This window comes from Prunus dulcis, chromosome 3, assembly GCF_902201215.1.
Source record: "Prunus dulcis chromosome 3, ALMONDv2, whole genome shotgun sequence".
NCBI lineage: Eukaryota > Viridiplantae > Streptophyta > Magnoliopsida > Rosales > Rosaceae > Prunus > Prunus dulcis.
Window position 1 is genome coordinate 232,458 of NC_047652.1, and position 264,888 is coordinate 497,345.

Genomic DNA, 264,888 nt, shown 5'->3' on the forward strand with positions numbered 1-264,888 from the left:
AGAAAAAATTAAGAATGGAGCTTACATGGATCCAGTCAAAACAGCAATAATCACATTCAACACATCACCCCCGGAATATCCTTTGTCCCTTATCATTCTTGAACCAAACCATACAGCCAAGGCATAAGAACTGAACACAACTAGCATAACCATGCCAAGACCTACTCCAGCAGCTATACCTTCATGAACACCTGATTTGTAAGCATCTCCAAGATATTTGTTGTAACTTGTTATAGCTTGCTTCTCGCCGGTAAAGGATGCAACCTGTATAGGAAGAAAAAGGGTAAACATCATACTCTTGGTCAAATAAACAGCAATTGTTCCAATAGTTCTAAGGAAAATGTGACATACAGTTCTAATGGAGCCTATCGTCTGTTCAACTACATTTGATGCTTTTGCATAAGCACTTTGCCCACGGCTTGCCATCTTGGTTATAATGATGGACATAGCTGCACCCGATGCCACAAGCAGAGGAATAGAGGACAACATGACAAGGGTAAGAAGCCACCCTTTGATGAATGCTATTATAAACCCTCCGACGAATGTTGAAAGCAGCTGTACAAATTTTCCAACCTGCACAAACAAGCACACGTATATAACCCCATGGTTGCATTATAAGAACAAATTTCAAGGTTTCTATTCTTCCTGGTGTGATTTTTTTTTGTTTTGTTTTGGTAATTGTGTGGCCAGCATAGTACCTTCTCACCCATGGCATCTTGTATGAGAACAGTGTCGCCAGACATTCTCCCAACGACCTCTCCAGTGTTTGTTTCCATATCAAAGAAACCAACATCTTGTCTCAATATTGTTTTCAAATACAAACCCCTTATCCTTGCAGCTTGCCTTTCCCCTGTTACCATCCAGCAAGCGACCTCTGATGAACAACAAATACAAGGTTTATCAGTTCACATACCTGATATATAGAAGAATTTCTCTATGCATTAAAAAATTATGTGATTATGATATACTTACGAAGAGTTGCTGCCACAGCTGCCCCGATGGCCAAATAGACAAATTTTAGAGAGACCTAAAATTTCCCAAGATAAGTAAGTGATTATCAACATGTTCATTAACAACTTAGAAAATCAATAGAGGAAGGGAGTATGTTATAATTATGAAATGAATACCCTGAAAAAAATTGAATACAAAAAATATAAGGAAAAAAAAAAAAACACACACACATGAGCTCCAGAAATCAATGGGATTTTCTGGAACTTACATATTTCACCTCATAAAAGGAGTTCATAGTGTAACTGAAAAAGTTAAACTAAAAGTTTTTCTGGTGATGAAGATTAAATCTAAGCTTGTGCAGCATGACTTTACCTTGGAAACAACACTAACTATATCTGTATTGTTTTGATTATTTCCAAAAGAATTAATCATCTCCCCAAACAATATCGTCATGAGGGGCATACATGAACCATTCCCAATGGCACCAATTGTGCCGAAGAGCATCAAGATATAATCAGTCTTATCTGCAAATGAGAATAGCTTGAAAAATGGAATTTTTTCATTTTTCTCATCTCCATTGCTCTTGTCTGAGCCTTGATGGTCCCCGTTCGTGCCTTCTACTTGGTTTTTTAATGTGGTCTCCTCATGCTCTTGAGGTGTACCACCATGGACACCATTTTCCCCGGCCATATTACAAACCACAAGAATTTGTCCCAGTATTCAGATGCTCTATGCTTGAGTACTTATACCTCAATCTGCACCTGCATAAGAACAAGTCTGTTAGTGGAAAAAATCAGAAGCTTAAAAGCCAAGCCGGCAAAGTTGAGCTGGCGGTGTTAAAGAACCAGCTAAGGATCTGAGACCAACAAAATGATAATTTAAAAGGGAGTTCATTCAGGACATGACTAATTCCACATCTACAAGCAGGCCTGAAATTAAAAAAATACAGCAGAGGATTGACACGGCATCTCCTTCCTGAAATGGATTGCTTGAACTATTCACTAGACAACAGAAGACACAAAAACTAATCTTCCAAAGATTCAACATTACACATGTGTCTTTTCTCCAAAGCACTCAACAACAGAGAGTGCGCAGAATTAAGAAGTTACAAATCTATGTTAGTTTGGTTGAAAGTCGGACAAAAGCAGACTGTAACAGTAGATCACCGGAGGCCAGAATGTTTAGATCCCACAAAGTGAATTGGTGAAGGTCCTCAATTAAGAATCAGAGAATCTAGCAGCTATTTAATTCCACAAAGTATAAAATCCATTACTTTAACAAGGAAAAATCCGCTTCCGACAGCAAATTTCGTTAGGAAAAAAAAAGAAAAAACAAAACTTCAACCACAAACAAACAAGCAAACAAAACGATCCCAGAAGACTAGAAAAAAGGGTATTTTCTTGTTTTCCCTCAAGAGGCAAAACCAAAACTAAAACGTTGGTAGAAGATGTTTATGTACTATGATGGGTCCAAAAAGAACAAAAAAGGCTGAAACTTTGTTCCGTTACTGACAGAATCAAATCTCTGCAACTCCGTGCATCCATAAAATCAGAGACTCTCTGCCAATCCAAACCATCGAGGCCATCATTAACAACACAGTGGCAAAGTACCATCGCGAAACCCAATAGAACCAATACATTTATAGCAGTAATAGAAAGTACCATTACAACCCATATGCCAAAAACAGAAAACAGAGCAAGAAAAATGAGATATTTTAGACAGTTAATTTACCAAAAGCCAAAACCCCAAAAGGGGTATCTTAAAGTTGAAGGCTTAAAGTCAGGGAACCAGCTTCTGGGATTTTCGAGGTGCTTTTGACAAATTGCACCGTGAGTTTGAGCTGTTTCAAGCACATTTATGCGCTCTGTTATTGCTTACAGCGCAAGCTTTTTTATAATTATTCATATGGTGGACATCAAGTGAAGCCAAAAGCTGTGCATTTGGTCAAAGCGCCCAACTATAACTTTGTCAACCAAAATCATACTCGTTGTTTGCTAGTAGTGTTACACATCGAAACTTCGCTTTGCACGAAACTCTTTTGTTTATTTTTTATTTTTTATTTTTATTTACACCTATCTCCTAAAGAAGAAGCATTCATCATTTATTTTTTGAGGTTTTTTTTCCCTCTCACCCTCTTTGTTGTTGGGGTCCAGTCTGAGGTATAAAATGTTTATTTTTTGTTGTTTCTTTTGATAAATGAAGTAACTTACTAACTTGTATGGAATAAAATATCGACACTCTTAAGAATCCAACCACCACCACTTACCAAACACCAATAAAAATGTAATCTTTTCTAGTCTAGTAGAAGGGGATATGAGGGGCGACTTAATCCACAGGGGAGAGACCTTAAAAGGGCAAATTTTTCTTTAGCAAAATAAATGATAATAATAAAAAGCTAACAACAATTAGTTTTTGTTTCTTAAATTTCTGAATAAGTAAAACTAAGGTGATGTATTCATTTGAGATTTTAAAAGATTTTTTAAAATGTTTAAAAATTCTGAGTGTATTTAATTTCGATTTTTTAAAATCTATTCAAATTTAGATATATTCAATCATGACTTTAAAAGACTCCATAATTTAAAAAATCATTTATTTTAAAGAAAAGGGAAAAAATGGTGGATTTTGATTATCATGGGTATCACCACCATGTCATCACCACCTTGACATAGTCATTCTCATCACCACCATCCCCACTACCACCACCCTCGCCGCTGTCATTAGAAAATTTAATATTTTGATTTTAAATTTAAATTGAATGGAAATCAAATAAATGGGTCTAGCTTTTTGTAGAATTGTAATTGATTATAACTTTTCAATGGAAAATATCTTTTCCAAGTTTGGGAGAGCATGCGGTATTAGAATTGGACTTTCAATGCTCCGGCTTTTTTTTAAAATTTATTTTTTTATATAAGTGATAGTTTGGGAGATTGAAAAAAAGTGAGGGCCACATCAGCTAACGGAACTTTTCTTAAATTTGACGGAATCGCTGACGTGAGACATTTAATGAAAGTATAAGTGGTATATTAAGACATTTCAAAGAACAGATCCATAAATACAAGGTGGAGTCTGTTGGGAAAAGTTTCCCTACATGCGTGATTTATTTGCGATAATCAAATTGACAAGATGCAATGGTTTTTCAATTTGAGTCATGTCGATGTCGTTTTAAGTAAGGCTCTTCAACATAAATGTGTGTAGGATGACAAAATTTCAACATAAAATATATATATTTCATGATTAATTATTTAAGGCGTATAATGGTCTTCTAGAGCCTCAAATTTAGTTGAAGAAATTTGAATGAAATTGAGGGTTTTTAATGCGTCATCTCTTCAAGGAAGTTAGGACGTCTTGTACAGTAAAAACTTCAATTGAGATGCATTATATTTCATTAATTCGAATTCTCTATTGGTAAAGTTTTGATTCATTGATCATCCATAAAATACCCAAATCTTGTTTAAATGGGGTAATCATATTAGTGATTCTTAGAAAGCACCATGTTCGTCAATTTTTTTTTATCACAATTAGATGTCTTAATAATTTACGGTTTATTTAATTTTTTTCAATATTGATCCAAGAATGAAGACTTAAAAATGTTGAATGAGCCCTATGCATTCCTGAATAAAAAGGTCCTCGGATATATGCTACTGGCTGTGCATGGATTTTGCATATATAATATATATAAAATTATAAAAAAGGGTAAGACGCAAGTGTGAATATAATAAGAAAACTACACTTTCACACTTGTATATATAAATTAGAATATTTGATAACCAAGTAACAGCCAACTTTGACTTTGCATAATATTTTGTTGGTAGGAGTCTAGTCGGACTTGGCCCCAATACCCAATAGGTTAGGTGATTTTCTCTTTTGCTTACAATCTTGGAGAAACTAAAAATTTAGGATAAATATATGCACACCATACACACAATTATTAGCTTCTAGAGTTACAAGGGAATCTGATTTGGGATTTATTCTCTCGTTTTCAGCTGTATATTTTAATGTTCTTCTCCCTCAGCATTATTTGTACGTATAATTGGTGGTGTCTCATGATTTTTTGTATTTTCATTTTACTATAAGAAAAACAAAAAATAAAAGTCAGATCATAAGGAGTACGTACAAATGGACCGTTTCCAACTTCCACTTCATGAATATTCTGATTATAATAAAAAAAGAAAAGGAAAAATAGCTCCAATCCATAGAATTAAGATAACACATGCTTTTCAATCAGACAGATGGATCGACCAATTCAGTTTAGTCCTTGCTTAATTAATTAGCACTCAAGAAATATGTGTTTAGTCAAGTTGATTAGAGCAGATGTACTTCTCATACTGCACTCGAGTTCAAATCCCCATAAATATAGTCTATATTAGATTAAAATATAATATCGTTTTTATCCCAAAAAAATTAGTTAGTACTCAATCAAGGCTTAGTACTAATACTTTGCTTTCTTCTGGATTTTTGTCTTTTAGTTTGTTGCTTGTATCGAATTGGATCATTCTTTATTTTGTGTTGACTTTGCCTCTTTCTTGACTGTTTAACATGAGTGCTTTGCTCTCAGTTTCAGACACAAAAAAAAATAAAATAAAAATAAAAAATTGGTGTCTTAGCATTTTCCAACCAAATAAATGGCTACAACTACAAGTAGAGGAGGTGGAGGTAAACTCCAATCATGTCAGTTTTCTTTTTTCTTTTTCTCTTTGTTTGGTAAACTCCAACTATTGCTAATCATCGTTGGTTTGGTTATCAACAAGAATCAAGATCAACTCCATCCATGTGTATTTTAAGCTGCCAATGCCATATTCAAAATAAAAAAAATAAAAATAGAAATCATTGCATAATTAGAGGAAATTTGCTACAATATTAAGTTGGCAATATTTAATAAGCTCATTTATTCATGGAGGTTGGTTGATCATAAATGCCTTCATGAATAAGTCAATACTGGGTCCAAAAACAGTTTTAACACTTCTTAGGCCGTCTTTAGGAGACTAGGAAGGGTCCAATAAGCAATTGCCAATTGCAAATTTGCCAACACAATACAAGGCTTTTGGCAATGGAGGGTCCAATAAATGACACACAAGGCTTGTGGCATTAGAGGCTCTTGTCTATGCCAAACTTTGATGTTCAATACGAATCCACTGCATCTCAAATTGAGTCTTGTGGAGAAAAACAATCAATTTGCTGATAGGTGTCACGTGGGTTTAACGATAAAATGATACCTACCCTACATTTTCTCTTGCACAGTGATTATCTGGTACTCGATATTAATCTATAATACTTGGTGCATTATTGATATCAATCTACAATATTTGATACATTGTTGATATTAATTTACAGTATTTGATACATTATCAATTTACGATATCTGATACATTGTCGATACCAAATTACTCTACCTAATACGTTGTCAAATATTTAATCGATATTACTAAAGGTCGACCATACACGTAAAACACCAACAAAATATTAGCTATATATTAAGACACTTCCCTTTTAATTTGTCATGAAGTGTTGTTGAGCTCTATACTATGCTCAACTTTGAAAGGGGATTATAGGGAACCAAAGGTTTGGACTGATAGAGCCTTACTGCAAAGTTACGTCGAGAAATAGAAAAGCATCAATAAAATCGAAATTTATACGATAAATTAATGGTTTAGTGCCAAAATATTCACAGATTAAAAAAACAAAATTATCAACAATATTTCGGCGATGATTTATTTCAAGACATTGCTCTTAAGGTGAGTTGCTCAAGTTTTCAAGATTATAATCTGTCCGACTAATCATGTGAATCCAATAATTGTAGCAAGCAATCATGTTCATAGCGTGATCTCAGCAGCCTCCATTGCCACCACCTTTTTACTCTCTCTTTTCGTTTTCAAGTTTTTTTTGCACTTTTGGGCCATAGAAGTATATTCTCCTTTATTTTTCAATCTTGGAAGTTGGGTGCACGGTGCACCAATACCATTTTTGCTCACCACTCTAATTAAGGTGTACTTTCATTATTTTTCTCAACACTTGATATGTTTACATTGACATAACCATAATTACATAAATACAAAGTAAAGAATTAATTATAATTATACCAATGAACACATGTCTAGTATTAAGAATGATAATGAAAGTACACCTTGGTAAAAGTCGTGAGCATCTTTAACAGAGTTGCTATACTATGATCCTTAGTCATTTTGGCTAAAATGAGGGCAAAATATAGCTCTATCAGACTTGCAATTTGACTCTCTATTTAAGAGAACTCCCTATTTAAGTTTGATGGCTCTCTACATTTAGAGAGAAGGAGAGAGAAGTTGAGGGTTCTCTATTTCTTCCTCTCCTCTCTCCCTAGGCACACAAGCCTCCCTCACCTCTTACTTTTAAAATTTTTAATGAACTTTCAGGTAGTTTGCTATAATTACTTTTTAACTATTTTAGCTAAAATTACTCTCCAGTAGATGTTCTCAGTCGTATTACCGCGCAATAAATAAATAAATTTTCTCCATATATCTCGCTCTCGTTGAATAATTGGCGCGGGCCCCTTTGCCTAGTCTCAAACCTTTTTCTCTTTTTTTTTTTTTTCGGAGTGAACAAAGTCTCAAACTTTAAGCAAACTTAAACCAACACCTTATCTACACAGTACACTACCTCCAACGAGAATCTATTCCTTTTTTTCTCTGATGGAAAATGAACCTTTTCTCGGCGCCCAAACAGGGCCCCGACACCAACTCCAATCCATAATTGAAGACCATGATTTCTCATTCAAAATCGCTCCGTCTCTCAGCGACCCAACTCTGCTCATCTTTCAAGAGCCCCAGCAGCATCATGTACAGCAAGACCCACAGTCCTCCTCCTCCACCTCAACAACCCAATTCGGAGCCCCGAGTGCCCGCACCAAGAAACCGGGTACTCTCCACCGTTGCAAGACAGCCCCGGCCATGGCCGTCATGCGAGACCTCAAGCCAAAGACGACCCAAATCCCCAAACCACAGTCCGAGTCCAGCTCCATCATCAGGCAAGCCGTCTTCTTGCTCCTCATATATCTTTCTCTCGGTGTTGTAATTTACTCTTTCAACAGGGACAAATTTTCCGGCATAGAAACCCACCCGGTTGTCGACGCCCTCTACTTCTGTATAGTCACCATGTGCACCATTGGGTACGGTGACATTGCACCCACAACACCATTCACGAAAATTTTTGCTTGTGTGTTTGTGCTTTTTGGGTTTGGTTTTATTGACATCTTGCTAAGTGGGGTTGTCAATTTTGTGCTGGACTTGCAAGAAAATATAATCTTGACCGGAATTCAAATGGGCCAGGCTCAGGCTCAGGCTCAGGCTCACTCTCATCGCTTTTCCGCTAGGGACTATATTGTTGATGTGGCAAAGGGCAGGATGAGAATCAGGCTCAAGGTTGGTCTGGCGCTTGGAGTGGTGGTGTTGTCCATTGGCATGGGAGCTTTGGTTCTCTGTTTTGTGGAGAATTTGAATTGGATTGATTCTATTTACTTGTCAGTTATGTCGGTTACGACGGTTGGGTACGGGGACAGGGCCTTCAAGACTGTTCAAGGGAGGCTCTTCGCTGCGGTGTGGCTTCTGTTTTCGACACTGGCGGTGGCTCGGGCGTTCATGTATTTGGCAGAGGCCAGAGTGGACAAAAGACATAGGAGCATTATCAAGTGGGTTTTGGATCGGGATATCACTGTCCAGGATCTGCTTGCTGCCAACATCAATAACCATGGTTTCATCAGGTGGCTTTCCATAATCCCCTCGTATCTGTCATTTACATTTTCCAATTTTTAACTGTTAGCATCTTCAAAAAAATTTTAGAAGTAACCAATGATTTAGTATAACATCCCGACATTGTTTTGCTCCAATGCGTATTTCAGTAAATCAGAGTATGTTATTCACAAGCTTAAAGAGATGGGAAAGATAGGGGAGAAAGATATATTGCAAATCTGCAATCAGTTCAGTAAGCTTGATCAGAACCACTCCGGGAAGATAACACTGCCTGATCTCTTGGAGAATCGCTTGTAAACTGCACAAACTTAAAACTGGTTTCTGCTCTTTTAAGAGGGGAAGAAACAGCACTAATTTTCTCATTCTGGTGAAAGCATGGGGTGGAAGTAGTGAAGAGGAAGCTGGGCCTGCGTCTTGCATATTCCTGGCAGAATATTCATTGAAGATTAATGCATTGCATGTAAATTGTAATCATGCCTTGTAAAAGATGAATTGTATAGACAATTTGACCATAGTAAGAAGTTCATCTTCTTCTTTTTCGCCCTTTCCTTGCTGATACTGTAATTAAAACTTAAAACAAAAAGGACTCAAGAAACAAAGAAGGCCAGGGGTTCCCCTTATTTGCATCTTCAATATTTAGCAACAATACAACAAGAGCAACTTCAACTTATCGACCAAAAACAAAACAAGAAAAACCATCTTGTTTTTTTTTTCTTTTGGTCTGAAAGTGTTACGACTTTATTGACGCTTTTTCATTTCTCGAGGAAACTTGGCAGTAAGGCTCTCTCCATCCAAACCTTTGGTTACCTATAATCCCCCTTCAAAGATGAGCATGGTATAGCTCAACACTTCATGACAAATTAAAAGGGAAGTGTCTTAATATATAGCTAATATTTTGTTGATCACTGTCTTCAATAAAAGGGGACCTCTATCAAAGATGAGATAGTATAGCTCAACACTTCATGACAAAGATAATATTAAAGGGGAACCTCTATCCGAGAGCAGAAAGACATCGATTTCATCACTGTCTTCCATGATGCTGCACAAAGTCATGAAGTAACAAGGAGTTGATCATGAGAAACAGAAATATATAAGTTTAGGGGCATCATCTATAATAGGGTAACAAATCAGTTAAGCAACAACAAAATTATTTTTGTAAGTAACATTATATACAGTGGTTTTGATGAAGTCTTACCTCCTCAGCACAGCAGTCTTGTGCTTGTGAATGTGGTCGTTCTCAAACAAAATTATTAATGATTCAGGATCCAGGGAACGGTGGTACACAAAGCATCAACCAGTTTCTGTAGCTTTGTACTTATTTTGATCCTGAAGAAAACTTCACTTTCATCCTACAAGTGCTTAAAAACCGAACCTTGTTATTGGGAAGACCACAGAAACTCCATGATAGGACAACTTCATCATTTCCTTCCACTGAGGACAGACACCAAGTCAGCAAATTTTGTATTTGGGATTCCCATTCTCCATGATCTGTTCTTCTATGGACTTGACTTGTGCTTCACTGCTTCGGCTTCTCAATCTCAAGCTCAAATTTGCAGCAAATTTTTTTCAATTTCAGGTTTCAGACCTTCAGTCAATCGCAGTGTTTGAAAAATCGGCCTAGGCGGTCGCTAGGCGGGCGCCTAGGCTGGTTGGGTCTTTTTCGTTGCCGAACCCGGAGGACGAAGCAACCGAAACCAAAGAAAACAAATCGAAGCTTGAGTTGATAGAGAAGCGAAATGTCTTGACTGCGAGTGCACGCATTGTGTTCATCCTGTCTTGAATATATTGGGGTTTAGGATAGAGGTTCTCTTTTGTTGATCACTGCTCTCGGATAGAGGTTCCCTTTTAAAATATCAGGGAAGTGTCTATATTGGTAAAATATTCTATTTTTAGATATAGCCGCTCGGCTTTACATTTAAGATTTTGTATTTCGGCGTATAGCCGTGGGGCGATACTCTTCAGTTATTTTTTTTTAGTATAGCCATGCGGCTATACGGTTAAGATATTCTATTTTGGATTATAGCCACGCGGCTATACTGTTTGGCGCAAATATCTTAAAAGTATAGCTGAGCCAAACTAGAATCTACTAATTAAAAAAATTATGGGAGACTTTGGAAAAAACCAAAGGAGAGAGAATTTTTAAAAGAAGCCAAAATGGACAAAATTACCCTTATTTATTTTTTGATTTCCTAAAGAATCCTTTACATTTGCATGTCTTTGGTTTGAAAGTTGAGAGGTTTTTTTGTCTTTTTTGAAAAAGCTTTGGCTTTTTTCAAAAGTGAAAATTTTTTTATGGGCAAAACCTAAATTTACTAAAAAGTGTTAACCTAAATATACTCTATATATATATATATATTTTAAAACCTCTCCCAACACAATTTCGTCGGCACATGTCTATCCCGACGTATATTTGTCAGATTAGACCTCCCCTGAAGATATTTCGTTGGCACAGATAGATTTCATTGGGAGAAGTCTAATCCGGCAAATATTTGTCGGCATAGACCTATGCCGACGCAATTTCAACGGAAGAGGTTTTTATTTTTTATTTTAAATTTTAAAATATAAAATTAGTTTCTTTAGTTTTACTTTTTGGTCAACTTCTTTAATTTAATATATGTAATTAAGTAGTATCTTAGCCTTTATAAATTACTTTAATTAGTAATTATATTTTAATTATTATTTTTTTAATGAATATTTAAATATGTTATTGATTTCATAAATTACTTAATAAATTTTCAGACTAGGCAGGAAGGTTGTACTTCAATCTAGACTGACTTCAGCTAACTGGGGGAGCTTTTATAATGAACCCCTCAAATAAATTTCTCACTCTAAACTCCTAATTATAGTCTTTTCGCATCTAAATGAGCATGAGAGAGTTTTGGATTTTGATTCCCTTGTGCTCCAATTTTATATGGCCCGGTCTTTTGGGCTGAACTTTATATATGTTTTTCAACTTTGAAATTGAAATATATGGTCCTTAATTATCACAAGAGCCACTATGACTATGAATGGCATTGGATGGGTGAAAGTCGTTTGGAGGATGAAATGAAGTGAGAGTGAGAGCAGATTATGGATAATGGAATGGATCCTCAACTAGACAACTACCATCCACTATAATAATAATTAAATCCATGTGTATCCGCCTGGCCCATGGTTTCAAGTAATATGAAAGTTCAATGTTTATATATATATATATATATATATATATGGATCACCTGGATCATGCCAAGAAGAGAAAAATGGACAACTTTTAAACTGTAGTTTCAGAGAGAGAGAGAGAGAGAGAGAGAGAGAGAAACATGTAATCATGATGTACATGATTGGTTGACTCATTTTAAGACAGCTTAAAACTTTTGAGGTTAGTGTAATCTGATCTAACATGGTCCTGATGAGTTGAGTTTGATTCTTATTCTCCAGATGCTAGAGTCAGCGGAAAACAAAATGGGTGACATTATTGTGGAATAGCAGCCTGCTCTAGCTAGATACTGCTGAAAGAAGCTTCTGAATCACTGTGAGAATGTGATGCGCTCATAGTACGATATGAGTAAAGTGGGAAATGACTTTATGGTAGCAAGCAAGCAATTGCAAGGTAGGCATTATAATATCAGTCAGGCTTATCTACTATTCAATACTATGTCTATGTGTATACATATATATATATATATATATATATATATATAAATGATTTGAAGAAATGCCTTCTGGAGAGTGGTACCACTGGTGCCTACCCTACCTTGTGTGGGTTGGGTCTTGGCTTGGGTGTTTGCATTGCATTGCAGGCATCTTCTCAGCTGAGCACAAGTACTGTACTAGTATAGCAGTGCATGTGTAATCTAGAAATAAGATTATAAAAATTCGCTATATACTTATCCAGACAGATGGACATAAATTAATCATTAGCAATATTGCATTAGGCTTGTGGGATACGGTAGAACTAGATAGAGAGGGAGACTAAAGGAGCAGGCAAACAAACAAACAAACTCATGTCGGCGTCCACGTTGAATTTTGCAAAGTTAGTTTCCATATAATATCTATCTATCATCACCATGTGGACTACTTTTACATTTTTTCTGCCGTAGTTAGAAAGGATGAGGAAAGTTTTCTCATACACGCTAACTGTCAAGGAGTTTCAAACTTAACACTAATAATTTACAAATCAACGGACTATTTTTACATTATACATGCATAAATAATGTTAATGTTAGTACTCTCCATGGACACCTAACTGTTTTCTCAACTTATTTATTTATTAATTATTATTGTTATTTTTACATTATGCACAGATCACATCGCAGTTGTGTATTGGTTATAAATAAATGAGATTTAAAATGTGTCAACAAAATGAAATATTGAAGTATTGCCACATGTGATATGCGATTATAGCATTCACAATTATGCTCCTTATTTTGTAGTTAAAATTTAGCTAAAAACACTAGAAAGCCATTTTAGGAGCTTCTTATAAAATTTCAACTCCAACCATGCTCCCTAGTTTAGAGATATATAATTTGCATGAAATAAATACTAAAAATAGCATTAAAATAAAGCATCATTTAATTATAGGGAGCCATTATGAGTCATTTCTCTCTTCTCAAATTTAGGAGCTCCTAGAGGTCTCCTTATTTTAGGAGTTATATAGAGAGCATGGTTGGAGATGGGTTTTCTTACTTTCTCTCTATATTTTATCTAAAGAGATGGTGAGCAGTCAACACATTGCTAACAAACCCCCGACTTTTCCCTCCATTTTTTCTTTCTCTACATTTTTTTTTACTTCAAACTATATGTTTAACTTAATATTTAACCCAAAAAAAAAAAAAAAACATTGACATAAGAAGACATTCTTTTATCCTATAACGAATTTTAATCGAAATTGGACAAGGATGATACATTTGATTTGACCTTGGTTTGATTTTAATGATTATAAGTTGTGGAACATATACTCCATCCTCCCAACCTTCCTTCATTAAAAAAGTTATAAAAAAAAGGACAATTACTGTTCATGAATTAAAAATTGTTACCATTTTACCAGAAAATATGAAAAAGGGGACTGAAAATATATAAAGGACTGTTTTACTTTACCACTCATTATTTTCAAAATACAATACAAATAACTTTTTTTAAAAATCACAGCAAATCCGCATAAAAAGAAACAAGTGCTTCCCTGATTTTATTTGTGTAAACCTTATTTACGAGAAAGCAATGACATATTGTTCCAATTTTGCTTCTTTCCAGACCAAATCCAGTTTGGCTCTTGTGTTTCTTTTTGACTACAAGACCCCACATGTAACCAACTAGAGAAAAAGTGGGCAGAGAGAAGAGAATCCATCAAATCGATAGTTGCTTCTAGTTGGAGTCACACAATCAAACAAAACTAATACTTTCGAATATAAAGAAAAAAAGGAAACCACAGAAAGGACTTTTTGCTCTTGAAAAAGTTGAGAGGAGATGAGATTTTCAAATTTTCAAGCGCTAGCAAGCAAGGGGAGCTGTGATTAGTAATTAATAATACGAGAAAAAACTCGGTTTCCATGAGAAAAAAAAAAAACAGGGGCCACAGAGACCGACAATCGATACATAGCTTTGGGTGAAGGAAAGCAAGGACACGGCACGGTCTTACTATTGTTTCATGTTTCAACAGAACAGACTAATTATAATATAATTTATTTATCCACATAGCATTGATTTTTCATCAATTAAAATAAAATATTACAGAAAAGTAGAGGAGCTGGCTAACATCCCCACTTCACCAGCAAGCTGCCTCTGAGAGAGAGAGAGAGAGAGAGAGACCCCTCTCCAAACTCTGTATTTGTTGCATATAAATAAGGCCCACTCGCATGCTCTGTCTGTCTCTGAAAGCAGAGAAGAGATAGAGAGAGAAGCATGAAGAAGAATCAGATGGTGCACGTGTCATTGTTCTTAGCACATGTGCTTCTTCTGATCAGTCTTCATGGTGCCTCTGGGAAAGATTATATCTCTGCTGTGGGAGACCCAGGAATGAGAAGAGATGAACTGAGAGTGGCCTTGGAAGCTTGGAACTTCTGCAATGAAGTTGGAGCAGAAGCACCTGGCATGGGCAGCCCAAGAGCTGCTGATTGCTTTAATCTCACAAGTAAGCCCCACCATCGAACAACTCGGGGATTGAGGAGGAAGAGTGGTTTTTTTTCTTTTCTTTTTAGTTCTCATATCAAATGATTTTATTATCATTAATTTGTTTTTGGGTGGAAGAATCTTTATTTTTTTCTTCCCTTTAATTTTTTAATTTGAAAAAAAAAATCATGTACATGGTCATTCAGTTTGATAGCATACAATGTATTTGATAGATGTTCCAAATTCATCTCAATGCACTTCATAGTTGTGTTTGTCATTGGATTGAAGTAGTTGTGTGCTGATTTGATTCTTAATTTGTTTTGAATTTGATGGGGCAGGTTCTTCTCTAAGACATGGAGTGAGCGAAGATGATAACAAACTTGGGGTGGGCACACCATTCCCAGGGATTAGCCAGGGGGCTTTGAACAATGTAGACCTTTATGCAGCAGAGAAGGAGCTGTATCTGGGTTCTTTATGTCAAGTTTCAGACTCTCCAAAACCATGGCAATTTTGGATGGTTATGCTGAAAAATGGTAACTTTGACACAAAGTCTGGTTTGTGCCCTGCCAATGGGAAAAAGGCAGCTCCTTTCAGTCCGGGTAAGTTTCCTTGCTTTGGGAGTGGGTGTATGAATCAACCCATTGTGAATCACCAAGAGACAGAGTTGTTGGATGGTGATACAATGAGAGGAAGTTTCAGTGGGTCCTATGATCTGGGATCTGATCTCAGTAATGGAAATGGTGGAGCTGATGGGATATCTTTCTATGAGGTGGTTTGGCAGAAGAAACTTGGTGTTGGAAGTTGGGTTTTCCGTCACAAGCTCAAGACTTCAAAGAAATATCCATGGCTGATGCTGTACCTCAGAGCTGATGCAACCCAAGGATATTCTGGAGGCTATCACTATGATACAAGAGGAATGCTCAAAACAGTAAGTAGAAACCATTCATTTGAATTTAATTTCTAAGTAGAAACGTTTCATTTGAACTGGAATCTAATTTCCTTCCTTTTGTCGAGTAACAAGCAGTCATTATTATATTGAGAAGCTGAAGCTAGAATGATGCAATTTTTCTCTTGTTTTAGTTGCTGCTGTATGGTGTATGCCAACATATGTAACTTCTAAGAAGAATACAGGAAAATTTGTCTTATTGTTTGTCTTCATGACAAAATTTAAATGTAAGATGGTGTATGCTTTCCATCTTTCATGTGATTAATACGTTAACAAAGTAACAAAAGAAGGCCATAACTGGACAGCTGATTTGCTTAATTTGTTTAAATAACTGCATTTCCAGAGGTATTAATTTATTCAGGAGGGGATTTCATGAATAATTAATCTGTTAATCTGTCACTGTCCTTTTTTGTATGAATACATTTATTATTCAATATTGTTAGATAACATTCATACCAAACCCTCCCCTGTCAAAGGTGTTAGAAAACTTTTCATTCTAAGACCTTATTTAATTGGTACTGGGACTATTAGACCGACCCTGGAAGATGATCATCTAGTGAAGGCCACAAGGCCACCGAATCAACAGAATCGATTGTGTCATATTATAATCATCTGTTTTTGAAGTTGGGCCTCAGAATACCAGAGTTGACATCTGCCAGTTTGTTGCTTTTGTTTTCTAATATATTTGCTTCTAAATTGTTTGAGTATAGAAGGATGATATAGTCATTTATCACATAACTTACAATTTAAGTTAAATTTCAGCTTCCAGAGTCACCAAATTTTAAGGTGAGGTTGACTTTGGACATCAAACAAGGGGGAGGACCCAAGAGCCAGTTTTACCTTATTGATATTGGTAGCTGTTGGAAGAACAATGGCCAACCCTGTAACGGGGACGTGCTGACTGACGTAACCAGATACACGGAGATGATCATAAACCCGGAAACTCCAGCTTGGTGCAGCCCCACAGGTTTGGGGAATTGCCCACCATACCATATTACACCAGATGACAGAAAGATTTATAGAAATGACACAGCCAACTTCCCATACTCAGCTTATCACTACTACTGTGCTCCAGGGAATGCCAAACATTTAGAGCAACCTGTAAGCACATGTGACCCTTACAGCAATCCTCAGGCACAAGAGATAATGCAATTGCTGCCTCACCCCATATGGGCTGAGTATGGCTATCCAACCAAACAAGGGCAGGGTTGGGTTGGAGATGCAAGAACTTGGGAGCTTGATGTTGGTGCCCTATCTAGTAGACTCTACTTCTATCAGGTAACTAATTAGTTACAGAACAACTGCAAATTAAACTGCTTATGCAATGCAACCAATAACTTTATGTGATTGATTTTCATTTTCTGTTTGTTGTTGTTGTAGGATCCAGGCACCACTCCTGCAAGAAGGATATGGGGATCAGTGGATGTGGGTACAGAAATTTTTGTTAGTGACAAAGATGAAGTGGCAGAGTGGACTCTCAGTGACTTCGACGTGATTTTTACACCCAAAAAGGAGTAATTCATAATTCCACATCGATAGCAGCATTTTTTTCTCAAACCTTTTCATCTTTTTAATTGTTTTTTTTTTCCAAATATATAGATCTAGTCTTCTAGAGTTTTAGACCAAATAGAAAGAAATGTGTTAGTTTCATAAGGGTGACGAGACTAGGAAGAAACCGGAGCAAGCAAATCCCGTAAGGGTAGCTTTAAAGCTTCAACTTCTGTTTTTTTTTGGGTCAAGAAAGCTTCAACTTCAAGTCATTGTGAAAAGCCAATTCGCAATGTCATAAGGAGATCACTTCAAACCTGTCTCCAAATACGAGTGTTATTTTCTTAGTGTTAAACCCAATAAACTAGTGAAATTGCCTTCTTTGATTGTATCTGATAAGAAATGAATTCTTGTGTTCTCAATATTTCTATGTTATTGGAATGGAGGATGTTCTAAGTTCGTATCATTAATAATTTTTATAAAAAAATAAATAAATAAAAATTGTCTGATAAGATTTGATAAGCAAAATGTGATCCGAATTACTGCAACACGTGACATAGCCATATATAAGTTGGTTTAAGTGGGCACCAGTGGTAAAAGCAAATTGCATAGGGCTCATCTCTGAGGCTGTCTTCTCCATTTGGAGCAAGAATGAGAATCACCCACCAAACTGCTTTCCAACAAACCAACCAATACAATACCATCCACCCGTTGACAAAAGTGTTCCAATTGTTTCTTTGGTACCAATCCAATCACAATGGTTTGGTACTAACGATACCTACGTCGCAGTGGGTACTTGTCTGAGTTGGAGTTCTCTCGCTATTTTTATTTTTCAAAGTAGAATAGAATGGGCACACTACTACTACCCATGTGATGTGGCGTGGTGTGGGCAAACCTAACTTAATTTTCATGTCAAAACAAGACTTTTGAGTCACTCACGGGCTCTGACAGCATCTCTTCTTGCATCATCACCATTCACGAGAGACACAAAACTTGAAGTATGTGTTTTCCTAAACTCACTTTCACACACGCGCTCTACACGTTGTTTTTTTGTTTTTTTCACACAAACTATACTTCAAATCTAATCTACGGAGGAGAGGAAGATTTAATTTAAGGTTTGTTTATGAGTGATTCTAAATGAGTCATAATTACTTATGAGGAGAAGCGTATTTCTCTATATAATCATTTTTATTGATTTTAAGTGATTATGAGGAGAAGCTCCTGTTTGCTTCTCCATAAGCATTGGTGGATCCATGATTTTTTTAAAGAGAGGGGCACTTTTAAAAGGTTACCCGGATTATTTGAAAGAGGATTATAACTACCATAATTATTCAAATAAAGATTTAGATACTTTTTCTTAAAGTACTGTTCCATAATTGTATAATTAAAACAAATAAGGATCTTAGCTCTATTACTAATTGACTATAGTCTATATAGTATATCAATTACATAATGAGTCTATTAAAATTCATATTGAATCATAAATTAATTTTATGAAAATCAATATCACTTAATCTAATCGAAATGCATATCAAAGTATCAATTCAATAAACAAATCAAAATGCATATCAGCCTCTTTGAGTTTGCTACTGATTAAACTAATATATAGAGAGCCAAACCAGCAAATAAAAAAATTATAAAAAAAGAAAAGAATAGAAAAACTGAATATTAAAAAAAAAATAGAAGAAAACAAAACTATAAGAAAATAAATTTAATTTATTTAAAAGAATAAATTTAATTTTTTTCTTGAAATCTTCCAGTTTCAAGAACAGCAATTCAACTAAAGGATTAAGGCCCCGTTTGGGATTGCTTTTTTTTTTTTTCGTCAAAAATTTTCTTCACTTTAAAATTAAGCATTTTAAGGTGTTTGGTAAAAATAAAATATTCCAATTATTTTAAAAGTAGTGACCTTTTGACAGCAGCTTTTAAAAGCAGACTCTGGGTTGCTTTTCAAAGCTGCTTTCAAAAAAAGCAGAGATGAACCTTTAATGAATTTTTTTAATTCCCAAAATACCATCATTCATTTTTAAAAATGACACCACCTCCACTCCACATCCAACTCCACCACTTGCACCACCACATTCACTACCTCCACAACCACCGCCACCGCTACCACCACCACCACCACCTCCTCCTCCAAAACCTCCACATCCACCACCACCTCCAAAACCAACACCACCACCACTACCACCTCCACTCCATCACTACCACAACCACCAACTCCACCTTCATCACCACCACCACCTCCACTCCATCACTACCACTACTACCACATGATTAGTACATAACACTTTTAACATCATGTCTATTTGAGTCATTATTCACAGTTACAACAATTTTATATTAAAATTTACCAAACGGTTTTGACATTGCTTTTTGTACTAACAGCAATTTAAAAATATTGTTTACCAAACATGAAACTGCTTTATTTTACAGCTAATTATTTTCAAAGCACAGCATAAGCAACTTTTTTTTTAAAAGTGACAGCAATCCCAAACTGGGCCTAAATCCTCTCCTCCGCTAAACTTTGAATGCTAGGCTTCTTATTATTTTATTATTTTATTTAAGACCTGGTCCAAATGACGTTGCTTTGGCTTTTTTTTTTAATTATAAAAAAATAAAATAAACTCTTCCACCACCAAGGTTTTTTCGGGCAAAAGGAGATGCAACTGTACATTCTTGCGCCTCTGTAGATCCGTCACCATCCATAAGTATAAGCGGGTGGCCTTTGTTCTGGCGGAGGGTAATCTTGAGGACAATTGGTCACAAAAAACCCTTAAGGACGAAAGACGATAATTTCCCAAACCTCAGGACTATTTGTGATGAAAAGCCTAAAATTAATGAACATTCTAATTGATTAAAAAAGGCTCCATCCCGGTTGCCATATCACCACCCCCAATCTCTCCCTTAGCCAAAACAATAGCCCCCATACCCTCCCTACCGAAATCCAAATCATCATCATCCCTGTCCAATCTTTCCTCACCAAAAACTCACCGCCCTCCTCAACGCACCCACATCCTCACGGTGTCTTGTGTCACTCACTATCCAACCCTCCAATATTGATTTGTATGTTTTTATTTAGTCTATTTTTCTAGATTTCTTTTCTCATTAATTTTTGCCTAACCCTTTTTATCTTGGTTGATTTTTGGTGCATTTCAGGTTAGTTTACCCTTAACTATTAAAATTTATAAGCTAAACCCTAAACCCTTTTGATAAAATAAAAATCCTAAACCCTCATAATTCAGCGAACCAAAAAAGGTAATATCTAGCCCAACAAAAAAAAGCCCACCCGAGCAGAAATTTAGCCCATCACGCCTAATAGTAAAACGAAGCTCTCCTCCGCTCCACCTTTCTCCCAAACATTCTCAACCTTCACTCGCTTCTCAAACGTTTTCAGTCATTCTTTTTCTATAGTTCCAAACTTCTGTTCATTCATCCATACATAAACGCCAAACCTAGTCGGCTATTTGGTAAGTTTCTTGATGGAATGTTTCTTTTTTCTGCAAACTATAAATTTGGGTATTTAGTTGAGAGTTAAATCATTCATGTCAGTCTGTGGAGGTGGAAGAGTTGCAGAGAACTCTCTACATGCCTGCCTATTTGGCTTTTCGTTTCCATTAGGGTTTAACAACCAATCCATAAACCCTGACTGACTACCTCTGTTTTTCTCTGTATGTTCAACTTTAGAGCTTAAGCTTGGACTCCAATGGCAGCTTTCGACCATATCAAGGACTTGTACGATGTTGCTCTAAAGCCTCGTCTGTTGCACACGCTCATTAGAGACCATGTCCCCGACACTAAGCACCCTTTTGGGAGCCCATTCGAGCTGTCCAAGGTAGTGTACATGATCAATACTCACAACCTCCTTCGCGAGTCTGTACAAGATTTGACTGATCAAAAGCTAATCAATAATTGGAGGTCCGCCATTGATTCCTGGGTCAACCACTTGATGGAGCTCATCGCCAGTGACATTGTATGTACCAATTAATTTTTGACAAATTCCAATTATTTAACGTTACTTGTTTTACTCTTTTTTGTTGATAAATTTGATTTTCTTGAGTTTATTGAAACATGCGTTTAGTACTTTAGGAAAGTCCATGTATTCAGTTTGAATGGTAAATTTGCAGTTTTAGCTGTCAATGGTAGGGTTGCCAAGTCTTTCCTCTCTCTAATATTCAAGTGACCGGCATGAAGTTAAGAGTTGGGTCTTTTGAAACTAGGGGGTCTCTTTGAGGAGGTTATATGAAAAGAAAAAGGTTTGACTTGATGAATAAGTATATGATGTTGATAAATTATTTGAGGTGTGAGAGAACCTACAGGACCTTCTTGAGAAAGAAAAGCCAAAATTGGAACCACAGAATTGCATAGCTTTCTTAAAAAAATTGTTTGGTGAACTTGATTGCAGAGGCAAGATGGAAGTAGTAAAATTTTTAGTGTTCACATGTAAGATTTCAAGATTTAGTCTCACTTGAGGAAGTCAACAGTAAAATTGTTCTAGGATGAGTCATCTTTTATAATTGACAGTCATAACCTGAGGTGTAATTAATAGTTTTACTTTTACACCATGTTAGGGTGAGGGAAAATAAGACACTTTCTATTTGATTTCTACTAAGAGTTTGCTTTGTCTTCCTTGTGAATTCATTTGATCATATACTTCTGTTCTAGCCAGATAAATGTTGGGCGGGAATTTGTTTGCTGGGGGTGACTTGTCAGGAATGCAGCTACGAGCGTTTCTTGGAATCATACTCTGGTTGGTTCCAGAAGCTTCTATCACATATTCAGGTATCCAAATGACTGTTTGTTCAAATAATAATCATTAGGTTATGGTTAAACTATTGCTTCTTAAAATAATAATAAAAGTATAAGATACAACTCTAAAATCACTGCCCTTGCCAATTGTGGTTTTGATTTGCAAGCAAATACGATATCCAATATTTTAGATCTATTAGCCTTGCTATATATGTTATTGATCCTCACATGATGCTTTCAGCAACTGTAAGATATTACAAAGATTACTTATCAAAATCAGATGTAACCTTTGTTTTTAGCTCCTACTATCAGTTACTGTGATATCTCCTTTGACCTGAATCTGTATATATCAGGTTACAAGGAAAATTGTGCTGCATTTGTATTAATGGTATGGTTTTGTTGATCAATATGGCCCTAGTGCCGCATATGCACACCTCTTGGCAGCCATGCCTGATAAACAAATTACTCTCATGTTCATCAATCAATATCTAAGAATTCACAGTACTACTTATGTAGTAAGACCCATGGCCTACAATTTTGGCTCATCTCCAACAATCTTAGAAACTACAGATATTCCTTTTACTTAATAAATGATAAAGATAAAGAGAAGCCAGATATAAATGAAATAAACCGCAATATCCTAATGATCTTAGGTGAACCCTTATGATTGAGCTCTAGAATTGAATGTCATTATATTTAGTTGTGATAATACCATATGTTGTATTAGATGTTTTGAGAATTCTCCCTAAGCACTTCATTTTGTGCACCCTGTTTGGATCACATGGATTCTCTGTTGTGTTTCATTTGGAGTACCTCAGACTGCATTTGTGTAGGTTTTGATGATGTTTTCTGGATTTTGTCCTCTTTTGAACTTCTGGTTTTGTTGTGAATGAAATTGACTTATATATAAACTCTTTGCACCATCCTTTTTTTATTTTAAATAATCTTTCAAATTAACTTTAATGATGTGTTTTGTTTTCCAAACAGTCTGCCGAAACTTATCAATTTGTGAAGGTGGCCTCTTGCTCCTCAATGGCAGATCTCATCACAAGGTTGTATATCCTACAGTGTTAGCCATGTAAATGTTCGCCTCACACAAAGACACAAAGGGCACACTACAAGTACATGAAATTGTTTTATTATACATTATAGTTAGATCCCTTGGTCTGAATCAAGTATCTTCTTTCTCCCTCTCTCTCATGCCTAAATTTTCATTCGGAGTCGCATCTGTCATCTTGCTCTTTAATACCAAGCTAATATTTTAAAATGATAATTGACTAACAATTTTGTACTGGAATTTGTAATCCTCATTGTTTAGCTATAGTATTTGAAGGCTATATAGGTTAGTAGCTCAAAATTTTCATTCAGAGTCGTATACATCATCTTGCTCTATGAAACCAAGATAATATAACAGTTGTAATTGACATTAATAATTTTGTACCGGAATTTGTAATCCTCATTGTTTATCAATAGTAGTTGAAGGCTACATAGTTTAGTAATGGTGCTAGGTCCTCAACTATGAGGCTATTTCCTTTTGTTTTTTAGGTTGGGTGGATCTCCAAATGCAAAAAGGGATGGAACTACCCATGCTGGGAAGCTTGTTCAACAAGTCATTCAACCAGTTTTGAAATTATTAGATGATGATCATTCAGAGGTTGTTTGGGTAAGTTGCTTAACTCTGTTTAGCCGCAAAAGAATTGCTTTTTTTTTTTCTTTCTCTGGTCTAATTTTCTAATGAATTTTGCATTTGATTATAAAATGGAGTCCATCAGTTGAGGTTGTTGTAAGGAAACCTCTTTATTCGTCTTTTGCAAATTCGCCTGTTTTTAGTTGTTATCCAGAAGTGGAGGCCAAGCTGTCAAAGCTATAGTCATGCAATAACTTGCTATATAGGCTATTGCCGTTGTTGCATCTTAGTTTTATTGTGTATAGTTAGTGTTAGCTTGATGAATCCAGGAAGGGTCATCACAGGTGTTAAGTTTGATTACGGCAAATTACCTTCATAATAAATTTATCATAATTCATATAGACTTATATTTCTTGAATGTGGCCCATGGTATGGTGGTCTACCATACTGCCTCGTGAATATATTATATTTTGCTTTGGTAGGATATATAGTTGAGTGAAGTGCAGGCAATATTTTTGTTATCTTTTATTTATTGATGTTAGTTATTCACGTATCATGTGGATTTCATGTTACATGCAGGAAGGAGCAGCTCAATTGTTGTGCACAATTATGTCTTTGTTTCCATTTAGCATCAATCGCCATTATGACACTGTAAGTTCCTTGTCCTTCCTTTTCAGAATTACATTTACTACATAGTGAAGTACAATATATATTATCAAATACGTTTTATGTGGATTGACCGTAAATGTGTACTTAATGTAACAAATTGTGTACGTTATCAAAACACTCCTTGTACTTATGTTCATAACTTTGTTATTCCATTTATTGAGATTTACATGCCCTTTCTTAAAACAATCAAATACCAATTGTGCCCAATTGGATCAGACAAGCTCTCTAATTCCTGCTTCTGGATAAGTTGCCATCCATTGTATTCCCATCTTTCTATGCTTAACATATATTATTTAGTCACACAATATTTATATACAGTATTTTCAACTTTATGATAAAGAAAACTTCTGTGTAAGATTTTGGTCTGGTAGAAGCTGGAAATAATTTATGCTGCTTTAGTGCCTCATTGTAGGGTCATACTATCTCATTATAGGTAATGCATGGAAACCTAATAATGGTTGGCTTGACATATGTCCTCTTGAATTGTTCTGAAGGAATATATAATCCCATACCATAGATATGTTAAGCCTAATTAATGATATCAAGGAGGTAAACCTCATTTGATACCCTTTACATGAAAACCTAGAAAATTTTCTTTTTACTGGAGCTAATGCTCATAACAAGAACATTAAATCACGCCTCTCAGGACCCCATGGTCAAACAAACACTAAGGATGATTTTCTCACAAAAATTAATCATGGCTTGGTATGGATTCTAATTGTATGTTTTATGCAGGCTGAAGATGTTCTTGCTTCAAAAATTTTGTCAGGAAAATGCAGTGTTAATATACTGAAGGTAAAGTCCTGTTTGCTTGAACCAAATTATGTTACGAAATGCAGCATTAATATGCTGGAATAGTAGTAAGTAGTAATCAACCAAATTATTACATCCACAATAACTTTTGTCTGGTTTTCAACATTCAGAAACTTGCTCGTTGTCTGGCATTACTAGCAAAGTCAAGAGGAGATGAGGATAGCTGGTCCTTAATGATTCAGAAGATCTTATTCTTGATTAATGGTCACCTGAATGATGTTTTTCAGGGTTTTGAGGAAGGTACAAGGAGCTTTAGTTGAGGGATCCCTCAAATACTTATTTGAGGGACACCCTTGTAGGACCCACTCTGTATTGTATTTCACTAATCCAAACCGTCTATTTTGTAGATATTCATTCAAAGATCATCTCTACAAAAAATCACTGGAATCCGATATCATTTGACCACTCAATTGAAATATTGAAATTTTAGTACTTTCTTGAAGCACTGTGTTAATTGATTTTGTAGGACACAATTGGATATCGACGGTTTCCGATTTGTCTAATTTTTTTGCAAGGATGATCTATGAATGTAGACTTAAAAAATAGATGGTTTGGATTGTTGAATTTTTTTTTGTAGGGGACCCTAAATGGTGTCCCTCAAATAAATATTGTGGTGGTGCTGGTCTTAAGGTAAAAAACTGATGCACTTCTTTACTTGTACTGCAGAAACCAAACGCCATGAAATTATTAGATTTTTGGTTCCCCCAGGAAAAGATACACCTCCTCCCTTAGGAGGGAATAAAATGTCAGGAGAAGCCTCAACGAAGGCAAGAAAGCGTTCTGAGCGTTTGCCAATGCCCAGTGTCTCTGCATTGATGGTTTGCTGCTCTACAATGCTAACAACTTCATACCCTGTTCAGGTGGTTTATATAACTTTTGCAGCTATCTTCTGATGCTTTCTATGAAAAAGTGAGAAAAAGAAGACGATATACTGAATGTAATTTTAATAGCTTTTTTAGTTTCCACTTCTCTTTTCTTTGTTTTATAATCAATGCAAATCAAATTGATTGTCCACAAGGATCTAACATATATTTACTTATAGGTGACTGTTCCCATTCGGTCCTTTTTAGCCCTTATTGAGAGAGTGCTGATAGTGGATGGCTCCTTGCCACACTCCTTGCTGGCCTTTATGACTGCCATGCAGCAAGAATTCATTTGTTCAGAACTTCCACTTTTGCATTCGTATAGTTTGGAACTCCTCGCTGCGATCATAGAGGGTGTGCGCAGGTAATCTAGAGTATTGTTCTCTATTATTTACCCGATGTGTCTTACTGATAAAATTTTGGAAGGCTGTCCTTACCTTCGATGTGTGTGCTCTCTTTCTTTCATTTAGAGCTGTTTCTGGTGTGGGCATTCAACAACTCTTTACACCTTATACCTTTTCAACACAAATCTTCTCTTTCTTCTAAACCTTTTCTTTTGGTAATTGTTTTACTGTTTTTCTTACTTGTTATTTTTCTGTATGGGTTTTTACTTCTACAGAGTTGAATGTTTACCTGGAAATTTTATTAACAGGGACCTGCGACTTTTGGCTTTAGCCAGATATTGTGCAAGTGTAGTGAATCTTAACTCTCGTTTTTTAAATATAAAATAACAAACTGTTTTTGCTTTGAGCTGCACATTGAATTGGATAGTTCATTTAACCAAAAGCTTCAGATGGTCTTGCTCGTGCTCCATAATGTATTTCAAGCTTACGTGCTTTAAGCTGTAATTAACCCCCCTCAAGGCCATGAATTCCCCAGAACTTCCAGACAATGCGATCATTGCTTTTTCAGAAGGCAAGATTAAAATGGGGAATCCCAGAAGTGTGAATGAAGGCCTAATAAGAAACTAAGGCTAAGGCTAAGGCTAAGGCAAGGCAAGGGCTGCTACTATTCACGTGAATAGTGGCAGCCTTGCCTTTTTTGGTTCCACCCCAAAGGGCAAGGGCAAAGGCAATTACTATTCACATGAGATATGAGGAGATGAATTTGTATAGAGTTTTTGGTGTGGGAAGTAAAGAATATGGTTAGGTATTTATATAAAAAAAAAAAAAAAATTCTGGAATTTTGTGTATTTTTTTCAATTTTTTTCCCAATGTTTTTTTTGTTGCTGACGTCATTATGACGTCAGCATTACATCATTCTGCCCAGGCAGCAGCTTGGGCTGAATTTGCCCGTGGGCTTGCCTGGGCTCGTGGGACCTAGCTCTTGCCAGGGCTGAACCTTGTGCGCTGGAGGGGGTTTTGGAGCCTGGGGCTGCCTTTTTCCCGGGCTGGGCCCATGCGCTGGACATGTCTAAGTGATAGAAAATGGGCCAAATAGTGTAGATCAATCCTCACTAATGCCATTATTTTCTTTTCCATTTGTCAAGGTTTGTCCTAGAACAAAATGATATCATTGTTTAGTAGAGCATTTGGTCAATAGGTGATGCTTAATTCTTGAACTTGTGATATTTGGGGATGCTTACTTGATATGAGTCTCCACTGGAATATGAGTTTAAGATGCCTAGTTCTTTTGAACTTAGGAGTGCTAGAGATGTTCTTTTTAGGCTCAAATTTTCTCATCTAGTATATGTTTTGGAGATATTTTCTTCTCTATTTCGTTTTCCGGCTCTTGACTTCCTAGAATGTTAGCTTTCTGACTATCTTATTATCTTCCTTGCAGTCAAATTTTACCACATGCTACATATTTAGTGCGTCTGCTTTCAGTGTATTTAAAGAGATGTGCATTGCCAGAATTGAGAATAAAGGTCTACTCAATCACAAGGATTTTGCTGATATCCATGGGCGTTGGTATGCAGTAATTTCAGAAAATATATTTTAATCTAATTTTGGTCCTGCTGAAAAGAAACCTTCCTGTTAGATACTAGCATCACATTGCAAAGACAGGGAGGGCATGTGTTGACCAGACCAGAAAGCCTAATCCCTTTAGAAAAGAACTAATGTGCACAGCCTTATTACAAAACAAAGTGATTCCTTAGAGAAAAAAAACTAGAAACAAAGCAGATGCATTGCCTCTTCATATAAATCTTAGCTACTTCATGTGGTGATGTATGTGTCCGCACATATAGTTCTATATGTAGTAGCGTTCTGATAATTTGTATCTGAACCACCCTTCAACTGTGTTCTATACTCCCCTTCTGATGCTCCAGTGCGTGCTCCCCATGTAATTAAGATAACAATTGTTTATGGTCGCATAAAGTTTTCTCATGTTACCCTTTATTTCCTTTATCAGGTATGGCAGTATGCCTTGCTCAAGAAGTTGTTAACAGCGCATTTATTGATCTAAATCCCATTGCCAATGAGAGTGGTGGTGCATCTTCTAGTGGAAACTCAAAGCCTTCTACTGAAGCATTGGTTCAAACACCACAACATAGCCATAGAAAGAGGAAGCATGGAGCTTCGAGCGGATCTCTTGAGTGGCATAACACTAGTAGATTGGAAGGGGGAACCCCCAAGAACCATACAACATCTCCAATTGCTGTTAAAATCGCTGCACTCAAGGCGTTAGAAGCTCTTCTCACTGTGGTATGTGCACTCCTTGCTCTGTACAGTGTTGGTTCAGTGCATTTTTCTGCATTGTAGAATGTTTATCCTCATAGTCTTCCATCAGGTTGCTGTAAGTAATGAATGTAAATATAGAACAGTAGAGTCCGTTTTACACAGTAAGTAGAAGACTAACTGTAGGATCCTAGATTTCTAAAGGAAACTCTAAAGCCTTTTATCCTATGAACAACCAATACTTTGATTAAAGACGATATTTTATTTGCGAACTGTATAGGCTATAGGTTCTGCCCTTCATATAGTTTACCTACCAATAACTTTTCCTCTTTCCTAAACAAATCATTCTCAGAAGGTCACTTCTTAGTATTCACACATCCAAATTATTGTTCTACAAGAAATCAGACTCTTGACTTTATATGCCATAAATGTTTGGCAGGGATCCCTCAAGAAAAACTCTCCCTCAAGTTGATCTTTAGATGTTGGATTCTTTTGTTCCATAGAATCATATGTTTTGAAAATTCTTTTGTTCCATAATATTAAATGTCGCACCTGAATATCATTCCCAATAGTTTTTTTAGAAACTTTAACAGCATCCTCATTTCTTCATGAATTTCTCGACAAACCTGAAGTAATTTAGAGTGGTATCAGGTTGGCAATAAAGTGGTGGATGAACATGTCCAATAACCATATTAGTTTATAGCTTGTAAGTTATTATCAATTTCTGAAGCTAAATCTGTTAGAGAACAGACCCAAAAATGTTATATAAATCTGTATTCATCGCACTAACAAATAGTATATGCATCAATCATGGCAACTCCAATAGTTAAATACACCCCTGAAATTATCTATTCACGATGGTTCGAGTAATCTATTGGTGCTTGCTTATATTTTGTTAAATCAAGGTCAGAAGTTCCACATTAACCAGAACATGAATTCAAAAAGCTTACCATCAAGAGAATCATAAGATAACAATTTGGTTACACTGTTGGTATTTTTTTTTAAATTATGAGTGTTATTGTGATTAATTTGATCAAGGTTAAAACAAAGTCAAAGAGATTATGTGAAAAGTTACACAGTTCTCTCTCTCTCTCTCTCTCTCTCTCTCTCTCTCTCTCTCTCCACACCCACCCCACCCCCTCCTCTCGCTGTTTCATATGTTGTGCTCCCTGATATAATTCCAATATAGGACTCAAGAATTTCCATAAATGCCTTTAGTCGAAAAAGTGCCATTGAGGATGTAGGGAATTGTAGGTCTATACTGTAATCATTGTGGCCTTGGTTCATAAACAAAGTTAAAAATAAAAATAAATAAAAAAGGTGAAAATGTACCTGAAACTTTGCAACTTTTTAATCAATCACCATGCATATTTTTCTGGGTCCATTTTTAAATTCTTTGTCCATAAAATATATTGTAAGTGGTCAAGTTTTGTCTTTTCTGTGTCCTAATAGAACAAGAGTGTGGTCTTTCAAAGTTCACGTGTTCCCAATCTACTTATGTAGGTAGAATTATCATCTTTGTGGATAACTTTTTCTGACATCAAAGCATTACTAATGAATGACAGGGATGTTTTATTTCTTTTCACAGGGTGGTGCATTGAAATCTGAAGGATGGCGATCAGATGTTGATCTTCTTCTGATAAACATAGCTACTAATTCTCTGAAAGGGGCATGGGGTGGTGAGAACGGAAACATTTACCAACTCAATGAACCTGGTGATATTGGGGGTGGTATGCAGCTTGCAGCACTACGTGCACTTTTGGCATCTTTCCTTTCTTCATCTTGTGTCCGCCCCACTTATTTAGCTGAGGGTCTTGATCTTTTCCGTAGAGGTAATTCCTTCTGGAATATGTGGAATCTCTCTCTTTTCATTTGATTATCTTGTCAAAGTATCAACAGCAAGAAATAAGCATGTATGGAAAGATCACGAGTATGCCCTGAACTGAACTTATGGTGGACTCTTCACCTTTATTACAACCTAATTACTGATGTGCAGGAAGGAATTACGCCTCTTTAATAATACTTAACCACTCCTAAGGGAAAACTACCAAGGAGTAAGAGACTGACTTTGGTTTGAATCTACAAATTAAAATTCAAAGACAAGCACAGGGCATCATTTCGAAAAACAATAGACACAATCTGAAATAAAACTAACTGTGTAAAATAGGTTTTTCTTCAATTAGAATTGTCTTTTTTCTTGCACTCGTATTCCTCAATTATTTTAACCACGTGAAAGTGGTTTCTGCAGGCAAACAAGAAACTGGAACCAAACTTGCTGAATTTTGTGCTCATGCTCTTTTGGCCTTAGAAGTGCTTATACATCCCAGGGCCCTCCCGCTGGCAGATTTCACCGACGCAACTCTCCTGTCTGATAAAGTTCACTACAAACTCCCAGAAAATATGTACTCTGGTAGTCTAAGACCCCGAACCCCATTTTCAGGTGACATACAGGGAATGATGCATGATGCTGCTGACTCTGATCAGGATGACCTATTTGATAGCTGGCTTGCAAGGAGTAAAGAAATGGAAGCACCAGTGAGTGACCTAGAAAAGACTATGCAGGCGGGAGAGCCATCAAAAACTGTAACAGTTAATCAGGATAAAACGCTTTCTGTAGATGGGTCATTTAGTAAAGAGACTCTAGCAGGAAGCGTACAGGAGCTCGCAGCAACCATGGAGGATGTGGAGATGAGAGGCAATAGGGATGAAAGTATGGTTGAATCCCACAAATTGAAAGAATCCATAGTGCAATTTCAGGATATAGTGTCTCCAAAGGTTGTCTCAGTTGTTGGAACTACTACTGTTACTGAAGAAGTGTTTGGGAGGGTTGATATGGAAAGTGGTCCATCAGATCAAAGAGGTAGCAATACGGTCGATGTTCTGGTGGCTAAGGGTGATGAGTCTCTTGGCGGAGGCAATTTCGCTACCACTCCAAAGCCTGAGAAGAGCAAGGGAGTTGCATTTGAAACGGGTAATGATTCAGATGAGGATTCATTTCCCGATATTGTGGATCCAGAATCTGAATGATGTAAGAATTTTGGTTAAGTTTGTTCTGTAGAGATACTATGCGTCTGTCATCATAGGGTCTTTTATCCCTTGTGTTTGGAGGAATTAGGGAGTTGATTTACATTGCTGTTGGTGCCATTAGTCTTTAGTCAAGAGGAGCCTCACATTAAATTAGTTTAATAGGCGCTTGTCAACTTTCTTGCCACAGTTTTACGGACCCTGATGTTTTGTGAGATTTTCAAAGAAACTATTCCTAGCCTTGTGGGATTTTTGCATAAATTAGCCTCTTAGGAAAGGATTGGGGTCCATAATGTTCTTAATCGGCTATGTAATGTTTCTGTATGCAACAACTTGCTGCTGGTCGAATTATCATTTGCCCTGTTGTTCTGTGCACTATCTAAGCTACTTAACCAAAGACTCAAATTGTCACTCTTCGTCAATTTGTCCATGTCGTATGCGCAAGTGAAATAGGTAACAAGCACTGCAAGTCATTTATAGTCAAACAAGTTGAAATAGAAGTAGGAAACAAAGTAAATCTTGTGTAGGACCGTGTAGCGTGTAATTGGTGGTGTTGGAGTTTAGTCATGCTTGTTTGGTGATCAAGGTAGTCTGATCGTCGCATGTTGCTGGCTGCCTGCCAGCATAATCTCTTTTTCCTTTTCACAGATTTCATAATTCGAATAGGTACCTACTGTTGTCTGTTGTGTGTGAGAAGAGAATCATTATTGAAAAATAAACATTAACCAACTTTTCATTTCTAATTTAATTTAATTTAATTTGTAAATGAGTTAGTTCCCATAACAAGAAGAAAAAAAAAAAAAAAAAGCCCCAAGAGAACTCGAAGAAATTAATTTGTTCCAATGAATATTTTTTTTTATAATAATAATTGTTTTCCTTTCTGGTAATAATAATCAACACAATCCATTATTGATGAGGAGGTTGTGGGTAAGTACTACAGCAACAAGAAGAGTGTAGTACATCTTCTCATCTGTATCTTGTACATTCTTCTTCATCCTTTTTAAAGCTCTCTCTCTCTCTCTCTCTCTCTCTCTCTCTCTCTCCAGTTATTTAGTACACAGAAGAAGAGGTAGTACATGCATTGTCATCTTGGTCAATGGAATATCAGATTTGGGTAGTACATGTGTGTACGATTTAAAATGGCCTTTGTTGTAGAAATAAATACACAGCAAGGGTTAGGGAAGGGACAAATTAATGTATCTACAAGTTGCAGACTGGTGGGTGGCTGGTGACAATTGAAATTAGAGGAGCTGATGGATGAGGTGTGTGCAAAAGCCAACAAGAGGTAAATCATCCTATTAATTACATATAAATAATAATATAGGGGGTGGAGAAAATGGGAAAGAGACTGATTAGACAGGGAACAGGTAGAGCATGGATGGAGTTCCCAACAGAAAAATAGAGCTGTTGTGGCTCCACTCATGCACTGCCTCTTCCCTGGCTTCCGTCCACAATCTTCCTTTTCTCCTACTCTTAATTTACTCATCCCACACCCTTAATTTCTTTATTCTTTCATTTCTACCTCATGTTAAGGTTATATGGAGGTTAAATATGGGCTTTGCAGTGTAACAATGCCAAAAGACAAAGCACAACTGTGGTTTTTGAATAAAATAAGTTCCTCTGTTTCCTGTCTCAATCAAATCAATATGGTTTCTTCTACTCATGTTCCAGTGCATACAACCCATCTGGATCTGGATCTGGCTGTGTTCTTCTTTTCATTGATTGATTGTACAATGTTGTCTCTGAAAGGAAGTCTATGTATGTGAACAAGAGCAGATTGTAAGTAAGAATTGTCATGTAATGTTCCTTAAATCTTTGTTTTGTGTGTTAAATCTCATTAAAGGCGAAGGAGGTCTCCGGTATAAAATTCTAAAAAAATTCTGAAGATGCAAATTAGAAACTGAGTGAGGGCTTATACATTATATGACATGAGTCAGAAAGAGTGCAGTATTTAGAGTTTGGGAGGGTCAATCCATCTGGCTTGAATTTCACTAACTTCTGAATTACAAGAAGAGAAATGTGGTATTTACAAGCAGCCGACAGATCTTTGAAACTGCGGTAATTACACTTGCAATGACCAGCAACTTTAATTTAAGCCCAACCGAACCAGCAAACTGTCACAAAACATTTTTCCAAAAGTCAGAAAAACTCAAATATCCCATGGAACTGGATAAACAAGGTATCTGATTAAGACTTATAAAGCCACAAGATTTCAAGAAACAAATTGAGCTCAAGGTATCTAAATACATAATCATTAATCAGGAGGTCAATATGAACAATAAACGAAGAAAAGAATGCAACAAAGGCAAAAGGTAAAGGCAAAGCAATCAATGACTTTCAAAAGCTGTTGAATTTCATTCACATACTTGTTATTTTCGTCAGTCCAGCAAACGGATTGAGTGCAATGATCCACCACTTGAACATAATTCTGCGGCTGTCCCAGTTTGTGATCCAATTTGCCAGATTCTATAACCTGCAAATCCTCCAAAAGGATCACATAATGTTTCTGTACATCCTCTGCGCTTTTTTTGCCTCCAAGCAGGGCTGCAACTACTTCCCAGCGCTGTGGGTCTTCCTCATCAACCGCAGCCAAAGCCAGCTCAAACAACTTGTTCTCCTCCCAACTCCATCCACACAACAACTTAGGAAAAACATTCATGTCCACGATGTCCATGTCAGCAGAGCAGCAGAACAGAGAAGAGAAGAAAGAACCAGATCACACTCTTTTGATCAATTTGCGGAAAACAAGGATCACCAAACCCAACAAATGGGGTAAGATTCTTTTCTGATACCTTGTTTGTCTCACTTTCTCTTGACCACCTGTTCTTGTGGTTGTGTCAGTTATGTGGTGTGGGCAACAAACCTTTGTAAAATTCCAAGTCTGTTTTATAGGAGGGGCTTTGTGTCAGGGAATATTGTCCCTCCTTAACTCAGATCTAAACCATGATCCAATGAAATATAAAAAAATAGGTATTATATTCTATTATATATATATATACATGAACTCTTGACACATAATAACAACACAAGTTTTTAATCTGTTTGGACCAAAACTGGAAAACCAATGATCAAAAACTGACAAAAAGTAATACTTCACTGACCATATCTTGCAAGACCAAGAATCTCAATATATTTTTTTTCTTTGTTTTGGGTTCCCAGTTCTAGCATTGGATTCCAATTAGTGTTAGACCCTGCAGTCATTACATATAATTTTATTACTCAGTCTTAGATTTTTTATGAACCAATAATGAAAAAAACTTTGATCCATCTCCTGAACAGCCAATTGAAATATTATTTCAATTGCCTACGTTTCTTTCTACCTTGCAATAAAAGATAGAGACTTGTGTGGTTGGGATGAAGGAAGGCCTCATCTTTCCACATGTCCATGCATTCACAATCCAGAAATGGGTCACTTTCAATGACTTTTTAGTGGGTGAAAATACCCAAAAACTAAGCAGGTAAAGAGAGATTAATCAAAAACTCTAATGAAATGTGGTGGGAGGGAGGAAGGTTTCTTTATTTATCAATCAAATTTCCTGATTGAATATGTTAACCCGTCCCTTTCAGTCCAGACAATTCTGGACCCAGATGATTTGCATTTGCACCATATCTTTTGAGTTTGCTCATGGCCTTGTATATTATATAAACTTACATAATTCAATTGGGGGAAGAAAAGAAAAAACTAGATTGTAGAGATTGGAGAAATATAGAAATGATGTGGAAGGAAGTCCACATTTCAACTCAAAAGGCTCTTAGAGTTGATCTGTTTAGAAAAATAGACAACTAATGATGAGATTATTATCTTTATGTTTGTTTAGGTTAAGAGATAACATAGTAAGGAAAAGCACTTGTTTGTGTGGGGCAAGCCCTGTCTTGGATGAGGGAGAGAAGATAATGAATGACAAGGGGGTGACTTATCATACCAAGTTGTGAAAGCTCAGTTTGCAATCTTTATTTCTTTCAACTTAAATTGCCAGGAATCAAGGATTAACAAAAACTAAACCCCACTCTAATTGGATATCCTTGTCCCCAGAACAATCCAGAGTGAGCATTAACAAGTTCTCTTTGTCCCTGACTTTGACTATTCCTTGCAAAAACTTATGTAATTGTACACTATTAATCTTCTCCCCAACAAGTCCCACGCAAATCACACAAATCACTTATCGAATTCTTTAACCAATAAGCATAATATGTACATCTATATCAAGACAAAACGAGAAAACACAAAGTTTTGTCTTAATAAACCAACAACCAACAACTATATTATAAGGTGTTCCAGGAACCGGGGGTCAGTGTGCTTTGTCCAAACAAACCATTGACTCTAATAACACTCCACATAAACTTGCTGAGGAGGTTTTGTTAGCCTATTTACAACTACATAGAGTGATTCGCAACGTTCGTGTGTTTTTTTTAAGCATGTTGTTGTGATGTCATATCATTTGAAACTGATATACAAAACTCAAACACGACCTGAAACTTATAAACTCAAACTTGAGTTTGCAATCTAATGGTATGAAGAATGAAGATTGGGTTGAACTCGATGAGATGGCATGCTCTACCATCCGGTTGTGTGCCACGAGAGAATTTAGGCATACTGTTCAAGATGCGAGACTACCACGAAGGGTATAACGGCGAAGAAGCTTTACCAACAGAAATCTCTCACTAATCGTTTAAGTCTCGAGAAGAGATTTTGGAAGTTCATGATGGAAAGAGGGTCACATCAATGAGTTCAACAAGATACTTACTGAGTTGAAGTACATGGAAGTCCAATTAAATGATGAAGACATGGCTTCGGCTCTTATTAATACTAACTATGCATGAGCACTTTGACAAACTAGTGCAAACCATGCTTGGATGCAAAAGATGGTTTTGGATGATGTGACATGTATGAGAGTGACTGCCAGCCTTCCAAGCTTCCACCTTGCTCTGAGACTTCTGGAATGCACCAAGGGAACACCGAGGTTTCTTCCCAAATTATGAGTTAAAGAACTTCATCTCCGAAGCAAGGCTTGAATTAGTACTGAGGGAGCAACAGATGCAAGATTTTTCAAAGCTAATCATCTTACCCAGAAACATCACAGAATTTATCTAAGGCTTGCTTCAAACTAGCTTCACCAAATAGAATAATGTCATCAGCAGCAAAAAAAAAAAAAAAAAAAGGTAAAGGGAAAATGCCAAGTCCCCTCTTGCCACTTTGACAGGTTTCCACTTCCCTCACTCACAGCCTCAGAAATAATGTGAGAAATTTTTTCGATACATATTTAACAAATAAGGAGAGAATAATTTTCTTGTCTCACCCTCTCTCTTAGATTTGGCAGTGAGTTCACTGTTCAACACAATTTGGTGATAATAACTTTATCGAGATATACAACACAATGCTGATGCGCCTAAACTGAGAACTTAATGGAGGATCATCAACTTTAGGAACTAAGTGTCTTCTTAGTAGTTGGGCTATGTTTTCATAGAGTTAGCTGTATTTTTTGTCGCTGCTCTGTTTCTGTTCTGTTTTATGTCTCCTTTTATGTTTTCATATAGAGATAATTGCTTGAGAATAATCTGCGGGGGGGGTTGATTCAATTAATGAAAATGGTGCTGCTGGGAACATATACATAGCCAAAAGCCTTGCTGCTCTTGATCAATTCCATTGAACATGTTGTTCAAGCTTTCACCTTGAATCATTTGATGAATTTCGAGGCAGTGATGATATGACGTTGATGATGAGCCTTGGAGGAGTTGGATTATGCTTGTTTGTTGGCCTGATGAAGGATGGGAAGAGAGTTTTTTAATTTATCTGGGAATTAGATCTCAATGGTGGCCATGGAGGAAGACATAAGCAATGCAAGATGTACGTCAATAAATTAATTTAATTAAGATCGATATATACATACATACACATACACATACACATACACATACACGTACACATACACATATATGAAGAGAGCTAGCGCTACATAGATATATGCCTATGTATATGTATATGCGCGTACTCGATCTCTTCTTCTCTCTCTAGACTCAATTAGCCCATCCCATTAATTAATTAGCTAATTAATAAAAGACCCTTTTTTTGATTAGGAGTCAGCATGGATGAAGCTTGGGATGTAAGGAATGTTAGCCAACTTCAACCAGCGATCAGCCAACAGCGCTGGCCCAGCTGTGAACTTCTCCGCGGTAGCCCTGTCCATTTCACCGTAGAAGCCACCGCTCCACTTGGCTCTCTTGGCAAGATTGGCGCCTGGCCCGCGGTTCTTGTACTCTCCGAAGAAGGCGTGCTCCGTGTTCCCGGCCTTCCCGTCCCAAGCGCTGTAACCTTCGGGCCTGATGAAGTCTGCCAAAGTACTCTCCATGAACACAACCCTGGCGTACGGCTTCCACGGCCTCCCCAAGTATGTCCTCACTTGGAACCTCGTCGGCAGCAGCTTCTGCTCCGGCACGATCCTCGAGTTATGGATGATGATCGCACCGATTTCGTGAGAGTACTGCCTGCCGGGAGCTGTGATGAACACTTGGTTCTGCTCCGGGATCGACGACTTCCTCACAATGATCAACGAGTTCTGAATGAATGCCCGAGCGTCCCCGAAGATGTAGTCCACGTGTCCTGAGATGACGCAGTTGCGGAAGAACTGCCGTCCCGCCTGCATGTACAGGGTGTCTTGGTACCCGCTGATCCTGCAGTTGAAGAAGGCGATTTGGTCACCAACTGTACGCAGAGCAACGGCGGGTCTTCCCTCGGGACCCGCCGTGTTGCTGAACCCCATGGACCTCCCAATGAAGCCGGCCCCAAACACTTGGAATGTACCGCTGGTGGAGATTTTGTCTCCTGTTCCTGCTTCGCTCTTTTGTCCGGTGACCAGGGTGGCCCTGGGCCCATCGCCGTACATGTATACGTTGGTCATTTTCTTGTCCACCGTAACATACTCCCGGTACACTCCCGCCTTCACGTAGATAATGTACCGACCTTGTTGTCCGTACGGGTACGCTTTAAGCGCCGCGTTAATGCTGCTGTACTTCCCGCTTCCGTCCTTGGCCACGACTGCGTGAGGCCTCAGTTTTCCGTTGTCTTGCAACGCCATCAGCTTGCGGTCGGAGGCTGAGAACCAGCTCGGGGACCTCCCGTCGCTGCTAAGCTCGTCTTCCAAAAGTCGGCGTTGAGTGCCGAGATTTCTCAAGGCCTTGTCGTTTATCTTCATTCCGAACAGTCCGAGGATGCTGCCGATCTCACCCACGATAGCCAGAGCGTTGTCGGTGATGGCGGAGGCGTTGCCTATGGGATCTTTCAACGCCTCAAAAATCTTGTTGTCGTCGTCTCCAATGATGTCAAGGCACGTGGTGGAGTAACTGATGACGCTTCCAATCCAAACCTTGAGCTCCATTACGCGGTCCTCCATGGTGTGCAAGTCTGCATCGCCCACATACGAGAACACGGCCTGCAGCTCCGCCACGGCTTCCTTCAACATCTCCTTGCACTCCTCGAGCGACTTCTTGGAGCTGGTGCCGTTTCGGGCCTCCACCAAGAGCGACTCGGACATGTTCAAGGCCTTCTTGGCCTCCTCGGAGATGGACAGCAGCGCGGCCTTGACGTAGTCCTTGTAGTCGGCACTGTTGTTTTGTGCGACGGGGCCGAGGCTCCTCTGGCATTCCGGTTGAAAGTCGGTGTAGTTACAGATTTGGGTCACCATCTTCTGCTGCGCTGTTAGGGACTCGCCTTTAGGTTTCTTATTGTAGTGGACGATCGCCACCACGGCTCCGATGACCGCGCCCACTACAAGTATCAGAGAAATCCCTGATACAACTACTTTCTTATTAAGAGCCATGCTCTACCTCTTTTTTTGTTTCCTTTTTCTTTACCTTTCGATGTCCCTCCGAACCGCTTATTCCCTACAGCGATAGCTCGGGAACTAAAACATGATGCGGCGGATCGGAGAGAAAACTATGGAGAGAGGAGATGAGAGGAGGGAATAATCCTAATTAAAAAAAATTTCTTTCTTTTTCTGTCTACGGAGAAACGAGGTAGGGTGTGCATGGGTAATATAGTGCAACGATTTACCCAAATTAGGTGTGCATGCAACTGAATGGAGGTTAAGTTTGCACGGTTGACCGGCTTTTGGGTGGCAGTCGCGGGGATAGATATGCTGGCTTAGGGCAATTCCAATTTCCAACACAACACAAGGCAATTAATGTACTAGGACTAATGCTATTCCTATTGTTTGGCATGTCTTCTCTCTAAACTATCACCAATCACCAATGCATTGCACCAGTTTGTTTGTTGTGTTTGTTGTGTGTCAAACATAGTAGTTGTCATTTCTGGTGCCAAATGCGTGCCGTAAGAAATGATATTGACAATGTGGCCGGTGGCATAAGAAATGACATTCACATTAATTTAGGGGGGTCAAAACCTATTTTGCTTTGGAAAAAGAATTTTTATTATTATTTAACGACGAAAAGATGAAAAAATAACTGAGAGAGTAAAAATGAATAATCAGTTGGTCAATATTGTTTTCAAGTATGATCCAGTTACTAGTATGTAAAACCAAGTTAAGGAATCGGAGGGGCCCGCCAGATAGCTTGCCCGAATGAATGGTCACAGAAAGTCCGTGACACGACGCGAGGTTGGTTGACCAAATATGCCAACATTACGACCTCCTTAATTTGATAGATACGTAAATAAATAGTGAAAAGGAAAGGAATATATTCGGTCCATAACTTTGGAAGCAACCCCATTTCTACTTTCATTTTGATGAGTTAGTTATTATGTGTGAAATTATAATTTGCAAGAGAACTGGACTGGTCAATCCACCGCATACCCACGCTGCAGGGGTCGAACCCGTTCTTCCCCACCTTGAACAGACCAAAAAACATCGCTACCACAAATCTGCAAGTAACCTGAATTGGCGGAAATCAGGAAAACCAAGGAGCTTTGGAATTCAAAAAACTACATAGAATTTTGCAAATTACATAGTTGAGAATAGAATACATAAGTTTATTCAGCACGCTTCCTAGTTGAGTTCCAGGACCAAGCCAGGAATCCACTAACGAAGCTTGAGTTGCAGACAACAAATATAAAAGGATGAATAAAACGAAGGCAAGCAATTACACATCTTTCTTCTCCAAGAATATTTAAAAAACAAACAGTGTCAAATACGATACATAAAACTCAACCTAAATTTACTTGCAACATCCAAGCATGTATATAGCCACACCAGGTTCCAGAAATCGCATGCATGCTTAAAGGCTTCTAGGATAGCTTTACCTTGGCAGCCTCCTGAACCACAAATGCAGTCCCATCAGGATACCTTCTTAAATGGATATACGTCAAAATGCGGCTTCAATGTCTATGAAGTTGCTTCAAGCTTTTTCGTCTGCAAACTTTCTCATCAATTAACCAACATAGAACTCGAACAACTATATCTCAGATACCTGATTATGTACTAGTCATCAATAGAGCTCATCTGCATGGCAGTTGAATAATAGTCTGCAAGATATAATCAAGTAAGCCCTGATCCAGGTAGAACATGCTGAAACTTGTCCAGAACCTACGTAATCTTGCCCACACATTCATATGATAAAACATGATACTACCACTTCCTGATTCCATTCCTGACATTCTTCCTTACTTAGAAGCATGGCTTTGGGCAGAACGATCCATTGATTTTGTAACGGACAAAAAGCCTCACAATAATGCAGGTACAATCAACTTCGTAAATTAGGTAGCTTCTAATTGTTTAATACGCATCTTCCATTAGCAGCATTTTTACCCAATCTTTGGAAGTTCATTGAGTACCCCATAGAGTATGAAAGAAAAAGGGGGAAAAAAAGAATAAAAAAAAGACGAGGAAAAGACACCTAGTCCTACTTACTTGGTTCAAAATGTAAAGGTTTCCACCCCCCTTAGTTCTTCAGATACTCTAATAACTGTATTTTGTTTCAGAAGTAAACACAGTTGATCAAGGTCTCAATAAACTGATAATATTATTTAAACCCTTATTTTACCGTCTTAGAGCCACTTTATCTCTATTTAGGGAGTTGTTGACTAAATCAAGTACCAGGTTCGGCACCCATTTCCGCTTTAGTCTCTTCGAGGGTAATAGAAATCGGTTGCCATCCTGACGGATGATGAGTGATCCATTTCTTCATGCTGACTATCATATTCAAGATCTGAAGTACATTGCCCAAAGCAAGCCCTTCTGAGCACGCTTTTCTCAAAATCATAGCTGCTTCATATCTGCAGAGAAGAAAACCATGGTCAAAACTCGGCATTCCAGGAACCATAAGCATCTGACTAAGAATCTATCATTAACACTTACCTGCATTGAGAAGCCATTATTGCTGATCGTCCATCTGAGGAACTCAAAAAGTTCTGTATCTGATCCCATGTGGCTTTAGGGTAATGATTAAGATTACCACCTATAGGGTTCACACACTTCCATAATTGCTCATTTTTACCAACATACAACTGAAGTGCACCAAGGCTCTGCTTCACTACCATATGTTGCTCTATTGCGTAATCCAAGGCCTTCCTTACATCGGTATTGCGGTGTTTCAGATCACCATAACGAATGCACTCGGTAATGTTTGCTTCAGTAGGCATAATTTTTTCAACTTTCAAGGTGTTTAGGGCTAGTAAAATAACGCCAATAAGGCCTTGAACGTATTCAGATGGTGTGCAGCCTTGAGTTCCCCAAATGCCATTACTAGGAATGTTGTTTGCAACTGCAGGGGAGGATTGAGAGGACAGATAATCAGAACCCCAAGGATACCTGTTGTTCATAGAATCATGATGAAACCCCTGGCCACTCTGCGAATTATGGACCTTATGAGATGCATATGGGCTAGCTGAATTTAGTGACTCGCTAGACCTGGGTCTACTAAACTCGTCTCCATTTCGATGAGGGAACCTTTGCGAATTTTGAGCATAATTGCTGTACTCGGAGACATTTAGCTTACTCATATCGGGCATATTCGTAGGTGGGGCTGAAGAAAATCTGAGGCCATCAGGTCTGGGAGGAATAGGTCGAAAACCATGACTTTGAGAATTAGGAGGGAACATATTATCCAGTCCAACATTAGGTTGCACGTGGAAGTTGTTGAGCCTCGGAGGAGGATATTGGTTTTGCTGACCTAGAAAATTATTGCCATTACCGCCTGAAGGATCAGAATTTCCAGGGAAGAAATTGGGAGTAGACCTATTAGTGGAGACTAGATTCTCACTAACACCAAAGAATTCGTGCGGAGCTTTCTTAAACTGCTTTGCATGTGTATGTTCTGATTGGTAAGGGTAATCATTATTCTTGTCATCTTGGTTCCCAACTGGCACACTCGAGGCTCTTGATATGTTGGGTTGATTTGGGTTTTTCCGATTTGATTTCCCTTTATTTTTACTATCACCAACCCTTCCATTTGTAGAAGGCTTTTGATTTCCCATAGGAGGCTGTTCATAATAAACTGGAGGCGGGTTTATCTGGAACGCTTCAGGCAAAGGGTACTGTGGCATTTCAGGGTTATAAGAATGGTTACCATTCGCAAGCTGAGATGACTCCCCACTTGAAAGTGGGGGCCCTCCAGCTGAGAGGCTCGTCCAAAGCCACACACTCTTTGCTGCAGCTATGAGGGGTGCGGAAGCTTTTTGTGGTTGTGCCAGAAGGATATTATATCTTCTCATGCGCAACTGGTGTAGAGCATTGGAGAAATCCCTGTCTCCAGAAATAAGCAGGTAGTTGGCTGGAGCAGGGTTATCTACTGCCCAGAACAGCATATCAACTAGAATCTTCTTGTCACTTGCATCTTTCACACCTGTTTCAGACCATGAGCTGTCAGTGAAGATCATAATGATAGGGAAAGAAAAGAATATAGAGAGTTTGAGGGGACAAAGAAAACAGAGAATGAATTACAAGCATCAATTATCACAACAGAAGAAAAAGAAAAAGAAGAATGAAAATAAGGCGATATATCATCAATCTAGGATGGAAAACATGTTGAACAAAACAAGAAGTTGCTGAATCAATTTATGAATTACCCAAAAATAGCATCATATTGATTCACTTGCTACTTTTAAGTAACAGTTGTCAAGATTAACTAAAATCAATATCAAAGTAACCTTTTAAAAAAAAAAAAAAAAATCATACCATCAAATTAGAGTTCAATAGACTCAACTTGACTCATCATATAATTATTTGAATTAAAAAATTAAAGACAAGAAAATCAACCCTTGATATTAACTAATCGCAAAATTAAAAAACATACGCAGGCCAAGCAAAAGAAAAACAAAAAACAGTAGGGGAATCTGTTTACTAGGGTTCCAATTTAGGGCCCGGTGAAGATCAAACACAAAAATACAAAGAATAATAAAAATAAACAAAAAACAATAAAATTAATTATTTTTACCAGCGGGGACGTGGTTGAGGGCGATGCCGGTGCTGGAGAGCGCGTGCTGAACAGAAGCAGGGATGCGATTGGTGTCGCCGTAGGCGGAGATGGAGACGGGCCCACAGTAATTCATCTTGACGAGAGCAGAACTAATGTTCTGGGCGATGGCGTGGGTGTCGCAGACCTTGGGGACCTGGCAGTTCTCTATGTCCCACCACACTGACGTCTTCGCCTTCTCGTACTGCGTCTCCGCCTTACCCATCGACGTCGACGCCGCCATGCTGCTTCCGCTCACATCCCCACGCATTGGCGCTCTCCAAATACTAGAGATCTGACTGGTCACTGCTCAGTTATGAACGACGACGAAGATGATCGATTCTTGAAAACACTTCAAAACACCAAAATTCAAAATTCAAAATCAAAATCAAAATCAAAATCAAAATCCCCTGGTTTTGATTGATGGATTGGATTGGGTTCCTCTCTTCTTGAGATTGATCTCTTCTTCTCAAGTAGTATCTCCCTATACCTATAGAGATTTTTGGGTTGGAGTGTTTGGACTGCAGCCGTTGCTCCGTCTTTCTTTATTCCTTTCTTTTTACTTGTTTCTTACTTACCTACTTGCCTAATTAATAGGTTCCATGTTTTTACTAACACCGCCACTCATGGGACGGGCATAATCCGTGTTCCTATTTTACCCCTCTCTTGTGTTTCGGGGTAATATTTTTGTCTTTTCAGTATTGTTTTTGAAGTCATGAAGGGGAGGTTTTTTTCCAGCAAGGACAGCCTCAATATTGAGAGTGGTTGGGGGGTGGCAGCTTGACCCAAATTCTAACGTGGATTTTGTGTTTGGATCAAGACTATACTTTTTCTTCTTTTTCGGGTCAATGACTGTCGTCTCGTCAAGCCCAAACCCTATTTGCCCAATTGCCAACCTTTTATTACCATTTATATAAATAAATAAATAATTAACACCAATAATTGAGCTTTAAATATGGGGTTAGAGATTGCTTAACCACTAGGCAAGTCAGTAGGGCACTAGCAATAAATAAGAGAATAATACTCTCTTTCTTTTCTAAAACTAAATTAGGATTAAAGGAATAAAACTATTTACTTGTGTCGTTGACTCAAAGTCCGATGTTCTTTTTTCCATATCAATTGTTGATTTATTCAACTTCTAAATAATAAGTTCAAACGTATTTTAGCAACCCACATAAAAGGAAAATACTTCCTTTATTACCATGTAAGTAAGAATTTATATATTCTTGTTAACAACAATGTAATATGTGTACAGAAATTTTTCTTTTTCATAAATTAAGAGTATCTCTTTACCTTCACCGAAAAAGAAGCAAATAGTATCCACAAAAGATAAAAGCATTTTGTTTCAATTCAATCCGCGGAATGTCTATACCGACTGATGCGCCCACATCACGGAGAAATATCAATTATTAAAGTGTAGATAGATAGCATTACAAAGAAAACGAAAAAGAAAAAACAGCGTTACTGATAAGTGAATGGGTTTTGAGGTGCACCGAACCACCAACTGCAAGCCCATTGGAGTGGTACACATCGTCAAACGTATGTCTCATCTAATCAGCTAATAAGCGGAGAAACAAATAGAATGGCAGCTAGGAAAAACGAGTATGCTCCACCACGCAACTTTGTATTCCTTGAACACTAAGATAAAGACATCTTTATAGAATGACTGTTATTAGAAAAAGGTTCTTTTTTACTATGAAAGTAAGAGTTTCTATATTCCTCTCAGTAGCAATGTGATATGTATATTTCTTTTTGTGTTTTTAATAAATTTTTTTTTTCTTTCATAGCCGTAACAACCAAAAAACTAACAGCCACCACCATAGCCGCAGCAACCAAAGTCCCATACACCCAACCCAACCTACTCCTCATCATCGGCCAAGGATCGATTGCCTCATTTCTCTCTCTGAGTCTCGCCCTCTCTCCCTCACCAAAGAAGTAAGAATCCAACTTAAACTCAAGTTTTACAACGCTGAAGAATAAATTATTGACATATTAAAAAATCCATTATTGTAAGGACAAGTATTAATTACCGTGTTGTATTCAAGAACAAACCATCTTTCACGTTCTGCTAGAAAACTAATGACAAAAACCCATATCCAAACTAGCTACAGGCATCAAATTGAATGGTGATGCAATCAAAATTAGTAAGTAACGGAGCATATCCAACGTTGTTGGGTGGTTATACCGTTATCGGGGGAGTTTGGGAGGCTGTTGGATTTTTGGTTCTTGGTTAATTTTTTTATTCATTTTCAAACAACAATATGTTTATTTAAGTTAACAGTGTTAGATAGGGAGTTAAGTAAGTAAATGTACAGATGTCAACCAAGTAGAGAAGGAACTTGTTTACTCGTTATCATTTGCAAACTCCCCGACTGCACCTCACAACAAACTCGACGAGTTTTGCAGCAACCCATCGAATCACTCTGTTACCAATTTTTGTTCATTTTATTTTGTGTTTACTTGGTTGTTGTAGCACGTCATAACATGTTGAGTTTCTGGCCACGTGTATTCTAATTCTTGCACAGGACCCATGAATTGTATCTAGTCAAAGTATCAAGCTTTGAATTATTGACCAAACACTAATTTGTCAATAATTTTTATGTAACCGAAATAATTGAATTCTCAATAATATTAGACCCTGATTAAGCAAAAGCATCCAAAGAATAACAGTCCAGTCACTAGGAGAAAATGCCCCTTGCATTATGAACAAACCAAATACACCGCAAATAATGAAGCAATATAGTACATTCCTATTCGAAAATGAAAATGAAGCATTTAGAACACGATGCAAACAATATACCACCACCCTCAAAACAATCCCCTTGTTACAATTTGCATGCTGAATTACTCATACATGCACACATGACACATCTTCAGAGAGAGAGGGAGAGAGAGAGAGAGAGAGAGAGAGAGAGAGATTTTCACAAGTTTGGTACTTCCCCTGTGGGTCCATGCTGCCGAGCGTTTAACAGGGGTTGGAGAGCTTTCACAACAATGCTCATGTTTGGGCGGAAATCAGCTTCATATTGCACACACAAGGCAGCAACTGCAGCCATCTATAATCAAGACACAAAAGCATTTCAGTTTTAGATGTTTGATCGCACCATCAGTCTTCAATTGTAGGTATAATGAGGTATGCTGTCTATATACAAATGCATGGGAAAAAAATAACAGAGATGCCAGTTTAGCACCTCACACTTGTTCAAATAGAAAAAGAAATTACCATTAATTACATGTTTGTGTGTGTATGCATGTAGGTAGATATGCGTACATACAACATATATGAATGTATTATGATCCAGTGAATACCTTTGCAACCGCCTTTGGTGGGTATTCTCCTCCTAGTCTTGAATCAATGCACTGCCTAACTTTGTCTTCACTGAGTTTTGGTGTAGCCTAGCACATCCCAAAACTTTAAAAATCAGCTTGATTAACAAGAAACATATTCTCATGTCTACAAATCGAAAAACAGATAGCAGGTGCTATGAATATACAATAAAGAGCACAGATATAGTACCCATGTTACTAGACTCTGCTGTCCCCTTGGTAATGTATGATCAACGGGTTTTCTTCCAGTCAAAAGTTCAAGCAGAACAACACCAAAACTATAAACATCACTCTTGGCATTCAACTGTCCAGTCATTGCATATCTACAGCCACAAACAAAATTACTGAATATATTAGTGCTGAAGACATGCACTCTGGTAAAAACTTTTTTAAGTAGGAATAAAAAACTGATGCTCGGGTTGATTATTGGGAAACAAAGAAACGAAGAAAAATCTAAATCTTCCCAAAGAAATATGAAACACTGATTACACCGCCTTTAGAATTGGGGTAGGTCATTGTAAAATTACAAGTTTTAATTTCTTCACCAAAGGATTCTCAACAATCAAAAAACAGCATTGTTTCATTTCAGGTTTATAATAGAGCAAATGCACAACATAGTTGCTAAATGCAATCGTTGAAGAACCAATTAAAAGCTTACTCAGGGGCATGATAACCAAAAGTTCCTAGCACACGAGTGGAGTGAAGACGTGCTGCATTATCAGGAGCTTGATTGGACAAATCAAAGTCTGCAATCTTAGCAACATCGTCATCAAATATTAGCACATTGCTAGACTTGATGTCGCGATGAATGATGTGGGGATCAGCCTTTTCGTGCAGATACTCGAGCCCTTTTGCAGCACCCACGGCAATTTTAACACGCTGTGCCCATGACAAAACTGGACCAGGTTGTGCTCCTTTAACACCTTTCCTTCCTGCATTAGAAAAATAATCAGGTTGAACACTATATTTTCCAGAAACAGCAAAGACAACAGCTCTCATCTCAATTAGTACAGTCTAACTGCAAGAAACAGTTTTAACGAGAATGAAGTTTAGACAATGCAAAACAACATAGTTAATTTCCACACATAAACAATGCATCAAACAAGATTGTGCAGCAAGAAACATCAATCTCAATCCTATCATTAAGCTTTCACCTTGATCTTACTCTCACATACCATGTAGAATATCATGAAGAGATCCATTAGATGCAAACTCATAGGCAAGAACACGGGAACTCCCATCAACACAATAACCAAGCAATTGAACAAAATTGTCATGTTTCAGCCTTGATACCATAGAAACCTGGATCAGTTATTCATCAAGTTAGGAATGAATTTTAATATATTCGTTTGAATATGGCAATAACAATAACAATGAACAGATTCTCGTCTAAACCTGCGCCAGAAATTCGTCATCAGGTTGTTTGCTGGCATCTAACTTCTTGATTGCTGCATGCTGCCCACTTTTGAGTACGCCATAGTATACTCTTCCATATGAACCCTCTCCAATCAAAGCACTTGTCCCAAAGCCATCGGTAATTTCCTTTAGTTCATCTATTGGTATAGTAGGAACTTCAATAGGCTGGACCTTTACAGCTTGAGCACCCCTAGGTGCAGTTCCTGAGGCGTGATGGCTTCCCTCACTTCCTGTGTGATGAAATTCGACTCAGTTAAATTGATGAAATCGGTGACAAAAACAAACAGACACAAGAAGAAATGAAGAAATGAAGCAAAAGAAACAAAATTTGAAGGAAAAAAGAAACTATCAAATAATAGTTAGTTGAAATATATCAACCTAGATGCAATCATGCAACACAACAACAGGTCGACTCGACTATAGCATAGCACAGTAGATTACCTGCTGGGTTTTTGACCATGTATGGACCTCCATGGTCGGTCGCTTTATGCATATCATCATCTTCACAACAGCCGAAGCAGCTCATGATTCTTTACACACACACACACACACAACCACAAAAAGAAAAAGATCCTTTTGAGTGAATTAAATAAAAACTGCTACTATGATTGATATGAAGAGATTGAAAATTAAAACCAGCAAAGCATAAAATGCAAACGAAACGAGGAGAGCAAATGGCAAGGTGGATTGTAGAAATGCAAAATCGAGGAATTAACAATCCAGTTACTAAAAAGTAATACCAAGGACTGAACAATTCATAGTCGCTGACCTTGAGAACCCATTTCCATTATTTTATTTAAAACCCTATCTATCTATCTATCTAGTATGTGATCAAACATGGAGATCAACCAAAACAAAAATAAAAAAGTGGAATCAAGAAAGACACAGATCGGCAGAGATAGAGAGAGAGAGAGAGAGAGAGAGAGAGAGCGTACCTGAAAGAGAGGGAAAAGCTAAGTGGATGCTTGTAAAGTAATTACAAGAGTATTGGGTGGGTGTGTCAGTCAGTGGGTGTCTGAGGGAGGGAGAGATCTGAGCTCCAAATCCGGCGAGGGAAGCGCAGCGCAGGATAGGCGGGGAAGGAAGGGGAGTGCGCAGGATAAGGATACCGAAAAAGCGATTGTAAATTGTATTACAAATTTCACAATTATGTATGTATTTAGGGAAGGTGACATTTTGATCGCGTTTTAATATTTTGGGATTTTTCTTTTTTTAAATATTTTTTTTTGGGTGTTGGCCAGACTTGACTCAGCTACAGAAGAAGACAGACTGAGAATGTGACCCTTTGACTACTTCGCTCCGCTTCCCCATGGAAGAGTGGCGCGTTCGAGCGCAACCCATACTGACGTGGTCGATGTTGATTCGTTCAAGATCTTTGGGGCGCACAGCTAGGCTGCATCGCATCACGTGATAGAATTTGTCTCCCCGTAAATGGTTAATTCTCATAAGGGGATGTCAATTCGTCACAACTTTCGCTCTTTTTCTCTTCGTGGATTTGATTTATTGTGGAAACGCCGATATATTTGATATTCCTCCGTGGCGTGGGAACGGGTTTAAGTGTAAATTATACTAGTTTTTTGGATTATGGAAGCGCTTTCTGCACACATGGCTTGATGACTCTTATTTTCCTTTCGAAGCTTTGGTACATGTTGTTACTGGTTATTATTCCTTGCTGGTCATTGTATATACTTAATTGAAATCACTTGAATTACGAGTCTTTTAAAATTTTAATATATTCGTACAAAAAGAATGCTATGTATTCATTGTAAATCAATGTAATTTTCAGTTGTATACAAATTTTGGTACCATACATGATTTTAAGGTTGTTGAACCTTCGTTCTCTTGTATTGTTCTTTGGGTTGTAAATTGTAATGTGGAGTAACCTTTTGCCTTTCCTACACATTGGGCTGTGCATTGTATCTTTGGTTGTTCTTTGGGCTTCACCCTTCTTGTTGTTCGTTGATCTTTAAGATGCTACTTAACTGTCATAAAATAAAATACATGTAACAGAAGAAGTGAATTGTTTCAACATTGGCAAGGCTTATTGCGATAAAACTTCATACTTACTAAGTTGTGCAGTCATAGTAGACGACTAATTTGAAGGACAGTGTCCGTGATCACTTAATTGTGAGCCATAGATTCATCGATATACAATCTTAACATGCCATACCATATGGTATAATTCTATGTGTTTTTCTGTTCTTCTAGCATAAAAGTTACACACCAGAAATTGAAATTAACCAGATATAATGCTTGTACATTGTGGTATAGAGATGCAAGAAGGGCAGTGCATGAGCATTGGAAATCAGGAAATCAGAAAATGCGCCCATCACGCATGCATGACAAATGGACTGCATGCAACAAAACCAAATTAGCAGGCATTCACATGTCCCTTATTCCTTGACTACTCAAATTTGCCCACTTTTCCACCAGATCCTTGTTTTTCACTATTTCCCTGCACTGCATGCATAATTGTACATATCATTATGACAAATTTGTTGGCCCCCTTCAACCTCATGACAACATAGGCAGCTCCTGAGTCTCCTGACCACCCCTCACATGCTTGCTCATTCATTCATTAAGCTCTCCTCTTCTCATCTCTTCCTTTCTGTATGACTTGATATTTGAGAGTGAAAGACATAAAATAAAATGGAGTCTTTGGCATTGCTCAGAGTCACAATGGGCTTAGCTCTTCTTCTTTGCTTTGCTGCTTGCACAGGTGCACAATTCTAAATTAATTACTACTTTTTATTAGTAATATTATCTGCTCTGCTTTGCTCACTCAATGCATTATGCACGCACTTGCAGGAATTACTTGTACACCTCTAACTCTGGGTTGCCTTTCACCTTGCAGAGTCAAGGAACTTTGCTACTCAAGCTGATCAGGTAATAAAAGGTGTTGGTGCAGTTTAATATTTTTAAAAGAGATTGGATGAGAGGCATGCTTCAGTTGCCACGAACCTCTTTTATAAGGCCACTGGGAAGCACCCTTGGGACTTGGGACTGCCACTTTAATGGCACTGGCTTAGTCGTTTTTCAGAACCCATGTCTGTACGTTTTAATCTTTCATTTTGGCTTCTTCTTCTTCTTTCTCATTCTCCTTAATTATATATAATTAATTGCTTAATGTGATGTATGGCAGCTGTTGGCGGTTGTGAGTATGCAGTGTGAGACGAGAGGATCATCGGTTGCTTTCTTTGTTTGCTGCTGTAAATCTTTTTATAGTTGTTATTTTCACGATTATTGACTCTTGTCTAAACTCTAATTTGCATTTTCAGTAATAATATTAAATTATTAATCTACCAGTCCAAACAGACTCCTCTCCTCCTGGTCAACCTTTTTGTATGTATATGGTGGGTCTGGTCTCCCAACTTGGACTAAATAAAACCCTTCATTTTTACTCAGCTCAGCTTATTAACCACGGCTCAATTTTAATGGCCTAGAATGGTCGGTGCTATAGTAATCGAGTCTTTCGATTTTTATTAGAGATATTTAGTTATATACCCATTTCTAGCACTAATATTATAAATAAATCCTACACAATTGAATTCCTATAAACAAACCCAAAAAAAATCCAAAAAATGATAGCTAGCCTTATTGAATTTAATATTGATTATTAAATTACTTTGATGTCCTATTGAGTGCTTTGGGTATTTTTATGAGATTTTGGGGTTTGGGCTTGTTTTAAGAAATTGATGGCAGTTTTGTAATTTATAAGAAGTTAAAAGCTTTTTTGTTATGTTGTAAATGGGCTTTGGGTGTGTTTCTAAAGTCCATTTTATATAGGGTATTTTTATAATTTGGGCCCCCATATTGGGTATAATAGTGAATCTTCCTTTTTATTAATGATATTTTTATCGATTGACAAAAAAGGAAAAAAGTCAAATAAAAAACAATAAATCTAACCTCGGAAAATAATTATTTGACAAGTAACCCTGATTTTATGTTCAAAGTTGTTAGATAAGATACATTCTGATTCTGTCCTATTTTTTCAGAAATATCCCGACTCCAACATAATTATGAATGTCAAATAGAAGTCCCAACATAATTACCGCGCATTCGAATGATGGTAAAAATAAAATAAAATCTTGTAATGATCTACTTGGATCATTCCCCGTTTTATCCCAACATCCAATTAAATCTCCAGCCAACCCATAAACACGTAAATGTGATGTGGGGGAATCCTAAGTGGGTGTTATGGCCGACAAGTGCAAATTATAAGCTCAAAGAGAAGAAACGAGAGAGAGAGAGAGAGAGAGAGAGAGAGAGAGAGAGAGCAACAACTCGTTTATTTTCTTTCTGTGAACTTCATATTACAAGTCCGCTTCATCCATGTATAATGTATGAGCATGAAATTTAATTTTGAGTTAGTTCGGAATTGGATAGCTAAAATGCCAAAATTTTCCAAACTGCCCTGCTGGTGGATGATATAATAAGAGTGCCATCAATTTGAACAAAATTCTCTTTCATTATAGAGTAGAGACACTGGTGATGAAGACAACATATTACAGAAAAATGAAATAAGATAAACCAAAAACAAATAATAGAAAAAAGGACCTTCAAAAGTATGAAATTAGAACATTAGAAATTTGTTTTAGAGTGTAGAGCTGCAGCAGCAAGTAAACACACGAATTATTCATCCAGTGCCAATTAATGCAAAGCCTTCAACAGCAAAGACTTGACTTGTTCAATCTCAAGCTCAAGACTGAGGCTTCTCCCACTTGAGGGGCTTCACAACCTCCCAGGTGAAGTCGGGGTCATCCCTTCCAAAGTGTCCATAGGCAGCCGTCTTCAAGAACCTTCCACCGCCACCCCTCTTGAGGTCCAGGTTAATGGTGATCATTCCAGGCCTGAAGTCGAAGGTCTCCTTCACGATTTTAAGGATCTCCTTGTCTGGAATCTTTCCAGTTCCGTATGTCTCGACAAAGACCGACAAGGGCTCAGGCACACCAATGGCATAAGAGACCTGCACAAGGGCCCTGCGAGCAAGCCCATTTGCTACAATGCTCTTGGCAGCCTGCCTGACAATGTAAGCACCACTCCTATCCACCTTGGTAGGGTCCTTTCCGGAGAAAGCACCACCACCATGGGCTCCCCAACCGCCATAAGTGTCAATGATGATCTTGCGTCCAGTGAGACCTGCATCACCGTGAGGGCCACCAATCACAAAGCGGCCTGAGGGGTTAAGGTGGAAGATTGTCTTCTCATCAAGGTACTTCTCTGGGACAACAGGCTTAATAACATGCTCCTTGAGGTCAGCAGCAATCTCATCGTTTGTGACAGTCTCATCATGCTGGGTGGAGATGAGGACAGTGTGGACACGCACTGGAACCATAGCTCCATTTTCATTGTAGTACTCAACAGTCACTTGGGTCTTGCCATCAGGTCTCAACCAGGGGCAGGTACCATTCTTCCTAACCTCAGTAAGGCGAGCACCAAGCTTGGTGGCGAGCACATGGCTAAGGGGCATCAATTCAGGGGTTTCATCGGTGGCATAACCAAACATGTGACCCTGGTCACCAGCACCAATCTCCTCAGGTCTCTTGGTGAAGTGACCATGGACACCCTGGGCAATATCCGGGCTCTGCTGCTCAATGTTAACCAGGACCTTGCAGTTATCGGCATCAAGACCTACATCATCAGAAATAAATCCAATGTTGCGGCAAGTTTCACGAACAATCTTCTCATAGTCAACATTGGCCTTGGTGGTGATCTCTCCAAATACCATGACCATGTTGGTTTTGGTGCATGTCTCGCAGGCAACCTTGCTGTCAGCGTCCTGGGCAAGGCAGGCATCGAGCACTGCATCAGAGATCTGGTCGCACAGCTTGTCGGGGTGACCCTCGTTCACGGATTCAGATGTGAATAGGAAAGTCTCCATTCTCTACACATCACAATAGCATAACAAGAAATCTTAATATCAAGATAAGCAGTCTACCCACCATAGTATACTTTATGCAACAAAGAAAAGTCAATAGCTCCAACAAAGTGAAAGAATAAATGTCTAAAAGAGAATGGAACTGGTGGAAAACATATCAATTATACTTTTACAAAAGTATTATTCCCAGAAAAGCAAATACAGAGTGAACAAACAAAGAACAACCACATCCCTAAAGAATAACATCAGATCAGACATAAGACTGAATAGAATCTACATCCCTGAAACAGATTGACATCCTAAAGATGAAGTGAACTAGCACATCGTGGTCATCTTCAAGAAAAAGGGATTTGTTTGGGAAAAATATCAACCATTAAACAGGGTTGTTCTGATAATGACACCAGTCTCGAACAAATCTTCAGAATACATAATAGTACTCATTAAATAAGCAACGCAATGAAAATCAAAAACCCAAAATCTGTAGATTACAGGCAAATGAAATGAAGAGGTCACCAGATCTGCAAAATTTACTACATAAAATTCTACGACTTCAATTTGACTTGTCGGTCACAAGCAACCGAGAGCAAATGATAACAAAAACCACAGCAAGCCTGTAAGATCTTTCATATTTCCAAAACAAAACCATATAAACCACCAGATCTGCATGCATTATGGTGAACCCACAAAACACAAAGACATGAAAAGCAAAAATTCAATAGGAAAGAGCGCGAAAATGGTACCTCTGAAGCGCAGATCTGAAACTCTTAAGAAGTTGGAGGGAAGAAGGAGGCTGTGCTTTTCGAACCAGACCGCTAACGCAGAGAAAACGGAACTTAAACGACTACAAAAGTCTCTTTGCAGCCTCAATGTCCTCTTATCCGCTATATTTATAGATCAATCTCACCAAACCGGTTTACCGGGATCGTCCGTTTCGGATTGTCATCAACCATCTAACGGTTGCGAATGAGGTAGCTTGAAAGCACAAAAAAGTTTCAGCCGTTGGATGTGAGCTAATCCAGGGATGAGATTATTCCGGAGTTTGGTGAGAGAGAATATCTAGTACTTGGGCCGTAGGTATTACCGGCTACAGCTGGTGTTTCACCAACCCTAACCGGTACTCGGCTGACTGGCTTGGCTTAACTAGCTTGGCTACTTTCAAGGATAACGATTTAGGAAGGTTGAACAAGGACAAGATTGGGTGCATAATACATTTCGACTATTCATTATTAATTTATTAGCGCTCATATCAAATCAAAAAAAAAAAATATATATATATATATATATATATATAATTAAGAGGATATGATCATCATAATATTAAAATTAAAATAGCTTCCATTTTCATATGCTTAATTAATTACCGATTTAATTTTTTCCGTTGCAATGGCATTTTGGTCTTCTTAACACGGCCACCGACAACCGACAACACAGTGGAGAAAACTGAGCTGGGAACCTGGCCTTATTAAAGACAGTGAAAGCAAGTGTCCTTGTCAACGACCTCATTTCTTGAAAGGGAAATGCAGAAGCACCTAATGACAGAAATAAAACACAAAGCAAGGGAATGAATGAAATGCAAATTGAGGTAAAAAAATCATCAGTTGAAGTTTGCTTGATAAGGAAATGTTAAGTGAAAAATGACAGAAACCCCACCTCCCTTTTTTTTTCTTCTTCTTTTTGAATTCTATACATGTACAACTATATATACTCCATATATTTATTTATCTACTCGAAATAAATACAAGTTACAACTAGGGGAGTAAACTCACATCCTCGTTTCAAACAGCGTCTTAAAAAAAAATCAGAGATTACCTCAACCTCTAACCAAAACAAAAAGAATCGAATTATTTGTGAGAATCCTTATAAATTAAACAATCCTTGGAGAACAAGTTTTTGTCAAGCTAAAATAAGGGTATTGTTGATCAATCTGATTCCATATCTTGACATAAAATAATTAAAAAAAAGTATTCCATATGCCATTCAGAATTTGCATAAATCCGAATGAACGCTTGTTAATATTAGGGGATATTATATTATAATCATTATTGATGGCGGAATATATTCGAGTCGAGAAGGTCATTGTAGGAGCATATGATATGCATGCTTTTTGAGGTGGGTTTGGTTTATCCTCATTAACAACTGAGTTTGCCAAAAAAGTCTTCGGTCACAAATCAAACTCATTGTTGTGTCAAGTAAGGTAATTAAATTCATCAGGGTGAAGGCTGGTATTTGGTCACCAACCCAATTGAGTCATTGACCAATGCACTACCTCTCTTTTTCTTTTTCTTTTTCTTGGAGGAGGGAGGGCACTATGGGGATTTTAATTTAACCAACCCAACCCATTGAACTTGAGAGTTGATGAAGCCATGGCTGCTGTTGATGATGATGATGATGATGATGATTAGATGACGAGGCAGCAACTAAGCAAAAAGTGAGAAAGGGGCAGTTGGGATTTATTTAGGGCTAAGCTAGGTGCGTTTCATTTAGGGCTAAGCTAGGTGCGTTTCCCACTTCCTCCTTCCTCCTTCCTCCTTCCTCCTTCCTACTTCCCACCCATCAAAAACTAACCAAAAAGTTGAGACGATGGATTCTATCATTTTCTGCTAAATTCCCAAAAGGTTGGGAACTTGGGGTAACCGGCACGTACCCGTTGTCTTGCTTGGTGAGATGGATTTGTCACTTGCCTATTATAATAAAACTACATCCAGATTCCACAACCCTAAAGCCTTTTCCCAACAGCCAAGTTTTTAACTTTTATTTGAGAATAGTCACAAATCGGCTCTACATGATGATGATCCTCGTCGTCATCATTCTTGTTTTCCAAAGAAAAAAGATCGTCAACAACGTTCTTGCATAGAAGCTTCTTCTATATGCACCCAAGTCTTTGATTAGTGTACACAAAAATGATTGAAAAAGGACAATCTTCTTAAACAATACGAGATTTCTTTCAAATTTTCCATTTTATTTTCTTCTCAAAGGGGGTTGGTGAAGTTGTTGTCCGCCTAAGATGATGAGGAGTTCATATCGTCGTTTGTGACTTGACTTGTCCAACCCACCAACAACCACCCAACTCTTATCCATCAAGCAAATAATATAGGACCTTAAACACCTTATTAAACCCTATAAAACACTTACACATCACATGCTTATAAGCTTGGGCTCAGAAGCCATAATCTTAGTTAACAGATTTGCTGCCTAAATACGTTCACGAAAAACAAGACAAAACAAGATTGAAGCAAGATATGATTTGCCACCTACAAAAACCCAAATAGGCTGCCATGACCTTTCGTCGGCTTAGGAGTCAAATTGCCCCGAATACCTCTAAAAAGCTGCCACCATAAAGTTCCCCACTATTATTAACTAAAATTTGCCACTCCTAAACCTCAACAACCCTTTATGTGATTCACTAATTCATCTACGTTTAATTTCACAAAAAGCACAACTACCCGTTTGGGATTGCTTCTATATGAAACAGGGGTTTTTTTTAAAATATAATAATAATTATTTTTTAAGTGCTGCTATTAGAAAAACATCGAACCTACTTGAAAGTGATTTCTACTAGGTGTTTCTCCAAAATACGCTTTTATAAAACAACGTATAAAATAACTAAAAACATTTTATGACAAAGTTTTCCCATGAAGCACTTGAATTATTAACAAAAAATTCGATGGAGTGTTCAAATATTGAAAATTTGGGTATAATAAGTTCTGGATAATTCGGTGCACCGATAAAAATGTATGGGTCTGTATAGAAGGCCGCTTCTTCCATGGGTGTTGTCGTTTTTGTCCATTATTTTTTGTAGTCACCCCCATGCCGTTTGGGATTGCGGGCCTCAATCTTTGTTAATTATTTTGTTTAATTTTTAAATCAGCAGGCCTATAATGTACAATATCTTTGGACACAATTTGTCAACTTCATCGCATTGGGCGACATGGAAAAAAAAAAAACTCTTCTTAGATCCGGCCGGACTAAACATTAATGTGTGAGATGCATTAAGAGCCATGTGTCTGCTCTCATGCATCTTGATGTCATTCTGAACAGAATGTAATTCCATCATTAAAATAAGGCCTCTCTCTCTTTTGATTCCCCAGTTCATCAGCATTTACCTTAAAGCTTAAAACAAATGTTTCGTTGCCTTCGGAATAGTGGGCGAGTGGCGAGTCAGAGTGAAATCGGTAAAATTTAACCTCAGTGTGCACGGTTGTTACGCCTATGACTACGAGGACTTAGGTAAAAGCAAAATGAGGCGAAACCAAAAATTAAAAATGGCTTATAAAGTTTGGTGTAATCGTAATTTACATGAAGGACCAGAGGGTAACGTGATATGTGTTTTGAGTAAACAGTCCAAATAATTTCAATATAATCCATGATATCCTTCATTGATTGGACGGGAAGATGAGCCGGATGCTTTAATCACTTCCATCACCCCAAGAACCAATCAGGAAAAGGGTGAAGATACACATGGATTGTGGATAGGATTGTGGATCTCACTGGATCCCTTATAAAAGAGAACATCATATTCTGCATACTCAATCATCAAACATTTCACTAGCTTCATAAGTATCCACCCTCTCTCTCTCTCCCCGAAGATATAAGACATGGCAACTATGGCTCTCTCATCCCCATTCACCGGGAAGGCCATTCCTTTAAACACACAGACAGAGTTCTCAACTGTCCAAGGCAATGGTAGAGTTTCTATGAGGAGGGCAGCCAGAAAGCCAGCTGTATCATCAGGCAGCCCCTGGTACGGCCCTGATCGTGTCAAATACCTCGGACCATTCTCTGGTGAGGCGCCATCTTACCTAACCGGCGAATTCCCTGGTGACTATGGTTGGGACACCGCTGGGCTCTCAGCTGACCCTGAAACTTTTGCCAAGAACCGTGAACTCGAGGTTATTCACTCAAGATGGGCAATGCTTGGGGCTTTGGGCTGTGTTTTCCCAGAGCTACTCTCCAGAAATGGAGTCAAGTTTGGTGAGGCAGTGTGGTTCAAAGCTGGAGCTCAAATCTTCAGTGAGGGTGGCCTTGACTACCTTGGAAACCCAAGCCTAGTTCATGCACAGAGCATTCTCGCAATATGGGCAACTCAGGTGGTTCTCATGGGTGCTGTTGAGGGTTACCGCATTGCCGGAGGACCACTCGGTGAGGTCACTGACCCACTGTACCCAGGAGGCAGCTTTGACCCTTTGGGGCTTGCAGATGACCCAGAGGCATTTGCAGAGCTTAAGGTGAAAGAACTTAAGAATGGCCGACTTGCCATGTTCTCAATGTTTGGGTTCTTTGTGCAGGCCATTGTTACTGGAAAGGGCCCTATTGAGAACCTTGCTGATCATCTCGCTGATCCTGTTAACAACAATGCCTGGGCTTATGCCACCAACTTCGTGCCCGGCAAGTGAGGACCCCTAGTGTGAACAAGAGATCTTCCAGCTACCTATTTGTGTGTAATTTAAGCTTCAACATATGCATTAATGGCCAATTTAACTGAATCATGAGGTATTTTAAAAATCAATTGAAGCTAATTTACAATTTACTGTTACATATCATTGCTTGTCGAAGTTCACAGCTCAGATTTCTTATGTGAACCCCAAAACTGGTTAAATTGGCTATAATATATATCATGTTGGGCATCAACGGCCCAAAAGAGGAGAAAAGAAAAAACTAAAAGAAAAGACCTCACTCACCATCACAAAATCCCCTGGGAGTTTGAGATTCTTGTTGCAGCCTAGCTGGGCTTTTTGCACACATTGCAATTGTAAAATAAACATATATATTGGGGAGGAACTTCAAGACGGCTCACACATGCTACGCAACCCAGATATCAAAATTTTGCAGATCGAATGCCAGTGTGTATGAGGTGAAGACTTACTCATGCTTGGGTCAGACCTTCAGATCAATATGTAGCCATTACTGGATTATAAGATCACCGAAGAACCAACTTGACTGTCCTGCATCCATCAACTGACGTCTTGAATTTCAGAGAACTCAAGCATTTGCATTCCTCTTCCAGCTACTGCAATCTGATAATGGTTCCTACATAAAACACAAACAATACTTGGTAAGCTGTCGAAGAAAATTGTTATCAGTTCATATCGTACTGAAATGCTAAATCACTGTGAATCTTATGCTTGTATAAGGCGCTTTACTCACCTGCCACACGCTTTAGCATCCAGCGCTTCTGGCTCTGGGACATTGATGATTAAATAAGCATGCTCAATTAGTTTACCTTCCTCCTCAAGACGCCAGCACCTGACACGCTGATCCAGTCCAGTGGAAAAAACCCAAGATCCGTCTGTCCAAACACCTTAAAAAATAAAACACAATTTGAATTCTTAGTAAAAATTATAAATTTAGCAAAGACAGAACACTAAAACTAGTACTTCAAAGGTTCTAGGAAAGGAGACAACAAGAAAACAAGAGGTTAAACACACATGAGACACTTTTATGCTCCATATTATGAAGTACTCTAGAATGGGATTGAACTCAAGTTTGAATAAAATGGCCTACCTTTTACAGCAGAGCTGTGAGCTGAGGGGACTATATCATGATTTAGGAATCTGATCCAATAGTTCTTGTCTTGACTAGAATGAATAAAGTTCTTTGAATTTCCGAGTTGAGTGACTGACTTTCTGACATCCAGTGTCATGTTCTCAAATTCGGAGTCTGATGCTGACACTGACAATTCAAACCTAAGACAGCTAAGGGCTTGATCATCACCCCCACTAATTAAATTGTAAAGAAAACCAATTTCAGGACTTTGACAACCCTCTACATCTGAAACATGGAGAGAATTGACACCAGATTGATGAATGTTCTTGAAAACATATAAAGGAGATATTTCACATATATCAGATGAGGAATCACAAGCATTCACTTCTGAATCTAGGGAAGCAGTATCAGTAGCTTGTGAAGAAGCTGTTCTGCTGCTTTCATAATCATTTAGCAGCTCTGAGGTTCCATCCATAATACGATCAAGCAAATTGTGATCAGTTTCCTCTCCAGATTTTACAGTGGCAGAACCAGCGCCTAGTCTATTCTTTGACATACTACTGCCTAAAGATCTCCACTGTCGTCCACCCTGACTTCCTCTCCCTGTCCGTGGCCGTTTCTGACAATCAATGAACTTTTCTACATCAAGTACTGATACCAGCTGCATGAAAGCCTGAATGCTTCTAGTGAGGTCCCAAAAAGCAATACTTCCATCAGTAGCCCCACTAATGAGAATATACAAACCTCCAATCTGAACATTTTCTGTGAATAGAACTTATAAGAAATGGTACTTTGAAAATATAACTGAAAGAGATCACAATACAAAATTTAGGACAAACATTTTCGAATACTCACAACCCCAGCATGGACATGCTTTGACAGTATAAAAATCATGACAAGGGAAAAAGCTCAGGTCATAGAGAGCAAAGTTATGGCAGTGGCAATTATCTCCTCCACTGATATCAACATGCAGCCAGGAAGAGGCATTTTTATGTTCAATAAATCAACAAGGATTTCTAGTTAAATTTAGATGAGACGAGACAATAGTACTAGAAATCTAAGGGGAAGAAAGAAGAAAAAAAAAAATCAGCCATGTACAGACACAATTTAATCAGTACAAGGTCCATTCAGAAGAGGGATCCAGCAATTTAAATTGGCATCTATTGCTTAGACCAAAACACATGCCATTATCGAACGATATACACTTTCTTTTGAGGTGCACTTGTAATCTATATTCTCCATGGTTAGAGATGGGAACACCACTTAAATTCCAATGGCATAGGCTCAATGGTCAATGCCTTTATAAGTTATAATAAAGGAACTGATGGAAAGAGATGCAGTTGTGATTCGGATCCAATCAAAGGGCAAAGCCGTTGTTATAAACATTCAAATATTTCTATAATAGCCACAAATAACAAAATTGTATCGCATTAAATGATGAGCAAAATTTCAGTCAAGAAAATTGCCTAACTAATGAAGAAGTACTTTGGAGTCAGGAAATGGAGGTTTCAACAATTTCATAAGATACATATGTCTTAAGGTTTGACTGGTTTACAAACTTCTAGACCCTGAAGACTCCAACAATCACTAACCTTCAGAAGGGAGACATGTGGGAAGGATGACATGCTGCAAAGCCAAAACTGGCGATGACAAAGGAAATAATATAGCAACATCAAACCTACAGAGAGATAAAGAAACAAATGTTATATATGAGATGATAAGAGAATCATTAAGAATAGAACAGGTTAGGATCCTTCATAAATACCATAGCCTATATGGTAAAACAAGAGCCCGTAATGCAAGGGTGGCATCTGAACAAGCGATTACAATAAAACAGACGGTAATCCTGAAAAGAAATCCAAAATATGGTATTAAATACAAAAGGGAAATCAGATAAGTAAAAGAAATATTAGTCGTTTTTGCTATTACCTGGAACCGGCACATTTAACTAAAAAAGCAGTGACAGCCAGGTATCTCCAGTCATCTTCATATTTATCCTTAATGCCAGATTTCAACTCCATCTTTCCATTTTCTGAAGACAGTGACATAGATCTTCCATCAGCTTCTGCACTAGAAACATTCGCAGCTAGACCAGCCTTTTTCTCTTTGTTTTCTGGAAACTTATGAGCACTAGAATACTTGGCTGGCATATCTGTGGAAAGCCACTGGAATGACATTGAACATGACTCTTGCAACAAAACTTTATTGCTTTTTCCAGTGATGTTATGCTGTTCTTCCTTCTTGTCTACCTTCCTACTTCTCAGTAGCCAAGAAGTCAACACCCGCTTTGCACCAACAGATATCAACAAAACCGGAGTTTCTATGTTCTCCATTGCTGCATTTTGTCCATTCGTATCGGGTATGTTGGTCACATCTGATGGAACTATGCTTATCTTTGACACAGAGCATATTGATCTCACAGCTGATCCACCAACATGCTCCCCAAGCAATTTTGATGCAGACCAATTCTCAACCCCGGGCATATACCTAAGTGAATCATTAGACAATTAGCTGGTCTTGTATAAACACCTGAAAAATCACTCAGTTTTGACACCCAGGCAGGTTCAGATTTTAAATATCACGCATATATTCATTTTTCTGTAGACTACAGCATGCATGTACACTGTTAGCTCCGTTCTGAAGGTTTACACGAGTGGAAATACATTCAATTATATTATACAATAAATTCAACTATTTGTCCTTTAAAAAAATTAAAGTTATTAAATAGCTAAGAATTATAACCATACCTAGTCAACCTCACAGTTCCATCTTCACACCCAGTTGCGATCCAACTAGATCCAGAGAAGAGGCTGTGCTTCCCAGATACTCCAGGTTGAAATCCTTCTGAGACAAAGCATACGGAATGCATCTCTCTCCCATGGAATTGAATATGCAAATTCCTGGAGAGTATCTTCCTTTCACTATCAAGCACCCACTGCCTATGAATATAAATGATTTCATCCTGATAAATCGAAGAAATATAGTGCAGAGTTTTAAGATAAAATTCAAATGAAACCTTATCTTTTCAAAGTAAACAAATGAAACATACGATAAATTATTAACAAACCTAAAGGAACTCATATCATGCATTATGGATGTGTATTTTAAAATGATAAAAAACACTTTTGACCTGCTCCGTTGATCTACCTTTCCACAATGCTTATTTTATTTGTGGCTCTGAAATTACCAAGTCTAAATAGATTAGCACGAACCTTAACATATGCAAAGCAGTTCTTTATTTCTGGTATATCACCAAGATAATAGGAATGAGGACGACGCCATCCACCGCATGGAATTCGCACAACCTGCAACAAAATATGGGCCCTTAGGCACCAAATAAATAACACAAACAACTTACAAATCATTTCAGTAAGCAGTCTGAGGTACAGGAAAGGACTCTACCTTGGTCTCAGTCATTAAGTTCCAAATAATAAAATCCACTGATGCAAAACCAGCAGCACAATGGCAGCTTGACAACTCACTGACAGAGCTATTATCAGTGGAGACGGATTGAATAAGACTCAACTCCTTCACTTGCTTCATCCCTGTAAAGTCTAATGTCTTCTTATCTGTTTCATATTCCAGATAGCATATACAACCATCTGCTCCTGTCTGGGAAAAATGAGAAATTAAGTACACAGCAGCCTACTTGAATGAAATATTATCTTCCAATATTTTCAGATAATGGCTAGAAAATGTTTATATAAAAAAAGAAGCAAAGTTAAAATGCACTTGTACACACAGACACACTCAGAATTACTAGAAAGCAAATGCTATGATCACTCTTGTAGATCAAAGTTGAAATTTGACATACCGAGCATATTTCAATCTGACTGGAACTTAGTCTACCTACAGAAACACTTGAAACACTTGATATCCCATGAGCTCCTTTGAAATAATTTGACGGAGATATTTTCACATTAGATGCCACCTCTGTGCCCTGCAACACGCCCTTCCGCAAAGGGAACAAAACAAGATTACCACGTATATCTCCACATACCAACACCTGCAAAATTCAACCAGAAGGGGTGTAAAAACAATTATTAGATCAAATTCAAGCATTTGAAAAGTGAATCAATCCAACATCTGATTTTCACATGACCAATGGTTGTTCGTGTTTATTGTGTTATAAATTTAGGCACGTAGTTAATAATTTTCTTAAAGTTGAAGGGAAGGGCTTTCATCTCCCTATGTAGCTCAGCAGTAGTCATTGTTCGCTTTCTTTCATCTCAACTTTCAAAATCATGATTTGAGAGTGAGTGTGCTTGTGTGAGAGGGGAGGTATTGAGCCTACACAACACTGACCCCCTCGTTATTATTATTTTGTCTCAATTTAAGCTGGCTAGGGTCAACTCATGCTCCAAGGGGTTGCCCTGGTGTTTAAGTATTTCATCTTAGTAATTCTGAACACTTATTACCAATCACAGGTTAAAAGAAAATCGAAGAAACAGAAAATGGCACTGAATGTGACAAGACAAATCCCATTCAAATGAAATTAAAAGAAAAAAGAAGCTGATGGTAAAAAATTACCTCTTTGTCCAAAGATGCATCTAAGCACATGATTCGGATTGCAAAACTAGATGTGAATTCTGCTACAAGAGATACATTGCAGCTCATAGAAGAATGGTTAGACAACCTCCAAAGCTTCAATGTTCCTCTAGGGTCAGCTGAGAAGATGTACCTACATGGCAACAACAGCAGAATTGATGGTCTGAATATTTTAAACTTCTGAATCTGAAAGTTATTCCAAGAAGGCCTAGGTGATGTCTGTCATCAAAAATCTAAGTGGCAGGGACATGATCATTCTGACAATGAGGAAGTAGTATGTGTAGCCATCGCAGAATATGGTCCACCTTTGACAATCATGGACAGTACATCTAGAGTAAAGATCTAGATAGCATCAACTCAGCACCCATGAACAACTTAGGTATAGAAGAAATAATTAACAATTATTATTTAAAAATAATAATGGCTGATCCTTACCCATAACCTAGTGACTTGCACCAATGTGTTCCTAGGAGTTGTCTCTCCATTCCAGCAGACCAAGTAAGGGCAAAACCCAATTTTGGGGTACAAGCATCGCGTATAACCCCGATGACTGTCATGTTTCCTTTACCATCTCCAACAGCAACCCAATCCTCAACACTACAGCAAAGTTCAAATGGTTCTAACAATAAACCCATGCAAACAATCGGCACTTCTTCACTGAGGCGGACAAGTAAAGTCCATTCTACTTCTCCATTGTCCAATAATTTAGCATGGTACAGATAACCATGGTTTGTGGAAACGTATAGTGTATCCTCGCGTGCAAAGTGCAAGCAACGTACATATTCGCTTTTGCTGAACCAAGTGAGAAAAAGCCAACAAGTCCTCTTAGTACCAATGTAAAGTAAGATAGAATTGTTGTAATCGCAAAATTTCAGGAAAAGAACAACAGAACCATAGACCAAAGGAAGGAAAGTGTGTGCGTGTGGTGTGTGTATTTATTATAAAGCTTGTTGGGTTCCGACATTCAATTATTTATGTGTTAACTACCTGTCCAGTTGATTGTTCATCATACATTAAGATTGTTATGACACATCTACAATTACGTGACTCCAGGCAGCCAGACTCTTATAGTCATGTCCTTTCTTAGCTATGGTGCCAATGAATCAATACCCTTGCTGAGAATGTGGAGGACCAAATTGTCGCATTTTCAAATTTCCAAGACTACAGACTTATCTTTTCTTTCTCTTTAGAAATATCAAAAGTTTGGAGTTAACAATGTTGAGATGGACCCCAAAGTTTGTTCAATATTCAAAGTACTACCTGTCCATAGGTCCACTATGCTCTGACAAAGTAGGGATATGAGTTGTGTATGCAATTGTTCTATCGATTTCTTTTGTCTCTGCAAGTCCCTCCAGTCCCCAAGAGAGTGAAGCGTGCAGCTGATGCACTTTTATTGCAGAGTCAAAACCAGCAGTAATGAGAAGTGAAGAGTTTGGATCATACAAACATCGCCATATTCCCCTTCCTCTGTACATAACACGACCGAAAAAAGTAAATGGTCAAGGCTATTTTCTTTTCTCCAGAAATTATTTAACTGTTATGTTGAGATTTGGATCGTCAGTGATCAATACAACCACTTCATTTCAAAACAAATAAAAACCAAAGTAATCAACAGAAAGGAACTGCAAGCCATTTACGTGTGCTCCTTGATCATTTGAAGGTGTTTACCATCCAGTCCCCACACACGACATGTACAATCCTCACCAGCAGTGACAATCAACTAAAATAAAAAAGTATGGAAACAAGAACAGATCAGCACTCTACAGATAAGTAAATTATAATCTAGTCTAGATCATCTCGACCATCGCCATCAGGAGAACTCAACCCACATGCTAAAAAAACCAGAATGATTATGAAAACAATTCAAGTTGACTAATTTAACTGATTTTGGAAAGTTAACCCTTATCACCAGACATAATGACAGACAGTGAAATGACATGCTTAGAGATAGACAGGACTGAAAATCCTATCAAATGAAAAGTTTTCCCCAGGGAAAAACTGACATTAGTAATCTGTTCTAATATATGGTGAGTTGACTCTCCAACAATTATTATTAGTATTATTATTTTGGATAGGAGAGAAAAAAATAAACAAGAAATAAGAAGACAACGAGTATTCATAAGATTTTGTAAAACTTACAGAACCAAAAATACAGCAGTCCCAAACTCGGGCATTGTGACCAAACAGCACAAGGCCAATGGGTTCCCCTAGCTTCTCAGAATGTTTCGTCTCAGAGGAAACTTCCCAGACACGAGCACTGTACCAATGAAGAGACCAAATCATTGAGTGGAAGCATCATTAAAGGGGAAAAAAAAAAAAAAAGCACAACTTGCTGGAGATTTTAAAATCATATTCAGTAACTACTTCACCTGCGATCGTCAGAGACGGAAACCAGTTTGGATCCATCAAAGGACCACGCTATGCGGAAAATGGAACCTTCATGTCCAGAAAGTTTGCACATATGACTAGCTTCATACTGGCAACCATGAGGCTGAACACAGTTTGGGAATAAATTACTCTGATCAATGTGGTCTTCTACTTGACTTGCTAAAGATGATGCATCATACTGAGGAACCACTTTCCAAACAATGATCTGTGCAAATCCAATTCTTTAGAGGTTATCTAAACCAGAAACACGCATACACACACGCACACTGAGCAATCATTTGTTTGGATGGGTGGGGAAAATTATGAAAAGAAAAGATTAGCCACCTCGTTATAGATAGTACCAGATGCAACACGGAGAGCTTGAAGATTGTCACCCCATAACCGCATTGAATACAGAAGGGTTTTCTCTACAGTTGAATATAAGAATTCAGTTCTTGAACTTCAAATAAAAGTATTTTTTTTAAAGCTCAAAAAAATGAGTCAATTCAGCTAGAACTAACCAGGATGTTGAACTTCAAGAACCACAGTAGAAGTTGTGACATCCCAAAGCTGGACAGAGTTGTCACTACACCCTATAGCAAGACAATCACCCTCCTCATTCGAACCACTCACAGACCCCTGCTACCAATTCAACAGACAAAAGAAAAAAGAAGAAAAAAACTCACTAATATTCTCAAACTGATAAAAAAAGAAGTTGTTGAACTTGAGGAAGCATTCGTACCTTCAAGAATGAAACATCCAATACCCAATTAGCAAACTTTGGCAAGGACTGTAAGAGCGTCAAACTGACACTCACTAGCTGCCCCATTGCAACCTGCATACTAAACATCTTCACTCTCCTTTCGCCAAATACAACAATGTTGAAAGCAACAACAGAAGGCAATGTTCCCTCTGCGCAATCAGTAGAGCTACAACAAACTATCCCATGCACTCGAATGCCTTGGAACACGTCGAACGACCTTACCATTCTTCCCACTTCCAAATCATACACCATGATTTGAGAACCCGACCCTGTTTTGTTCAATAAAATCCATGTTAAAACGAATTTGAAGCTGAAGATTTTCAGAGAGAGAATGATACTATGAAAGTCGTACCGGCGATGAGATAAGGGAACGAAAAGCTCGAAGGTAGGTGAAGAAAACATAGAGCTGAGATTTCTCCGAGGTATTGACCGCTTTGCAGTTGCCAAGAACCTCTCTTCTTCTCCACTGCCATGGTTTGGCTTTGCTTCGTTGCTTGGAATGGCTGAACTTGAAACCTTTTCTTTGTTGTCTGAGTTACTGACTGAACCGTTTAAAGGGTTTAAGCGTAATGGGCTGGGCTTGGCCCAAACAATTTGTGTAAGTGGGAAAAGATAAACCCAAGAAATAGAAACCTTGTACTTAGCATGTTTCTTTCTTGAAAGGTCGTCATCCGTTCTCCAGTTCCATTGCGTTTGCGGCACCGTTTTCCTCTTCTTCTGCAATCTCTCAGACGCAGACGTAACGGCACAAACCACAGACTCACGGATGGGTAGAACAAAATCATTCAAGGATGAGTTTACATTCGGTTTGTTGTTGTTCCGAACACTTGAAGTCTTCTTGTGCAACAAAATCTTATCTTTTTTTGTTGTTCTTTTTGTTGATAGAATCTGATGTTATAACTTGTATCTCCTTGTTTGAAATTGTTTCAGAACAAAGGGTTGAAGAATCACATGACATCATGGCCAAATACCCTGATCGAATACCCGTAAGACCCACCAACAAGTCTTTTTCTTTTCCTTTTTTTTTTTTCTTTCTCATTTTTGGTTTCAGCTCTGTTTACAGACATACAGGTTACAACTGAAGATTATGTATATTTGAAATTGAAGGGAAAAGAGATGTTATTGGATCATTCATATTCATTATTACTAACTATCAGATTTCTCTGGGTAATGGTATCACAGGTAATTGTGGAAAAGTATTCCAGGACCGACCTTCCTCAGATGGAAAAGAAAAAGTAAGCTGAAGAGACCTCTTTCATATTTCAAAGTTGCCACCTTTATACTTTCTATTAGTTAACACTAGATCATTGTTCATTTCAGTGGTCCTTTGACCAAACCCTGTCTACATTTGTGATTTGTGTCTAAGATTGGAATGGGTGTGGCTGCTGATTTGCTATAACTTATAAATGATTGCCTTGGTATGAGTAATTTATCAAAGGCTGCTGCATTACCTTGTCAAATCTCAAATGCCAACGTTGTCTAACCAAATTTCTAAACTTAGGAGCATTGGGTTCCTCCTGCTATATGCTTGGAGGAGTAGAACGGTTTTTTTGTAATGTGTAGACTAATAGCCATATACACTTTACTTACACTAATAATAATAAGCTTATAAGTTTTAACATCCTTGTGATCATCGCTTTGATGGTAGATACCTTGTCCCCCGAGACATGTCTGTCGGTCAATTCATTTACGTTCTGAGCAGCAGACTTCATCTGGCCCATGGAAAAGCTCTCTTTGTGTTTGTGAAGGATACTTTGCCTCTAACAGGTAAATGGAAAATTGATTCTTTGTTTGTAGCATCAGTCAGCGCATGGCCTGTTTTGATTTTCTTGCCAGAATGATATTGTAACTTACAAGTCCTTTTTCTTATGAATGAATGTCACATTGCAGCCAGTTTGATGGACTCTGTCTATGAATCCTTCAAGGACAAGGATGGATTTCTCTACATGTGTCATAGCACTGAGAAAACCTTTGGGGGCTATGCCAATGTTCAGAGATATGAACAATGATTTCTCTTTCATGGTTGTAAATTCCTGCGAACTGGCTCTACGTTCCCCCCGTGGCCTCACATCTCTGTTTGGAATGGATCATAACTTATTCTTCTCAAATGTTCAAAGTTTAGTTGTTAGTACAAGGAATCGTTGGATCTACCATATGATATGAACCACCTCCACCTTTGGCTACCATTTTTTCTCTTATTGTTCGTTATGTTTAGATATTATAATGATTGTGCACAAATTATAATAATTTCAGCAAATTATGATAAATCACGTCAACATGACATGTCGCATCCATACACACGTAATAAAATAACTTCTCAACATTTTGTGCTCGTTTGATAATTTACGAGAAAATCACTTATTATTAAAAATTATTGTGAGAAAAAACTATAAGATAAGTAGTTAATGAGGTGTTTTCATTTTCTGATTATACATAAATTAGTTTTGAAGATGTGCTGAGTTTAATAATTATACGGGAATCAATACCTATAACATTTTTAACAAAAAATTTATCAAACTACAAACTATAAACGATTTATTCAAAACGATTTATTCAGTTTCGAGAGATAAGATGCCTTACGTTTCTATTTTGACCTCCAACTCCAAACGACAAACTATTTATTCAAAAAAACTAAATTCATTCTAGAAGTCGCAAGAGATCCAAAGAGGTTCTTCAAACCGACCCTTGAGCTTATCTCCTCCAACTTCATTTTCCAAACGCAAACGCCCCATGTCCACCACCTCATCACCCTCAAGCCACGCTGGCGTCCCATTCTCGTATCCATTCCACGTCAGCCTCCTCAGCCCACTCCCGTCCAATCTCACCACGTACAAGTCCCCGTACGGCTGAAACTGATTCGGCAGCGACACCGGCTCGGCCGTCACGCCTCCCAAATTCGCCGTGAACAACAGCCACTCCCCATCCTTACTAAAGCACACGTGGTTGATCCTCTCCCTCTCCACGTCATCTCCGGCCGCGTGGACCCTCCTCAAACCCGAACCGTCCGGTTTGATGACGTAAATGCCGAACACCGAAACATCATCCGGGTTGTGTCTGTTCGATGAGAAAGCAATGAGGTCTCCTTTCGGTGACCAGCTGGGCATTGTATCAATGCACTGGCCCTCCGTTAACCGACGAGCATCACCATTAAACTCGCCGTTAACGGCGTCAATAATGTAGAGGTTCTTGTGGCCGGTCCGACCGGAGCGGAATACCAACGACTTGCCGTCTGGGGAGCACGAAGGGAAGGCGTTGTTCCCTGTGTCCTCTTTAGTCAATATCTTGACATTGCATGGGATCTCCTCTTTATCACCGTCCAGATCAGACGGGTTAAATTCAATTCGTGCAATCTGGACCGTTGTTTTTGCCGACTGGAAGATTGGGCCCAGCGAGGTAAAAATGACGTGTTTCTCTGTGGGGCTCCAGGCGTTGTAGAACGCTGCACGGTCCTTGATCAAATTCCAACGCTTTGAGCCGTCGGATTTGACGATCTTGATGCCGGCGTCGGCATCGAAATCATGATTAAACGCGATGAGATCGCCCTTCGGAGAGAAGGTTGGGAACGAACCGTGAATCCTCAGCATCTGGAGTTGTTTGATCGGAGACGAAACTGGCTCGAGATAAGGAATCGTCGTCTCCCCCCACTGGGTTGACTCACCGCGGAATCGGTGGTACCCGAGAAACTGGGAATTGGTAGAAACAAACGGGTTGTAATGGTGGAAGTTCGGGTTCAGGGTCTCGGTCACCGGACGAAAAGTCTTTGATTCGACGTCGAAGAGCTCAATGTGCCGGAAATTCTTTTCGGTCCGACGAGTGGCGACTGCGATTTGCTTGCCGTCGTGGAGAGCGGCCGGAGTGAAGCAGTGGAGCCCGGAGGGAGTGACCCGAGTGGGAGTGATCGGGTACCGGGAAGAAGACCCGAGATCTTGGGAGAAATCGACCCGGAAAATGCTCCACCAGCCGTCGTCATCTTGGCGGTGAAAATAGATGACGGCATCGCCGGACCAGGTGGGCCAGCCACCTCGCTCACAGACGAGTACACGCTTGCTGGGCTGCAATGCTCGGAAGACGACAATATCGGTATTGAGGTGGTGAAACTCACCGTCCCAAGGACGAGAGCCGTAGGACGCAACGGCGATGAATTGGCCGGATTGAGAAATGGCGGGACTGTAATCGACGGAGTCAGAAGGAGTCAATCGGGTGGTTTTGGGGTTTTGGTTTTGATCTTCATCGAGGAGGAGTGTGGTGGTAGTGGAGTAGAGAGCAGACCAGGACTTGAAGGGTCGATTGGGGTGTTGGTGAGCTGAGATGAAGTAGAGGATGTCGTTTTTGAGGATGGGGCGGTCGTGGAAGAGGCTTCCGGGTTTGGAGTGTAAGAGTTTGGGGGTGGGGAGTCCGGGTCGGGTTAAGTAAATGGCGGGCAACCCGGTTCTCTCGGAGATAAAGACGACGGAGTGGGGATCGTCGTTGGCAAATTGGGCGTTGAAGTTGACGGAAATACCGTCGGAGAGGCGGTGCTCTGGGGCGAGATTATTGGAGGAGAAGTGGAGGGGGAGTGAGAAAAGGTCGAAGCCGTAGTGGGGCCTGCCAACAGTGGAGAAGACGACAGTGCCTTTGGGGTGGTTCATTATGATTGGTGAGAGTTGCGAGAGATGAAGGTGATGGCTTTAAGGTGGATTGATTTCGTGGATAGAAAGACAGTAGTCGGGGTGGCGGTGGTGGAAGTGGATATGTTTGAGATTTTCTGCGTATGAGCTGACGTTTTTTTGACATTACCAGACAAAGAAAACAAACGCAGAAGGACTTCATTATGTCGAGTGGAGGGGTTTGGTTTTTTGCATGCGAGAATTTGTCAAAGGTTAATACTCCTCCAAAAGCAAGAGAAAGAAGAATTTGTCAATGTAATAGTTCAAGAAGACGCTTTCACAAAATTGTACATTACAAACAATCTGAATTAAAGTAAAAACGGAGATGGCATCTCACAAATGATTGGGGCATCTACCAATCAATAAATGGTTTTCAGGAGAAACGCTGGATGGGACGTATTTGACAAACTGTGCGTCTAAGCCATGTTCCTTCATCCACATCAACCTACCCATGTCTATAATCTTCTTGCACATAAACCCTAACACAGCCCTTTCAACTGCCTTCATATTTCTCACAATCTCTTCAACTCCATAATCCTCACCGCATTGCTTCTTTTCACTGTCACAACAACATGGTAAGCAACCATCATCAAAAAGAAAAAGAAAAAAAAAAGAAGAGGGAAAGCCATCTAGTGGTTTGGCTATTAACTGTAGATTGAGAAGATAGAAGGCATTCAGATAAACAAAAGTTCAACATGATTACTTACATAGATTCAAGATGCAATTTGCAATCAGTAACATCTGGGAGATCGGCACCATGATCAGCATCTACAGCCCAACTAGTAAACCAAGTAATTGCATGAAATTCCCCTTTTGTGATTCCCAACTCTAATAGATATTTTTTATCTGCAAGGAAGCCAAATTTTCTTCACCCATTCAACTATGAAAAGATAAATGCACACAACTTAAATGACACATTACTTCAACTACTAATTCATAAACTGTATGGTGAGATAAATTGATTACTTATGTAATGCTTCCACTGGCAGAGATGATGGCAACATGTTGCTATAGCTAGACCTCTCAGGTTTGGGTTAACACTGTTCAATTCAGCATTACTTTGATTACTGTGTTCACCAAGGCAGCATCTCAAAGTCAGATCTGCATAAAGAACAAAATGTATAAAATGTTCGGAATATATAAGTTATAATTAAGTTAGGTGATTCAGTGAAACAGAAATTCTCACAAGCAACAGTTATTTGTTCTCTGTATGTGTAATGATTATTTTAGGGTATGTTTACGAAAACATACGATCACCTGTTGCAGGCCCACAAAGATGTTTACCAATAGCAAGGTAAGGATCTTCCCGCAATGACCCAACAGCATTCAAGTTTAAATCCTCAACTGCAAATCAAACATTGTAATATCACAAGGTATCCGCCATCTTATGTATGATATATTTTTTTCTTTTTATTATATAAAAACATCTATAATTTCTGTCCATGGACACAAATATAGTGTTTGAGACCGACAAACGGTTTTGGCAGCATCTTCCCATATAATTAGCCATAACCATATGTGCATGTAATTTTATGAAATTAAAAGAATAGTGTGCACAACTGATATCTGCCTATTTGCTTGGACGAAGAGACAAAGAGTTGGCTAAAAGTTACAGGAGAAAACTCATGCACTTTCTTTACAAGGTAGTAGAGATAATGAAACTACACAAACTCTTTTCTTACCAGCAAAAATGGAAAAGAAAAAAAAACCTTACTGTCAATTCTCAAACGTTGCAAAATCAAGCTCTCTTTCTGTCGCAAGGATCGATCAGCCTAGAAATAGCATCACATGACATACAGAATGAGTGAACTATTAGCCAATCTAGGTCCAAGGAAACGAACATCTTCAAATTTGATTGTATGAAAGTCAAGCAATCTAGCCTTAGGAAAAGATGCATTGAACCAAACTAACCTTTAACTTGTATGATTTTCTTTCAACCAGAAACACCTTCTTTATCCCATAACAATCTGCCAGCATCTGTGTCAAGTATCCCCTCCCGGCTCCAAACTCAACCACCGCAGGGATACCAGTGCCATCATCATAATCCGCCCTCTCCTTACCTAGAGAACTCTTCAATACACCAAGACCTTCCAAGTTCCCAAGAATGGACACCTGCTGCATAACATGTTTCTCTTGAAATGGCAATTTTCTGCAAACAACGACTTTATCTTACATAATCAAACAACCCCACATCAAGAATGAAATGAACATTCCAGCTAATATGTACCTGTCAACCTCCCGTTTAATCCATATTCCACAAGCTTCCGGTACCTTATATGAGTCCTGAATATCCTTGCATATAGATTCATGAACATGCTCAATTTTCTCAATTAATTTATAAAAATCAAGTACAGTCATACTATAAACAGCATTCCTCTTCATTTCTGAAAGAATGTTATCCAAAGACCCCGACGCGGGATCATTAGAAGATTCCAAATCATCGGCTCCTTTGGGTCTGAATGTTTCTAATTCTTCTTGGTCCTCTTCTTTGCCAGCATTGATACCTTTTTGGTAAAAGGGTTGGAGAGTCAAGAACTGCACTTGTTTGAGTAATGGGCATCTTCTAACATGTCCTTCAAGATTCTCTTTAAGTACAGAGCTATTGAATCACATAAACAATGGAAAGGAGAAAAAAAAAAAGTTTAAACAATTGAATGCAGAGACCATGCTTAGTGAAAGATTCTAACTTCCAATCAGACAGAAAAGAAGAGAAAGAAGGAGCTTACTGAGAAGGGTCTATTGGGCATGGAATCCACTGGCTATCGGACCTAGGTGTGTGGTTGCCACAGAATCTACCATAATTTGATGTTTTTGTTTGAACAAACTTTGAAAAATCAGAAAGCAAACTAAACCAAAAGGAACAGAGTAGAGAGAAAGATGCTGAGCTTACAAAGATTCGTTGAGGGGGATATTTGCACAAAATCTCTTCTTTTTAGGAAGCCAAAATTTGCATCGAGTCTCCATTGTTTGCTCTGTTTTTCACTCCTCTCCGCTTCCAGCCCTGCAGTTTGGGGACACCCTAGTCGAGTGTTTGAAACTGCCTCTTCCACCTAGAGACAGTGTTAGACAGATGCTGGAACGATATAACATCAACGGCACGTCGTTTGATTAGACAGTGATGGGCCAAGCCCATTTTGTGAAGTAGCAGCCCCTGGAAAACACGCCACGTCACTAAAAACCTCCTTCGTCAGGGACATAAAAGTCATTTCCTGTCCAGACCACAGGGTCCTCAAAACCCTAATCCCCTCCCATCTCTTAAGCGCACATTTGAGAGAGAGCTGAGAGTTGAAACCCTAGCCGAATCTCCCTCTCTCTGTCTGCGGAGAAAAGATGCAGATCTTCGTCAAAACCCTAACGGGGAAGACTATAACCCTAGAGGTTGAGTCTTCCGACACCATCGACAATGTGAAAGCCAAGATCCAAGACAAGGAGGGCATCCCCCCAGACCAGCAACGTCTCATCTTCGCAGGGAAGCAGCTCGAGGACGGCCGAACCCTAGCTGACTACAACATCCAGAAGGAATCGACTCTGCACCTGGTGCTTCGTCTCCGTGGTGGAGCCAAGAAGCGTAAGAAGAAGACCTACACCAAGCCCAAGAAGATCAAGCACAAGAAGAAGAAGGTCAAGCTCGCCGTCCTCCAGTTCTATAAGGTCGACGATTCTGGAAAGGTCCAGAGGCTCAGGAAGGAGTGCCCCAATGCTGAGTGCGGCGCCGGGACTTTCATGGCCAACCATTTCGACAGGCACTACTGTGGTAAGTGCGGCCTCACCTATGTCTATCAAAAGGCTGGCGGCGACTGAGTTAAACGCACCGTTTTGGGTTCGTTTTTATTATCACTATGTTAGGGTGCTGAACAGTTGGTTAATTTTAAATAATTCTGCTTTAGGATTTGGAACCGTGTTCTTATGGTTTATGCTTTATGTATTTTGATATGGTACTTAGAATTTTAATTTCAATTTTGGAGTTCAATGGTTAGCTATTATTATTTATAATTTTGTTATATTTATTTTCCTGTGATTTTATATGCTATTTGATGTGTGGATGAACTCGATCGTTCTTATCTAGTTGGTGGAATGGGTTTCTTATTGTTTCTATTGACACAATTTCCGGATGGAATTGTTTGCTTAACAAACTTCACTTGTGTTGATTTCCTTCAACTCTCGAGATTCCCAATTTGATGTGGGTTCTCCATTCCACTGTGCCTTTCGAAGTGGTTCTCCAATTACTGGGTGAAATTTCAGTCTGTTCTCTGGTCATACAGCTTAGAACTTGAACATATTTTATATTAGTTGTACGTCTGTGATTAATTCATTTTGTATTGAAACTTGTTTCCTAGAATATTGTCTTTTGTTCGGTTCAGTTCTATGTTTGTTATATTGACCATCAAATTGAGTTTTTAGTTGCTTCTGCTGGTAAACTTATTTGCTGCTGATGCAGTTGCATTGAAGCACAAGATATATACTGCCATTTCTATGCCCCTTTTTTGGTCACAATTGCAATTAGAAAAGTAATTTCCGTTGGAATTAGTGTTAGCTAATCCTGTGTATCAATAAAATCTGTAATCATTTCCAAATACTATTGTGGGAATGATGCTTGTTTTGCTTAGTCTCATTGCTCATTTAGTGTCTACCCCAACCCTGTTTATCTGAGTCTTCTCTCAACCCTTTTGAACTCCTTATTTCTGTTCTGATGTCTGTAATGTTTCCATGTCGTCCTGCAAAATCACAGTAAATTGTTAAGTATGTTTGGTCAGATTACCTTTTGTCTGCCTACCAATATCTTAAAGGAAGCAGAAGTCATACTTGTTGAAGTAGTTTCTGGTTCTGCATTTTTTATCGGGGTTTTCCTATTTTGCAAGGTAGCATTTGGTTTCTGCATCTTCAAAATAAGTAATGCCCAAGTTCCATTGCCTTTCAAAAGCCAATGTTGATTTTGAAAATCTCTAGGTAAAAAAAGTTATTTGTATCATGATCGTGGTATGCCCCCAAAGACTAAACTTCCCTAGTTATTGTTGCCAAAGTTAATTGAATGAAACTTTAGGGTTCTATTTTACCAGTCTCCTATGTCGCATTCTTTCATAGTACCATGCCACCATGTGTGCATGTCTGCGTCATTGGCCTGAGCTTTTTTTATGTACTCTGTGTTGTATGTGCCTTCTGTGGTTCATTTTCCCTTATTGTCTACGAAACTTCTAAAATTCACACGTTGAATTGGATTTGAGGATGGGGAAGGATTGAGAATATTTTCTGTTAGGCTTAATTGTAAGAATGGTCCTTGAATTATACGCGCAGTTATATTTTGGTCACTCAATTCTTAAAATAGTTGTAGAGGTCTCTCAATTATGTATCGTGTTGCACCATTGGTCCCTTGTGAAGTCTGTAACTTTTTCTGTCACAAAATGAGGGTAAATTCAGCAATTCATTCACAACCCTCCCCTTCTTCCATTTCCGCAACCCACACCATCCTCTCTCTCTCTCTCTCTCTGGGTAATTACTAACTATGATTTTACATTTATGGATCTTTATGGTTGATGGTTTACAGTGCTGGGTAAAGGGGAGGAGAAGCAATTGAGTTGTCTTTTCCTTAATTCCGCTTTCCTTTTTCTTTATTTTATTTTAGTTTAATTTAATTATTTTTTGTTATTTCGTTCTTATAAACATTTGGAATGAATTTCCAAGTTTAACCATGAATTTAACAGAAAAATAAACATACTTAACAGAAGGGACTAGTTGTGCAATATGATACATGATTGGGGGATTTCTGCAATTATTTTTGGAGTTGAGTGACCAAAATGTAAGTACGGGAATAATTAAGGGACCATTGCTACAATTAAGCCCTTCTGTTATTGTGGATGGCCTTTCGACCCGTTTAAATCACCAACTCCATGGCCAATTTTATTCTAACCAGTAACTCGTAATGGTAGATGTCTAGCCCGACTGACAATTACAAAGAAAAAATGGCAAGCTGCTTAACATGTGTAGATATATGTTGGCAGCTCACCCTAGAGTTTGTAATACAATGTGCATAGCTTAGCTTAGCAGTATACAAAATCTGAGCGATTAATCCCCCGAAGATTTAGAACAAGTGTCTGCTTATCATCAAATAATCAAAGGACGATAGGCAAATTATAACCTTACCAATGCACGGGGAAACAAGTTTGGGAGGATTGAAAATTTGGCCTTGACGATTAGGGAGTATATCCAAAAACAGGGAATGTGCCATACTGCCAATCCAAAATACCTGTTGTATAGTAGGAATGCACATAATAATTTGGATAAGATTCTTTTTTTATTTAACAAAGATTAAAATAATTGAAGGATATGGCTTAGGCGACATACCATAAAGGTGCCCAAGGTGTGTTAAGCTCAAGAAAAGGATATGGCCACCTGCAGGAACAGAGGATCTTAACTTAAGCCAAAACAATTTATGTTCATTAAAATAATTTCTTTCTGGAAACAATAAAAAAAAAAGGTTACCATTTAACACCAGAGGCGTGAAGGAGCCATTGGAAAACAATATAGAGGAAGCCAAAGAGCGCAAAATATGCAAAACCCAACTTAGGAAATGGCTGAAAACAACATGCAAAGTAGCATCATTAGTTTTGTGCTGTGAAAAAACAACATCAAAAAAAAAAAGGCAGCTTTTTCAAAGACTTACAAGCCTATTGAGAGCGGTATCCCCTATTAGAAAAACAGCATTCACAGCATGTATGGCACCTATCAACTGCCATTGACATCATGTATCATATTCATATGTCAAGAGGAGTTAATCTTCCTGTGTTAGAAGAGAGGAGAAGACGAGCAACTCACCAGGGTCAGTTCGAATTCTATGCTTGTTAGAAATGGTAGTATGAGACACCAAAATACAATGTCTGTTAGCATCACAGCACCTGCACATATCTGATTTCCCAAACATATCTCACTCATATTAGCTTCAAGCCCTCCAACTAGACAGCCATATATGAAGCTAAAGCAACTAGACAGCCATATATGATTCATGTTGGTTTCAAATGACCTACTAATACAGTAATACTATAGCCCTTGTAAATTATAACAAAGCTACCTTCAAAGATTAAATCTACACTAGAATCAAGGATCAAAGCATTCAGCACTCAGAAAGATGGACAAACCTGATACATAATCTGCATTAGATTTCCAAAGAATCCTGCTCTTTGGCTTATCTCATTTCGAGCTTGGTGGCTTTTCGATTTGACTCTACCCTTCAATTGTTCTTCTCTGTAAGTAGACCTTCCAACCCAACATCCATGTGCAGATATAATTGTTCCCAGCTACACACACAAACAAAAAGCATATGCAAATGTAAAGCAGGAGATGCTTATTTTGATATTTTTGAAATTACCAAACTAGTTTGAGTTGATTAACTCTATGTCATACCGCAAAATACAGCATAACCAACGCAAAAGTCCACCTGCAGCCCAATTTTGCCACAAAGATTACACAGCTCTTGTTGTTGTTAAATAAAAAGTCTAATAATTTCAACAACTGTGTGTAATGTGAATGAATCAAAGCTCTTACTGGGTGTAGAAAACGAGGGTAAAAAGTCCATATTGGGAGACCATGTCATAGAGCATTTTGGCCATACAAAGGAAGACCAAAGCTCTGTAAAAGAGAAGCCAAAGAGGATCGAGGGATCTCCAGCATGTGCTCCACAAGTCCACAGAATTCAAAGGTTGCTGCTTTGCTTTCTTCACAAATTTCAGAGCTATCACTGCTGGAACAGTAACAATCAGAGCACAAACCAGCACTTGCCATTGAAGCCAGTAGCCAGGGCCTTCTCCTTCTTCACTGCTCATTTCTTTCTGAACAAACCCAGAAAAAGCAGAATCTCAACTCTCAACTCTCAAGTGGGATTTCTGCAAAAAAAAAAAAGAGGGAAGATGACTGGATGAAAACCGCTAAGCAATAATTGCCTACCGGGTAGGTTGTTGAAAATGACCGACTATTTAACTATGGAGAGGCCAATGGTAGGTGTCTGGGTGGGAAGGCCCACTAACTTGTTCACGGACCATATGCCTTGAAATTTTGTTCTTAGTTTGTAACTGGCTTCTTGTCGTTTGGGTTTTTTAGGGACAAACTACAAAAGATCCTCCACGTTGTGTGGTCATTTTCAATTACATACTAAAATCCCTGGAAATAATGAGTTAATGTCACACACTGATTTGGAGAAATTTTTTGAGGACGTAGCCAAGCAAATGTTCATTGTTGAATGTCCGGCTGTGATTGTTAAGGAGATATTTTTAACTACATGGGTTTCAGTCGTGTCTTTTTGTTGAAAAAAAACCCATGTAGTTTGTGTGTGTACAGTGTATTTGATATTTGGTCAAATTGGAGCAGCGGTGATCACATTCAAGGGCGGAGAATAAAACATGAATCATATACTAGTCTAATCATTCGTTGAAAACCATGTGAAGATAAAACATGCTTGGTCTACAAACTTTCTTATTGAAAGACCCAACCTATGTATTTGGAATCTCACTGCTGTGGTGAGATTCCAAATTTCTTCTGAGCAGCACAAGAAAACAAAGAAGATCAGAACAAGATTGTTGCAAATTCCAAAAAAGTTCAAATAATTTAAATAAAGAAGTATGGGATCATGTAGCTTCATTGTGACAGGAAAAAAAAAACAAAAGAAGAAGAAGAAGCAATGATTGGTCCAATCCAACTATTTTAATAAGACATTGAAAAATATGTGAATCACAAGTATCCCGAGAGGGACTGAGAAAAGCATTGCCCTCTCTATATACAATCAAAATCAAAACCACTCCCAATTGTATGTAATTCTTGAAATAATCAAGAATAACAAGTGAGCTAGATTGGCCTCACAAAAGCGTTGGGGAACCATTTGGGGAGAAGTGAATACTTTGCTTTTATAATTAGAGCAAAAATCCCATAACAAGGGATGTGAACCACAGCCATACAAAAATACCTGTCAAATCAAAGAAAACATCCATTAGAATTTTATGCTTATAACTTCATCTTGAAGTGAAGTCAAAACAGAGGAGATATATATAACTAGTATACCATAATGGAGCCCATGGTGTATTAAGCTCGAGGAAAGGATACGGCCACCTGAAAATACTCAAGACAATGTTACTAGCTCTTTAATCACAGGTCTATGAGACCCATTGTTTGTTCCACGCCACCTAAAGGTGTGAAAGAGAAAAGATTTTAATTAATTAAGCGTACCATGGGAAACCCAATGCATGAATGACCCATTGGAAGATGACATAGATGCAGCTCCAAAGGACAAAGTACGAAAGCCGGAACCAAGGAAATGGCTGAAAAAAAAAAGAAGATGGAAGGGACATCAGTAAACTGATAATGAGATAGACATGGTAAAACCAGTTGTACGAGAGCATGGCTGACATATTGAAATACTCACAAGGCTGTTAAGAGAGGTATCCAGAAGAAGAAAAGCCGCATTCAAAGTATGCATGCAGCACATCAACTGCCAAGTACATATACAAGTTAGTCATCAATCAATCCATAAGGATAGCAACTTTATATTTCATAGATGGTGAATGAAAACATAATTAAGCAACAACAACATACAATTAGGGGATGTACAAGAATAGGACACATTACAAGAAGTAGCTAGACACGCACCGTATTTAGGCCCAGGTGAGCATTTGATAAAAATGGGAGGATGACACACCAAAAGACAATGTCTGTGAGGACAACAGCTCCTGCACAAGTCTGTTACCAAGAAATATCAGCTTCTCGGCATATTGCATACCTCCAACAAACGGCATTCATGAAAATTTTCAAAAATCAAGCTAATTCCCAACATTAGGCACAATTGTGATTTGAAATCATTCTGAGGCATTGTAAATATCTAGTAACCTCCATTTGACAACAGTTTGTGAATGCGTGTGTATACAACACACACACACACACACACACATATATATATATATACCAATGGGAATAGGCTACAAAGTACAAAATCTGGATCTTGGTTAACTAACCTGGAATGCAATCAGCATAAGATATCCCCAAAATCCTGCTCTATGTTGAATCTCCTCTTGAGCATAGTGGCTTTGCAATTTGATGGTACCGTTAATTCCTTTCTGCCTATAAGTATTAGCGATTCCATTATCCTCTTCCACATCCCTTACCACAGATTCAGCCCTTGTCCCATTTTCAGAGGGGGGTTTGTTTGCGGACAACCACCAACCATACGCAGACACTATAGTTCCCAGCTATACGGAGAAATTAGCAATGTGTAAAGGCAAAGCAGGATCTGATTTGAAACAGATAGTCTTGCTAATGTATTAATTCTACAAACCAAACCCAAATTGACTTTATGCATGGTTCATTTCTGTTTCTCTATGTGAAAGTCTCCACACCAGAGCATGTGGGTATTCATGATACGGACGAACACCAAAATGAGCCAATAAAATGCGTGTTTTGTTACCAAAAGAAAAAGGAAGAAAATGTGATGTTGTATAGACTGACATACCGCAAAATAGACCATAACCAACGTAAAAGTCCACCTGCAGATCAACAACATCAAATAAATAATGAAGGAGATCATTAACAGAACATTAACACATATAAGGTTAAATATCATGTTTGATAAGTGGCATAGATCCAGAGGATTGCAATCTAAGGAGAAGAACTTGTATTGAGAATGGACATGCATGGTTTGAAGGTTTAGGTTGAATCAGAAAACTCAAGCTGAAACAATTGCCAAGGAACTCTGAAAGCGTACTATAAAACCAAATTTTAGGCATGTTTTATTCATCATGTCAGCAATTACTGCCGCTTATCCACATGTTAATCTTTCCAAGGGATGCTTTAGTATCTACGTGGTGCTTCAATCTTGTTTCAATACAGGGTTGCCTTCATGCACATAATGTGCAGAACGTTGGGTGAGCTTGATGTATCATCCTCTCACATACTTTACCAAATTGGTCATTGGTCTCACCCTTTCAGTCAAAACCCTAACCAGTATTACTGTTTTACTTGTAAAATAAAACTGATTGACCATCAATTTAGTTTCCTAACGTGGGCAGGCACAAAGTAATGAAACAAAACCATGATTATGATCAGCAGAATTAGGAACTTATTTACAGGGTATCTTATTGATCACAGACCATGTTGATAAAATGAATTGTTAAGTCAAATTCCCACAGAAGCCAGAGGGTCCAATACTCTATAGTTGTGATGAATTAGACATATACTGAGAGATCAAGCTATCAAATCATACATCAAGCTATAGACTTGAAATTAATGAGCAAGTAAGAAAATCAAATCTTACTCGGTGTAGTAAATAAAAATGGAAGCATCCCATTCGACAATATCCCAAGTCAAGAACCCAGCAAGGGCCAGAAAGGAGAGAAATCGAATGGCCAAGAGCCAACCTGGGTGGAGCCCTTTCCAGCAACTAGTCCATAGCTGAGAAGTGCTAACATGACCCCTCGGCAGTGCACTCACAAACACCTCACTGTCCGGTCTAGTGACCAGAAGGCTCTCATACAAGGTTGTATCTTCGAATCTTGCAGAAGCGCCTTCCCTCCTCCAAATGACCCATAAAGCACCAAACAAGGAAACACCAACAATGCCAAAGCACACGAAGTCATACCAATAAACCTCCAGTGCCATGGCTGTTGTTGAAGTGGAAGAAGTTTATTGAAATCTGAGCCTCCAGAAATGAAAACCCAGAATTTCCAATTTGAGATATGAAAGCCCAATGAGACAGACCACCATTGTGTATCTGGAACTTGTTTCAGTTGATCGTTTGATGGAGACGACTAGTAGTTTTGACTGTCAGGTCTGGAAGTGTTTTCTGAATGGTGATTTTAAATAAGTAGACAGAGATGGTAGAGGTGGACTTTTGGTCACGTTGGAGGCTTTGGGAGATTGGTCGGTGACAAAACTAAGCTAAAGATATAAAATACAAACCATTCAGGTCAAAACTACTTTCTCATCATTTTACTTGGGGGCAAGGCAACAACTGGGTGAATGAATGTACACGTAACACTTTCCATTTTGACAGTGATGTTTGAAAACTAAACCAAGTTTAATTCTTTTGTGCCCATCTTATCCCTTATCAAAATTTTCCTCGATTCATTTAATCCTATTATAACAGTATTAACCCTACAATAGTCTTGTAGCTCAAATGATTAACATCATTTAACATTCTACCCAGTGTGTAATTTAAAACTTGTGCTTGTGTATGCATTTTGTTGTCATGACTCATGACACTTAATAGTAAATCAAATAAAGTTAGAAGAATGCCTAAGAAACTGACAAGGCCTAAGAAATAGCAGAGAAACAGAGGGCATAACCATCGTTTGACAACAGCCAAAAAAGGCCCAAAGAGCCTAACCAGCCACCAAATAAAAAAGTAGAACAAACCAAACCAAAGAGAAGAGGCAAGAAGCCACCGCGAGGCCCAAAGAAGAACCCCCCAAAGAGAAGGGCTTACAGTTACTGCTCAGAGAGATTGCAAGAAATGGGGTTACAGTTACTGCTCAGAGAGCTAAATTTCTCCACTCTTGTTGCCTTTTGCATTGTAGTTTATAGTAGTAGTAGCTACATTTCCTTGGGACCACATGACATGAATGATGAAACATTTGGTCAAAGTGACTCGGATAAGTGTTATATTTTGCTGTATTATGTTATGCATTATATCATATGCCGCATTTAACTTGACCAGACTATACTTGTTTGTTGTGTCTCCTCTCTGGGTGTGTGGATGGATCTGTGCTGCTGCTCTGCGGTTCTGGCAAGGATCACATACTCAAAATCTAGTTTTCCCTAATTTTCTATTACCCTTTTTGGGTGATGAATAAAGCAAACAGCCACCTAATAATTGGTACATTACACAACTTTCCCCTACTCTAAATGCCAAGGTTCGGGTTCTCCCTATACCATCTATATCCAAAATAACAGCCAAATACGAATGGCTAGTTTCACCACTAATTGCCCACATTCAGGAGTATGTATTGATAAATTTAAAGTGCTAAATCTTGTGTACTGTATAGAATAGATAGACCCCTCAAGTCAAATGGGGTTCATAAAATGATGTCCAAATAATTATAATGGTTTTTGTCAGAAATATACAATACAAACATCGGTTTTCAATGGTTCAATGTACCTACTATAACTATAGCTTGATTTCTTTTCAACTGTACTGTTTTCGCTTTCTTTAATTCATTAGAAAAAGAGTGTATAATGGGGGAAGGAGGCTTGAACAAGGGCGAGACAAAAGACATGATCGATGGATTTATGAAGTGGAAGCTACAAAATAGATCACATTGCAGATTACAAGGAAAGCGCACATGGGAATTACTGCTAACAAAGTTTGACTTTAGAACAGAAAACTCTGTTTAACGTAGAAAAGAAGCAACAACAAAAAATAATAATCAAAATGCCAACCATACATTAAAAAAGTTGGCTCCTTGAGCGACAACAAACCACAGTTCTAGTTGGCCGAATAACTATGATCAACCACCGTGAAGCCTCCATCGACAACCAAGTTGTGTCCACTAACATAAACAGATTCATCACTAGCAAGAAACAGAGCAGCCTCCGCCACATGCCTAGCCTTCAACACAATGCCCTTCAAGTTGGCTATGGCAGAGCTATTAGCCTCCACCTCACTTGGCTGCAAATTGTAAGCTTTACATGAAAGAGGGGTTGCAACTCCAAATGGGGAAATGCTATTCACTCTGATCCCATAAGCCCCAAGCTCACTGCAAGCTCCTCTCACCAAACCCAACAGAGCATGTTTTGAAGTTGTGTAAGCATGTGGAGCTGTGCCTCCAAGAGAAGCTGCCACACTTGTTGTGCATATGATTGAACCATGTACCTTTCGAGCCACCATGGCACGCGCCGCGTGCTTGATTGTTGCAGCAACACCGCGAACGTTCGTGGCCATGGTGTTGTCAAAGCCTTGAATGTCAAGGTCTAATATGCCAGTCATTGGACCCATGACACCTGCATTGCTGAACAAAATGTCTAGGCTGCCATATTTGTCCAATGTGTAGTTCACTGTTTTCTCAACTTGGTTTTCATCTCTTACATCACAGTGGCAATAGCTAACTCTTTCGGAGCCTATTGAGGCGACAACGTGAGGACCCAATTCATCTTGAATGTCAGCAGCAACAACAAAGGCTCCATTTTCTGCAAATAGTCTCACTGCCTCCTCACCAATCCCGCCGGCTGCACCTGTGATAAGGGCCACCTTGCCCTCCAACCTATAAAATCATAATTGTATATATTTGTTTACATTAAGAGCACGCATTTTGATTAAGGCATGGAATTTGAAGGTGTTTGTGATTGTGAGATTGAAAAGGAATATGATGTCCAAAATCCAAGTTAACTGATCAAGCACTTGAAATGATGTTACAAGAAAATTAACACTGGAACTCAGCTGGAAGATCCAATAAGGTTGAGATACAAAAAGAAATATTTTGAATTTCTTACCTTGGCTTAGACATGGTGAGGTTTCTTGTCCTCTTTATGGGTCTGCTCAAACTTCCAAATAAGTCTCTTGGATCTGCTGTTTATAGTGCCCCATTGGTCTCATACACTATATATAATAATAATATATTGATAGGCTGCAGAGCTCAAGGCATAATTATATATGCATAATAATATAATCTTCAACCCTCGCCAAACTAACGCCTAATTGTTATAAAATCTTGAAAAACGTCGAGGCTGTTTTTCCCCTTGCCTTTCTTTGAGTGATTGGGGACCATCGCCTTTAGGCCTCATTTAGAAGGTTGGATCACAAAAATTGAACACATACTAGTATTTTCAACAAGATAGGGGAAAAAAGCTTGCCTGCAAGATGAGGGTATACAATACAAGTTTCTCCCCAAGATAGGACACCATATACTATACCGGATTGGACTATGAATACAAATAATCTGTCAGGACTTGCCAATTGTGTCAAAGTAACCTTCTAATACACAATACAGATTTTGAGACTCTAGAGTAATTGGAGCTTTCGAAGGTGTTGCTATGGAAATTCCTGAGACCAAGTCCATCGTTTGAATTGGTTTAATCACAATGAATATTTTGTTTATCTTTGTTGTCGTACTAATTTTCTGTACTAGGGCTAAAGTGTAGTCTAACCATGAATACTTAATTTTTATAGTTTATATTAATTTCTAGTTTCTATTCCATGTTGAGTATTTGTTATTGTTCTTAATGCTTTGAATATTTGGCCAATATTTAATTGATTTGTTGATCCAGACGGAGACTGAGAGGAGATGTTTGGCAGCTGTCTTATAACAAATATCATGTTTTGAATGCATGTCCGAGAGGGACTAAAATAATTCATGCATTTTTCTTGCATGTTTTCATAGAACTTAATGGGTTCTTGATTTTTTAAATTTTTTGTTGCTCAAGAGAGAATGGGTTGTTAATTGAGAATACTTTTGGTTGAGCTCGATTGGGGATATCGAATGAATTAAGGGAAACCAACTGTCAACATGAGTAGTAGTTAGGGTTAATTAGCTATAAAAATATAAGTGGAAATGATTATGGTGAAATCAGATGCTCTAGTGCATCATAAACTTGATTCTTAATCATTACTTAAATTGTTATTTTTAATAATTATTTTAATTTAGTTAATTGATAAAATCTTCTTAATCAATCATTTGAATAAACTCTTCGGTTAATTATATTATAATTGTGCGCTTGCAATCTCTGAAATAATTGCAATTGTGTGAATTGTAAAATAATTGCAAGTACACAATTCGCACAAGAAATATAGAAATAAGTAGAGTACATTCCCACATAGACCATATTGTCCTATTAACTACCAATTATGATTAACTCAAGTGTTTATTCAAACGATTGATTAAGAAGATTTATCAGTTAACTAAATTAAAATAATTATTCAACATAACAATTTAAGTAACGGTTGAGAATCAAGTTTATGAGGCACTAGAGCATCCAATTTCACCATAACCAATTCCACTTAATTCTTATGGCTAACCCTAATTACTATCCATGTTGACAATTGGTTTCCCTTAATTCATTTGATATCCCCTTTCGAGCTCAACCAAAAGTATTTTTAATTAGCAATCCATTCTCTCTCGAGCAACGAATTTAGAAAATCAATAACCCATTAAGTTCTATGAAAACCTGCAAGAAAACTGCATGAATCAGGTTAGTCCCTCTCTGGCACTCATTCAAAATATGGTATTTGTTACAAGACAATCACCAAACATCTCTTCTCAGTCTCCGGATGATCAAATCAATTAAATATTGGCAAGATATTCAAAGCATTAATAACAATAACAAATACTCAACATGAATATAGAAATAAGAAATTAATATAAACTATAAAACTTAAGAGTTCATGGTTAGGCTACATCGTAGCCCTATCAAGGGAAATTAATTCATGAAGACAATAAAGATAAACAAAATATTCATTGTCATTAAACCAATTCGGATGATGGACCTTATCTCAAGAATCTCCACAGCACCACATTTGAAAGCTCCAAGGACACGGCAGCAGTACTCGCGCCTCTCTCTAGTATTTTTGTGGGTGTATGAAAAGGTGGTTTGAAGAGAGATCTTATGTTGGCCTTATATAGTATAAAATAATTAAACCTACTGTAAAAAGGTTTGGAAAAACTCTCCTAAAACAAAACAAAATCCTAAACAATTAAGGAAACAAACTAGGAAAGAATCCTTCTTTGACTCGGAAACACTTCATCCAACTTGGACCCACATTTTGGGGTCGTTCCACTTCTTAAAAAATTCTGGAAAAATATGGAAATTGTAGCTTTATTTCTAAGCTTTCCAAGCATATATCGTATGCCAAGAGGAAAAATCGGGAAAGTCTTCAACTCTTCAATATTCCACAGCAATTTAGTTCTAACAGGATTTCAACTTAGGCTGTCTTGACTTGTGATTCTGGAGCAATTGGTTTGATTGAAAATTATGAAAATTTGACACAATGATCTTCAATGTCTTATCTTTCTTCTCCAATTGGCCTTGCACTAAAATTCATTCGAAAAGTCGATTTTCCATCAAAACCATTCCAAAGGCGCAGAATAGGTGAAAATAAAAAAAATAAAGTAGCAAGACTCTTTTTAATTAATTATCTCTACAAAAGCTAAATATAAAAGGTATAAAAATATAGGAAATAATACACTTATCAAAAATGGTTACAACCAAGAGCTTTTATGTTTTGTTTTGCTCGAGGTGTCTAGTGGCGGAACTAGATCTTAAACTTGGGCCGGGCGGAGATGGCTGGGATTGAGACTGGGGTAGCCTATAGTTGGCCTATGGAAACTGGGGTATTCGAGTCTCCCTCCCAATAGATTAAATTAATGAGATTAAATTAATTTAGACTATTGCTTGTATAAAAATAGAATAAAATCTTTCATCTATCACAATAAAGTAGATGATCGATGAATCATGGATAGCCATCAAAACTTTCATTCATGAATTGATCCTTGTGATTCAAGTTGAGACTACCGTATGAAAAGACAAAGGTGGATCAATATGCAATTGAAGTATAAAGTCGGGATAAAAACTGATGTACAGAATCAAATGACATGAAGATTTATAGTATCCAAAGTCTGGCAGATACACACATGAAAGACTAGATTGTATAAGCATCCTAAGAACATTAGGTTCAAATTTATAAAAATGTAACTCTTGGCATCCTTCATCTCAAATTAAATGGGGGAAAAAACACCAAAAAGTACAAATTGTTGATTTAGAATTTAATCCGTGTCCAAAAATGTAGCAGAAACTGATAATCTAGTTGCAAACTGACAACCCAACAGGTCACACCACTTGGTAATTCTCTGTGATCAACTGCGTTCTTTGAGAGAACTTGGGAGGGTGTCCACCTTGCAGAGGTAAAATGTTCACAACCTGCAAAATAAAGTTGACATTGGCAAATTTTATACAAGTATGAATATGACGCAAATTATGCCAAAACACAAGATGTTCAGGAAAGAATTGAGAAAAAGCTTTGTGGCTAAAAAAACTTCTCAAGTACAATCTAACGTAAATGCTACTAGAAAGAAAAGTCAGATGTAAGTTATGGCATAAGATCAGGTTCCAATTTATAAACCGTCAATACCATTAGAGAATAAGTGGCCTATTCATGATAGTGAAAATAAATTATATGTGGCAGAAGATCTCTAATCAATCTCAGAAGGAAATTATACGGTACACAAGTTTGGAAGTCTTTTCTAACCTCGGTCAAGAATCAGACTGGCCATTACATGCACCGAAAATTAAAACATTTTTGCTTATTCACGTATGCTATGGAGTCCTTGAGTGGACTGACCACACACCCAAAGACTTCCACATGAAGTTTGAGAATTAGCCATGTTTCAAGTGGACTACAGATATGCATAATAAATAGGAAGATAATAATAACTCTGCGGCCCATGCGTGTTAGTGGCGTGTGAAGCAGTGAGTTCTCACCAGTATGATAGAAATTAGAGCAATATAATACTTCCCCAATTCCTGTGGTACCTAATAACATAGTAGGCCAAAAAGCCTAGCGGTATAACATCCGCAATGGAATCAACAAAGTAGTCGCACTTATAGTTATTTAAGTCCATCAAAATGAGTAAAGTACGAGACAATGGACTCAACAGAGTATTTGCGCTTATAGCATGTGTTATTTAAATTCACCAAAATGAGGAAAGTATGATAGCACAAGGATCTTCATCAAGAAATCAAAGTCAAGCAGTTGTACCTTCAGGTCACTGAATGTACTAGTGGCGGAGAAGCGCACAGAAATAGGGAAAAATACAGATGAGTCTGCTGGGGGAACAACAAATTCCATCGATCCACTGCCAAGGATTCCAGAAAGATAACAATCTCATTAATGCTAGTATACAAGGACTATTTAACAACCCAAAAGAATCAGAGCATTTGCAGACCTGCGGTTCGAGTTATCAACAAGAAGTATGGACCACTCCAATGTTGAATTCCTTGAATCATATCTGCAATGCAAATGTTGATATCAAATATAAGAAATATAAATTCCAAAAAAGCAGTGAATGTTTCAATCCTTTTGCTCCAGGAGTAATACCATCACCATCACATGATAGCAGGGACACCAGGCATAGTCCTGGACCTATTTCCCAGCATATTCCCAGGTTTTTTCCATGTTAGTATCCGGTACCAACATCTACACAAAAGGATGACGTATGGGGGTACCTATATCCTACCCTTGTTCATGGGATCACGGGTACTTCCAGCAAGAAATATATAAAAAAGGAAATGAAAAAAGAAAATTTTCCACAAAACTACTTAATGAAAGTAAAGATATCACAAAATTGACAGTATGTGAACCCATGTATACTCAAAATTGCAGCCACCAAAAATTCCTAGTTCCAGGCTTGTTATCAGAAAAGTTAAACCACTATAACTAGTAATGATTGTAAAGTTCTACACACTACAGGACAATGTTGTTAGAGTTATACTAATAGAGCCAGATTTTATTTTCCATTGAACTACAGTTTCAAAGCCACACAGGACAGCATTTACAATTTACAATCAGCAGAAAACTTGACTAGAGATCGATGTGACTAAAAATAATTCTTCAAATGCAGATAGAATACACACACACAAAATGTATATATATTATATGGTTTTATATACTATATACATATATATAAGCACCGAATTCATTCTTCCTCTTCCTTTTTATGTAAAAAAAAATTTGCTTTCCCATAAATAAATTTTTAAATCACAATTTTACCATTCTATTGATGCAACTTAAACTCAAGGAAGCATCAAAGGTAAAAAATCAATTTAAAACATCTTTCACGTAACCACCACTTAGAGAATCATGAATTTAAAATAAAAATAAAAAAGCACTGGAAACAGTATCTCACAAATATCATCTTAAGTCCACCCTGAATCAGGACCCTAGGATTATGAGCATGTCCATAAAATCACAGCCACACAGTTTAATGTAAGGTACCAATCAGAAAAGAATCCCTCTGTATCCACATTCATGTTCACAGTGGAACATTTGGTACCAGTAAAACAACGACCATATTCAGTGAGTATGGCTGCAATCCAAGATGCCAAAAGCTAGAGTAAATAAGAAAAATAAAGTTGACTTTTCTCACCTCCATTCACCATCAACCTGGCTTACTCGTGGAGCCTCTCGAAGAGCTGGCAGAGGTACTGAGATGACAACATTTCGCAGATCAAACATCTGTGAAGCTTCGTATTCAATGTTGACATAAGTTTCATTCCCAGAAACAGAGGGCCAACAGTTGACTGCAACAAAGATAGATTGATATTTAATGATCAGAGCATACAAGATAAATTGTGCATCAAGATGATGAAAATACTTGGAACCCACTTGTCAGGGGCACCATTGACTCGTCTGCAGTCTGCATTCTCCATTTCAAAAGACCAACACCTCCTGCATCACCAGCTTGACCGGTGGGAAAAGGCCTAGAAGGATCCCTTAGGCCTAGAATATTTTCATTGGAGAACAGTTCTTTGTTCATGTTAGGGTGTGTTTTGAAAAGGATGCCAGGATTTGCACCAGTTTCAATCTGAAAATAAGACAAAACACATTGCAATTACACAAAGCATGACCTACTTCAAAAGACAACATTCAAAATACACAGCTCTAGAAGTCTCCCATCCCATGGAAAGGATAATTATGAAGTTTCTATCTGATTTAGAGCAAGCCTAGTAATCAAATAACTCAGTTGTAAGATGTGCTACTTAAACATCATCATGAACACTGAAATGTTAAAACTAAAACTACCACCTCGATTATGCCCATGGTAATATTTCACACAATACCTGGACTTGGATAAGTGCATCTTCTTGGTTAAGAATTTGCAGAGATAATGTCCCCTGAACATCAAAGTTGCTCATTCCACCATCACGTTTAAGTGTAACGTTGAGCTTCTCTTCAACATTCAAAGTGACGGGATCAGTTAGAGGTGGAGCAGCTGATTTAGACTGGCCTGCTTTTGGCTGTACATCTTCAAGAATCACCTCTCCCTCTGCTTTCAGGGACTCTAAAAATTGGTTGGTCCTTTGTGATTTTCCCAGCTGCATACCTAAACCCTTTGGAGGAGCGGTGGCAGATGAAGGTGGACGACCTGACGATAGAAGTGTACATGGTAAAAACAAGTAGACTTAATTATACAATAAAAAATGAATGTGAAAGGCACAAAGGTGGCCGATAGAAATCTTGTATATTATGTGCTTTCAATGTTTTCCTACACATACTATATAAGAACAGCTTAACAAATATAGCATTTTAACTAACATCAGGGAACTACATCATATGGTTTACGCATATCATAATCAAATAAGAATTTTAAATCATGTACCACACACCACCATCACCACAGCTCACTAATATCAGAATGAATCACAGATTCATGCAGACAAATAGAGACACAAACCTTTGGTCTTCGTAGAAAATGAGTCAATATCAGTGCTCAATCCAAAACCAGAACCACCTCCGAAACCACCACTTCCACTACTAGATATGCTCATATCACTAAAGGCACTCTCAATTCTTCCAGATCCCATTGACTGTAAAGACATAAATCCACCCTTTTCAACTCTGCCCCTATCAATCTGCAGAGAAACATGACATAGTATTGTTAAACAGGAGGCTTGCAAAGCAAAGCACAAAGCCACTACAGGAGCCATCACAGGGCCCTAAATAATTACCTTGCTTTTGTCAATCTCACTAGCTTTCCGTTTCATAACATCCTTGGTTTCGTTTATCTTGCTCTGCATTACGAGCTTGTGCAACTTCTCTTCATGACTCTCCATCTCACAGTACTGCTTAACCTGTGCAACAGTCACATTTTCCTTGTGCCCAAGAGAGATGACTTCATCAAAAGCAAAAATCAGCTCGAATGCTGTCCTGCATATACCTTCTTCATCTAGGGACAAAGAATATTCAGGTACCTAAAAACGCTTAAGGAATCAACTCGATGGTTAAAAATCCAGAAAAGAAAAGACATGGCTCAAAAATAACTTATGGCCAAACAGAACCATGGTACGTTATGGCAAGTAAATGGTGCACATTGTTAGACTTGTTACTTCGGTTGCTCGGGCATAACTTGAAGGAACATCCATACATCTACATGCATGCAAAAAAAACACAAACACTTGCGTACATATACATAGGATGAGAAGACCAGAAACTGTATACACAAACTTTGCCCTAACTTCCAGCTTTATTTACTTTTCACATTTAAAATCCTTTTTCTTCACCATTTATCATGGTAAGTTGAGAGTACCCGTTTGGAAGAACAGAATGGCCACAAACCATGAACCAAGATGCGTGATGTGAATCGCAGTTCCCAGTGGAGTGGGGGAATAATAAATGAAGGCATGAGCACATAAATCAAATAAATAAAGAAAGGATCTACATCGATTCTAATATTTTATCACTATCATAGCAACAAGTCAATTGTTCTGCCAAAAAACAGCAATGACTGATGGATCCAAGTAGTCGAGTCATTAAAACAACATGAAAACAATCATAGGCCAGCGTAAGAAGGATACAAGTTTAGAGAGCAGCCGCAAAGTCTCCAAATCTTCCAATATATTGCTCTGCTTGTTTGTAACAAGTAGCAAGTACAAAGATTCTATCGGCTGGTAAACATAGCGCACATTTTCTGTCTCAACATATGTATGTTGTTTGCCGGTGCCTACCAACTTAGGGAAAGCCGCAAGAAGACCCTCAATTCTTATACGAGACATATCCACAAACTGCCTAGAAACAAGCACTGCAAAATAAAAAATAGATAATAAATATAGATAAAATTTTAACAGCTCTAATGATATGCACCGTTGCAACAAATTAGTTACTAGCAAGTCAAATTAAGGCAAAAGAAAGTGATGTTAAAATAGCTCAGCCAAAAGTACAACTATTTCTTTCCTTTTAATAACCCCCAGATACGGCATAACAAAACAGAAAATGAAAACCTGGATTATCTTTAATTCCTGTATCATCCCCAAAGCCATCTCATTTCTCTCTCTCTTATTGCAAGAAACTCCATTGACTAAATTCATCACCAAGATTGTATGCGAGTCTTGTGAATCTCAATGACATAGACAAACCACTGTAATTGTTTGGTTAAACCTTAGTGCACTAGTGCATGAGACACAGCTCAGACTGCCTTCAAGGGTGTATCAATTTCCTAATTCAATCAAGTGTCATTCTTATTTATTTCACCAATCAACAATTCCTACACTTCCTCATGTGTACTTTATGTAGACAAAGGAAAAGGCAAGAATTATTATTATCAACCAACAGAAACCCACAGAAACATAAGAAAAATGCACAGAACTCACCTTTCCCAGACTTGCTTATAATTGAAGAAGCGAGCACAACCTAAATTACAAAAAGAGGGGAAAATGAGAAGAGATATTCCAAGAAAACAAAAAATTATTAGGGACAACATTCTTAAGTTGTTTATACACATTTAAACCACTCAACAAGGAAAACTCTTCGCATTTAACTGAAGAGAAACACAATGAATTACATGATTATAAACTCATACAATTACCATAAACTATTCTGGATCCAAGTTGAACTGACTGAGCCTCAGAAATTTATACTCGTATATTTATTTTTCTGTGGCATCTTCAATCGAACTTGCATACAGTATAGTTTTCCATGTTGAGTGGTTAAAATGTATGAATAATACTAATATCAATCACCAAAACCAGATAATCATTACTCCACTGAGAACATCACTCAAAAATTAAATGGAAAACTAAGAAAGGTCAGATTGTTACCATCTTGATTCACTTGAAGATTATTGACAGCCACCAACTGAAAGGCAGTAAAAACAAATATTAGAGGAGCACCTTCAAAATGAAAGTCTCGTGAAATGTCACAAAACTAAGAATAAAAATCAGACAACCCAAAGTAATCAGAAAGATGGAGAAGGGCATAACGAAGCATCATGATCTTCCATCATTTTTGCATCACTCAAATCACACGTGAGCTTGATTATAAGAAAAAATAAAAATATCAAATTTGAGCATGTGTGCAAACAGAACTCAGCACAAAGTGAGAGACTAAATGTGTGAACATTCGGAATCCGTGGCTCAACTATATGCATCAAAGGCTCAAATCCACATTTGGTTTGCATGGGATCTTGTCACTCCACCATATAATTCTCTATATACAACCTAATTGGGAAGAGAACTTCATTTTACAATCCCAAGTCAGCAACAATTTTCACATAACAAACTAAATTTTCCCCAAATGCAATTAAACTGCAAGCTAAAATCAGATCCAACAAATTAAAACTTCATTTGAAATGTTATGTTCATGAACTCTAACGAATCTAAAGATATTTCAGATGGCCTTACAAAATTGAAGAATTACTGAAATAAAATTCTCACTGAAACTGTATCTCATCAAAACAGGCAACAAGATGAAATCAAACTAAAAGATCTACCTTATAATCACCACAATCTCATGCGACACCGAACAAAGCTTAAATCACCCAAACGATTGCATCCCGATAAAATCCAATAAAATTGAAGAGATCAAAGACATTTTGAAAACCACAGATCTAGAATGCAAAACGATTTTTCTACTCAACCAAAGCCTAAATACACAACATAACTATCAAACAGAATTCAAAGAAAAAAATAGCAATAAAAAGGTCAAGCTGGTAAGATCTAAGCCCTTACCGTTAGAGAAGAAGAAGACGATGAGGTGGAGGAAGAGGAGAAAGCGAAGAAAATAATTTTATTTTATAAAGAGAAGAGGAGTGGGGCGCTTGTAGAGGAGACGAAGCTAATGAAATAGCAGTTTGGATCTGTCTTGCGGATTGATGTAATACGGCTAACCAGAATGAACACCGTGGCAACGAAACGTTTTTTTTGTTTTTTAACATACAAGCTAAATTACGGATAGGGGTATTCAAACTCGGATTCAAAATAAGGAGTACATTCTCTCTAACCAACTTAATTAAGTCTGTATCTGTCAAAATGTTTAAAATACTTCAACAATACATTACACATTTCACGTTCATTTATTTTCTTTTCAATAATTTGGTGTATTGGATTGAATCTCTCATTCTAAAATCAACAATATTAGATTGAACTACAAATTTAGTTATGATATCCAATTGAATCCAATTTAGTTGGATTTTATGAGAATTATTTCATAGTTCAATATTGTTTTTCTCCATTACTAAAACTGGTTGGATCCTAAAGTACAATGGAATCGAATTGAATTGGATGGGTTCGTTTTATTGAAATAGACAATTTGAATTGGTCGATTTCAATTATATGGCAGCACTTTTCTAAAATATTATTATATATTGTTTTCAAGGTAAAAAATAATAATAAACGCCTTTGTTTGGTCATTGAGCTTTAAAATTCCAATGAACAATATAAAACTTATAATAATTAAATTTTAACCCAACCTAAATGAACCCGAGACCAACAATTAATTAGCAGCAGAGTTTTTATGGAAAAATGGGTAGAGAAAGTGAGGCCCAAGAACCCTTCTTTGGGTTGAGAAGCTGGCTGAAGCCCAAACAACAAGAACCCTGACCTGGGCCCTTCCGAGGCTATCATCAACAAGTAAAAAGAAAGCAAAACGTCGTGCCATTTCACATCTGTCGTCAACTCATCATGCCCAACCCCAACACCGCTACTCACGTCACGGGACGGCGAGTTCTCTGTTTTTACATCTCAAGTCATAATTACTAAATGATAGTTGAGTAGTAATTATGAGATTATTTAAGTATGGGTAAATTGTAATTAGCATAAATAGGAGTAAATCAAGGAGGGAAGTGAAGTTGCAAGGGATTGGTAGATTTTGCTAGAATGGATGCTGCTAGTGAACAAAGCATAGGAAAGTTCAAGATGATAGAGGAGGAGAACTCAACATTGGGGCCCATTTTGACAAGTGGCACAGTCTCGGGCCCACGAATTTGATGCATGCAATGGAACCTCTTAGAATGCCCCACATTTCCTTGTCTCTCTTTTTCCACGAACAAATATAATTTGGGGTGTCCTTTCTTTTTCATTTCAGTCTTCGTCTGGTAGTAAGTTGTAGCAAATTACCAGCAACAAATGAAAAGAGAGTCGATGTCTGATTGGTTGTTGACTCCAAGTCAAAATTCATATTCAACCTATTTAGGACAAAGAAAGAATCATGTCGATTTAAACGGTGCTCAAATGTGTTATTCTCTACCATCTTTTCAATTTCATAGTTATGCCTTTCTTTAAACTATAATGGCATGCCACCGACTTATCTAATCTTGACAATTTAGAGGTGTTGGTGTTTAAATCTCGACACTTTTAGAGGGAGCTTGATTATGCAAATTTGTGACCCTTTTTTCATTCCAATTTTGTATTCAGTTGTATTTATTTGTTTTAATAAATACGTAAAAGTAAGTGAGATGAGAATTTTCTTCAAAATTAATTCGAATGTCATGGTTTCAACAGTTGAATAAAAAAGCAGTGTCTGCGATGATTTAGATTATTCTTCATAAAAACCTAATTAACCTTTGTTGCTTGTAAATAAAATACCACCCTACACGTGGCTCTACACCCAACCGCATCGGTTTTCAATTTCCAACTCAAAACGAACTGTAGCAAATATGGAAATAGACCTTCGAGCGTCTTCGATGCCACAGTTTTTTTTTATAAATAAAATTGTCACGATTAAGTTGAGGTCCTTTCCAGAACTTTCCCGGAGCAGCCCCTGACCGTAGGATGAATTCACAGAGACACGTGTATAGAAAACAGCCCAAGGCCATCCCAGAAGATGTACTGCATTAACCTAAAATTTCGGGCAAATTTAATTTCATTCCAATGCTTATATAAACCCCCTCCCACCCCAACAGCATCATCATCCCTCCAGAGCAGTTTAAAAGCCATCGATCTCTGCCTCTTTCTCGCCATCTCCAGCTAGCTCTCTCTCTCTCTCTCTCTCTCTCTCTCTCTCTCTCTTTGCAAGAGTCAAGGCCTTCTTCCTCTATCAACCTCGTTCCCTTCTCCCTTGGACACGTCACTACCACACAATGGCTCCTGAACTCGTCCCCACCGGCGTCGCTAAGTCGGGTTTCACCATACCCGCCACCCTGCCCAGCCGGGCATACGTAACCTTTTTGGCCGGCAACGGCGACTACGTGAAAGGCGTCGTCGGATTGGCCAAGGGATTGAGGAAGGTCAAAACGGCGTATCCATTGGTCGTTGCGGTCTTGCCCGACGTCCCTCAAGAGCACCGTCGTATTCTGGAGTCACAGGGTTGCATAGTCCGAGAGATCGAACCCGTTTGCCCGCCCGAGAACCAGACCCAGTTCGCTATGGCCTATTACGTAATCAACTATTCCAAACTCCGAATTTGGGAGGTACGTTCTTTAGCTTGCTTACGTGGCCATGCCATATAATTATGTGCTCTTTTAGTTACGCGTATAATTTGCGCTGCTCTAGTTCTTACACGTGGCAGGTAGGCGACATAAAAAACTTATTTCTTTAAACATTTGGTTGACTCTTTCATTTCTTTTGTGTGTACATAATATTTGGTTGGTTGATTATATGAAACCCACAATTTGTTAGAGTTTAAATTAGAAATAAAACATATAGCCCATTTTATATTTTAATTGGATTGTTACTTAGATTTGTTACCTAGATCTCTTGATCTTTATTTAAGAATTATTCTAAATTAAGCATGTCATTACATATGCAAGTTATGTTAGTTAGGCATTGAACTGCCGCTTGCACCCAACTTCAAATGCCTAATTTAGACTATTGTATAATAAAACATGTCTTATAATTTGAGTGGATTTGTAAGATGTATATACTAATTTTTTTTTTTTTTTTTTTTTTTTTTTTTTTTTTTTTGGGATGAAATTTGCAGTTTGTGGAGTATAGCAAGATGATATATTTGGACGGGGACATTCAGGTGTACGACAACATAGATCACCTGTTTGATCTGCCAGACGGCCACTTCTACGCAGTGATGGATTGCTTTTGCGAGAAAACATGGAGTCACACGCCGCAGTACAAGATCGGGTACTGCCAGCAGTGCCCGGAGAAGATGCAGTGGCCCACATCGGAGCTGGGCCCACCACCCTCACTTTACTTCAACGCCGGCATGTTTGTGTTCGAGCCCGACCTCGAAACCTACCATGACCTCTTGAACACTCTCAAAGTGACTCCTCCCACCCCATTTGCGGAGCAGGACTATCTGAACATGTTCTTCAGGAAAATCTACAAGCCAATTCCTTTGGCTTACAATTTGGTCCTCGCAATGTTGTGGCGACACCCGGAGAATGTGGAGCTTGACAAAGTGAAAGTGGTGCATTATTGTGCAGCAGTAAGTCTTATAATTCAAATATCAATTAAAGGGTTTGATTAATTTCCGAAAATGATTGAACGATTGATTGAATATTAATTGTTGCACTGCAGGGATCAAAGCCGTGGAGGTACACAGGGAAGGAGGAGAACATGGAGAGGGAGGACATAAAGATGTTGGTGAAGAAATGGTGGGACATATACAACGACACGTCGTTGGATTACAAGAAACCATCGGCACCAGGAGCAAGAGCAGGAACAAGAGCAGCTGTTGTGGGCGGTGCTGAAGGTGAAGGGGTGAACATGCAGCCCTTCATTGAGGCTCTGTCGGAAGCTGGTGTGGTGCAATATGTGACTGCCCCATCAGCCGCTTAAGAAGGGTAGAGGTGGACTGAGAGTGAAAATATTTAGATTCCTTTGTTATGTTTCCTTTTCCATGGCTGTTGATGAACTGGATGGAATCAAATGCTTGGTGTCGGGGAAAAGCAGGTTTTGATGTTTTTGCTTTGTTTCTGGTTGGACCTGCTAGGAGATTCGGGTTGCTGTGTACTGTTGATATATCTTGTACCATATACATAATAATGTAATGTTTATGAAGCGAGTCTGGATTTCTATTTTCAGTTTATCACTTGCCCAGCTATCCCGGCTTCCTTGGCCACTTTCCATATTTTTTTTTCTTTTTGTTCTTTTTTTTTTCAATCGTATTTGGCAGTATCATTTATCGTTTATCTACTTATGGTTCCTCATGAAGAGCATTCTGAGATGAGAGTAAATTGAAAACAATTGAGATTTGAATTTTGAACGAGTGAGAATGAGGGCAGGATCATCTTCCATAATCTCCAGCAAAAATAAACAAAGAAATGGTAGTAAAATAAATGGCAGCTATTTCATTACACAAACAATCGGGGAAACAATGCTATTGAGTTAATACCGTGAGAAAAATTGACAACTTACGAATTATTCTTAAGACTACAGGTAAAAAAAAAAAGGCACTGTTTGCAAAAGAAAACACAAACACGGTAAAATAAGGTACTTAAAACGGTAGCAAATGCAGAGCACCGAGGAGCAGTGTCCAACTTCACCGCACAAAATTCAACACCATCTATGCCTGCAATTCAACACAAGGAACCCAAAGTCAGGGAAAGGAAACCAATGGCAACAATGGAGTTTCTCAAAATGTATGAGTATGTGTCCACCTTGTTTGCAATATTGTTTGAGAGCCAGTCAAGTCCCTCGTACAGTCCTTCACCAGATGTGGCACATGTACTCTGGATATACCTGCAATGGATAATTTACAAGGTTAGTTATCCATAGAGGGAGGTGTAGGGGGGGCCATCTGTTTCAGAAGGTCCGAAGATTCATTTCAAAAAACAGGAATGTCAGAGCAGTTAGTTCGCATGTCCGTAACAGAAAAATAAACATATTTGGGTTTACCAGTGGCGTTGACGGAGGGAGTGAAGGCCAAGCTTATCAGTAATTTCAGCAGCATTCATGGCATTTGGAAGATCTTGCTTATTTGCAAATACAAGGAGGACAGCCTCCCTCAACTCATCCTGCCAAGTTGCCAACACAAGAAAAACTTAGCTATTAAAAAAAGGATCCTATATAGCAACAGATGTGCACAAGATTTCATCCCGCTCTTTAGCATTGAGATAAGAAGTTCGAAAGACTATTAATACCTCATTCAACATCCTGTGCAGCTCATCCCTGGCTTCAACGACACGGTCACGATCATTACTATCAACCACAAAGATAAGTCCTTGTGTGTTTTGGAAGTAATGCCTCCACAAAGGTCGGATCTGAAAAATACATTAAATGCAATCACAAACAAGATAAAACGAAAAGCCAGCAGCTTTATAACATTCAACGGATAATGAAAAAGTAGCAATACAACATGTGACTTGTAAGCCAGATATTGGGCACTGCCTCTATTCAAATCAACACCAAACAATCCACGGGCAAAAGTATTTTACACAGGCATCACCAAGTATATACATTACACATTCAAATACAGCAAACTATGGAGGACCCATGTTTGTCTCAAGGCTACTAGCAAGCGCATCAAACCAAAAGCAATAGACAGTCCACAAACAAAACCTTGCCCAAAAGGAATAAACCATGTCACGTTCAAGGTCTGTCCTTGATTATACAAAATCAACTAAATCAGGTGCAATAATCAAAATTTACAAAAGGAAGGTAAGATTTTTTTAAAAAATTTAAAAAAAAGAGTAAAAAGAAAACAAAGGCCATACCTTGTCCTGACCCCCAACATCCCAGACAGTAAAGCTGATGTTCTTGTATTCCACAGTCTCCACATTGAATCCTAACCAAATAGAATTAACATAATTGAAAGCAAATTAATAACCAGCAAATTAATAACTAATAATTGGTGAAAAAGAAATAGATCAGGAGCGGAATTCAATGGAGTGGATTAAGGTAGAGATGGGTATGTACGTACCAATGGTGGGAATGGTGGTGACGATCTCGCCGAGCTTGAGCTTGTAGAGAATGGTGGTCTTACCAGCCGCATCGAGACCCACCATCAGAATACGCATCTCTTTCTTGGCAAAGAGCCGACTGAAAAGCTTCGTGAAAGACAGCCCCATTTTTCACCTTCAAATTTTCAAAACCAACCCAAATTATCTATCAATCAGCAATCACAGACGATCTGATAACAACAATGACTAAATCTGGTCAATTTCATAATGATTTAGGGAAAACAAAGAGATCGGATGTCAAAAAGTCAGAAAATTCGAGATCGGATATCAAAAGGCAACTCACGATGCAGATCTGAGAAGAGGAAGAAGGAAGGGTAAAGTAGGTTACCTGAGGAAGAGCGCGACCTTGAAGCAACAAATAGATCTACGCTTCTCTTTCTCTTTCTGTCTGTGTATGTGTGTGTCTAAAAAGAAGAAGAAGAGGAAGAGGAGCTGTCCTTCACACCGATACGCTCGCTACGATTCACACTATCTGTATTTATAGATCAGAGAGAGCGATACAAAAAATAAAATGAATAAGAATACACCTCACCGACCGAATCACATTTATACTTTTTTTTTTAAAATAAAAATTTTATTAAGAACAATACAAAATGCTTTTTAACCAGTTGGTTGTTGTCGTTGGTTTGATTCGTTAGCCTCCAAACAAAGCTTAGCTCACAACTTCCATGATATATAAACCGGGAACGAGGATATTAATAATTTTGAAATAGGTTATTAATTTTCTGCCTTGGAATTTCATTGCGGATTGGCCAAAAATTTACCGAGTTTCTACTTTTACCATCTATTCCTATCACTTTTGTATTTCCGTTAGTGTGCTTGTTAAGCCATGACATGGTAGGACTTTGGCTATCATTTTCCAAAAACCTAACCTTAGCAGCATGATTGTTCATCTTGTCATTTCTTCCATTTGAATCTTACTTTGTCTAGTTCTATGTCATTCTCGTCTTGGACATGTCTCTATTTCTAGATTGAACTATTTTAGTTTCTACTATCTTACAAATATTCTTGTTATTGTTAAATTTATCTTATGAAACGTCATTATGAAAGATAAAACGTAGTTATGATTTCTTCGCTATCCTTCTAACATTTTCGTGCACTTGTCCACACACAGCTTTCCGCTAAGATTAAATGTGACTTTCAACCAAAGAGTTATTCAAACATTCTTCCAAGGCTGAGTTTCTTCTGTGCAGAAACGCATTGCATCATTTCGACCAAAAAAGAACAGAAAAAACAGAAACACATTGCATCATCGGTTGGGTGAATAAGTAAAAGAGGCTTCCATAGAGATAGAGCAGTTCAACGCATGCATGTATTCACTAGGAAGTGGTAACTCATATGATCATAACTTTAAAAAGTAAACTCATTAGAAATTAGGATTTAGACCAGCTAGGCACAATTTAAAAGTTCACACGTTAAAAAAGAGCGTTTGAAATTTCCGGGACGCAAATGAGATGCATTGCAAAATTTTGACAAGAATTGATGAAATTTACCCATTTTTGTTTAACATTCTTCTTCATTGCTACATTTGAGTTTCCCCATAAGCTGACTACTTCAATTTCAAAAATAATGGGGGAAATAACTACCAAATTATTTTCTACCTGTTACCTTCTTAAAAGTGAGAAGCTACATGACTAGTATTACACCTTATTTTTGTCTTATATCATCACATAACACTAGCAAAATAAAAGCACTAGACTTTAAGATCTAATGGACATGGGAGATTGGACGGGGGTTGATTAGAGTAGAGCTCATAAAGTGGCGTATCTCACTCAGTTGAACCCAAACGGATAATGCAGCTCAAGCAGCAGCAGATGACTGGTCAGACCACCCACCTGTCATCTTCTCCGCCCTCTCTCCACGCTCCCCTGAAAATTACACACACATGAAACTTTAGGCAAATTCTAAAGAGTAATCATCAATTCCAATGGCCATACAAACATCAGCATAAATCATCTTAAACTTAGATCAGTTTTTTTTTGTTTTTTGCGAAATAAACTTAGATCAGTTGACAAGTAAAATGTTACCGGTGCGAATTCTTATTACATCTGAGACTGGTACCACTGCACAAGATAGGAAATCTCATTAGAAATTTGACAAAAAATTGAATCTGCATAATATTCAATAGAGAGGCCAAAAATGATAATGTCATGTAACTAGCAGAGTGATTGCAGAATACACAGTACAAAGAATTTTGACAGATGATCAGCCTTGTCCAAACTGCTACATTTCCTAACAAACCGCCTTGAAGTACAATTTCACAACCATTGAACTTTTAGATGACTAGTATCTCAAATTACAGACATGGTAAAATGTAATTTATTGAATCTGATTGACCCTAATGCTGGAGGGACATGCATTTTTTGAGACCATCTATTGGTAACAAAATAGAAAGACACAAATCCATTGAAGAAAACTGTATAGTAAAAAAAAAAAAGTGTCTGAAAACAAAGTAATTTATATAGTTCAGATGTACATCATTTTAAAAATAAAATAATTATTATAAATATGATAAACCATGCCCTGATCATGTTAAAGCAACATATCTTAGAATTTTGATATTCCTCTTCAAGGAACAATAGAACAAGGCCTTAACCGAGGGAGAAAATACAAGGCTGCAAGTACACTACATTTTTTAAAATTTTCTTTGACCTGCTTAGCTGCTTACTGTATCTTTGTAGCTTCAAAATGGACGATTCACAACAAATAAAGACGTTTTCAGTCTTACCAAAAATCTTGCCATCACCAATTTCTCCGGTCTTGGCTGCCTCAATGATCTTGTCTACTACTGCTTCAACCTAAGAAGTAATGACATGCAGGATTGTATCAGTGGTTTTTAACAATGAGCATTTATTTTTTCTCCTCTTCCCTGAGATCAAGATGGCAAATTATGTCACATTTTCAAGAAGAATTTGTCGTACAACTAAAATGATCACTCATACTCTTCATACCTGGTCTTTGCTCACTACAATCTCCATTTTAACCTTAGCGACAAAATTGTCTTCAGTAAATTCGGAGCCTTACAAAGCAATGCAAAATAAAAATGAAGACAATTATGAAATGATAATACAAAACAAAAAGTAGGAGGATAAATAAGCAACAGAACGGGTAGGGACAGTTATCAAAACCTCTGGTAGATTTAATTAAAATGAAGGGAAAAAGATCTATGCCAAGGCAAGAACATACCACCATGCCTCTCTGTTGAGCCACCTTGAGCACCAAAGCCTCGAACATCAGATACTGTAACCCCACGAATACCAATTTTCAACAGAGCCTTTGTTTTTCACCGAGGAGATGGCAAAGAAAAAAAAGGTTAGTGCTTACGCTATGTTCTCAAGGAGCTTCAAAAATATTACACATGAAAAGATTGATAACTAGTGAAACACATATATCATACACTTTCTAACGCCATCACTGTGCATTAGTAGAGAATTGAGAACATGCGTCCAAAAAGGATGGGTAAGACGAGAGGGTACCATTCTTATCCTACTATAGACTATAGCCCTACATTCTAACCCCCAAAAAAAAAAAAAAAAAAAAAACATCATCCACAGGAAACATCTTAATTCTGCGATTTCTCTTGATCATCTTGCTTCTACGTTTCTTTTGGTACACCAAATGGCATTACTTACTGCACCACAGACAACCCACTGGCATGGCAGCATCCTAGGGATGCCTCATGGCTGTAATGGATTGAAAGATGAAGCGGCACAGAAATGCTGAGAATAGCATAAGTTTATTAGAAGACCAATGCTATTGTGCCTTCACTATGAACAAGGTAATGTATACAGAAAGGAGTAGAAAACTTGGTCAGCAAGTTCCTGTAAAGAATGAGTGACATTGCCATATTGGGGACGATATTTAAGACTTTATCAGGCACAAAAGAATTTCATCAACACTGCCTACCAATAATCTTCAATTTTAAGACGTTCATCCGGAAATCAATTTGATTGTGTAAAGGATTAAAGCCAATCCTTGAAGGATACGGTGGGTATTGTGCTTGAGATAACTACACAGGGGCAAGCCACAGAGCTATCTAACATCTTGTCAAAAAAAATTTGATACCTAAATTCATATTTTTCCGGATTTCATTATCCTAATGAAAAAAGCAATGCGAACTAAAAATGCAGTAAGCAGTGGTCAATAGTTCTTACCGAAGAAACCTGCGAAACTCGCCATGGCCTATTTCCATAATCAGAACAAAGATTAAGAAATAATTAGAAATAATCGAAACCCATAAGCTGAAACGTTGTATACAATTAGGAAAAAGAAAAAAAGATCACAACAGACATGCAGAGCTATAGATAATCAATACAAACAAAAACATGCATGAATGAGACAAGCTGGACCTAAGAACCAACAATGTATAGAAGGAAAGAAGATTGAGTGGTTTCTGCACCTCAGAATCGCTTCCACTTTGTAAAATTTGGAGTCTGGTACATAATCTACGAGCAACCAACAATAGAGACCATGAAAATTCAAAATCCAAGACACCCAAAACAAAATCTGAATTGACATTCAAACCCCATGAATGATTTTGCCAGAAAATTTAGTAGAAAAACGAACCAGGAGAACTCTGGGCTCTTATCACAGGAAGAACGGACGCATTTCTTGCGTGCTTTAGAGTGACATTGAAGTGAGAGAACCGAAATTCTCTGAGATTAGTGCGGATCGAGGTCGAATCTATAAGAGGAAGCTCATTGAGGTGGGAACGGAGGGGGTTAAGCAGGCTTGGTTTCGCCATTGCAGCCATGTTTACTGACTGCTGAGCCAGTGAGCCTCTCCGTCTCAGTTGTTGTCAGTTGACGTCGTTGTGGTCACTTGGAAAGTTTTAAGCTTTAAAACGACGCGTGGTAGATTCTTCATGCAATTGCTTTCACATGGGCTCTAGCTAAGCCCATATATATAGCTCAACTGGGTCCAAGCTGAAGATGGGCCAAAAGGAAAGCAGGTGGTGATTTGATTTGTTTGTCTGTTGCATCATTTCTTTCCCTTGGACAAGACCGTCATCCGGTCTCCAGTTTAGGAAGAATGGCTGCAGGTGAGGATGAATATGTGTACAGAATCAGCACAGCCAAGGAGTGGGAAGAGTTGCAGAGCTCTGGGTCTAGTTTCTGTGGAGAGCTTGAGAAGACTTCTGGGTTCATTCATCTTAGCAAACTCAATCAGGTTTCTCTTCTCAAATTCTAATCTTTTATATTCCAATTCTTCACTTTCTCAGGTTGAAGTACAGGATTAACGCTATTGGGCTCTTTTTCTTTTCACCCAAAATTCTACCTTGCAAAATTCTCAAGTTATATGCACCCACCCAGTACCCAATCTGATTATGTTTACTCTTTGCATCGCTGAAAGATTGTGTGTATTTTAGTCGTTTTCTTTTTCCTCTGTTTTTCAAAATCTTATGATTAAGCATATTGAATCTTATGAGAGAAATTTTGGGTGCTTGGTTTACATTTCAGGTACAGTTGACATTACAGAATTTTTTCCTGAATACTAAGGTGGATCTTTACTTGCTTCAAGTTGACACTAAAAAGGTACATATGATATGAACATCCATCCATTATGACTTTTAACTTCAAATTCTGTAGTTAGAAATGGGCTATGCCTACAACTAGATATTGTTGTGTAAAAATAATTGTTGGCAAACCACTTAGGAGCTAGGATTTCAAAATTTGACAGATGATGGGAACCAATTAGTCCTATTTGCCTCCAGGTAATTATCACCCTATTATGTTCAAAGCGTAGACAATTACTCAACATTGAGAAGACTTTCATTGAAATAAGTAATTGTTTCAGTGCACAATGAAGTTTATCTCATGTATGCTTTATTTTTATGGAACCTAATCTTGCAACTGTCGGTGGTCTTATGCTTCTTACGTACTTTTGAAATAAGAAGTTATGGAATCTTATACCACTTAGCTGCAGATTAAAAGATAGGAATCTTGTCATATGGCAAACTGTATCTTCTTCAAAATTTGCCTTCATGTATTTAAGGTTTCAAATGATTTCCCAGTCTTGTTTGTGAAAGATTTATCAGGGTGGGGTTCCTGGTGACTTTTGTTAACCAGAGAGATGGCAGTACGTAGTTGAATCCAAATCTACGTCAACAATCCCAAAATCCATTTTATGCTAGCCTCACGGCACAGAATGCTCCCTAAAATTCATCAAAGACTTTTAAGAACAGAAAGTGCGAAACCTAGATTGGTAGAGAACCACATTTTGCTGGCATTGTTTTCCTTTTGTCTTCATACCTAGTAATCTCAGTATCAAGATAAATTTGCTCAAAATTGATATGCATTGACGCAGCTGGGCAAAGGATTAATATATGAAGTTGTTGATGGTTCCAATAGCTTCCCTCATTTCTACGGTCCATCTCGAAGTTTCAGCCCCCTTCCTCTTGATGCTGTTACAAAAGCAGAGAAGCTGTCTCTGTCAGATGGCCGATTCAGTTGTAGTATGCTGGAATCAGCCGCTTAAGCTCTGATTTGGTTTTCTTTCATCCCCGCTTTGTATTGTGGGGGGGATAGGAGACATTAGCAAGTCCCAACTGCTGTATTGTTATGTTATGGAGACATTAAAAAACACTCGCGGATCAAACCGCAAACTTGATAATTATACCACATTCTGTAAAAGGAAAACTTGGAACGTTTAATTTAATTTTGTTTCTTATTAGTAATCGCATACATGATACAAGATTATATATAAGTGGTTTTAGTGAATCTAATTAACGAACTTGAAGGAGAAATGAGTGAAGGGGAAAGAGACTATCTTCTTCTTCCTCTGCCTATTACTCTTGTCATCATCTTATGTTTCTCAGCACTTACCCATGTTGATTGTGAGTGCATAGGCCGGTCATATTTAACTTTGGTGATTCCAATTCTGATACAGGTGGTTTTTTTTATGGACTTGGAATTAATTTTGGACCTCCTAATGGACATATTTTCTACCATCATCATTACCACCACCACCACTACCATGAGCATTGTGAGCTAGCAGGCCAATTATGTGACGGACGATTAATAATTGATTTTCTTTGTAGGTTCACAAAATTTTGGCTTTTATTTTGTTGTAGTTATGACAATGTTTGTCGGAGAGATTTGTTTGCTCATTGATTTGGTTTAATTACTTGATTAACAGGTGCAAGTTTGCAAACCCATTATTTGACCCCATATCTTGAATATTTGGGGCCAAATTTAACAAACGGAGCTAACTTTGCAATCAGTGGTTCATCCACTCTTCCTAGACATCTGCCCTTTTGTTTGGACGTTCAAGTTCTCCAATTCCTGCGTTTTCGAGCTCGATCGCTTCACCTAATATTAAAATGTACATATATATAATTGACTGATTTTCGAACATGCATGTCATTTTTCTTTTCAACTTTATTTGTTTAATTTCTCCTTTCTTAACATTTGATCAATAATATTAGAGTATTTACCAACATGGTGGTATATATTTTTGGGTGCACAATACTGGACCAAACGCCGGAAATGTTGATAACCATGGCTGCCTCAAGTTTCTCAATGACGCTGCAAAAGCATTTAACAAGCAATTGCACACTCTGTGTGAAGAACTCAGATCACAAATGGGGAGGAGGGCTATTATTGTGTACGTGGATATATATGCCATCAAATACGACCTCATAGCCAATTGAGCTAAATATGGTACAAGTACAATTTCAATATTACGTGCGGCCAACCTGGTTCCAACGTTTGCAGCCGAGGATCAAAGTTCATAAGCTGGGATGGAGTTCACTATACAGAAACCGCCAACAAAATTTTTGCCTCGAAAATACTGTCTACTAATTATTCCACTCCTCCAATAAAGTTGGACTATTTCTGTAATGCCTAAACAATATGTGTTTCACAGATGTACCTTTCTCTAGTTTGAACCTATACTTCAAACACTTACCTTGATGGAAACATGTCTAACTGGGAAAGGTTTACTTGTACTCTTGAACCTTATTGTTAGGTTTGTTCTTTTTTTCGGTTGCTACTTGTAGTTAGGTTTTATGCCACTTTAATCTCTCAATAGTTAAATTTCAAAAAAATTACTGTTATAGTTTCCTAATTTTTTTCTACATTATTGTTCAAATTTTCATTTTTGTCACAAGACATAATTGATGTTAGGCATGGGAATGGTATGGTTTTGAGGGTATTTGCTTACGGATTTAAACATGAAGTTCTCATAATTTTTTATTCCTTAAGGATAAATAAACACATGAATTGAAATCAACTGAATTATTATAATACCCACGTGTTAGTAAACACATCAAAAGAAGGAATTTTGAATAATTTAAAAATTCATGATTGATACGTAAACATGATGAGTCTTATGATCTTTGTCTAGTGGCTTTTTTTATTATTAGTTAATCTCTTTAAATTTTGGGGTGGCTAGATTCTGGGGTCGGTTTGAGGCTCATTCATGGCTGGCTATAATACGACGGGTCTCCACAATAATGAGTACATTAAAAGCAAAGTTGCGGCCAGCCTGGTTTTCAATTTGCAAGAGAAACGCATTATCATTGAATTAGCTGCCTACCAGAAACTTGGACAATTTTTGGCAGGCTTCATGCCTGTAACAACAAGGAAGCTTAATTCTAATGTATGACCTATGACTATGGCAACCTAAGCAAAACGTTACTTTGTCTTAATCTTGGGTCACACATGATGTTGTTCCTTTGCATTCCGACAGACTTGCCATCTATAAAGTAATGCCAATACAAAAGTGTGTATATAATTTTACAAAATAATATAGGGCCTAGGCTAGGGTTGATGTGAAATCGTACGCGTCGGTGTGTGTTTGTGTCTCTATAATGATTTTCTGGCAGTGAATGGTGTACATAAGATTGAAAACGATGTAACTGGCTTTATTGACACATGGTTTTGTCTTTGCCTCACAATTCCTCAATGATGAGCAAAACATTGATTGAAGTCTTGTGCTAAGACAAAATCATTTGAATGCAACGCAAGTGCAAAAGTTCGAGTTTCGGTGTGTGCCTCGAACAAATTTGTTCACATCTCTGAGAAATCGTTGGCGCATTATAGTGAGCAAATTGGGTTTGGTTACTTTAATCATGATAATGATCTCCAAGTGTAGAAACCATCCATATAATTTGAAGATTCAAATGAATGGGAAGACCTGGAGAGAAAAAAACAAAGATAGTTTGTGCTAGTCTTTTCATTGTGGAAGAGTCATGAAGATGTGAGAAATTTTTATCAATACCAACTCATTTAAGAGGGGTAGAAAATTGGCATTAATCAATCAATATTTTCTGGTTGTAGAGGTTAAATAAGACCCGAGTTTTAAAAAATAAAAAAAACTAATAGTATATTATTGATGAGCAAACAATAACTAAATTCCCGATTCACAACCAAAAGTACATGTACTTAGACTTACAAATACAAATCTAATGCGCAATGGCAGAAACTACAAATCCGTATCGAAAGCCAAAAACTAAAAAGGAATAAAAATCCTAAATAGAAAACATATAGCAGCAAACTCCTAAAGAGTTTCTGAAAATTATTAGTCTAAAACAAAACTAAGAAACGAAATCACCACTCCACATCTTTGGGGCAACCCAAAGGAAATCATAGTGTCATACCGGCTAAACCCATAGTTCCGCACTGCCTAAACCTGAACCCAATGCAACCAGATATCTTCCCCTTTTTAGAGCTCCAAACTACGTTAAAGGGAGCCAACTCCTTGTGCACGTGGGCCAAAATACAGTTACTATATCATGAAAACGATATCGTTTCGCGATGACTGCTTCCACATCACAAAATAAACTAACAATCTTGAGAGAAAAGGGAGGGAATGAGAAAAGAAGGGATGAAAGGAGAGGGAAGGAGGTAGGAAAGGAGGCCGCCAAACCCCAAAGGGGTCATGCCTAAAACTGTTTTGCTTAGAGACCCAAGTTTTTAAATATGTTTTTTTTAAATATTTTGAATAACATATATAATGAATGGTTCCACTATTAATATCATCATTTAAGGCCTTTTGTGATAAAACTTCACACTTACAGGATTTTATAGGTGGTTAAGTGAGGGACAATATCAATGTTGTTAATAGTGGGCCGATGACTCATATATTTGAAATTTAACATTTAAAACCACTAGTATTATTATGAAACAAAAACATTAATCTAAGGCTCACTCACATAATCAATGACAAAGTCTTTGTCATTTACCTTAAACATGAAACGGACACTGGCAATCTAATATTTAATCGGTGCAATAAGTTGCAACTTGCAAGTTTGTTAAACCACAAAGTAGTTTGACAGAACAAATGGTAACATTACTATGTTAAACCACAAAGAAATATGGAGAAAAATATAAATTAGTTAATGTGCATGCATTTGCATGATGTAACCTGCTCCATATTTTTCCTTTAAAATAGAAAAGTCGTTTTGACTTTTATAGAAAGCAAATAGTAGATAATAGATAGATACCGTCAAAAGTCGACCAATACTGTCATTTCAATTCGTTAAACCGCATACACGCATGTTTTAGACTATTAAAGTTTTAGTGTCGTACGCCGTGATCGTGCCTAAATAAAAGGGAATGGGATGTGGCTCAGAGCTAAAATGAGTTGTTCATAGCACATGCTCTCTCTCTCAATAGTGACACTGACTTACCATACATAGGTTTGGAAACTGGAAAATGGAAAGTCTGCTAAGAAAAGGGTTTTGATTGGCAGCTGAGGTACTCTTTTTATAAGACATAAAAAAAAAAAAAAAAACAAATTGATTGGGTAGTCCACTTCCGATGAACTGTGCAACACCAGCAAGATATTAATTTATATTGGATTTCTTTTGAGATTTCTTTTGAGCGTGGGTTACCAGAAACTCAAGCAAAGTATGTCGTACATGACAAACAAGAAGCTTTAAAATTCAATTTAAATATATATATATATATATATATATATCAAAATCAAGTCTACTCCTCGAATATTATTAAAGTGAATAATGCTTCAACATTAGTTCAAAAGCTCAAGTTAAATTATTGGGCCTTCAATTGTCAATGAATGCACAGCCAATCATAAGATAAAGCCCTAAAGTCGGCAGCAAATGCGTCCACTCTTTTACACCCTTATTAATCTTTATACATGCATATTGCGTCGTAACTCTTGGCTTTATTCCCAGCATGGAAATTACAAGTGCCTACTTGCCCTGCCCCGCCTCAGATGAGTCAGTGGCCTTTTCCAGATTTGCACCTGAGTAAGTTCCACATTGCACCCATAACATAACACTGACGAATGTGGAAATAAAGACAGACCAACGTGGGTTATTAGTTCTCCGAAAAGACCTAAAAACTCAGGTTCAGTCCATCAGTTTGTTTTGATACTATGTTATATTTTAGATAAACGAACCAGAAGTTCACTATTTACAACATTAATATTATCGATAACTTAATCACTTACAAAATTCATTATTAACAACATCAACATTATTATCAATTCATATATTTTTAAAATGATTGAGAATGAGTTGTACAAGGAAGGATAGAACTTTGAGGAATTGAATATGTAATCCGTACGGGCGGTTCTCTCATTTTCTTGCGACTTCTTCATGGTGGTAACTTTATTAATGATATTAGTCACTTCATCGATTGATAAGATGGAGCATGTGGAATTGCGTCATCACTCTTTGACCCTCTAGGAACTATTTAGGGCTCATGGGCGTGCGTTTGTATTAAAAGTATTTTTATTACAAGTACATCAAATAATCTAAAAGCCCTTGTTATCATAAGAAACTTTTGATGTTATACTGAAAGTGATTCGGGACTATTTTAGGCCCCGTGACAAGAAATAAAATTTTCATTAAACATGAAAGAAAGAGTGAAATTACAAAATTAAATGAAGAAAGATATAAAAGGATTTCATTCAATGATCACTTTAGCATAATCTTTTGCGGAAAATGAATTGTTAGAAGAACTCTATTTTTGTATAACTCACTAATATAAGTAGGTTTCATCTTTGTTAAAGAGGCAATATACAATGTGGTGCGATAATGCAATATTTTTCTTGTGTTGAATACGGTCTCCTTTTTTACCCGTTTAGCCATTGTATGCTTTGGTGCTGGCCATTGGCTTTTTTGATTTCCTTCTTTGCATCAACAATCAATAATATATATAGGTTCACAGTCCTGATCTCTTGGACCCCTGTAGTCCAAGAGATTTATGGTCACTCACCGTTGGATGTAAATTCAACGGTTAATTCATTTATGACTTGAATCGGGTAATAATCATTTATGTCATATTGCATTTATATATATCATTTTAAACCATTGGATTAATATCCAACGGTGGGTGACCAAAATCTCTTGGACTCCTGTGGTCCAAGAGATCGGGACCGTATAGGTTCATATATATGAGTAGAAAAAAGCCAATGATATGCGAGGGAGAGTACTAATGAATACATAAAATTTGGTTATTTTTGCTACAATAAAAATCATCATGAACATATTATTTATTTTAGAGACAGGTATTAACATTATTTATTGAAGGAAAACAAGTCAACGAGTACTTGTGGTGTATTCTCTTGGCTGTCATGAGAGCTCGCCTTCTACTAAGGAAGTATATTCATGAACCACCACAGTGTTTAATATAATATAATTGAAGCGCCAGTAGTATCTGTCTTGTATTTTAATCATTGCAATTTTTATAAATCACAACAATCTTTCACAAATGCCCACATTTAAAATAAACATTGCCACCATCGAAATATACTCTTATCTTAAGTTTCTTAAACCCAACAAAAATACACCGCATTGCAATTTTCTATTTATTATTAAAACCGGTGAGTTCATGAGAGAGAGTTGTGTAGTGTTCCATGAAAAATGGGTAAGATATTATTGTTTATAATTGTTTTTGGAACAAAGAACAACATTATTTTAGTGGGTCTAAGTATAGTCTAAAATATAGATGATATTATCGTTTTTTCGAGTCTAAAATATTTTAGAACATATCCATACACATATAGATATCGTAAAATATCGACGTCAATAATTTCTCACATAGTTCAACAATATTTGGCCAAAATAGTGCAATAACTTCAATCAATCTCGAATCCATATGAGTGACATGTTAACAACTACATGGAAAGCTATTTTGGGGATTTATCATTTGATGACTACTCTTCACAATACACTTACTCTACACATAGAGATGATGAAAACAATAAAAAAAAAATTGAACCTCATAGGAGCTCTATATGGTACTAAGTCATTCATGTATCTTACCATGCAATGTATAAAATGTAAAATATTGTAGTAAATTATTATAAATAAATGATTATTGTGTGTTTAATCTTCTTTCATTAATTACTATATATTTTTTATACTTGCTGTGTTTATCAGCTCGCTATATAATGAACTTAAATCAATTAAACATATCATGCAAAACATTTCCTAATAGATTATTTACTAAATAAACATTCTCCAAAGTTTCAATAATTTTTTTCAAGTTTTTTCTTATAATTTCCATTATTTTTATTTAATTTTTACTAATATCAATAGTTTCCTGATAGTTTCCTAATATTAATTTTTTCATATTTTTGGACGAAACCACTGATATTTTAGACTGCAGGTCCAAGATGGTGTTGGGGAGGAGCTGAGGTGTCACATAAGATAAAGAAATAAATAATATAAAAAACATGAAGACCATGGAAGAGCGAGGGACCACAGAAGCGGGAAAAATTAACGAGGGAGATTTACTGTAACACTCTTCTCTCCTCTCCTAGGAAAATGGCAAAGGCAATGACAGTGAGATTCACTCCATTATTCCCTTCTGACCCGCAATGCTGTCTGCATCAAATCTGCCCTTCCCCTTTTATTTTCCAACCCCCTTTTGAATCTCCCTTTATATATTTACAGTACACCTCCCAAACCAAACCACAACCCACTTCAAATTTAAGCTTTCCCTTGGCCTGCGTGCTCTCAATTTCCCTTCCAAATTACCACTGCTGCTGACTTTGTTTTGCTCTGTTCCAAAAAACCCTTCAGTTTGCTCTTTCTTCTGCTGAGTCTCTACATTACATTGTTCCAATTTTGTAGAAATTCCCAGATCATGTAGTTTAGGTGGTTTATTTCTTACTTGGGTTGCCACTTCTTCAAATTATGGCAATCTCTTGCACCCAGCAGCTTACTGCAAACTACTAGCAACACCCATTAGGGCCCGGGCAGGGTACAGCAGAGCAAAGTGTTGTTCTTGAGAGAAGGAACCATGGAAGAGACATTTGTGCCTTTACAGGGAATCAAGAATGATCTCAGAGGAAGGTTAATGTGCTACAAGCAAGATTGGACTGGTGGCTTCAGAGCAGGATTCAGGTATATACTATGTACCCATTTCATCTTCTACCTTTTTTTTATAAAACAATTAGCTCTTGATTCAATATATGTAACCATATATCAAAAAAATAAAAAAGTTCGTTCCCTTTACTTTGATAAATTGCAAACTTGATATTTTGGTGACAAATTGTTGATATTGTTTTTTGCAGGATTTTGGCTCCAACCACTTACATATTTTTTGCTTCAGCAATCCCAGTCATTTCATTTGGCGAGCAGCTGGAGCGAAATACTGGTAATTGCAACTCATGAATTACTCTCATATTAGATCTGCAACCCACACTTCTTTTTAACTTGAAAGGCACAGAAATATAATTTTTATTATATTAAGGATGTAAAGGTCACAGCTTTCTAGCTAGTTTCTTTGGATTTTACCTGAAAGTAGCCTTTCAATCACCCCTATGGATTTTAGCATCTTGTTTTTGGTTATGCAAAGGAAAAGGCAGGAAACTAAGGGATATTCAAAAGAGAAAGAAATACTAAAATAAAATAACCAAGATATACTTTTTTATGAGAGGGATTGGCTGGCATGTGAATTTTCAATTGAATTATTGTATGGCATTCAACTAGTTAGTTAATTAGCAAAACTATTAATTAAATTACTATGCTGCAGATGGAGTTTTGACAGCAGTGCAAACCTTAGTTTCTACGGCAGTTTGTGGGATCATACACTCCATCATAGGAGGTCAACCCTTGCTGATTTTAGGTGTAGCCGAGCCTACTGTAATTATGTACACCTTCATGTTCAATTTTGCCAAAGAACGAGCAGACTTGGGTCCAAAGCTCTTTCTAGCATGGAGTGGATGGTGAGCCAGCCATCATTACTTTTCTATTCTAAGAGAAACTACGTACTCAATTTCGCTTTCGCATCGTCTTTTTCGATAAATTTTCCTTGTGTGTGTATTGTCTTTTGAAATTAATTAATTGTTTGACTCTGAGCCTCATTTTCTGATGAATGTTTAATTTTGTAGGGTATGCGTGTGGACAGCTGCCTTGCTGTTCTTATTGGCTATATTGGGCGCTTGTTCCATAATCAATAGGTTCACCCGAGTAGCCGGAGAGTTGTTTGGTTTACTTATTGCTATGCTCTTCATGCAGCAAGCCATTAAAGTAAGAATTATTTTAAACTAATTATGTCTTCTACCCACTAATTATTTAAAGTTTGGTACATGAACCTTAGAATATTAGGAGTGTCACTCCATTGTTTGGTTGGCAGAGATATAGTAAAGAAATTAGTGGATATCATATTTTTCAGTTCTCCCCACTTTACCCTCTTAACTATTTTCCACCTCAATTCTTATTTTAATTCCAGTTATGAGTGTTAAAGAGTTTAGGCTTAAAAATTAATAATAATATAGAAAAATAAAACTGAGCAATTTGATCATGGCCTCTATTTTTTCTGGTATGATTTTGTAGGGACTTGTGGATGAGTTTCGCTTACCACAAAGAGAAGATACTAGTTTACCACAATTTGTACCTTCATGGAGGTTTGCAAATGGGATGTTTGCTTTGGTCTTGTCATTTGGCCTTCTTCTCACTGCATTGAAAAGTAGGAAAGCAAGGTCATGGCGCTATGGCTCTGGTAATATAAATATAATAAATTAAGTTTGCATCTCCCTTGGTAATTATGGTGACTAATAGAATCTTGTTTCATTTTGTGTATGTAATGTGAACTTCTTTCTGGGGCTGCAGGTTGGCTTAGAGGCTTTGTAGCAGACTATGGTGTGCCACTCATGGTTCTAGTGTGGACTGGTGTATCTTACATACCAACTAGTACTGTTCCACATGGAATCCCAAGGCGCCTTTTTAGCCCAAACCCATGGTCACCTGGTGCATATGATAATTGGACTGTCATTAAGGTATGTCTTCATGATTGAATTCTGTTTTAGTTTTGGTTACTCACTATTAAGTACATTTTGTCTGTAAATTCACAAGTTAAATTAAGCTGATCGTCTTACTGGTTTATACTTGATATTAACTCACAGGACATGCTCAATGTTCCCGTCCTCTATATCATTGGAGCTTTCATTCCAGCAACAATGATCGCGGTGCTTTACTATTTTGATCACAGTGTAGCATCCCAACTATCTCAGCAGAAAGAGTTCAATTTGAGAAAACCATCTTCTTACCATTATGACTTGCTTCTTTTGGGGTTTCTGGTATGCAAAGCCAAATTGCTCTTTCCTTACTTTCTATTTTTCCTTTCAGTAAGCAATTGTGCTTAACTCTCTTGCTTTTTTAATTCTCGCAGACTTTAATGTGTGGTCTGCTCGGAATTCCTCCATCAAATGGAGTCATCCCGCAGTCACCAATGCATACAAAGAGTTTGGCTACTCTCAAACATCAAGTAATCACATAACCTTCCTTTTTTCTTTATTTTTATTTTTATTTTTCCCCTGTAGATCCTTCTTTTTTTTCTCTGATGACTTGTGCTTTTGCTGATAAGAATGAAATTTGGTTGTGCAGTTGCTTCGTAATCGACTTGTAGCAACAGCACGCAAAAGTATGAGAAAGAATGCTAGCTTGGGACAGCTGTATGGAAATATGCAAGAAGCCTATCGACAAATGCAGACGCCTTTGATTTACCAAGAGGCCTCAGCTCGGGTATAACAGCATTATATGTTTGGCCTTTAATTTTGTAGAAGTTTTGAAGACATTAATCCTTGTGATCTAAATCAAACATTTGTGTATAACCACTTGTGCAGGGACTGAATGAATTAAAAGAATCGACCATTCAGGCAGCTTCAAGTATGGGAAATTATATTGATGCGCCAGTTGACGAGACAGTGTTTGATGTCGAGAAAGAGATTGATGATCTATTGCCGGTTGAGGTGAAAGAACAGCGTCTTAGTAACTTGCTTCAAGCTATACTGGTGGGAGGATGTGTTGCAGCTATGCCCATCCTAAAAAAGATCCCAACTTCAGTCCTTTGGGGCTACTTTGCCTTCATGGCCATTGAAAGCTTACCCGGTAACCAATTTTGGGAAAGGATCTTATTGCTGTTTACTGCTCCAAGTAGAAGATACAAGTAAACCCTCAAATCAAATCTTCTTTCACTTGTTTCATACATGTTTAATTTTCCTTCCTGTTCATGCTTAACACAAATTGCTTTTCATCATCCTGCAGAGTCCTCGAGGAGTATCATGCCACTTTTGTAGAAACTGTGCCTTTCAAGTCAATTGTGCTGTTTACAGTTTTCCAAACTCTGTACTTGCTTGTATGTTTTGGGCTTACTTGGGTTCCAATTGCTGGGGTTATGTTTCCATTGATGATCATGCTCTTGGTTCCTGTAAGACAATACGTTCTGCCCAAGTTTTTCAAAGGAGCACATCTTCAAGACTTGGATGCAGCAGAGTATGAAGAGGCTCCTGCTTTACCATTTAACCTTGCAACGGTAAAAGACACTTTCATTCTTTGCATATTCACGTCTGGGCAACATAACATGATAGATTGTCTGACGAGAAAATTTCTTAATCTTAAATATGGATTTTAATGGTTGAAAGTTAACTCATTCATTTTGTGTTTGATGTGCTCCAAAATAACAGGAGGCAGAGCTGGGAGCTGGAGCATCCTATGCAGGGGATGCAGAGATATTAGATGAGGTTATGACCAGAAGCCGAGGTGAGTTTAGACATGTTAGCAGTCCAAGGATCACAAGCTCTACTTCAACACCAGGAAATGCCCCTAAAATCCTCGAGAGCCCACATTCCTCCTTCAGTCCTCGTGTGAATGAGCTAAGAGGAGAGCGAAGTCCTCGTTCCGGTGGAAGAGGGCCAAACAGTCCAAGGACACCCGGATCTTCTTCAATTCTGGGCAAGAGTCCTAGTAACAACACAACATCATGATACCTGTGTATTTTGGCAAACCTTTAATTAAGAAGTTTTGGACGGCTTTGATCACCATTTTCATTCCACCGGTTTGCTTTGTTTTCTTTAGTTTGGCTTCTTTGTAAAAAAAAAGGTTTTCCTTTTGCTTTCCCAGGTGGGAATGGTAATCATAGCACATTAGCATTGTGTTTATTTCTTGTAACATTAATTATACCAGTGAATGTCTTCCATCTTACTCATGTACGTTCATCCCTCATCAATCGAAAATGCCATAATTTATCTGTTTCTTTCACTTGCCTCATACACACGAACAGTGGGTGATGTATGTGTGATCAAACCTCCACTTCCTATACGTATGTATGTGTATTTGAAAATATACAAATCTGCTCTGTTTGAAGTTGAACTACATATGCTACAGGCTACAGCATTCTTCTTGCCTCTAGGGAGTGTTAGGAAGATCACACAATGCTTCTAAATCGCATATTCTCAGCGAATCATCGTCGCCATTTAAATGTTGGGGTTCACGTTGATCTCATTTCGTTTTCTTTTGCTTACTCCTTTTTTGAGTCGTGCAAACGAATTGGACTGAGGACGTATAAGAAAAAGATTGTGCGGTGGCATGGTCTTTGTTTCTTTGGTAGATAGAAACACATGATGTATCTGGAATTTAACGCAAGAGTGGGAGATGGTTTTGGTAGTGAATATAGGCCCAATAATATTCGAATGTTTAAATATTTCAATTTATTATATTTGAAGGGTATAGCCGCGCGGCTATACTATTTAAATATTTGAATTTATTATATTTAACAAGTATAGCCGCCCGGCTATACTATTTAAAATATTAGAATTTATTATATTTAAAGCGTATAGCCACGTACAAATCCTTACATTGCTCACTCACTTGGCAGCCCCTTGACCAAAAATTCCAGTTTCCCACACGCAGTTTCCAATATAAACTTTCTTACGTGTTTTTTTTTTTTTTTGTTTGGCTGAGAAGTCTACCTTCAATTCATTTCACACCACAATTCACCCCTTGATATATCTGTCTCTCTCGCTTTCTCTACCACATAATCTATTCCATGTCCAGTTTGTGATAGGAAGAAAGTTTCATTGATTTGCCTTTGTCTGTCTCATAGTAATGGGAAACCTTCATGAATCGTGACCGACCCTCTCTCATAATTATTATTAGGTATAAGATTTTAAGTTGAATTTCGAATACATGCCATTACTTGCAAAATATTTGATTTTATTATATTTAAAAGGTATAGCTGCGTGGTTATACGCTTTAAATATTTAAATTTATTTAATTTATTTAATAGGTATTATCACCGAGCTAATTTGTTCCTTGAAATAGTTTGGAACTCAACTGTCAACTCAAAGAAAAAGTAGAGGCCAAAAATTGAAAACGAAGGTAAGTTCCATTCAATGGAAAAACTCTGGAGAGACACAAAGCACGATGATGAATTGAAGAACTTTGTAAAAACTCAAGAGTATTACCGGGCGGCTATACTATAGTTTTTATATATAAAAAAAAAAATAGTATAATCACAGGGCTATACTGTTTTTGACACGTGGACGCCTAATTTCTAGGTGGGTCCTCTTTTTTTTTATTTTTATAAATAGTATAGCCTCCTAGCTATACTGGCGCTTTTTTACAAAAAAAATAGCCGAACAACTCTTTATATATATATATTGGGATTCTGTTTTTTTTTTAATTTTTAAATTATGTAATTTTCGTTTATCGATAAGAGTAGTTTAGATAATTATATACTCTTTGTATATATAACAGCCAAGGTCTAAAATATCGGTGATATCAGAAATATCGGTAGTCCAAAAACACGAAAATTTCAATGGAAATATCGGGATATTATCGATATCAATAAAAATTGAATAAAAACCACAAAAATTGTAAGAAAAACTTGGAAATTTTTATTGAAACTTTGGAGGATGCTTATTTAGTCAATTATCTATTAGTTTATCACAAAAAATTGGAAGAAAATGCATTGCATGATGGATTTAACTAATTTAAGTTGATTATATAGCGAGCTGACAAACACCGTGAGTATAGAAAATATGTAGTAATTAATGAAAAAAGATTAAACACACCACAATCATTTATATATAATGATTTACTATAATATTTTACATTTTATACATTGCATGGTAAGATACATAAGTGACTTAGTACCATATAGAGTTCCTATAAAAAGTTGAAACTTGAAAAGCAGCTCGCAAGTATTATATATACTAGATTCCATAGTTTATAATCACAAAGTTATGAGCAACGTGGTGGTGAAGTGGTTGCAAATTCCGGAGTGGAGAGGGGTTCGAACCCCATTGTGTGCGAGAGCGTCAGTGAATTTAAATTGTTTAATTTTTGAAAGTCTCGCAAGTATTATATATACTAGATTCCATAATTTATAATCACAAAGTGTGCGCTGAGTTTAAGTTGTTTAGTTTATAATATGACCATTTAAAGCTGCGAATATCGGCAAAATTATCGAATTTTCGTACTGTGATAAGAGCAACCATATTGGCTTCACTGTCAATATGATGAATAGAAAGTTGATCAAATCAAAGTGCAAGAACAAGTGCTAAATGTGTCAAGTAATACCTAAACCGCTTTTGACCGAAAAAGTAATAGCAATGCTAGACATACTTATTAAAGAGGTGGCATACAATGTGGTGTATAGATGTGGGCATTTTTGTATTCTTATATAGGGCCAACTGGTATGGGTGGGTGGGTTTCAGAAAGTGAAGTAAGAGAATAAAAACAGAACCCAATTCCTCTTGTCATCGTTGATACATAACAGCATCTTATCTTTTGTAACTACATTCATTTACTAGAGCCAATTTAGTTTCTTGTCCTTGGAGTGAGTCAATATTTGGCAACTCAACAATCTTATCTTTTGCATCATAGAGATATTGTGTCAAATTAGAGCAAAGCATATTTGTAATCGTAATCAAACTTATTTTTCTGCATCAACTGCTTCTTCGACAATATATATATATATATATATATATATATATATATATGTTACACCCAATGAACAGTTACAGAGACAGCCTGAGATCTAAATTATTATTACCATGTTTACAAATTTCTGTGTTACAGCAGCCTCTGCTTTGAGCATTATTAGTAGTACTAATCCCAGATATCACGTGTGGGATTTTGAACTCATGATGAGCCTCTTCTTCAATTAAATCTTCAGGTTGAAATGATAGCTTCCAAACCTCAGCTATGACCTTCTCTTCCTCTTCCTCCACTTTTTTCTTCTTCTTCTTGTTTGATCTGTTGTCATTAATTTCTTCCCGTTTCAATATTACATTCGAACCATTCATCAATCGGTGACGAGCTTCCCGGACGTTGTTGATAAGAGCAAAGAACTTCTCAATCTTCTCTTCTTCATCATCAGCTTCAGCAGCAGCAGCATCAACGTCATTGCTAATGATCATCTTCCTCTTCTTGCTCTCATGGGTCTCCATGTGATACTCGTTTGGAGAGGGCCAAACCTTAAAGAAAGGGTAGTTTAAGTCAGAAAGGTACACAGAATTATTAAAATTTGCAGTTAATCAATTTATGGGTTGCTTCCACGCTCCTTCGTGGCTTGGCAGAGACCCCGTGAAGTGATACATAAATATCAAGTCAAGTTGAAGATGTCAAGGTTGTATCATTATTATTCGTTTCTTTCACGGGACCCAAATGCCAACCTTGCCTAGTTCCCTCTCAAAAGAAAATAAAAAATAAAAAAGCGAAGTTAGGTCGGTCACGTGTGAAGTAAGTGTAGATCCTAAATTAAGATCATTTTATAAAGAGTATTGTTATTTTCATCCATTTTTTTTATTTTTTCACTCATTCTATTTTTAAAATTTTAAAGATAAATCTATTTCTTTGTAAAATGACTTACGAGGACAACTTTCTCAATCTCTCCCACACGCACCCACACCCGTATTTTCTTTTTTCTTTTTCTTTTTTGGTTCGAAATCCACACCAATCTTCATACCCAACCCACCAAACAAAACAAAATCAACATCTTTCTCTATCTACGTTCTTCAAAAATTAGGAACCAGAAGAAACCCTAAACTTGCAAACTCATAACCCCAATTTTATTTTTAGTCACACATAATACAATTGTTTTTCTTTCTTCTCTAACTCTAAAGCTCAAGTAGTCCCATAATTACATCGACTTTGAGCTTTTGGAAAACTCTAAAATTGACAGAAACTCATGACCATTTCCTTTTCTTCCTTTGTCTCTGTCTTTCCTTTTAATTTCAAACTCAAATAACACCTCTATTATAGTCTCTGAAATTAAAAATAAAATAAAGCAAATATGTTTTTATTTTTTGGAACAAATAGAGTAATTAGTGCGAATTTTTTTTCTTTTCCGAATGATAAGAAGAGGAGTGTTTTTTTCGTTGGCAGTAGAAGGAGAGTTTTTCTTTGGTTGAAGAAGGAGAGTTAAATGTTTGTAAGGTCATGGTGTTGATTGTTGGGTTTTCGCTAGAGGAGAAAGTTGGGGTGGGAATTGGCTAATTGAAGAATTTTTTATTATTGTTTTTTTACAGAATTTAAAAAAAATTGTAATAGCAAATATGGAAATACAATTAAAGGGTATTTTAAGAATAATGATAGGTAAAAAGATAGATTTGTGTTTATTCAATTTTATGGATGAGAAGATAAAATTAGTGAGAAAATAAGACATCATGGTGGAAATAGAATTACTCTTTCATAAATGTTTACGTTTTGTTAAAGTCAAAGATAGGGTAGGGGGTCCGGATATGGAAAATGGCCAAAAAAAGAATGAGACCAAGGGACGAAAACGAAGCCTCCTATCTTAGCTTTTGTAAATTTCGTGGAAGGACGTGTCGCATCATCACAATTTGCTGTGAAATAATTAATATGCTTAATTGTCACTTTTGTCCTTTTCTTATCCAATCAGATTCTCATGCGCTCCGCGTGTTGCGATGCTTTGCTTCCATAAAAAATATATGATAAAGAAATAAGTGATAATTGAATTTCATTGAATTTGATTAAAAAGCAAAAATCATGAGAACCCAGTTAACCCAAAACCCAGAACACAAGAAAAAATTGTTACTCGACTTGGTAATTTCCGATGTACATGCAATTCGCAAAGCAAGCACACAAAACAACACAAGTAGCTATAAGCTAGAGGGCAAGTTTAAGGTCCAAAGACCCCAAACCATTATCTTGTGTTTCTAAATTACTAGTGTTAGAAGGAGGAGGAGGAGGAGGAGGAGGAGGAGGAGAAGGAAGAGGAGGAGGAAGAGGGAAGAGTAACTTAAACTCTGTGCCAAAATCCTCCAACTCAAAAGATGGCACCCAACCTCCTCCTCCTCCTCCGGCAGCAGATGGCTCTTCCCGATCATCATCACCCATTGTCGCCTTTCTTCTCTTTTTGTCCTTGATGCTGATGTTGTTGTTGTTATCGTCGTCGTCGTCTTCTTCATCCTCATTGCATGCAAATGGCAGCTTTCTTGATCGCAGACGATTACGAGCATCGTGATAGTTTCGAATCAATGAATAAAACTTCTCCATCTTCATCTCCTCGCTCTCTTCTTCTTCTTCTTCTTCTTGATGATCTACCGGATGTTTACAGCTGCTGGTATCCACATGATCATCAATCTTCTCATCTTCCATGCTTAATTATTAATTGGTTTGTTTCAACTTTTGATGACTAGCTAGTCTCTGCCTGCCTGCCTGCCTCTTAGATTTGTTTTTATATATAAATGTAAGTTTCTCAAAAAGTCACAGGTTTTGGTAAGATGACATAATGTTGTTGATGTCACCAAAAATCATCACCACTGATTTCGTGAGGTGTGCACTTTAAAAGTCGAAAGACGAAATTACCCCACCGGCCCAAGCCGACCACCCCTATTTGGAATTTGGATGGAAGCAAGTAATGGATAGAATGGTAAAATATCATTATAGAGAATACATGACGACTGAAGCAATGACGCCATCACCACCGTAGGTATTATATTCTTGTCGCACTGTTTCTTTTCTTTTTTGGGTTGGATGGTTGTTGGGTTGAGTGGACCGTGGTGGATACTGCTGCTGCATGTGACGTAGGTTGGCTGACGTCTGAGGGCGCTGCCTTGCGTTTCATTTTTGACATTTGATTTGAATTTGATAAAAATATGGCCCCCCCCCTCCTCACCTCTCCTCTCCTCTCCTCATTTGTATTTTTCGAACACATTTTTTATTCATTAACATTTCGACTTTTGGTAGCAGGAAGGAACAAACTATGGCAATAGTCAAACATACTCTTTGGTCCAACTCATACTAATACATAGAAAGTGAAACTAAATGTAATTTCGTGCTTCACGAACTAAAAGCAAAACTGAAGTGTCTGTGTGGGGTGACAAGAAATCAATCACTGCACAAACGAAGTTGAGATTGGTAACTAATTCGATTGTTTAATATTAGAATAATACTTCTCTCCTTATTATATGAGCATGAATTTCTATATTCCTGCTAATAATAATATGACATTTGTGTAGAAGTTTTTCTTATCGTGATTCGCACAACCTTATAGGAAAGGAGTTAAAAAGCATCCTTAATATTATATGTTGAATGGATGACGCTTCTAGTGGGCTTTACACATAACACTGCTCAGGTAAGACAACTAACATTACATTCCTCAGTTACACACATAACATAACAATATAACATTTACCCATTCCTTAGAAAACACAAGATAACCTAATAATTCTATCCAGCTCTCACCTAAAATGGTTATAGACTTAGAGACAGTCTTAATAAACTTTTCACATGCATATGCTATGATTATAATAGCGTACCTGAGCATTTTGGCGTCCCGTCCTATTTCCAATGCGAAGAACTATCATATAATATAGTTTTTGTGGAAAATAATGGGGAGAATATATTTTCTCATTATGTGTTGTTTACAAGATTACACAGGTATATATGCATAAGCTGGGGAATGCTAATATCCAGGGGCCAGATTAAGAACCATTGGCCAGTCTAAGAGCTGTTGGCCAACACACCACAACCTTAACTTTAACCCCTAATTATAGGAAAACTCTAGTTACAAGTAACAAGATCAAATCCCCTAAATTAATTATAGGAAAACTCTAGTTACAAGTAACAAGATCAAATCCCCTAAATTAAGGACGTGTAAATCAATCACAGCTAGCAACCACCAAGCTAATCACATCTATCAGCTACCAATACTTCCAATACTCCCCCTCAAGCTGGATCAAGGGGATTAATTGATCCAAGCTTGGAGAGCAAGCGTTGAAATGGAGTGGAAGCAAAAGACTTGGTGAAAACATCAGCAAGTTGATCATGGCTCCGAGTGAATGTGGTTTGAATTACCTTGGACTGAACTTGTTCACGAACATAGTGACAGTCAACTTCAATGTGTTTGGTCCGTTCATGGAACACGGGATTGGAGGCAATATGCATAGCTGCCTGATTGTCACAAAAAAGAGACATAGGTTTGTTGCTCAAAAAACCCAAGTCTGAGATAAGGCTCTTGAGCCAAATGAGTTCACATGCAGTGGAAGCCATGGCTCTATACTCAGCTTCGGCACTTGAGCGAGCAATTACATTTTGCTTTTTGCTCTTCCATGTCACGATGTTTCCTCCAACAAATGTGCAGTAGCCTATAGTGGATTTTCTATCAATAGCATTCCCTGCCCAGTCAGCATCGGTGTATGCCATGATTTGAGTATGACCATTGTTCTTCATGATAATTCCCCGACCAATGGAGCCCTTGAGGTATCTTAGAATCCTTTTAACAACATTTAAATGAGCCTCAGTGGGTGCATGCATGAATTGGCTTACAAGACTGACGGCGTAAGTTATATCCGGTCTAGTAATGGTGAGATATATAAGCTTACCCACCAGTCTTTGATAGTAACTTATATTGCTGAGAGGCTCTCCTTCCAAGTCCAACTTCAATTTGCTATCAAGAGGTGTACGGGCCGGTTTGCAATCTATCATCTTCACTTCTTGAAGCAAGTCAATCACATACTTCCGTTGACTTAAAAACAGTCCCTTGGGAGAAGTAGCCATTTCAATCCCAAGGAAGTATTTTAACACTCCTAAGTCTTTAATGGCAAATTTCTGATGAAGAGAATGCTTAAGAGTGTTAATCTCATCAATATTATCACCTGTGATGATAATATCATCAACATAGATTAGAACAACTAATTTGCCAACTGAACCAGTTCGAACAAACAAGGATGAATCAGCATGACTTCTCTTGAAACCAAACTTTTCAAGTACAGAGCTCAACTTGGCATACCAGGCACGTGGAGATTGTTTCAATCCATAAATGGATTTGTGAAGCTTGCAAACCATACTTGAATTCTGTGCCTGTGGATGACCAGGAGGTAATTGCATGTAAACTTCCTCTTCAAGGTCTCCATGCAAAAAAGCATTTTTTACATCCATTTGGTACAACGGCCACTCATGATTAACTGCAACAGATAACAAAACCCTCACTGTACTCATCTTAGCCACAGGAGCAAATGTCTCCTTATAATCAACTCCAAACGTTTGAGTAAAACCGCGAGCCACCAACCTTGCCTTGTGTCTTTCAATTGAGCCATCAGAATTAAATTTGGTTTTGTAGATCCACCTACTGCCTACCACCTTCTTTCCCTTTGGAAGCTGGACTACACTCCAGGTTTTATTTTCATCCAAAGCCTTGAGTTCTTCTTCCATGGCTAGCCTCCAAACATCTTGAAGATTGGCTTCTTGAAAATTCCTTGGTTCACTTTCATTTGACAATTTACTGAGAAAAGCTGCATGGGAGTGAGAGACTTTGGAGTAATTTACAAACTTGTGAATTGGGTACCTTACATTGAACGTTACATAGTCTTGTAGCCTTGATGGTGGATGTCTATCTCGAGTTGGATTCCTCCGAGGTTGAGATGGGATCATAGTAGGTTCAGCTCCACTCTCTTCTATAGATGATGTGTCATTGTCATGAGGAACAACTTGTGCTTCGGAGGCTTCAGTTTCATCTCCAATAATCACGTTGTCAATATTGGTTGCATGAGAGTCACTGTTGTGAGGTACTGAATGAACACAATCACTTGTTTCGACTGGATTTGGTAATGGAAAGAAATCCAGTAAGTGCTCCCCCTGACGATTTTGATCTGATGGTTTGTTGAAATATGGTTTGATCTCATCAAACCTTACATCTCTTGAGACAAATAGCTTCCTGGAACATGGATTGTAACATTTGTAACCTTTTTGAGTGGAGGAGTAACCCATGAAAACACACTTAATTGCCTTGGGATCAAGCTTGTCTCGGTGATGGGATTGGATATGAGCATAACAAGTACATCCAAAAATTCTCAGATGGGAAAGGTTAATTTTTTTTGTTTTGCATGACCTCATATGGTGATTTTGAATCCAAAACCCGACTAGGCAGTCTGTTGATGAGGTAGGTAGCTGTAAGAACTCCTTGAGACCAAAACCTCTTAGGCACATTCATTTGTAACATTAGAGCTCTGGTTTTCTCAAGTAGATCCCTATTCTTCCTTTCGGCAATTCCATTTTGCTGAGGAGTACCTACACAACTTGTTTGATGTATAATGCCATGTGTGCTCAAATAGTTAGTCATATTTTTGGATGTATATTCAGTGCCATTATCAGACCTTAGTATGTGAATTTGAGACGAAAAATGGTTCATGACAAGATTATGAAAATTCTTGAAAGCATCCATGACTTCACTTTTGAATTTTAGGAGGTACAACCAAGTGACTCTTGAAAAATCATCAACAAAGGTAACGTAGTACCTATAACCATCAAAAGACTCTAGAGGTGCAGGTCCCCAAACATCGGAGTGCACCATCTCAAAAAGCTTGCTAGCTCTAGATATGGAAGAATTAAATGGAAGTCTAGTAAATTTTGACAAATGACAGATTTCACATACAAGTGAGGATTTGCATAAGCTAGGGAACAAAGTAGACAAAACAAATTCTGAGGGATGTGCTAGACGTTGGTGCCACAACTGATGTTCTAGATTTGAACTGACTTGGAACCCTTTTGGAACATTAAGGTTCTTTGAAAAATAGTACAGCCCATTTAGGTAGTGACCTTCACCAATCAGCTTCTTGGTGGCTAGATCCTGAAAAACAACATTGTGAGGGGAGAAAATTGCACGACAGTTGAGAGAATTTGTAATCCTTCCTACGGACAGCAATTGAAAAGGAAAGGATGGAACATATAATGCTGTGGACTCAACACTATCTGAAATCAGTTTAACTTTCCCTCTACCTAGAACGGGTACACCTCTACCATTTGCTATAGAAACTAGTGATGGTGTAGTGTAGCTTTCAAAATTGTATAGCTTTGAATATTGATTTGTCATGTGATCAGTGGCACCTGAGTCTATAATCCAAAAATCATGAGAATGACTAACATTTAGAGCAGTTGAAAGAGCACACATAATACCTGGAACATCTCCTTGAGGTACACGATTAGACTCAGCTAAGAATCCTGCAAACTGCCCAAGGAGAGCAGTTTGATTTCCACCCGTCAATACTTCGCTTGTGCTTCCTTTTTTGGTGTGAAGATAGGCTGAGAATTCATTTATCAAGTCAGCCGGATTGGCTGTGAAGTTCATCAGCCCATCAATTGATGTAGCAGCAGCAGCATGGTTTTTGTTTGTATGTGATCTGGTTTGTGAGCCCTTGTAGTCTCTTGAAGGCTTGTTCTCAAACTTTGGCTTCAACTCAGGGTGTAATATCCAGCATCGATCTATTAGATGTCCAATATTATTGCAGTGTAAACACTTCAGATCTGGCCTTTTTCCCTTGTACACTTTATCTCCAGATGACTTGTGGTTTGTCACAAAAGCTCTAGCCTCAGACACACTAGATTTGATGTCAACATTCATGACTTTCCTACGTACTTCTTCTCGCTGGAGAGTAGTGCAAACACTTGCAAATGATGGAAGTTCGGGGTTCATTAGAATATGGCTTCTAAGATCTTCATATTCATACCCCAAACTTGCAAGCAAATGAAATTTTTTATCTTCCTCAGACCTTTTTAACAGTACGGCAGCATCGATAGTATGTGGTCGATACATATCTAGTTCATTCCACATATTTTTCATGCAACCGAGATGATGAACAAAGGATTTATCACCTTGTTAGAGACTTGCAAGATTCCTTTGAAGTTGGAACACTCGAGCTGCATTGTTTTGATTGCCATACATATCTTTGACTGCCTACCAAAGAGAAAGAGAGGATTATGAAAAACTGAAGATTTCAGACAGCTTAGGATCCATGGAGTTGAGGAGCCACGACATGAGCAGTTGGTCTTTGCACAGCCATGCTTCATACTCCGGAGACAAATCGTCAGGTGCCTCGATGCTTCCATTAACAAATCCGAGTTTGGGTCTTCCTCCAAGGGCAAGAGATACTGCTCTAGACCATGGAAGAAAGTTAAACTCATTTAACAACACAGAGCACAGTCGTGGGTTTGGGTTGACTTCAGCTTTTGAAAAACTAGAATAAGGTGCTGTGAAGCTTTCAGCTTCAGAACCAAGAGGATTATCTTTTGCCATTATTGAAGAGCATGTACAGAAGAAACGAAGGAAAAAAATGGAGACAGGCCGGTTAAGGTTCCTACCCTGATACCACGTGAAAAATAATGGGGAGAATATATTTTTTCATTATGTGTTGTTTACAAGATTACACATGTATATATGTATAAGCTGGGGAAGGCTAATATCCACTGGCCAGGTTAAGAATCATTGGCCAGTCTAAGGCTGTTGGCCAACACACCACAACCTTAACTTTAACCCCTAATTATAGGAAAACTCTAGTTACAAGTAACAAGATCAAATCCCCTAAATTAAGGACGTGTAAATCAATCACAGCTAGCAGCCACCAAGCCAATCATAGCTATCAACTACCAATACTTCCAATAACTTTACATAGCAATTTCGGCATACTCGAGCAATTATATAGCGTATATCATTTCTGGTTGATGGTTACATGATTAATATTTTTGGTCGTGGACTACACGGTTATGTGGGAGTAATAATAGGTAAGAGAATGATCAAAAGACAAAAGGTAATGGAACACTATTTTAGTTTTAGATAGTGATGATGTTCCTGACTTTACACATGAAAAAACACAACTAATACCAAACATAGTCATTCAACTAACTCCTACCACACCATTATTTTAACAAACAACTATTAACAACCAACTATTACTAATTTACCAGTTGATTATTAATGAAGTCTAGATTATTCTTAACATCCCCCTTAAGCTAGACTTCATTCACGCCAATTAATTTCCTCAACTTGATGAGCAGATCCTTCTTCAATGGTTTGGTGAACAAATATGCCAGCTGGTCCTGGGACTTGCAATACAAAACCTCAACTTCTTTGTCTTTGATTAGCGCTATAATAAAATGGAACTTGATCTTTATGTGCTTACTCTTTCTGTGAAACATTGGATTTTTGGAATGATGCAATTTTTTCAATCTAGAGCAATGCGCTATGAACCCCTTACTGCTGTCATTCATTCATTTGTGGAATTAGTATCATGTGACTTCTGTGGGAGCAAATTTCCCCATGAGAATATTCGATTCGAAAGATTCCCCTTTCTTCTTTGCCTTCTCTTTCTCCCTGCAAAATAGAACAAATAAGAGGACCACACCCAGGGGTATTGGCCAAAGGGCCCTCCGATGCTTAAATTAGTTCAATTGAATCATATAGAAAACAATAGCTAATAGGGTACAGAGATGTGTTTAAGGTGTAAACCGAGCGGCCGGAGCCTTATGTAAAAGAATGGGAGAGATGTGGTGGCTAGGTTTGAGAGATTTCTACAGAGTTTCAGTAAGAATTTAGACGTACCTCAACCCTTGTGTGTGGCTATCCTTTTATAGTGGTCTTGGAGGCTAGGGTTTCAGAGGAATAATTCCGTAGATTGAATGAAATTATTCCTCTCCTATTTGGAATTGATTTGATTAATTAGGGATTTGATTTATTAGGGTAAATCAAATCCCTAATTGTGGTAGGCATCAAATCAAATCCTTTTTTAATTCGGTAACTCCTCATTTAATTGGGAATTGTGGTGGGAATCAAATCAATTCTCAACCTAATTAGGTAACGTTCAATTTAATTGGGTAATTCCCAATTAAATTGAGTAACTCCCAATCAGGTTGATTAATTCTCAATTAGGTCAAATAATCCCCAAATTGAAGGAATTATTTGACCTAAGGTTTGATTTAATTCGGTTCCCACAACTTCCTGACGAGGTTTCATTTTTTCCATACTGAGAAATATACGCTATAACTTGCTTTTAAGAATTATGTGTATTGACAATGAGTTTTGATGACTGCATGGCTAGGTTGAGGTTGTTGCTCTTTCAAGTTACGAAGAAGAGGAAGAACAATTTAAAGAGTAGGTATACGTGCTCATGTGTGTTTGTTGACACCATTTAAAATTCATCATCTATAATTTTGGCCTTCTACACCAGATCAAAGGGAAAGCTTGTTGGTTTCTTTGTTCATTGGATACGAAATAAGATATCTTGAAACTTGTCTATTTTTCTATACGGAAGGTTCTCCTTAAAAAAAAGAAGAAGAAAATAACTAGCTAGGAAAGAGTTGTAGAGTTCGTAAATGTTGGTGCATGTTTTCACTAACACTTTAGCTAATACTTTATAACTTGCTTTCATTTCTCATTTCTATTTTTATTTTGAAATGCGCGAGAATTATGTGCAGTATTTTCCTTTTATCTAAATTTCGGTTTTTAGTTTGGAATCGAAGAAACTTTAGCTTTTTAGCTAGAGGAAGCTATCTAAAATCTTTGTTTTCTGTTTTTGGTAATATATGTCTGTAAATTAAGGTTGCTCTTGCTAGCTTGAGGCAGAGATTCTTTCATTCTATTGCACCTGGCGGTCTTGCTGGTGACCGACGGGGAGTAGTTCCTGCTTCAGTGTTTTCTGCAGTGCACAGAACAGAAGATATGGAAAGTCATCAAAGAAAACAAAGATCTTGATCTTCCTGCTCACGAGGTAAAACTGTGAATATATTCACTTACGATATTCATGTATTATATGCATATTGTTTTGAATAAGCTATCTTTTATTCCATCCATTGTAGGTCATGTTGGTTACTGTACGTTGTAAAAAGATTGCCAATGAGAAGTATGCTGATTTTTCAGGAAATGAGGTACCTGTTTTTCATGTAGTGCTATGTTTTCCATCTTAAATGTTTGTTGATGTTGTAACTTCGGTGGCCCTTGAACTCCTAACTTATCACAGGAGCGGAGCCAGTTGGAAGAGGCTGTTCAATTTGGTCCTATCTCTGGCTTCGGGAAGAAGCTCAGTTCAATCTTTGATACTTGTCTATCAGAGTAAGTATCTTCATCTGGTTTGTCAGCCTCAAAGCTGTAGGATATGATTTGATCTAATGAGAGAGAAGTTCTGTAACTGACTTGTGAAGATCGTCTTAATTGAGTGGCATGCACTTTAGGTGAAGACATCTAAAATTCACTATGATGGTGTAAGGGTCTTGTATTTCCAACTTGCCTCTATGTTCTGGATTAGTGTATTTATGATGTGCAAGACTCTTTAAGTCCGCCTAATTTCAAGTCAACTGGAAGATCTAAGTTTACTACTTGCTTTTTGGTATTCACGAATAATTTAGCATTGTTTTCTTTTCAGTAGTGTTTTGGAAATGGTGGCTGATCAAGTGTCGTCCATGTTATTTCCTTAATTTTTTTTTGGGTATCTATCCACATTAAGGCCTTGACAAAGGGAAGAATACACAAATGGTAGTACTAGTAACAGAAAAGAGAAGGAGAGAAAACAGATACAAAGTGGTCACTAGTTTCCTGCTTTGCGTTCTGTAGTCTATACAACACATTCTTTTATGTCAGTTTATGTTTAGAATTTTGGTTACCTTCTTATCTTTTTCCAAATGTGCAAATAATATTGCCATCACTTCAATTATACTGAGCAACTTTAAGGTTTAAGGCGTCTGCTGTCTGTAAGTAGTAAGTACACCTTTTGACTTGTATGGCTGAATAATTCTTTGTATTTAGTTGATTAATTTGCTTATTTTGGTGTTTTAGGTATGATGCACAGGCTACATATTTTGATGAAGGTGTCAGAACTAGGAAGCGCGAGCAGCTTGAAGAAAAATTGCTGCAAGTAAGTAATCTCGATATTATTCCTGTGACAGCTATGTTCCTGCTCCCCTTCTGTCCTTCTGTCCTTGTGCCATAGATGGGTGATAGCAGTTGAACTGAGACTGTGGGTTGCTGCATTTTCAGCATCTTTTTGCCTATAGAGAGTGGAGGTCAAATTTTGTTTCTGGTTCCTCCTTGAATATGCAATGCATGTCAAATTGATTGGGGGACATTCACTGTTTACAGGGAGGCTTTTTGAGGCCTTCCCAATGCGTCAAATATAAACTGATTTTGCGGAAAATTAACCTTTTTATTTATTTAATCAAATGAGTTTCCAATTTCATCAATTTGATTCATATGTTTTTCTTCTGTTATTGATTCTTTTCACTGTATTGTTAGCTTGTCCAACCTGCGTTCCAAGCTTTGCTGGGACATATAAGATCTGGTTCTCTGGATAAGTTCAAGGGAGCATTTGATAAGGCCTTGAACGGTGAGGAGGCATTTTCAGTGGCTGCTCGTAATTGCTCTGAGTCATTTATGGCTCTATTTGATGAAGGATGTGCAGGTATGTTATATCTTTCCTTTAGCCTAAATTGAAAAGTCAAGTATAAAATACAAAAAATGAATTACAGTATAAGAGAATCCTTTAAATATATGAACCAAAGAATACAATATAAGACAAATTACTTTACACTTCTTAAAACAAATCTCAGGGACAAATTGAGTGAAATTTTGATTCCTGCCTGAGTTAATGTGTGGTGAGACATAGAAATAACACAGGTCTTTGAATTGGCTTCACTGATTTCAAGTTTTACTTGCATTTGAAAGTACATTGTAAGATTAACACAATATTTTTGCTGATGCTGTTATCACACAAGCAAACTGGGACACATCTAAAGTAAGGGATCAACTTAAACGCGATATAGAAGCCCATATTGCTTCGGTTTGTGATGCCAAGCTATCTGAACTTACTGCACTTATAAATATACATTTTATTCATTGCCTCTTGTGAGATGATTGGGGTGACTGGTACTTTTGAACTCGAGGAAGAATTTGAGTGGAAGAAGAAACTAAAAGGGAATAAGTGGGTTGAAGTGGAAACTAAACTAGTTTGATATGCTAATTTTTAAGGAGTTCACAGGTTTGTAGTGGTAGATATATTTTGGAGAACTTTTTCTCACTGGTTTTCATTCCCTATATGTTTATTGTTGACTACTTTTGCAGGAAAAATTGGAGGATGCCTTATCAAGACCAGTTGGAAGCCCTTCTAGATGGAGTTAATGGTGAAACCTGGCCTTCAATAAGAAAACTTTTCCGGCGTGAGACAGAATCAGCTGTCTCTGGGATCTCTAGTGCATCTTCGGGTTTTGATATGGATGAACAACCCAAGGGCAAAACACTTTCAAGTCTGGAGGCATATGCAAGAGGTGTAGTGGAAGCTAAAACAAAGGAAGAGGCTGGAAGGGTTTTGACCTGTATGAAGGGCAGGTAGGAAGTAACTGCCCGTTCTGCAATATGGCACGATTTATATTATATCATCTATTAGAACTTGAGTTTGAATTTTCCCTGAAGCTTTGCTAACTATATTGCTATTGCTTTCAGTCCGTTTGGATGACCATGCTGCTGATAATATTGAGAATACTTTATCCCTTGCCTTGATGGCTTCCACAAATGCTGCTGCTGAAGATAGGAGTATCACAACAGCTGACCCACTGGCTTCAAGCACTTGGCAAGAGGTGCCTTTTCTTTTGTTTATTTCTTGCTTGTAAATTTTTAGTTTGCATTTTAGCAAGTATTGTTAGCATAGGTGTTTCAAACCTAGTAGCTTTTGTCATTTTTTTTATATTTATTTTCTTTGCAGGTTTCCTCCTCAAAAACATTGATCAAACCTGTCGAGTGCAAATCCTTGTGGAGGCAATTCAAGCGAAGGACTGAACACAGTGTTTCTATGGCTGTTACTGCACAAGTTGGCATAGATTCAAAATTTTAGTATATCATGGTTGAGATGAATAGATTGTTGTTGCGCATGTATGAATATCCTTATCAATCGCTCTTCAGTGGTTAACTTTTCTCAAAATTTTGATAGTTACATTGAGTCCATTCCACATGCTGTTCTACTTTTCAGGAAGCATAAAAGGGTGGTAACTGTTGTTCACCACTTCATTGGGCTACTGATGCCTTGACTGCAGCCCTGGGATTGAAACTTTTAATGTGCATACTTTCCCCATATTGAGGATAGATAATGATGGTGTTCTACCATTAAATTTTATGCACTACCACTATTCTCACACATTCTTATACCTTCATGGCAGACGTAACCTGTGATATGTGCTCTGCAGCTGCAACCTTCAGGTTTGACAACTTCACAGTTCGCAATGACAAGTGTATTTGGAACACTGCCATCAGTCTGAAAACTAAAAAGGTAAGCAAAGCATTGTACAGAGAGAGAGAACTTCAACATCCATATCCGATTTAGTGTGTCTTTAGTTGGCTCCTATTTCTTTATGCCCTGTGTCTCCGTCTCTAGTGCCTAATATTGATTCGCGAGAACCGTAGTTTGTCACTTGATCTAACGCGCAACGCCCTACCTAAAGGAGAAGCAGTTACTAACTTAGACGAACTAAAAAATTCTAGACCAAGCTTTGGTTCTGGACTGAAGTGAAGAGAGGGGTGACTATCCTTTGCTCTCAACTTAGTTTGTCTGTAAAAACTACAATGTAGTGTGATTTGATTGGTTAAAACGAAGATGAATGTGCAATCTTATCAATGAAAAACCAGCAAAATTTTGTTTAATTGAAAAGACCAATAAGATCAAATAGACTCTTGAAATGCAGCCAACATAATTTTCATGAAAGAAATTGTGTAACACACATGACAAGACACTGACTGACTAATACGCTTTTAATTCAGTAGCTTTTTATCTTTTCACTGTACACTTTTTCCCCAGCATGCTTCGCCAACACCAAGTCCCCACACTCCACACTGTACTAGATTCAATGAAATTCATCGGACAACCCCCCAAAATAAAAGTATTTAGTTGTAGCATGTACCCTTGCAAATTTTATTTAATGGTGAAATTTCTCTAAACCAATCAGGGCTTGACACATCAAAGATTAGGTCTTGTTTCATAATTTGCTAAATTACGTCTGTGTGATTAGTCCATTTATTTTCTTATGCAGCAATAATTTTCACTAACAACTAAGAAAAAAGGACATAAATTATTGATCAAATAAGCTTCTTATTCTCTCTTCCACTAACAGCTAAAGTAGACGTTGCACTTGATTTTATTCCACAAATATGTACCTCTCAAATTACATCTCAATAAGCCCAAGCATGGCAAATGAATTTGTTTCTTTACGTGTACTATTGATATATATATGTATTTATTTATATCTTGGTTTGTGGTGGGTAGATGGGAGATGATCTAAGTGGGCAAGATTCCTTTCTCTTTTTGGGTAAGCTTTAGGCAGCCTGCCATGCCCATATTCATGCGACATTCCAGCATTTCTATGGCAGTATGTATGCGCTTCACATCTCTCTCTCTCTACTTTTGAAGCTGATAGCAGAAGCACTACTTTTTCCCCTGCCATTATGTACCTTCCAAATAAGTTCAATTTTTCAAAACCATTTTAACACTGAGCTTGGAAAATGTTGGTCCAGATGTTATGGTTTTCCTTGTGCACATCATGATTTTGTAACTTCAAACTTTCCAAAAATTCGCATTAAAAAAAGGACATGGAAAACTGAATGGATTTCAGATTAATGTTGTTGGACAATCACTAGATCTCGAAAACTTAAATTTCTAGACAATAATTCTCCCCTCTCTACACCTCACATGAGGCGCACCTTAACAAATAAGTGGATAACAAGAATTTCATAGAGGCTTCAAAACTAAAAATATGATACCATAACTCCAAAAGTTAATATTCTTCGGAATTAAATCAATAAATGTATGACAAGCCAAAGCCATATTCATACTTTGGAATGGAAAAATTGGGTAAACTAGAAACTGAGAGAATGACATGGGCCAAAAGCTGAAAAAGCTTAAGTTGCAATGCAGAAAAAGGTAGGGGACCTAATGGTTATGTTGGAGAAACTTTCTAAGATACATCTCAGTTTCAGAGTTGAGAAACTATTATTTGTACTGAGAATTTTGCACAGAACTACAAGTAAGCCCCATCACTCAATGAAAAAGAATATATATGTACACAACTGGATGTTCGCACGTTATTATTGTGTAAATGCCATTGTAAATAGGAGGAAAGTAGAATGGGATAGTAGAAAAGACATGTCATCAGAAACTAAACTAGATGTAGATATGGATATTGAGGCTCTTGAGGGTTAGCTATAGTATATGTTTGATTAAAAAAGGCAAGTTTGGTGGGTGGCCATTGGACATTAGCCCGTGCACCGACCTACACTTTATCAGAACACACAGAACATAAAGTCTACAAAACACTACACTCAACTGGATCTTCATTCTCATATACTTGAACAGTCTACAATACCATCCATGGTTATGATTATTATTGTAGTCTAGGCAGCTACTGCGCGTGCTGCAAGAAAAGCTAAAGAGAATTGTCCCTCCCTCGCAACCTCCACTTGAGCTCCCAATTCCAATTAAAGTTAGTGCTGTGGGCGACAATCCTCGTAAAATTATTAGCTTGATTTCTCGTCCTGTCACTGCCAGGGATATTTTTTATGCCTGTTTGTACCTCCTTTTTCAGTTTTAACTCTATTGTTTATTTCATTCTTGTCTCATATATCTTCCAAGTTCCACACACAAACAATATTGGCATAGAGAGAAAAAAATTCGAATCTTCTACTTTTTCTTTTAATTAATGGGTGGTATTGTAAATCTGTCATCATTTACCCAAATCCATCAATAATTAATTCTGACTAGCTATGTCACAAAAACTTTACACTTATTTTAGTGCTAAAAACTTTGCAACCACATCTTTTAATACCTTTTAGACTTTTAATACTGTATCTGCAAGAGAGTTCATTGGTTACTTACTTCACTTGTGGGACTTTGTTGTTGCAGATAGGGAAGAACTAAAAAATTCTAGCTTACTATGCATCAACTTGACAAACATGCATCAGAGAATTAAGCTTTTAATTACTATAATCTTTTGAGACTGCATAGAGTTGAAGTTGATGGGTGGCTTTTGCTGGTTTAATGATATATTGATATTGAAATGAAACAGACTGAACTCATGTAAGCATAAATCATGTGACTTGTAGAATGCTTGAGATGAGAGTACATGTATTTTGAAGCTGCAATCCAACTTGTACACTTTCTACACAAGACTTCTAAACTGCCCTGCTGGTCCCAAGTTCAAAATCAACTGCTATGTTGCCTAGATTGTTCAATATCACATGCGCATTTTCACATACTTTTCGGTGCACTGAATGAGAGGAAACAACTGGTCAACTTCGAAAGGCATTCATGGCTGCTCTTTTTTGTTTTTTCTTTGCATCCTTTGCAAGTTTACTTCTAGCAGAAAAGTTTCTTATATCTATTCTCCACAAATGCTCGCTGAGTGTTACTGATATGGATTGTGACGGATCAGAGTTCAATTTGATAATCTCTATTAATTAGAAGCAAAAATCATGTGGGACTTACTGAAGTACATAAAGATGTAGAGAAACATAACTTTATAATTTATAAATATAGGGAGCACACAAAACACCCCTCCTCTATAATGACATCAGTAGATCTACTAGACTGACAGATTCATAATCCGTCTTTTAAATTTGTACGTTACATGGATTGCTTTACAGATGAGCCCACTGAATCAGCAATGCTCAATGTCATTGTCCAGTAGGGATCGAGGAACACCCTCCAACAAGCAAGAGACTGGTGGAATTGTTAGTGTCTGCAGTTCTCCATAAGCATTCCAACAATACGGGTCCAATACTATGTCTCCTACAGCAGGAAGAAGCTCGACTTCTGAGAGTGTCAAGTTAGTGCATGGGAGAGCATCACTGCAAGCAAAATGCATCGGTGAACTCCGAACATCGTAGGTTCCCCTTATGTTTGAATAGAGTATGTCTGATACAAACACTGCTGAAGTTTGGTTGGTGCAACCCTTGTTAAGGCAGTAGAATTGGTTTATCATAATCGGGTTCCTAACATTATCCATGTGAATGTTACTGAATGTTACTCCCGAAACTGATCCGGATCCACCCTGCCATGTCTTGATCCTAACTCCATTATCCGTCTCTTTGATTATTGAGTCGCGAACTGTAATGTTAGAGACGCATGCTCGCGAGTTGTGATTGCCTAGACTCCCAATGCTGAGTGGATGAATAAGGAACACATTGATCAAATTTAATGAAAATTAAGTTTGTAATGAAAAGGAAAAGCTGTAATTTAGTGAAATGTATATTTATGGAAAACAAAAGTGTACCTGATTCCATGACCAGGTCCACAAGTGATGTTCCGTATGTCTACATCATAACAACCTGACCCAATTGATACACAATCGTCACCTACAGAACAGAACAGAGACTATTAACAAATAAACAAACAGGTGGATTAATTATGAACTTTCATGAGTAAATGGAGAAAGGTAGAAGATTTGAAGGTTTTTGGCTAACCATTTGAAATTACTGAGTTATAAATTTGGACATCATTTGTGTTCTCTATGTGAATCCCATCTGTATTCGGACTTCGAGCAGGGGCGGATATAGAAATCGATTCTATATGGACATTCCTGCAGTTATCAAATCTGAAGTGGAATTGGGGGCTATTCTTGATTTTAAGTCCTTGAACTGTCAAGTTGGAGCTCATGAAGAACCTAATGGCCTGCATTAAAATTCATTGTATAGAATTAAACCTCATTACTTAAAGTAGCTGATATACACAACACATAAGCAATGTTTGCAACTTACAACTGGGCTGTCACATGGTCCAGGCAATGTGGTTCCATTGATCCCCTGTGCCATTAGATTTCATATGGGATCAGCAGTTGCTTGAATCAAAGAAAATATGTATTCAGACAGAATGAAAAAATTTTAAATACCCTGTGGGGTTTGCAGGGAAGATTCCACCATTTCTCTCCTCTCCCATCAATTACACCACCCCCTTGCAACGACATCTCGTTGATTCTGTAAAAGACAAGCCATTGATGCCTGCTGGCGTTCTTTGGCCAAGACTCTGGTCCATCAGGTGGCACTAGAGTTCCATCAACCTTCTCAGTACCAAATGTACCCAATATCGAAAAAGGAAAATACATATTTAGTCCCTCATCACCTAAGTGGCCTAAACTAAGAATAATCAAAGAGGCCTATAATTCAAGTACATTACCTGTAACACCAGGCCCCCAAGGCAGGGACCAGTGAATATTGTAGATTGAATCATGAATGAGAAACCTCGGGGAACTAGGATCCTTGCTGCAGATTCACTTTGGCAAGCTGCGTCCCAAGCCATCTTAAATGCCTCAGTGTCATCTGTTTGGCCATCCCCAACAGCACCAAACGACCGCACATCGAAAACACCAGAGAAGCTATTATTAGGATTGGTAGCCTCTTCAGGAGGGCTAGCAGAATCAGGTGGAGGGGAAGGAGGTTGTGAAATGTAGGATGGCTTGTGAGGGTGGGTGTGCTTGTGTTTATGGTTATGCCGTCTGGCTTGGGTGGACAGAAAGAAGCAAAAGAATGAAATGCACAAAACTAGCATTTGTGACAATTTGCAGTTCTTCATTACAAAGTTCCTCACTTCAATTATAATTAATAACTAACAAAGAAAGATTCACTGAAATTCAAGAAATGGTGATCAGACAAATGTGAGAACCCTATGTTTTGGGAAGTAGAAGAAGACACTAGAACCAGTTGCACAAGATGAGGTTGTGTTTGTTTTGTTTGGAGTTCATGCAGAAACAGAATGAGTCTGTATATATAATACTTACTATTGCTAAGTGGTAGTGGAAGGTCAGTCTAACTTTTGTCTTTCTTTTTTTCTCTTCTTTTTAATAGTTCTAGGGGCGGGAAATGGAACCGACCAATAACATTTAGGCATTGGCCACTTTTCCAGTTCTTTTTATTTTGTAAATATTTGTGATGGTTCAGAAAAAAGGTAACGGAATAAGAAGAATTGAAATGGGTGGGCAAATCCATAAGCCCCCCATGTTCTTCCCATAACTGTCACTTTCTTTGGTCCCAAATTCTAGTTATTGCAGAAGTGGCATATATTTTTATAATGGCCACGAACCATAAGCCTCCCTCCCTCTTTCCGTTTTTTGGGTTTGGTTTGGAAGACGAGTCAAAATCCATTTCAAAAGAATTGAATTATATATGCATTGCAGACGGTTGACGCTAAAATGATCATAACTTCCAATAAGATTTGACAAGTATCTGGTCTGCTAAGTAGATAATGCTAGGGAGCCTTGTACATATTGTCTGCAACTCATTTCAAAGAAATGATATTACCACTAGTGAAATTGACATCATTTCTCATTACCGTAGTCCAACTTGGAGTGAATTACGTCAAATTTTTGTCATTTGTGGCCAACCCGAATTAGTGTTTATGCGATTCGCAGTTAAGAATTTGGTCCAAAATTTCTAACAGCAGTTTGATAGCATATGCATTTGAGCATTTAAATATAGGGAGTTATCCTATCCAATCCAATCCTATGAACGAAATCAGGTTTTAAACCAAACGCATGCGGTCCCTTTCGGTTTTCCAATTGGTATTGGAAATGAGTTGGTGTGGCTTGGCGGAAAAGGTTTCCAGTTATCTTTCTGTTAAGTTGGAAGTCCACTATCAGGCCTCTCTCCAATATTAATATATTTCTGTGGTATAGCAACCGCAGCTCTCTGGCCGACCAAAATTGATGTCACTCTATCTATACGCCCAGGGTTTCTCAGTTGATTGCTTGCTTCTTTAATGGTCCACCTTCATCCTCTCTCTGCCTCAAATACTGAAATGATTAGGTTTAGCTAGGTTCAACTCAAACTATAACTGTGTAGCCTAATTTTCAACTGTCTATGGGGCGGTGGATCATGCACAAGGAATTTCACATATGTGCTCAAGAAAAAATAAAATAAAAAATAGTAGTTGTTCACTTCCTCACAGTTTGACATATATACAAAAATAATTTGATAAAAACACTAGAAAAAAAAAAAAGTTCTTTGTACACGTATCAAACTGAACTTTGTCTATAAAAGCAAGAGTCAAATACAATTTCTCAGGCCAAGTCGACCAAGTCCATATCATCCACCATGCACCTCATGTTTTGTGTTCGAATTCTCTCTCTATATTATTTTTGCCAGTAAAAAGATATGTCATCTATTAACAAATCCATGTCCTTCATATATTCAGAGAGGTTTCTTTATTGTTCAAGAAAAATATAAATTTCTTTGCAGGAGATGTGATTAACACTCTGAGAAAAGTCGTCGTACACTTCTCTTTTATAATTCATAAGAGAGAAATGACACTTACAAGGGTGTGAATGACATCTTTCACAAATGCATATTGCGCGCAATGATGGACCCAAAATTATTTTTTCAGGGGATGTACAATATTTAAAAGGTTAAAAATTTTATTTAAAAAAAATAGATAATCAAATATCCTTAGAATTTAAACAATACTAATGGCATTCATAATTCATTAAAAAAATAAAATAATGAAAAAGCAAAGAGCCGAGACGTTTTGGTCCGACAAAGCGAAGCATAAGCATCAAAGCGTTAAAGAGTATGCTTTTTGAGACATAAATTGTTTTGACAAGAAAAATTTATAAATCTACTAATTATTATCAAAGCATAATAATCAGTTTAATATAATTAAATATAAATACTAATTTTCATCTAAGCACAATAATCAATCCCAAAATTTAAAATACTCAATTGGCCATACAAGATCTAAAGAGGAGGGGGGAAATTAAAGTGAGAGAAATAAACTATAAAAGCCCATGAAATATTACCTAATAATTATCTTCAAGACGTTATGAATACTTAAATTTGCACTGGAGAAAGTTTGAGAGAATTGGGAAGTGATTTTGGGGTTGTGGGTTCTCGATCATCACATGCTTAATTGACAATAATAAAAAGGTTTTTTTAGTTGGAGGATAATAAAAAGGTTAAAGTAGTAATTTGACAAAGTCAGAATTGCATCAATACTGCGCGTTTCATTAAAAGGAAACAAAAGCATTGCGAAGACGACGTCGTTTGCACTGCAGAAAAATGAAAACAAAAAGACTTGAGAGTCATCATCCTCGTATGCAGAACCCTAGCACCAGCAAAGGGGCATACTCCGGCCTCTCCACTGGTTGAGCGGCAAAGTGCAGAGCTTCAATAGCCTGATCAACTTTCATAAAATCGTATTTTTCTATTCAACACCCTCTCTCTCCTCACTTGTGGACTGTCCTTCCTCCAACCTTGAGGTCATTGTGACATTACAAGCATGTAAATAAAATCTATTTTTTGCTGTTATTCTGTTAAAACCCACCTCATTTCTAACAGCTAACAGCTAACGGCTAAGGCACAAGTCGCGCTACACTCACCAAAATAAACAATTGCATTGTTGAGCTGGATGTGGTGATCCCTTGTGCCACCTAAAAGATAGCAAACGAGTCATTTAGTACCACTGCATTGTCAAACATATCTAACACAAACCATTGAGGTATATGAGTAACATCTGCTTACACGACAATCTATCAATATAAAAAGAAAAAAAGAATAATAATCATAATAATCAAGGGTGTGCAAACCCATTAAGATCTGAGGACTTAGTAAGCAGAAGAACCTTCTTAATCTTCTTTCTTCTACATACAAATCTAAAGCGGATAAATATAAAAACAAATAAACAAGGGATTTGAAAAGACAAATATTACAGCTTCAATATGACGATCACATTCAAATGGGACACAAGCTACGTTTCTACAGCAGCCCACATTTTCCTGTGCAGAGCAAACATCAACTACTAAGAACAGTTACGACGACCCAAGGAAGGCACACTGTTTTCTTGCATGCTCTGGAATCAGCTTAACCAGCATCTCTGCAGGTACTCCCTTCAGTTCTAATCAATGCCAGGATCATTAAAAAAGAATTACCCGTTAGGATTAGACATCTCAATGAATAAAATCAAAGTGAGAAAGTACAGTACCAAAAACGCTTATTACCATGAGCCTTAAAGTTGAACAATGGGGGGAGGAAACGTCCATTTGGCAAGCGGGTGTTAGGGTCACGCAACTCATCAAAGAATGGATGAGCTAAGGCCTCCAACTGCATTGGAAACATAAACCCTTTACAATAACATCTTGATGGCATAATGTACCACACTAAGCTTAAGTAGACAGATTAACATTCAATCAGGAGCAGAACTCTGTAAGGCATATCCCATACATAGGATACATGATATTTAAGGACAGACTTTCCATACATAGGACAGGAAAAAGAAGTATGTAATGGACTCCACATGGGCTTGCACATCCAGCATAAAATCAATGAGCATTTCTTAGGATGAGGACAACATAACATAGATGAACGCAAAGACAGCCTGAAAGAGGTAGAGTGATAATGGATCACATCAATACTCACAGCTGTACTTCGAAGGTTTGGAGAGTACTGCAGTAGCCTCGATACAAGATCCACAGCTTCAGGGGGCATGCGCTTGTGGAATATCTGATTATCAATGATACACAAAAGAAATATTAACATGCAGTTTTCTTGGAAAGCAAATAAACCACAAGTGATATCCCCAGTACCTTGTGCCATGGGTGAGCTTTAATCTGGGGAAACTTAAATTCTGTGTAGTTAGGGTTCATGCACTTTATTTCCTCTCTTGTTGGGGTACCTAAAACCTGGATGAGAGTCAGAAAAATCATTATGAGAACAATTACCATTATCCCAACAGCTTAATGTTGAAAAAATTCAAAGCTCACAATCACCTTGATGATTTCAACAAGCTGGTCTACTCCACTTTCTCCAGGAAATAGGGGCTGCCAGAAATAGATATTACTTAATTAGCACACATATAAGAGCCTAAAGAAGAAGGAAATTAACTTACTGAAGATCAAAACCTACCTGTCCAAGCAGTAGCTCAGCTAGAACACAGCCAGCAGACCAGATGTCAATGGCTGTTGTATACTCGGTTGCACCAAATATAAGTTCAGGTGCTCGATAATACCTCGAACAGATGTAAGATATGTTGGGTTCCCCTCTTACCTGTCATATGTATAACCAATTCAGTATTGTAAAATCATTACCCAGAGTAAAAATAAGAGCATAATTAGAGAATGCCCAGATGCAGAAAACAAACCAAGACTTTCGCACTTCCAAAGTCACAGATTTTAAGCTGATGAGTATGTGGATTGACCTGTTAGAATGTAGATACCCAATCAATTAACCATGCATACACATTTGGCACCAATGTACAGAACGGAGCAAATATCAACATACCAACAAATTTTGAGGCTTAATGTCCCTGTGGCAAACTCCAATACTATTGTGAATGTAAGCAAGTGCTCTACAAATCTGCAAAGAGGTATAAGGATTTAGATGTAAGAGCTCAAAATTAAAGTAGTTACCTATTATTCTCTGATAAATTGTAAGAGTTATTTAAGTCACGTAATGAAGCTTAAATTCCTCAAGACCAAATGTATCTACTGTGTTTCATCAAAATGATAACAAAAGCAGACCTCATCTGAAGGCATTGCAAGCAATATTTTACAATTCAAACGACATGTATGGATACAAAAAATTTAGAACAAATCTGTAGTAAAGAATAAAGATGAGACAAAACATACCTGGTAAAAATAAAGTTTGACATATATAAGTGGCATCCTCTGGCTCATCTTACTGTAGTGTTTGATCACCCTATGGACAGTCTCGGGGACATACTCAAGTACAAGGTTAAGGTATAGCTCATCTTTTCCAGTTGTCGAAAAGAAACAATGTTTAAGGGACACAATGTTTGGGTGGTCTAGTAGACGCATGGTTTGCAACTCCCGGTTCTTGTACCTCTTGTCTTGAAGAACCTTTTTAATAGCAACAGTTTCACCAGTTTCTAAACATTTGGCCTGGATAACAAAATCAAAATAGCAATTCAGTGACATAAATTCGAACAAAATATTTCGATCAAAATTAGCAGACCCACAACCACAAACAGTTCATTGAGAATAAGCTCATTAAAAGCTGCAAAACAGTAATACGAAAAATTACCTGGAAAACCAATCCAAAAGATCCATGTCCAACAACACGTTCAGCCATATAGCTTATTGTCTACACTCGTTTAAAGGAAAATCATATCATCATCAATTTGAAATACAAGAAACTACAAAGCGCAGCTATACAAATGGAAGGGGGGAAAAACATTTCAAAAAGTTACCTGTTTTGGTTGGCCATTCTTTCCACCAATAGTTGTGACAATGATATGGCCCGCCTCTGTTCCATTACCATCAACAATAGTTGCTTCCATTTCCTGTAAAAGGAAAACAAAAATAAATACAGATTTCAGAATCAGTATAAGCTTGCATAAAATAACAAATATTGGAGATACAAGAATGAAAGAGGTGGCATAGTTTACCTTTTCATCCCTAATTTTCATATCATTCATCCCACTAGGCAAACTATCGACACCAACTACATTTCCACTGGGGTCTCTAATTCCAGAAGCAGGAACCACACTTACGGAAGCCATGAGCTCAAACAAAAATAACTGAGCGAATAGCCTTCTAGATTCCCCTTCTCAAATTAATAAAACATATCAATAATTTACCTGCAGAAAGCATAACGATGCATTAAGGCATTTATCCAATGGCAATATATGTGAAGAGAGTTATTTCCAAATGTTGTTAAGATCATAAAACAGATGTTCTGATTGGAGTCAATCAACGCTGAGACACAGTTCCTTGTATTAATACATTCCTTTATTGGTGAATCTATGAACTGTAACGGAATTATTAAACAAGAGGCCAAAGCCAAGCACCGAATGTGAATTTGTTTCGAAAACTTTAAAATAGTTAATAACTCAACATTAGATTGATTCAATGAAATCATACCAGAGCTAAAAATTGACAATAAAAACACAGTTAAATATGTGATGCAAGGAAGCAAATCCAAAATAAAGAAGTGAGCAAGCACAAAACAAAGGAAGGCACTTTCCCATAAATTAAACGGATGCTGCAGCACAAGGCTCTTATCTACAATTCACAAATTTTAATTTCTGTCACTTTCCTGCAATTTCTTGGCAACCAAACATATCTCAAACACAAATTACACTACAGAAAAGGGCAAAATGAAAATTTTTATTTTTATTTTTAAAAAAAACAACAGGATTTGATTTTATTGTACGTACGACAACCTATTGAGAGAAGCTAAAAATTTACATGGCAAAAAAAGAGAAGAAAAAAATGTAATTGATATGACAGACAAACAGAACGGAAAATGAAAAAAAAAAAAATATATATATATATATATATATATATATAAGCTGGTAAAGGTATGAGAAAAAAAAAGGAATTTTACCGATCTGCGTGAGTGTGCGCCATGATCAGTGGGTTAGATTGATGATGCGATGTGAAATTTTAAAAATGTCAATCAGAATCACTCCAATCTAATTAAGTTTGATTAGTACCAGGCTACAAGCTATTTACTTGGTTTTGGGTTGTGTTATTGAAACTTGAAACTACAAAGGAAGAGAGAGAGAGAGAGAGAGAGAGAGAGAGAGAGAGAGAGAGAGAGAGAGAGAGAGATTTGAGATTTGAGATTTGGATTTTGGAGAAACTACAAAGGAGGAGGGAGGGGAAGGGTTGAGGTTGGTTAATGAAATGAATGAAGATTGGATTTGGTTTGGTTTTTGTCTGTTTGGTGAAGAAGAAGGCAGTCAAAACTCAAAAACACAGAGAGAGAGAGAGAGAGAGAGAGAGAGAGAAGAGCTCAAACATTTATGTGTGTTTTTTTAATTAATAAATAATATTATTAATCAATCAATTATTTGGTAATATATCTGTTTCTCTCTCTGCCTCGTTCCTCGTTCCTCAAACCTCTCTCTTTCTTTTTCAACTTTCAACAGTCTCTCCCTCTTTTGACCGGTCAAACTTCAAACCCCTCCCAGGGTGGGGCCTGTCCCGTCCACTTTCAAAGTCTCTCGCTTTGTAACAAACAATTATTATGGCAGTTGGGAGACTTGGCTGCCCTCCCCATGACTTTCTTGTTTTCTCTCCTCATCCGACTTTTTCTTGTTTTTAGCAAAATTACTTTATTATCCTTCATCAGATTTCTTTAGGACCAACAGCACAAATTCCTTGAGAATACTTGGCCCAATTATGAGCCCAACAATTAACAATCCTTTGGGTTCAGTTCTGGGTCGAAATAAGGATCTGTACTTTTCTTTAGTCTCCCTGGCCCAGTTTGATCAAATTCGAATTGGGTCAAATATGATCCCTCAAATCAAACCTTGAATCTCAAACAGAAATATCATATTCATAGTGATATATGATATAAAGTTTGTGCAAAGTAGTAGCCAGTTTTCAGATAAGGTAGTGGTTATTAAATTTGTGTTGGATCCGCATAATGAGTGCTTTACATAAATTAATCAATTCATGGGTTTGTAATTGAGGTAACCAACAATGAATTAGTGACAGATTTTAGGTTTGGTTGATCCACAAGGCATTAATTTTCAGGTGTTGGTCTCATAAGTCATTATTAACAAATAATTAAGACTGAGGACCATCTACATAGAAATAATTAGTGACTTGACCAGTCGGACCACCAAACCCACTTTAGCATAATTAAGAATTGTATTTAATTTATAGCATAATTAATTTAAAATAAAACAAATGGTGTGTGGCAAAAGGAGGCAGGACACCTAATCACATCCAGTAATAAGAAAAAGTAAAGGAATTTGGTTAAGACATGAGATGTAGGAGAGCCACGGTTAAAACGCCACCTAATGTTCTCGAATCTCCAAAAACCCAAATAATTGGATATCCATTCGTCATCATCATTTGAGGGATGAGATAAGAAAGGTACGTTACAATAATTTCACCGTTGCTCAGATTAGAATCAACCTTAGATCCCAAATCCCGAAACAATACATTCTCATCAAGCTATCTTTCTTATCTGTCAATCATGCAGGGCCTTCAAGTTTCAACGTTAGCACGTTTTACCAATAATGAGCCAACACATAAATTTTTTACCTAACAAAAGTAGTGATATATATATATGTACGTACGTAGTATCTTAGGTTCCTGGAAACTTAATTGGCTTATGGGAATGACACGTAAATGCGTTGACATTTCTCTCTTAATTTCTGTATTCTTTATATTAAATACACCAACTCTCTACTAATTTAATTTAATTTAATTTTATGAAAAGAAGCATTGACTTATAGATTAGTTGTCATAAAACTTTAACAGTGTATGAGAGAAAACCTCCTCTATCACTTCTTAATTTTGGCAATAACAAAAAAAAAAAAGCAATCTCTCCATACATCAAATATATTATAACATCTAGGGAGAAATCCACAAATTGAACCTTTTACTATAACATGATTCTCAAATAGACTACATTATCTCAATATGTTGTCGATATTTTTAATGATCGGTTGGCTGATTGGAAAAAGAAATTGATTGAACTATAGGATTGGTAGTTTGATGCATGCGTACAACCAATTCGTTACGTTCAACTATCTGCAAATGTGATCGGTGTTGGCGTGATTAGTTTGAGTATCGGTACTAAAAGAAGTTGGTTGCGTGGAAGGTTTGCAAAGAAGAAGTTGTTGTAGGGATTATATGAGATGAGACCATTTGGACGTGTTGGTATCTGACCGTCCAAACAGCTGGGCCCCACCCATCATTCGAGGAGCGCGTTTGACAAGTTTGATATATAATGAGACATTCAACAAGCAGCTGCTCGACTTTTGTTGTATGCGGTTAACCCTCCCTAAAGAAAGACCAGGGACATTTCCGTCAATTCAAGGAAAAAAGTTCTCTAATTCATGCTGTCATGCATGATCACCCTTCAACGTCAGCACGCATTCGGCTAAAGCATTGTAATGTGTTAGCGCTGAAAATGCCAATAAAAAGTTTCTCCGCGGCAACGGCCACGTTTTCCCCAAATTACCCTCTGAAACAACCGACAATGCCACATACACCCTCCTTCCCGCTGAAAAGTCAACTCGGTAAGTGACAGTTCATTCAAGCTGTTCATGGAAGAAGGGCGTCTGAGTAATTTCCAGGTAACAGCTCTTGCAATAGTCCAAAAGTCACGCGTCAACCTAAAAACCGTCACGTGTCCGTCAACCGAAATCCTTGCTGTTCTCAACAGTAAACTGTGAAAGCTCCTGAAAACCCACACGTGTCAATGACCCAACAACCTTACCGCTAGCCACCGGTAACCCTTCTCACCCAAACAACCCGACCATATAAATACCGGTTCAAGCCAAACTCACTCAATTCTTCGCTGATTCAGCTAAAAAAGAAAGAAAACCGAATAGAAAGTGCGAGAAAAGTCTCAAGAAACCGCAAGAAAATAACAAAAATATCTGATTCTCTTCGTCGTCGTCGTTGTTGAAGTTTTCTTTGAGCTTAACAAAGTTTTGGGATCATTTTCTTAAAGGTGTTTGTTTGTGTGGTATGATTTGATAGAAAATGGTGGCAGAAGCTAAGATTGTGTGTCAGCAGAGCGTGCCCGTTTTGGAGGTTCAGTATTTTGGTAAAGGGACTAATGTTCATGAGGTTGAAGATGTAGTTGCAGTTTCACAGTCGATTTCGCCCAAGAGTTTTGACCGAAATCGTGCTTCGGAATCCGTCTCCGATGCTATAACGAGCTCTCAAGTCGTGAGTTTTCTGACCTTGATGCTCCGCTTTTTGGACCGTTTGATCTTCTAGTTGTCAATTGCGATGTGGTTTAGTTTGGTTTTAGGTGATCATGAATCTGGGTTTTTTTTGTTGTAGTTTTGGACCTCGAATTTGGTACTTGCGTTGAATTCTTATGGTTTCTGACTTTTAAAATATAGGGTTTTGTGCTTACTGGGTAGCTGAATTTTGATGGAAGTTTTGCACATAAATATAAGAAATTAGAGTGAATTACCTTGTTTTATAATTGAACTGCGAAAGTTGGTTCTTACAAGGTAAAGGTAAGTTTTTGTTCTTGTTAGATAACTAATTATTTTTTGGTTAATGTGATGATTAAATAAAGGACCCTTAAATAAAAGATGCCCGCCTGGTATGGTACTCTGTTACCATGATTCGTCAAAACATTGGTTGGGTTCGATGTGGATGAAAATCAATGTTGACTTTTTGCCCATGTATGATGCCGATTTTCAAAGCTGGCAATTTGTAGATTTCTGGTTCCTTTCAGAACCTGTGCTGTATCAAGTTATCTGTTTGTTCTTTTTGGTCTCATGAAGTAGAGAAAACTGTATTCTTCACATAGAATTGTGATGTTGTGTGAGTGTTGGGTACTTGCAAGTCTGGACGGATGGTTTATATGATGATCTTACCGCTACATAATTATAATTGTGAACAACTATCCGCATTGTTAATGAACTTAAACAAATATGAATTGCATGGTGAATTGAAAATTTGACCTGATTCACATAGGTTTGGAAAATCTTAGGAATGGATACACATCATAGATTCTCTTCGTGTCTTAAGCCTTCAATTTCTACTGTATAGTTGCTGCTCGTTAGAAACAATTCTACCAGGCAGTATGGTAGTATTTTATATGTGTCAATGGAAAATCTTGGCATTTAATTCCTTATTCTTTACTTCTTTTCAGGATGTTAAACCTGCGGATAAAATTCCTGATTTGGCTCCAGAATCGGCTGATCTTCAATTCTTCCCTAGGCTCCGTTCTGGTAGCTTTGCTGACATCGGACCCCGTAGATATATGGAAGATGAACATATACTAATAGATGATCTATCTTCACACTTGGGATCACTCTTTAATTTTCCCACGCCAAGTGCCTTGTATGGGGTAATAATATCACTTTGGACTTCTAATTGCAATAACCTTGAACTTGATGGTTTGCTAGTTTTGATGCTTACTGAGGTTGAAAATGTTATATAGGTATTTGATGGACATGGAGGACCTGAAGCGGCATCTTATGTCAGAAAAAATATGCTCAGATTTTTTTTTGAAGATGCCGATTTTCCTCAGATTTCTGAAGTTGATGAGATTTTCTCAGAGGAGCTTGAGAACTCCCTCCATAAGGCATTTCATCTGGTTGACCTTGCGCTGGCAGATGACTGCAGTGTAAGCAGTTCATCTGGGACAACAGCATTAACTGCTATGATATTTGGAAGGTATATCTATGCCTTAGAACTCTTTTTCCTCCCTTCCCATTGTGCCAAAATAACCTGTTTCCTTGGCCTACCTAGGCTTCATTTCAAATATCTAATATTGATTTCACAAACATATGGTGTTATGTTACTATATCAAGTGTGGTTCATTATCAAAACTAATATCCCATGTATGATTTGTCAACCTTTTTTTATTTATTCAAGTTATGCCGAGCACGAAATTTTTTTTGCATACCTCTTCAGTATTGGCGATTATATATTTTTGTCCATTCTACTTTTTATTCTCTTCCATGGTGATTGACCTTGTTATCCTCTTTTTCAGGCTTCTAATGGTAGCCAATGCTGGGGATTGCCGAGCTGTTCTCTGCCGGAAAGGGGAGGCAATCGATATGTCTCAAGACCACAGGCCCATTTATCCCTCAGAAAGGAAGAGGGTTGAAGAATTGGGTGGATATGTTGATGATGGGTATCTGAATGGCGTCTTATCGGTAACCCGAGCATTAGGCGACTGGGACATGAAGTTTCCTCGTGGTTCTTCATCACCACTTATTGCCGATCCAGAGTTCCGGCAAGTGGTTTTAACAGAGGATGATGAGTTTCTCATTATAGGGTGTGATGGGATTTGGGATGTGATGTCAAGTCAGCATGCAGTTAGCCTTGTTCGACGTGGGCTACGGCGGCATGATGACCCGGAGCAGTGCGCAAGGGATCTTGTTATGGAGGCTCTTCGCCTCAACACGTTTGATAATCTCACTGTGATTGTGGTATGCTTCTCCCCTCTTGATCATCGAGAACCATCACCACAGCGGGAACGAAGATTTAGGTGCTGCAGCCTCTCTGCGGAGGCCCTATGTAGTTTGAGGAGCTTGTTGGACAGCAGTGCCAGTGGTTGATTGTAGATATAATTTTTCAAATAAATGTCTCCCTCATACATTGTTTTGGCTGCTTCAGTCATGAGATAAAAAAGCAGCTATCAGTTTTGTAGGTGTTCAGTGAGCTCTGGGTTGATGTACATACATAAGAAGGGGGACGGGGATGGTGATTGTGTTGTAAAAAGATGTATGTTCATACATTCTTTTAGTTTACAGCACAGAGTGATTGGTTCATCCGATGTAGTCCATTTGTAATCCTCTCATGTGTATTTATTTTATGTATATTATTTGGATCTTCATTTCTTTTTAGCTCTTCCTCTGCTTTTGTCCTTTTAGCACTTGGCTTTCAACAATGTAACCCCTAATATACGATTAGCAATTGACAAGCCACTAAGTGATTTTCTATAGTTCAATGAATTGTTTCTTTCTTTCTTTTTCCCCCGTGTCTTTTGGTGCTTGATTTTAAAAAGATGGGACAAATCTAACAGGGAATTTTTAGCCAACAGGAAAATCCTCACAGGGCTTTTATGTCTTTTACCTGACTTCCATTAGTCTAACTTCCAGAAAGAGAGAGAGAGAGAGATAGAGAACCATCCATTTTCTTCCGTATCAAGGCTGATTGATACAAAACATGGAAGCATAAACAAGTCAAGTAACCCATTCATAAACAATTCAAGTAACAAAGATTATGTAGACTCCAAGCCTAAAGGTATCATAATTTCTTTAATTCTTTTTCTTTTAGGGGAGTAACATATAACAGAGAAAGCCGTTCGTTTAGGAGATGGCCATTGACCCAAATGATCTCACAAAGATCTTCATTGTGCTCCTTTTGTTCTTCAGCAAGAAAATCATTGGTATTACAACTGATAACAAATTAAATGATAGCACATTGGTATTATATTTCATTGGAAACATTTGCCACGTTAAACGAATTCGTGACATTCAGAATCGGTTAACCTTTTGAACTGTTATACCGTTGAGTCTGATTTGTAGCTTTTTGAAAATGTTGCAAACCTTTCCAAGCCACGTCCAAGTAAACTTTCAAGAAAAGGTTGCAGTGCCTGGAGGACGTCATATCAGAAATCAGAATGATGGATTATTTCATCCCACGTCAAGTAAACAACATTTTGTTATGTTCTTTATGCAATGCTATCAAACAAAATCTTTATATTTGAACTGATTTTCAACCTGTGTAGAGAATGCATAATATCTAAACCATAGTTAGAACACTTACTGATGCCACTGGAGCCAGGATTGGAGGAACTTCATAAGACACGGTTAGCTGAGATTGAAAAATGACAGGAGCACTATGAGATATACAACATGGAAAATCAGAAAGAAAGTTGCTCTTTTCCTAGTTTCCGTTACTCAGAGAAACCTAGAACAGGAAACCATGTCAATGCATATTATTTTGTGTTAAACAAATCCAATGAATGTCTGTCCAGGCCATTCAATTGATCGCCAGGGATGGAGCAAAAATTATAAATAATCTAATTGCAAATTATTGATCTCCCCAGGGAGGCATCAATTGAATGGCATTCTGATGCCTATAAGAGGCATTGAACACCGTCAAACTGTCGCTGATCAGAGACAAGCGTGTAAAGAAGATTCATAACACCACAAAAAACTACAACTGCAGAAATTCAAAGTCAATATTTGAAAGAGCAGCCTCACTTCTACTAGGCATGATGAAGGACCTTTTGGATAAAACCGGACAGCACCTCTGCCATGGAAGTAAAACAGTTTATCAAGATTCTCATATCAACATAGAAAGCAAAAGAAATAGCGTCTACTTCATTTGCATACAATATACAAACACAACATTTAACATTCCTCCCTCATTATTATATTTTCCTATGTTGCAACCTTAATAACATGAGCATCAATGTCTGTGCTGCACCAGACAGTGACTTCCAGATAATTTTTAGAAACAAGAAATCAAACAATTTACACTCTTTTATCGAGTATTCACTCCTTCTTATGGAATACAAAATTTCCACTTAAGATGAACCTAAGATGTCGTCTTTGAGCTTTTGCTGGAGATAGAACCAGGTAGCTTCTAGTTTACTTAGCTACACCAACCAAGAAACTACTTTCAACACTGAAATTTCATATGTATTTTTTTTCAATAGTCTGATTTTTTCCTCAGTAGATTTTAACCAAATAACTAAAAGTGATTTGGTAATTTGTTATATAAGCTCTAGGATGACACAATATACAAGCATCAACACTACATAAACCCCAATCAATTATGAAAAAAGTGCTTATAATGCATTCTTTCCAAATGTTTCATCTAAAGCCCTAAAAGACACATTTATAATATTGAGCAAAAAGTCTACTAAAGTACACAGTTTCAACTTTCTTCTAATATTTCTCTTCTTCTCACCTGTTAGGAAGACCTTCCAGAGATCTCCAGTGGATTTTCTGATTCGGTATAGGCTGCACGAAGGTATTTACACGACAGTGAGAAAGGGAATATTGTAAGGACACATCATTTCTCTTACAGTTGATGGAGGAATTGTGGAAGGAAAAACAAATTTTAACTAAAACATAATTCTTACCTGCATATTTCGAGCAAGCCATGAGAACTCAATATCACGGCCAAAAGCTTTATACTTAAGCGACCATCGTGATAGGTCAGGCTTGTCTTCCAATATCTGTTTTTATAAAATAGTATATCAAATATCAATCTTTTAAAAATGAGAAACTGAACCTATGATCAGCCAAGTTGAAAAATATTAGCTACAGCATTTTACTCTTAAGGAATCAAACTATAGGACAATCAATTATTCCCTCACAATCAGCAGACTTATCAACATCTCACATATAGGCTGTAAAAAACATTATTGGGTTGCAACACGTATTGATACAAGTGGATATACGTTACATAGCACCAGAAAGAAAAAGCAAATTTGCTTCAAATATAATTAGATATCATCTAAATAGCATCGGGAGAGTTGTTTAGCACCTTCACAGTTGAAATAAAGGGCATCCAACGGGGAATTGCCTCACGATCAGAGTAGCAATCATAAGCAACTGAAATTGGCACATCAATTTCCATCTTTACTCTGCATTTGATCACATTATTAGTAAGGCTTTCATTTACTGCCCGAATTTAGAGCAGAAAGGTGCTAGACCTCACTCCAAGCACTCGTTTGATACTACTTATGGTTTTTCATTGGGTTCTGAGAAAGGATTAAGCATCATAAGAAGCATCAACTTAATAAACAGGCAGGGCATTTTCCAGGTAAAGTATATGTTGAATAAGAACCACTTACTAGTGGAAACCACCCATATCTTGTGCATTTGATTACACAAATCTAATAAGACAGAAATAAGAATAATACTTATTTGCACTATGGTGAAGAAGTTGGTCTACAACAGTCCTAATAATTAAAATTAAAATACAAATTAGAGTATAATGGAAACCCTCCAATCAAAGGGGAAAGCTACATACTAATTGATATTCAATTCTGAAAAGTATGGATTATCAGTAACTATTTTCTAATGTGGATTCAGTCTAAGCAATCATTGAAGCTCCATTATACTACCAATTAACTATTTCTTGATAGCCTGATTGTATGACTGATGAACAAGAAAAACAAAGACAGACAAAAAAACTAGAGTATTATAAAAGCAAAGCAGAGGTGGCATTACGTGCAGTCCTGCCATTGCATAACAGGGGAGAGGGTTCTGAATCCAGTGAGGCTCGAGCTTCGCTTGAAAGACCCACATGGGATTTTGAAGGAGATGTCACTGAGAGAAGGTGGTGGTGGTCTTAGAGAAGAGCTTCTCCAAATGGGTATGTGGCTGAGACTGCTGGAACAGTTTGGGCTTGAAATGCAGGCTGCTGGAGCCGTTGCACAAGCAAAAGACATGGTCAAACAAAAAAAAGCAAAAAAAAAGAGCACGAATTATAAAGCAGAAGAAAAGCAGCGAGAGATACAAAACTGAAAAGCAAGTAAAATGTCATACTCAGGAGTCTCAAGACCACAAAATCACGATCACAGATTCACAGGGGCACGAGTCCCGCTCTGGTCTGTTGCCACCAGACTCCATTTGGATATGGGCCTCATTCATGTCTTATTCTACTGACACAACAAGCCCGGATCCAAATAGTCTGTCCTTGCATTTAACCCAACACATAAAAAGCCCTGAATTATTGGCAAATCTTGCGGCATTTTGTAATTTTGAGTTACTGGTACTGGCAATAAAATGTCAATAGATGTAAGGAAAGAGGCTCACTGTTCTAGTAAAATTCTCGTATGTTTGGGTATTCGTTTGGTTTGTGAAATTATGAGTTTAGAATTCAGGATTTGTTTTAATTTTTTATTTATTTATAAGGATACATTTCTGTAAGTGTGGTGCGGTACCCAAATCTATCAACCCTCTATGCCGAGTGATAGACACTAATCAAAGGCAACAAAAATATGTTGAAGGCTTTTGAATACGAAAAATATTAGTCAAATTCATCCCCGTGGCGATTGACCCTAAAATTTGATCAAAACGTGTAGACCACGGTGTACTTATGGTGCCACTGAATCTAGACTACTGTCAGCTGCACAATTTTCTCAAATCAAATCTTTATATTGGTTGGTAATTTGGTATGATCTGATAGTTGACATACACTGTTCCCATCCCCACAATTCTCTTGTTTTTTAAAAACAGTTATTCAGTCATGTGACGATTGGGTGATTATAAGCCATTAATGTATCTGAATTATGTTATAAATCAACATCAATCAGTCACATACACGTGTATGATTGAGTTTAACTCTACTGGTCTTTGAAAATTTGAGCAGCCCCTCAAATCATATCCATGAATCATGATAATGACGGTCATTGCCGCTGCTAGCGTCTTCCTCATGAGAACCAAAAATAGGGTTGACTGCGATTAGGGAATAGAGCGCATTGTTGGATAGGGTAGGGAAGCCACATGTAAGAGAATAATACATCTATCCGTATTCTATATAGATTGAAAGTTGTATCTTTGAATTGAGGGCACGTATACAGTGTGGTTCTCCTTATTTAGACAAAACATTTTCATTATTGTATACTGTTTGGATTTCTATTCTAAGGTAGATCATCAACTATAATGATACATCAATGTCAAATTAGTGAGAAGTGTGAGATAAGAACACTCCACTAGTGGCAAGTGCCCCATTTATATATTAGTGAGAAGTGTGAGATAAGAATATTTCACGAGCTAATCCTCATATTATTTCTTATTGATCTAAGTTCTTTGAATATTTTATCACATAAGATTATATTCCTTTTTTCCACTGCGTTGGTATTGTTTGTTACTACCCTTTTGGTTGAAAACAGGAAAAATATATGATTTTAAGTCATTACTTTTCATATTAATAGTTTTTTTTACCATAATAATTTGATCAGATAATTTTGTTTGTTTTTTTAGTTTGTCCATTCAATTTGAAATCAACATGACGGGAGAATCATTTCTTATTTGTTTTATATTATCCTTGCAAAATTCCTCCTCTATTTATCTCGAGTAAAAAATACTCGACAATACTATTTGTACCATCTTTACTGACTATCTTAATGACGGTGTATGTATGACCCACTTATATTAGAGAGGTGGTCAATAAAGGAAGTAAAAATATCAATATATGGCTTCTTTGTAGAATCTATTGTGAGGCTATCCAAAATATTCGTAGAATGTTTGTATAATCACCATAGCTACGACCTCATCGTTGTTGAAGAGACGTTCAAACAACAATATACATTTAAAAATCATCGTATGGATAACATCCCAACAATATTTAATCACATGCCAAAAGTCTACATAACTATATTATTAGACGACGATTTTAGAATGTGTATCGTTGTTTGAAATCAACGATGGTGCAAGCAAATTCTCTTAATTGGAGTGTGAAAATACGTCGGTCATCTTTTCTATTCTTTTAGTAGTGTCGGCAAAATGTTGGGCTGGTTCACTTATATAGGTAAAATAGCATGCACTTGAGTCCATGCAGTCTGTCATCAACACAAGAAGAAACCAAATAGCATGGCTGTCTATTTCAAGTTTTGTAGTAATGTGTCGGCAAAATGTTGGGCTAGTTCACTTATATAAGCAAGAGCATGCACTTGAGTCCATATGGTCTCTTGTCAACAATAAACGAAGAAGCCAATCACATCTTCAAAACTGTTTAAATGATCTTCAACAATCCTTGAATAATATTCATCAGTTTCAACAAGTTTTTTTTGTGGAAAATTTCAAAACTATTTTTATATGGCCAAATTGACAAAAATACAATCATAACGTGCAAAACTGAAAGTGTATAATCATCACGGTGCCACTCAAGTAATATATCACATGATCTTTTCGCTTTTTCTTCTGAGACACACCCAATCAATAATGTTCAAGAAGAGAGAGACATGGCTGTTTTCTTCCTCTCCGTTCTCCAGGCAGGGTTAGAAACTATGATCTCTTCTGTTTTCTACTTTCTCTAGAAGAACGTATGCAGCTGCGTTTTTTACTGAGATATGGTCAACTACGCTAATGCTTCAAGTGATTTGAAGCATCTAATCCCCTTCGGAGAATGTTTTCTTAATTGTTGCCGTTCGTACAAGAATTAACACAATAAAGATTGAGATTATTTAACCAAAGGAGGATAGCTTTGTAGGAGGAATCTTAGACTCTTCTCATGGAAAAGCCATGAACCTTTCAGAAATATTTGCTCTTAGTGTTTTTTTGACCAAAAGTAAGTATTAGATTACTTCTAACAAAAAAGAAATGTTGCTTTTGTGGATTTATTCCCCATGCTTTCCTCTGTTAAAATTCCACTTAATCCATTACAACTTACAAGCATTTATCTAATAAAACTTTTGACTGCGCTTTTTTTTGTTGTTGTCTTTTTTGGTCGGGGTTTTCTGTTATGTGGAATAATTTCACTATCTTTTTGTTTTTCTTTTCCTTAACAGGAACTCTAACATTTGATTTATGTGCCATATGTTGACGTAAGTCTCTTAATTAATCAATGAGATTTATTTCTTTGATTAATTAAGGGATTTATTTTCCTATTTTTATATAATTGATAAATCATTGTATAATTAGGAGATACTTTCCTAATTCTTTACTATATCAATTCCTTGTAAAGCACCATATAAACTCTTATATATACCTCCTTATGGAGAAGAATAAAGTTAACATAATACATTCAAACCATATTCATATTTTAGCATAGTATCAGAGCAATCAATCCTCGGTTGTCTCTAAATTCTCATATCAAACTTTCTTCAAACACAAACCCTAAATCCTTATATCAACTTTCTTCAAACACAAACCCTAAATCATATTCCTCATATTTATCTTTCCCAAATTCATATCTCTATGCACATCCCTCATATCTTCAAATTCCTAAACACATTTTTTTCTTTTACCCTCAAATTCTTCTCGCGCCATGGATATCGTCCCATCTTCCAAAGCAAATGACACCACTCCACCATCCTCTCAAATTGTTACTATTCATAGTGACAACACTCCGTTTCCTACCGGTATCATCTTGACAGAGACCAATTATTGCTTTATGGCCTCAAGTCATGGAGATTCATATTGCTGCCTGCGAAAAATTAGGGTACCTAACCGGCCACGCTTCGCAACCTTCTAAGCTCTCCTTCACCTACAACAAATAGTGTATGGAGAACTTTCGGGTCAAGGGGTAGCTCATTGACTCTATGTCTCCGGACTTGATGGGTCGTTTCATCCGTTTAAGTGCCGCCAAAAAAATCTGGGATGCTGTCAAGAAAACCTACTTTGATGGTGGGGATGAAACTTTTCTTTTTGATCTCAACAAACAGGCGTTCACCATTAAACAAAATGGTGTACCTGTCTACAAATACTACAGCCAGCTGCAGACTATTTTTCAGGAGATTGATCACTGTGACTCAGACGTGACTGAGCGCCTGACAGAATTGGATCGCCTTCGTGTTCACCTGTTTCTTGTCGGGCTTAACCCTCAGTTTGATCAAGTTCGGGGGGAAATCCTGCGCAAAGATCCCAAATTAAACCTTGACCAAACCTTTGCATATATACGTCATGAAGCTCAACAACGCTTGACCATGGCCAATACTTCAGACATTGCGGTCCTGGCCACTCAACGTCTACGGGGCCCTCCTCCATCTACCGATGGCGCTTCTCAGACTCAAGTCACAAGCTCTAGTTCGGAGCACAAATGCACTCACTGTGGTGGAAGTAAACATACCCATGCTGGTTGTTACGAATTGATTGGGTACCGGGATTGGTGGACCACTCCAAAGCTCCCCGCAAGAATAGGAGCAAATCACTCAACACATCCTCCGCCTCAGATCCTGTAAGTCCTGCTGCTCCGACTACACCGGCTCCCGCCTCTGCCTCTGTAGCCACAACAGGTACCCAAGGTTATGTTTTGCATAGTTCTTCAAAGAAACACACATGGGTTATTGACACCGGAGCCACTGATCACATGACCTTTGATCTTGGACAAATTACCTCTCATACACCTTCCTCTCAATCGGTGGTGTCTAATGTCAATGGTACCCCCTCTCTAGTAATTGGGGAGGGTTCCCTTTCTCTCTCTCTCTCTAACTCTCTCACTTTGGATTCTGTGTTGATTGTTCCATCATTACACCATAATCTCTTGTCTATTGCCCAAATTACTACGGTTTTGAATTGCAGTGTAACTTTTTCGCCTACTCATTGTGTTTTTTGGGACATTCTCAGTAGCAAAACGATTTTGTGGTACTAGGAAGGGCAAACTCTACTATCTGGACTTGGCATCTGACAGTGAAGCCAGCCTAAGTCAAGCTTACACAATTGGGGGTGCGAGTGTTGAGAAAAAGACTTCAGAAGTATGGTTATGGTATCGCCGTCTTGGACATGCTTCATTTGGATATTTACAAAAGCTATTTCCTTCATTATTTTTCGATTTAGATATTTCCAGTTTTAAGTGTGACATTTGTGAACTGGCTAAGAGCCATCGTGTTTCGTTTCCCTTAGTTCAAATAAAAGTTTGTTTCCTTTTTCTCTTGTTCATTTTTATGTTTGAGGCCCTGCTAAAATTACCACACCAGGGGGAGCTAGATGGTTTGTCACTTTTATTGATGATTGCACACGCATGACCTGGGTTTCCCTTCTCAAAACAAAAGGGGAAGTCAGTTCCAAGTTTCAACAGTTCTATCAAATGGTGGAAACACAATTTCATACTCGAATTCAGGTTCTTCGTTTCGACAATGGCGGAGAATTTCTCAACCATAATCTTAATCAGTTCTTCCAAGATCATGGCATCGTCCATCAATGCTCATGCCCTTGCACTCCTCAACAGAATGGTGTGACTGAACGAAAGAATAGACACTTATTGAAAGTAGTTCGTGTCTATCTTTTTGGTGCCAATATGCCTAGGCCTTTTTGGGGAGAAGCCATCCTCTCTACAGCATACCTTATCAATCGGATTCCTTTTAGTATCATAAATTTCCAAACCCCCTTGAAACACTCTATCACCAAATCCAAATACCTCCTACCCAAAACTTGGAACCTAGTCACTTGGCGGAGTAAGAAACAAAATGTGATTTCTCGGTCAAATGCTGAAGCAGAGTATCGAGGAATGGCTCACGAAGTTTGTGAATTACTATGGATCATAATACTATTGACAGAATTGGGTTTCAAGTCAGAAAAGTCAATGGAGTTACATTGTGATAATTAGGGGCAGGCGCGGTCTAGTTCTCACCTCAAACTGGAACCGAAATCAGTACTATTTAATCGGTCCGATTTAGGCAAAAAAAATTTCAAAAACCGACCAGTTCGATTCTAACCAGTTCCGGTTTTGAATCGGATTATTAATTTTTAAATTTTTTATAAAAAAATTATAATAAATAACTTATTTTTTTGGCTTAAAAATTAAGAAAAAATCTAATTCATACATTTATAAATTTATAAATTTTTTGAAGTTGAACTTGGAAAAATAGTGATTATAAAATTTAAAATATGGCATTAGATTTTAAAATTTTGTATATATATATATATATATATATATGACCGGTCCAGTGTGGTGGGGTGTAAAATCGAAATCGAAATCGGTTCGGTCCGGTTTGTTGACTTTTTTGGTCAATCGATTTTTTTTTTCGATTTTTTTCACCAGTTCAGTTCAGTGTTTCGGTTTTTCGGTCCCGATGCCCACCCCTAGTGATAACAAGTCAGCCATTGATATTGCCTATAATCCGGTTCAACATGATCGAACAAAACATGTTGAGATGGATAGACATTTTATCAAAGAAAAAATTGAGAAGAAGATTATCTGCCTACCATGTGTAAGATCAGAGGATCAATTGACAGATATCTTAACCAAAACTGTTTGTAAAAGAGTATTTCATGACTTACTTACCAAGTTAGACATTGGTGACGTATATGCACCAACTTGAGGAGGAGTGTTGACATGAGTCTCCTAATTAATCAAGGAGATTTATTTCCTTGATTAATTAAGGGATTTACTTTCATATTTTTATGTAATTGATAAATCATTGTATAATTAGGAGATACTTTGCCAATTCTTTACTGTATCTAATTCCTTGTAAAGCACCATGTAAACTCTTATATATACCTCCTTATTGAGAAGAATAAAATTAAACTGATACATTCAAACTATATTCATATTTTAGCACCATATACATTCAGTTAATTAAAATAAAATAAATATAAGGCAATTTACAAACTAGATTGTGAATGCAAATGTGGGTTAAGTCAATTTGATATGACAATGTGTTTGCCCCTTACGATTAAGTTCGAATCCCCTCTTTAGAATATAATAATTTTAGTTATTACTTGTTAAAGTTCTCGGATTCAAATTTCATGGATGAGAGTTTGTTTGTGTTGTGAATAAAATAAGTAAGAATCTATAAGGTGGTTGAATTATTAATTATTAGATGGGATGATACTTTGGTTGATTTTGTTAATATAAATGAAGCCATCTGCATGGTAAGTGGGTATTGGAAACTTGCTTTAGTTAACGACGAAGCATGGAATTTTATTTATTTTTGTCTCAGGTAGTGCTTTGAAAGGTAAGAATCTGTGCTGGTCTTTGTTGGCCTTTCTTCCTTCTAGTCTCTTTTAAGGGAGTAGGAATAAAACCAAAAGGAATATATATATATATATATATATATATATATCGTTTCTTTTTTAATTCATATATTTATCAAAGTTCAATAGCTCTTGACAGGCAGAGAATAATAATATGAGGTAAGTCTGGCTAATCTAATGCTGTGGTCTGAAGTTGATCCACTTGAGGGAAGGCAGTTTCAGTCGATCCATAAAATCTTACCATGGATGAAGATGCGTTTGGTAGTACTTATAGAAAAGCTTTAGGTAGCATAATTAAGCACTTGAATTTTCAATATATTTTATAAAGAGAAATATTCTCATAAAGTGATTAGATGCTTCAAATCACTTACAGCATTGGCGTAGTTTTGGCCATATCTCAGTAAAAACCACAGGTGCATTCTTCTAGAAGGAGGGGGTAAAAAACAATACAAAGAGAAATGTTTGACTTTTCTTTTTTGTCAACTCTTTAGTACGAATGAATTGCATCTTCTGTGGCGTTTTGTTTTAATATTCTTTGAGGTCGCACAGAGTCAGAACTCTTTGCACTAAAATTTGAAGGACTTATCAAACTCACCTAACACGACCAATATAGAATCATATGGTGAAAAGACCTCTCTGTAGAATGACCATAACTGCTTCAAAATCATTCTGAAATTTTAAATGTTAAACTAATATTGGTGATATCTCTAAATCCAACAAACATATACTGTTTACAAAGACATTTAAGCCACCACATACAAAAACAACCAGATACTGCTTTCAATTCATTTAGTATATGCTTTTCTCGTCTCTAATGTTAATTAATTCACTTAATAGCTCCATTAGCTTAGCCCTCCATCAAATCTCCATCAAGACCGGATTACCTTCACTAACCTCAGTAACTATATAGGTGTTCTATTTGAGGATTATAACCAGTAGTTTTTTTGAGTATGGCCTACCTGTACTTGTATCATTTCCTCTAACGAATAAAATCGTATCGCTTTCTCGAAAAAAAAACTAAAGATTTCAGTAATTTGTACTTTATCATTTAAACACACAATTATTCTTTGAAACACTCTGAATTAACATCAAAGTCCATGTGTACCAAATCGTCTTTTTTGGTCAACCTAAAACCATATATAGTCAATAACTAAAACTTTTGGCTAACTATGGACCAATGACATGGGCTTATGGTGCATGCACCAAACCACACATCATAGTTTTTTAGAGCAAGAAGCTAATTGGTAGGTCACCCCAAGGTTTAATTTACTTATAGCTCCCGTTGAACATTTGCCTCTAGCATTCTCTTCACATGGTGCAAACCCATATACGCCTTCAAATAAAATAATATTAAGTTTTCACAATAAACTAAAAAGACCCACGCGTGAGAATTTGATGGGTGCAAAGGTCAAAGGGTCAAACTCCAGATTAAATATATACAAAAAAATGGATGGAGTCTTTGTATGTTTGCGCAATGGAGGATGTCTCTCTCAGTAGAATAATAAATATGAATTGTTTATTAAGTAATTGAGTCTTGAGTCTTGACCGCGTTCTATCACACGCACAGTAGAAATGCCACTTTTTTCGTCTTTAGTAATATAGTCAGTCCAAATCCTTCTCTCTCTTTCTCTCTTTCTCTTTTCAGTCTTACCTCTTTCTCTTTCTCTCTCTTCAACTTATCTTATATATAAACCCCTCAGATCACATTCAAATCTATTCCCCAAAGGAAATCCGAACAAGTCTAATTAATTTCTGTATCCTACCCACTAACCCCAATCCAATCCGAATTCTTTGTAGCTCTTATATACAATTTCTATATCCTCAAATTAACTCAAACCAGATGGATCATGTTCATGATCACGTGAGAGCAGGTTATGGCTCATCAGCAGCACCAGCAGAAATTCATGATCAAATACCAAGTGAAGAAGAAGACGTCGACTTAAGAAAAGGGCCATGGACAGTTGAGGAAGACTCCGTTCTCTTCGATTACATCAACATCCACGGCGAAGGGCGCTGGAATTCACTGGCTCGCCATGCAGGTAATCTTTCGACATGTTCTGTGAAGAAAAATATCAGTAGACTAATAACGAGTCGAGTCCGATATATCAATTATGGTGCCATACGTAACTAGCTAGCTAGCATTTTTCTTCCTTCAAGCCTTTGAAAAAAAAAAAAATATATATATAACTAGACGTAAATTATTACGCAGTTAAAATTTCCAGTGCTTAAGTCTTGATATTCTCTTTGATCGACTCATGCCCTGGCTTATGATCAATACATATGTTCTTAACAAAGTTGTAAAACATAACCTGCAGGTCTTAAACGAACTGGTAAAAGCTGCAGATTAAGATGGTTAAATTACTTGCGGCCCAGTGTTCGACGAGGAAACATAACCCTCCAAGAACAGCTTTTAATTCTTCAACTTCATTCTCGCTGGGGAAACAGGTACATGATTATATAGCCTACCTATAAGCTTTTCAATATATATTTTCATCATTGATTAGATTCTTTCTATTAACTTTAATCCTTTGTATTAATTTTGATTTTCATGGAAATCAAATTTAGGTGGTCCAAGATAGCCGAATACTTGCCTGGTAGAACAGACAATGAGATTAAGAACTACTGGAGAACAAGAGTCCAAAAGCAAGCAAAGCAGCTCAAATGTGACGTTAACAGCAAACAATTCCAAGACGCCATGCGTTACGTCTGGATTCCCCGCCTTATAGAGCGGATCCAGGCATTGCCTCAATCTTTACCGGGTCAACCCAGCACTGAGAGTACCGGTCTCACCACCGCATCCGAATCTCAGAATTGGATTGACTCGAATTTGATGCCCGAAACATCGGGCAGTACGTCATCAGAGTCGTCAGATCAGCTTCAAGTTTGTTCAATTCCGGACCCTACTACTACTGATCAATTCATGAACTATCCATCTACGAATCAATATGGTTCAGACAACGGATCGGGTTGCTACGAATATGGTACAAATTCAGATTTTCTAGGTTTTGAACAAAGCAATTATTGGTCATCAAGTGGTGGGGACTTATCAGCGGAGAATTTGTGGAATGAAGAGAATATATGGTTCCTGCAACAACAGCTTAGTGATGACCAGTGGAATTGATAGGGGTCTAATCATATCATACTAGTTTTCTTACGTGACGCATTGGTGATTCCATGACGTAATCATATCAAACTAGAATAGAAAACAGCTGCATTATTCCAAATTTGACAAACTTTAGAAAGAGACCTTTTGTTGCGTTTAATTAACCACAAATGCATACCATATTTTTGTATTTTTAGGTTCATTTTTGGGGGACTCTAACTAGCTGCCCATTTTATGTAATTACGTACAAATAAAAATTGTTTTTTTTTTATAGACACATTATGAATCAAAATCATAAATAATTATGTGAAATTATATTTACCTTTTCCATCTGACTTTAGTTCATATAATTAAGATGACAGTAATTTAATTTAATTTAAATCTAGTGCATCGATGGTGCTTGACTCTATAGAGAGAGAGAGAGAGAGAGAGAGAGAGAGAGAGTGATTTTGGGCCTGGGCTTGGACCATGAGGTGGAGGTGGGTAGTGGGGGATTGAGAGAGAGAGAGAGAGAGAGAGAGAGAGAGAGAGAGAGAGAGAGAGAGAGAGAGAGAGATTGAGTGTGGGTACTTACTACTTAGGTATGTTAGAATCACATTGCAACAATTTCAAATTTTTAATGTTCTCAATAGAACGAGGAATCTATTGATCGAATATCCTAGGGACGAAAATCACTCCCAAAGACACCATAGTTTAGAATGTGAGCATCCAACTCAAAATTAATTGACAATGAGTGGAGAGGTGCAAGATCATTTAAACTATTATGCAAAACTTTAATTTTCCAATATGTGGGACTCACACATTCAGCACTAACATACATACCTATGGGATAAAGGTTGAGGGTACTAAATTGAAGCAACTCTAGAAGATATATACACATGTTTTTCGATAAATAAAAATGAGTATAGAATAATCAAGAGATGTGTTACTTAATTTGTATAGTTATTATTATTTTTCTTGTAACATACACACACACAATGTAATTTAATATAGTTGCGTCTATGAGGAGAATAATAGATTTCAGAAAATTCCTGAATATATCATTGTTCAAGAGTCATTACTTAAACGTGAAGAAGGGTGCCCTGCTGGCTTGGCACAGAAAGTAAAACATGACAACGCTCTGACGTTAGAATAGGGGGAAAAAAGAAGAGAAAATAAAAGAAGACTGGGGCACTTATTGGCAGCCATATTTGTCAGTAGTTTTGAGAGAGATGTGATTAATTCAATGGCTTCTTTGATGGGAGCAGGAGCACTAACGGCCGCAACCCTTGAAGATGAAGCAGGTCTATGTCAAAGATCAAGTAGAGGCGACTAATTAATTAATTAATTGGTGATTAATACATTGCATGTATTTAAATTATGTAATGAGGCGACTAATTAAGCAGGCAACGAATAAAATAATACGAGTCGTCATCATCACTCATGAATGTTTCTTCATTCTAATTATCAAATACTAGTCTTTTAGATTCACTGTTCTTGCCCAAAACATGATCTGCCATCAAATTCAACACCGACGTGATCATTTGCCATTAAATAATATATATATATATATATATATTTGGTCTTCTTCGATTTATATTCAATGAACAATGTCAGTGGGAGAAGAAAAATATGGAGGCGGAATTTTTGTAAGGGGTTATAATGAGGGGTCCTTAATAGCCGTTTGATCTAATGCAAAATTATTATTGAACTGTTGGATTAAACCCTCTTATTGTAACCCCTCAACATAGCCCCTCATTATAGATGATCTCGAAGAAAAAATCAAAATTGAGAAAGCCATTAGGAAATAGCCCAATTAAGTTTTTAAATTCAATGCATGGATTGATCGATCATAGGGAGGCCAAGGCCAAGAATGGATCAATAAGTAAGTATTTTGACAAGGCCCAAAATGAAAGGAGCAATACAGTGCTCTCTGCTTAAACTTTCCCAGACAATGGAAAAAGGATGATGAAGGAAAGGCATCCTTTGAATATCTCAAACAGCCATGGTCATTCTCTGTAGATTTGAATGTGGACGAAGATGAGCAACAGCCATGGTCAATAATCATTGATGCGGGTCAATAAACAACCACCTCACGATACACCAACACACAACAAAAAGGCAACACTATGCTTGGACCACAGTTTTGTGATTTGTGGCCAACATCCGTTGGGCACGGGCTGTCTGTCTATGACTAAGTCTAAGATTGGCCACGGGCGTATCCGTGGGCGCATGTTGGTTCATTCGGAAATTTTACACGAAACATAAAGGTGAAAAATGATGATAAGGAAACATATTAGTAACAATAATAATTTGTACTTAAAAGTCAATCGATGGTTGAACAAACAGAGAAATTATGGACACATTTGAAAGGGTGATAGATCCTCAGTTCTACCTTAACTCAATTTACAAGAAAAAACGATTTGTTATTGCTAAGATGAACTTTTTACATATTGTTAACGGGTGAATTTGTACCTAACGGATTAAGACATAATCACACATAATACAAGTGTTTGAGTGGTTCACCCATAATGGGGGTTACATCCACTATAGTTTATAGCTTTGTATTTGAAGAGGTTACATTGTACATGAGAGAAATAGGGGGTGAGGCTTGAGAGCTCTAGTAGAAGAGTGCGTATACTCATGTCCTTTAGGTTTTGCTGCTGATGTGCGGCTTACTTTCTCAAATGCTTTGACTTACAACCCACTTGAAATGATTTTCACTTTATGGCCGAGACGATTAACAGAGATGGAAAGGCATAGAGAAGAAGCTTCCAGTTACTACTGATGTGCAGTCTTTGCCTTCAAGAGCGGCTCTTCGCGTGGAAATAAACTGAGATTGCTGCACCTATGCCACCCTAAAAAAAGAAGAAAAGTACACCAAATGATACTAGTGTCAAGCCTGAAGCTCTGAAACGCATGTTGACTGATGAGGAGAAGGCTAAACTGACCATGGAGTTGGAAGCTTTGATGGACGCAGAAGTGCCTCTAAATATTGTTAATTTCCTGCAAGAGCATAGTCATAGTGAAGGGCAAACCAATGATAATGAGATCGAGGTTGACCTTGAAGCTTTTAGTGATGATACCTTGTTTGCTTTACGGAAGCTTTTGGATGACCATCTGCTGGAGAAACAGAAAAGGCAGGCGAAAGCTGAACCTTGTGAAATGGAGGTATGTTCGTAGTTTTTTCTTATAATGTTTGCATGTGTTATCTGTTTAAATTAGTTTTCCAACTGAATATTTGCATGGATTTCTTATTGGTGTATCACCTTTTTTTACTGCAGATTCTTAATGAGTCAGGATTTAGCAACTCATCAATGCAACCATGTAAAGGTTCATTTTCAATAACAGCTCTATGAATATTCATTTAGTGAACTGTTGAAAAAAATGTCTTCTGCAAGGAACTTATTTCCAACAGCATGGATTGTTATGACTTGCATGTACCCAGGCAATGACCCAGGAGATGAGGAAGTGGATATTGTTGGTGGGAACGATGCTCCTATTTCAAGCTTTCGTCCAGTAGAGATAGAGAAAGATCCAGCTCACAGAAACAGTAAATGCAGTAGCTCAAGTAGCTCCAGTAGTGAATCAGGCTCTTCATCGAGTGGTTTGTGTTTCTACCTACTTTTCATATATGTAGGTTTATAAATTGTTTTCAATGTTCTAATTTTGGAGCTTGTTAGACGGAGGATATGCATTTTTTTGTCAATTAACCATTATAATGTTGACTTAGATTTTCTGGAGAAAGTGTGGATCACTTGATTTGGAATGCTGGTGTTGTTTTCTTTCTCCCAGTTTGTTAGAATTATGTCTACTCATCTTGTAAAAAAGGAATAAGTTAAGGAATAGGTGTATCTTACTTTATGTGAGTGAAAAGCTGACTTCATTTAGTGACTAAAACTTTTTGGAAAGGACTAGAGCCGCAATGCTGTAATAGATGTTTTGCAAGTATTGAGATATGATATGGTCCTAGCGGATAGTGAAATAAGTTTACAACATAAAAGTGACTATTACAAAATCTGAAAAAATTTAGATTTTAAAAGTTTGAATCAAAATATTTTGTGTTATTGGTGATCTTCCTGTATGGTTTGCTTTGACAAGCCAAAGAAGTGATTTCAGGAATATCTGTGTAGCCTCCTATGAAACTATAAGATACTTGTGTTATCACAATGGTTTTCTTGAATGTTCCAGCATTTTGTTCCAAATAGAATGACTCGTATTTTTACGACTTTGGGTGTTGCTCACATGATATAATTTCTTCACAGATTCTGACTCTGGCACTTCTTCTGAAAGTGAATCAAATGATGCTAAAGTTCCAGCTTCATTCGGTGGGGGAAAGGTTTAGGATATGGCGGATCATATATATATATATATATATTATATGACCCGCCATACCCTCTACCCTACTATATCCTTCTGTTTGTTTGTATGAGTTGTGGAAAATATTTCTTACATCTTCATTTGGCAGGAAAATGTGGGTACTGGAGCAAATTCAGACCAAAAGAGAAATTATATTGGGGATTCAGAAATTGGCAATGGTGAATTGAGAAATTATGCTGCATCTTTTATTTATTGGAATAGGTAGTTCCGGAGTTTTATCGTTGTTTTTTAAAAGAAAAAAACAAGAAAAAGGCAAAGGATGATATAGAAAATATTGATTATTGAAAAGGAACTTTTTTTTGTTCTTTTACAAATGAATGTGCAGTTTCTCGACATAATAATTTTTAATTTAAAAAAATAGAGTGGAACTTTCTTGCAAAATTCGAATCATAAATGAATAAATTTGTTTTTGCTCCGCATTTGATGTGGGGATTAAACTTTCTTGCAAACCAGCATATGTGCTTCTGCCTTCCCTCAGAACAAGAACACCAAAAAAATTGCAAGGCAAGCTGTCTTCCCACAACACAAACTTGCCTATATTAACTTTGCTTTTTCTCTTATACCTTTATCAAACAAAAATAATAATAAAATGAAATTTTAAAAAAAAGAGTAAAAAAATAAAAATACATCTAGTGTGGGTGCATGTAAACACATGATATTGTCAATAATTGTTTTCCATGAAATGTATGTATCCAAACCCTTCCACTAAGGGCGATTGACAAGGGGCGGTGTCCTTTTGTTTGAGGGTAGGGTGGGTGAGTGAGGGAGAGTGAGGCTTAGCCCACTGAAGGGCAGTGCCCTTGTGCTCAGTGCTCAGTACTCTGCCGACGGGTTGAAGAGCATGACAATTAGCTCTTTTTGTTAAGTTTTAATTTAGAGGACATTTGAGACAATTTAAGTGAGTTTTTCATTATATTTGAAAGTTTTTTAAAAAATTGACTTTTATGAATGACTTTGAGAACCAGATCTCTTGGACCACAGGAGTTCAAGATATTGTGGTCACTCACCGTTGGATGTAACATTCAACAGTTCAAAAAAGTTTCTTAAAAGGAGTGCAAGAGTGAGTGAACCGTTGAATTTATATCCAATGGTGAGTGACTACAAATCTCTTGGACCTCTGTAGTTCAAGAGATCGGGACTGTATATATTAAAATTGAATCAACAGATTTACTGTTCCTAGACTGTAGCTTGGGAATAGTGAAGTGACGTTTTTGTCCCCGCTTAAATGGTTGATCTCTTCTTCTGTAGGATTATGAAAAGTGGATTGACCCGTTTACCCGTGAGCTCTCTTTTTCTCTCCCCGTCTCTTTCCCTTTCTCTCTGCCGCCGCCACCGTCATCATCACAAGCACCGACTCTCCCTTACCGTCTCCTGCGGACGTTCTAATGCCTCACCCATTGGATCCCCCGATCGCGCCTCCTCTGAGATTCAACGGCAGCCGTCCGACGATGACATGAGCAATCGCCTGAGACCGGCGATCTCTCCAAGGATCTCAAACAAAAAACTATTAAGCAGGCAAGATCTCTCTGTCTCTCTCTATTTGAGCGTGTGGATAATGTTTTCTAGGAGCTTAATATATATTTGCATCTAGAAGGAAATATGACTTGGAGCTGATATTTTGAACTAATCGACCAGTCTCTCAGCTGGAAGGTAAAGATGGCTGCTTCAATATAAGATCATTCAAACAAAAAATCTGATTTAACACTGTATAACCTACTTACCCTGTTTGTTTGCTAGGAAAAAAAAAAAAAAAAATCATTTTTTAAAACATTTTACTGTTGATTAGGGTTTAGGGTCTGCTTTAAGGTTGGTTTTATTCTTGAAGAATACCCATTTGGTTTTAGATGTAGCTTATTTAGTTAAATATATGGCTACTGGTGGAATGGATTAGCCAAATATTGCATATGTAATCTGCATACAAATTCCTAGCATTGTTGTAAACAATCAGTTTAAATGGAGGATTGTTGTATGAAATTTGGTAAACAAATATCTAGAAATTAGCTTCATAGTTTCTTAGGTTCCATTTAATTTGGTATTTGTTTCTGTGTGATATATTTCTCTTAGGGCGTGTCAAATGGTAAAGCTGCAAGTAAACCATCAATTCCACGACATAATGCAATAGACTTATTCCAAAACATGTCTATTGTTTTGATTGAGTGTTTTAGTGCTCATTTCAAGTTATTTTTAAACTATAAATCCCTAATTGATAATAATTCCTAACATTTTTAATTTGTTGATATTTTTATAATGAGTTATTGGATGATGATTTTGTTTGTGGATAATGATTTATTGGATTGGATTAATATTGATGATTTTGTGTGCGGATAATGATTTGTTGGATTAGCTGACTATATATGATTATTTGATTTGTTGGAATTTAGGGTTTATGATTTGTTGATTAATTTTGTGATGGACTACTTTTCCTCTCTCTCTCTCTTTGTTTATTTGTCTTAATTAAATTTGTTTCTAAAAAAAAAAATGATTTGTTGATTAATTGATATGACTGTTTGGTTTGATTAATTCATTTGTATGGCAAAAAAGGTTTGGAGCTGCATTTGGAGTCTCATTTATTTTGCTTGCTTGCTTGATTTACTTCTCTAGGTTTTCATTCTCTTCCCTCTCCATCTCTGATTTTAATTTATTGGTTTGGAAAAGCTCATATTCAAGTACTTTTTAAACTTTAAATCCCTAACTGATGATAATGCCTAATATTTTTAGTTAGTTGAAATTTTTATAATGAGTTATTAGTGAATGTTGATGATTTTGTTTGTGGATAATGATTTATTGGATTGGATGAATATTGATGATTTTGTGCGTGGATAATGATTTGTTGGATTATAGATGACTATATATGATTATTTGATTTGTTGATTAAATTTTGTGATAGACTTTTTTTTAAAACTTAATAATCTGTTTATCCATGACGTTTAAATAACGTAGTAGCATATTTAAATTCTTTAAGGGGTGTTTTGAATCAAGTGCTTCCTTCTATTCTTCAAGAAGACGTCTATTTTGGTAAACTAAATTGAGTTTGAGCTTATGGAGTTAAACTTTTTGCCATATTTTTGTTGCACTGTTTCGTTTCTTATTCTTATATGCAGAGATGATTTTTTTTCTTTTTTTTTTTCTTTTCAGTTTCAAACAGATTTACAGTACTTTTCTCTTGCTGAAATTTTGTGAAATATATGTATATAGGGGGACCCAGATTAAGAAATAGCGGTTACGCATTATGCCCTTTTCATAAAATTCTGTATGTTTTTATTCTGATTTAATTTCAGGCTTCCATGAAAGTTTTGATCTAGGATGCCGTGATTTGAGGTGTAACCTTGCAGTAATCATAGTAGTTTCTTACTAGATCTCGCAACTCAAATATCAGGTAATGAACTCTACAAACCGTGTGTTTTTTTTTTTTTTTTTTTGACAATCCAGAATTTATCTTTGTTTTAGCTTTGTGTTAGTTTCACATGATTGTATTTCAATTTATGTTTATTAGATGGGATGATGGGTTTGTGTCGTTTTAAAATTCTCAACTGGATCACTGAAACTCCCACTAAAATTTGCAGATTCTCAGTTTAGGTCACTGTTTTTTTTCCTAACTTTTCTGCCATGTCTTCTTGGAATGTAAATTCATACAATTGGTTTAAAGAAAAAAAAAATTTAAAAATCTTATGAATTGTTATCTGATGTAGATTGATTGATTGTCAGAAACAAAGAAACAAACAAAGACAGATGGAGGCCTCCTTGCATTAAACAACTTCTGTTATATATGGAATCCTAACTTTTTGCAAGTTTCTTCTCCTTCATTATTAGTGAATGCATGTGTTTACATATTGCTATGATGCTCTTTCTTTACCCAGGATCTGTGGATACTATGATATTTGTTTAATTTTCTTTTTTCTTTCATCTACCTTGTTTCTTTGTTTTATTGCTTCCCTCCTTTTCTATTGTGGTTGGTCTGGAAAAACATTGGTATTGCCTTTTCTGCATTAAGACGCCATCTATTCTTTTTGCTGTTTTTTTATTTATAAAATGTTTCAGTTTCATTCCCACTGATTAAATTGGTGCATTACTCAATAGCAAATACTATACTTCATTGAAGTGATTATAAAAATAATAGAGGCAATGTCGCGAACAATGTATAAAAGCCGCCTAAACTCATGAACACTGTTTGCGATTGCCTATACATTAAAGGGGCCTATACTTTATAGTTCTATAGTTTTGTTTTGTTTTTGTTTTGTTGCTTTTTTGGTCTTTGAACTTTAAAGTTAAAACTACAGAAATTGAGTTTATCTTCTTCCTCTTTCCTTTTCTTTTGTTGAGACAAATGATTACAAGGAGACAATCCTGAGATACTAGAAAACTACAATTACTAAAATAAGAGAAATATTTCTTGGTTTTGATATTCTGAGTGGAATAAGTACTTCGTTTATGTGTTTTGATATTCTGAATGCATTATGTTATGTTTGTTTTATTATATTTTGTTTGTTAATGGATTATTAATTGTCGGAAAAAAAACAAAAATAACTATAAATCAGAAAGGCTTTAATTTATAACAATTTATTCACCAGTAAGGACCAAAAACAATAAAGGCTCCACTTACAATGAACTTTGGTAAACGAATTTTGTAGGTGTCCACCAGTTCAATCATCAAATCAGCCAAATCAGAGCACGGACTGTTAAAAAAGGCTTTTTTCACTTCTCTGATGTGAACAAAAAAAATTTCAAAATGTTAGAATTTATATCAAGATTCACTTCTTTTTCCTTTATTTTGCATGTATCTCAGTAATATTACAACTAAGAAGAGAACTGACAAAATGCTCACTGCAAAAGCTCCAGAGGAGAATGTATCAGATTCTGATGATATCCCACTCATCTCTTTGAAAAGCAAGACAACCCCAAGCAATATTGGAATCACCCTTTCTGCCCCAAAATAGAGCATGCATTCTTTCATCTAATTTCATTTATTTAACTAAGATTCACATCATATCCATACTTTTCCCTTCTAAATTTTTTGAATTCAATCATAAGCACTTAACACACACGCAACAAAATTCCTCATCACGAACATGAATTTCTTTATCCAACTTTTTTGTTCTGTTGCTTATTAAAGTTTGAGTCTTTTGGTTTGATTCTGCAATAAATAATATTTAGTAATTTGTCAAGCTTCTTCTGAGTTTGTTAATTGATTGCTTTACCTGAGGTTATAGTTTTGTATATTAGATTAATAGAATAATTCGTGTATTCAAATTGCAGTTTGTGTTGTTGATACATATCCACATGTATCATGTTTTCGATGCAATTAACAAAACTATAACATATGTGTCTAGATGTTTTATATGTTATGAACAAAAGTTTAACCTATATCCTGTTATTTCTGACTTTATTCTGCTTATATAACCTATAGGTGTTTATAGGTTATTTCTGCGTTTATAGCTTACTTCTCCATTAGATTAACTGAGCCTATAAATGGCAATACATGTATCAGTTTTGACCATAGGTGTCTATAGATCAAAGCTCGGGTGTTTTGGCTTAATTCTCTTATACCATTTTCCAAATTTGTAGCAACAGAATCAACACCCCTTCTTGATTTGATTTTATTAAAGCTCGGGTGTTTTGGCTTAATTCTATTATACCATTTTCCAAATTTGTAGCAACATAATCAAAACCCTTCTTGATTTGATTCTATAAAAGCTCGGGTGTTTTGATTTAATTCTCTTAATACCTATTTAATAAATTGTCACAATTGTTGTATCTTTGTTGTCAATTGATTGAATAGACTGAGGTTATACTTTTGTCCAGTAGATTAATAGAATGCTTGATGTACCTAAATTGTTGTGCTATGTTGTATTTTTGAACTTAATTCTGTGATAATAGATTTTGTCTTCACTCAAAATTTTCCATTTATCTACACTTAACATCTGTCATTTTCCAAATTTTTACCAACAGAGTTAAAACCTCCGCAAAAGACAAGAAAGAACATAAGCCACATTTACAGCAGAGCTAACAAGAGAAAGACCCCCTTCTAACAGACATCAAGACAGAAAAATCCTCTTCCACCACCCTATAGCATATATATAAAGACCTATCCAAACACATTTGATTTATGAGCAGCTCAATATTGCCGATATTTTGATGTTTTTACTGCTACTTGATTTATTAAAATATGGTCAGTATTTTAACATAACAAACAGCATAAAAAACATGTTATTATTCTATTTTTTGTAACTTAGACTTGCTAAACAAAGCATGATGCCACTATTTAGATCTCCATGTCTATATAAATAGAACCATCTTTCCTACATATTTTCACAACTTTGTACACATTTTACATGGTTTTAAAACCTGCAGCATCGCGCGGGCACCATTGCTAGTTTTTACTAAATTTGATAAAAACTCCTTATACACAGTACGCATTTCCACCGATATGCTAAAACCCCTGCTCAGAGAGATTACACACCCATCTTCTTCACATTTTTCTTCAGTTCTCAGTCTGATAGATTGATCTTCTGGCGACCTTCCTTGCCTCTCTCTCTTCCTCCTCTTCTTCGTCTGTGGCACCAGCCATTCTCAGACTCTCAATGGCGGCCACGATCGCCTTCAACACCGTTGGAGCTCCGGTACGACTCTTCAGCCAATTATCTCACCCACGAAGCTCCTATCCACTTCTTGGCGGGATTCGACTGCATCGCGTTTCCCTGACCAGATTTTCGAGCTCCTCATCCTACTCCTCTGGCTCTGGTAAATGAATCGCATTTTCTTGTTATGGTAAATTGAAGTTTACATCAGAACAATTTGGTGATGTTTTAATGGAAATATAATCAAATAGCAGGAATTAGGGCGCAGGTAGCGGCCGTTGAGCAATCGAGCGCTGCTGTATCTCAGAACGTGGAGGCTCCTGTGGTTATCGTCACTGGAGCTTCTAGAGGAATTGGCAAAGCTGTTGCGCTTGCTCTTGGCAAGTCTGGTTGTAAGGTCATCATCATCATTCATCATTCAATTGCTTTCTTCGATGAGTCATGACCATAGGCTTCATTTCACTGTTACAGGTTCTGGTAAACTACGCAAGGTCATCTAAGGAAGCTGAATTAGTTTCCAAGGAGGTATCTTTTTTTTGTTAAAATAATGGCCTTCATGCAATGCATATATTGAAATCAGTTCATAGTTGAAATATTTGGTTTTAATTATATGCCGCATTTTAAACATGTTTTATTGCGGTTTAAATGCTGTAGATTGAGGCATCTGGTGGTCAAGCTCTGACATTCAAGGGTGATGTTTCAAAGGAAGAAGATGTAGCGGCAATGATTAAAACTGTACGCAAATGCGCTCTTTATGCTAACTACATGGTTTTTTTGTTGTGGTTGCAATTATTGCTTGCAACGTGACATCTTTTCAATCAAATGAATATAGGTGGTTGATGCATGGGGAACAGTTGATGTGTTGGTTAATAATGCTGGTCAGCATCATATTACTTCTTGTATTTAAGCTTCTTATCTTGACTTTCCTTTCTATTTCAACTAACACAGTCTTTTTCAGGAATAACACGGGATGGCTTGTTGATGAGAATGAAAACATCCCAATGGCAGGAGGTTATTGATTTGAATCTTACTGGCGTGTTTCTGTGCACACAGGTATGTAGTGTAGGGCATATGTTGATCTAGTAATTGTAGTTGTTCAAGCTTAGAATTGTCCGATCTTTTTAACATGGTTCGTGCATTTTGCAGGCTGCAGCGAAAATTATGATGAAACAGAGAAAGGTAATCAAATTCTGTCTTCCTTTCTTGTATTATGTCAATGTGAAAATTCTATTTTGCTTCTAGATCCTTAGTCTGTTCATCATATTTTAGGGAAGAATAATCAATATAGCATCTGTTGTTGGTCTTGTTGGCAATGTTGGACAAGCCAACTACAGTGCTGCAAAAGCTGGAGTAATTGGCTTTACGAAGAGTGTCGCAAAGGAATATTCAAGCAGGAGCATTAATGTATGTGCATATGATTCAAGGTTTTTAATTAATTAATTTTATTATCTGTTTTCGGTGTGTGGGGCTTGCCTGCTAATACGTTTAACCCCACTCCACACTTAGCAATGGCTATGTGGTTTGTTTCATGACATTATACATTCAAGCAGATATATTTCTAAATTTCTTGCATATTTCCAGTCTTATGTGGTGGGCCTAAAGCAATTATCCATCTAAAGCTTTCTTTTTTTTCTTTAGGTCAATGCTGTAGCACCTGGTTTTATTGCATCTGATATGACTGCCAAGCTTGGAGAAGACATAGAAAAGAAGATCTTGGGAACCATCCCCCTAGGTGAGAATTGGCTACTAGTTATTTAAGCATTATTATCAAAATCTATTGTAGTTAATGTGAATTATTGAGAAACTGCTCGTGTTGGTTATATAACTTATCTGAGAGTTATAAATGTTATTGAGTCATTGGATTGGGATGATTGAAATTTGATTGATTCTCTAATTCATCTTCCCTGGTTTGCCTAAACTTAAAGCCTGATATTTGAAGACTCACATATAAATTAGAGAAAATAAATCAATTTTATAATTCTATCAGGGCGATATGGTCAACCTGAAGAAGTCGCAGGACTGGTGGAATTCTTAGCGCTCAATCCTGCTGCCAGTTACATTACTGGACAGGTAAATTTTTATTAGAAATCTGATAATTTTTCCTTGGACAAATGGGAAATGGCACCATTTGAGCTGTCAAGTTTTGCACCGATCAATTGTAGGTATTGACCATTGATGGAGGGATGGTGATGTGAGAGGCCAAGTCCCGCACCCCAACCAGCTTCATCTTACAGAAGGTTTCAAATGACGCTTAATCTTACAGAAAGTTTCAAACGAAGAGAGGCTTTTCTTTATATTCCATTGTTGACCGGCTTCTAGTTTCAAACTGAATAGAAGAGTAGAAGGATAATATATATATTTTTTCCGTTTAGCAAAGGTGGTTAAAATATATTCTCTGAGACCTGTGAACAGTGTAAGAGAAAAAAAGACTTGATAGGAATTGTTTTTGTGTAGTGGTTTCAGTCTCCAGATGATGCTAAAGCGTTCTACTGTACTAGCCGATATATGGGTTGCATATGAAGTCTTTTGTTATTCTTTGTGTGGAGGTAAGAAATCTGAAGCCTATAGGCTTGCGGCTTTTAACCACTTTGGGTTTAGGCAAGTCTTTTAACCACTTTGTAAAGCTATTGGTCGAAAGACCACGTAGCTCTCCTTTGGGTATGGACAAATCTTTTAACCACTTTGTGGATATTATCATAACATGGATGTTAATTTTAATTAGGATTCTCTAATATAAATATATTTTCATTTCTATTTATGATTTTTGGTTTTTATACTATGTATGAATAATTAAATATTGGATATGGATTTGGTAGTAAAATTCATTGGTACATAGACATTTAAGTTTTCACCTTACTTCTGTTCTCCTCTCTCTCTCTCTCTCTAGTTAGGGTTTAGGTTACCTGATAAAAGCATTTTTATCCATGGTTTTGCCTTCATTGTCACGTGGCGGACTATAAATTTTTTTATTTATTTCCAAAGTAACCCAAGGCCTAAATGTATAAAGTACCAACAAATAAAAAAATCAATTATCGCTGACAGCAGGATGTAGGGGGCAAAGAGGAAGAGCATGATATTCATTAAAAAAAGGAAAAAAAGAAAAAGAAAAATGAGAACGATGAAATATTTAAAATACTAAAAATCTCTTTGATTAATACAAATATTAAAATTAAAATTAAAATTAAGATAAACATTAAATACAATATAAAAATTCTGATTGGTCAATGGTGGCCTGGAGAGAGAGGATATTTCCGTACAAGTGTATTGCAACGTGCACGCATCCCATTTTCCTTTGGATATTTGTCCAAAACAAACCATAACAAACATGTATCGAATAAAACAAAAAAACAGATTTATGAAAGCATGAAATGCAACCGCACTTATCAATAAATTCTCGTATGTATATTATATGAATAATGCTACTCTTACTATTATATTTATATATCATATTTCTATATGTGGACAACCACATTAACTATATTCCTACATTTATATAGCGTATACCATGTATACCATATTCTATTATTTGTTTTTTTTTTTAATTTTCTTAATTAAAATATATTTTATTGATTTAATTGATATGACATATGATATGGACATACAACAATATGTAATATAAAAATGTGGTAAGAGTAGCATTACTCATATTGTATGTGCCACGTCTATACCTATATCTCTCCTCCTTTCAATTTTGTTCATGTCAAAACTACCAATTTTTTGTTGACATTCCCCGTGTTAAAGGACGAAATCAGAAATTTTTATAGAGGTGGGCTATTATTTCTTATATGAATAAAGATCTAAATAAAATTCCATTAATTTTCTCATACAAGAAAACTTGAAGCTAATTGTTTGGATAGGACATACTGATTTTTGCTTGGATGAATTGGACTAATTTTTGTAAAATGAAGTGTAGGGTTTAAAAATTAGTATTAAATTTCTTTTTTTACCCAAACTTTGCAGATAGATAGAGGGAGTTGCAGGCGGAAATTGGTAATTGCACAAACCAACCCAACACGCACATAAAAGAATAAAAGTTTGTTTCTAATTTGACCATATTTGGACTATTTGAGATAATGGGCATGGGCGGGCCTCTTTGTGTGAAGACGAAGCACGGAACCATGGTTTGGTCCTTGAGGGGAGGAGCACACCTTGGTTGCATGGTGTGGAAATTTGCAGGCGAGCACCTAGCTTGGCTGTCCCGTGTACTGAGGTTGTTGTGGGTCTAGTCGGCGGCGTAGTAAACTGACCAGCGACGGAGGTAAATCTGGTTGGTATCGATGACACGGGGTTGAGGGAGATGGTGAAGTATGGTCGGCATACATGGGACTTGGTCGGCGGCGTCGCCAGTTTGAAACTTCTTAGTTTCTGTTGCTTGTTGATCCGTTTGGCTGATCCGGGTGGTGAAATAGAGGAGAGAAGCTCTGTCCTTTCGTCACCATTTTTGCTCCACTGACCCGCGAGAGATTGGGCTATGAGAGAAGGTAGATGAAGACACGATGGGTGTCTTGAGGAATTGCTAGTTGTAGCAGCCCTTGCGTAGTGGAGGTGAGACAAGCTGAGGCTATTGAGCAGATTTTGCAGTGGGGCACATGTGGGCTTTATTCTCCGTTGGTCGGCTAGGAGTAGCTGGACCATGAATATGGTTTTTGGTAGAGATGAACTTCCAGGTTGAGATAGATGAGAATGACATTAATTTTGTGTCATTTCTCACAGACGGCTCCAAATGTTAATTGGTGAATCTGTACCTAATGGATTAAGACATAATCACAAATAACACAAGTGTTTGAGTGGTTCACCTATAATGGAGCTACATCCACTATAGTTTATAGCTTTATATTTGTATTTGAAGAGGTTACATTGTACATGAGAGAAACAGGGAGAGAGGCTTGAGAGCTCTAGTAGAAGAGTAATAGAAAGCTTGGGAGAACTTTGGACAGCTCTTGGAGAAATGAAGAAGTAGCAGCCAATCCTCCTTTTGCTTGGAGGTGGTGAGCTCCCTTTTATAGTCCAAGTTAGAATAGACAAGGTTGATTGATGGCTTTGTCATTTGCATGGCTCCCCTTAATTATATTTAGGGTCTTGGGCCTTGAGAAGGCATAGGAGGGGCCATGGCTAGCTACTCCTTGTTTGGTGGGATGTGACCTATGACAAGAGGGGTTATCCCTTAATTGGTGGGATTTGCTAAAGGGAGAAGGTGAGGTCAACATGGTGCCAACACATATCATGACAGAACCCGATCCAATTTCTGCTTTGGAGTTCGAGCCAAGTCCTGTGCGTGTCCGACACCTGGCGAATGTCGGGCACAAAAGACCTTTTTACCCTTCTCGTTTCAATTCTTTTCAAAATTCCTTTAGTCTTCTGCCGAAAATTCGGCAGAGTCTCCCCTGTATTTTGCCCAATCCCAAAATTTTTCACCTGTTAAACACTCAATAAATTCACACCAACTGCCAGAATAGGATAAACAAATATTTGCCAGCTTCAATTTTTCCACTAAAACTAGATATCAGAGCAATTTCTAAAGTTCACGGGGTTTCAAGGATTTTTCTACATAACTCTACCTTACTTGGTGGCGCGGAAGCTTGGAATGGCCCGGTGGTGGATCCTGCGCACTTCTACGGCCTGGAGGTGAAAAACAGGTTGAAAATGTGAGTAGACAAAAATAATGTTCTTGAAAACAATTTTATAAACATAATAACCTCCATTTAAAAATAAGAATGGATCTAAATCGAGGGTTTGTCTATAATTCAATACAGAGTATTCAAACAAGCATGTAAAAACCTACTGATGACTGTGCTTGTATAACTGAATAAATATGTAAAGATATAATTGCACGAATATCAAAGAAAACTGATATAAAATAACTGAAAGTCATAATTGAATAAAAGAAAACTCAAAATCCTTTGAAAATACCACCTATTTGTACCCCTGTCATATCCGTCAATTCCCCTGGCAGGTCTCGGGCGCCACGCAGTCTACCCGAGCCGCAAACTGGCGAAATCAGGGGACTATGATCAGCCTGATCTGCCGGCAGATTCCTCGATGACACCAAGTCAGCTCGAGTCGCTCTGGCAGGATGCAGGGGACCGTAGTCAGCCTGATCCGCAATCCTGGCAGGTCTCGGGGACACAGAGTCAGCCGAGCCGCAATCCTGGCAGGTCTCGGGACACCAAGTCTGCCGAGCCGCAAATCCTGGCACTCACGGTCCGAGCGTCCCCGAAACTCGTGAGGCAAAGTCAAGTGCACTGACATAAACTGAAATCGGACTGGATGTCCATAGACATCGGTCCAACTCTGGGTAATCACCAAGTAAAGGGTGGGTACATGGTGGTTCTAAAATAAACTATTTTTAGAAAAATCTAATAATAACTTCTCTGAAATTGACAAATCAGATAAATCAGAGGTAGGCTGCAAATTTTGTATCACAAATCGCAAGCTGCTGCTCAAATCACGTTCGAAACAAATAAATAGTAAAACCTTTTTGTCAAGATCAAAATAATGAAATTAACTTCATATAAACTGACTTATAAAAGCTTATTTGTAGAAAACCTTTATAAAATCATTTTCAAAACTTATTTATATAAATCATTTATATAACTCATGCATTATATAAAATCATTTATGAAAGAAAGTCCACTCACAGATGGTCCGAGCTAATTTGACCCTTCGAAGGTCCCGGCTGCGGGTCGACCGGACCTCTGGTGCCTTACTCGATCGATTTGGTGGAGAAACGAAGGAGAAATTCGAGCTGGAAAATCGGGTGGACTCGGACGAACCTCCGTCGGAAAACATGGTTTTCCGATCAGCTCAGGGCGGCCCAAGGGTGGAGGTCGGTCAGGTTTTGACGGCGAGAGGGAGGCGGACCCGACGGTACCCTTGCCGGAGATCGGCTCGGCCTGTGGTGGCCGGGCAGTCGCTTGGAAGTCGAAGGGTCGCGCTGCTAGGGTGCGACGGGAGAGAGAGAGAGGAAGAGAGAGAAACTGACGGGGGAGAGGAGAGAGAAGGGATAAAAATCTGACTTTTTGACCAAATTACCATTTTGCCCTTCGCGGTATTTTGATCGTATCTTCTTCGTTACTATTCCGATTTGGGTCTACTCCGTGTCTATAGACTCCTTTTGCCGTGCTCTACGCAACGGCGCAAGCGGAATTCCCAAATTCTTTCTCGATTAAAAAGTCAAAATTTTCCCCATTACATAATGCGAGGGCAAACTTGTCTTTTCGCTAGAAGATATTAATCCTTACTTTTTAGATATTTTATTTCTTTTTAGATATTTTGTTTTGGGTTATTACATATCAAGCATAGCTTTGACACAATTAGCAGCCTGAAACTAGGAGATGTAATCTTCCTAACATGGATCGAGAAAGGTTATATAGTAAGTGTGCTTTATGCTTCAGTGGTTGGATGTTTCATGTGTGTGTACTGGACTAGACATTGCTCATGCATGCAGTCGGGGTTGTTAGTCAATACATAGTAGTCCTGGAAAGCAACATTGGGAGGTGGTAAAGGGAATTTTCATGTATCTTCGAGGTACTATATGTCTCTGTGTTTTATAGGTGATTGTGTCTGAGTTCAAAGGTTTTGTCGATGTAGACTTGACAAGAGACATTGATAATACGAGGATTATTATTTTGTTTTGTTTGTAATGTGGGTAGTATTGTTGTGAGTTGGTCTCAATATTACAAGCTGTATAGCTTTGTCCGATCATGGTGACCAGTGAGGCTGCAAAAGAGATATGTTTTGGTTGAAAGGCTTCTTGGAGGAATTAAGTCGACGATTAACAAACTGAAGTTGTGATCGATTTCAGTTGGTCTCTTAGCATATGATGATGGAGATGTTGGTTGCTTGAGATGTGGCCTTGTTATGTGTGAAGTGCTTGAAGCTTTGGCTGAGTTTCATGGGAGGTATCAAGTTAGAGGAGCCCATGTCCAAAAACCGATTGGTCACACTACTAGAAAAGAGAGAGATGTTTGCAAGGCTGTGTTAGAGCGACTAATTGCCCATCACAGCGGACCATTTGAAGCCATAAGACATTTGAGATACGGGGTGGTGTAGCCACGTTTGTAGAGCACATCGTTGATGACTGTGTATCTTGCCGATCGGTATCTTAGCTTCCGGGCCTGGGCTTTGTCCTCAGGTAGGGTGCCGTTCGTCAGGTATAAGTATAAGGGAGTATACTTATACCTATAAATATGACTTTTAGGGAGTTGTATTATGTTAAGAGAGCTAACCCTAATTACAAGGGAGTATGACAAAACACTATACCGCGCGCTTGTAATTGTCTTTCCTTCTTTAACAATGAAAATCTCATAGCAAACCGGATACATAGGACAGATGGAGTGAATCTCGTTAATAAATTCTTGTGTTGTTGTATATAATTTGTTTGTTTTTGTGTATTCTCCATCATGTTTATATTGTTTCACACATGTTTTTTTTTTTGGGTATAAGATGAGATCAAGGGCATGATTTCCTAATACCTTTCCAAATCACCTACTAGATTTGGTCATGTTAATTTTTAGTAACATCAATTGGGTTTCAAGATGAATAAGTTGCTAGCTATCTCCAATATCATAAACATTATGGCTTTTAGCACTAAATTTCTCTGAAATAATAGCATAATATACCATTGTAATTTGTAAATAGGGAGGAAAGTAGGGAGGGGTAATAGAAAATACATGATGTTTATACAATAATAACGTTCGAATGTCTGCATAGGAGAATTTCTATATATATAATGAAGAGTATTGTACACAAGTTACATCAAGGATAAAATGACATTAACCAAGAGTCTTATACTCTGAATCAAATATGTATCAGCTGTATAATAGCTTGCTACCTATAAAGAGGTAAATTTAAATCGATGGAGATATGAGTTATGAGGAACAAAGTAGTGAATATAGTTTCGTACTCAAGGCCAAATACCATACTCAGCTAACCTCCACGAGCTGATTTCAAACTCTTTGTGGCTCAGAAAACTCCATGGGTGGTGGTAGTCAGAGGAGCACTCACTCCACCCATTATGAGAATTGCTGTGCTTGGACTCCTCCGTTCCCTCATTCATCACAAGATGATCATTATGGTGGGGTTGCATTATCGCGCCTAGTAACAAGATTAGAGAAGCCATAAAAATATATGTGGGTTTGAGGGCTGAATTGCCACCAGAAGCCTTGAGCTTCCTCTCCTCACCCGTCTATGAATTGGAGCGTCAAACAGTTGCATCACCCTATATATATATATATAGAGTTTTTCCCACCACATTTTTGACTACTTGAGAAAGAAATGCAGGTGTCAACAAGTTGTAGATAGATACTTCATGTTGCATTTACTTTTGGCACAAGAAATGCCTTTAACGTAAAAAATCCTTCGTGCAAATCTTGCCATGCGATCAGTTTTGTAAAGGAGTTGGCCATCTAAAGCCCATGCCACTTTTACATGACTCAATAACCGTTGGACAACCCAGAGAGAGAGAGAGAGAGAGAGAGAGAGAGAGAGAGAGAGAGAGAGAACAATTTGGGACCATGGTAATGAACTACGACGGTATGTGATCACTAATCTGTCAAGTACTATTTGGATTTTCCTCAAATGATGTGAATATATTCTTTCATTCATTGATGCTCGCGGTACTGATGATGATTAATTAGATACCTTGATAATTACTTGAATAGGCGCATATAATTAGGATATGTTGATCCGAAAAAGTGGTTTGACACGTGGTTCGCCCAACTTAGTGATATTGTGTCTTCGGAAGGGAGTTAGTCTTCGGAAGATCAAGTTCCTGCAAAAAGGGAACGTTCGGTAAGACCTTGGGGTACCGGTGCGGTACCGGCCGAAGGCTCTCCGATGCTTAAGTAAGTACGGATTTAGTAAATGTCACATTACAGATCAAGCGGTAGCGTACCGTTGGTTCTTCTGTCCCATTCTTTTGGGAATAGAGGTCTCCTTATATAGGCTTTGGGAGGCGTGCATTATGTTTATATTTCTGATGTGGGACTGTAGGAGCTGGTCGAGAGCATGACACGTGTCCTAGGTCAAAAGTGTCAGGATGTATAGGATTCGGTAGGGGATATGCCGAAGGGCCTGTGATGTCAAGTTGTCGATTCCGTCCACGTGTCAAGTGGTCATTGGTCGTTAATATACGGTATAAACAGTAGTCCCCCAATGTAAGAACCCAAAACAAAATATCTAAAAAGAAAGAAAATATCTAAAAAGTAAAGAAAATATCTTTTAGCGAAAAGACCAAATTGCCCTTGCATTTTTTTAATGGGGAAAATTTGACTTTTTGATCGGGAAAGAATTTGGGTATTTCAATTGTACCATTGCGTAGAGCACGTCCAGATGAGTCCGTAGACATGTAGTGGGCTCAAATCGAAATTGTAATGAAGAGGTTATGATCCAAAGAAGTTCAATGGCATAATTGAATAAATATAAAGGGATCTATGTCCAAAAAAAATCAGAAAAACTGATTTATAATAGCTGAAAATCAACATTTAATAAAGAACTGATTTTCCCCATTAAAAAAATGCAAGGGCAATTTGGTCTTTTCGCTAAAAGATATTTTCTTTACTTTTTAGATATTTTCTTTCTTTTTATATATTTTGTTTTGGGTTCTTACACCCAAGTTCTCTTCCGAAGGTTCTTCGGAAGGGAATTTGGTCCTATCCTGAGGGTTCGTAGATGCCCTGCCGTTCGGCAGGTTCGTTTGTGGAAGGCTCCCCTGGGACCCGATGGGTCGCCAAGGCTCAGAGGGGAGAGGGCAGAGACGCCTCGTTTCCCGTGCCCGGCGCGTGGAGACGCTTCGCCTTCTGCACCCGGCGTGCAGAGACGCTTCGTCTTCTGTACCAGGCGTGCAGCTGACATCACCATCCACCGGGCGACACGTGGCCAGCGAAGCGACGTCTGACAGCTGCAATTATGAGCCGTTTGGTTTCCCGAGGCGTACCGTTGCAGCCCTCTCATTATAAATAGAGATCGCTCCAGACATAGAGCTCACTTTGCATTTGAGAGTGACGCGAGAGCTCTTCGTAGGCGATTTCAGAAGAGTGTTAAAAGCAACCCGGGCGATTTTTAAGCGAATTCTCGGCATTCAAGGCGATTTCCGAAGCGTGTGAACGGCAGTGAATCGGTTCTCAAAGGAGTTTTTGGCGATCAAAACTTCCAACAACACCCAAGGTAAGGTGCCGTTCGGTACTCTAAAAAATTCTTTCTTTTATTGCCATGCGTGCTTTCGTAGTATAGGCTTAGCCGATCGTCTGTAGGGGCCCTCCTTCGGTAGTCTAGTGAACTATAGGTAGTGGCGTAGACATCGATAGGGTAGTTCATTACAGAGCCTTAGCCATCCTTTTTCTTTTTTCTTGTAGATGTCTTCTAGCGAGTCCTCCTTCGGCAGTGAGCCCAACGCGTTCGATGAGGAGTTGTCATCGGGCTGAGACACGTCCAGCGGGGCTGCGAGCCTCGGAGCCGAGAGTGGAGAGGACACCGATGTGGAAGTTATCGGTGAGGAGGTGACCTCCGTTCCTGTCCACGGCGTCGGCAAAGGACTGATGACGGGGCAACCTCTTCCCTTGGCCGCGGTCTATAGGGATGGTACCCGCGTCGGTACCTTCGAAAGTCAGCCGGAGGCTTCCACCTCTGGGCGCGACGATGTCGTGGCCGGTCCGTCCCGGCCGAGGGTTACGATCGTCCATCGAGAGCGGTCGAGGATACCGTTGGGCGTACCGAAGAAGACCCTGTTTGGGGTTGATTATTTGGAGCCGAACAAGCTTACCGAATGGGAGCTTGAAAAGATTAGGGCCGAATACCTCATCCCAGAATCGGTGAAGATGAGGATCCCGAGCCCGACCGAGTCCCTTAGTGACCCCGGGGATGGCGAAGTCACTTTTTTCACCGACGTGCTCCTGCAGGGGGTCAGGTTGCCGTTGCAACCTGCCGTCCAGAAGATTCTCGCCCAGATCGGGTATGCCCCGGGCCAGTACAACCCCAACTTCTGGGTAGCCCTGATGGGGTGATTGCTGCATTCGGGATTGCCGGGGAGGGGGAACCCTCTTATGAGCAATTCCCGTACCTGTACAGCATCACGAAGTCCAAGAGGGCCGATCACGGCGGTTGGGTACAGGCGAACTGCCTGAGGGCTTCCGAGCGGGGGCACTTCGTCAGCTCGGTGCCGACTTCCTAGAAGTCGTGGAGAAATCGGCGGGTACTACTCTCCGGTGATTGGGAATCGCCATCGGAGGTATCCTGTCTGTTTCATGTGCCTAGGACTTTCCAAATTGCCGGCAGGTTCCCTAGTTGCTGATCGGTAAACTGTGTTTCTGTTTCCTTCTGATATTTGTTTACTGATTCCTTCTGATATTTGTTTACTGATTCCTTTTTTTTTTTGTTTTTCTTTGGGCAGGCAAAATCAAGCAACCGACCCCCACTCAGGCTGAGATTCGGCAGCTCGAGAGAGTGAGGCTGAAGGTCCCGGCTGCCGATCGGATCTACCCCCGCTTTCTCTTTACCGACAACCTGATCAGAGCCAGGCTCGTCGACCCTGCCGAGAGTAAGTATACTTGCGTTTTAACATTTCCTTTGCTTTCCTTGATTGATTTACTTCGCTTGCCGACTGACTATTTTTGATCAGTGACGGACGCAAGAAAGGCTGCCGAAGCCAAGAAAATGAGTGAGTCGTCCAAGAGGCGACTCATGATGGGTCTGCAGGGCAAGAAACAAAGGAAACAGCCCGAGGCGCCTTCCGTTCGGCCGTCCACGGATCCCGAGGACGTAACCCTGGCGGAGCGGCTGCAGCAGCTGGGGGCCGAGCCCGTTGCCTGGCCCTCTGCCGAAGTTTCCGCGCCGAGGCAGTTGGAGGCCGAGGCCGCTGCCTCAAGAGTAGCCGGTAAACGGCCAGTGACGGTGGACCTGGAGGCTTCGCCGGCTTCCAAACGGAGCCGTCCGTCGGAGGCTTCAAGGGCCGTTTTCGTGACGGAGGACGACGACGGACCTACCGAGGCCATCACAATCGCCTGCCCGTCGAAGACGGTCCAATTCGTCAACCATATGATCCTCGGGTCGCAGATGGAGCTGCCGGAGGTTGACGAACTGCCGAAGAAGATACTTCGGGAGCAGGCGGGACGTGCCTTCCGACTGCAGGCAGCGGTAAGATTTTATCTTTCGGTGTTGTCCTTTCGTTATTTTTGACCATCTGACCATCTTCCTCGTGTGCAGGCGTCCATGGAGATGTGGCTGTGCGTCAAGCGAGCCATCTCCGCTGCCGAACGGGCGAAAAGGGCCTACGATGACGGCAGGGCCAAGGTTGCCGAGGCCGGCAAGGCGCTCCAGGAGCACGCCCAGCTGCTCAAGGAGAAAAAGGCCGCCGAACGGCAAGCTCTCGCTTCGGAGGCGAAGGCGGAGCAGATGCGGGCAGCTTTGGAGGCAGCGCGGGCTGCAGCAGCGCGGGCGGCAGCGCGGGATGCCGAGGCTGTTTCGGAGGCTGTTCAGGATGCCCTGCAGGAGTCCGAGCGGACCAAGGCCGCGGAGATCGAGGCTGCCGTTCAGTCAGCTGTCCAGGGCTACCGTTCATCTGATGAGTTCACTACCCTGCTGGACAAGGAAGTTGGCTCGGAGATGGCGGATCTACTGTACCGGTTCAAGCGGTACAATCCCGGACAGAAGCTGAACTTGAACTTCGCCGCTGATCCTCCTCCCCTTCCGGAAGGACTTACAGAAGAAATGATCGAAGATTTTGAAGGGGAGGACGCCGCCGAGGTGCTTGGGTCTGCCGAGGCCACCACCGGGGATGAAGCCACTGCCGGGGCCACTGCCTGAGGGCCTTTCTGCATTGTACTTGTTAATTTGTTTTTATTTTCATTTGTTCCGAACACATTGGTGCCGAGGGCATCCCTTAATTTGTATCTTAATTTTTATTCAAGTGCTGATTTGGAATCCAAGCGTGAGTTCGTTATAATTGCTAATTGCCGTAGGCTAATTACTGATCAAAAGTCACTTATTACCGTAGGCTAATAAGGACGCTGTTGTCAAGTCTAGACAAGTCCCGAAGGGATCTGTAGGGTAAAAATTTGAACGGTCATTCATTGCCGTAGGCTAGTATAGAATGCCGTAGGATGTTTAACATTTAGTTGCCGTGGGCAAAAATGATAATTAAAGGGAGGCTAAAGTAATAGTGTCGAGGGCTTTCTATTAATTCCAGTAGAACAAATACATTGAGTAATTACAGTTCCAACCTGCCGTAGGCTAGGTCACTTCTAGTAGTATTTGAGATGTTCTACGTTCCAAGGATAGCCGAGGGCCTTGCCGTTGGAGCCTCTCAATTGGTAGGTTCCCGAGCGAAGGATACCGATGACTTCATAAGGTCCTTCCCAGGAAGGTCCGAGGGTTCCTTCCATGGTATCCTTCGTCGCAAGCGATACCTTGCGCATGACCCAGTCCCCGATTCGGAAAGAGCGGGGTCTGACCCTAGAGTCGTAATACCGAGACACACGCTGTTTGTAGGCTTCATTCCGAAGGTTAGTCTGTGCTCGGTGCTCCTCGAGTAGGTCAAGGCTTAGAGACATGGCCTCTTCGTTTTGCTTCGGTGCGAAGGTTTCCGTTCGGTAGGAAGGTTCGCCGATTTCCACGGGTACCACCGCTTCCGATCCAAAAGCCAGAGAAAAAGGGGTTTCTCCAGTGGACGTTCGGTAAGACGTTCGAATGGCCCACAGTGCTTCGGGAAGCTTTTCCGGCCAGGCTCCCTTTGCCTTGTCCAGCTGCCGTTTCAGCAGTTTCTTCACTATTTTGTTTATTGCTTCGACCTGACCGTTCGACTGGGGATGGGCTGGTGATGCAAAAAACAAGTTGATTTTCAAACGGGTGCAAAATTGTCTGAAGAGTTCCGAATCGAATTGCCTGCCGTTATCGGTAATGATCGCATATGGGATACCGAATCGGCAACAAATGTGAGTCCAGACGAAATCTTCAATCTTTGCTGCCGTTATGGTTGCAAGAGGTTCGGCTTCAACCCATTTGGTGAAGTAGTCAACGACAACCACTGCATATTTTACCTGCCCCTTGCCTTGCGGCATTGGGCCAATCAGGTCTAGTCCCCATTGTGCGAAAGGCCAAGGACTTACAATCGGTGTGAGAGGTTCAGCAGGGATATGTGGGACGTTACCGAAGCGCTGGCATTTGTCACACTTCTTCACCAGTGTATTGGCGTCCTGATGCATGGTTGGCCAAAAGTATCCCTGCCGAAAGACTTTGTAGGCGAGGGATCGGGACCCGGAATGGTCGCCACATACACCGTTATGAATTTCCCGAAGGACGTAGTCCCCCTGCTCTGCCGTAAGACATTTGAGATACGGGGTGGTGTAGCCACGTTTGTAGAGCACATCGTTGATGACTGTGTATCTTGCCGATCGGTATCTTAGCTTCCGGGCCTGGGCTTTGTCCTCAGGTAGGGTGCCGTTCGTCAGGTATAAGTATAACGGAGTATACTTATACCTATAAATATGACTTTTAGGGAGTTGTATTATGTTAAGAGAGCTAACCCTAATTACAAGGGAGTATGACAAAACACTATACCGCGCGCTTGTAATTGTCTTTCCTTCTTTAACAATGAAAATCTCATAGCAAACCGGATACATAGGACAGATGGAGTGAATCTCGTTAATAAATTCTTGTGTTGTTGTATATAATTTGTTTGTTTTTGTGTATTCTCCATCATGTTTATATTGTTTCACACATGTTTTTTTTTTTGGGTATAAGATGAGATCAAGGGCATGATTTCCTAATACCTTTCCAAATCACCTACTAGATTTGGTCATGTTAATTTTTAGTAACATCAATTGGGTTTCAAGATGAATAAGTTGCTAGCTATCTCCAATATCATAAACATTATGGCTTTTAGCACTAAATTTCTCTGAAATAATAGCATAATATACCATTGTAATTTGTAAATAGGGAGGAAAGTAGGGAGGGGTAATAGAAAATACATGATGTTTATACAATAATAACGTTCGAATGTCTGCATAGGAGAATTTCTATATATATAATGAAGAGTATTGTACACAAGTTACATCAAGGATAAAATGACATTAACCAAGAGTCTTATACTCTGAATCAAATATGTATCAGCTGTATAATAGCTTGCTACCTATAAAGAGGTAAATTTAAATCGATGGAGATATGAGTTATGAGGAACAAAGTAGTGAATATAGTTTCGTACTCAAGGCCAAATACCATACTCAGCTAACCTCCACGAGCTGATTTCAAACTCTTTGTGGCTCAGAAAACTCCATGGGTGGTGGTAGTCAGAGGAGCACTCACTCCACCCATTATGAGAATTGCTGTGCTTGGACTCCTCCGTTCCCTCATTCATCACAAGATGATCATTATGGTGGGGTTGCATTATCGCGCCTAGTAACAAGATTAGAGAAGCCATAAAAATATATGTGGGTTTGAGGGCTGAATTGCCACCAGAAGCCTTGAGCTTCCTCTCCTCTCCTCACCCGTCTATGAATTGGAGCGTCAAACAGTTGCATCACCCTATATATATATATATATATATATATAGAGTTTTTCCCACCACATTTTTGACTACTTGAGAAAGAAATGCAGGTGTCAACAAGTTGTAGATAGATACTTCATGTTGCATTTACTTTTGGCACAAGAAATGCCTTTAACGTAAAAAATCCTTCGTGCAAATCTTGCCATGCGATCAGTTTTGTAAAGGAGTTGGCCATCTAAAGCCCATGCCACTTTTACATGACTCAATAACCGTTGGACAACCCAGAGAGAGAGAGAGAGAGAGAGAGAGAGAGAGAGAGAGAGAGAGAGAACAATTTGGGACCATGGTAATGAACTACGACGGTATGTGATCATTAATCTGTCAAGTACTATTTGGATTTTCCTCAAATGATGTGAATATATTCTTTCATTCATTGATGCTCGCGGTACTGATGATGATTAATTAGATACCTTGATAATTACTTGAACAGGCGCATATAATTAGGATATATATACTCACCAAACAATCCAATTGAGGAATATGGAAACCCTACCTAAGGAAGTAAGAGCCTTAAATTATCCTAGATGGCCTTTGCTTTGAGCATCTTCACACTTTCGTACCTACAATAATTATTCCAAACGGTATCTCACAAGCAAAGCTGGCAGTCAGCTGGCTGATACAACAACCCTCCCTTTATTCATTTTTGATAGTTGGCGAGACTAAAAATAGCTACGCAAAATCACACTCACAAGTTTTTCTCCCCTCCAAGATCTCAACCCATCATTGTTGTTACTTGAGTGCTCTAAGTTTATGGGTCTCATAGTCTCTCTTTACGGTACAACCTTTTCATAGTTGTGTGTGTACAGTATTAAAGGGATCTCGTTGTACTATTCGTAAAAAGTGATCAAGAAAAGTGAGTGCAATTAGATGATTTAGACCATTCATTTTTAAGGATCTCCTTTAAGGATTGTCCTTTTTAAAAAAATCACCGAAATTCAAAATTATTTGGCCATCTAACAATAGCACAACAATAGATAAACACAATGTTTCAACTAAAACAACAAAATATTCACGATATTCCCTTCAGAAAAAAGTAACATAACTCCAGGACTTCTGTTACAAATGAAAATGGAGTTGACGGATTAAAGCTCAAGTCGATACAAAATTCAAGAACCATAGCTCCTAAAATATTTAATGATTAATTGGGATACCTAAGTTGGGAAGATAGTTTTTTAGTTGAGATTTTTTGATTTTGTAAAGAAGGAAATGTGAGTTTTATATGCATGCATATTTTTTGTGGACAGAATAATCGTCCTAGGAAAACTGTACATGTAACGTGACTGTACCAGAAAACTGCCTGCTTGATCATAGCTAGCTGTGCGCATACGTATTTCCCAATGTCTGCATCTAGTGAACCTAAAATGTAAGCCAACATGATTGTGATATTGAAACAAATTAGTTGATCCACATGAGCTCACACGTTGGTATCATGTAATTTTCCTAGGTGTACCTAATATTAAACCCACGACCGTGGACCAACACGTGCTGCAGTAACAAAAATAAAAAAATTGGGCTCATATGAGTTTAATTATTCATCCAGTAAAATTAATTGACCAGATTAATTTATCCAGCCAACTAAATTGACCAAAGAAGACGTGCAAAAAAATGCTACAAAGAGGTAGGTAATACAAACGTACAAGTAATCTCCCACATACATTAATTAAGCTACACCCTACACATACTAGTTTTTTGTTTTTATTTTTCGATTACATTGGAGTTCGAACGGGTTCGAACTGGGGTGCCATGGGTGGATGGGGGAACCCATTGGCATACTAGTTTTAATTTCAAACCTTCCTATACATAGCTACTCTTATACATAAATATATATATATATATATATTCAAACAAATCCACATGCAACTATAAATAAATAAATAAATGGGGAAGTGCTTAAAAATATATCAAAGCAAAAATTTCCCCATCAACCTTCAATTTCAACTACCATTGTGACCTAGCTAGCCATACATATATACGTACATTACAAGTTACAACTATATATATATATATATATATTCTAATAATATTATTGTACAAGATTGTCCAAGCATGGACATGGAATTTGATCGTTGCAGGTGTGATTATTATTATTAATCTTGAAAAGGTCGAGACGTGAATCTCCCAATCGTGTAGTGTATGCTGCTTTCTTGTAATCGCCCCATGTGAAGGGCTTGTAGAGGCTGGGCTTCTCCGGGGACACCATTTCCGGAAGTGGAGACATCCATGCATTTAGGGGTGGTGCCCCAAAGTACACCATCGACATCCTTGGCTTCATGACTGAGTTTGCCAATGCCCTATGTCTCACACTTACTAACCTCCCATTCGTCAAAGCCTGATGATTATAAACAAAATAACATTAATACATGCTTAATATTACGCTGCAGAAGTTTGAAATTTATGTATGACTTTCGAGTGATTACATGTATTTTGAATTTACTTTTGAAAATATTAAAAATTACATCATCATCATTGAAGACAACATTTTGTATTAGTGTTAAATTGGATTTTAATTTTGGCCCTCCGTTAAATACATTATTATTGAAGTAAATTGGGGTCTTACTTGAAGGACCATTGCTACATTTTTACCTTAAAAAGAAATGATTTTCATACCCAAAGTGTGTGTGTGGTGTGAAAGAGAGAAATAGAGGGGGGTTTGACTTTCATTTTCCAGTGATATAGAAATTTTACTTTTTCAAATCATAATTAATCTAAAATACACTAGTGAATAAAAAAATTATATGCTTTTCCGAGTCATAATTCACTTGAACTTTTGTGTTAAATTAAATATGATGGAAAATTGGTACATATATGTTGAGGAAATAAAAAGAAAGAATTGGTGTTACTGACCTGTAAGGCATCACCAACCATTACAAAGAAGTGATTGGGGTCAGGAGGGACGGGAACCCACAAGCCATCATGCAGTGAAATCTGAAGGCCCCCCACGTTGTTGGATCTTAGGATGGTCAAGATCTGAGGGTCAGAATGCTCTCCAAATCCAATCCTATTATTGTTACCATACGGATGAAGCTGTTGTTTTGGTGATGGGTCCTTGACCGCAGGATAGTGATTAAGCCTCAGAATTGAGTCACTCTGGACGTCTCTGATGAACCTACTGAACACAGACTTGTCTGAAACCCATAGCCCCTCACCCACCAGATCAAGAATCTCACATGCCAATTCCTTAACTGCTTCTGTGTAATCATTTACTGCACAGCTGGATTAATTCAAACAATATTGATCATTATTCATTACTTCAAAATTAAAAATACACAACAACAACGAGAGAGTGTTTGATTAAACGTAAAGAATATATATATATATATATACTGATATATCATTTGGTGAATTGATTCTGCCTCATTATATATTGAAAAATAAATCGAAAAGTCATCTCAATGTGGTTCCCAAATTTAGTATTAGCAAAAGGGATGGATTATGCCATTCAACTTTTCTTTTTATCTTTTGATGATTTGAAAAGCTATGTAACTATCATAGAAAATGTATACATAAATATGATTGATTGTTTAAATTCTCATGCAAATAATGGTATGGCCCTCCTGGTTACCGCGAAAAGTGGGAGTCCCACAGTTGACATGGGGTCCCATGCAAGCCTGCCTAAGCGTATAAACTCTCTTGTTTTTGTTCTCAATGGAATTGGATGCATGGTTTAAATGTTTTGCTCAAATGTACAAATGCCAAAAAATTCAAGCTGTCTCATACTCAGCTCATGCAAGAAAAAAGAATATATAGAAGATCGATCCAAACAGTCATGTCAATTTGTAACCACATGCATGCACATGCTTCATTCACAGATTGGCTAGCATTCAGTACAAAAAATGACCCCAGTTCTTCAAATGTGTCAATGGAGAACATCTACTGTTCATCAAAATGTTGCAGAAACGAGAACAGGATAAGATGATGAGAAATCTAAGCTCATTGAGATGACGTTCAAATTTTCCAACTACTCAAGTCGGGCCCTAAAAGGTTTAGCCTCAAATTATTGCAAAAAGCTTTGCCATCTATATTCAAGAGTGATTTATCTCTGTCGATTTTCGGGACAGTAATAATAACACGTGACATAGTGTGGTTTATCTTTGTCGATTTTAAAATTAAATATTAATAACTGTATTATAATTTCGATAAATTTATAATTCTAGGTCAGCATAGCATTAGCATGTGATATTACGGTGGAAAAACAGAATTTCTCAACCAGAAGAGTCTGGTATATGCATGACCCCAAAAAAAAGTCTGTATGAAAGTCAAAGCTATTATATTATATATTTGGTGCCCTGCCATTAACAAACCATGAAAAGAATGCCCATCCAACTAATAATTTGAAGGTCTACAATTCTTTATTATGAGGTAGTAGCTCCGTGAAACAAAAAATAATAATAATAAATTGACAACAAAAGAGTTATGAAGTCTGGTTTTTTTAATCGTTTCTTTTTCCAATAAGGAAATATGTCGTTCTCTAGGATACCAAGCATTAATACTAAACAATCTTCTCCACCTATTCATCTGCAAAATCAATTCCCTCCCTCCTTTGTTAGCCAATAGTGCTATGATTTCAAGTAATGTTGCTATATTTATAATGGTGTTATAATTATAATTCATCAAATTCAAGGAATTAATTCAAACACGCCATGAACCCCGCGAACCTGCTTGAAGAAACAGAAACCGAAAACCCAGTTCTCTCAAGGCTTTATATATTGTTCTTCATTTTCTTTATCATTGTTTTTCAGAAATAAATATGTGACATGCATGTGTGTACACTAATTAATTAGAAGACGAAGAAAAACATACTTGAATTTTGTAGGCTCGTTGGAGATGGCATTGGATCTCTCAGAAACAGAGAGAGGATCGGTTTGAAGGAGAAGGTATTCAAGCTCTCCCATGTCACCATTGCGGCCAATGTTTTTGCAGCCATAACCAAAAGGACAAGCCGGGCCTGCTCGTTGCTTCTCCATGGCGGGTTTGGCGAAAAAATCAGCACCTTGTGCTTCCATTCTCTCAATGACCTCTTTCGGGATGCCGTGGTTCACCACCTTGAAGAAACCATACTCTTCACAGGCCTCGACAATTTGTTCCGACAGCTTTGACCTATTGTAATTTGATAGATCGATTGTGGGAATTCCTACTGCCTTGGTTTTCTTGGTTCGTATAGGTGAAGGAGATGGTACAACCATTGCTTGTTTCTGTTTCAGCTGGAAGATTAAAAGAATTAATATTATGAAGAGAAAAACAAGGTGATCCAAGATAGGGAATTTGAGTTTGAACTTTGTACTTTGGAGGTGTGATCGTGGTTAAGCTGGTGCTATTATATATACCAGAGAGAGAGAGAGAGAGAGGACAATTATTATTATTATTGTTTTTATTTATGCTAGGTAGGGGAAGTGGGTGATTGTTTATAATTTCGAACCAGGCAGCATAAGTTACAAGACATGGGAAGTTTGTATATATCGCATGGCACCTTGGAGTCTAAAATAAGTATATATAAACATAAATATAAAATAATGTTCCGTCGAGATTCTCTTAAAAAATTAAAAATAAAAATAAAAATAAAATAATGCTAGACGGATCATTTTTTTAAGAGTGCATTAGTAGCAGGTGAGATTCACTTAGGACATCAATTATTGACCTTTTAGTAATTAACACATATACTCACTACATAATATACTTGAAAATTTTATTTTTTTTTTGGTTTTTAACTTGGAAAGCTCAAAGATGTGAAGGAACGTTAGAGAGTTGCACAGTGTACGTGTGTGTGTGTGGTGATAAGGAAGGAAGGAAGGAAGGAAGGACGGAAGGAGGGGTTGGGGTACAGGCTGGTAGCGGCTGTTTGTCCCCTCTAATTGGGATTTTGTTAAAAACACTTTTCAAAAAGAGTTGGGGGCTTAAATTAAAAGCACCTGTCAGGCCATTGTTACGCGTATGTTTCTTTGATGATTGTTGACTTTTTCAGCTTTCACTCCCCACACGTGCACCTTTTGTCTTCTCACTCAATTTATTATGCCATCAGATTATGAAATTTTCGAAAGTTCAAAATAAGACTGAATAAATTTATCAAACAGCAATGTCCGAGGGGTTACCTGCATGCCTTGTGGGTACCGTATGCTCCCCCCACCAACTTTGATGGTCAGGCCATGTTCGATAATTGATGCTTCTCGTTTTCGGTAATGATTCCATTTTGGCTAATAAAATTATCTAATCTTCATCTTCATTTGTTTTAGTCCAATAAATCTATTGAAAACTACAAAGGATGTAGCATGTGCTTACTCTCAATTGTGCACTCAATCAAACAATTACAAGGCAATCTATTGGTACAATTTTGCGTGTGTTTTGGCTAACTCGTTTTTCAATTATTTATTTTTATCTAAAAGAAAGGAATTTTAACACAAGTAATTCGTTAGCGAAGAAAGTTATGCTTTAAATAAACATTATAGTAATGTTTTCTGTTGATCGTTCAAGTGTTCACATTTGGAGAAACAATAGTTGGGGCCATTTGTGGGGCCATATACAACGTTACACCATCATCTGAGTTAGCGGGTTAATGTGAAAGTAGTGGGTTGAAATCTCTTATGTCCGGTAATTATGAAGTTTGAATGTGATTCGTAAGTGGAAAGAATCCAAGCCGAACCTCCTTAAGACTTGCCTATTTCACACCCCAAATCTACTTGGATTTGGAGTAGGACTTGAGTTAAGAGCCAGTACGGCTAAGGAGATCTTTATCCTTGGATTCTCACTTCGATTTAGAGTTACACCAAAGCTTGGTTTACAACTCATAAAAAGACCCTAAAGGACTACAATATAAAAAATTGTCTGAGCATATCAAAGCACGCAGGCATCTAAAGCTCTAGACTATTTTGAGTATGGTAATTGCAAGGTACATCACTAGTGCCCCTTTACTCGTCTTTATTGTGTGTGAGACTCACGGTGTTGCTCTTTTTGTAAGGGCGAGTTATGGATCCAAATTGGAGCTCGGCGCCCAATTGGAGTTTACCCAATCTGTCCATGTGTACGTCACTCTAATTCTTCTTCGATCATCTCCGCTAACTATTCTACATCAATTTATTTAGTGGTGTTGCATAAATACGTTGGTTGTTCGTCACAATTTATGGAGAATGTGAATGCAAGTAGAGAATGTATGTGTTTTTTGTGGTGCACCAAATGAAACACAAATTTAGGTGTTCTTTTAGATGAAACACAAATTTACGTGTTCTTTCAATGTGATTTTGCAAGGGTGTTTTGGTATATAAGTGTATCATGTTGGATATATGTTTATGCTACCTTTTAGATTTTATTTGCTCCCACAACTTTTGTGCAAATAAGCCATATGGATACAATGAAGCTTAACATATAGCTATATGTTTGTCAATGTATTGCATACTCAAAGAGAAACCTCAAACACACTTAGGAATGAATGCTCAAGAATGGTTTTTAGAGGCTTGGTTGTGAAAAGGATGTCGAGGGAAAGTTAGGATTAAATTGGATATATTTTGTGTATAGAATTATTCTCTATTTATAAAGAACTATGAGTCTTTTATGAATTGGTATTGTATAGGGATGGCAAAATTCCTCCTCAGGTTGGGTCCCTTGCTCTAACGGGGGAAGATTTCAAGGGAAAAACAAGGACGGATACGAGAATCCCTGATTTTTTAAAATATTCTATTGGAGACGGGCCGAGTATCCCTATCCCCGAACCAAGCATGATAAGTGATATAGTGACACATTAGTCACTCATATTAACATTGATATCCGTTTGTAACGAAAATTGAAAAAAAGATCCATTTACCTTTTTATTTATTGGATAAACCTGATGCTTAGATCTTAATAATTATCATCAATTAACAGAATGATTCGATTAGTACAGTTTGAAAGTGATATTTATACTTTGATTGACCCTGGATAGTTGATTATTTAACTAAAGAGAAAGAACTAGAAACAGTCTTAGAAAACCCACAAAGTGTTAGCAGTAGTTTAGCAGGAAAGTAACAATAAATTAAGAAGATAAAAACATATAGAAATGGGTTTGTCGGTCTCCAGTGCCTGTGTTTTCCATGAAGCACGACCCTTAATTTAAGGCTCAAGGCCGGCTAGCTCGAAACATGTAGACCAGACAAAAGGCATTAAAGAAATTCCATACGAGTGAAACACAGAGGAAATTCCATATGAGATGTGACAAAAGCTGGTGGGTTCTGCAGTTTTCCACGCTCGCCATATGGCAATCATGTATGTGATCTCTGAGTCCTTATCACTCATGGCTTCATCGATGGCCATGGAATATTTCTCATTTCATGTATACGTATCAATTAATTAATTATAATTAAGCCTTGTTAATTAGCAGTGTACTATGGATGACTGGCTTATGTCATGAATACTAAATATTGCTGCTGTCCTCATGCACAGGGTTTTGCATGTGTGTTAGATCCCTTTGCAATCCAAAGAAATGCACAATATTTTAAGAAATGCTCCATGTGTAATATGATTTAAGACATGTTGAGCTCTTTCTCATCTGAATTTGGAAAACAAAAATTAGGGTTTTGGCTAATAAAAAAAGATATTTGGGGTGTGTTAAACTTTCCTCATTTTTCTGTAATTAGTCATTTTTCAAAGGGGAAATTAGTTGATTTGTGCTCGACATACCTTCATAAGGACACTAATTCAACAGCTTAACCAGAAAACAATTAATGGTTTATCAAACCAGCTGTTTAAAGAGCTTCATGCGTTTTTGTTATAATATACAGAGTGTTTTTTCTTTTGGCCGAAGTTACAAAGGGGAAGGGGAAAAACTCACACACACACGCATACTATCGGAGCTTGAATCACTTAAGAGCACATCAAAAATCTAAACCAATCTAACTAACACTCAATAATGATATAATATATACAGCACCCGTTGGGGCTTGAAGAAGTTTTGCTTTGTTAGGAGAATTATTAGACAGCACCCTTCCAAGTTTGGACGAAAACCACTCCACTACATGCAATGGTTGGTAGACTAAAAATCTCATAATAAGTGTCAATTAGTGGCTGAGCTTGGATCGTTTGGGAGGATTAGTGTATCAGTAAACAAATACCAACATGCAATAATATTAATGAATATAAAAAAGAAGAATAAGTGATGATGTAATCGGTCTAGATAAATGACAAGCAATGATAGATAAATTAAAGTTGGAAGATCAGCCAAAAGAAAAGAACCAAGATTCGCTTCTTCAAATTTTACTACTTGTTTATCCATAGTTTTCAAACTTACTAATCGTCCATGTCTTCTTTTTCAGATTATAAAATAATAATAATTGGGATGGTCGACGAGCATATACTACATCAGCATTCGGACCTTTTTATTATGAGCACCACACCTTGAGCAATTTGGAGTTTTGATCACATTTTTAGATGTAGAGAGAATATCTCAATCTGAAAAGAGACCGCATAAATCACCAATTTAACTATTGTTCTAATAATGCTATAGAAAAGAAAAAAACTCACTTAAAGTCTAGTGGTATTTGATTGTTGACAAATGTTCTAGGCGTTTCATAAACATAGTTGAGTTTCCTAAGTGTTTTTAGCAGCTAGTTTTGTCATTGATATCATTGGACTAGATTCGAGAAAACTATGACTGTAGAAATGAGTTATATAGAAGTTATTTTCGATAGTTATTCTCTCCAGATCGTTTCAGCTTTTTCAATAACTCAGATCATTGAAGATGTTTTTACCCATATTTGTTATATTGATATTAGGATCACTCCCTTTACAATCTCTGTCATTTATACTCACCCTAATGGCGAGGGAAGGTGAAGAATTAGAATAGATCTTTGGTTCGACCATACTAATGTATCGAATAGAAAGAAAAAAAAAAAAAAAAAAAAACCCCCCTAAGAAAATGGGCCGCCTTCTGGATCAGCCGGCTTGGCCCGAAGCAATCTTAGTCCAAATCCAATTGGTAGTTACACGAGCATCAAGGACACACCATGTGAGATCTATAGCTCGCTGTTAGTCACCTGTGTGTGAAGGAATGAGGCCCCGCAGGTTCCTTCTAAGTCAAAAACTTTCGCGCTCGAAAACGCAACGAACTTACCAATCCCCAAACCCATTTTCCGTCAACAATCCAAAACCCTAACTACATATCCACGCATTTCGAATCCAAAATTTCATCAAGGAATCAGTATTTGTTTCGCATGTGCTGTGAATTCGCATTCTTGGCGAACACGAACAAGTCCCACGGCAAGTAAGAAAACAAAACCCTAATTTTTCGGGAAAATCGAAATGGATGCCAAGGATATTTTGGGCTTGCCCAAAACCACGCATCCCTTATCCCAGGAGAAGAAATCTCGGCCCCCGAAGGAATCTCAGCGAAAACCAGATGGCATTTCGCGCGAGGTAGGTTTGTGTGTTTAGGGTTTGTCGAATTCCGCTTAAATTTAACTAATTTCGATCATAATGCATGCTTTTTTTTTCCTCAAACTTTGGGTTCACGGTCTTGAATGATTACAGTTTGAACTGATAATGTGTTTTGGGCATGTGGAATTGTAGGTGTATGCGCTTACAGGTGGTGTGCCACCTCTTATGCCTGCAGTGGAGACATCGCAGCTGAAAAAACGGCCACCAACCGATGAGAAGGTTATTTAGTTCATCATTAGTTTATGTACTCACACTTTTAGGATCACCAAAAGTGTAAAAGATGGTGGATTTATAGACAGGAGACTATGGAATATATGACTGTGTTAGGTTTGAATTGCTTGTAGGTGTAGCCGATTTCAGATTTTATTTAGTGTGATTTTTTATCCTATGTTTCTCTTCCACAATCAATAATGAGAAGTCTTGTCATAATGTTTTCAGATCACTTGGCAATGGCTTCCCTTTACAAGTTCTGCTCGGAAAGATAATTTACAACTTTACCACTGGGTAAGTTTTTGTACCTTATGTAACGTGCCTCCAAACTCTGCGTTTGTTTGTTTTCAGTTGGGCTCTGAATATGTCTTTTTTCTTCTTGTACTCTGCAGGTTAGAGTTGTAAATGGTGTCCCACCTACAGGTGACTACTCCTTTGCCAAGTATAACAAGGTATGCACAAGTATCCTTAACTGTGCTGGGAAAGGATTGTCCCTCTTCTTATGGACATAGAATTTTTCTTTGTTTCATACTGTAAGTGAATGCTTATTTTTAATTATTATTTGTTTTTGTCAAATTCTGTGCAGTCTGTGGAAGTTGTCAAATACACAGATGAGGAGTATGAGAAGTATTTGACTGATCCTGTAGGTATCAAATCTAGATTTTGTTTGACATGTTTTTCGTTGTGCGTCATTGCATCATGAATTCAGTGCCTCATTCTCTGTTAATATATTTTGTCTTCATTAGATTTGGACAAAGGAGGAGACGGATCAATTGTTTGACATGTGTCAGCGGTTTGATCTCCGCTTCATTGTGATAGCAGACAGGTTCCCGTCATCTCGTACTGTGGAGGAATTGAAGGATCGCTATTACAGTGGTATTTATCTGTCCGTTTGCTTGACTAGAATGTTGTTGCTCACTGTTTGGTTCACTTTAATGATGTTCTTATTATGCTTTTCTATGCTTGGATTTTTGACTGATTCACTGTCTGAGGAAGATTATTGAACTTGGTTTTTGATGATGATGATTACCCCACTATTTGTTGTAGTATCTCGAGCTATATTAATGGCTAGAGTGGCATCCCCTGCAGATGTTTCAGGGCATCCTATTGTTAAGGTGTGTAGCTTTATCAACTGAAATTTTAGGTGAATATTCATTCCTTTTGGTTTGCGGAAACAATCTATCTGGGAATGGCGTCATGGCTGCGTATGCCTTAACCTCTGTAGACCCCGCATTGGCAGCACACTTGTTGACTGGCCTGCCCCTTTTATTAGTTCATTGTTTTTCTTAAGTACCAGCATGTTTATGCTACGCATGTTACATCACATTATTGCCCTGTTTTGGGTTTTTCTTATTTTCTCTTGGTTTAGGAACCTTATAAAGTTGCACAAGAGAGAGAGCGCAAGCGAGCACTATCCATGGTCCTCTCTCAAACAAAGCACCAAGAGAGAAAAGATGCTGAGGTTTAAATTTCATCTTTGAATCTTTTAGTGATTGAATCTTATCTGTGGCCCTCTGACATTAATTTGAAGTTTGATTTTTCAAATGGATATATAATCATTAACTTGTTTGATCCATTTTACATTTTCTTAGGTTCTTGCTGAAGCCAAAAGAATAGCTGAGGCACGCATGGTTGCTAGGGTAAGTTTACAGTTAAATGTGCTAGTATGCTTTATTTTAATTTTATGGTGAGTTCATAATCATTTAGGAAACTATAGTTTCTAGAGGCTCCTAGAGCGTGAGGAGCATGAAGCACGGTGCTTTTCCAAAGTATCATGCTCCATATTACACCATAACTATTCTTTTTCTTTTGGTTTTGGATTTTCCTCTTTTCTTTTTGAATTTTGCATTGAAATTTTTTCAATTTTCGTTTAGTTCTAGCATAATTTGTATGAATGTTGTAAAATCAAAATTTGATTCTCTAAGCAATAATAATTATCATTTGTTAACATTAATTAATATGGAAGGATTGAGTTGTGGCTGGAATTTGTTAGCTAACTGTTTAACGTATTTAAAGATTTTTAAAGCTTTTTACAGATAGATACATTTTATGTTATTTAGAATTAGATTCTAAGTGATATCAAGATATTTATTTTCACATGGGATTTGTACACTGTTTTCTGAATTTTGTTTCTTGAACTTAACAGGTTTTCCAGTATCCATTTAATAATCCTTATTACTATTTACTTAAGTTCGTAAAAATATCTCTTAGCGGATTTCAACTTGTGGGAGGCTTATAGGAATCCTATTGTGCCAATTTACTCGTGGTATAAAGTCAGAATGAGCAATATTTGCATGCCTCTGAGTATTGTGCATATTGATATACTTGGTTTTTCTGCCTTTCAGAGTGCTAAAGAGTTGGAGTTGCCTGTCACATTGAATGATGGCCTTGAAAATAATGAGAGGGCTCTCGTTCCTGGTGAGACTGTATCACCTTCATCCAACTCTCAGTTCCCCTCTGGAACAGTTGCACCTTCAACTTTGATGGCAGAGAATGCCTCTACTTTAGGTTCTCTCAAAATGGTATGTTTAACTGACTTACCAAATTTCGTTCTATCTCCTTCCTGCTCTTGTGAAAGTTACTGCATGAAATTTTCTTTTTTCTGTCTTTTGCTTGTAAGCATTTTCTCTCGAAGGAAAATTGTGAACTGCTTCTTGACTCACTCCAAAATATGACTACTCCTATGGTTATTTAGATAAATTTTTCGTAGAGTCTTTGAAATATGCAAGCACAATATCCACTCTTGAGTGTATTGTCTGACTGATTTAGAAAATTTTCAGCTCCGGGTGTATCTTAGAACATATGCGCTTGACCAAATGATCCAAGCCGCAAGCTCGTCTGCTGGACTTCGGACTATCAAGCGGGTTGAGCAAAGTTTGCAAGAACTTGGGGTCTGTATTAGTACTTGAACTAATGGTTTAATGTAGATGCTTATTTCATTGCCCCCACTTGGTAGTATATTTTTATCTTGTGTTGCTGTTTTTCAGATTCATTATATGCTACCATGTATGTTCCCTGATGTTCAAAAATTAGCTTTCAATTTTTCTTACCTTATCATGCTAGATGCTAAATCACTAGTAAATTCAGTTTCTGTGAAATGTGTCCCTATCACAAATCTTGCTCCTTATTAGAAATCTGGATGAATTTCTAGATAATTATTTTTGGTTGTAAATTTTTTTAGAATTATCATTGAAGACATGCTTTGCAGTTTTGGTGATTGTGCTTAGTGTATTAAATTTTATTGGAAGGTTAGATATCCTTGTTTGCTCATTTATAGTAGTATTTTTTAGTGCTTCTTAGTTAAGTTCAACTGGATCTTTTGGTTCGTGATAGGGTCTTTGGTGTTTGTGCGTAGATATCATTGTTTGCTCATTTTTAGCTTTTTTCAAAAGTTTTTCTTAACTAAGCTCAACTGGATCTTTTGGTTCTCATTAATCATGGATATTGACACGTACTGATTTATATTCAGAGTATCAAATCATTTGAATGTCTTTATACGAAGAAAAGAGTTTAAGGTTTGGATTTATCTTTACAGGTTAATTTAAAGCCAAGAGTTCCAACTAAAGCTGTTTGTTCACATCATCTTGAATTAAGAAAAGAAATACTGACGCTACTGAATCTTCAGAAACAGGTATTGCTCAGCTATGATTTTTTTCCTTTTGAATTACTGTTCTTATTCAATTGTAATTTAGAGTGTATCAATATCCCCTTCCACGTGTATCGTTGATATATGGGTGTATCTCTAAATGTTGCGGTCCGTTTTCTAATTTCCATCATTAAGCTGCTTTATGGTCTCTTATGTACTGCCTTTTGAATAAATTTGAGCAACTGTGGGATTATTCGTCTGTTGTAACTTCATTTCTGTTTACTTGCAAACCATTGGTTGTTAAACTGCAGTTGAAAATTAAAGAGTGCATCTTTCTTCAGATATCTATTTAGATGACATAAGTAAAACTTTTGGTTGTCAGTTACAATATAAGGAGGCAGAAGGCTCATCTTATCGTGATAGTCCATACGAAACCCCAGGCACACCCAAGGTCTGTTTTCTCCCTTGTGGTAGGCCTGTACTTCAAACAATGAGATTTTTCTGATACTACTAACAAGTATTCATATTGTGGTGATCAGGATCGCACATTTGTTCCGGACTCGATGAGTTTCGGTGGTGATGTATTAGGTGATAATATAGGCAATTATATCTACTCCTGCATTGTGTGCCTATTAATTTGCTTTTCTGCTTTTTTTAATTTGTTGAGTCAATTTCGAGTACTTTTTAACTCATGTATATACATTGAATGTCAGGGGAAAGAGTTGTTAAACGAGACCAGAAACGAAAGGTACATACCAATTCCTGTAATTTTTTTTTCGTCCACCTTTCCTCTTACATACCAATTCATGTATATGCATTGAATGTGATATAGATTATTTACTATTGTGTCTCTCAAGGCCCCTGGCAGGGCAGAAGCTCCTTCATCACCTGCGCAGTCTAAAAGGCCTAGAAAGTTAAAGGCATCGGATCTGTAGCTCCAGAACAGAGTAAACAAATCAGCTCTGAGTTGACCCGGAATGCAGAATGCATATTTAAATTGGTGTAGCTTGTCCGACACAAAGCCATTATATTGAAGTTTCAAATGTAGGAGCAATCAAAATAGGAGAATATGTTGTCTTTTCTATCTTTAATGTCATTGGTAGTTAGCAGTGATTAGCGATGCAGATCCACAGATTCCTCTATGATGGACTTAACCAGTAAGTAGTTCCGTGTTGCTTAAAGGCACTGAATGATGTGCTTGGCATAAGTGGAAGCACCAATTTCTGTCTGCCTCGAGGAAACATCAGGTTTTGCACAATAGATAGAATTATGGACGCTTATCACATTGGGCAGCTGATCTCAGAAGGTTTTGCACTCTCTCCCCTGGGATGTGGGGCGGTGGTTGAAGGATAGGATTAGGTTAAAACTATGTGAAATGCTAATTAAACAATGCTATATTTATGTAAATACATTATGTACTCAATTAGAATTTCAGTATTAGACTTGTACTATTTAGCTCATCGAGGGTAATTGTCTGTGTTGCCGCTGTGAAGTTTTACATTGAAACGACTAGTACAGTGACTAGATTCTCATTCTTATCTTTTTTGACAAGGATTCTCATTCTTATCTTTGGCCAAAGAAGTATGAGTTTACTGTTTTTGTCGGTGACAGTTATTTGGAAGTAAATCCATTAACTATATAAATCAGGGTATCCCACTACCCATATGAAATGATGGATGGAAAGGACAAATGCCTACAAAATATCCACTGCTCCTTGTGGTCCAAAATTTAGTGAAGTACAATGTAGAGACGACCCTTTTTTAGGGTCGAAAATGTACCGACGACCTTACCTTTCGGTGAAATGAATCAAAATCCAAATATCTTAAGCAGCTGAAACTAAAAAGGAATCAAAATCCAAATATCTTAATCAGCTGAAACTAAAAAGGAAGAAGAAAAGAAAAAGAAAAAGAAATTATTGTTTGTGGTGGTTTCTGATTCCTAGATGCAAGCCCTTATTGTCACGGGCTCCTCCTGCGTTCTTCACAATTTCCCTAACAACAACAATGCCAAGTGCAAACATGTTTTACCTGCTACTATCAGGCCTTCCTGCAATTTGAGAAATCAAAACACTACCAGAAGAAGCAGCCTTGGAACCACTTGGCCTTCCATCTCATTTGCAATTTTCGGGTCAGGTTTTTTCTTGGGTCCTTTGATCGATGGACTCCATTCAAGGGTAGAGCTTGTGGCATACCAAAACGGGTCTATCAATATTGGTCCTCTTCACACAAACATCTGGGTAAACTCAATAATTTCTCTCATTTTGGGAATTTTTTCTGTAAAAAATTAGTGACCATAGCTGTTGATTGATTCCATTTAATGTTGTTAGGTTCCTGTTCTGCTGGGTCTGTTCTACTGCACTGTTGGGTTGCTTCAACTCTTCTTGGATGAGAATGAGAGGGCCCCTTTAAACAGTCCAGAGGCCAACCAACAGAAAACGATTGCTTCTTTTCTGTGAGCATATATGTTTTGTGTTTCAAGCTCAATTTTCTCAATTGTTGCAATGCAATTATGTGGTTTTTAAGTTATGAGCATGTGTTGTTGCCTGTGATGTAACAAAGGACATTGTTGTTCTACGCAGAGCACTTGTGCTATTTATAGAGTTGAGCGCTGAACTCTACAAAGCCGGAACCGCAGATAATATTGAAGCTTACATACTATTTGCAGCGGCAGAGTTCATATGGTTTTCCGTGGACAGGACATGGTTCGGCTTCCATCTCGCAAGCATCATCGGAATTGCCTGCCCGCTGGCTGAGATTCCATTAATGAAGTAATGGTTTTCTTCTTTCTTTCTTCCTTCCTCTTTCTCCTGATATTATTCAGATATTATTTTATATGTTGATAAAACTAAACTCTTTGATGCTCACATTCAGGTTTTTCCACCTTTGGTATTATCCACAAGCAAATGTTGAAATATTTGGGCAGGTGGGTAATTGAAAACCAACCCAACTGAAGGGATTCTACTTGCAGTTGCAGAGGCCTAACCCAACCCTCATTTTTCTGATACATTGAGCTGCTGTCGTTTGCAGGGACTAGTTAGTTGGACACTCACTTGCTACTTTGTTTACACTCTGTTTTTGATCAATTTTTCACGTTGGCTGAAGTCGGTGATCACTGCTGTCGCTGATACGGAGGACAAGTCGGCTTAGTCATATTCAGTCGTTGGTCAAGACTTCCTCATATCTCAAGCCGATACGATAAACAACTCAAGACAACTTTAGCTTTTCATGTACTTATTATTGGTTTCAGACGTAGTATTCTGTACATATTTTCTTTTTCAATATTCCATTTTCTACTAATATGCACAAGTTAATAGAACTTCCCCGCAAAAGTATTTACAACTTGCAAGAACAAAGTTGGAGTTCATTAAGTGCCAGACCAATCGAATGTTTGATACGGCTGATTGCACAAAATTCATTTTTGCTAAAGAAACAGAAACTTATTCATAAACATACACGAATTCAAAGTTGATGGACCAATCAACTATCCATTATGAATTAGAGGAGTCCTATACAATTATACATCAAAAGCTGAGCACAATGTGTTGAATCTTGATGAGCAACAACATGGAAATACAAGGCAGAGAGAGAACATCACTATTCAGAAAGCTACCCAGTGAACACAACATTGACAATATCTGGGAACTTCTCCTTAATGGCTGCTTTGATTCCTGATCCAATGGAGTCAGGCCCCACATAGTTTACATGGCAATCCCCACCTTCAACAGATAACACTTCCACACTTCCACCAAAGTTCTTTATGGCTGGTCTCAATATGTCAAGATGGCCATTCACTGCCTGCATTTCCAAATTTTGGCACACCATCAAAAGTCAAAACTTGGCACCATGCATGATGAATGCTGAATGAATTGTTTGAGCACTTTAGCTCCAATTCATAATCCATTTACCATTTTCCATTTACTCAACATCTATCGTTCATGAGATTTGAACTCACGAACTTCTCCGAAAATGTGGAAACTGGGTGCCACTAGACGGAATGGTCATTGGCTCCATTTTATTGTTATTACATGCATTCGTTTTCGAGTATCAAAATTAAGATAATGCAAATGCAATCCATCAAACACCCTCACCTCAACAGTGGTCTCTTTGTTTTCTTCATCATAGACTTGTTGAATATCCTTGAGCGCATCTCCAAACTTTTCTTTAAGCACTCTTTCAATTCCCATTTTCATGGTGGTGGTTGAGCTAGGGCAGCTCCCACAAGCCCCTGTTTATCATTTCAATTCTTCAAGAAAATGGAATTTCAATTGCCTAATTGCAAAACAAAACATTGATTCTAACTAATTACCACTGTTTCACAATCAAATTATATGTTGACAATGAGTAAATCATTCAAATTCACAAAACCCAAAATTCCTGACAGAAAAAAGAAACCATATTTCAAATGAAAAACAGAGACAGAAAAAAGCGATTAGCCAAACCCACCTTGGAGCTTGAGTGAAACGACGCCGTCCTCAACGGACACAACGTCGACGTTACCGCCATCAGCGATGAGATAGGGGCGGACGTCCTCAAGAACCAAGTCGACGTTAGGAACGGTGAGCTCGTACTTCTTGGCGGAGTAGAGTCCAGGTGAAGGAGACTCAGCGGCTGCGCTCGGGTTCGAAGCTCTAATCGCGCTTTTCACAAAGATCGATCCTTGAGAGGTTAACCGGTGCCGTTGTACAAATACAGATTGTGGGTATTGGTGGGACGTGGCTGGAATTTTTGAAAATGGCGTTGCGGTTTTGGGCAACCCGGTGGCTGTGAGAGACGCCATGATTGAATGAAGCAAAGACCGTGCAAGTGTCTATTTCTGGAAGATGCGGGTGGGTTGAGTTTATGATTTCGAAAAGCTTAGGGGTGCTTTTGTGAGTCCCACAAAGTAACCTATAATGTGTGTGAGTTTAGTATACTATCGCCTCTCTCAATAGGAAAGGTCTTCAAAAAATATTTGATACATGTCAATAGAGGCGAGCCTATTAAGGCGCAAGAAGGTGCACCTCCTCTTGCCGGAAAAACCATTGTAGGTGCTTCAAATTGCTCATTTGCTCAAATGGTGTAAAGATTTCCTTATTTCAATTTTCAACATCTAAGTAAATGTCTTTGTCTGTTACTTTAATTTATTTTTATATTACTCCATTTACTTAAGTTTACAATGTAAATAAGAAAGTACCCTCCATTTGGATTCAAATAAAAATACTAAAAAATCAAATTCCCACCAAATCAAAATATGAAAAATCGGTTTTAGTGCAAAAATACGATTTAGGCTAAAAATGATGGCTCATTAAGTCAATATATACTTCATACTAAAATCCCATAAAATCAAGTTTTCTTATTTGATGTGTAAGGAATAAAAGCCGTCAAAAATTATCTTGAGAAAATGATTATTCCGAAAAACCATTTTTCATACTTAGTCAATTTTGCACATCTGCTAAAAAATTTATGGGTCCACCAGTGCATGTCAATGGTTATAACTATAGTTACACAAATATAAAATTTTTGTTCACAACTTTAACTCAATGTGTATCATTACCACTATTCTCAACTCTTGACACGTGTTCACGAGTATAACTATAATTACACAAATACAAAATAATTAATTAATTATAATTATGCCAATAGATATATATATCAAATGTTGAAGTCGACCTCAAACATAAGCCTTGTTACAATGGGTCATCAAAATTGCATAAATGTCTCAACTCAATTAAAATTTTATTACAATGTAATATTTATAGTCTAGTTTCTTACATTGCAAAGTACTAAAAAAAATTCTTATGTTGCAAATAGTATTTAACGTCTGAAATATTGTTATATGTTGTAAAAGGATCACATACGACGGACGGAGTACATGCAACTTTTTAAATTAAAAAAATAGCAGAAGTTCATCATATCTAACACATTGGAACAAAATTTTATTTGAGCTAACACATTACCTCATTAAATTTCTTCAAGTGACACTTCGGCCTAAAGTCTAGACGGCATTAGTAGAATTCTCTATAATAATAAAAAAATTAGTAATAATCTTGGTTTTCGTCTTTTGTATAAGTTTCCCTACATGTTTAAGAAGTTTAAGAAGTTTAATATAAAAAAATCGACTAAATAGCATAATTAATTAATTAGCATTTTGTAATTAAATTTTAATTGACAATGTTTCAATTTTTTTTTCAAAGGGCCAAGCTTTTTTCTGTTTTTTAATAGAGTTAATTAATTAGCTTTTTTTTTTTTTTTTTGGGTTACAAATGCTACTTGAGGGATTATTTTCTTTTTCTTTTTGAAGTTGCATGTACCAATGATTATAGAATACTACGTTAATACGGTCATATGGTACATCTTGTACACGTGTTATAATATAAGTAGATATTTATCGATACCATTTTCTAAAATGAGGAAAATAAATCATGGTGGTCATTCATGTTATAATACGTATACAAGATGTACCACGTGACCATACTGCCGTAGTATTTTATAATTTCTTCATATTATGGCAAAAAAAAATTATATAAAAAGAACTTTCCATGTGGATGTACCAATGAAAGTTAAATTGAAGGAAGCTTCCGACTCTGGCATTGAATGAGAATAAATATTCTAACCACAAAATTTCCTACTCCTAAATCATATTTTAAGAAAAGGATAACTTAAGAGAGTTCGATCACATGTGAGTGGATAACTTCAATTGCTTGACCAACGAATTCCACATCTTTGAATCAGTTTAGGATGTTGCTGTAACATTTGAAGTAACTTTCTTGAACCCGATTTACAATTGAGAAAAGCTTATGAGAAGTTCCCCTATGCGCAGATGTGTGACTTCAACCTCAAATTCATCTGAAACTTGAGTCAAATTTCTAAAAGAGAAAAACTAGGAAATTTCACCAGTGTGTTAATACATGATGTTTGTCTATGATTGCATATGAAACTTATCACGTAACGTACATGCATATAACGGTTGAAACTTTAGTCAGATTTTAAAAAGTGAAAAACTTAAGAGAAACCGCCTATGTGTAAAAACGTGACTTTCAATTATAAAAATATATATGAAACTCACAATGCGACATGCATGCATCTAACGGTTAAAAATCGCTATGAGCAAGCGAGAAATGATGTGCTTAACATTTTCTTTCAAGAAAAAGGAGTGTCGAGAGAGTTAAAACAGAACACCCTCTCTTAATCAGTCTGTCTGAAGGGAAAACCAAAAGCACTCTTCTTTTTTCTGTGTTAAAACAGAGCTACTGTAAATCTTGGTAACAGGGTCTCCCAAAATTACAGGTATGACCGCGTAGATAGGTAGAGAAAGTAGTTATACTACCGAAAGTACCCAGTACCCATTTTAGGGTTTTTGCTATTCAACAACAATGGCAGGCTTGGAGGGCAACGAACACCAGCAGCAGCTCCAATTATTCAGCGTAGGCTCGGCCGTAGAAGTGAGGAGCGACGAGGAAGGGTTCAAAGGCGCCTGGTTCAGAGCCACCATCGTCACAAGTCCCACAAACTTAGCCTCAAAGAAGAGGAAAAGGGCCTTGGTGGAGTACAAGAGCTTGGTCACCGAAGATGGCTCTCAGCAGCTCAAAGAGTACGTTGATTCGGCTTACTTGAGGCCTGTGCCGCCTCCATTGGGTGACCAAAACTTTGAGGAGGGTGACGTGGTCGATGCGGATTATAAAGATGGATGGTGGACTGGAGTTGTAAAAAAGGTTCTTGACAATTCCAAGTACACAGTGGTGTTTGAATTCCCTCCAGATTTGATTGAATTTGAGAGAGAGCGTCTCAGATTGCATCAAGATTGGGATGCTGGCAAATGGGTTCGGCCCAATAAGCAGGTATGCTATCTTGGTGGTGACCTGGGCTTTTTTTTTTCTTTCCCTCTTAAATATTGTTTCTTTCGTTTTTTCTTGGTGGGTTTTTTTTCTTTTCTTTTCTTTTCTTGCGGTTAATTAGTCTCTTAATCATGAGTATTCATGCATGTAAGGAAAGCACATTACTGTGAAGTCCGAAATGGTAATTTTTTCTCTGCAACTAGTGCTACAAATGAATTACAGCTGTAGCTTTGATGGAAGTTATTCTTAGGTTTAATATATTGTTGAATCAGATACTGCATTTTGTGACTGAAATGTAATATGATATTGATGGGTTGTTGATCTGTGTACTGTGTGGAATTAGTGGGTGGTATATGTGGGTTTAATTGATTTTATGAATTATCTTGAAATCTGATCTTTTATGAAATTAAATGGCTCCATTGGATGTTTTATTACCACATGTTCTTCCTAGCGTAATAACATGTTTGAACTTATAAATGTGAAAATTAATGGATCTATTCAAATGCGATTATCCGAATGGAAAGTAACCGCATTGCTCTAGCTTCTTGCTTATTCTATTCAGTTCATTTTTAGGTTTCATAACTCGATTAACAAATAAATGCAATTACTTGGGGGTTGCATAGGCTTTGTGCATTTATGAATTTGTCCTTTTCAGCTAGAATTGAAAATATATGTTATGGTTAATTTTTTTGGGATTCAACTGATCTGATATTTCAATGGAAAGCAAATGGAAGGGTCCATATTCAGCTCGGGATCAGATGTAGAAGTTAGGTTTGACAAAGAAAATTTATTTGATGATTGGTTCCCTGCAATTGTTCTAAAAGAAATCGAGGATAAGACCTTTCTGGTGAAGTATGAGAATTCAGATGCTAGGGTTCAGAAAGATACTGTAGATTTCCATCCTATCCCCCCTCCCCTTTCTCATTATACAAATAGAAGTTATGAGTTGCTCAAAAAGGTAGATGCTTTCTTGATATTTCTTGGCGGGCCGGTGTTTTTCCAATGTTTTAGCTGAGAGGCTGTATACCATCATTTCAAGCACAGGATTTAGGGTAAGGAACTTAGTTTCTCAGACATAAGACCCATTCTGGAATGGAAAGATGGTAAATGAGTTGGTGGATCGAAGTTATCTATTTTTCCGAGTATGAGAGAGAGAGAGAGAGAGAGAGAAAGGGGGGGGGGTCGGGATTGGAGGAGGGGAGGAGAGAAAGGGTGTCTTGGAATACAGTGAGGTTTCATATTTTTTGTAGCATTAGCTGCTTGCTTGAGTTGAAGTTTAGCTAGTGTCGCTTATGGATTATATTTATTTTATTAGTAACTAATCAGACTTCCTTCCAGGAGGTATTGGCCGCTTCAGATTCTCCACAAAATAAAGATCATGTATTGCATGCTCAAAACGATTCCAACCATGTTGAAGTGGCGACTCAACTTGAAAATTTGGGTGCTGTAGAGGATAACCCTGAATCAAAAAATTCAGGGAAGAGTCTTTTGGAGCAGTCAAGTTATCCCCGGAGCATCAAGAGCAAAAAGATGTTAGCCCGTAATGTTACTGCTACAGACTCGGGTCCTTTAAAAAAGTTAAAGGATGACAAAGCTGCAGAGGCCACATCATCCATTACAGCCATTACAGCACGTCAGTTGAGGAAAATGCCTGACAATAAAGAAATGCTCCATGAATTAGCCACAGTGAGTAGAGGAGTTAGAGGAACAAGACGATCAAGAAAACCTGTTGTTAGCCATCAACTTCTTAAAACAGAGAGCTTGCTTGAGGAAAATAATGTTGTGAGTTGAAATGTCTTTTCTTAACGTTTATTTTCTTGTGTCAATCATGTGATGCAATGTGTCATTGATGCCACAATGTTTATTGTTTCCATGAAACCGGTCACACACACATAGCCGGTGCACACGTATTTCTTGTGCCTAAATGATTGGTTACAGTGGTTAGTAGCAGTGCTATGTCTAAAGTACGTAGTAGAAAAAATTGATCTGGAGTAAATGGTGTGTTGTCCTATTTCCCCTTCCTTGACAGGCATTGATAATCTGGTCACTACTTCCTTAATTTTGTTTTCTGTGACCCCGTGTATATGATCAACATATTCGTTATGTGTAGAAGACTAAGGAAGAGAGAGACGGTGAAGTGGATAGCCAATGGGTACATCCTGTAACAAGTAAAGGAAGACGTACAAAGTCTCCATTTGGAAGCCGATTGACCCAAGCAGGTAAATATGTGTACTGCATAGCCAAAAGACAGAAAAAGAAAAAGGTATATATGTTCATCAGTAGACCCTGCACTGGTTGGGTTTCTTGTTTGAAAGAAATTTTGTTCTTTATGCTTTTCAGGGTATATCTGTGCACTGCCTAGCCAAAAGAGAGAAAAAGAAAAGGGTATATATGTTCGTCAATAGACCCTGCGCTGATTAGGTTTCTTATTTGAGAGACATTTGGTTCTTAATAATTTGCAGGTAAGGAAGAGTACGCAAGTGTCAATTCTGCTGGAAAAATAATTCAGAAGGAGGGGATAAGTAAGGAAGCTGAAGTGCCTCTCACTGTCAGGTCAAAAGCTAAGGAAAAGGATGGTTCACTGGCTGAAAATCCATGCCAGCTTCCTAATGATCCTGCACAAGAAAAGAGCATGGTAGGCAATATGCTAAAAAAAGGGACCCATAACCAGAGGAGTAATAAATAATTTTAAATTAAACTGCTTAGTGGGTTCTCCCAGTCCCAGAGAGAGCTAGAACTATGCTGTTCTCTAAGGAAAGAAAAAAAATGGAATTCGTTTGGATCATTTGAGAAGTGATTAGCCATGTCACTTCTTGTAGGCAAAGTAGATTGTTGTTTGGGTGTTAGTCGTCCTGAGCCAGAATTTGATTTCAAATCGCAAATTACTAAAGAGAAAAATATATAAATCATGTAAAATAAAAAACGAAAGAAGTGTAAAGTTTCTATTTAATTATTTATCTATTCTATGGACTAGGCCCTTTTATTCAAGTATGTCGAAAAGTAGGAACATGAAACATTAGGGATTTAAGCTATCAACAATGACAACATTGGATATTATCTAAAATAAGCTATTAACACTCAGGTTATGTCAGCTGAACTTGGCAGTGATTCAATTTTCGCTAACCTGCTCCGTAGCCTGGTTCTTTTTCCAGACATGGTATAATCATGGAGTGAGAGGTCCACAGTAAAAATTATATTTTATGTACTTATGTTTGTTTTTCTACTCAATGCTTTTGCCTATGGATGTTTATCTGTATTTGAGCAGGAGTTTAAGCAGCAACCAGCTGGCGGAAGTACTCATAAAAGAAAGAGGGGCAGACCTCGAAAATTAGTGGTTGTAGGCCCCCAAGCTTCAGAGGGAGGTAAAAGGCCTTCAAAGTAAAATCATCTTTTGATATTTTAGATTCAGTAAAAGTACATTTTAAGCCCTCTAGTTTGCTAAGTTTTAGATTGAACAATCTCAATGGTGCACTTCTCAAGGTATTTCAGTTTGGTCCCTTTAGTTCTAATTGGAACAATGTGAACTATCTAATTTTCTTATTTGTGTCAATTTGGTCCCTCTAGTTACCGTTTGACTGTTAATTGACATTGTTCAAATTGAAGCTATTAGCAACCTATAGGGGGTAACACGTGTACTTTGGCCAACTTATCTCAAAAGAAAAGATCTGTTACTTTGGGCAATGAATTTTTTGTTAAACATCTATGCTTTTGGATTGTAGTCAAGGGGCAGAATGGATTGGGAAAAGTTGCCGATGGAAATGTTGCAGAAGATCAGACGCTTGAGGAAGTTGCTTTGCATGTGCTCAGAGGGATGGACTCTACAGGTTTGAGATTGTGCAACTTGGTTTAATTTTTCAGCCTATCAGTGAGGAACTCTTAACTTTATCAGTGATTATAACAAAGCAGCACAATTAGACTGTTCCCGAGGATAAACTGAGAATGTTGTAAAAGTGGTGGGTACACAACATGAGAAGCATTCATAGAAGAGAGGAAGGACATGAAGCAAACAATACTTCTGAAAAGTTATGGGAAACACGAAAATTTGAAAAGAATTAACTATTTTCACCATTTGCACACAATTAGATTGTTCCAAAAGGTGGTCTAGCTAAACACTTCCTGTCTAACAACTCTTCTCAAAGAAAAAAAATTAGAGTCAAAGGGAGTATTTCTTAGCTTTCGATTGACCTTATGTTTTCTGGAACTCGAATCATATCTGGAATTTTTGTAGATTCACAAGATGCTTCTAGAAGAAAAACAGCTGAGTTTCCTGGAACAAGGTGCATGACAAATGAACCTGCAAGGACCTGTGTTGGAGCAGATGATGATGACAGACCTCTATCCATGTGGTTTGGAGGGATGCAGCATCCTGCAAGCGCGGGTGAATCAAGTAAGCTACTTCCTATATTAATTTTTTTCCCTGTGGAAGTAGTTAATTTGACTGTATCTGTTTTCTTTATAGGATCATCCCCTGATGGGAATGTTAGAGAACCAGTTGAGGTAGCAAGGAGGGAATCTCTTGCAGTTGATGCAGTCAGTGGCAGTGGGCAAGATGAGAAAGGAGGCTTGCCTTTTGTTAAAAGCTCTCCTGTGTGGAAGGCAATTGAAACATTAGAAGTATTCAGAATGATACCACAAAGTCCGCACTTCCGTCCTTTGGGTCAATGCAAAGAAGAATATCGTGAGGGATCAGCAATTGGCAATATGATAACCTTTTCCAGACTGGCGGAGAAAATATCCAGGCTGCACTTTGATGAGCCCAAAGATGTTTTCAATAGCATTTTAGAGAGTCTTCTTGACCTGGAAAAGTATGGATTTAATGTAACAGTTCTACGTGAGCGCGTGAATCTTTTATTGTCTGTTAAAGAGAGGCAAGGGCAGTTTCAGGTCGAGTCAAAAGATGCTGAAAGTAAGATCAGGGAGCATTCTCATGAAAAGATAAAGCTTGTAGAAGAGGCCGACTGTATTGCGAAGAAAATAATTGAGTTAGAGGAGAAACATGCATCAGTGAAGTTACAAGTGGGGGCGAAAGATCTTGAGATTGCTAGATTGCAAAAGCTTGTGGATGCCATGAGTGAAACCATTCAGAGTGCTCGGTCGGATTTTGAAAAGCTAGCTTCAGCTCCCTTGAAATAGGCCTTTGTTTAACACCCCTGAAGGGTGGCGCACAGCGTATAATGAAAGTTGTAACAATTTGTTCTTCTTAGTAGGGATGTCAAATCTTAGGCATCAGTTTGGTGTTCCTAGTACTAATTTTCAATTTTTAGTAGCTAGTCTTCACTACTTGATTGTTTCCTGAACTCTGTTGGTTTTCTTCCTTCTGCACTTTGATTTTCATTTGTCATTGTCAAATATTTTCTTGGGAGTCTGGGAGGATAAGAGCAAATTTGCCCAATCATATCATTAGCCTGTTAACAAAATAGAAATATAAAAGTTCTTTTCCTTTCTTCTTCTCAGACCAAATAAAACACTCCTTTTGTATATCTCTTTTCTGGGAGTCCACTAAAGGCTCATGGAGCTCATTAATTCGACTTTATAGCTTAAGGTATTTTATGATCTTGCTCAAGCATTGGAATTATGGTACTTAGAGATGCAGTTTTCATTTACTGTCATTTGATTGAGGCTTATGCACAACTATTTCGAACTCTCGTGTAATCGCTATGTAAATTTTCTTTCTTTATTTGATGGCCGTAGCAATTCCATTAGTGAAGGGGCAATAGAGAATGTACAACGAGATGAAGAACATGGCCCCAAAAAGACGCTGAAATTTTCCTAATAATTTAATTTAGCTCGTTAATTATAATGCTAATAACAGCATTTAACTGGGACTAGAAAATTTCCCAGGAAGATAACCTTTGTGCTATTAGGTATCAAATATGTTGATAATTATTCATAAATTTAAAGTTGACCTATATATTACGAGAACTAAGAACGAAATCGCCTAAAATTATTCATTAGGCTAGGGATTAACAACGTCCCTGAGGGGACCGAGTTGACGGGGGAAATTACCATTCCGAATTATTAGTCAAGAAGCCATACGGATTAATATGCGGTAATCTTGAAGTTGATAGTATTTGTGATTAAGAATCATGAATGATTTCTTTGATTGTTTTTGCATAATTATACACAAGCATACAGAAGAGAAAATGATTCGGTTTGTTAGTTGTCACGTCATAAATTTCATTTCAAATTTGAAGACATATAAAAACAAGCTCCAAATATTAAAAGCACGCACCTAACCAAGTCAAAATCTTGGCAGTGCCATGAATGCGTGCTGTCCAATATCTTATCTCACGTCTTCTAAGTTTAATTGACAGAATTAATTCCCCAACCAAATGAAAGTATAGCAACGTTGGGTTGTGGTTCAGAAAGTACACCAAGACATGCTGCTCTTCTGGTTCACTTGGTAGTTGGTACCGGTGGGAAGAGCTTTTTCTACTTTTGTTCCACTTTCGTTTGGTGCCCAAATAAATTCTTCTCCCTCTCTTCTAACACATTTTCATAACTCTTCGTATTTCTTTCTTCTTTTAAGACTATTGACATTTTACTCTTGCCATATCGAAGTGAACCCTAAGATTTTAATTTCATCAATTTGGTACCCAACGTTTTTAAATTTGACCAAATTACACCATCCATCAACTTCACTGCTAAATTTTCTGTTAAATTGATGACATGGTAAGTGTGGTACCCATTTTGACGGTGATGTGTGAAAAAAACAAAAACAAAAACAAAAACACAATACAAAAAAAATTCTCGGTGAGATGGACAAACACCCAAATAGGCTGCCTAACCCACACTTGCTATCATGTGTGGCATGCTTGGCCTGAAATATAATTTGGAGTAAATTCTTCAAAACTTATCGTTCTTTTTTTTAACTTTCTTTTTTCAATAAACTTCCAAGTTGGAGAAGAAAAGAAAATTCTCATATATTTTCTTTGGTACTTTTTTATTGAGAACTTGTGTTTATACCATATCTCACCAAGCAACTCTAGGCAAGGCAAAGAGTCCCACATTGGAATATTACAAGATGTGTAGACTCCCCCTCATCTATAAAAGGAGACCACTCTCCACTAAGAGAGGGATGATTGGGTTGCACTTGATCTTTAGTCAAGGACTTCTCCCTTCTCACCTTTTGTATTTGGATCCGACCCCATGTACAAATGTAAATACACATTAATAATGAGAATATACTTCTCCGTGGACGTAGCCCATTCATTAAGGGTGAACCACGTATATCTTGTTTTCTGTATGTTTATCACTAAGTTGGGCTCAAAAGTGCCGAACCATTTTTGAGCGTCAACAACTTGTATTTATAAGACTTCATCAATCGTTAGTTAATAAGATAACCTAAGCCAGCAAGAGTTTAAAAGTAAATATATATTAGGTATATTAAGTTGTAATAAAATATGAATATGGTAATCTCATGCAGTGCAAAGCCCCACATTTAAATCGAAGGGAATTTTTTTTGAGAGAGAACGAGGGAGACAACTAAAGAGATTAATCAATCAAAGGAATCAAAAAGGAGAAAATGTTGTTGTGATGTGGTGGTGGTGGTGCATTGTATTTGTACGCAGAAAAATTTGTCATGTGAAACATCTTAATGTTGAGGATTGGTATTATTCAATTTTGCATTCCGAGAAGGTTTTAACGAGATCGTCTCTTAGCATGTTAGTTTCTGACTATGTATTATTTCCTTATGCGATTAATGAAGAGTGCTGCTATTTTCACTCACATGTCCTATTTTTTCACCCATCTTATTTTAAAAAATTTAAAGACAAATTTATCCCTTTGTAAAATTGATTCTAAAACCCTAAAAATAAAACAAATTTTAAAAAGAAAATAAATTTTTTCCTTTAACTCTCCGTATTCTTTCCATCTTCCTGACCTCAACAAATCCAGCGAGCATCTACGCATCCCAATTCTTTGAAAAGTTTTAAAAAAAAAAAGATCAAATCAAATTCTCAACTCCACCTTTAATATTGTGTCAGGGTTGATGGGTGTTGATAATAAAGGCGAAATTATCCTTAAATTTTATTCCATTTTAAAGATTTTTTAGTCTGATTAACCCACATACGGGTCCTTATTCCATATAACATCACTTCAATTAAAAATCCATTGTAGTCTTGTTGGTTGTATGTTGTTGTGGTGGTGGTGTCGCGGTCGTGAAGCCACCAGTAATGCTAAGGGGTTGATGAGAATATTAATATGGTAGGGTAAGGTCGTGATGTTGAAAACACATGAAGAAGATGAAGAATGTTTTTTTTTTTTTTTTGGGGTTAAAATTTTTATGTTTTTAACTTGGAGTTGATGGTGTTTGGTTGAATTAATAATTAAAGGGTATTTTAGGAATAATTGTCACATCACTGGATCGGCTCTGCCGTAGCACGATATTGTCCGCTTTGGGCCCCCCTCTCTGCCCGAACGGTTTTGTTTCTGGGAACTCACGAGCAATTTCTAAGTGGGTCACCCATCCTGGGATTGCTCTGGCCCCCCAACTCGCTTAACTTCGGAGTTCCCATGACTCCGAAGCCAGTGAGCTCCCAAAAGGCCTTGTGCTAGATGGATGCGGGTGTGCACATATAAGGCACATCACCCCCTCTCCGTTGGTTGATGTGGGATCTTACAATCCATCCCCCTTAAGGGCCCGACGTTCTCGTCGGCACACTCGCACTACTCGGCAGAGTGGCTCTGATACCAAATTGTCACATCCATGGATCGGCTCCGCCGTAGCACGATATTGCCCGCTTTAGGCCCCCCTCTTTGCCGGCACGGTTTTGTTTCTGGGAACTCACAACCAATTTCCCAGTGGGTCATCCATCATGGAATTGCTCTGACCCCCAACTCGCTTAACTTCGGAGTTCCCATGACTCCGAAGCCAGTGAGCTCCCAAAAGGCCTCGCGCTAGATGGATGCGGGTGTGCACATATAAGGCACATCACCTCATTTCCGTTGGTTGATGTGGGATCTTACAATAATGGTGGGTGGAAAAGTAGGATTTTATTTTTTTCAAATTTACATAGTGGGTGAGAAGATAAAATGGATGGGAAAATAGGACAAGTTGGTGAAAATAACAGCACTCTTAATGAAATACCATCTTTTCTAAAATAAAAATAAAAATGGAACAATCATGTTTGATCAGAACCATTAATCCCAAGTATTATAAACATATCAAACTCATAAAGTTATAATTGAAGACAAGAAAACATGTTTCAACTTTGCAAAAGAAAATTGCTATGCATATACAAATAAGAGTTTTTCTATTTAAACCCCACACTTTTCTTTGTTCATTCCAATACTTAAATCATTAAGCTATTAAGTTTTATTATTATATAAAAGGACAAAAAAGGTCATCCAACTTAATATTTAACCCTAGTACATCTATACACACACTCTACTACTTTTCATATTAAGTTTCAGAAAAATACAAATCTTTTGAGGTTGAATTTCTCTATAAAGCAAATAAAGAGCGGAAAGTAAATAAAGATCTTCATATTTTATTTTTCTATCTCTGTAATGAAAATCTTTAGGGGGTTGAATTTTTCCATAAAGCAAATAAAGAGAGGAAAGTTTGGAACTTGGAAGAGTACATAAAGAAATAGCAATAAAACTGAAAGTCTGAAACCCCAAAAACACCACACTGTGTTTTTAACTTGTAAAAAAATCAGTGTTCTTTAGTTTGTTTGCCAAATTGAAGATGAAATTGGACTCTGTGTGTAAAAGTACGGCTTACTCATGAATGAAAGAGGATATGAGTCTTGTTCTAGTTTCTTTGCCTCCCAACTCAACTACTTAAAACATATTATTTTTCTATCTATGTAATAAAATCATAGCTCTAGCTAGTGGTGAGGGGAAAAATAGCGGGGTGTGAGTGTGAGGTTGATGAGTTTTTATTTTTATTTTTATTTTCTACTGGGTGTGTATTTAGAGGTTGTTTGGGAAGGTATTGGAATTTTCTTAAAAATTGTGAACATTTAAATTAGAAGTTGAAGTAAACTTAAAATATGGGGTGACTAAAGAAAAGTGCTTGCTTGGTTTAAATAGAAAAACTCTACAAATAATCCTGTAAGCAACTGAAAGCCAAAATAAAGTAGATGTGATTTTGACCAATTGCAAGTTCAATTTTGACCACTGAGTATCTGTCAAGAAAATGACAGTTTTCCCACTACTTAATTAAGGTGCATTATGAGTCTTTGTTTTCACTCGTGCAACTACCGCCTGAGTCCCTTACTTCAATGGCAGATGAAATCATAAAGCTGTCTGGGTAGGTTTTGATATTTGTTTTGGCGACCATACATATGCAGGGGCAGCACTGTGAGATCCTCAGTCACTCAGTAACAAAGAGAGTGGATGGTTGAGATCCTCAGTCCCGCTTTTAGTAGTACACATTGGTGTTCGATTTGTAATTTTTTTATATATAAATTCATATTGATGGCAACTGGCAGTTGGGTGCCATGTATAAGTCCTTCTAACTCAAAATTGTGGGTATGCCCTGGCGTTGGTAATGAGAATAGCCAATTTACCTCTAAATTTTTTTTCCATTAAAAAAAAGAAATAAAAAAAGAGAGTGGTTGGTTATTATTGGTTAAGAAGATAAAACCTTATAGAAATTGTGGCAGGGTCATTTATAACTATTATCTATATATATAAACCAAAAGGCAGAAAATAGTGAAACATTCAAAATACCAAAAAATGCCATTGATTAATGTAAACATTAAGAATTAAAATTATTAATTAAATGAGGATAATATGGTAAATTCACACTTTGTTATATTTAAAAAAATTAAAATTAAAAGAAAAATCAGATAATGGATATTATTTTTATGAAACACAACTATCCATTATCTTTTTTTAATTCTAAAATAAATTTAAAATTTTCTAAAAAAAAGTCTCTCACAGGCGCAGAAGCGCGTGCGAAGAAGCTAATAACTTATAGTATCACAGATTTCACTAAAAACTATTATAACAAAAATGTATCTAAGCATTATAGAATATAGTTTATTATTGTAAACATTACTATAATTAAGCTATAATATCATCCCTCCCTAACCCCGAATTCTTAATCAAGTCCTGTTTTTTCTAGTGCACATGGCCGGTTTCACTTTATTTGTCCTTTTAGTACAAATGATGTAGGATGAAAAAGATGAGTTTTGTGGAGGACTTATACATGTAAATCGTCATAAATGATGATCAAAATGATCCAAGTTAGGGAGGCTGGTTGATGTGAATAATTGAATGAACTATATCCTTCCCACCTATTATTTCAGCCAAATAACTATTATCATTGTCCCTATCCTTCTCCTGTTTCTCACTCCATAAATATTTGAAGCTGCACCACCACCATCACCACCATTTGCATGATCTCACTTCCAAGCTTCATTCCAATATTCATTCCTCTGTAAGTAGTAATAATTCTCTCTCTCTCTCTCTCTCTCTCTCTCTCTCTCTCACACACACACACACACACACACACACACACACAGAGAAAGACGCAAATGTATGCAGGTATACTTAACTATAGTAAAAGATTTGTATATGTTTGTACTAAGTATGTTTTTGGATTCACAAGGATTTTGTATGCATATAATGGTGTGGGTTTAGGATGTTTTTATTTTCTGAACCCCTAAAGGGTGTCAAATGTGGTTGTGTTGTACATGTCAGCCTTGTTTTCTGTATGTATGCTTTGGTGGCGTCATGTTTGGTTGGATTGATATCGATTATAGTTGTCAGGGACTTGAGATTATAAATTGCTTCTCTTAAAGACTCTCATCTACTCTGCACCCGCCGCCGCCGCTGCCCCCACAACCCCCCTCCCCCCCAAAAACACTTCCCCCGTTCTGCAGGTTGTTTTTAAGGTTCTTCTTCTTCAGTTATATATTTTCCTGTTTTTTAATGTTCAGTGACTTTTTGTTATAATTTTAAAATTTTGTTATAAAATAAATTCCTTTCTCCCTTGTAGATTCAAGTACCTCAGACGGTTTGCTAAAATTTTGCTGCACTAATCAGTGATTAGTGTGTACTAATTAATGTGGGTTGGCTATTCAGCCCATAGGTTGATCAGTAATTTATTTATTTTTGTTAAAATAATTTGACAGTAATATGGTTTTACAGATTTGCAACTTAATTAATTCTACTTTTCAGTTTAAACTATTTAATTGAGTGGAAACCATGGATATGGTGGTACCAGAATTTCGGAGGGCTTGCCCAATGAAAGCTGATAGCGCTCGTGGTTTACGTTACAGTGTTATTTTCTGACCAGTTTAAACTTTGGGGTTTGCTTTACATTGGCCGCAGATTTTGACAATATATAGGCAGGAGTAGGAGCATGTGCTTCAATCTTCATTAATTCTGTCTTACCTTCTAGTCAATTGTTCACACATAAACTACTGAATACTTATATAAGTGTTTGTGTGTGCTCCCATGACTCTATTTTGTACATCCAGGTTTCACAACAAAAACCAATGAAGATTTTCTCAGTTCCAGTTGAGGAAGGAAGGGAAGGCCAGGATGGCAAGCCTTCAGTTGGTCCGGTGTACCGTAATTTACTCTCCCAAAATGCTTTTCCCCCACCTGATCGCCAAATAAGTTCATCTTGGGACCTTTTCAGGTAATTAAATAATGTTTTGTAATGACTACTATCAGATGTACTTGAATGTGTAAACTAATTAGACTTTTACTGTTACATTAGTCATTAATTCCTATGAAGATAGTTACCTGTTTACAGTAGAAGCAGATCCTTGTACACAGTTCATTTCTTTGACAGTTTAAAAATGTTGATGCGCAGTCAATCTGTTCAGAAGTATCCTGGAAATCGGATGCTTGGATGGCGTAAAATTGTTGGTGGGAAGGTGAAGTGAAGTATATTTAAGTAATGCAGAGATAATTTACCAACACATCTAATAGATTTGGAAATTTATTTTTGACTTCAGTACTGTTATATGATCTATAGCCAGGGCCTTACATTTGGAAAACATACAAGGAGGTTTATGAGGAAGTTCTGTGTGTTGGTTCTGCGTTACGATTATCCGGTGTTGAACCAGTAAGCATAATACATAGTTGTGGATTTTGGCAGCTGAAACTAGTCTCTTTCCTGGCTTTGATGATTATCTTGTAACAGGGCTCCCGGATTGGGATTTATGGCTCAAATTGCCCCCAATGGATTATGGCAATGGAGGTTGGTTTGGGCATGCTCTTTAATCCCATTTTGCATTTTGCTATTTTTATTTTTTCTTATTATGATTCTGTTGTATAAATCAACCATGTGATGAACAACTTGTTTAAAATTTACGCAGGCTTGCAATGCTCACAGTTTGATTTGTGTGCCTCTCTACGATACCCTTGGTAAAACAATATTCTTTCTTTTGAGAAGAGTTCCTGCCTTCAGTCTCTCTCTCTCTCTCTCTCTCTCTCTCTCTCTCTCACACACACACACACACACACACACACACAAAAGTAAAGATATAAACTTTTTTGTCCTCAATTGTCCAATTGATTTTATGCAAAGGGTGGATCAAGATATTATCATATGCACAATGTACTTACTAGCTTTGCCAAGATTACCACCTTTATGACAGGCCGATTCCTTTTTCCTTGCGATTAAGGCTCAATATTCATTTGGAGTTTGTGTAGTATATCTGCCTTTCTAAATGAGAAGCAGGACAACTTTAATGTACATTACTCTATTCATTGGCATTTTGCTTGAGGCTATCTAGCCTGCCAGTCTTGGAATCAATAACTTTCCTACCTTTCTGTAAAACTTAGGAAAGCTTGGAATTCTGTTTTCGGTAACTTTTCATTCTTGAAACTATGAGATGTATCCTTTTAGTTTCGTATTCGAAGTGGTCCATTGACGCCAAGACTTTATTTGAAGTCTTAATTATTTTGTTATTACTTATAATGCAGGTCCGGGAGCTGTAAATTATATTGTAGATCATGCAGAGGTTGAGGTTGTTTTCATCCAAGATAAGAAAGTGAAAGAAGTGAGGAATAAATATCTCAACCTGCATTTTAATCAAATCATATACATGATCAGTTTCACAAGCACTAGATGGTTCTGATTGGAAACAATTACTTTTCTTTGCAGCTATTGAACCCGGATTGTAGATCTCTTCAACGACTAAAAGGTGAGGAAGACTGTATAATATATGTTCCCAGCAGCTGCTAGAAGGCCTTGCACTGATCTTGCTTGTGTTTTGCAGTTATGGTTTGCTTCACTTCATTGACAGAGGAAGAGAAGGAAAATGCAGTGCAGCTTGGGATAAAACCATACTCATGGAACGAGTTCATTGAGATGGTTAGTTTCTCTCTTTTGATCAAAAGAACCAGCAAAACAACTTTATATTTCTTTGAAATAGACAAGTACTAGTAATGCTCTGTATTTAAAGTTTAAACCTTTAGAATCCCAGTTTTCCTCTGTGTAAATTGTAACTGTAAAATGTATAGCCATGACTGTCTTTATTGCATATCACTACTACCCCTTTTGCTTCCCCAAGTCGTGATGGAGTTTTTCGTTCTCAGGGTAAACAAAATCCGTCAGAGATTCTTCCACCCAAGACTGAAAATATCTGCGCAATTATGTACACAAGCGGTACCAGTGGAGATCCCAAAGGTGTTGTGATAACACATGAAAATGTTGCATATGGTGTGAGAGGGATTGACCTTTTTATGGAACAATTTGAAGACAAGGTAAGCATAAAATATGATCCTCTGAAGGCTCCGATATGTTGTTTTCTATACCATACATGTGTTTCCCTTTTCCATGTTTTCAATTAGTACCTGAATACCTTGTTAGCTAAGCAAAAAAAGAATTAAGTTTGTTCTGCTGACATGTGCATTAATTTATGATGTTGAGTAGATGACAGCGGATGATGTGTATCTATCTTTCCTTCCCCTGGCTCATATCCTGGATCGCGTGATTGAGGAGTATTTTTTCCGAAATGGTGCTTCTGTTGGCTACTATCATGGGGTATGCTACCAGAACTTTTTATATCTTGAATGCAATAAGTTTAATCTTTCATATACTTCCCAAACTGTCCTAGAATCCAAATGATATCAGGGAGGATGGAGCTCTCAATTCACCTTCTGATGTTCCATTTCACTCAAGACCCTTTAAGTACCTTTCATCCCCTCTGTTAATCATAATGGCATTGATTCTCTTATTTGAAGGATCTTAATGCATTGAAGGATGATATGATGGAGTTAAAGCCAACACTTCTTGCTGGGGTGCCTAGAGTTTTTGAAAAAATACATGAAGGCAAGAATTTTTTTGCCCATGATCTGTCTGAAAAATAAAACTATATAGTTTTATTGATTTGAGTTAGATGTGGTAATTCGAACTCATCTGTATTTCAGGTATAAAGAAAGCAGTGTTAGAGCTCAATCCCAGAAGAAGGAAGATTTTTGACATTCTCTACAGATAGTAAGTTGGCATTTATTAATTCCACGGTATTCACTTATATATGAAGCTAACCCCTTCTTTTGGTATACAGCAAACTTGCTTGGATGAATATGGGGTATAAGAACAAAAATGCATCACCATTAGCAGATCTGTTAGCCTTCAGGAAGGTTGTATTTTTCTCCTCTGATTTGATATTTTTACTTATAAAAAAAGAAAAAAAATCTTCCCACAAAAGGAGCTTTCAAGCTACTGATATGTGATCATATGGATTTCAACACAAAAATGAAAGTTCAAGTCTCAGGGGATTAATCCTTCTAATTTGTTAAATCAGACATAATATTCCTTGGCCATAAACCCTCAACTGTTAAAAATATAAAATCTCACATTGGAAATTTGAAGATTTTGGATCACAATATATAGTATCTTGGGCCTCTACTCTAGTTCTAACGTAGTACTTTTAGATCATTAACCTACTTGAATGAAATGGGTCAAGTCTTCCCACATTATGGTCTGTCTTTTCATTTTCAATTTTTTAAGATCAAAGCTAGGCTGGGCGGTCGGCTTCGACTTATAATTTCGGGAGGTGCACCCTTGAGCTCTGAGATTGAAGAATTCTTGCGGGTTACTTGCTGTGCTTTTGTAGTCCAAGGCTATGGTAAACAACTCTGTTTTCAGCAGTAAACATATATGTATGCATATAAGTACAGAACATCATAGCATTCTCGCCTATGGATGATTTTGAATCATGGAATTCTATACAGCTTGTATATTCATAATTGAAGTGGTCAGATAGTTGTGGATAATTCTTTCAGGGTTGACCGAAACTTGTGGACCGACTACTCTTGGCTTTCCGGATGAAATGTGCATGATTGGAGCTGTTGGTTCTGTAAGTGTATACAATGAGCTGCGCCTGGATGAGGTTCCAGATATGGGCTACAATCCACTTGGGAATCCTCCTTGTGGTGAGATATGTCTGAGAGGGAAGACTGTTTTTTCCGGCTACTACAAAAGTCCTGAATTGACAAGAGAAGCCATAAAAGATGGCTGGTTCCATACAGGTTCATCATGATCAGCGTATCTTTAAAGCCATTGATTTCCAGTAATTAATTTCATTGAAAATATTAAATATATGTCGTCAATATTCCTCAGGGGACATAGGTGAAATACTTCCAAATGGAACCATCAAGGTGATTGATAGGAAAAAGAATCTCATTAAGCTATCCCAAGGAGAGTATGTTGCACTTGAGTATTTGGAAAATGTTTATGGTATTGCTTCTATTATTGAAGATGTGAGCTTCTCTTCTCTACATCCTGGTTAAATTTAAAGTCATATACAAGATGTGTGCACTCATGTTTCCATTATTCGTACTCCACGACCTTCTGTTATCTAACGCTCTGTTCGGTGCTGCTGTGTTCCTTTGTCTTTATTTCGAAGATATGGGTTTACGGAAACAGCTTCAAGTCCATGCTTGTTGCAGTGGTGGTACCAGAAGAAGACACTACCAAGAAATGGGCTTATTTAAATGGTCACATGGGTTCATTTTCTGATATTTGTTCTCTTGATCAGCTAAAGAATCATATCATGGCCGAGCTTAAGTTAACAGCTGAGAGAAACAAGGTAAGTAGTGTCTCTAGTTTTAATACCTTACTGCATGAATTGCAAGTTGAGATGGAAAAATATTGATTAGTTTCTATTTGTTTGTGGTTTCAACCAGCTGCGTGGCTTTGAACACATCAAAGGAGTCATTGTAGAACCTCGCCCCCTTGACATGGAAAGAGACTTGGTGACTGCAACTATGAAAAAGAAAAGACATCAACTGCTCAAGTATTACAAGGTAAATTGGCATTCCTCATTGTGAAATTACTGTTTTTTTTTTTTTTGGAGTCAACAAATTACTGTTAATTGTTAAACAACTGTAAAGCAACTGACTGCTTGGCATTTTACAGGTTGAAATTGATCAACTCTACCAAACTCTGGATGGACGAAAATGCTCTTGAGCCATTACCAGTATAAGATGTTAAATTGTATGAGGAAGCTCCATTATGTTTATGCATTATATATGTATGTATACCAAACTGAGAGCACTTTACTGAATCGCTGATAGTAATCGAGTTGTGTTGTAGCAATATTTGAATTCCCAGTTACAATATTCAGTTTTTAGGCTGTCAATGAGCATTGAACAGAATGCATGAAATGAAACATGCATTCCTTTAGTTTAGGGTTTAGGGGTTGGGAAGAAGTCATCCAAACGGTTCACACCGATCAAATCAAAACAATATGAACAGTTTGGTTCGGTTTTTCCACTCAAAAAAGTGAAGTGTTCTGAATTGAACAAACTTATCGATTTTCATCACACATATTGATATCGTAGAACCATTCAAATTTAAAATCATCTCTCTCAAAATTTCTCCATCTTCAACTGTAAGAAAATATAACATATTTGCTTAATTTTTTTATGGAGGAAATAACCCAACCAAATCGGTTACCAAAGAATTAGTTTTGTTGGATTCCGCTACTAGTTTGAGGCCTAAACTAAACCCAACCAAACCGTGATGTTAACATCAAATCTACATGAGATATGTTGTCTCAGTTTGGAGCTGCGCCTTTCTTACCGTTTTTCTCACCACATTTTTTTTGACAGCTCGCAGCATTCTCTTAACTTTTCACTTTTCTCTTCTTCTTCATAACTTGCATTGCACCCTAATTTTAAACATGTGCTCGTGCAAACCCAGTTTGTTTAACTTTCAAATTAACACTTTCTCTTTTCCTTCACAAATTTAATGTGAAGGACTTACTGCATTAAAAATCAGTTAATCAGGATATTAGTTGACTATGCGTCATGCGCAGGTTAGAGAGAATCCTGCTCCTAAAAAATTACCGCCAGCTTTGTACACTTTCAAAAGCCAGTTTCAGTCCCATCCTCGACACTCGAGGCTCAGGCCATGCGCGTCTGTATTTTGATGGAAATCCTCCATCCCGGAACATTTTGTCATGCAACAGAATGCTTGCAGCGCATGTGAGAAATGATCAAACGCCAATTGCACAAGACCTGTTCGATCAAATGCTCGTGAAAGACGTCGTTTCGTGGAACACCATGTTGACGGGTTTGCAGAAAGCCAAAAACCCACACGGAGTTAATCGATGCTTCTTGCAAATGAGAAGAGATGGCTTTAGACCAAGTGAGTATACCATCTCGACGGTACTCAATGCCTTTCTGGGCACACCGTTTAATGTTTTGGTATCGCAGATTCATGCCCTTGTAGTCCGTTTGGCGCTCAGCTCAAGCGTGTTTGTTGGGTCAGCGCTGATCAAAGGGTATGCAAATATAGGGGATCAGATTGCTTTAAGCAGAGTGTTTGATGAGATTCCGATGAAGGATGTCTCGTCTTCGAATGCATTGGTTTCAAGTTACATGGAACTGGGGTGCACGCTCGAGGCTCAAAGAGTTTTTGATGTCATGCTGGAGAGGAATATAGTTTCTTGGACTAGTTTGGTAAGCGGGTATATCAACAATAAGAGGATCAACAAAGCTCGCTCTGTTTTCGACAAAATGAGAGAAAAGAATGTGGTTTCATGGACTGTTATGATCAGTGGGTATGTGAAAAATCAGAAATTTATGGATGCCCTGGATCTTTTCCTCTTGATGTTGAAATCCGGGGCTCTGCCGAATCACTTTACATTTTCAAGTGTGTTAGATGCATGTGCTGGTTGTTCTTCACTTATACTGGGGCAGCAAGTTCACTCGAGCATCTTAAAGCTTGGTAGGCCGGATGATGTCATCATGTCAACTTCGCTTGTTGATATGTACGCAAAATGCGGGGACATTGAAGCGGCATATTGTGTTTTCGGATCCATGCCGAGAAAAAATTTGGTGACATGGAATTCAATCATAGGAGGTTCTGCGAGGCATGGACTCGCAACAAAAGCATTGGACAAGTTTGAGAGAATGATCAAGTGTGGTGTAAGGCCAGATGAAGTTACATTTGTAAACGTGTTGTCGGCTTGTGGGCATTGTGGGATGGTTGAGAAGGGTGAAAATCTATTTAACTCCATGAAGGCAAAGTTTGGAATCGAACCAAACGTCGAGCATTACGCATGCATGGTCGACCTCTATGGGAAAGCATGCAACCTAGAGGAAGCGGAGAAATTGATACAGGGGATGCCATTTCAGCCGGATGTTGTGATTTGGGTTGCATTCCTTGGTGCATGCGTTTTGCATTCAAGTCTTCAACTAGGTGAGTTTGCTGCTAAAGAAATTGAGAAACTGAGAAATGACCATCCCGCAATATATTCGACGCTTTCAAAGATCCATGGCGAAAGAGGGGTATGGGACAGTGTACTAGAGTTTAGGAAAATTATGAAAGGGAAACACATTCAAAAGCAGATTGCAGGTAGCTGGGTCGAGTCTCAATATAGAATAAGATGAACCACCAATTGAAGGTTGCGCACCAAGAATCCAACACAAGAAGTCTTTTTCGTTTTTTCGTTTTTGCTGCTACTTTTCTTTTTCAATCTTTTGCTAGCACTTTGGTAGTGGGGAGAAAAAAGACTTCCATTGATAAAAAATCATAATATAAAGCTGCGTAAGCCTTTATGTCAAATTTTAAACTGCTTCTTAATCTTGAATACCGGCAAGATTATCACATCCAAGATTAAATAACAATAGCGGATACGATACAAAACTATAGACTAGGGAAACTAATACTCCAAGAAAATGTTACAGAAACATTGAAAGCCCTTCCCCAGCCACAATGACAAATGAGCAGCTGAGAGACGCAAAATGCTTAAATATGATGAAGAATCCTAGACCAGCTCTCACTGATTGCGCTTTGTTACTCAGACAAGAATCCGCAGATTCCGAAGATGGATGGGTATCAACTTCATTTTCTGTTTTTGTTTTCATCCCTGTCCTCCCGCTTCTTGTAAAGCTTCTCAAGAACACGCTTGGCTTCACACTGGGGAAAATTCGCCAAATCATAGTAGTGGGGTGCTATATCAACAAGCCTGTAGAAATGGAAAATTTGCGAGATTACAAACAGGATAACGACACAAAAATTTTGATTCACCTCAACAAATGACTCTAACCATTACTCAACATCTATACAAAAAATAAATAAAAATATAAAACCTTTAGAGAGAGAGAGAGAAAGAGAGAGAGAGACTAACCACTCCCCACGAATATCTGTCACTGTACGGATAAAATTCCTGCTTGTCAAGACATATTCGTTGTAAATCACCCATTCTGGTTTATGATCCAAGCAATTTGACGGATGCAAATGTACCACCTGCCAAATAAGATCATACATATAATACATATTAGGAGCCAACACAAATACTGATAAGGGAAAAAAGGGATGACAGATGGTCCAAATAGAAAGATAAAAATAAAGAATAATTTTACATACCTGGTTATCTTTCACTGTCAGGTAGTGTCCAGTGCGTTCCAGGTGAGCCACCTGCATGAAATATCCAGCTAGCATGGCTTTTCTTATGTTTATGTAGTAGTCACGACTATTGAAATCAGTACTGCATAACTTCAGGCTAAACCGAGCCATTATGCGCACTAGTTGCTGCCTGACGTTGTCTGCAGACTTCAATGCCCTCTGATTGACAAAGTTCTCGTAGCACCACGATGGATCCTCATCTACAACCCATTCAAAAATAAGAATTTTATACCAAGACACTGAAGAAAATAACTTCAAATCAGTATTGAAATAAACAGATAGATGTACTTACTGTTTTGCTTGTATGCATGATACACGTTCAGAAGCGTGAGATGATCTCCATCAATGTGTCCAAACCTAGCTTTTGCCTCGTCTGCAGCTTTTTGAGCCTCCCTAGGCCGGACAAAGCAATTGGGTACTAAGAAATAAATTGGTTATCACAGACGAGGCCCATGGAACGTTAGCAGATGCATAGAGGCGAGACGACACCATTTGCTTCATGAGATAATACTGAGAAACTGCAACTATCTGCATCAGCACTTACTTAAAAATCCATAGGTACATGCCAACCGGGGGCATGGAACCCAGACAAGACAGTTGCTGATGACAACCTAATTTGACACAGTACCACTTCAACCACATGCACATGCATTTGCATGCAGTTGTAGCAGTCAGGACAACACGTGCACAAAAAAATGTATGTACACATAACAGATCAATCGGCATGCAACCAAGAATGATGCAGCCTGACCTGAACCAAGACAGACACAACTGAGAAAGCGGAAGAATAAAGAAATAAGTACCTGAAAGCATTGCAGATATTGACAAAATTTCATTTGAGCAGTTGAACTCGGGGCTAACAACCAGCATTTTTGACATCTGAGGATCTAACGGGAACTCACTCATAATCTCCCCCAGCTTCGTCAAGTTACCATCATCATCCAATGCACCCAAATAATTCAAAACCTCTAATGCTCTCATCAATGTCTCAGGAGCAGGGGGATCCATAAAATCAAAATGAACCAAATCATCTATTCCTAGTTTCTTCAAAGTAAGAACTGTATTTGCAAGGTTTGATCTCAATATTTCTGGATATGTCTGTGGTTGAAGATCATTATGGAAACTTTTCTCAGTATATAGTCTGAAACATTTTCCTGGCTGAGTTCTTCCAGCACGCCCTGACCTCTGATGTGCACTTGCCTTAGAAATTGGAGATACCAACAAGGATTCAACACGCACTCGTGGGTTATAAACTTTTTGTTTAGCAAATCCCGGATCAATAACATAAACAATTCCATCTATAGTGAGAGAAGTTTCTGCAATGTTTGTTGACACTACAATCTTCCTTCCAGGAATTCCGCCTTCGTTTATGGGAGGAGGAGCAGGATCAAATATTTTCTGTTGCATAGCTGGAGGAAGAGTTGAATATAGAGGGACCACTTTCACAGGACCAGCCTGGTCACCCAGGTTTCCAACTTCTTTGTTAATTTTGCGGCATGCATCTTCTATCTCTTCCTCTCCCGTTAGAAAAACAAGTATATCTCCTGGGGTCTCATACATATGAATCTGCACGACTGTTCGAATTGCCGCCTCCAAATAATCCCTTTCAGGTTCCTCTGTGTAAAAAATTTCCACTGGATGAAGCCTTCCAGGAACTTTCATAAGTGGTGCACCACTGAAATAACCCTGAAACTTTTCAGCCTCAAGTGTGGCACTCATCACAACCAGCTTCAAGTCAGGTCTGTTTCTCAATACTTCCTTCAGAAGCCCGAATAGAACATCTGTTGCTAAAGTTCTTTCATGAGCCTCATCAAGAATTATCACACTGTATCGCTCTAATAGTGGATCTGTCATTGCTTCTCTTAAAAGCATTCCATCCGTTAGATACCTGCCACACAATAAAAATGCGAATATGTAAATTATGTATCCCTTGGCTCTCAGCTAAAAGATTCCGTAAAGAAAACAAAAACAAAGAAGTTGAGCTTACTTCAGCACTGTTCTGGCACTGCTGCAGTCTTCAAAACGGATGCTATAACCAACCTCTTCTCCTATGGTTACATCCATCTCTTCAGCAACACGACGGGACACTGACATTGCAGCCACTCTACGGGGTTGGGTACATGCAATCATCATCTTCCTACGTTTATCTGGAGTTTCCGAATCAACAGCTTCCAAAACAAATTGAGGGATCTGCAATGGAGAAGCACATATTGAATTTAGTGAACCCAGTAGGTAATATTCTTAGTTGTGTTGGGAAAGTGGTACACATTATAACATTCAGCAAAAAAGAGAACTATTTATAACAGGGCCTTTGGAAAACCAAGAATTCTACATTCAAATAACACAACAGCCACTGGTCTTTGGGTAAAAGGGCACCCTCTGCCAAGGGTGACAAATTTGGTTCAGCAAGTTAGGTGAATCAGTAAATTCTACCAAACCAAAAAAAATGAAGGAATGAAACCAAAAGCTACTTGCATTATAGAATTAAATCATTACCATGCAAAACATAAGTCGACTGCATGTCATATAAGTTTCACAACTGGGCGTTAAAAAAGCAATGCACAACATGGTGGACGACTACAAGAAGTTCTAAAAATTCCACTTTCTTTTCTCTCAGTTTACCTTCCTAAACAACACAATATTTACTATTATTTTCAAGCTAACAGCAATGGTAATGCAACTACCATTAAGTTTAAGGGTCATCTTTCATCGAGTTTCTCAGCAACCAAAGAAGAAACGTAATCTTAGCTCATTTTACGAATAAATATTCATTACCAAGTGCAAAATTTCCATTCGACTTTCTTTTCTCTCAGTTTACCTTCCTAAACAACACAATAGTTACCATTATTTTCAAGCTAACAGCAATGGTAATGCAACTACCATTAAGTTTAAGGGTCATTTTTCATCGAGTTTCTCAGCAACCAAAGAAGAAACGTAATCTTAGCTCATTTTACGAATAAATATTCATTACCAAGTGCAAAATTTCCATTCACTTTGCATTAAGTTTTCAATGCTACCATAGAGACCAAATTAAAGTAAAAAGCCTTGCAGAAACAAACCTGGGTGGTTTTACCACTACCAGTCTCACCAACCAAAATAAGAGACTGGCTGGCCTTGAGAGCTTGCAAGAACTCCTCTTTCTGGTGCCAAACAGGCAAAGTCTTCCTCTTCTCAAGGATCTCATAATACCTCTGCGAGTAAGGCTTGCCGGTCCACCTATTGATCAGATTGCTCACCGCGTTATGATTCGCTGTGGCTCCTGCACCACCGTTCGATTTACTCATCTTCGCTGATGAGACTGAGGTCTCGTCCACCACGTCGAACAGGCTCACCTTCCTCTTCCTCTCCGTACCCATCAATCAAAAACCTTAACAGCGCAGAAACCCAAAAGGCTATCAGTTGGATCCTAACGAAGTCGGATAGGATCCGAATCGAGGGTTTCTCTTCCTTTTCCTATTTACTATTTAGCCCTAAAATTAGCAAACCCTAGAAGATAGAAGAAGATTGAGAATTTCAGGGAGAGAGGCTAGGGCTTTTGCATTGTGCAATTAATATTATTATTAATAGGGAGGTGAAATTTCAAGAATTATACTTTAGTCCCTCTTTTGTTAACTTTTTTCTTTTTGGGAACTTGATGAACTCATAATTTCAATCTAGTCCGGCCCCGAGGGGAGGCCCAATAACTGCAGCCTATAATCGGGAAAAGGGATTATGCGGGAGGCCCAATAATGATCTGATTTACTCGGGAAATGGGAAGGGGCCGGTTTCTCAAATTCTACTGGGCTTCTATGGAATGAAAATTTTCCAAAAATAGCATTATGATGTTTACTTACTATGAAAATGTATAAGAAGAAAAGTATTCCAATTTAGAATTCTCTGACGTTTACTAACATATAAAAAATATGTGTCTCACCTTAAAATTGGTTATCTTCAAAATCAGAAATTGGACCACTACTAGTCGATAATTGATCCAAATCGAATTCCTTACATACTCCGGTCTTTAAGTTCTCGATTCTTTACTTCCTAATTCGAAATAAATAATCATGTCAAATTATAAATGTTTCTTAGTCTTCTCTAATAATGAAAACCATCGAAAAGTTTTGACATCCATAAAGTCTCTTATTCAACAACTCTTTTACGAAATCCACTTCTATCATCAAATCTTGATATTGGGCTTTCTTTTTCTCTCCTCTTGTTATAAAACTTTCTAAGGCTACTAAACCCACAGTTCTTGTATTCACGGCCCATATATCTTAATTACTAACCACTAATATAACAAAATTAATTTATCTACTAACCTCATAGTTTTTTTATTCTATATAAATTGTATAACCAAGTTAAGGTATTTACTCAAATGAATATTAGTAAATGTTGGTTTTGTATATGGATTAAAGAATCAAAATTACGGATATAATATATAAAAAATCAAAATCAAAATCAAAATATGGGATTATAACAAATTTGGTTTAGCTTGCCATTGCCTTAGCTTGACTAGCTTTGCCTTTCCTAACCATGACTTTGCCTTGCCTTTGCTAAGCAATGTCTCCCATTTGGCTTGGCTTACCTTTCCTTATCTTGTCAAGGCATGCACCTTGCTTTTACCGTGTTTTGTCTTCCTTTGCCTCACCCTGCCTTTGTGTTGTGGTGCCTTGTGTTGGCTTTGCCTTGCATTACCTTGACATTGCTTTGCTTTTTCTTGACTTGCCTTGTTTTGTGTTGCCTTTGCCTCTTGTCTTCCCTTGCCTTGCTCTCCCTTGCCTTTGCCATGAGTTGTCTTCCATTGTCTTTGCCATGACTTGTCTTACCTTGCAATTGCCTTGTCTTGCCTTTGCTTTGTCTTATCTTGCAATTGTCTTGCCTTGCCTTGTCTTTGCTTTGTCTTACCTTGGCTTTCCTTGTCTTGTCTTGCCTTACCTTGACTTTCTTTGCCTTTGTCTTCTCATTGTCTTGCCTTCGCTTGCATTGTGTTGTGTTGCCTTTGCCTTACCTTGCCTTTGCTTTGGCTTTCCCTTATCATTCCTTTGCCTTTCTTTTGCTTTGCTTCAACTTGCCATTGCCTTGCCTTGCTTTGCCTTAACTTTTCCATTTCTCGGCCTTTCCTTTGAGTTGCATTGACTTGCCATGCCTTTCTTTGTCTTTGTCTTTATCTTTGCCTTTGCCTTTTTCTTGCCTAAACTTGCCTGGACTTGCCATGTCTTGTCTTTTTCATTTCCCCTTGCCTTGTCTTGTCTTGCCTTACTTTGCCTTTACCTTTGCCTTGCCTTTGAGTTGCCTAGACTTTCCTTGCCTTGCCTTACCTTGTCTTATTATTGCCTTGCCATTTTCATGCATTGTCTTCCCTTGTCGTGCATTGCCTCTGCCTTTGTCTTTTCCAATTTTGTCCAAAAACAGCCCAACAATTCCTTAATAACATGTATGGAGTCTAGTAATATTCATTAATAATATTAATGAACTATCCCTTTTTGGTGTTCCAAAAAGAAACACATGAATGTGTGCAACTACTAGGTACGTAAATCCTAGATGCAATCTAACATTGAGGTTTAAATTTTGGGTCGAAGTGAGTGCAAAGGTTTAAGGTGGAGGATAATGGTATTTTGAAATTTTCATATATTATTCTTGACCATATTGAGGCAAATATATATGTAATTAAGGCTACATTGAATTATGCTCCTACTTACAACTACACCAACAATAAGCACAAAGAATAATTAGACATAAATTGTGTTGGCATGTCAAGGCGTTTACTCTTTAGAAACGTTAAATTTGGAGGAATAGCGTCCCTATTACAGTTTGGAGACTAGCTATCACTGTTAACCAGGATATATATACAATTAAATTAAATAAGAAATTGAATTTTTAAGAATAATGCGTATCACAAATCATTGTGAGAAGATAAACATGGAGAAGACGACATGCAAACTCATTGACTTTCAATGTAAAAATAAATTAATGTTAACCAGAAGATACTAAAATGATTAGTCCTGATTTCTCGGACTACATGGGTCCAAGAGATTTATGATCACTCATCGTTGAATGTTAATTCAACGGTTCACCTCAACATATATCCAAAAATCCATTCATTGATGCAAAAGAAGAAATCAATTTGACGCACAAGTTGCACTTTGGGAATTAATGAAAGGTAATACTTGCTCTTTATGGTAACGAGTCATTTCTTCTTATCAACAAGTCACACGTGTCTTTGATACATATACAGAAATTATTCTTGTAAAAAATTAGACAAATTGAAAATTGTTTCGATATCTAATTGTATCCTATAAAATCAATGAATACGGTGCTTTAAGAAAGTACTAAAATTTCAATAACACAATTGTGTGGTCAAACGATATATGATTTAAGTGATTTTTTGTAGAGATATCTTTGAATGATAATCTAAAACATAAACGGTTTGGATTAGTGAAATACGATGCGGAGTGAGCCCTACAAATGTAAGCAAGATAATCTAAAACATAAACGGTTTGAATTAGTGAAATACAATGTGGAGTGAGCTCTACAAATATAAGCTATATATATATATCAAATTATAATTAATGGAAAAGCCCGAAAAGAAAAGCCAAAGGATATGAAAGAAACACATGCATGGTGGAATATTAATGGAATTCATCAAATTTGAATGCACATTTAATTTCATTAGGTGCTTGGTCGTTGGGATGTATAAATGGTATGACTATGCTTGAAGCAACCACGCATTCAAAGCAAAAAGCCTTCAAGTCTAAATCTGTGGCTCTCTAGGCTCTTTCTCTTCCATTAATATTTGTTGAGGACCTACGGATCTGCATAAGATCAGTCTGCACATTTTTAGACCATCTATCCATCTCAGTATTATTCGTCACCATTAAAAGTATCATACACTATCCAAAATCACCATTAATTTGATCTGCAGTGTTATTCATAAGTAAACAGCCTTATTAAAGAGAGCTGGCAGATCAAATTAATAAGAAAATTTCTTCACCGCCATCTAAAATCACCTGGTGATGACCACCAAATATTAATCCAAAGCAAAGCCTGACTTTATGGATCTCTGTTTCCCTTACGTCCATATTTGTCCACTGGTTTTTGTCCTTTTTTTTTTATTTATTTAAAAAAGGTGGAACTTGGGAAGACTTTGGGACATGAACGAAACTTTCGGTTAAAATACTTTTTTTTTAATTTTTTATAGAGTAAGCGATAATTAAAGCTTTGCATATTTTCCTTTCTCCCAAAAAACATTCTTAGAGCCTTTTCCACTTTGAGGGGGGAGGAAGCCATTGTTCTCCCCCTCTCTCCTCTTCTTTTCCTCCTTTCACCTCTTCCCCCATTTTCAGAGACAAATGGTTTTCTCTATTTGTCTTAGTTTTGTTATGATTTTCATCCAACCATTATAGGCAGCTGCGGCTCAGCGTCGAATCTTCACCACCATTTCAGCGTCGGATCTCCACCACCATCTTTTTTGCAATTTCTTTATGTTTGGAATAAGTTGCAGAGACTCTTTGGGTTCTCTGTGTAGTTTTCACTTCTCCTTTTGTGAGAGTTTTTCATCACTTCTTTGTGAGAGCTTTTCATCTCTCCTTTGTGAGAGTTTTATTTGTATTGTTATGGCTTCATTTTTTCAAGCCTTATCTCTTTTTTATTATTCTAAGTTTGTAATCTTAGTTGGGATGCCTATGCCAGAGTTTCTTCGATCCTACCTGATCGTTAGTGGAGACACACTATATTGTCTTAATTTTGTTATTAGAACGCTTCGTTATTGTAATTGCCCTTTTGTGGCTAGTTTGTATTGGCCCTTTGTGGCTAGTGGTTTTTTTGGCTGAAATTATGAATGCAATCATAGAATTTCTCAACCAAAAAAAAAAAAAAAAGAGTAAGCGATAATTGTATTAATAACTTAGGTACACGTGATTATTCCATATACTAAGTACACCACAAGATATATCTCCACTAATAATGACATAAAGGCAAATAAATTTCGACATAAAAACTGCAACACTAAACAAAACTTTCTATGTGTACATGACATTCACTATGTTGCTTTGTATTTTTAGTTGTGTACATTCCTTCTTTCTTTTTCTTTTTTTTCCTTTTTTCCCCTCACCAAACTTTCTTGCGCTTTCCTCCTCGCCCTTACTTTCGTCTTGCTCCTTTTGTTATTTAATTTTTATACATTTGGTTGTGGCTGGTTATGATTCTGTTGATTTTTCACATCAAAGTGTGTGGCAGAGAGCAGGAACGGATCCACATAGGGGCAAGATGTGTCAATTGACCCTTGCAAGCCCAGAATCCATCATTGTAGGCCAAGATGTTGGCCCCTACAAATTGCCACAAACTGCTTGATGCAATGCTCCAGAGGGCGCAGCACACCAGCACAGCAAGCATGCGTTTTACAGATTACCTTATTTCTCTTTTCAGCATTTAAGTAAATGTCTTTTTTTTTTTTTACTTTAATTTATTTTCATATTACTTCATTTGCTTAGGTTTACAATGTAAAAAAGGAAGTATCCTCTATTTGGATTCAAATAAAAATACTAGAAAATCAAATTCCCACCAAATCAAAATATGAAAATCAGTTTTAGTGCAAAATACAATTTAGGCTAAAAATGATGGCTCCTTAAGTGAATATATACTTCATACTAAAATCCCATAAAATCAGGTTTTCTTATTTGATGTGTAAGGAATAAAAGTCACCAAAAATTATCTTGAGAAAATGATTATTCCGAAAAACCATTTTTCATACTTAGCCAATATTTTTACATAAAATAATTTTTCATGTATGATATGAATGCATGAAGGGACCTAAGGTCAATCTAAGTAAAAACCTTAGATGTTCAATCCACAAAGAGTTTTACAAGAATAGCATAACTCTTACATATTGAAGAAATATTTGCTTGAATAAGCTCCCCCTAAGACAGTACTCATAAGTGTCCAAAGTGTGAGAGCTAGAGCACAAAAGAAATGTAGGTAAAACCCAAAATCAAAAAGACGATAGACCTCAAAAATAACGTAAATGCCCTAAAATGAGTAGGATTGCGCTAATATATGCCAACTCTTACGCTAATAGAACGAGACGCCTTGGGAGGCGAACAGGATTGCCCTAATTTTTTGGTTTATTATCACATTCTTAGAAATATTTCTAGTTTATTGTAGTGTGTGTATATTTTTTGAAGTTGATGTAGTTCTCTTTGATAATGGATATGAGTATTTTGTATGGTTTTATCTATTAACTATGAAATAGAATATTATCGTTTTATTTCGACGGGTTTATTTTGCATAGAATTTTTTTAACCTTCTACACGTTTACCTCCGGAATGGAAATTTCTGAATCCGCCTCTGGCAGAGGGTGGAGGAGAGTTAGAACGAGAAGCTTTAGATTTAGGGTTTATTCCCCGTTGGATTTTTGATATTCTCCTGTGCCTTGGCATACCATGATGCTCTTCTCTCCTCTTGGCATGCATGGTTGTCTCTTTTAAGGAACTTGATGGCTTTGGATGTGCATCATTTATAGAGCAAAGTGTTGTTGCTCCTTTGGTCGGCGTTGTTTGGTTTCTTTGATTTGGTGTAGTTTGTTATTCCAAAACTCTATGAGTTGTCTGGTTTTCTCTTGTAATGTCTAAAAATTGTTGAATTTGTTGGTTAGGTTAGTTTCTTTAGGAGAGTTATACTAGTTAGTGGCCGGGTTTTGTTCTTGATGTAACTAACTTGATCTAGAACAACTTAGACGACATATATGGGTTTTTAGACAAGTTCTTTACAATTTATTCTCTCTGTATTGTTTTAGCTCTAGAGTTGACTCTGGTCACTGAAGAAGCTTTATCCATATCCGTCGTATTGCTAATCAAGATAGTTCTCTATGTACTTTTTCAATTGATCTAATAAAATACTATCACTTGTTTGGTAAAAAAAAATAAAAATTTATTGTGCTTTCTCTTTCAGCTTCAATACTTTCAAGTCTGTGAACTTCTGCTTTCCTCTGTATCTTTGAGTTCCACAAAATAAAAATAAAAACCTACTTTTTAAAATGAAATGAAAAGTTTGTAATTTTCTTTAGGGGAGAGAGAGAGAGAGAGAGAGAGAGAGAGAGAGAGAGAGAGAGAGAGAGAGAGAGATTGATTGCTGATAGGCTTTATGTTTCTTTTGTTTTTGAGCATATAATGGTTTTATCGATTTAGGGATCCACACAAAAATTTTATGTCTCGTTTGGTTCACGGAATGGATTGGAGGGGAAATAATTTCCCATGTTATTTCCCAAGGAATGGGAATGAAAGATTCATTTCCCACATTTGGTAATGTCGGGAAAGCAACCGGGAGATTTCACTTTGTTTCCTTTTTCATATTTGTTTTGAGTAGGATGGAAAACAAAATTTGTATAATTTTCTAATTATACCCATATTAAATCAACAAAAAAAAAAGAATGCATTTAATGATACGTTGTAATTATAAATTGTTCATATGGACAAAATAGTCATGAAAATTGTATATTGAATGTTGGCTCATTTTCCCAAACTTTTCTATGATGAGGGAAAACAAAACTCAAGTTAAGAGGAGGGCTTCACTTCCCCCCCTACTTTCCCATGTGCTAGGCAACTAATTTCTATGTCTGGACTTACCAAACATGACAAAACAATTGAATTCTCATTTCCAAATCTCCTTTTTCATAAACCAAACGGAACCTTAGGGGTTTTTGCAGCCTAAGAGAGAATTTTATCGGTTTTGTGTGTTTTTTGTTTAAAACTAGGGTCTACAGAGAACTTGAAAAGCATGGGCCAAGGTGAATGCCTTGTTTGCCTCTCGTTTAGGCTGATCATAAATGCATGTGCACACACACATGGCACACCATATAAATATATATTTTTGATCAGATTGGACCCAATTGATGATGCGCACATATCCAGAGTCTAGCAACATAAAGAGGGATAAAGAGAGATAAAGGTACGGACAAGGTGCCAACACCTGTTATTATCACCTACCAAGTGTGGTGCTTCTTCGATGGACAACAATCTTGCATTCATTTACTTTTGATATATATAGCACAAGAAGAGTACTGCAAAGGTACTCCTTTATAATACAAATTAGGGAGAAAAGGATTGGAGCTTACAATTCACAGGGAATATACCAAAGAGAGATACATCACTTTGATTCAAACCCTCACCAACGACATTTATTCAGACTTATCGTATAACAACGCTGTGCGAAAATGATATAACTAGGATGATAATAATGTTAAAGGATCATATCGGTCGATTAGATTAATAAACCAACCATATCATGTGACATGTGATGTATCAATTATAATTAATTATAATAATTAATATAACAAGTGAATTTCACCTATCACATAATATAATTTCATTAATATAGTTTTGAAATAATAGGATCTCTTTCCCATTACTCGAATTTTAAAGGCTGATTACTTTTGCAAGCAATACCTTCATTCCCAGCCAAAATAAAATATTTATCTCTCCTTGTGAACTTGGTGCATTCAAACCCCAGTGCCCTACCAACTTCACCTTGCACGTAATTAGCCACATCAATGCTTGATCTACTCCCATCACGACAGCAAGACAGCCCAGATACCCTATCCAGCAACTGGACGGTGTAGATTGCTGAGGGGTTCATCATGAAGAAAAGTGGATCCAAGCACTTGAGCCCACCAGCAGTCGTACCATGGAACATGGTGACATGAGTGTCAACTGCAACAGGTACTATTTCATCACTGATTTCTGAAAACAAAGGGCTAAACCTAAGGAGGTAGGGTTCACGACATGTCGTTCCTTCGGGGCAAACAACCACGTCCCCTTCATTCATCAGCCTTTCCATCATCTCGGAATCTTGATGGCGGTTCCTTGTCAATCTAACAGTCTTGATTGGTGAGAGAATCTCAGACATTTTGCTTAGGCTGTACGTTACTGCGTGGAGATTTTTCTTCAATGCGAAGCAAACGTATAGAGGGTCTAGGAGTGTTCTGTGGTTACAAACGTAAAGGACACCTTTGGGCTTGTCGTTTGGAAGTGAACGATGAGAATTAATGCTTTGGCTCTCGCGTTTTGTATTATCATTCACAGTCAACCGCAGACCACTGAAACATAGTATAGGTAACGACACGCCGTAAGGCAGTGATATGCCGACTATGATTCTGAAGATTGATAAGGCAATTCCAATTGGGACCCACATCAATATGGCGATTGTATCCAGTGGGTTCGGTTTGAGAGCTAACCTACCATCGTGGAACACAAGTTTCTTCGGGTATCTGTCTCTTGGCAGCTTCTTCGAGCTCCTCTTATCTGAGTTCCCCACCAAGTAAACATCCTGTATTTGCAAGTTGCAAAAGACATTTAAGGCCACAAAAAGATACACCTATAACAATTTTAATGCATTCCATTTGAAGTTTCCAACTGGTGTACCAATATTTTATTTCTATACATCTGAGTTTTCAATAACATACTATCATACAATTTTTCATATCACTTTATAGTTAAAATATAGAGAGAAAAAAATTAACGATACCTCACGATATTAACCCAAGGTGTATCATTATCACTCTTTTCAATACTCGACATATGTTCATATGCATAATCATGGTTCCATAAATACAACGTAAAAAGTTAACCATGATTATACATATATGAACATGTGTCAAGTATCAAGAAGGATAGTGATGATGATACACCTTCGATTAATATAGTAGTGAGAAAAAAGATTTCCATATAAATGTCATTTGACCTTATTGTTTTGAAAAAGAGCATAAAACAATATGGAAAGTAGGTACCTTGCAATAATAGAATAATTGGTGATCATGAAATTTGTTGGAGGCAGTGATGCCAATTATGTAAAAACCCATGTCCTCCCCATCATGTTCTTCCAAAACAGGCAAAACGTTGTTCTCCTTTTCTTCCATGAGACCCAAAAAGTATCCACAAAACACCTTTAGCTCCTTCCCAACTACCACATCTATCTCTAAATAGTCTTTTAAGAAGCTCTCAATCATTACTCGAGGAAGATTACTAACACCAACTTTCTTCCCAGCTCTTTGTAAAACCTCAAAGGCTTCCAACCCAACGTCTTCAAAGAAGAACTTAGGCAACACAGCCGTCCCAACTCTGAAGCTCTCTTTCTTGAGCCCAAAGAAGCAGACCATGACCATTATCTTCAACCCAATTTCTTCACTCACCAAACATATAAGAGGGTACAGAAGAAAGAGAACAAGTGACCTTAACAAGCCTCCGGCTTCAAACGCCACGAGCATGAAGTAATCAAACAAAGAAGAGGATTTCAGCAAAGCTCCTTCGAAATTGAAGATGATCAGGGTTTGGTTTGAGAGGTCTGATTTGTGGGAATAAAGAGAACTGAAGAACTTATCATTTTTAGACTGGCTTGAGCTTGCATGATGGCTGCTGCTCACACTCATAAGGAAACCTTTGAGTTTCCGAAAGAAAATCCGATATAAAAAGAAAAATGGTTTGAAGAAAAAGGACTTGGTCATTTTGAGTAATGTTTCTCCAATGCTAGAAGTCGTACAAGTTAGGCTGTGTGTGGTATTAGAGCCAATATGCTGTTTATATACAGTTTCGGATATAATGATACCCTCTTACTTCACTTTTATTACACTCACATCCAAGAGAACAAAAATAAAATAAAATAAGGGCAGCCCGTCGGCGTCCGTGCAACCTACTTTTTAACATGGTCCATATGGTGATCCTTTGAAAGCCGAAGAACTTATATCAAATAGGAATAATACTATTTTGCTATCTCTTGTCTATCATAGATGTTATATGGAAAAGTTATCATACGTGTCATATCGTGATTGATCAGTGATAACAAAATAGTGATATCTCTATTTCATGTAAGTACTTCTCTGTCGAAAGATCAATATTACAAAGAGTTTGGATTTTCGGTCTTTAATCAAAATATTTAAAATAAAAATTGAAATTATTCATGAGATTTATTGAAGTTAGTTGATCTAACTTGTGGTGTTGCGCTTGTCGCTAGTCTTTTCTTAGCCTGAATTATTTGTGGCGGGCTGATATTTTAATTGTTATAAATATAAAATCATATCCTTCCCTTTATCCACATGTCAAAAAATTGTAAAAATGTTGGGGTTTTGATGATTTATGGATACAAATAACTATGCACTGCAACCACAGAGTTTAGACTATTAGAATAAGGTTTTAAAATTATAAGAGGGTCTTAGAAGTAAGGTCTAGGGTTGATTACTCAAGTTTCAGAATCTCGAATTGTTGTCTTCCATGGTTGACCAAGCTAGAATCCCTACATTGCTGGAGTATAAAAGGGGGTGTATGCTATATATTTACACTCCCAGTCGCCTTAAACACCTGCAATGCAAATATGTATCTGTTGTAAATGTAGCAAACCACCGTCGCATGGAAAAATGATTGCAGAATTATTGTGCATGAAGTGCGTTCCATGGCTGAAAAGGAGGAGAGAGGAAAGAAAAATCATATGCAACCCAAACTCACCGCGGCCCACTAAATTGAAAAAGCCAAGCTTCCCTTCCTTTTATTATGAACGGCCCAGATCAATTTTAACATGCCAACAGCATATACATCCCAGCAGTCCAAAGTATACATTCCCAAATTCACATTCTGTCATGGGAGAAAAAACCCGATTAACACTTCTCTAAGACGTAAACAAGTGGGTTTACACCTGTAATTTTATACCTTAGAAATTATTTTTATGGCTCTTATGTTCAAGTCAATATCTTATAAATTGTAGTCTTATTAATCAGATTGAGTGAAAACACCAACAAATTTTGTGAACATAGTTCATATTAGGTGAATTATATACATCTTGTGTTCTTATGTGGAATTGATCAAATCTTCACTGTTAATTCATTTTCCGACATCCATAGAGTTGAAACTTTTAGAATATGAATTGTTTGAGTGCTAGAAATTTTTTGACTTAATGCACGTTCGCCAGCACGTAATATGTATTTTTTTCTTTCTAAAAAATAGTATATACATATGTACATAATGTATATATACTTACATATATGCGTATGTTTTTTTCTTTCATCATGAAATTTTTGTTATTAGGCCACCGACTAAAGCATGGTAGGCTAAGCTTGCATACCTATATTGCAATTATGAACCAATTATGAAAGCAAGGAGTGAATTATTAGTCATGTTTAAATGAGGTGTATTTACTAATAATAACGTATCAGAATAAATGACTACCCACTAAAGGATTTTGTTTTATTTTTTTGGTTGTTGAAAATTCATATTTATTATAAGAGCAAAAAAAACAGCCCAAACTAACAAGAAATACATAGAGGTCCGGAGACCAAAAGGAAAAAATAGTACAAAGGCATGTCAGATGATAAAACAAACAGCAGACAATATCCATTCCAAGAATCCCCAACCCAACCCTACATTATCAGCAGTCATTGCCACTATATGGCTAACCGTGTGTTGTATTTTTGTTTTTGGTCAATAGGCTAAACGTGTGTTGTTAGGGTTTTGATAGTTTCACACGAGATGTGCCCCACGAGCTAGGGTCTACCCATTGATGAAGTCATCACATGCATGATTTGCGGAGGAGAAGAGAGAGGAGAAAAGAGAGAAGAAGGCAAACCAGAGAAGATATCCCAGCCCACCAAACAAATTTTAGGACCAATGTTCTATCCAGACTCAATCGGGTTGCCAAAGGGGTTAAGGTCCTTCCTTCAAAGCCCTATCCCTCGTAGCTAAAATAACAAACAGTTAGTGATCGAAAAGGGGCTCTCTTGATTCCTTCATCTGTTCATTTGGGCCTGCAATGGTTCCTCACTACTCCTTTCCTTAGTACCCATCTTTTTCTCATATCATTTTCCTTCAATTCTCCACCATTTTCCTCCTATTTTCAATCTTTATTTATTAAAAGATTTCAAAAGAAAAACGAATATGTCACAAATTGGTCTCTTAGACCTCATTTGTTAGGGTGGACTAGACTAGACTAGAAAATACCTATATTTTATGTTCAATCAAGGCATATTATGAATATTGTTGTCTAACTTGGAGGATGAAAGAGAAATATTCATAAGAGGTTGATGGCTAAAACTTATCCCTCATAATCCTACCAATTTCAATGTGATTATAAGGGGGATAAGTTTTAGTCATCAACCTCTTATAGATAGTCTCCATTCTTCCTCCAATTTAGGCAACATATACATATTATACATTCAATGCACATGAAATGTAGACATTTTTCTAGTCTAGTCCTCCCTAAGGGCTTGTTTGGTAGGGAGGACTAGACTAGAAAAATGTCTACATTTCATGTGCATTGAATGCATAATATGTATATGTTGCCTAAATTGGAGGAAGAATGGAGACTATCTATAAGAGGTTGATGACTAAAACTTATCCCTCATAATCCTACCAATTTCAATGTGATTATAAGGGGGATAAGTTTTAGTCATCAACCTCTTATAGATAGTCTCCATTCTTCCTCCAATTTAGGCAACATATACATATTATGCATTCAATGCACATGAAATGTAGACATTTTTCTAGTCTAGTCCTCCCTACCAAACAAGCCCTTAGTGATTAATTCACGAGCCATATTTTCATTTGATTTATATTTTAAGTACGCATTCCTACTGGACAATTATGGTTTAAAATAAAGAAACATGTATCAATTAGCCGTAGACTTAGTGCCATTTCTCTTCCTAAAGTTAGAAGAGTTTGAATATCCCAATTCTAACAATTAATTGTCCTCACATTTATTGGAAGTAATTCTATGGTGGTATGACATTCATTCTGGCGGAGACTAAACAAATATAATCTCTTTTTTTTTTTTTTTATAGTGAAATGGGGGATTAATTCTTAAACACATAAAAAATAAATGACAGAGACAGTATGAGTTTTAGGAACTCTTAACAAATCATCATTAAAAGTAGCCTCGACCTAACTAGGAATCTCAGCAAGATATTATCTTTTGGTTTGCCTCTGGCCCCTATATATATTGATCTGCCTCTATGGACATTCATTTCTTCACCGCCCAACATGTGGAACTTTGACATTACTTCTTCAAGAAACAAACTCAGCGGCAGATGTTTTAACATGAATGGGCCATTTTGTTTAGAGGTATCATTCACTCAAGCTTTGTATGATAACCTCCCGCGCAAATTCGCTTCCTAGCTCTAGGCTGTGTGGAAGTCGCCTTGTTTTTTTCTTTTCCTTTTGGGGATATTTTTTTTCTGAATTGTGAAAGTGTCGTGGTACCCTAATTTTGTCAACAAATGGAATATAGTAATCAAACCCTAGCACCTAACAAAAATTAGACCATCAACCAACCTTGTTCTTCCCGTATGCGTGGAAATCAAACCAACTCCAAGTGCCTTATCAGTCAATAGTAAACGAGTTAGCCTACCTAACCTCTAATACATCATTTCTGGTTCACTTGCGTATCACTTTTTATCTTTATGATTATTTTGAAGAAATTGAAAGCAATGACATGTTAGATCTTTGAGTATATATGCCCTTGTCATAATTTCATGTAGTCTACTCAATTAGCTATAATAGCTAGTCTTCAGTTATCATCTACTTATATACATGGGTCCCATCTTTTTAGAAAATGTGTAATTTAATTATTTCTTTACATAACTTCCATAATGGCTAAGGGGTCTAACTCAGTAGAAAAAGGGCTTTAATTTGCAGATAAGATATCTCAGGTTCGAATTCCCACAATATCATAATTGTGTGTGTGTGAAAAAACCCCCTTCCATGTAGTTTAGACTATCGCTTATACTAAAAAATACATAAACTCCATAATGAAAGCCCATAATTTAACTTATATTGGGTAGTCATCGAATAGGTGGCCAACAAGGGTGTTATATATATAACAATGTCAAAACCCCGTAGCCCTTGTGACAAAAGAGATTAAAGCGTGTGAGCTAGAGACTTCCTCTCCATACATAAATCCCAGTCTCTCGCTCATAAAATTGTTGCTGCCTTGCATACATTCATCAATCGAGTTTCATTTTCCTCAAGAGAGACGCAAGACCAGGCATTATTAGCTGTGACGCAATGCTGATATCTCAACCTCCTCTCACGCTCACCAAGTTGGTATGTCTTTCAGTTTATTGATTAATTTACTCCAACAGACAAAACGCAAATTAAGCTCTCCATTATAGTTTGTCTTCCTCAATACTAATCCCTCCATCTTCTTCTCTTAAATCCTTCTCACATTCTCACTAGCTAGCTAGCTCGTTTATATCTTTTCGCTAAGATTATGGGTTCGGGTTCAGTCTTTCCATTGTCAAGTGTACTATTAATATTAACCCTAGGAGCTCTTCTGGTTGCCTTCTTTGTTAACCCGGCATGCTCCACTTCAAGACGAGCTCTCGATCTCCATGACCACCACCAAACCATGCAAAATGGGTTCAAGGTGACTCTCAAACACATTGATTCTGATAAAAACTTGACCAAACTCGAGCGTCTTCAACGTAGAATCAAGCGTGGCCGGAAAAGGTTGCAAAGGCTCAGCGTCTTATCCACCTCATCATCAGATCATAATTTGGGTGCCACCTCCCCGATCCACGCCGGGCAAGGAGAGTTCTTAATGAAGTTATCAATTGGCACTCCAGCTGAAACCTACAACGCTATCTTGGACACCGGGAGCGATCTCATCTGGACTCAATGCAAGCCTTGTAAGGACTGTTACGATCAGCCAAGCCCGATTTTCGACCCCAGAAAGTCCTCAACATTCTCAAAGCTATCATGTGAAAGCGAGTTCTGTGAAGCACTACCCTCACAAACATGCACCGACAACTCTTGTGAGTACTACTATGCTTATGGTGATTTTTCCTCCACAGATGGGATTCTTGCAACCGAAACGTTCACATTCGGAGACGTTTCCATCCCGAAAATAGGGTTTGGATGTGGGAAAGACAATCAAGGTGGTGGGTTCAATCAAGGTGCTGGTCTTGTGGGGTTAGGGCGTGGAACATTGTCGTTGGTTTCGCAGCTCAAGGAGCCCAAGTTCTCATATTGCTTGGCTTCCGTGGACGACACAAAAAGTAGCAGCACACTTTTGATGGGGTCTGTAGCAAACTTGGACAACACTACATCAAAGCATGCAGATATCAAAACAACCCCTTTGATCAAAAGCCCAAACCCGGACCAATCAACATTTTACTATCTTGGCCTCGAAGGCATCTCCGTGGGTGACACTCGGTTGCCTATAAAAAAAGACACATTTGCCCTCGGAGATGATGGCAATGGTGGTCTAATCATAGACTCGGGGACAACTCTAACGTACATAGAAGAAGGTGCTTTTGATTTACTCAAAACGGAGTTCACTTCCCAGATCAAGCTTGCAGAGACAGACGCGACTGATACCGTGGGGCTTGACGTGTGCTTCAAATTGCCAGAGGACGATGGCTCTGGAAAAGTAGAGGTGCCAAAGTTGGTGTTTCATTTCAAGAATGCGGATTTGGAATTGCCTGCTGAAAATTATATTATTGCTGATACCGACGTTGGAGTACTTTGTTTGGCTATGGGGTCTGCCAGCGGTATGTCTGTGTTTGGGAATTATCAGCAGCAGAATTTGCTGGTTTATCATGATCTTGTCAAGGAGACGATTTCGTTTGTTCCTACAAAATGCGACCAGTTGTGATTGGGTCGGCTATTATTCTTGGCGTACCCACGTACGCTTAGTTTGTCATGATATCATATTTTTTTCCCTTTCTTATAACAAAAACAATTAAAGTCATGATTTGTTTACCTAGCTAATCTACTCCAAATGAATCAAATTAAAAAATAAAAGGTTAGTCTATATAATTTAGTTTTAATAATATAGCCATATTGTGCGGTACTGTCTAAACTCTTTGTATAATATATATGTTTTTGGGTAAAACATACTTTTCATCCCTTATTTTCTGTGTGTTAATATTTTGGTTTCCTTCTCGAATTTGAATAAAATAGAGACGAAATGTCGCTAGACTAAACGGTCATGACACTTACTTCTATAATTAAATGTGCGAGTTAATAAACAAGACTATATATAACCTAAATCAAAATCAATTAAAATAATTGAAATTGCAATTTCATTTCTTATTTTATTTAATGATAACCCAGTACAGATAATATACTATCTCATACATCATCAGTTATGATCAAGCCATAAACATAGCTTACAATTACAACAATTAACCAAGAATGGCGATTATCTCTCTAGTGAATTTAGCAAACCTAACAATGACATTATTCCTATCAGTCAATGGTGATTGTCGCCATCGTCCTCCTCTGGAAAATGACTCTTCACAAGTGTTTACCTCATCAGCAACATCTGCAACATCATTCCTCGCGTCCACGAAGCGACTCAATATCACATTTTTAGTGGCCTCTGTAATCTTTCCAACACCCAAATCATACTCATCCTTGCAAGTCCCAAGACCTTTCCGAATATACTCATCACTCGTTTCATTAAACAACCTCGCAATTCGAGCTTGAGTGTCTACAGAATTGGTCAGCGTTTGGTCAAGCGCAATACGAGCCAGTCCTTTAACATCAGCTGTAGAACTACGAGGGTCAGATTTTAACGATGACACACATAAGTCGTAATTGGTGGTTTTGTGGCACGTCTCTTGTATAAAATCTGTACTCACTGATCCTCGAGATTGGCTTAGAACAAAGAGAGTGAGACATGCGATGATCCATTTGAGAGATCTCATTCTTCTTGTTTTCGTATTTCAAATTTCAATACCTCAAGGCTCTTACTGAAAGAATGTACAATTCCAGGTAATCTGATTTATCTCTTTTCCACAAATGTAAATTCGGTTTTTTTGGAAAATAATAGAATTTTGTATACAATGCACGCAATGCAACAAAAATGGAATATAATATCTATAGAAATCGAGGGACTGTCATTCTCTACAATTATCATGAGTTAAGGAGTATAAATATCATAAATAATGTATGAGGATACAAAGGAGAACTTATAGAATGGTACTCGACGTGATATAACTTGTACACGTGTTATAATATAGGTGAATGACAAGGTTAATATTTCTCCATTTTAAGAAATAGTATCGATAAAATATCCACTTATATTGTAACACGTGAACAAGTCATACCACGGGACTTGTTTGAGGAGAAATAATAGTGGTATGGAATAGATAGATAAAATAATTAACTATTGTTTTCTATTTTTAAGAAAGACTCCCCACAACATTGAACACTCGCTACTTTTTTTTCTTCTTCTACCTTTTTTAGAGTGTAGATGATTCTCCTAGCATTTTGTTTTTCCTTGGTTACTTTTGGGCTGAGGCTTGCCACAATCCAAATGAATTCATAGCAAGATAGAGAGTCTTAACCTCCAATGCTTTGAAAAATTGACCGAGCAATCTGCTGTACAAATATGCTCAAATAATCTCCAACCCGAGATAGCTACATTTGTCAGCATTGCAGAACCGCAAACGTTTGACGCGCTAATCTCAAAGGCATGCAATGCTGAATGACAAGTAGCTCGACAAATAGAAGTGACTCAGAAGTCACAAGACAAAAAGGCCGGCGATGAAGAAAAAGAAGAGTATATGTGGCTACCTTTGCCAAAATATACAAAAAGTCTAACATGGGCGAAGAAAAGAAAGGATCAAAACGGTTCACGCTCAAACAAGGGAAAGAGGTCAAATACACCTTCGACGATCATGATGTCGGACAAATTCTCTCTGAGCTCTTTACAGTTAGGGTCATCGAGCTTCCTGAGCTTAAAAGACATGCTGAAGTCAACAACAACATGACTCCAATTATTTGTCGATACCATCCTATTCTCAGTCATCTGACAAAGGATTGTCATGTCCTCAAGGATATGTTGACTACGTCCGTCATCGAAATTGATTGAATAAAAAAAGGACTTCTTAGATTTAGGTCTAAAACGATTAGTTGTCATAGGGTTTAGTCCTCATGTTTTTTATTTTAGATGTAGGTCCTTTAACATTTATTACTTTTTTTGTTGTGTCAATTTTACCCTTTGAGGTAAATAAGGAAAACACATTGAAAAATTTAAATTTAATGCATAATTTCCTTGTAATTGAATTCCATAATTTAAATTTTGAATTTTTTCCTTGATAATATTCCCTAATATATGGACAAAATACAATTTAATCAATAAAAAGTAAAGACCCACAAATTGTACCAATCGATTAGACAAACACCCACATTAAATTATAGGGAGCTTTAGTTTTCACACATAAAATACTTTACTAATTTGAAAGATAGATATACAATTTTACTTAATTAATATAAAACCAAAGACAATAAAGTAACACCTACTTTTACTAAAATAACATTGAAGAGCACTACAATTACAACATGTGCCATTGTGATTTATTGTCAAATATAGAGTCAAAACGACATAACAAGACTCAAAACAGAACAAAAAACGACACTACTCAAATTGAATCAGTTCCAAAATCCCTTTCGCGCGACCTTTCATCTTCAACTTCAGAGTGCTTCAGCCGATAGTTCCTCACTGACCACCACCAACGACGACGACGAGCAACGACGAGCAGCAACGACGAGCAGCAACGACGACGAGCAGCAACGACGAGCAGCAACGACGAGCAACGACGACGAGCAGAAACCACCACCAACAACGACAACCACTGACGACTATCGAAGCGATTTTCACTCTCTTGGGAAAAAAACAGTAAGAAAATGACCCTCTAACACAGATTTGTCTTCGATTTTAGGGATTACACATTTTTGCATGTTGTTCTTTATGCAATGCAGTTTTTGGAAAAATGGATGAATCGTTGGATTCAAAACTACTCTTCGTTTAGGTTTTGCTTCGTTTATA

General features: G+C 37.5%; 42 protein-coding genes and 1 pseudogene across 65 annotated transcripts; 20 read left to right on the forward strand and 23 right to left on the reverse strand.

Annotated features, from left to right (window-relative positions):
- Positions 1-21: 21 nt before the first annotated feature.
- Positions 22-2,821, reverse strand: LOC117620836 (ABC transporter B family member 11-like). The gene is made up of 6 exons (XM_034351077.1): positions 2,683-2,821; positions 1,324-1,712; positions 973-1,027; positions 699-874; positions 352-573; positions 22-264 (listed from the first exon to the last, which is right to left on the reverse strand). The coding sequence occupies exons 2-6, from the start codon at positions 1,639-1,641 to the stop codon at positions 22-24; spliced, it is 1,014 nt and encodes a 337-aa protein (XP_034206968.1). The 5' UTR covers positions 1,642-1,712; positions 2,683-2,821.
- Positions 2,822-7,554: 4,733 nt separating this feature from the next.
- Positions 7,555-9,289, forward strand: LOC117622062 (two-pore potassium channel 5). 2 transcript variants are annotated; one of them, XM_034352582.1, is made up of 3 exons: positions 7,555-7,948; positions 8,012-8,680; positions 8,819-9,289. In XM_034352582.1, exons 1-3 carry the CDS (start codon positions 7,614-7,616, stop codon positions 8,964-8,966), a joined length of 1,152 nt encoding a protein of 383 aa, XP_034208473.1. In that variant the 5' UTR covers positions 7,555-7,613; the 3' UTR covers positions 8,967-9,289. The 2 variants fall into 2 exon arrangements, with proteins under 2 accessions (XP_034208473.1, XP_034208472.1); XM_034352581.1 differs by having other exon boundaries at positions 7,555-8,680.
- A 5,117-nt stretch (positions 9,290-14,406) lies between these two features.
- LOC117623014 lies at positions 14,407-17,653 on the forward strand. The gene is made up of 4 exons (XM_034353848.1): positions 14,407-14,775; positions 15,092-15,681; positions 16,462-16,977; positions 17,080-17,653. Exons 1-4 carry the CDS (start codon positions 14,547-14,549, stop codon positions 17,215-17,217), a joined length of 1,473 nt encoding a protein of 490 aa, XP_034209739.1. The 5' UTR covers positions 14,407-14,546; the 3' UTR covers positions 17,218-17,653.
- A 2,843-nt stretch (positions 17,654-20,496) lies between these two features.
- On the forward strand, positions 20,497-31,961 carry LOC117620909 (proline-, glutamic acid- and leucine-rich protein 1). Of its 2 annotated transcripts, XM_034351159.1 has the most exons (14): positions 20,497-20,657; positions 20,875-21,160; positions 21,853-21,969; positions 22,924-22,988; positions 23,482-23,599; positions 24,143-24,214; positions 24,968-25,027; positions 25,156-25,285; positions 25,712-25,905; positions 26,088-26,272; positions 27,691-27,818; positions 28,261-28,553; positions 30,115-30,358; positions 30,775-31,961. In XM_034351159.1, exons 2-14 carry the CDS (start codon positions 20,894-20,896, stop codon positions 31,551-31,553), a joined length of 2,652 nt encoding a protein of 883 aa, XP_034207050.1. In that variant the 5' UTR covers positions 20,497-20,657; positions 20,875-20,893; the 3' UTR covers positions 31,554-31,961. The 2 variants fall into 2 exon arrangements, with proteins under 2 accessions (XP_034207050.1, XP_034207051.1); XM_034351160.1 differs by lacking the exon at positions 20,497-20,657 and having other exon boundaries at positions 21,047-21,160; positions 21,857-21,969.
- Positions 31,962-32,568: 607 nt separating this feature from the next.
- On the forward strand, positions 32,569-60,105 carry LOC117620913 (chlorophyll a-b binding protein of LHCII type 1-like). Its single transcript, XM_034351165.1, has 2 exons — positions 32,569-32,584; positions 59,137-60,105. Exon 2 carries the CDS (start codon positions 59,166-59,168, stop codon positions 59,961-59,963), a length of 798 nt encoding a protein of 265 aa, XP_034207056.1. The 5' UTR covers positions 32,569-32,584; positions 59,137-59,165; the 3' UTR covers positions 59,964-60,105.
- On the reverse strand, positions 33,452-34,494 carry LOC117620914 (protein RADIALIS-like 3). Its single transcript, XM_034351166.1, has 2 exons — positions 33,917-34,494; positions 33,452-33,664 (listed from the first exon to the last, which is right to left on the reverse strand). The coding sequence occupies exons 1-2, from the start codon at positions 34,222-34,224 to the stop codon at positions 33,637-33,639; spliced, it is 336 nt and encodes a 111-aa protein (XP_034207057.1). The 5' UTR covers positions 34,225-34,494; the 3' UTR covers positions 33,452-33,636.
- LOC117620840 (pectinesterase-like) lies at positions 37,622-39,364 on the reverse strand. Its single transcript, XM_034351083.1, has one exon. It carries the CDS (start codon positions 39,362-39,364, stop codon positions 37,622-37,624), a length of 1,743 nt encoding a protein of 580 aa, XP_034206974.1.
- LOC117620910 lies at positions 40,467-44,512 on the reverse strand. Its single transcript, XM_034351161.1, has 3 exons — positions 43,932-44,512; positions 41,855-43,340; positions 40,467-41,772 (listed from the first exon to the last, which is right to left on the reverse strand). The coding sequence occupies exons 1-3, from the start codon at positions 44,218-44,220 to the stop codon at positions 41,586-41,588; spliced, it is 1,962 nt and encodes a 653-aa protein (XP_034207052.1). The 5' UTR covers positions 44,221-44,512; the 3' UTR covers positions 40,467-41,585.
- Positions 46,614-49,856, reverse strand: LOC117620912 (pto-interacting protein 1). The gene is made up of 8 exons (XM_034351164.1): positions 49,628-49,856; positions 49,134-49,222; positions 48,672-48,922; positions 48,452-48,578; positions 47,935-48,208; positions 47,467-47,599; positions 47,259-47,345; positions 46,614-47,005 (listed from the first exon to the last, which is right to left on the reverse strand). The coding sequence occupies exons 2-8, from the start codon at positions 49,216-49,218 to the stop codon at positions 46,871-46,873; spliced, it is 1,092 nt and encodes a 363-aa protein (XP_034207055.1). The 5' UTR covers positions 49,219-49,222; positions 49,628-49,856; the 3' UTR covers positions 46,614-46,870.
- LOC117620911 (S-adenosylmethionine synthase 1) lies at positions 53,139-55,491 on the reverse strand. The gene is made up of 2 exons (XM_034351163.1): positions 55,311-55,491; positions 53,139-54,576 (listed from the first exon to the last, which is right to left on the reverse strand). The coding sequence occupies exon 2, from the start codon at positions 54,571-54,573 to the stop codon at positions 53,392-53,394; it is 1,182 nt and encodes a 393-aa protein (XP_034207054.1). The 5' UTR covers positions 54,574-54,576; positions 55,311-55,491; the 3' UTR covers positions 53,139-53,391.
- A 53-nt stretch (positions 60,106-60,158) lies between the features above and the next one.
- Positions 60,159-69,239, reverse strand: LOC117620907. Of its 4 annotated transcripts, none has more exons than XM_034351155.1 (20): positions 69,084-69,239; positions 68,711-69,000; positions 68,490-68,607; positions 68,314-68,396; positions 67,971-68,194; positions 67,741-67,858; positions 67,239-67,321; positions 66,862-67,068; positions 66,037-66,393; positions 65,584-65,734; positions 64,868-65,059; positions 64,456-64,665; positions 64,266-64,358; positions 63,801-64,015; positions 62,983-63,540; positions 62,819-62,899; positions 62,646-62,731; positions 61,072-61,815; positions 60,715-60,868; positions 60,159-60,597 (listed from the first exon to the last, which is right to left on the reverse strand). In XM_034351155.1, the coding sequence occupies exons 1-20, from the start codon at positions 69,202-69,204 to the stop codon at positions 60,522-60,524; spliced, it is 4,161 nt and encodes a 1,386-aa protein (XP_034207046.1). In that variant the 5' UTR covers positions 69,205-69,239; the 3' UTR covers positions 60,159-60,521. The 4 variants fall into 4 exon arrangements, with proteins under 4 accessions (XP_034207046.1, XP_034207047.1, XP_034207049.1 ...); XM_034351156.1 differs by lacking the exon at positions 69,084-69,239 and having other exon boundaries at positions 68,711-68,803; positions 68,949-68,965; XM_034351158.1 differs by lacking the exon at positions 69,084-69,239 and having other exon boundaries at positions 68,331-68,396; positions 68,711-68,801.
- A 141-nt stretch (positions 69,240-69,380) lies between these two features.
- LOC117621098 (autophagy-related protein 8i-like) lies at positions 69,381-71,025 on the forward strand. The gene is made up of 5 exons (XM_034351388.1): positions 69,381-69,537; positions 69,662-69,717; positions 69,914-69,966; positions 70,380-70,498; positions 70,622-71,025. The coding sequence occupies exons 1-5, from the start codon at positions 69,498-69,500 to the stop codon at positions 70,738-70,740; spliced, it is 387 nt and encodes a 128-aa protein (XP_034207279.1). The 5' UTR covers positions 69,381-69,497; the 3' UTR covers positions 70,741-71,025.
- Positions 71,026-71,173: 148 nt separating this feature from the next.
- LOC117621095 lies at positions 71,174-73,509 on the reverse strand. Its single transcript, XM_034351382.1, has one exon. The coding sequence runs from the start codon at positions 73,357-73,359 to the stop codon at positions 71,374-71,376; it is 1,986 nt and encodes a 661-aa protein (XP_034207273.1). The 5' UTR covers positions 73,360-73,509; the 3' UTR covers positions 71,174-71,373.
- A 70-nt stretch (positions 73,510-73,579) lies between these two features.
- LOC117621096 (tRNA:m(4)X modification enzyme TRM13 homolog) lies at positions 73,580-76,587 on the reverse strand. Of its 3 annotated transcripts, none has more exons than XM_034351384.1 (9): positions 76,268-76,587; positions 76,104-76,169; positions 75,605-75,976; positions 75,289-75,526; positions 75,092-75,149; positions 74,635-74,721; positions 74,344-74,478; positions 74,085-74,223; positions 73,580-73,936 (listed from the first exon to the last, which is right to left on the reverse strand). In XM_034351384.1, the coding sequence occupies exons 1-9, from the start codon at positions 76,339-76,341 to the stop codon at positions 73,711-73,713; spliced, it is 1,395 nt and encodes a 464-aa protein (XP_034207275.1). In that variant the 5' UTR covers positions 76,342-76,587; the 3' UTR covers positions 73,580-73,710. The 3 variants fall into 3 exon arrangements, with proteins under 3 accessions (XP_034207275.1, XP_034207277.1, XP_034207274.1); XM_034351386.1 differs by having other exon boundaries at positions 73,605-73,936; positions 74,662-74,721; XM_034351383.1 differs by having other exon boundaries at positions 73,605-73,936; positions 74,629-74,721.
- On the forward strand, positions 76,581-77,373 carry LOC117621097 (ubiquitin-40S ribosomal protein S27a). The gene has a single exon (XM_034351387.1). It carries the CDS (start codon positions 76,708-76,710, stop codon positions 77,176-77,178), a length of 471 nt encoding a protein of 156 aa, XP_034207278.1. The 5' UTR covers positions 76,581-76,707; the 3' UTR covers positions 77,179-77,373.
- Positions 77,374-77,961: 588 nt separating this feature from the next.
- LOC117620841 lies at positions 77,962-85,254 on the reverse strand. Its single transcript, XM_034351084.1, has 18 exons — positions 84,662-85,254; positions 83,861-83,894; positions 83,367-83,600; positions 83,005-83,094; positions 82,781-82,846; positions 82,585-82,676; positions 82,420-82,467; positions 82,208-82,324; positions 81,552-81,612; positions 80,914-81,224; positions 80,773-80,806; positions 80,508-80,666; positions 80,188-80,277; positions 80,036-80,101; positions 79,855-79,946; positions 79,717-79,764; positions 79,516-79,618; positions 77,962-78,092 (listed from the first exon to the last, which is right to left on the reverse strand). The coding sequence occupies exons 1-18, from the start codon at positions 85,003-85,005 to the stop codon at positions 78,054-78,056; spliced, it is 2,028 nt and encodes a 675-aa protein (XP_034206975.1). The 5' UTR covers positions 85,006-85,254; the 3' UTR covers positions 77,962-78,053.
- A 1,576-nt stretch (positions 85,255-86,830) lies between these two features.
- On the reverse strand, positions 86,831-87,898 carry LOC117622883 (short-chain dehydrogenase reductase 3b-like). Its single transcript, XM_034353679.1, has 2 exons — positions 87,835-87,898; positions 86,831-87,605 (listed from the first exon to the last, which is right to left on the reverse strand). The coding sequence occupies exons 1-2, from the start codon at positions 87,846-87,848 to the stop codon at positions 86,831-86,833; spliced, it is 789 nt and encodes a 262-aa protein (XP_034209570.1). The 5' UTR covers positions 87,849-87,898.
- Positions 87,899-90,898: 3,000 nt separating this feature from the next.
- LOC117621273 (coatomer subunit delta) lies at positions 90,899-98,247 on the reverse strand. Its single transcript, XM_034351649.1, has 12 exons — positions 98,056-98,247; positions 97,147-97,183; positions 96,700-96,739; positions 95,908-96,131; positions 95,062-95,304; positions 94,788-94,965; positions 94,174-94,478; positions 93,719-93,917; positions 93,480-93,633; positions 92,280-92,342; positions 92,093-92,189; positions 90,899-91,254 (listed from the first exon to the last, which is right to left on the reverse strand). The coding sequence occupies exons 2-12, from the start codon at positions 97,147-97,149 to the stop codon at positions 91,165-91,167; spliced, it is 1,596 nt and encodes a 531-aa protein (XP_034207540.1). The 5' UTR covers positions 97,150-97,183; positions 98,056-98,247; the 3' UTR covers positions 90,899-91,164.
- Positions 98,248-100,231: 1,984 nt separating this feature from the next.
- On the forward strand, positions 100,232-102,307 carry LOC117621604 (galactinol synthase 1). The gene is made up of 3 exons (XM_034352173.1): positions 100,232-100,733; positions 101,243-101,701; positions 101,794-102,307. The coding sequence occupies exons 1-3, from the start codon at positions 100,404-100,406 to the stop codon at positions 102,052-102,054; spliced, it is 1,050 nt and encodes a 349-aa protein (XP_034208064.1). The 5' UTR covers positions 100,232-100,403; the 3' UTR covers positions 102,055-102,307.
- Positions 102,308-102,540: 233 nt separating this feature from the next.
- On the reverse strand, positions 102,541-104,678 carry LOC117620807 (ADP-ribosylation factor 2-like). Of its 2 annotated transcripts, none has more exons than XM_034351043.1 (7): positions 104,506-104,678; positions 104,138-104,292; positions 103,932-104,002; positions 103,359-103,478; positions 103,114-103,232; positions 102,876-102,957; positions 102,541-102,787 (listed from the first exon to the last, which is right to left on the reverse strand). In XM_034351043.1, exons 2-7 carry the CDS (start codon positions 104,283-104,285, stop codon positions 102,782-102,784), a joined length of 546 nt encoding a protein of 181 aa, XP_034206934.1. In that variant the 5' UTR covers positions 104,286-104,292; positions 104,506-104,678; the 3' UTR covers positions 102,541-102,781. The 2 variants fall into 2 exon arrangements, with proteins under 2 accessions (XP_034206934.1, XP_034206935.1); XM_034351044.1 differs by having other exon boundaries at positions 104,138-104,347; positions 104,506-104,649.
- A 949-nt stretch (positions 104,679-105,627) lies between these two features.
- On the reverse strand, positions 105,628-109,006 carry LOC117621489 (nitrogen regulatory protein P-II homolog). The gene is made up of 8 exons (XM_034351999.1): positions 108,744-109,006; positions 108,577-108,622; positions 108,332-108,359; positions 107,364-107,451; positions 107,129-107,196; positions 106,906-106,975; positions 106,205-106,240; positions 105,628-106,045 (listed from the first exon to the last, which is right to left on the reverse strand). The coding sequence occupies exons 1-8, from the start codon at positions 108,928-108,930 to the stop codon at positions 105,978-105,980; spliced, it is 591 nt and encodes a 196-aa protein (XP_034207890.1). The 5' UTR covers positions 108,931-109,006; the 3' UTR covers positions 105,628-105,977.
- Positions 109,007-109,057: 51 nt separating this feature from the next.
- Positions 109,058-111,285, forward strand: LOC117621490. 2 transcript variants are annotated; one of them, XM_034352000.1, is made up of 3 exons: positions 109,058-109,346; positions 109,637-109,711; positions 110,484-110,879. In XM_034352000.1, the coding sequence occupies exons 1-3, from the start codon at positions 109,209-109,211 to the stop codon at positions 110,652-110,654; spliced, it is 384 nt and encodes a 127-aa protein (XP_034207891.1). In that variant the 5' UTR covers positions 109,058-109,208; the 3' UTR covers positions 110,655-110,879. The 2 variants fall into 2 exon arrangements, with proteins under 2 accessions (XP_034207891.1, XP_034207892.1); XM_034352001.1 differs by lacking the exon at positions 110,484-110,879 and adding an exon at positions 111,066-111,285 and having other exon boundaries at positions 109,094-109,346.
- Positions 111,286-117,941: 6,656 nt separating this feature from the next.
- LOC117622361 (probable boron transporter 2) lies at positions 117,942-122,632 on the forward strand. Its single transcript, XM_034353014.1, has 12 exons — positions 117,942-118,500; positions 118,671-118,753; positions 119,132-119,324; positions 119,490-119,628; positions 119,935-120,100; positions 120,211-120,377; positions 120,504-120,677; positions 120,770-120,865; positions 120,985-121,122; positions 121,224-121,546; positions 121,645-121,912; positions 122,064-122,632. The coding sequence occupies exons 1-12, from the start codon at positions 118,397-118,399 to the stop codon at positions 122,361-122,363; spliced, it is 2,151 nt and encodes a 716-aa protein (XP_034208905.1). The 5' UTR covers positions 117,942-118,396; the 3' UTR covers positions 122,364-122,632.
- Positions 122,633-125,350: 2,718 nt separating this feature from the next.
- Positions 125,351-125,995, reverse strand: LOC117622777. Its single transcript, XM_034353551.1, has one exon. It carries the CDS (start codon positions 125,829-125,831, stop codon positions 125,400-125,402), a length of 432 nt encoding a protein of 143 aa, XP_034209442.1. The 5' UTR covers positions 125,832-125,995; the 3' UTR covers positions 125,351-125,399.
- Positions 125,996-135,154: 9,159 nt separating this feature from the next.
- On the forward strand, positions 135,155-143,375 carry LOC117620843 (annotated as a pseudogene).
- On the reverse strand, positions 143,192-145,353 carry LOC117622304 (polygalacturonase At1g48100). Its single transcript, XM_034352942.1, has 6 exons — positions 144,816-145,353; positions 144,532-144,699; positions 144,401-144,445; positions 144,107-144,314; positions 143,917-143,998; positions 143,192-143,803 (listed from the first exon to the last, which is right to left on the reverse strand). The coding sequence occupies exons 1-6, from the start codon at positions 145,209-145,211 to the stop codon at positions 143,302-143,304; spliced, it is 1,401 nt and encodes a 466-aa protein (XP_034208833.1). The 5' UTR covers positions 145,212-145,353; the 3' UTR covers positions 143,192-143,301.
- A 2,260-nt stretch (positions 145,354-147,613) lies between these two features.
- LOC117621057 (glycogen synthase kinase-3 homolog MsK-3) lies at positions 147,614-152,357 on the reverse strand. 4 transcript variants are annotated; one of them, XR_004584887.1, is made up of 15 exons: positions 151,973-152,357; positions 151,032-151,223; positions 150,834-150,926; positions 150,668-150,727; positions 150,253-150,525; positions 149,906-149,980; positions 149,766-149,822; positions 149,531-149,671; positions 149,395-149,445; positions 149,212-149,307; positions 149,045-149,128; positions 148,627-148,729; positions 148,339-148,523; positions 148,009-148,059; positions 147,614-147,882 (listed from the first exon to the last, which is right to left on the reverse strand). XR_004584887.1 is itself a non-coding variant. In XM_034351318.1 (13 exons), exons 2-13 carry the CDS (start codon positions 151,143-151,145, stop codon positions 148,438-148,440), a joined length of 1,233 nt encoding a protein of 410 aa, XP_034207209.1. In that variant the 5' UTR covers positions 151,146-151,223; positions 151,973-152,357; the 3' UTR covers positions 148,082-148,437. The 4 variants fall into 4 exon arrangements, 1 of the variants encoding a protein (XP_034207209.1); XR_004584886.1 differs by having other exon boundaries at positions 147,954-148,059; XR_004584885.1 differs by having other exon boundaries at positions 147,614-148,059.
- Positions 152,358-154,898: 2,541 nt separating this feature from the next.
- LOC117622128 (probable protein phosphatase 2C 49) lies at positions 154,899-158,051 on the forward strand. Its single transcript, XM_034352681.1, has 4 exons — positions 154,899-155,286; positions 156,230-156,427; positions 156,521-156,756; positions 157,076-158,051. The coding sequence occupies exons 1-4, from the start codon at positions 155,098-155,100 to the stop codon at positions 157,644-157,646; spliced, it is 1,194 nt and encodes a 397-aa protein (XP_034208572.1). The 5' UTR covers positions 154,899-155,097; the 3' UTR covers positions 157,647-158,051.
- Positions 158,052-158,259: 208 nt separating this feature from the next.
- LOC117622134 lies at positions 158,260-161,583 on the reverse strand. Its single transcript, XM_034352691.1, has 7 exons — positions 161,283-161,583; positions 160,594-160,693; positions 160,187-160,282; positions 160,012-160,064; positions 159,300-159,348; positions 158,860-158,907; positions 158,260-158,686 (listed from the first exon to the last, which is right to left on the reverse strand). The coding sequence occupies exons 1-7, from the start codon at positions 161,501-161,503 to the stop codon at positions 158,594-158,596; spliced, it is 660 nt and encodes a 219-aa protein (XP_034208582.1). The 5' UTR covers positions 161,504-161,583; the 3' UTR covers positions 158,260-158,593.
- An 8,737-nt stretch (positions 161,584-170,320) lies between these two features.
- LOC117622231 (transcription factor MYB108-like) lies at positions 170,321-172,066 on the forward strand. Its single transcript, XM_034352828.1, has 3 exons — positions 170,321-170,731; positions 171,008-171,137; positions 171,258-172,066. Exons 1-3 carry the CDS (start codon positions 170,533-170,535, stop codon positions 171,811-171,813), a joined length of 885 nt encoding a protein of 294 aa, XP_034208719.1. The 5' UTR covers positions 170,321-170,532; the 3' UTR covers positions 171,814-172,066.
- A 2,289-nt stretch (positions 172,067-174,355) lies between these two features.
- Positions 174,356-176,359, forward strand: LOC117620844 (transcription factor GTE10-like). Its single transcript, XM_034351087.1, has 5 exons — positions 174,356-174,945; positions 175,059-175,107; positions 175,223-175,381; positions 176,040-176,113; positions 176,243-176,359. The coding sequence occupies exons 1-5, from the start codon at positions 174,694-174,696 to the stop codon at positions 176,357-176,359; spliced, it is 651 nt and encodes a 216-aa protein (XP_034206978.1). The 5' UTR covers positions 174,356-174,693.
- A 3,098-nt stretch (positions 176,360-179,457) lies between these two features.
- On the forward strand, positions 179,458-185,487 carry LOC117621487 (3-oxoacyl-[acyl-carrier-protein] reductase 4-like). 3 transcript variants are annotated; one of them, XM_034351993.1, is made up of 11 exons: positions 179,458-179,530; positions 182,562-182,892; positions 182,981-183,126; positions 183,201-183,254; positions 183,384-183,464; positions 183,562-183,607; positions 183,688-183,782; positions 183,876-183,908; positions 184,368-184,461; positions 184,717-184,799; positions 184,892-185,487. In XM_034351993.1, the coding sequence occupies exons 2-11, from the start codon at positions 182,733-182,735 to the stop codon at positions 184,922-184,924; spliced, it is 825 nt and encodes a 274-aa protein (XP_034207884.1). In that variant the 5' UTR covers positions 179,458-179,530; positions 182,562-182,732; the 3' UTR covers positions 184,925-185,487. The 3 variants fall into 3 exon arrangements, with proteins under 3 accessions (XP_034207884.1, XP_034207882.1, XP_034207883.1); XM_034351991.1 differs by lacking the exon at positions 179,458-179,530 and adding an exon at positions 183,999-184,133; XM_034351992.1 differs by lacking the exon at positions 179,458-179,530 and adding an exon at positions 183,999-184,133 and having other exon boundaries at positions 182,584-182,892; positions 182,984-183,126; positions 184,892-185,076.
- A 15,701-nt stretch (positions 185,488-201,188) lies between these two features.
- LOC117622647 (gibberellin 2-beta-dioxygenase 2) lies at positions 201,189-204,565 on the reverse strand. The gene is made up of 3 exons (XM_034353395.1): positions 204,067-204,565; positions 202,111-202,477; positions 201,189-201,595 (listed from the first exon to the last, which is right to left on the reverse strand). Exons 1-3 carry the CDS (start codon positions 204,447-204,449, stop codon positions 201,290-201,292), a joined length of 1,056 nt encoding a protein of 351 aa, XP_034209286.1. The 5' UTR covers positions 204,450-204,565; the 3' UTR covers positions 201,189-201,289.
- Positions 204,566-209,259: 4,694 nt separating this feature from the next.
- Positions 209,260-214,627, forward strand: LOC117621123 (SWR1-complex protein 4). 2 transcript variants are annotated; one of them, XM_034351427.1, is made up of 16 exons: positions 209,260-209,637; positions 209,791-209,877; positions 210,097-210,162; positions 210,261-210,320; positions 210,455-210,511; positions 210,615-210,744; positions 210,916-210,983; positions 211,238-211,330; positions 211,461-211,508; positions 212,214-212,390; positions 212,649-212,759; positions 213,404-213,499; positions 213,837-213,905; positions 213,994-214,042; positions 214,168-214,202; positions 214,312-214,627. In XM_034351427.1, the coding sequence occupies exons 1-16, from the start codon at positions 209,524-209,526 to the stop codon at positions 214,387-214,389; spliced, it is 1,338 nt and encodes a 445-aa protein (XP_034207318.1). In that variant the 5' UTR covers positions 209,260-209,523; the 3' UTR covers positions 214,390-214,627. The 2 variants fall into 2 exon arrangements, with proteins under 2 accessions (XP_034207318.1, XP_034207319.1); XM_034351428.1 differs by lacking the exons at positions 213,837-213,905; positions 213,994-214,042.
- Positions 214,628-215,169: 542 nt separating this feature from the next.
- Positions 215,170-216,764, forward strand: LOC117621124. The gene is made up of 5 exons (XM_034351429.1): positions 215,170-215,690; positions 215,781-215,905; positions 216,033-216,221; positions 216,325-216,376; positions 216,481-216,764. Exons 1-5 carry the CDS (start codon positions 215,397-215,399, stop codon positions 216,598-216,600), a joined length of 780 nt encoding a protein of 259 aa, XP_034207320.1. The 5' UTR covers positions 215,170-215,396; the 3' UTR covers positions 216,601-216,764.
- A 126-nt stretch (positions 216,765-216,890) lies between these two features.
- Positions 216,891-218,318, reverse strand: LOC117621125 (nifU-like protein 1, chloroplastic). The gene is made up of 3 exons (XM_034351431.1): positions 217,897-218,318; positions 217,542-217,678; positions 216,891-217,248 (listed from the first exon to the last, which is right to left on the reverse strand). The coding sequence occupies exons 1-3, from the start codon at positions 218,228-218,230 to the stop codon at positions 217,060-217,062; spliced, it is 660 nt and encodes a 219-aa protein (XP_034207322.1). The 5' UTR covers positions 218,231-218,318; the 3' UTR covers positions 216,891-217,059.
- A 2,308-nt stretch (positions 218,319-220,626) lies between these two features.
- On the forward strand, positions 220,627-226,711 carry LOC117621225 (DUF724 domain-containing protein 6-like). Of its 5 annotated transcripts, none has more exons than XM_034351574.1 (10): positions 220,627-221,270; positions 222,606-223,049; positions 223,378-223,486; positions 223,608-223,652; positions 223,730-223,902; positions 224,350-224,424; positions 224,533-224,629; positions 224,987-225,091; positions 225,496-225,654; positions 225,727-226,711. In XM_034351574.1, exons 1-10 carry the CDS (start codon positions 220,806-220,808, stop codon positions 226,398-226,400), a joined length of 2,346 nt encoding a protein of 781 aa, XP_034207465.1. In that variant the 5' UTR covers positions 220,627-220,805; the 3' UTR covers positions 226,401-226,711. The 5 variants fall into 5 exon arrangements, with proteins under 5 accessions (XP_034207465.1, XP_034207466.1, XP_034207468.1 ...); XM_034351575.1 differs by having other exon boundaries at positions 223,381-223,486; XM_034351577.1 differs by lacking the exon at positions 224,350-224,424.
- Positions 226,712-232,588: 5,877 nt separating this feature from the next.
- Positions 232,589-238,971, forward strand: LOC117622864 (long chain acyl-CoA synthetase 1). The gene is made up of 20 exons (XM_034353646.1): positions 232,589-232,659; positions 233,705-233,868; positions 234,046-234,109; positions 234,211-234,300; positions 234,379-234,435; positions 234,554-234,602; positions 235,164-235,240; positions 235,345-235,384; positions 235,460-235,554; positions 235,779-235,946; positions 236,116-236,226; positions 236,427-236,514; positions 236,613-236,679; positions 236,750-236,825; positions 237,196-237,313; positions 237,471-237,716; positions 237,808-237,947; positions 238,094-238,276; positions 238,374-238,493; positions 238,606-238,971. The coding sequence occupies exons 2-20, from the start codon at positions 233,723-233,725 to the stop codon at positions 238,654-238,656; spliced, it is 1,986 nt and encodes a 661-aa protein (XP_034209537.1). The 5' UTR covers positions 232,589-232,659; positions 233,705-233,722; the 3' UTR covers positions 238,657-238,971.
- Positions 238,972-239,417: 446 nt separating this feature from the next.
- Positions 239,418-241,147, forward strand: LOC117622866 (pentatricopeptide repeat-containing protein At2g13600-like). The gene has a single exon (XM_034353651.1). It carries the CDS (start codon positions 239,499-239,501, stop codon positions 241,083-241,085), a length of 1,587 nt encoding a protein of 528 aa, XP_034209542.1. The 5' UTR covers positions 239,418-239,498; the 3' UTR covers positions 241,086-241,147.
- A 67-nt stretch (positions 241,148-241,214) lies between these two features.
- LOC117622865 (probable pre-mRNA-splicing factor ATP-dependent RNA helicase DEAH2) lies at positions 241,215-245,629 on the reverse strand. 5 transcript variants are annotated; one of them, XM_034353648.1, is made up of 7 exons: positions 245,163-245,629; positions 244,091-244,293; positions 242,907-243,991; positions 242,396-242,521; positions 242,065-242,303; positions 241,826-241,944; positions 241,215-241,663 (listed from the first exon to the last, which is right to left on the reverse strand). In XM_034353648.1, exons 1-7 carry the CDS (start codon positions 245,457-245,459, stop codon positions 241,540-241,542), a joined length of 2,193 nt encoding a protein of 730 aa, XP_034209539.1. In that variant the 5' UTR covers positions 245,460-245,629; the 3' UTR covers positions 241,215-241,539. The 5 variants fall into 5 exon arrangements, 3 of the variants coding, with proteins under 3 accessions (XP_034209539.1, XP_034209541.1, XP_034209540.1); XR_004585045.1 differs by having other exon boundaries at positions 241,234-241,663; positions 242,396-242,496; XR_004585044.1 differs by lacking the exon at positions 241,215-241,663 and having other exon boundaries at positions 241,848-241,944; positions 242,396-242,621.
- A 7,490-nt stretch (positions 245,630-253,119) lies between these two features.
- On the reverse strand, positions 253,120-255,605 carry LOC117622152 (probable glycerol-3-phosphate acyltransferase 3). Its single transcript, XM_034352727.1, has 2 exons — positions 254,861-255,605; positions 253,120-254,400 (listed from the first exon to the last, which is right to left on the reverse strand). Exons 1-2 carry the CDS (start codon positions 255,572-255,574, stop codon positions 253,480-253,482), a joined length of 1,635 nt encoding a protein of 544 aa, XP_034208618.1. The 5' UTR covers positions 255,575-255,605; the 3' UTR covers positions 253,120-253,479.
- Positions 255,606-260,033: 4,428 nt separating this feature from the next.
- On the forward strand, positions 260,034-261,801 carry LOC117622445 (aspartic proteinase nepenthesin-1). Its single transcript, XM_034353113.1, has one exon. It carries the CDS (start codon positions 260,320-260,322, stop codon positions 261,703-261,705), a length of 1,386 nt encoding a protein of 461 aa, XP_034209004.1. The 5' UTR covers positions 260,034-260,319; the 3' UTR covers positions 261,706-261,801.
- Positions 261,802-262,237: 436 nt separating this feature from the next.
- On the reverse strand, positions 262,238-262,762 carry LOC117620845 (putative invertase inhibitor). Its single transcript, XM_034351088.1, has one exon. It carries the CDS (start codon positions 262,760-262,762, stop codon positions 262,238-262,240), a length of 525 nt encoding a protein of 174 aa, XP_034206979.1.
- Positions 262,763-264,888: the final 2,126 nt, after the last annotated feature.

Coding starts and splice junctions, on each gene's coding strand:
- LOC117620836 (XM_034351077.1), bottom strand. CDS start 1,641: ATGGCCGGGGAAAATGGTGTCCATGGTGGTACACCTCAAGAGCATGAG. Junction 1,028..1,323: donor TAGTTAGTGTTGTTTCCAAG/GTAAAGTCATGC, acceptor GGGAAATTTTAG/GTCTCTCTAAAATTTGTCTA. Junction 265..351: donor CGATAGGCTCCATTAGAACT/GTATGTCACATT, acceptor CTTCCTATACAG/GTTGCATCCTTTACCGGCGA.
- LOC117622062 (XM_034352581.1), top strand. CDS start 7,614: ATGGAAAATGAACCTTTTCTCGGCGCCCAAACAGGGCCCCGACACCAA. Junction 8,681..8,818: donor AATAACCATGGTTTCATCAG/GTGGCTTTCCAT, acceptor TGCGTATTTCAG/TAAATCAGAGTATGTTATTC.
- LOC117623014 (XM_034353848.1), top strand. CDS start 14,547: ATGAAGAAGAATCAGATGGTGCACGTGTCATTGTTCTTAGCACATGTG. Junction 14,776..15,091: donor TGATTGCTTTAATCTCACAA/GTAAGCCCCACC, acceptor TTGATGGGGCAG/GTTCTTCTCTAAGACATGGA. Junction 15,682..16,461: donor CAAGAGGAATGCTCAAAACA/GTAAGTAGAAAC, acceptor GTTAAATTTCAG/CTTCCAGAGTCACCAAATTT.
- LOC117620909 (XM_034351159.1), top strand. CDS start 20,894: ATGGCAGCTTTCGACCATATCAAGGACTTGTACGATGTTGCTCTAAAG. Junction 22,989..23,481: donor ATGGCAGATCTCATCACAAG/GTTGTATATCCT, acceptor TTTGTTTTTTAG/GTTGGGTGGATCTCCAAATG. Junction 27,819..28,260: donor GCTGATATCCATGGGCGTTG/GTATGCAGTAAT, acceptor TTCCTTTATCAG/GTATGGCAGTATGCCTTGCT.
- LOC117620914 (XM_034351166.1), bottom strand. CDS start 34,224: ATGGACATCGTGGACATGAATGTTTTTCCTAAGTTGTTGTGTGGATGG. Junction 33,665..33,916: donor TGGACTGACGAAAATAACAA/GTATGTGAATGA, acceptor GTTTTGTGACAG/TTTGCTGGTTCGGTTGGGCT.
- LOC117620840 (XM_034351083.1), bottom strand. CDS start 39,364: ATGGCTCTTAATAAGAAAGTAGTTGTATCAGGGATTTCTCTGATACTT.
- LOC117620910 (XM_034351161.1), bottom strand. CDS start 44,220: ATGCGTGGGGATGTGAGCGGAAGCAGCATGGCGGCGTCGACGTCGATG. Junction 43,341..43,931: donor CCTCAACCACGTCCCCGCTG/GTAAAAATAATT, acceptor GGTCTGAAACAG/GTGTGAAAGATGCAAGTGAC. Junction 41,773..41,854: donor ATAATGGCTTCTCAATGCAG/GTAAGTGTTAAT, acceptor TCTTCTCTGCAG/ATATGAAGCAGCTATGATTT.
- LOC117620912 (XM_034351164.1), bottom strand. CDS start 49,218: ATGAGCTGCTTCGGCTGTTGTGAAGATGATGATATGCATAAAGCGACC. Junction 48,579..48,671: donor ATGACGAATTTCTGGCGCAG/GTTTAGACGAGA, acceptor TAACTGATCCAG/GTTTCTATGGTATCAAGGCT. Junction 47,600..47,934: donor TTTGGTTATCATGCCCCTGA/GTAAGCTTTTAA, acceptor TTGTGGCTGTAG/ATATGCAATGACTGGACAGT.
- LOC117620911 (XM_034351163.1), bottom strand. CDS start 54,573: ATGGAGACTTTCCTATTCACATCTGAATCCGTGAACGAGGGTCACCCC.
- LOC117620913 (XM_034351165.1), top strand. CDS start 59,166: ATGGCAACTATGGCTCTCTCATCCCCATTCACCGGGAAGGCCATTCCT.
- LOC117620907 (XM_034351155.1), bottom strand. CDS start 69,204: ATGGCAGTGGAGAAGAAGAGAGGTTCTTGGCAACTGCAAAGCGGTCAA. Junction 67,069..67,238: donor CAAATGATCAAGGAGCACAC/GTAAATGGCTTG, acceptor TGTTATGTACAG/AGGAAGGGGAATATGGCGAT. Junction 65,060..65,583: donor ATGCATCTTTGGACAAAGAG/GTAATTTTTTAC, acceptor TGAATTTTGCAG/GTGTTGGTATGTGGAGATAT.
- LOC117621098 (XM_034351388.1), top strand. CDS start 69,498: ATGGGTAGAACAAAATCATTCAAGGATGAGTTTACATTCG. Junction 69,538..69,661: donor CAAGGATGAGTTTACATTCG/GTTTGTTGTTGT, acceptor AAATTGTTTCAG/AACAAAGGGTTGAAGAATCA. Junction 69,967..70,379: donor CCTCAGATGGAAAAGAAAAA/GTAAGCTGAAGA, acceptor CTTTGATGGTAG/ATACCTTGTCCCCCGAGACA.
- LOC117621095 (XM_034351382.1), bottom strand. CDS start 73,359: ATGAACCACCCCAAAGGCACTGTCGTCTTCTCCACTGTTGGCAGGCCC.
- LOC117621096 (XM_034351383.1), bottom strand. CDS start 76,341: ATGGAGACTCGATGCAAATTTTGGCTTCCTAAAAAGAAGAGATTTTGT. Junction 76,170..76,267: donor ATCCCCCTCAACGAATCTTT/GTAAGCTCAGCA, acceptor AAATTATGGTAG/ATTCTGTGGCAACCACACAC. Junction 73,937..74,084: donor AAATTGCATCTTGAATCTAT/GTAAGTAATCAT, acceptor TTGTTGTGACAG/TGAAAAGAAGCAATGCGGTG.
- LOC117621097 (XM_034351387.1), top strand. CDS start 76,708: ATGCAGATCTTCGTCAAAACCCTAACGGGGAAGACTATAACCCTAGAG.
- LOC117620841 (XM_034351084.1), bottom strand. CDS start 85,005: ATGGCACTGGAGGTTTATTGGTATGACTTCGTGTGCTTTGGCATTGTT. Junction 82,677..82,780: donor ATACCTCTCTTAACAGCCTT/GTGAGTATTTCA, acceptor TTTTTTTTTCAG/CCATTTCCTTGGTTCCGGCT. Junction 79,619..79,716: donor ACACCTTGGGCACCTTTATG/GTATGTCGCCTA, acceptor ACTATACAACAG/GTATTTTGGATTGGCAGTAT.
- LOC117621273 (XM_034351649.1), bottom strand. Junction 95,305..95,907: donor TGCGGCTGCTCTCTAAACTT/GTATCCTTCTTA, acceptor AAGCGTTTTTAG/GTACCTGAATATTCTTTGTC. Junction 91,255..92,092: donor GTACATTCAGTGACCTGAAG/GTACAACTGCTT, acceptor TTTATTTTGCAG/GTTGTGAACATTTTACCTCT.
- LOC117621604 (XM_034352173.1), top strand. CDS start 100,404: ATGGCTCCTGAACTCGTCCCCACCGGCGTCGCTAAGTCGGGTTTCACC. Junction 100,734..101,242: donor CCAAACTCCGAATTTGGGAG/GTACGTTCTTTA, acceptor TGAAATTTGCAG/TTTGTGGAGTATAGCAAGAT. Junction 101,702..101,793: donor TGGTGCATTATTGTGCAGCA/GTAAGTCTTATA, acceptor GTTGCACTGCAG/GGATCAAAGCCGTGGAGGTA.
- LOC117620807 (XM_034351043.1), bottom strand. CDS start 104,285: ATGGGGCTGTCTTTCACGAAGCTTTTCAGTCGGCTCTTTGCCAAGAAA. Junction 103,479..103,931: donor ATGTTGGGGGTCAGGACAAG/GTATGGCCTTTG, acceptor TGTATTTTTCAG/ATCCGACCTTTGTGGAGGCA. Junction 102,958..103,113: donor TCCCTCCGTCAACGCCACTG/GTAAACCCAAAT, acceptor TATCCATTGCAG/GTATATCCAGAGTACATGTG.
- LOC117621489 (XM_034351999.1), bottom strand. CDS start 108,930: ATGGCTGCAATGGCGAAACCAAGCCTGCTTAACCCCCTCCGTTCCCAC. Junction 106,976..107,128: donor TTGTAGTGAGCAAAGACCAG/GTATGAAGAGTA, acceptor ATTACTTCTTAG/GTTGAAGCAGTAGTAGACAA. Junction 106,241..106,905: donor TGGTGATGGCAAGATTTTTG/GTAAGACTGAAA, acceptor TATCTTGTGCAG/TGGTACCAGTCTCAGATGTA.
- LOC117621490 (XM_034352000.1), top strand. CDS start 109,209: ATGGCTGCAGGTGAGGATGAATATGTGTACAGAATCAGCACAGCCAAG. Junction 109,347..109,636: donor ATCTTAGCAAACTCAATCAG/GTTTCTCTTCTC, acceptor TTTACATTTCAG/GTACAGTTGACATTACAGAA. Junction 109,712..110,483: donor TTCAAGTTGACACTAAAAAG/GTACATATGATA, acceptor GCATTGACGCAG/CTGGGCAAAGGATTAATATA.
- LOC117622361 (XM_034353014.1), top strand. CDS start 118,397: ATGGAAGAGACATTTGTGCCTTTACAGGGAATCAAGAATGATCTCAGA. Junction 119,629..119,934: donor TCATGCAGCAAGCCATTAAA/GTAAGAATTATT, acceptor ATGATTTTGTAG/GGACTTGTGGATGAGTTTCG. Junction 120,678..120,769: donor TGCTTCTTTTGGGGTTTCTG/GTATGCAAAGCC, acceptor TAATTCTCGCAG/ACTTTAATGTGTGGTCTGCT.
- LOC117622777 (XM_034353551.1), bottom strand. CDS start 125,831: ATGGAGACCCATGAGAGCAAGAAGAGGAAGATGATCATTAGCAATGAC.
- LOC117622304 (XM_034352942.1), bottom strand. CDS start 145,211: ATGAAGAACTGCAAATTGTCACAAATGCTAGTTTTGTGCATTTCATTC. Junction 144,700..144,815: donor TTGGGGGCCTGGTGTTACAG/GTAATGTACTTG, acceptor GGTACTGAGAAG/GTTGATGGAACTCTAGTGCC. Junction 143,999..144,106: donor TAACTCAGTAATTTCAAATG/GTTAGCCAAAAA, acceptor TCTGTTCTGTAG/GTGACGATTGTGTATCAATT.
- LOC117621057 (XM_034351318.1), bottom strand. CDS start 151,145: ATGGCTTCCGTAAGTGTGGTTCCTGCTTCTGGAATTAGAGACCCCAGT. Junction 149,672..149,765: donor TTGGAAGTGCGAAAGTCTTG/GTTTGTTTTCTG, acceptor TACATATGACAG/GTAAGAGGGGAACCCAACAT. Junction 149,308..149,394: donor AGCTTGTTGAAATCATCAAG/GTGATTGTGAGC, acceptor ACTCTCATCCAG/GTTTTAGGTACCCCAACAAG.
- LOC117622128 (XM_034352681.1), top strand. CDS start 155,098: ATGGTGGCAGAAGCTAAGATTGTGTGTCAGCAGAGCGTGCCCGTTTTG. Junction 155,287..156,229: donor CTATAACGAGCTCTCAAGTC/GTGAGTTTTCTG, acceptor ACTTCTTTTCAG/GATGTTAAACCTGCGGATAA. Junction 156,757..157,075: donor ACTGCTATGATATTTGGAAG/GTATATCTATGC, acceptor CCTCTTTTTCAG/GCTTCTAATGGTAGCCAATG.
- LOC117622134 (XM_034352691.1), bottom strand. CDS start 161,503: ATGTCTTTTGCTTGTGCAACGGCTCCAGCAGCCTGCATTTCAAGCCCA. Junction 160,694..161,282: donor ATGCAATGGCAGGACTGCAC/GTAATGCCACCT, acceptor GATCAAATGCAG/AGTAAAGATGGAAATTGATG. Junction 160,283..160,593: donor CCTTTATTTCAACTGTGAAG/GTGCTAAACAAC, acceptor TTATAAAAACAG/ATATTGGAAGACAAGCCTGA.
- LOC117622231 (XM_034352828.1), top strand. CDS start 170,533: ATGGATCATGTTCATGATCACGTGAGAGCAGGTTATGGCTCATCAGCA. Junction 170,732..171,007: donor TTCACTGGCTCGCCATGCAG/GTAATCTTTCGA, acceptor CATAACCTGCAG/GTCTTAAACGAACTGGTAAA. Junction 171,138..171,257: donor CATTCTCGCTGGGGAAACAG/GTACATGATTAT, acceptor AATCAAATTTAG/GTGGTCCAAGATAGCCGAAT.
- LOC117620844 (XM_034351087.1), top strand. CDS start 174,694: ATGTTGACTGATGAGGAGAAGGCTAAACTGACCATGGAGTTGGAAGCT. Junction 175,108..175,222: donor ATCAATGCAACCATGTAAAG/GTTCATTTTCAA, acceptor GCATGTACCCAG/GCAATGACCCAGGAGATGAG. Junction 175,382..176,039: donor ATCAGGCTCTTCATCGAGTG/GTTTGTGTTTCT, acceptor ATTTCTTCACAG/ATTCTGACTCTGGCACTTCT.
- LOC117621487 (XM_034351991.1), top strand. CDS start 182,733: ATGGCGGCCACGATCGCCTTCAACACCGTTGGAGCTCCGGTACGACTC. Junction 183,127..183,200: donor TTGGCAAGTCTGGTTGTAAG/GTCATCATCATC, acceptor TCACTGTTACAG/GTTCTGGTAAACTACGCAAG. Junction 183,783..183,875: donor GCGTGTTTCTGTGCACACAG/GTATGTAGTGTA, acceptor TGCATTTTGCAG/GCTGCAGCGAAAATTATGAT.
- LOC117622647 (XM_034353395.1), bottom strand. CDS start 204,449: ATGGTTGTACCATCTCCTTCACCTATACGAACCAAGAAAACCAAGGCA. Junction 202,478..204,066: donor AACGAGCCTACAAAATTCAA/GTATGTTTTTCT, acceptor GAATTAATCCAG/CTGTGCAGTAAATGATTACA. Junction 201,596..202,110: donor TGGTTGGTGATGCCTTACAG/GTCAGTAACACC, acceptor TATAATCATCAG/GCTTTGACGAATGGGAGGTT.
- LOC117621123 (XM_034351427.1), top strand. CDS start 209,524: ATGGATGCCAAGGATATTTTGGGCTTGCCCAAAACCACGCATCCCTTA. Junction 211,509..212,213: donor AGGCACGCATGGTTGCTAGG/GTAAGTTTACAG, acceptor TCTGCCTTTCAG/AGTGCTAAAGAGTTGGAGTT. Junction 212,391..212,648: donor CTTTAGGTTCTCTCAAAATG/GTATGTTTAACT, acceptor GAAAATTTTCAG/CTCCGGGTGTATCTTAGAAC.
- LOC117621124 (XM_034351429.1), top strand. CDS start 215,397: ATGCAAGCCCTTATTGTCACGGGCTCCTCCTGCGTTCTTCACAATTTC. Junction 215,691..215,780: donor CTCTTCACACAAACATCTGG/GTAAACTCAATA, acceptor TAATGTTGTTAG/GTTCCTGTTCTGCTGGGTCT. Junction 216,377..216,480: donor ATGTTGAAATATTTGGGCAG/GTGGGTAATTGA, acceptor TGTCGTTTGCAG/GGACTAGTTAGTTGGACACT.
- LOC117621125 (XM_034351431.1), bottom strand. CDS start 218,230: ATGGCGTCTCTCACAGCCACCGGGTTGCCCAAAACCGCAACGCCATTT. Junction 217,679..217,896: donor CGTTTCACTCAAGCTCCAAG/GTGGGTTTGGCT, acceptor AATGATAAACAG/GGGCTTGTGGGAGCTGCCCT. Junction 217,249..217,541: donor ACAAAGAGACCACTGTTGAG/GTGAGGGTGTTT, acceptor TTGGAAATGCAG/GCAGTGAATGGCCATCTTGA.
- LOC117621225 (XM_034351574.1), top strand. CDS start 220,806: ATGGCAGGCTTGGAGGGCAACGAACACCAGCAGCAGCTCCAATTATTC. Junction 225,092..225,495: donor CAGAGGGATGGACTCTACAG/GTTTGAGATTGT, acceptor GAATTTTTGTAG/ATTCACAAGATGCTTCTAGA. Junction 225,655..225,726: donor TGCAAGCGCGGGTGAATCAA/GTAAGCTACTTC, acceptor TTTTCTTTATAG/GATCATCCCCTGATGGGAAT.
- LOC117622864 (XM_034353646.1), top strand. CDS start 233,723: ATGAAGATTTTCTCAGTTCCAGTTGAGGAAGGAAGGGAAGGCCAGGAT. Junction 233,869..234,045: donor TCATCTTGGGACCTTTTCAG/GTAATTAAATAA, acceptor GTTGATGCGCAG/TCAATCTGTTCAGAAGTATC. Junction 235,241..235,344: donor AAGATAAGAAAGTGAAAGAA/GTGAGGAATAAA, acceptor TTTTCTTTGCAG/CTATTGAACCCGGATTGTAG.
- LOC117622866 (XM_034353651.1), top strand. CDS start 239,499: ATGCGCAGGTTAGAGAGAATCCTGCTCCTAAAAAATTACCGCCAGCTT.
- LOC117622865 (XM_034353648.1), bottom strand. CDS start 245,459: ATGGGTACGGAGAGGAAGAGGAAGGTGAGCCTGTTCGACGTGGTGGAC. Junction 244,294..245,162: donor GTAGTGGTAAAACCACCCAG/GTTTGTTTCTGC, acceptor TCTCCATTGCAG/ATCCCTCAATTTGTTTTGGA. Junction 241,664..241,825: donor ACAGATATTCGTGGGGAGTG/GTTAGTCTCTCT, acceptor CCATTTCTACAG/GCTTGTTGATATAGCACCCC.
- LOC117622152 (XM_034352727.1), bottom strand. CDS start 255,574: ATGACCAAGTCCTTTTTCTTCAAACCATTTTTCTTTTTATATCGGATT. Junction 254,401..254,860: donor AATTATTCTATTATTGCAAG/GTACCTACTTTC, acceptor TTGCAAATACAG/GATGTTTACTTGGTGGGGAA.
- LOC117622445 (XM_034353113.1), top strand. CDS start 260,320: ATGGGTTCGGGTTCAGTCTTTCCATTGTCAAGTGTACTATTAATATTA.
- LOC117620845 (XM_034351088.1), bottom strand. CDS start 262,762: ATGAGATCTCTCAAATGGATCATCGCATGTCTCACTCTCTTTGTTCTA.